Source organism: Petromyzon marinus, chromosome 34 (genome assembly GCF_048934315.1).
Source record: "Petromyzon marinus isolate PM22_M1 ecotype Great Lakes invasive population chromosome 34, UKy_Petmar_22M1.pri1.0, whole genome shotgun sequence".
In the NCBI taxonomy this organism is placed as follows: Eukaryota; Metazoa; Chordata; class Hyperoartia; order Petromyzontiformes; family Petromyzontidae; genus Petromyzon; species Petromyzon marinus.
The window spans coordinates 9745343-9979028 of record NC_133700.1 but is presented as its reverse complement, the minus strand read 5'-3'; the positions used below and the strand labels follow the sequence as shown (position 1 = coordinate 9979028).

Below are 233686 nucleotides of genomic sequence, written 5' to 3'. Positions count from 1 at the left end.
TACTGGGGAAGGAGCAGGAAGCTATAAAATGCCCCCGTTGCTTCAAATACAAAAGTGGAAATGAATGTTGAGAACGTGTGCGGTGTGGAGCTGATGTATACAGCCTCAACAGTGAGAATGTGGATTATATTATGGGTATCTCCGTTCTGCTCGTTACCAAGTATGTATCGTCATCTCGTAGTCTGATATCTGAGCCTTGCCAGAACCATTGAAGAAATACGGTCACTGCATCGCACGCTTTCAGATGCGCTTCTGCAGCCATCTGGAACGCTCTTTCGATATTAGGAAGCCACTGGAGCTATGCACATTTAAATCGTCTAGATTGAAAACTCATTTGTTTTTAACTGCTTTTTGTGTTTAGTTTGCTGTGCTTCCCCCGTACCTCCGATTAGCACGGTTGGCTACGTACGGTGTGAAACAAGTACAACATACACCCCCTCGATGATGAAGCAATGCCACTGTTATTTTGGGCTCTTCTATAACATTGGTAACATTTTTATTATTTTATTGTTTCCCTTCTACGTGACTTTACCGAAAGAACCAAGAATATGAATCCATGCAGTCACGAAAGCTTTAAATCAAAATTGACCTCCAAGTTAAATTTACAATTTGAACGTGCCAAAGCTGATATTACTGCTAAAAGTGTATATAACAAAATAATGTTTCAACTTATGTCCCTTCTTTAGAGAATCACTGATAAGATTATCTTGTTCCTTCGTGGAAATGACATGACCTTCATGACCAGGTAAAAAAATATGAATTGGGGATGAGCGGGTGTCACTGGTTAACGCAGCGTGGTGTGAGCCTGAAAATCTGCGTTTGATTCCATAACCAACGGTGAGCGGCAAATGATTTCTCATCCGATCCTGCAACCCCCTCTTCTCTTCACCACCCCCACTGATGGGCATGGTGAAGTATGGTCAAACAACTCCCGTGACTGTCGTGGCATGGGAAGGCCTTCTTCTGGCAGCGGATTGACAAAGGAACGTTTGCCGGAGCTCATTATTAAACGCAAGCGTTATTCAAGGGAGACCTAGGGTTTAAAAAGTGTAGAATAATTTAACTTGTACTTCACCGTGCTTCTCTGAACACGTGTTTATGTTATTGTTCCATGTGCTTTATCAGTGCCTATGTTTTTGATCATCCATATTGAGAAGCAGGCATCAATGCACTTATTGAAATGTTCCCACTTTAGCCTTTCCCGCTCAGAGAACATATGCACAAGCGAGAGGCAGCACAGAGACGATGGCAGTGGTCGAGATCAAAAGAGTCGCAGCCGAAATTCGGAGCCGCCTGAGAATCCGTCCACCATGTGGACATTGAGAGACGCTATTAAGCTCATGTGCAGTGGCTGGATGGATCGCTGCATCGTGTGACCATGAGAGCTTGAGGCATCCAGCAGTGGATAAATCAAGGCCGATTATCGTGTTTATAAAGCAGTGTGAAATGACACGATGCAAGTATGTAACTAGCTTTTACCAACTCGGAAGTACGGCACAACCGATGCACATGATATGTTTCTGGGGTTGTTTTAAATGTTGTATATTGTGCGAAGTTTGCCGCATTCACTGCAAATGTTATGTGTATATATATCTCAAGCGTGTCTTTATAAAATCGATTATAAAGAGCGTGTTTTAGTGCTTAAAAGGGGCCGGAATTTGCATGAGAAAGCCACTGGGAGGACAAAGCTGCAGGCTAAATGATGCAACGTTTTAAACCACGTGATCGCAGCTCAACTGGCATTGCGTGCAATTTACCACTCTGGATATCTTATCTCTCCTAAGTGTCCACCTTCAGACAAGCTTCCTTTCATTATCAATTGTCTCCTAATCCACGAGCCTTGTCAAGACACCACATTGCCGAAGGCTGCGTTTATACGTTTAACACGTAGGCTTTCGCGACCAATATTATTCATAATAAAGGGTTTTGGGTTAGATTGCGTTATTTATAAATGTGTCGAAACCCTCCACCACCCGACACGGCCAAACAGTAAAAAAAATGTGTCACGTTTACAAAGGACAAATAGTTCACTACTTTAGCCCACCGGTGTGTTGAGTGAATCAACATAATTAAACATTTGAGTACGACGTTTCGCTGGTAATTACATCCAGCTTCATCAGGCAATTTGCCATTCTGGCCATTCTGGCATTCTGGCCATGTCGGGTGGTGGAGGGTTACGACACATTTATAAATGATGCGTTTATACGGTGTATTCTACGGTGTAGGATTATTATAAATGTCGTTCCCGCTCTCTGCCTCACTGCTTTGCAATAGGCGATGGCCCAAAATAAAATCGCGTCCAGCATTGATAGGGGAAGCAGCTTGTTTCACGTGGCTAAGCAGTGCACTGTGTTTTGCATTTTATTGTACTAATGAGCAATAAGTGCGTAACATATGGAAACTTGATTTTCAAGCCTTGTTAGCATATAAACGTCTGTCGTTAATGTTCGGCATGTCGTGAATAACCTCTCCCTCGCGATGTGATGAACTCGATAACAAACGCGCCCATTGTTTCAAATGCCGCAATGGGAGATCAAATGGGAAACTTCTAGGAGCGTAAACTATTTTTGTAATTTTTACCAAGGCCCACTGAGCTCTATCGCCCTTTTTCAGAAGCTATCTGGCCACACAGGACAGCTCAACGAAGTGGCTTATGATGTGTACATTTATAGCAGCCAAATACTCTAAATGCACGTTGATTCTAAATGTGGAGGGAAAAACCCGGAGGACCCGTAGAAAAATCCACGCGACCACGGGGAGAGAGAGAGAGACATGCAAATTCCAAATATACAGCAGGCGTCAGGGTCCGGGTCGAACCTTTGACCTCCTGCATACCAGGCGAGGTAGTTAACATCTCATAGCCACCGTGATGATGATGATGATGAGAGATACATGCAGACTCCAAATATACAGCAGGCCTCAGGGTCGGGATTTAACCCATGACCCTGCATACCATGCGAGGTAGTTAACATCTCATAGCCACCGTGATGATGATGATGAGAGAGACACGCCAACTCCAAATATACAGCAGGTGCCAGGGTCGGGATTTAACCCATGACCCCTGCATACCAGGCGAGGTAGTTAACATCTCATAGCCACCGTGATGATGATGATGATGAAAGAGACACGCAAACTCCAAATATACAGCAGGCCTCAGGGTCGGGGATTGAACCCATGACCCTGTATACCAGGCGAGGTAGTTAACATCTCATAGCCACCGTGATGATGATGAGAGAGACACGCAAACTCCAAATATACAGCAGGCGCCAGAGTCGGGATTTAACCCATGACCCCTGTATACCAGGCGAGGTAGTTAGCATCTCATAACCACCGTGATGATGATGATGAGAGAGACACGCAAACTCCAAATATACAGCAGGCCTCAGGGTCGGGATTTAACCCATGACCCCTGTATACCAGGCGAGGTAGTTAACATCTCATAGCCACCATTATTGTGATGAGAGATATACGCAGACTCCAAATATACAGCAGGCCTCAGGGTCGAGGATTGAACCCATGACCCCTGTATACCATGCGAGGTAGTTAACATCTCATAGCCACCGTGATGATGATGAGAGATATACGCAGACTCCAAATATACAGCAGGCCTCAGGGTCGGGGATTGAACCCATGACCCTGCATACCAGGCGAGGTAGTTAACATCTCATAGCCACCGTGATGATGATGATGATGAGAGAGACACGCAAATTCCAAATATACAGCAGGCCTCAGGGTCGGGGATTGAACCCATGACCCCTGTATACCAGGCGAGGTAGTTAACATCTCATAGCCACCATGATTGTGATGAGAGATATACGCAGACTCCAAATATACAGCAGGCCTCAGGGTCGAGGATTGAACCCATGACCCCTGTATACCATGCGAGGTAGTTAACATCTCATAGCCACCGTGATGATGATGGGAGATATACGCAGACTCCAAATATACAGCAGGCCTCAGGGTAGGGGATTGAACCCATGACCCAGCATACCAGGCGAGGTAGTTAACATCTCATAGCCACCGTGATGATGATGATGATGATGAGAGAGACACGCCAACTCCAAATATACAGCAGGTGCCAGGGTCGGGATTTAACCCATGACCCCTGCATACCAGGCGAGGTAGTTAACATCTCATAGCCACCGTGATGATGATGATGATGAAAGAGACACGCAAACTCCAAATATACAGCAGGCCTCAGGGTCGGGGATTGAACCCATGACCCTGTATACCAGGCGAGGTAGTTAACATCTCATAGCCACCGTGATGATGATGATGATGAGAGAGACACGCAAACTCCAAATATACAGCAGGCGCCAGAGTCGGGATTTAACCCATGACCCCTGTATACCAGGCGAGGTAGTTAACATCTCATAACCACCGTGATGATGATGATGATGAGAGAGACACGCAAACTCCAAATATACAGCAGGCCTCAGGGTCGGGATTTAACCCATGACCCCTGTATACCAGGCGAGGTAGTTAACATCTCATAGCCACCATTATTGTGATGAGAGATATACGCAGACTCCAAATATACAGCAGGCCTCAGGGTCGAGGATTGAACCCATGACCCCTGTATACCATGCGAGGTAGTTAACATCTCATAGCCACCGTGATGATGATGAGAGATATACGCAGACTCCAAATATACAGCAGGCCTCAGGGTCGGGGATTGAACCCATGACCCTGCATACCAGGCGAGGTAGTTAACATCTCATAGCCACCGTGATGATGATGATGAGAGAGACACGCAAATTCCAAATATACAGCAGGCCTCAGGGTCGGGGATTGAACCCATGACCCCTGTATACCAGGCGAGGTAGTTAACATCTCATAGCCACCATGATTGTGATGAGAGATATACGCAGACTCCAAATATACAGCAGGCCTCAGGGTCGAGGATTGAACCCATGACCCCTGTATACCATGCGAGGTAGTTAACATCTCATAGCCACCGTGATGATGATGAGAGATATACGCAGACTCCAAATATACAGCAGGCCTCAGGGTAGGGGATTGAACCCATGACCCAGCATACCAGGCGAGGTAGTTAACATCTCATAGCCACTGTGATGATGATGATGAGAGAGACACGCAAATTCCAAATATACAGCAGGCCTCAGGGTCGGGGATTGAACCCATGACCCCTGTATACCAGGCGAGGTAGTTAACTCGGCTCTGGCTTGGCCTCTAACAGTCTTGAGCCACTCAGTCGCTCACAAAGAAGCGTTCGCGAGCGGCTCAGCAGTGACTGGACTCAGGTTTCGGCTCGTCAAAACCCGTGGAGCGTGCCTGGAACGACACTCAGAGCCGGCTCAAGTTAAGCAGGGTGGCTTCGAGCTCACTTGAGCCAGGGCGAAGCCTGAGCCAGTTCGCTAGCCATTACACCACGGCGGTTCTGTATAGGTATATATAATGCATAGTAGACTACAGCGGTTTAGAGAATGCGTCCGGATTGTATGCCATATGCGCGCACAAAAGTGGAAGGATATAGGTAGCAGAGGAATAGAGAAAAGCATGTGGCTCGATGCAGTGGTAAACGATCGACAAGAACAGGGAATGAGATTGCACGAAGCAGTTGTATTGGCGTCTTCTCGTTGAGTGTGTCTCTGTATGGCAACTCGTTGAGTGTGTCTCTGTATGGAAACTCAATGCCACGCCGACGTCTATTCGCCAACTAACACGCTGAGGCGAAGCTGAACAACAGACGACACACGTCGAGAAACTGACGGTCTCAAAAGTTCTCCCTCATTAAATATGGCCCTACATTAACAACAGCGGCAGCAGCAACAACAACAAACAACCCTCTGTGAATATTCTCTGCGAAATATCAACCAATTGCCAATTTGAAGGTCTCTTGGGGGTGTGTGGCAGAGGTTGGGGGGCGACGATTTTCCTCAGAGGAAGACACATCCACGGTTGAAATGTGTCCGCTACCTTCGAAGCTCGCGAGCTGATGAAAGGGACAGATGATGTTGGTGCTGGTGGTGGTGGAGGACGCGAAAAGAAGAGATACGTGCGTATACAGGGATTTAGAAATTATATAACTAAGTATGGGGAGGTCTTAGGGGCGTTGGGGCGGTTAAGCCTGCGCTCTGCTTAAGCTTCTAATCTGATTGAAAATGTATCCCAAAGCCGATGATGCCTCAACCTCAAACCCCAACACACTGCGTGCGGAATTAAGGATATCCATCCCCCCCCTGACCTGTGAATGTCTTTGGTTGACAGCGCGGATACGCCTAACTTGGGATCATTGGCAACACGTGGTTTACGCAAAAGCACAAACATGTTAGGGGTCAATTAATTGGGGGGTCACGGGACATCTGGACCACCCTGTACAGTCTGTGATTCCACATCATTGACTGCTTATGTACGAGTGGGTGATTTTGACGGTGGGTTGTGTGTGTTTTTACGGATACATCTCAGAGCAATGCTTCACCACAAAAATCTGAGTTATCAAATAGATCCTAGGGGACTTGTTGCTACTTTATCCTCTCCACTCGTAAATTCACATTTCGGGTTACATAAAAACAAAATAACCCATAATTTCCTAATCGTAGTGTAGTGTATAGTAGTGCAGTGTATAGTCTAGTGTATAGTCGTGTAGTGTATAGTGTAATCACGTGAGGCTGTAACAGTTCGAGATCTTTGGTGTCCGAAGCAGATTTTGATTGACGCTGCTGCGTAAGTTTCTGCCGTGAGCTGCAGTGCACGGCGGGAGTAGTGTGGCGAGGTTTGGTGGGAAATCGGCGGTGAAACCGCGATGACATAGGCAGGCGATTTGATATATTGTCCTCCTGTCAATGTGTTTCGTGTGTGTCGGCTCACTCAACGGCGAGATGAAAAACCCTTCTCACAACCAAAGTTAGCAGCGATTACGCAACGTCTCACTTCGCACCGCGTCAACCATTGGCAGGGCAGGATGCAAAAAAATCCGGAGTAATATCAAGCAAGTCGGAAGCCTACATATTAAGTTAACACACGGCACACGTAAAGCACTTGATATGCAGTGGGTCCCACTTGATGCCATGTTCGTCCCATCTCAAACAGGCTTGAACGTCAATAAATTTGACTTGAAAAGCTGATAAATCAACAATTGGTTTACCCTAAAGCTTGTGCTTAGCGATGTGCTGTCCTCATTGTACATTTGGCCTCTTCTCTACTTAAGAGGAATAAATAAATAATTCCACTGCCGGCTGACCTCCTCGGCGTGCTGTTCTCTTCCTATTGCGGTGAAATCAGACCCGTTGCACTGCGCTCCCTTTCATTCAATTGTCTCTATTCTGGCCTTCGGTGCACCCTGAGCCGAGCGAGTAAACCTCCAGGCTTAATTTGTCACTCGATATTATTCTGCGACTCTGCTAGGGGCTGGCTTGTAGTCGAGATCATTGACGTAAGGCACTACCATCAGACCAGTGGTTCTCAACCTTTTTTCATTCGACGGCATACTTCTGAGCTTGAACTCAATCTTCTCGGCACACTATTTCCCCAAACTGTGCATGCGCGACCAATTGAGAGGGCCGGGAATGGGGGGGGGGGGTGTGACGGCTGTCTGCGGCCATACTACGTCCCGATCAATGCACAGGGCAAAGGGTGGGAGGAGGAAAGTGGAGATCTTGTCTGTCCTTTGCTTTCCAACAATGAGATTATTTCCGACAATCCCCGAAAATACCACAGCACACGTAGGAATTCACTGCGGTGGCACTTCACTACAGTACAAGGTACGCCTTTACATAATACCATGTTATTGTACCCTAATATCCCTATGATCATATGCACAGGTTTATATAAACCGACATACGTCGGTGTTGTCAGTGTTCCTGACTGTTCCGGCTGAAATTAAGCACCGACTTGGATTCTCCTACCTCTAGCGTGTGCATACTTGGCCAAGCTAAGCCACATAATTGTCTTGAATAGGGCCCCATCATTTAGATGGAGTGCCCTTGACAACCACGTGTGGGATTTAACAAGCCTGACTGCTGATGAGACCCAGAAGGTCAACATTTGGGCAGGGTTTGCTTACTTATATAGTGTAGTAATGCACGCGCAGCTGATGAGAGGCACGTGCGTAATGGAGTGGTGCACGCGCAGCTGATGAGAGGTACGTGTGGTAATTCAGTGAAGCACGTGCAGCTTAGGAGAGGCGTCTGTGTGTGAGCTGCGGGTTGGCTGTCGGGCAGGTCCTGGAAGGTGGGCGGACATCTAGCTGGGGGAATAAAAGCCGGCGTGCAGGAACGCACGGGGTTATTCTTTTGTCATGAGTAGGTGTGGGCGGTGTAGGGGAGCGTAGGGGTAACTCGTAGGGATTAAGGGGCCGTCCATAAATGACGTCACGCGATTTTGCACGATTTTTGACCACCCCCCCCTTTCGTCACACGGCGTCACGAAAAGTCAGACCCCCCCCTCAAATATGACGTCACAAAACTCTGCCCCCCCCCCCAAAAAACCCTATGCTTCAAATGCCTTTAAACTATTGTCGTTGTAGTGCGTATTTAATGTGTCGCTGCACTGATGTTGTACTAGAAAATTTTATTTAAAAAGTCTATTTAATTAAGTAGAACGTGTTGTCTATATTTATTTAAAGTTGCGCATTTTTACGTGACGTCACATTTCTCAAACCCCCCCCCTCGTCACACATCGTCACAAATGTCTGACCCCACCCCCCCCCCCCAGGTGAGTGACGTCATTTATGGACGGCCCCTAAGGTGTAAAACGTGTGGTGTTATGCGTGAAGTGCAGTGTGCGCTCACAACTGGTGTGTATGGAGATTAATAAAGAATGAGCAGTTGTTACCTTGCCTCCGAGTGAGTTCCACACGACACTTGTGTGTATGTTGAACTTGTTTCGCATTATACGTAGCCAACCGTGCTAATTGCTGCTGGCTACTATTGGTAGAATATAAACGCGTGTTATATGTAGAGACAGAAAGATGTTATTCTTGTCTGCTTTAATGCTACTGCTTCTGGCATGTGCGTACTTTGGCGAGACCACACAGCCTCATCATCTTAAGGCGTTTAGGCCTATCAGGCCTCCTCCCAGTCTGCTAAGAGGTCAATATTCCTCCTCTTCCACCTCTTCCCCTCCAGATGTGTCACAGTCTACGCCTGTCGTCATAAACAGTGTGGCCTCTCCCAGGTGTTCTTCTCGCTGGCTACACAATGATCTGGTTTGGTGCAAAAATGGTTTAGTACAACACTTACACAGCCCCGTGTTCCAGTGTCCCTGTATCCCTGTCCCATTCCTCCTGTGTATCCGTGCCTCCGTGTCTCCATGTCCCCATGACTTCGTTCGCCTGTGTCTCTGTGTCCCTGTATATATTGAATTCTTATTTTCCTTCAATTAAATTCCAATTGTGCTACGCCAGTTAAGTCGTGAGATGAATACATTTCTATTTGGGACGCCTCCCAGATAGCAAACCATAACATTGTGTCAGAGAAGTGCTCCAGAAGATGATATCGCAGAACTACCTGAAGTCACTGCAACAGCCCTCTATTGTCCACACTCGGAGCATACACATATCCCTGCAAAGGGCATTAGTTGCATGTCAATCAAACCAAAACGTTTAAGCTCAGAGCTGTAATCTTGCCAAACTAACAAAAAAAGCGCCCAATTTAACACGATGTGTTTTGTGTGTGTGTGCAGTCATTATTGCCACGGCTGAGACCATCATAGCGGTACACGTGAGAACATCGTTTAATCACAGATGCTTGCCCAGATTCAAACCCAGGTTCTCAGCGGCGTTGGCTCAGTGCTCAGACCGTGGCGTTAGATTTTAGATTGTGAGTCACCCGGCCACCAAATACAAACATATCACAGTGGCTCTTACAGGAAACCAAACATTTTGATAATTTAGGCTCAGCAGCCTGGGACCCAGATGACTAATTTCAGAGGAAGGAGGGGAACACTCGGCCTCATTCTCGAATGGTATCTTCTGTACTGCATCTAAAATCCCCTTTGTGGGTGATGGGAGTCACCCACTGTGGCAAGGGGTTTTTTCTCTCCAGATAAAGTTTTTTTTATTGAGTTTGCCTCACTTCTGTGCACGCCCTTGCCATTATCGTTACTTAAAGATACAACAGTAAAGAGTTATACTCTTTGGGTCTTTCGGTAAAGTCACGTAGATAGAAAAATAATAGATCACGACGTTTCGATGACACCGAGTATGAATTCCTGCAGTCACGAAAGCTTTAAATCAAGAGTAAAGAGTTCGTTTTATGCATCAATAAGTGTACATTCTGCTGCAAAAATGTTGCCGTAAGTTTATTAAATAATACTTTTGAGTACGGTACATGTATAATAAAATGTAATTGACTCAATTTGGTAAATTTTCAACTCTTGAGCGATTAAATCAGTATCAATTTGACCATCACACGATGAATCTTACTATCGTACGCAGAGCGAGTGTCGAGCATCGGTCGCTTGAAGGGATCTCAGAGGTAGCTCTTTGGCATCTACTTCCGCGGGCCATTCTTTAACACAAAGGGTCGCATTGCTCACCGAGAGACCCGAATGGATACGTTATCTCACGAGATGGTGCCTACAGTGCAATCAGGGCAACTCTGGGAGGGAGGGGGGGAATGACAAAAAAACATTTCAGAGAAAAAAGTTATGTTCATGTAATTTACGGGTGTAGAGCGGTGGTATAGACAGCGTTTGGCGCACTGGACCATGAACCCGGGGCCCGTGAGTTCGATTCGCAGACGCGGCTAAAATCGATCACCAAATAATCACCACACTGGCCAGTGTGGTGATGAAGCATCTTTTTCAAACAACCGCGATAATTGATAGTACACGGGGGGGGGGGGTCTATATCCAGCAGTGGTTTGACAAAGGGACGTAATCTGTTATTATTAAAGAGCTGGTGAAACCGTGTTAGTGAATGGGTGCCTGACACCTGGGCCGTCCTATTGTCCCTGGGCCTCAACACAAAAGAGGGCCCAACCGTGGCCCTGTGGATGGTGGATTAAGGGATTAAGGGGCGCCCCATGTGACAATCTGCCCCGGGCCTCCACACACCCCGGGATGGCCCTGCCCGACACTCATGGATAACGCCAATCCACAGACCCGTGGTTGAACCTAGGTGTCGCGCACTGCGGAGTTGGGGAATCAGGGTCGCCCCCCTTCATGCTACCCTGGCTGGCCGGGTGGGCCACACCACCAATCCGATTGGCCGGAGATGATGTCAACGCTCAGGGTAAATGACCAATCACGTTGGATCCGTCTCTCTCCTCGCCCTCATGCTTTGTTTCCCACGAGGTCCCGCCCACCGAGAGAACTTGTAAACTCAGCTTGTGGGGTTTTTATTTTACGTCTCTAAAGCAACACTGAACAGAGCCCCCCCCCCACCCAACACTTCAAACAATTTTGAGATTTGTGGCAGGGGAGAATGGAAGAAAGAGAGGCGTTGTTGGTGGGTTTTTTCCCCTCCCTCTCATCTGAACCCGTGGACCAGTGTCTTGTCAAACATGAACGCAACGACTTGTGTAAGTGCTGCGCCTTTAAAGTGTCTATGCAAGTATTGTGTGAAACTGCCATAAATATTTAGCACACCGCGTGTTTTCGGAGCAAAGTGGCGTCTTTGTTTTGTCTCAGATCTCAATAACGCCAATTAAACCAAAGGGAGGAACGCACCATCGAGTCTGGCCACCGTGGAGATGGAGCGACGGGATCAACTTTGTACGCAGGCGTGAGATGGATCGTGAGCGATTGCGATGACATGGGAAGGCCTTCGTAGATATTGGCTAATTATGGTCATGAATTAAGCCACACTTTTTAATTTTAAGCTTTCGTGACTGCAGGGATTCATATTCTTGGTTCTTTTGGTAAAGTCACGTAGAATGGAAATAATATACTAGAAATAAAACATAATAAAATAAAATTCTCACGACGTTTCGGCCACAATACAAGTAGCCTTCTTCAGGACTGTCCAGAAGACAGCGCTTGAGATGTCTTCTGGACAGTCCTGTCTCTTCACCTGAAGAAGGCTACTTGTGTTGTGGCCGAAAAATCGTGAAAATTTTATTTTATTATGTTTTATTTGTATTATTTTATTTCCATTCTACGTGACTATCGAAATAACCAAGAAGATGAAGCCACACTTTGTTCAGCTGTCTACAGTACTAGCTTATTTATTTTGAGTCCGTTTAAATTTCAATAGAGACGGGCAATGTACGTGTACATTGTCTATTAGGGCCTCACTACATGGTGATTATTTAATAATATATCATCACGTGCAGCTGGGTGAAGGTCGGAAGCACAGATGCGGGAGCATGGAAGTACAATACAACGGCTTTTGCGGCACTCCCCATCTGCCACCCACGACATAGCCCCGACAGCCTATAACAGCTGCTTAGCTTCGGAGATGTGACGAGATCGACCGTATTCTGGGTTATTTGGTCATACGCCACGTGCAGCGTGTTCACTTAAAGCGTTGCCATCCCTCTTCTGCAGTTGTAGCGTCGCTCGCACACGTCGACTGTAAGATAACGCTTTTGTTAATATGTTCGGGCAATGTCACCGCTATCACTCGGATACAGCTGGGGGAAATGGTGGCGTTGTGCAACCCTGAACTTTATTCCTAATTGCACCGGGGGGGTGGGGGCTTAGGAAATCATCTGCACGTGAGGGATTTATAGCTGCGGTGAAAAGATCAAAGTCCGCTATAGCTGGTTAATGGAAAGGACCTCTAAATGAGTCGCAAAGATCCGAATCTTGAACAAAACTCAGGGATAAGGAACATGGGTGGTGCCACTCGGCATCAGCAAACAAAGCAACAGTTTAGTGCCCCAGACAGCTCAAGAGGCCCTGCGTTTATTTATTTATTTGTATAAATATCTGGGCGAAGCAAAAAATAAGGTCGTCAGTATCTAGTTTTTCTCATCTAACTCCATGTTTATATCTTGTATAATTTCATCACGTCTCTGCCATTTGTATTTCAATTCTCAACTCACTTACCGTCTCTATCTCTTGTCGACATTTCTCTCGTCCCACGACATCTCTGTCTCTTTGTCTCTCTATCTTTTATGTCATCTCACGAGGTTATAAATCTGAAGGGGAAGGACCCCCCCAACTCCCAGAAATTGTACAGTTATCTGCTTAAGGTCCCCGAAGGATCCGCACCACCACTGGATCAATATATAATCGTTGTTTTTTCATGAGAGTCCTGCATCACATTTGTTTGGACAGTTCCATAATTTCAGTTTGATGACTTGTTGAACTTAATGACGAAAGCTACAACATCAATGGAAATGTCCAAAACATTCCTTTGCCTTTTAAGAAGAAAAACCCCATCACGCAAAAAAATACAAAGTCACAACAAGCCACAATCGACAGATAGCAAGCGCGCAGCATGAGACGAACACACCTGTGTGATTGTCTGGGTTACGAAAGGCCAGCCGTTGCTAGATGGCAGCAAAGAGTGAGGGTGTGCGACACAGACAGAAAGAGGGGAGGGAGGGAACAAGAGAAGAGGGGTTTCAAGCCAGGAAGGCATTGGTGTAAAAGAAGGGGAGGAGGAGGGGGATGGTGAAACAGAGTGGGGTGGGGGGTTTACTGTGCTACGTATCATCCCGCATGCCCTGCCTCTCGTGCCAGACACTACGCACAAATGCTCCACCTCCTCTCTTCTCTCCCTCCCTCTATTCATCTTACACCCCCCCCCTCCCGCCATACATCCCTCCCTCCTTCCAACCCTCCCATCACCCAAGCCACTCTCTTCCCCCCACTCAAGCCCCTGTGTGGCTGAGCAAGTTGGAGTGCGCGCTTGCCTTGCTGGCGTCCGAGATGTAACGAAACCGGAGCGAATTCGTAACGCGACGCACACGTGCTCAGCGACGCTGCCGCATCCTCCGTACGCGACGCGGACCCACGCACGGATCTATAAATAGGGCAGCACAGTGAAACAACCAACGCAACAAAGAGTGCCAACAGAAAACAAAGGGGGGGTGGAGGTGGGAGGAACAAGAAGCCACGAGTTTGTACGGAAACAACAGAAACACCCCGTGGACAACAAAAGGTGGACGGACGGCGTGCGTGGAGGAGAGGAGAGGAAGAGAGAGAGAGCCGTGGCTGAGATATCAACGAACTTGAAGATTCGCACAGATCCCGTGGATAAGTGGCGGCATAAACACCAGGTTTACACCATACACACAGCTGTAATTTGCTGTTTGTTGAGCCACAGGCTGATCGAGGGGAAACGAGGCGGATTTGGTGGTTGGTAGTGGTGTGGTGGGTTTCGCCGAAGCGAAACGTGCTATGGAAGAAGCGAAAGCTGCTGAAACCGCAGCAGCGGCGACTTGACGTCCGCATGTGTACAGCTCGCATGCCGTCGGGCACCTAAAGTGGGCTTGGGGGGGGGTGGTTGGTCCGTTTGGAGGAACGTCGGAGGCTCACTTGTTGGAACGTTGGTTGGGACCGACTGGGTTGTTGAGTCAAACGACGTTGTTGAGGAAGATCGCTCCCCGTAGTTGGGGTTGGAGTGTGTGGGAGCGGGGGGGGGTGCAGGAGACTCGCTTGTTGGAACCGCCACAAGTTGGAAGCGCGGTTCGGAACGTTGCTTTGAGCCTCGCTTGTTGGATAGTGTTGCCGTGCTGGGAACGCGTTGGTTGGAGTAAACGGACGCGGAGTTTGTTGGACCACGTTCGACAAATGACAAATTCGCAACGTTCGTTTGAACGAAGTTGGCAATTCGGTTGTGTTGGCAAGCCAGTGGATAGATGATAAATTTGAAGCTCTGCTTGGCACGTTCGCTTTGAGCCTGAATGTTGGGATCGTTCGCCGACGCTCGTTTATTGGAACTGAGTTGGTCGTAAGCTCGGCTTGTAACGTGATGTTGCTCATTTGTTGGAACCTTTGACCGGACGCTGACTTATTGTTACGAAGTTATAAGGCTCGGCTTGGAACGCTACGATGCAACGTTATTGGAGAGTTCGCTAAAGGAAGGGGCTCGCTGATTTGGAACTGCTCAAAGAAGAGGAAGCAAACTCAATATTCAGACAACGGATAATCATTGAGTTCTGAGCGTCTCGGAAGGCACGGGGAGATGAAAGTGATCGTGTACTTCAAGGATACCAGTGTTCTGGTGCCATGTGGGGATGGCCACATCCTGGTCAAAGATCTCATCCGACAGGCCGTGACCAGGTACAAGAAGGCATTCAACAAGGTGAGTCTCTTAAATTGAATGGGTTTTTTTGCTTGTTACATCAGACCATAAGGTAAATGCTGGAATGACAATTGTAATCGTGTAATTCGCAATGGATGTGTAATCTCAACGTCAATTGTAATTTTAACTAACGATGCTGATGTCATTGTGTTTGACCCCAGAGTCTGCTTTACATAATCAGGGATTTTTACACTCGCCAGAAAAGGTTGAAAACGTTGGTGCGACTTGTAAATATATGCGGTGGCGAGATGTTAACTACATCGCCTGATATACAGAAACTCATGGGTTCCAATCCCAACCCTGACGCCTGGTGTATATTTGGAATTTGCATTGTCTCCCCGTGGTTGTGCGGATTTTTCTCCGGGTCCTCCAGGGTTTTGTATTCCATGCGTGTGCATGGTTTTTCCCCCCACAACTGGTTTAAAAGTTGCCTCCCGCATGCTCAAACTGGCTGAATTTGGGATGATGTTCGTCTCTGCCCGTGGCTCCTATAACGGTGGGAAATTCCACATTTCGATGACAAGTCTCGTTCGTACGAGAAGCATTATATTGTTCTAAATTATGTAAAAACTATTCTTCTTATCGACCCCCGGTGAATAATGGGCTGAAAATACAGTGATGTCATCGATTAAGGAAGTGTTTCCGGGCCGTCGCCTATTCGAGGTGGCCCAAGTTGCCCTGCGTGTGTCAACGTGGTTGTTACATTGTGTCATTGTATATGGTAATGGCATTACTCTTGTGCTGTGTACAACTATATATCACGTAACTGGAACACATTTCCATTGTGGTGTGTATTTTTTTTCGAACTTGTTGGGGAAGGGTAAAGATTACCTTCCCCTTTAATAACGAACCAACATGCAGAATTTAAAACTTTTTTTATTTGAATGTATGTTGAACTTATTTCGCACCGCACACAGCCAACCGTGCTAATCGGAGGTAATGTTAGGTGACCGAACAATGTATATGATAGACTGCCTATGACCAGATCGCCCGGAATGCTGAGTTGAGCCTGGATGGGTGGCTTCCATGCAGCTTGCACAGTTATCGGCTGCTGAGTCACGTGGTGGGCAGCAGTGTCCAAATGCAGTAAAAGCCATCATTGTACTGCACTCGAATGCTACCCGGCTTCACCAAGCACGCACTGACCGTCGTGAAGTATGGTCAAACAGACCCCCGTGACCGACACACCCAGCAGTGGATTGACAAAAGGGTGGTTAACGCACATGGACACACGTAGACTGCTCGGTTATACTGTGCCCCTTAAATAGGACTTGCCATAAAATACTGGCAATGCAAATATGCACAGTGAGTGTTGTGTGTGTGCATTTGCAACTGTAAGAACAAATATTCAAGTCTGACAAAAGGGAAGTGCCCATACTTCGAATAAGCCAAACGTTAATTGCATTGTCATTCAAATCATAACAAGTTTGCATTAATAATATAGCAATGTATGCATCATCAGCCAAGTCTCTCCAATGCGTTGTCAGCCTACATGGTCCTGAGATTGTAAAATAATACACCCACCTACACACAAGCCGATCTCATTGCTCCTTCTCCACTGTGGAAAATAATGATATTTGCATTTATATGGCATTTTCTTAAATACCTCGGCAACGCCAAGTGCCTTTCATCTCATCTCAAACATTTGAAGGGCACCCCCAGTAGCTGCTGTCCCTTTGCGGTGGCACAAGGTGCAAGATCAGCACTGGCCTGCAATGAGGCATTCTGTCGGCAGAGGGGGGGGGGCAAAGGTTATTGCTGTTTGTCATCTAAAATTGAGAAATTTGCAGGTAATATACTGAAAAATGTTTGTTCATTTGCGCTGGAACAAAGACGGCCACTGCATCGCGTGCTTTCAGATGTGCTTTCTGCGGCCCACTGGAACGCTCTTCCTTCGGATATTAGGAAGCAACTGGAGCTTTGCGTTTTAAAATAATCTGTATTTAAAAACTAATTTCTTTAGAACTGCTTTTTGTGTTTAGTTTGTTGTCCTTCCCCCGCACGTCCGATCAGCGCAGTTGGCTACGTACGGTGCGAAAGAAGTTCAACACACTCGTTTCGAACGAAGTCTATTCATTTGCAACGTCCGCTATGAAGAGCACGGCGCCTTTCTCTGGTTAATGCACCCAAAAGTTACAGCTCGGGCGGCTTGCCAGACACACACCACTCAGAAGCTCTTCTCATCCCCCCGGCCTTCTCACGATCACGTATCCTGCCGAAGCCCCAGTTACTTTTCTCAAGTCAAAATTACGTCTTCACCATGTGCCACGCGTGTTCTTTAATCCTCATTCTGTCTCGGGTCTAAATCGCAGGCATGCGGCTGGCAATCTTCCCATGCTTCGTTGCGCGCTTTTCGAACTTTTATTCCATGTGCTCCATCAGTTGCGTGTTTCTGCGCCATATGTTGCAGCAGGTAATGCACATTTAAAACAAAAAAATATTGTTTTAGAAAAATGCTGCATTTATTTTATTGGCTGTGCACTACATATGATTAGTACCGAATATACATTTACTGTCGAGTTCAACTACATACCCATTTATCATTCTATCCTGCACAAATATGTTGTATTATTATTCATGACCTTTTACGAGGCTTTCTTTATAGACGATTAATTCTGATCCAAAATCCTTAGCAATATTCATTTTCAAGTTCTCTGCCCAATGGGGTTGGGTCCCATGGCTCAAGTTCCCCCACCAACCTCTTTAATTCTCACTCCAGACGAGGTCTCATAAAGTCACAGCTTGGGGGAAATTATTTGCTGACACTGCAGCTGTCAGTGGTGCATGAGTAACAGACAAAAACAAATTCAACACATTCGTCAATAATACTGTGGCCTTAAAATAAAATAAAAATTAATTGTTGGCGATGTTTTGGGTAATGATCTTTCCTAGCACATTTTTAAACATTTGATTAAGGTTTTTAATTGGCTTGGTAGTTGCTATAAATAGAATTGTGTCCTTATATATAATTAAAATACAGCGTAGTGGGGTGCAATTAGCATGAATGACGCTATACAAAATAATTGTCATCACGTATATCCAGGTGTCTTGTGAGACCCCCAATTAATTGACACCGAACATTTGTTTCAGTATCCCTGCTTATTCATTTGTTTTCACACCACCCCCCCCCCATTAGTATACACATTTTGTATTAAGTTGTAGAGAATTAAATTTGCTTCATGGAACATCTGGAGACCACCCTGTAGATGGACCAGAGAGGTAGAGGTGGCCCTCTTAGGTGCTACGAAAAATGGGCCATTGCCCAAAACGTGAAGGGTGGTTGAGGTTGTTCCCCCTTGCCATCAACCCCTCGCTCATCCTCGGCAGCATTGTCAGGCGATGCCATCACCGTTTTCAATACGGTAATGCGTGTATCAGTACTGTACTATTCTCTGCATTGATCCAACCAAGGCTTAACATCAGTGGCAACTGGAATGCGAATTTATCCTGAGTCTCCCCCACCCCCAGGTCAACTCTGGCCACCTCGTGCCTTGTGTAAACATTAGCACTGGAGGAGACAAGTAGCCAGGCCAGGAGCTGGCCACACCACCCCCACCGTGTACCGTGTCAGCCTTAACCGGTGCTTACTAACCAGACTTGGGGTCATTTATAAGAACACTTGCGGCAGAATTGTTAGTTGAAATTGCAATAATTACGTTGTTATTGCAATTCATTACGAATTACAAAATTACAACTGTAATTGATCCCAGGTTTATTGCTATTAGGTTCCACGGGGTGTCCATGTATGTTTTAAAAGTCATAGCCGTTGCTCTAGTACTCTATTATATGTTAAAGTTCCTACCCATAACTCGCCATTGCGAGGGTAATGCGGCGAGTGCTGCTGTGTAAAGCAAGGTCTGTGCCCTTGTAAAATCACAAGTACAAAGTGCTTTGTGTTATCAGCAGTCAACAGACTAGAGTAGGAGACCTGATAACTGTATCATAGTCTGGTGTTACACATACATACACACTACGAGACAGGTGTAACAATAATGATAATTTACTACGTCCACTTCTGGATGAAGGCCCCACCCCGTATGCCGTGTCAGTTATAGGGTGTTGTTTGGCCATACTTCACCATGCTGGTCGGTACGGGTTGGTGACGTGACGGGGGGCTAGGACCGCTTCAGATATCAGTTGCCACTGATTTCAGCTGTGGCCTGGAATCGAAGTCTGCTCATCGGGCTCACAGCGCAGTGGCAAAACGTTGACTACCTCGCCTGGTATGGAGGAGGCCGTGGCTTCGATCCAGAGACCCTTGACGCCTGCTGCTGTGTATTTGGAGTCTGCGTGTCTCTCTCCCGGTGTTCGCGTGGATTTTCTCCGGGTCCTCTGGTTTTTCCCTTCACATTTAGAATCAACGTGCATTTAGTTATTGGCTGCTATACATTTCCAGATGACACGCCACTTCGTTGAGCTATCACTTGTCGCCAGGTAGTTCAGTGGGCCTTACCTGGTAAAATAAAAAGTTTGGTTTAGTTTTAGCGTGGTGCACAAATTACTTAATAGCAGTACTGTGATGGGAAATGCACGATTGGTTAACGTTTGTAGGCACTAGCTTGCCAATTATAGATAACATGTTTATATTTACACTGTGTACAAGCTACTATAGTGTGCATTTAGAAATCTCCATATCAACCTTGCACAGTACAATAATGTATTCAGACACTTGTGCAATATCCATTCTCTATGCCAAACACTCGGTTTTGGAACTCACCAGATATCCTAAAGCAGGACCCTGTCGAAAAGAGTCTTGGGACTCCAAGTGAGGCCTTTCCTGGATGAATGAAAGGGCATTATTTGTTATTCCAGTGTTTAAGAAGTATTAAACTCAAGTCTGTGTTAGTTTCTGGACGTCTGTGCAAAATAAAGCTTTATAGCTCATCGGATTCCTCCAGCATAAATACAGATTCTGATTTTTCCTCCTGGACGAAAGTAGTGAACGGGGCTACTGTGTAGTTTTAAGCCTAAAAATAAACAAACTTCAATGATCGAAAAGGCCCAGTCTCTTTGTAACAACAATGTTCAGTGAAAATTTGCTGTACTGTACACCTTGCTGTAACATTGCATTACATGGATTATAGACCATATGCAGGCTTTCTGGTGTTTTTTTTAACTATTAAGAACCGTAATCGGTGTAGCGTGTTCGATTGAGGTGCACACCTTCTCAGGAGGGGGTAACACGTTTATTAACACGAACAGCGCACCGTAACAGAATGACCTAGACTGCAGGGGGTGGGGAACCTTTTTTCTGCCAAGGGCCATTTGGATATTTATATCATCATTCGCGGGCCATACAAAATTATCAACTTAAAAATGAGCCTGTTATATTTGGTCAAACATTTAATTAACTCACCCCTAACGTGATGGCTGGAACTGCTTCTCTTTGGCGAGGCGTGTGATGATGTTAGCTGGTATTGACGATGTTGCTGCTGCTACTCGCAACTGCTTTTCCAGGTTTGCTCCTAGATTTATTGAATTTCGAGTCCCGCCTGCGGTTGCCTTGGCAGGGCCACGCCAAATTATTTCGCGGGCCTTACACAGCCCGTGCCCACTCCTGACCGAGAGGGTGGTGACCACCCAGCTAACGATCTACACACTTCTATCGGAGACTACGATCGGACCAGTCACGTGCTGCCTGGCCGATGTATTTCATGACCGGAGACGAGGCCACCCTCGAGTTTCGAGCTCTCCAATGATTCCCAGCCACGAACAACCCAGGTGGCTCCCTGGACCCCGCCTTATATTCGCTCCGGCGTGGCCCCGCCCTCCCATTGACCACGCCCCTACCCTTGACCACGCCCCTCCCATTGGCCACGCCCCCTCCCGAATGCGAGGGGGGGGGCTCCGCACGTACAGCCCCCCCCCCCCGACCCTGGTACTGATTCTCTATAGCGATATCTTTAATGCCGCTACATAGGCATGAGCGGGGGACGTGGGATAGGAAGAGATGATCTCTGACGCTCATGAGTGATGATTACGTGCCAGTGAAGGGGGATGGTATCTGCCCAAGAGGTTACGACTTGCAGTGGAGATGGAGTGATGAAATCAGATCTTGGGCAGGTGCTCGGTGGTTTATTTAAATCGCAGGCGGTGACGGTTTCAAGAGGGGCCTCCCTCCATTCAGCAGTGGATTTGATTGATCGTGGCTGCTGCTGCTGATGGTTTGCACAATGCACCGCGTTTAATTAGTCGTCTTAGCGATGGTTTCCTTGGGGACATTTACTCGGGCATATGCATTCCTAAAAAGCCATGTAACAGCTGGCTTGAGTGGAACAAGTACGACACTTGTATTAATTGAATCAATAACACTGTACTGTAGTGTTCTAACAAAAAAAAATTCATCCTGACGGATTTTAAAAGTTCGGTTTTTTTTTTGAGCGCAGGATTCGTTTGTGGGCCAGTGTTTGTGTTTGAGAATGTTTGCCAGCCCTGAGCGTAAATGTTAACCTGTGTTTGTTTATACCCACGTGTTCAGAAATCCAGAGAGGCTCCCAATCACCGTATTCTCCGTAGTATAAGATGCTCCGGAAAGGAAGACGCACTCTTAAACTTTTGCCCGGTGTCGAGAAAGATAAACAAATCCGATCACATTTGTGAGACCTTTTTTTTTCCCCCAGTAGCAAAGTATGAAAAATAAGTGCTCAACCCGAACCAAATGCTCTGATGCTGGAATTTTATTTGTGCTGTTCCCATTTTGGCATTCTCTGGTCTGACACTGGTGAGACAAGACCATAGAGAAGACGACCTCTGGTGTAGGCCAATCAGTTTCAAAGACAATGCCATATATTATCAGAGCATGTTTGCATGTTTTTCCACAAGTACGTGTGGTGAATGCAGCCTTGATTCCTTGTAAAATGTATCTATTTGGTGTTTGAACATCTGAACACCTGTTTTATTGCCAGAATGGGTAAAACCTATTCACATTTTTAATAAATCTCTTCACACACACAGAGTAAAAGTATCCACCCCAAACTTTAGCTTTGAGATTCAGGGGGGAAGAAAGTGCGTAATAATCTCTATAATATGGTAGCGGGTAAAGATCCTGCGCACTTTTGATTTAAAGCTTTCGTGACTGCAGGGATTCATATTCTTGGTTCTTTCGGTAAAGTCACGTAGAAGGGAAACAATAAAAATATATAAATATAATTGTTTTATATTTTTATAATATTTTTTTTACAATAAAATAATACAAATATATAAATATTGTTTTATATTTTTATTATTTTATTGTTTCCCTTCTACGTGACTTTACCGAAACAACCAAGAATATGAATCCTGCGCACTGCTTAAACTAGACTATCGTGGCCTTTGCTGCTAGCGAGCACCTATTAAGGCCAGCAAGGGAGAGAGTTTGGTGGTGAGGTTAGCAGCAAGTAAACCGAGGTGCCCAGCATGTCCACCCAAGGATGAAGTTCATGACCACACGCACACCACGTGCTCATTTTAAGCGGGTCACATCTTGTGTGATTCCCATACCCTGGTTCAGATGCAAATTTATTCTGCTGGTGAAGAGTGTCTCGGTGAGGAATTGAACCTGGGAAAAAATTTAACTGGAACTGAAAATAATTTGTCCGAGGAATATTTTTTTACTTGGTTATATTGAACGGTCAGCAATCCAATCACGTCATGAAGCCCTGCCTCTCGAAAAACAAAGCAGTGAAATTTGTCCTAAATTTACATTTACCAACCATAAGAGTTTTAACATTGAACCTGTATCGCTGGGATTAAAGTACAGTACAGCACAGGAGTCGTAATTACACAGCTTTCTCGTCTACAACACACAGCCAGATTCGTGTGCGCTGCACACACACACACATCTTCTGGACCAACGATTAAATATAACTGTTAACCAAGTGTTTACTCTCAATTGTTAGCTGAAGCCATCGTAATTAAAAGGGTCTAAACCATTTGCCTCTTTTACTTTGAAGCCACTCGCGGTTTGGATTTCACGTGGAGTGGCACCCCGCCGTTCATCTCGCACCACGTGGGCAAAGCAGCTCGATCACCCAGACACGCTGGCACACACACGGCGTGCATGCGTTTATTTTGTGTTTGTGTCCATGGGTCTCTGTGTCTGTCAATGCATCTCTACGTGTGTCTATGGGTCTGTGTGAGTCTACGCTTCTCTGTGTGAGTCTATGGTAAGATCAAAAGAATTAAGTTTTATTTGTATATTTCTAAGTGATTTGTTTACCTTGCCTGTCGTGTTTTTTGTGTTGTTGTTGTAACGTTCTGACCCGCCCCGACTGGACATCTGTGAAAATAAGCTTTGCAGCTCATCAGTTTCCTCTAGTATGAAGACATATTCTGATACATGCGTGCATGCATCTGCTGTGTGTACTCGCATGGCGCTTTTGCACTCGAAGGGCGACAATATGCCACGTGACGTACTGATGTTCCGTTGAAGGAGTACGAGAAGTAACTGCTTTTATATGTTTTGCATTTGCCCCCCCCCCCCCCCCCCCCAGTTTTAACCCCGAAAGAATAGGAGATGCGGAGATGGAGCGATGAAATCAGCTCGTGAGCAGGAGCTGGATGGGATGGATTGTTGCATAGAAAGACTGAGAGATGGTGGTGGGGGGGGGGGGGGGCCTCCATCCGGCAATGGGAAAGATCATGGCTGATGACTTCGAGCATAAGCTAGAGACGTAGGTATGGATCATGGCTAAAGATGCTTTTCCAATACGGAATTGTTTCTCTTTAATGGCACAACTGCCGTTGATTGCTGTGATTTACACATGCAATTTTTATTTTTTAAACAATTCTGTGATTCTCTGAAATCTGTCAGGGGGGGAGGGATCTTTGTGTTTGACCCATACTTCCATCACCGCTGGTCAGTAAGTCGCTCCCCAGGGGTGATTGAGACATCACGAGTCACGATGATGAACTCGGATCGCCCGAGTTCATAACCAAGTGCAATGATTGCTGCGTCGCTGCTGCTGCACCCTATTTCAGGAACACCATGCTGAATCTATTTATTTTTCCACCCAAATGTAAGCCTTACCGAGTGTTAAAAAAAGAAAGTAGTCTGATACTGCGCCTTAATCAGCGTCGTTCCGCTGACTGCATTCCCCAGTGAACACGCTCGTTCCCTTGCGAACTTGCTCATTAATTAAAGTTCAAAACCCTCGATTAAGAACACTGCAGCATAGTGTATAGTACAGGGTGATGAATGTTGCGAAAACAGTGGCTTCCGTATCTTACAGAGGAAAGTGTTACAATACTGTATATGATGTTTGTAGTTAGATCGCTGGGAGACTCGAGGGAAAGGTGCAGCCCTTAAATGTCCGGCACACACCACTGTTGGTGGAAGAGTCCTAAAGAGCCCCTCTAGAAGGTAATTTTGGCCTACTTTTTCATGCTGACCAGATGCTTTAGAAGAGACTTCATGGAGAGCCTTTGAACTAAAATGGGTTTTTTTCTCCATAAATGTCCCTTTTGTTTTAGTTGGGGTATCTATAAATTGATTGATTATTCGGTTTGTAAACAAACACTGTACAGCAGGCGCATGACATTTGGCTACCAGAAGCGCCGCGTGTGGTTATACATCTACTTTCGTAATTTTTATTCCCAGGGCCGTTGCAGGTGAGCGCACGTGCGCGCCGTTGTACCATCAATTCGATGCGTATGCGTTGACTGCAAGCGCAGAGCCCTTCCTCCCCTTGACGGCGTGAGTGTCTCCGATTGAGCAACGGGGCCAATCAAAGTGACCGCACGCTTCATTTCGGTTTGTAGTTTGTTGGGAATTTGAGACCCCCGCAGCGATTGATTTTTGTTTTTAGTGTGGGCCAAAAACTCACGGAAGGTTTGCCCGTGCTGCTGGCTATAGAGTGCTCACCGCCTGATGTTAATGACCCTAGTCTGCCTTCTGTAATGTTTAAAATCAGTCAAATTTGGTCATTTAAGCTGTCGATGCAGTAATAAATCAAGCAGTGCCTTCGGTTTGCTCAGGAGAGCATCGTCTAGTCGCTCGACTCATTTTACAGGGTTGGCTACATACGGTGCGAAAGAAGTTCAACATACATACATATGGGTCATGCGTTGGGATGTTTGGCCAATTCGACGAATGAGTGTTTGGCTTCGTGTGGAAGCAAATCGGAGTATCCAGAGAAAACCCCCCGTGCATGCGAGAGGGCATCGCGCTCAAAAGTTCTGCTAATATGGATTCAATCCGTTGCTGTATTGGCGTCTCCTGACCAACACATCCAACGCTACAACGGCTCGTATTGCCAGGCAGCCTTCCACCATCCAAGAACTAATCAGGCACTTCAAGCATTTCTCGGCTCCTGAGATTTTACGAGGTCAGGTGCGCATTCCCTGGGGATTTCGTCGCAGGCTGACAGTGCTGTGCTTCTTTATGGCCTTGCCTCTTCTAGTCTCAGCCGCTTTTCTCAGGCCACCCGCAGTTAGCTGCAGGGGCACTTCCACAAATTAGGAAACCTACCGGTCCACGTTGCTAATAAGGTCATTTTTTTAAGTGATTACTTTTTCCAGAAAATACCGCTTATTTGTTGAACACAAACCGATGGGTTGATGCATACATGGGACTGAACGTACCCATCACCATCTCAGCATGGATGAGTACGTCTGGCACCTCCGTGGTATTTGATGAGATTTTTTGTTTTTCCACTTTTTGAGAAAGGTAGACAAATTGATTCTGAATCGCAGTCTTCATTGGTGGGCGCACTATGTTCAAGCAAAAAGCCGCTTCGTAGTTATACCAACAATTACCCAGCTTTTTTACGTTTCTGAAATGTACTCCAATATCGTGGGAATGCCCTATGGTAGTTTTAATACGACCTTAAAATGCTAACCTTTCAACCCGAGAAAATACAGTGGCATAGTTCTGGGTGAGGATGGTGAGATCGTAGGTGGTGATTAGGGTTTTTTCTTCACATACCTGGCTCCCTGGGGGAGGTATGGTCTTTGTCTGTCTCCCTCTGTGTCTGTCTGTATTCCTCTGTCTCTCTATGTGTATCTGGGTATATCTCATTGTCTGTATGTTTCTGTGACTCTGTCTCCCTGTATTTTGCTCTGTCTGTCGCTGTGTTTGTCTCTCTTTGCGTCTATGTTTATGCATTTGTCACTCTCTCTGTTTCCCTATTTTGTTTGTATTGTCTCTTTAAAAAGATGCCAGTTTTTACCCTCTGCATATTTGATATGTTTTTATGCCCTGTGATTTTATGGAAATTTAGACATGGGGGCTAAATGGATGGCCGGCCAATCAAAAAATTAAAACACCACCACCAAAATAAAGTTATTTTTCGGACATACATGGGGGAAAAAAAACATAAATGTGGAGTCGGTTATTTAATGCGCCCCCCCTCCCAAAGGCAGAGCTTTCTTCGAAGCGTCGGCTTGTCCTTGTATGGTCACCCAGTAGAAGCGGCCAATTTTCATTTTTGGATAAATCACGATGGGGCAGGATGCAGCCTGTTTACCTAACCACTTTTTTTTGCGAGCCAATGTAGAAGTTCCATAATGATGATGATGCCTCATGGAGGAGTAGCCACAAATTTTACCATCGGATGTTAGATTTCGATACCCAGTGAGGTGCTTTGAGAGATGCGAGATGAGCGAAGCTCACAGATGTTTCTGGGGAACGTGTAACAGTGGACAGTGGTTTACTCACATGTTCCATTATTTGAAGGTGTTCACCGCATATGCGCCGTCGAGTGTCCCCAAGTCTCTGTTTGCGTATAAGGTATCGGAAGGGTGCACGTAACCCTGTTCTCATATCTTTCCAACACAGTCATAGGTTTTTTCAGCATGGGGCACGTGGCATTGCCTGCAGGCAATTGACCACTGCTTTCGGTATGGCCCCGACTGTAGCCCTGGCGAGGTCCTCCTCTAGCCACACGTGTCAGGGTTATTAGAGTAGCCCCACTAACACATGTTGACTTATGACCTGCTTACTCCCGTTCTCAGTGAGTGGGTGGGTGAGTGGGTGGGTGGCTGCTTACTCCCGTTCTCAGTGAGTGGGTGGGTGAGTGGGTGGGTGGATGAGTGGATGGGTGGCTGGGTAGCTAGGTATTGTGGGTGGCTGAGTGGGTGGTTGGGTGAGGGGGGTGGGTGAGGGGGTCTGCTATCGTAGCCCCACTTCCGCATGTTAGTCCTTGAGCCGCTGTCTCCCGTTCAAAGGCAATTTAAATGTCTGCAGGACAACCGATCGTTCTCCGTTCTCCGTGCCTGTGGCAGGGCGTTCGGCAACGTCGATGGGCTTTTTGATGTCCTCGTTTCGTGCGTCGAGCCGTGCGATGTTCTCATGCGGTTCATGGCTGTCGTCAACGGTCAGATTGTGTATTGTAGTGGTAAGGCTTGCTTGATGCAGGTAGATTTCACTGGATTTGCTCATTCGTAGCAGAGTGATATCGTGGATTTAAATTCCAACAATGGTCAATAATTTCTGTGGTCAGACCGAAATGGTCCTGCTTGGATAATTCATCGATATAATATGGAGAATTTAGTTTTCCACTGGTGGATCTGAATATTATTTCAAATCATCTGATCTTGGTTTATGACTGAAAGTGTCCAGTATGATTATATTTAATATGCCAAGATCATCATCGTTGTCATCATTTAATCGCCACCTTCACTATAGTCATCATGTCATCATAAATATGATGATCGTGATCAGCCATGATCATCATCATTCTCATCACATCATCACCTTTATACACGTCCATCAACGTCATTACCATCGTCGTCGTCGCTTCCTTTATCTGGGGTTCCTGTCTCAGGCAGTTCAGCGCAGGAAGGAAGAGAAACTCGCAGATTCTGGCAAGTTGCAACCAGCGCAGGCACTTCTCAAAACTCTTCGGTCAGGACGCGGAGGGACAATCCCCCTCCTCCCCCAAACCGCTCGTGGTGTTGCCACGAGAAGCACCGCGTCTGCAAGTGAAGGCGCACTCCGTTCGACGACAGTGTCGGGACAACGCCAGCATTGCTCGGGTCTGAACCCGCGACCCTTTGAGCCCAAGATACGAGCGCTGCAACCAACCAAGGCCGCTCAACGGCTCAGCGGAAAGTGTCGTGTGCCCGTTGTGCCCGTTGCTGTAGCGTGAATGGTGCAGTGTGTGACGGTGGCTGTGGGATTGCACAGCTGGGCCTATTGTGGCCCGGAGTGGGGGGAAGATGGGGGGACAGGAGGAGTGGGTGGGGAGCAACGAGGGAATTGTGAGGGGTGGTCGTGTTTGGGTTGCATGAAAGGTCAAGCGTTAGCTCTGCTGCTTGTTCCTTATGTGGGCCTCAAAGCAGTCGGCAGTGTGTAGAGAGAGAGAGTGGGTTTCCGGCCATCATTCCCAAGACCGGCTGGCGTGATGATAATGACGATGACGATAGCACGGCAAGCGCAATTTAATATATAACGTTGATATCCTCCAACTTTGGCACCGCGATGAAGGGAATGTTAATGCGGTAGCTCGTAAATGTAAACGCTTGCCAATGATTTATCTGTTTCGTAAAGCATGCATTTAAATTTGATATCATCGCACTCATTCCACTAATGAGTACTGTGGTCAGGCGACATTGTATATGCTGGATTATTGTAATTACTATAAGTTCTATTTTTTTATAAGAGTTCTACTGAAGGAGACAATTACATGGTACGTCACATTACTACATAACAGTATAAGCTGGGTATTACCACAGTTCTAGATGAAGCAACACATCCTTACATTACACTGGTGGTTGGAAGGCAAAGATCAACCTTGTGATGCAAGCACACACTTCTGATATAAGCACACCTCGCCTAGCTCTGAAATAAAACAAACCTCATGCAGCTCCTCCTCTGTGTCCTGTGGCAGGGCAGCATTCATGGCAAAGGCGCCCGAGGGGTTTTTAAACTCGTGTTGCTGTTCTTATGAATCGATTGTTCAAATTGTTAAGTTTGTTTTAAATGAGAGCTCGACAACGATGCGGCGAGTCCATCTCGAGTTGTGTTGGTGCCGCGCCGCCAATGAAAAAGTGTAAATATTCATCGCTTTCCCCCCGTCCCCGGGCAGTTGAATGCAGTGGGGTAGTGTGGCAGGCATGGGCCCTGGAATGAAATGGGGGCCTGGCAAGTCCATTTTCTACCCTCCCTCTCTTCGCAGCCTGGCGCCTGGGCCCCTCCGGCCCGTGTTACACAAGTGCACGTGCACCTGCTGTTCAATCGTTTGCTTTGCCATCGATAGAGATCATCAGACTCGCGTGGAGACCCACTGACTCTCATCGAGACCCACAGACTCGTATGGAGACCTACTGACTTACGTGAAGACCCACTGGCTCTCATTGAGACCCACAGACTCGTATGGAGATCTACTGACTCACGTGGAGACCCACCGACTCTCAGAGAACGATAGACTCAGATGGAGATGGGTGGCCGGCGCCTGGTCCGCTATGGCTCATGCACCCCAGAAGATCAGTTGCACTGCCTGCGCACTCGATAGCAAACGCTACCGATTCAAAGAATTGTCGAAATTCCACGGTTGCTAGTCGATTAAATAATCTTACTTTGTTTTACATTCGGATTAAATGTAGCGGCCTCTGGTGGCTCTCCAGGGGTCACGAATGAAAAAAGCCTGGATTCTTCCACACGCTAGTCCATGTGTTTATCACGAGCCTGGGAAATAGATGCAATTTTGTGCACCTCTAACTGCTGGTACGGTCTCCATTGATTTTGTTCTGCTTGTTAAATAGTTGTTGTTTTTCTAAACCACTGCCATGTGGGATTAACAAAACTCGTGTGTTACACGAGGTGCACACAGTGTGACGATGTAAACTAGGAATAGCGCTTGGCAAATCGATTCAATGAAACGCACCACAGTTGTATGTTGAAGTTAGTTCGCACTATACGTAGCCAACCGTGCTAATCGGAGGTGCGGGGGAAGGAAGGCAAACGAACACACAATAAGCAGTTCTAAAGAAATTCGTTTTTAGTCTAGATTTAAAAGTGCAGAGCTCCAGTGGCTTCCTAATATTGGAAGGAAGAGCGTTCCAGACGGCCGCAGCAGCGTATCTGAAAGGGCGCGATGCGGTAACCGTCTTTGTTCGATGTCCAGCCGGAAGCCCCTGCGAGAATGACCACAGGGGCTTCGGGCTACCCAGCGTGTTGCATCGTAAGGTCGTGAAAGGTGGTGGCAGCCTGGGAAGGCCTTAATGCAGCAGTAGATTGACCATGGCTACTGATGATGATGGCAGGAAAAACATATCAATTCCACATTATCGTGGCAGGGAATTCTACAGGGAATGCGTTCGTTGCACACGGTGATCAATTGTAGGCAATGGAGGGGAAGCAGTGAGTACAGTGAGGTTAGCCCACTGTGCATATCAACCCGTCGGCCGGAGTTTAACACCCAGCCACGGCTGCCATCGGTAGCTTGTCATATCTGCAACCTGCCTGGGCACGAACTCGCACAGTGTTGGCAATTGAAATCCCTCACCCGTGGCGACCGTGCCACATCTCCATTTATTCTCCACGGGTGACTTAACAAGACGCGCCTGTATTGTCTCGATCTGTAATTCGGTAATCACTGTGGTGGAGCTTGAAAAGGCGGTAATCTCCTCGGTTGAACATTAGTCGATTGGTTTGGGTATTGCCGTTCATTCATGATTGTGCGTACCTGACTACGGAGTGAACGGCGGGACTCAAGTTTCACTTGGGGCCAGTCTTCAGTTTAAGGGCGGGCGGCGAGAGGAGGACCTGCATTGTCCCAACGAATGATTTCCGACGAGGGGCGATTTGGGAGAGAGAATAAAGAAACGAATGAGGGTGCAGGGTTCTCAGAGATATATGAACATCGTCTACAGTGTGCCGCGGAGGGTTCTGTAAATTACCAGCAACTTCACCTGCTTTGCTGAAACTGACGACGCGCAAGCACGCCGCAGCGTTCCCGTGTCGCTTGCCGAATTCATAAACGAGAGTCGGGGAGTGATTTTTCACGCGTGAAAACTCGCAGACCTGAAACACGTTCAGGTGGTCGAGCCAGACAACTGCGTCAGGAGCAGCGGAGTGTATCGCTGTGATGTCTCCTCCGTATTCATGGATCGGGCATTGCATCGTTGTACGTTGTACTGTCTCTGTTCCGGATGACCTCAGTCGCACACACTACTGGAGAGGGGTTTTTTTAATTTTCCATTTGTGCACCAAGTATTCCTTGGATGAAATGCGCCTTACAAATGTAAATTATTATTATCAGCATCTGCCTTGGTTTGTGCAGTGGATGCGATTTCGGGTGGACCATGAGCTTCGTGGAAGATCAAACCCAGGGATCTTCTGAGTTGGGCCTTTCACAAGGCAGATGTGTTCTGACCCCCATTTAATTATCTAAAACTAAATACTTTTTAAGTAAGGTTTATTTCAAACAGAAATTTATATACTAAGGAAAAACATTTTTGGGGTCAATTAATTGGGGGTCACAATACATCTGCACTAGATTTAGGCTTGGTCGATGTGAAAATACTGTAAATAGCCTTTGAGCATTGGCTTACCTAGTTTGTAGGCCAGGCAGTTATCTGTGTATACTAATGATTCCTGTTAAACGTTTAAATAGAAAATATTTCACCGATGCGGGGTATAACTGAACTATTTTTGTTGTTGTTCGATATACAGCGCATGTTTTAAATTTTTAGTTAAAGCTTTCGTGACTGCAGGGAATTCATATTCTGGGTTCTTTCGGTAAAGTCACCACGTAGAAGGGAAACAATAAAATAATAAAAATATAAAACAATAAAATTCTCACGACGTTTCGACTGCAACACAAGCAATCATCATCAGGTGTGAAAACCACAGCAAAAAAAAATTCTTACCGAAAGAACCAAGAATACAGCGCATGTTTTCTTTTCGATCACTGCCCTGCCGTTCTCTTCTTGTCCGATTTTGCATTTGCTCTTGCTAACCCCAAGGTGCGCCCCTTGAAATAGAGATGCGTAATCTCGCTTGGGCTCCTGTCACCCGTGCGTAAATGAAGGCCTCGCTTGAAATCGACTGCGGGGACGCGTCCGTCACGTCCGTTGCGTCCGACGCGGTCGAACGAGTTGCGTCGCGCCATCGCCGTCATTCCGCCATTCCTCGGCCACCTCGCTCGTTTAACAGTGGGTCCACAGCCAGCTCAACGGAATTTTGAAAATCGGCTCCTTCCCACTGTCGGAAGCGCACGTGGGTCTCCCCCTCTTCCGCTTAAACTCCAGCGTGAATGTAAAATAATTATGTTGAGCCACCGCCTCGGTGATAATCTTTTGCCTCAGGAATGGTTATCTCCCTCCTGGGCCGTTGTCCCCCCCCCCCGCGCCTCAATGTCAAGCTGCATTACGCGATTTACTGGGAGGTGGAAAACCACGGAGACGGATGGACAGATGAGACTCGGTGTGCTCTTGCAACGATTGGACAGCGGAGAGCGACACCTCAGTTTATTGTAATTCTCAGCAATTGTTGTTGTCGTTTTTTTAAAGGATTTCTAGAAAACGAGCAATAAAAGTGAGAAAAGCTTTCCTGAGTGTATACGACATTGATTACTTCCTGCGCTCCACCCCTGCCCAAAGACGACTCATCCCCAAGGGGAGAAATGTTTGCACCAAAGGACCACCGGGGGCTTGGTTGGGCCCAAGCCCTGCTACTGCGGGCTCTGAAGCCAAGCCAGCTGGCTTCCACAAGGGTATCTTCTGCGGAATCTTTCTGGGTGAAAGCAGCGACTGCAACCCTGTGATTTCTCCCGCTCGCGCCGCTGCCGGTGGAAGGGCCTCGGCTCGAGTGACCGCTGGGGAGGGCTCACTCGAGGCCATTTGGCCTAATCTATCACGCAGCCTCGCTGTCTTGAATCCACCTATAGACTGACTGCGAGTTTAGGTCATTTGTACTTACGGGTGGACCAGAGGCATTGCGGGGGGGGGGTTAGGCGGGTGGAAATTGAAGAACCTTGCGTCGTTGCTTCAGCTGGCCACGTCGCGGAGATCGAATCGAACCGTGGGACAATCTGGACCGCGAGTCCAGCGTGTGCTCACCCATTGCGCACCCCATCTAGGACGCCAGGGAGCTTGCATGCACTGTACCCCATTCGCCGTTTAGCTGGCAGCTTACAAGGCGGCGGTCATCCGTGAATCCGCACGCCCACCCTAAAAATTCTCCCCGACGACAAAAGCCCAGCGTCCCTTAAATACGCTTTAACGAGCCCCACAAGCTCACAAGCCATTACTGTAAACAGCGGAGTTACAGGCCGGCTTGTGGATATTGTCGAGGGTAAAAAAAGTGCACTTTCCCGTTGGGGGCTTCGGTATCCGAATGTTTTCTGTGGCGTGGCTGGCCCTGCCCGAGGAATGTATTACCGCTTTGGTTTGTCGGGCTTGGGAATCGCTTTTTTTAAACGTGCTAATGAACTGGCCGCGTACAGTGAAAATACCCACGATTTATGTGGAAAGTCCAATAAGCCAAGTTGGGAGATTCTTGCGCGTGTCACTGCAACAATACTTGAGCCGTGCACGCTGCTCTTTGGTTATGGTCTGTTGGCCACAGTGTTGACCGACCGTGTTTATTTTGTGTCTGTTTATAAGTAGTTATTGCTGTTCGTTTTGTGCTTCATGGAAATGCCAGGTCAACTCGCGTCAATAAAGCAACATCACTATCATCACCTAAGACTAAATCATTGTCAGTGCGCACCCAATCTTGGGAGATATCGAAAGCTAAGCAAAGTTGAGCCTGGTTAGTGCTCGGATGGGAGGCTGTCTGGTTATGCAAGGTATTGTAGGCTTTGACCTCAAAGTGAGCAAGGAAGTGGCAGTACAGAATGTTTTCTTGAACCCAGCTGTGCAGAGTGTGTGAAATTTCTCTGGGTAGTCTGGTTTCACCCCATCTACCAAACGCTTGTGGAATTGGTCAAACACCGAAATGCAGGATATTCCTTAAAAAAAGTTGAGGCTCAGCATGGCTTTCCTGGATAAATAAGGACATAATAATTATCCATGAATATCATTGATGAATTACATTGTCATTTCGGCCATACGGAACCACAGTTCCGCCTTGCTCCCTATGCGCGTGTACATACACACGTGTGGGTACGCGCATGATTTTAGGTGCGAACATACTTGTGCTGCATTGTACACACGCGTTGAATGTGTGTATATGGGCTGGATAACATTGTCTGAAAACTGAATAGGACATTCAGCGGGGCACACTTTAGCACGCACAACGCACTACCGGCGTTATTCAATCACGACGCAAAACTAAATCGCCGTGCGTGTCGACTTGCGTACAAAAGAGGTCCTCGCGGTGACAGCAGTGAGCGACCGCACGCTAAAATGTGCAGCTCTGCGAGCGCTCAAATACTATAATCACGTTATGTTCCCCCTCGAGTAGCTGATTAGTGCAGCCGATGGGAGAATCTCATTTTGCGGGGCAACTTCACCGTGACAGGCTTTGTGTCGCCCAGGGCTGTGCGAAGCGAAGACTTGCATCAGAAACGCAGGAGGCTCCCCGCCACTGGTGTATTAAGCGAAGGATAAGTTACGGAGGCACTAATGTGCTTACGGAACTGTAGAGGCTGTGCCTAATATTAGCTCGACGAACGCCGCTTGCAGCAACTCTTTGTTGGCTTAAGTCCAGGGATCCGCGCGCGGTAAGTATCATCGGCATTGATTAATGTAGGTCAGCGCCGGATTCAGGAGGACGCGCGTGGATGCGCGTCGTCCTGAGCCTGAGTAGTAAGGTTTAATTCGGAGCAATTTCACTCCCCACCCTCTTTGGCCGGTGGTATGAAGAATGGCACAAAACCAAAACGATTTGTATGGATTGACAGTTTGTGGTTTTTAAGGGCAGGTGGTTATGGCCAGGGAGTGGGAGCAATGGCGCAGTAGTTAGTGCTGCACTGCACTTTGAACCCGGCCCACTGGAGTTTATTCCTGGCCATGGATTATCATCAAATGGCGATTATCTGGACCTGTCCTGGGCCCTCTCCTAGGTTGACTGAGCCTTCAGTGAGTATCTGTTGCGGTATGTATGGTGAGACAAAGGTGGCTTGACGTGTTGCTGGACACGCAACCACTTTGTCCACACCGTGCCTGGGCTCCCCCCCCCCCCTTATATTTACCAAGCTGCATTGACCAGTGTGGCGAAGTATGGTCAAACAACTTTCATGACCAACGCGGTGTCGGTGAAGCCTCTCGTCCAGCTTAATTTTAGTAATGTGTATATTGTGCAAAGACTGTGCCCACTTGCGGGAATGTTTTGTACGGGTTTTGCACAATGCCTTGTGAACACATGCAAACATAAAGGCAGATGGATAGGTTGTATAAACAGTATCACGTTGGGGCGAATGGTGAACCTCCTCCTTGTCCCGTGTTCGTTGACACGGACTGCTTGTGCAGCCCAATTCCACCGATGAGCCTTTCCACGTAAAACATTTTTTGGTATTCTGTACCGCACTGTAAACGTCGCCACCCTCGGCGAACGACAGACAGCGGCTGTGTAAACGTTTGAGTTACATTTTTTTGCGACACAAATGTGTGCGATTCCGCACGCCGATGTATCGAGCAAAGCAGGCCGAGGTGCCACTTAGGGTTTTTGGCGGTTGTGCTGGGTAGCCCATAAAACACATCGGGAGAGCTGGGCGAACATCAGTGACGACACTGTGGCCACTGGAGCTGTGCACTTTTACATTTAGATTGAGAACTCATTCACTTTAAGAACTGCTTCCGTGCTTTAGTCTGTTGTCCTTCCCCCGCACCCCCGATTAGCACGTTTGGATACGTACGGTGCGAAAAAAGATGAGCATGCATCCATTAATCCTAATAAGGACGAACCCGGTCTGCAGTTGTCCATCTCTGCTTCATTAATGCTGCTGTCAGTCGGTCACATTTTGTTAAAATTAATTTTGACGTTGACCGATGACGAGAGAACCACAGTGGACTCAGGAACCGTCGATGGATTTGCTCATATTTTGTAGAAGGACAAAGCGCTTTCTTTTGTTTAAAGACATTTCTTGTTGCGTCTTGCTTGCAAGTTAGCGCTTTAGGAGTCTGATCGACCCCGTCCCAGCTGCAAACTGGGCTGAACTTTTCACACAAGGTGCCAGTGTTTGCCCGTACAGTGTCTCTGGACTTTGTTGTTGGGGTCGTTGCTAACTGAATCGTCAGGCAGGGGCTGGAGGTGGTGGTGGTGGTGGGCGAGCGAGCGAGCCGGTGGGTGGGTGGGGGGGTGTGAGCTATGGGGGTGTTATGGGCACACCGTGCCACTGCGGGTGGCTTCACTCCTACACAGGGTTTGGCGGCCCGTGCCTTTGTAGCTCTCCGATGTTTTCACGTTGAACCGCGCGTTGTTTATGCTGCACGATGTCTGACGTTTCACTCCACGTGCTGACAGTGGTGGATCTGTGGGCGGGGGGCGGGGGAGAAGGATACCCCGAAAATGTTAGTTTTATTGATATTTACCAGATGCATGCATTAAAAAAAAAACTTTTTAAAGAGCTTTAACTTCTGGTGCTGCTCACAGGGCACCACAGTGGCAAGATGTTAAGTCCCTCGCTTGGTGTGCAGGAGGTTGTGGGTTCGATCCCGACCCCTGACGCCTGCTGTATATTTGCAGTTTGCGTGTCTCTCTTCCCCTTGCTCACGTGGCTTTGTCTCTGAGCTCTTTGGTTTTTGCCTCCACATTTAAAATCAACATCACACGTTTAGAGCATTCGGTTGCTATACATTTCCACATATGATGACCACTATGTTGAGCTATCATTTGTGGCCAAGTTGCTTCTGAAAAAGAGCTATGTAGTTCGGTGGGCCTTACCTGGTAACATAAGAAAAGTTTATATTTTACTAGTTATAATAACGACGATGGTGAGTTGTTAGCAGTCCGCGCCTTAACCCCGTGGCACGTAGAGTCACGATGGTCAAAGATACGATGGCGACGATGGCGAGACGGTTTTGACGTAAACAAATTATTCGGTGGTACCATGAATGAGAACTGAGCACAGGGGGGGTAGTGAGGATATAACAAATACGCTGGTCACCCCATCCTCGAACGAGTGGCTTTTGCCAGAGCACATTCTGTTATGAGTATTCGGATGCTTTCAGATCAGGTCATTTGGAGTTTGCATGTCTCTCTCCTTGTGGCCATGTGGATTTTTCTTTGGGTCCTCCGGTTTTCCCCTTCACATTTAAATCATGCCTTTTGGAGTATTTGGCTGCTATTCATTTCCGCACGATACGCCACTTCATTGAGCTTTCATTTCTGACCAGGTCGATTGTGAAAAAAGCTAAATAGCTCAGTGGGCCTTTCCTGGTAAAATAAAAATTGTTTGGTTTATAGTTTTTGTTGATTTCTGCCTCCCGTGGGAAGTTTCTAGATCGACCCTATGCATGCTGGGAAGCTTCTACAGGAACCAAAGCTTCCAGAAAAAGCTCTTAGCATGTGGAGTGAAACTTCACATATGGTTTGGAAATATTTTCTGGGTCGCTGACCCGGACAGCCTTAGCTTGCAACTCAGCCCTGATCCTTGCAGGCCTTATGAAGGAGCTCGAGTTGAGAGAGAGGCCGGCTCCTGTTGAAAAAACTGCATGGTAGTTCTGCGATGTCATCTTCCGCGGACTGTTACCTGACTTGACGACATGAGGCTTTGCTGACTGAGTTCCAGAAGCACCCTCTCTGTCTACCAAGTGGGATTGCGTTTACGCGGACGTGGCCTTGTCCCCCGGCTATCGGTGTGAGAGGACTCATGGGCCCCCCTCATCACCGTACGATAATCCGCACAGTCGTGCGCGTTAAATGCAAATCCCAAAGTGCACGACGTTTCTAAATCTAACCACACGTTTTCTCTCTTCGTAAAAAAAATATATACAAGCGATAACGCCGCACTGTGCCCTGCTGTCGTTGGCGGTCGTGAGATTGAACGCGAACGCTCGTGGCTTGGTTATCTGAGGGCGACCAGACTACAGCGAGTGCTTCTTTCCCCGACTGTCACCGACGCATCACAATGAAACGCACGGCGGCGTTGCATTTAAAACAAACGCCGACAAGCCAGTAGGTTGAGGGAGCCTCCGTTTTTTTCCTTGGGAAATTTTAATCCGCAGGTAAATGTGCGTGCGAGAAAACGCGTAAATGTTTAAACACGTTCGTCCGGCGAATGAATGTCCGTGCCAAGCGCTCATCGCCGGCTGTTATATTTCGTTTCGCGGCTGTGCTACTGTGTAACTCTCTCCAGAGTGTTTTTTTATTCGTTTTCCTGAAGAAGCTCCCCCCCACGCAGAACGGAACGTCGGACATCGTGCCCAACAACACGCGGTGCAACCTGAAAACGCATCCGGGTTACACAAAGCAACATTTGCCAGTCGTACCTGTAGATTATACAAATCCAGACATCGGAATTGGTAACCTGCGATTTCATAGCGATTGGGTTTCGTGGTTTTGCCATTTTTTTGTGAAAATTTTTGAAGCGCCTTTTGATGTCCATAATGGAGGTTTTTTTGGGGGGGTAGATCGCGTAAATATAAAAGTGTCGTTAAACTCGCCACCACCCGAGACGGCCAATAAGTAAGGTTTGTCACGAAAACAAAACATGCCAATTCGTTACTAGTACAGCACAGCGGTGTGTTGGAGAGTAAACCCGCAACATTTACAATTCGAGTACAACGTTTCGCCCGTAATTACAACTAGCATCATCAGGCGACAGCCATATTTGGCAAATCTGGACATAATTTATAAATCTGGACATACTATTTGATGGTTGGACAAAGGGGTTGACATACTTTATAATATTCTCAAGGAATAGAAATATTTAGTAGCCGATTGTGGCTCCCTCACGAATGAGATGAGCCAAATGTGCTCAATTCGCTTGTCACACCACTGCACGGCTTAAATCGAGCCAAGAATTAACGCCGGTGTTGCTCCAGATGAAAGAGAAGGGATTTCCATGGCGAGGAGTTCACGTTAAAATCCATCTGCCGCGTGCGTCATGTTTAATCCCACTTAACAAGGCCCAAGGGAGCAATCGCGTCCTGTCTGTAAGCGCCTTCCCTGCCCCCCCCCCCCCCCGTAAATATTCACGGTGTGGGGATCGGTGGAATTAATTCTGGGGTTAATTGGACTCTGCCTGAGTGACGTGTTTTTTTTTATCTAACATATTTACGTGGTGGTACGCACTTGTGCAGTGAGTGTGTAATAGGACTAAAATGTAAATTGGTAACTCACACTGCTGGGGTGTTTTAGACATCAACTCAGGAGTCAAAATTGTGGCAGTATTATTTTATACAGCAGCAGGGCAATGAGACAAATGTGTATATCAGCTTCATCTTCCTAAGGAATCATTAGCACCGCATAGCCATCCTTTACCCACTTTTGCCTTGTGCCCGAGTGTATTTGTGTGGATGAGCCCTCGGTGATCACTGGGCACAGTGGCACTGCCTAAGGGTGGCGATATACCGCTTGTAACAACCCAGTGAGATATGAGTTTTCTCATAATTTCCGGAATGCGTTTGCAATTCGTTTGCTTTTGCTATCGGTAGCAAATCCCCATCGTGTGTGCCTTCCTTATAGAAGGCTTTACTTGAGTGTAGGGTGGTCAAGTTATAGGTGCAGCCCTGCGTTTGCTTTCTTGTCCCGCCGCCGGTGAAAGGGACCCCCTCAAAAGGGAGCTCTACTGTAGATCTCCCTCCTAGAGGGCATTTGGCCTAATCTTCCATGCTGGCCAGATGTCTTTGAGAGGTCGGAATTCCCAGACTGTGTACCCCACCGCACGCGGCCTGGTCGATCGACCGTGGTGCACCCAATTTATACTGCTGGGTGAGCAGGCGGACGGAGTTTTTACCATGGTTTTACCTGCCGGGCCCGGGAGATTGAACCATCAAGCCTCGGTTTACGAGTCCAGCGTGCTAACCATTACTCCGTGCTATATAACGCTCCCCCCCGTCTGATGACAACGCAGCAGTCTGGACTTAAGGTCACGAGTCGTTTATCACCATCCGCTCCCTGCAAGGGGTCAGGGGTCGATGGTTTGCTTATGTTTAGAGTGAAGCGAAGTGCCACTTAATTGATTCCTGCTCATAAGGGCAGCATCCTTGCCCCTTCTGCTTCCCCTCCCCACCCTCCCTTGCCGCCATCCCAAACAAAACGGGGAGCCGTGGGAGATGCCAGTTTTTAGTGCCGCTGTGTTTATTTGTGTATGGATCCCGGCGTAGGTCGTCATCGGCTTGTAGGCTCAGCGCCGGTTAACCCATAACCACCTGGGGTCTGTCCAGTGACCTCCTGCCAGCGCGCCTCCTATACGTCGCGCGGCCTCAAAGTGCACTTAGCCTGGCACCGAGCGCTGTGGTGATGTGGCCGCCCACTTAGTGTCGAATGACGGTTGTTGCGATTAACTTTGTTGGTGATTGCAAATAAATAAATAATGGCCCATTTTGCCAATTCGCTGCTGGATAAGGCTTTTGTCCACTCCCAACTGGTCGTGAGGGTGGTTTGACCATACTTTACTTCACTGGTCAGTGCTGGTTGGTGTAAGAGGTGGGGGGGGGGGGGCCCAGGACAGGTTCATATATTACGGGCCACTGATATGAGTCTTGACCATGATTCAAACTCTGGTTTGATGGATTCACAGTGGCGTTCGCTAACCGCTGCACCCGAACAGCCAAAAACGTCAAAATGTTCCCAGTGCTAAGATTAAAGGTAAGTTTTATTTTTATATATTTTTTGCGTGATTTGGATACCCTTCCTATACTTTCCACTCCGATCGTGTTTTTGTACTGTTTGTTGTTGTTGTTGTAACGTTCTGACCTTCTCCTACTGGACATCTGCGAAAAAGAGCTTTATAGCTCATCAGATTCCACCAGTATGAATACAGATTCTTGATTCTGAAATGAGCATCTGGTGGTGTCCCATCTCCATCGTTGGTGCTGAGTCAGTGATGAAAACTTCACATTCCTATGGCAAGGACCAGTCCATCCAAATTGAAAATCACTGACTATCGTTCATGAAAATCACGTGTTATGAACACTACACTTGAATGCTGTGCATTACATTGGTAATGAATGGAGAGATGTAAGATTAGAGACCGTTTTGGATACTCGTGCCTACATGCGACCGCATCTCAAATGCTGCGCAAAAAAAATTACAGCGAGCATGTAAATTTTACAAATTTGTGTTAATGTGCTTTGAAGAAAAGTGAAAGAGGCAGTCGAAGTCATAGGCGCGGAGGAAGAGGAACCTTGGTCTCGGGCCTGCATTTTAATGGAAGGGAGTCGACAGCACTGATGGCTGGGGGGGGGGGGGGGCGAAGGAAGTTACAGATACGGTTGGCAGTGGGAAGAGAACTGTGATAGATAAATGAATAGCCACCAAATCAAAATAACATCAGCTGATTGAGACGTGGAGATGCCATTGAAGTACCGTGTGCACTAATGTGTGCACGTGATCTAAGACGCAGTGAGCATGTTGGGCACATGTTGTGTGTGTCTGTGTACGTTGTATGGGTCCTTGTTTGTGTGAGTACGTGAAAGTATTTGTTTTGTGTATATATAAATATTTGTGAATGTTCACATGTATATTTTTTGCGTGCGCGTGCCTATACTCACACGAGTGTGACTATAGATGCGTGCGCGAATTGCTTCGGCGTTTCTCCGCTTGTTGCACAAATCCCTAAGGTGACATCGCGGCGTCGGTGACCCCTGCTTGCTTCATTTCGAACAAAAGAGGGAAGTAGCGTTTCTGCGGCGCTCCAAATAGTCTGACATTATTTATATATATCTGTATATATACGAGCACGCGCGCACACACACACACACCATCTCCGTCCTCCTCCACGTACACGCGTAGGAGTTCGAAGGCGATGGTCACTTGCTGCGAGCATCGCCCAAAGTTTCTCCACATCGTGGGCGCCGCGGCGCTCGCCCCTTCGCCCAGATTTGGGTTCCCAGCTCGTTGCGTCGGGGATTTGCCGCGGGCGGGCGGACGGACGGACGGACGGACGGACGTCGGCCCCGGACGACGTCCTTCCCACCGCCGTTCGCGAGAGCGGCGGCGGGCGGCGGCCAAAAAAAAAAAATGCCGTTCCTGTCCCGCGGCTCAACGGCTCTGCTCTCGGGACGCTGGAGCCGTCACTTGGTAGGCGCAGTGGCCCGGACGGGCCGGTGCCGTGCGTCACGGGGAGACCTCGGGAGTCGCGGGCGACTCGGGTCTCGGACGGGTGCGTGCCCGGTGCGATGTGTTCCGGTAAACATCGCCACAGTCTGTGAAGGCTGTACGGAGATCTTTGTCTCTGTTTTTGTGTGTGTGTATATAGGGGGAGCAGTGGTGACAATTATCTGAACCGGTCCTGAGGCCTCCCCTAGGTCGGCTCAGCCTCAAATAAGTGCCTGGTGCGGTGCGTAAAAACATCGTCACTAGGGAGACAAAGGCGGGCGGACATGGTTGCGGGCCACCCACCCCCTCGTGTGCCGTGTCGGCCTTCGTGCTCATTAGCTAACAGCACTGGCCCCAGCAGTCTGTTAAGGATATGCGGGGGATCTTGTTTTGTCTTTGTGGTGCGGTGTCAAAGTTGCGGTTTTGTCTTTGCTATAAGTCGACTTTTTGGGATGAACACATTGCGCATTTTACGAGTGATTTCAAGGATCGTGTATCAGTTAATGTGTGCTTAATACTCGGTGAATTGTCCAGTGACATGTTGCAAGACGTTGGAAGGTCTGTTAAGTGTCTCTTGTTCATTTGGCGACTCCGCTTTAAATACTTTTGCAACGTTGGGAGTTTGAGCAGCAGTTGTTTGGGTGACTGCCTTTGGATCTCTGCCAGTGGAAGGGAGAATGGGTGGTGCTGTGGTCCTGCAATCACGTGTGTGCGACTCATTTGTCAATCCACTGCTGGATGAGGGCCTCCCCACGCCATATAAACCGTGGACGTTGGTCGACCATACTTCACCGTGCTGGTCGGTGTGGGTTGGTGAAGACGGGGGAGCACAGACGTGGGGGCATATAAATTACAGTACAGCAATGGATGTTGCAGTACTTCCCACAATGTAGCCCCACGTGGGCGCCTATGGCGGACCTAACGTGCGAGCTGGGTGCCTTTCCAAGCGCTATCCAAGCTCAGACCTGCTTAGCTTCCAAGAACTGATGAGCTCGGGCAGATCCCCTGGTAATTTGATCACAGGCCGCAATCGCAGTACACCCGACGCATCTCGAGACGCTGGACGCGACATCGTGATGTTGTGCATCACGTGGAGATATGAGGCATGCACAGGTGTGAACGTTTTGTACCCGGGGCAGGTGACTAGGATCGTAATCCGGCCTGGGTCTCTGCTAGATTTTCTTGGCTTAAAATAACTACCTCTGGGCCGGTTGCCTTGAAAGCACTTTTTGGCGATGTAAACAAACAAAACAGTTTAAATGTAATTTGTGCAAATAACTACTGGTGTGCCAGTGTTGTCAGCATCAGGAGTGGGGAGATAAAGGCAGCAGTGCTTACCTTTTAGAATCGGACTCTCTCTCTCTGGTGAAATCGGCTTAATATCCCAAAGCGGCGGGCGCAAGACGCGGAGTCTGCGAAGCTTCCCGCGAGACGATCAAACTTGACTTCTCCCAGTGCACATTTCCCCGCTGTGCGCCCGGAGCGTTTCCATGAGGCCGTCGTGACAACGCGACCGGTCGCATGCGCGGGGGGGGGGGGGGCGTTTGGAGGCCTCGAGCGAAAGCAAAGGGGGGGGGGGGGGAGCACATTCCTGGCGCGATTGTCGCGGTTGTTGTGCGGTTAATACCTGACAATTTTTGCCCGAGGTCGCTCTTAGGAGGTCTTGTTTGGCGGCTTAAAAAGGCAATAATTAAGCTTCCGTTGGTTTATAACGGATGCCAGTATTTTGGCTGTGAATGTGACGCAGCGGTAATAATAATAATGGTAGCTACTGTTGACTGATCTTGCACTACTTCAAATTCCATGGTCCCTGCCACGAACTGGCGAATGTCACTACCGCATCAGCGATGCCGGCTTTGTCAATTTCTGCTCTGCGTCAGTGGCCAATCATTCCACCATTGATTATAATTTAGCAGAGCGGCTGTTTATGCGAATTATTAATATTTGGCTCTGTCTTCAAAGCTACGCCAGTGGACTCATTATATGCACATGATACTCCTGAACTTCTATGCAGCAAATAAAAATATACTTCACCTATTTTGAACTTGTTCTCTGTTGTATAAAGTGTATTTTTGAGTATTTAGACAATAGACTGACATATCCAATCTCTGTTGGGTCCTTTAGGCCTCCGACAAACAAACTGGTCTCTGACGGTGTTTTTAAACAACAGACTAACATACCCAGCCACTGATGGATTATTTTTAGACAGAAAGACTGGCATTCCGGTCTTCTGTCGCCGCATTTAAATGACAGATTGTGAAACCGGGCCTATCAGCAACATCCTAAGCCTCAAAAAATTACCGCAGGATAAACTGGCACACGACGCAGCAAGCGAGGGAGGGATTTGTATTGCTTTGTGGAGGCCTGGGGGGGGGGTGTCTGTGTTTTGGATTGGAACCTGAGACTTCCCCGCTGCAGAGTAGGCGAACGAGCGATCTGAGCAATCGCGCAACCCACGTGGCCAGCCCCTTGTGACAGCTCCCGTTCCGCGGATCGCTTTGCAACAGACGCAGCGCTTTAAAACGCAGGAGGAGTGTTTTTTGTTTGTTTGTCTCTTTTTTTTGCGTGCCACGAAACCCCCAAGCCTGCGCCCAACCTCGTTGGCTCTCTCGTCTCACAAAAGCCGGCGGAGTTGCTCCTTTTAAATAATTAATCCCGCGGACCACCGCGGAATAATTCATGAGGCCGTTCGAATCATTCGATTCTACACGGGCCGCTTGATTGAGGCTGCGGGACCCAGCAATTGTAAACGGGGGGTGCCTTGCTTCGCGGAATCGTTTTCAACGGGGGCAGTGTTTATTTATTTTCAAAGCCGCGTTTTTTTTATTTGTTCGGCGAACGTGCGTCGGAGCGCGCAAGACCCGGGCCGTGTGTGTGTCCCCGAGCCGCCGCCGCCGTGAGAGAGAGACCCCCGCTGAGTTTGCACGCCGGTCCCCGCTAGGAGTCGTTCCACTGACCGGGGGGCGCCGCAGCTGAACCCGAGCTGCGTGCGCGGTATCGGGCGGCAACAGCTGCGTGCGCGTGGCATTTCGTTTGAGCGCCTTTTGAGCCATCGTGCGTATAATTAAAAACGATGACGATCGTCGCCGTCGTCGCCATCAGCAGCAGCAACCATTGGCTATCCATTGCCCCATGCCGTTGCCATTCCTCTGCCATCCCGTGGTCATTGACCGATTCATCAACTTGCAACCAAAAAGGGCCCCTGAACTGTTCAAGAATCTTAGATGTCCATTTGCAACATTTGTTGCCTCTGCAAAAAAATCTGTCGCGTGCCCTCTGCAACGCGCCGCACGACAGAAGAAGAGGGTTGCCATTCCTCGCGGTCGTGCGATGCCGCTATGCGTCTCACCCCGGACACGCGAGCGTCTCACTCCGGACACGCGAGCCTCTCTCGGGCGCTCCATCTCCGCGGTGGACGTCCTTTCTCGGGCGCGTTCCCTCCTTTGGCTGCCATTCCACTCGCAGCGGTGCGTTCTGTCTTGCCCAACCGACTGTGCTCTGCTCAGCAGTCAGTGGGGTGTCTCTGATTCGCATTCGTTCTCCGATCCATCTGTTCCCCTCTGTCATTCAAAGTGTGCACCTCCTCTCTCTCTCTCCCCACGCTTCTTTGTTGTGCATATCAGCTTTTGTTCCAATTTCTTTGTCAGCGCCCATGTTTCCGATCCACGCGCAAGAGCTGGCAGTGTGTATTGATTGACAACTCTCTTCTTCAGGCATACTGCTATGCGGGTAGTCAATCGCTGTCCGATGATGCAACTACAATGCAGTTCAGCTCGGTTGTGCAATTCACGAAGCAGACACAGCAACGTGTTCCTCAAATCTGAAAAATGATTTTCTGGATTCTTTCCTCACGTCTTTATCACATAATTGCCTTTGACCTAATCTCTCCGGAATGCGCCCAATCTCGTCGGAAGAAAAAGATAAGTGAGCGGGTTTGAGCCCACATAGTTCTTGGATGGGAGGACCGCCATGCCTGCCGGGTTGCTATAGGGCAGGGTTCGGAAACGAAAACAACATAAAGAGCCATTTTATTCGAATTTGGTGAAAAATCCCAATATTTAAAGAGCCGCAATGCACGCATATACGAGACGGTGGTCCTTCATAAATAACGTCACGAGGACGCAGTCTTTAATGAGCCGCAAGTTGCCGACCCACGTTCTAGGCGACTGCAGCTGCTGTGCTGAGCGGTGGTCAGCAGACGGCAAAGCTAAAACGTCAAAATGCACCCTTGCTTCCACGACTTATCTGTGGACGACTGTGAATAAGAGCTTTACAGCTCATCGGATTCCTCCAGTGTAAATAAAGATTCTGACTCTGCGCCTCGCGTTCGCCGCAGAGCGGCCTGCCGAAGAACCCTGCCGTGAAACAAGTGCCCAGGAGGCGCACGGAATGGGGAGCCCCCTCATCCAGCGGTGGATTGACAGAGAGAGGCGGGAAGACACAAACTTTACACGCATTTACGTGAAAATTATTCTCCTATTACTACCCATACGGTTAAACCCAACTTAGCATAACACACTAGCGTCTGTGGCACCGTGTGTGTGTGCGTGTTTGGCGAGCGGTGGCGCAACGGTTAGCGCGCTGCGCTACGAAGCCCGGCGACCCGGGTTCGATTTCCGCTCGCGGCCAACCACCTGCACCGGTCATGAGCCTCCCTTAGGTCGACTCGACCTCAAATTAGTACCTGGTGCGGTGTGTAAACATCGCCAGGCGTGGTGCTGGCCACCCATCCCCTCGTGCGCAGTTCCGGCCTTAATCGGTGCTCGCTAACAGCACTTGCCCCAACAGTCCGTTAAAGGCTATACGGGGGGTCTTTGTCTTTGTTTGTTTAAATGCGCGCCGCCCGCCACTGTGGTGCTGCGATCCGTGCGACCCCCCCCCCCCCGGCTTGCTTGAATAGCGTCGAGGTGGCCTTGAACGTCACTGGCAGCGTCGCGAGCTGCGGGGTGAGGGTAGGGGGGTGGCATGACAATGATGTATTGTCAGGCAGTTCTCCCGGTTTTTTTGCTCGCTGAGCTACTTAAAACAGAGAGAGGAAATGCTTTGGCTGGCAACAGAGTTGTCGTTGACCGTGCCGACCGACAAGACCTCGCCGCTAAAGAAACAGCCGCTCCGGGCAACGTGCTCTTTTTGTAATTTCCAATGATTCCGAGAGGACGCCACACGCAATGAAGAAGAAGGCCTTGAGCCGTATCCAGATTCGTACCTTTTTTATGCGTTTAATGGGTGGGTGGGGGTGGGTGGGGGTGGGTGGGGGTGGGTGGGCCCCTGGGTGGGTGGGTGGGCCCCCCTGGGTGGGGTGGGTGGGCCCCCCTGGGTGGGGTGGGACACCCCGGGTGGGCCCCCCCCCCCCACTCTAATATGTCATGACGGATCCTGCCGGATTTGTTTGACCCAGCCTGACCCTGCTGATTGTGACCTAGAAGGTCTGAACTTGTCCAGAGTTTGATTGCTTAAACAAATGCTTCTTGATAACATTGGTAATAATCGGCCAATAAATAGAGCGATGGACGAAAATATGTAGTTATTTATATGTCGAGAGACCGAATGGAGTTCCGCTTGTGCAATGTTTGTTTACCTTTGCTGTAGCTGGGGTGGGTTGACTGATAATATTTACCTCTTTGTCAGTTGACAAACACCGCCTCGTAAGATGCAAACACTTACATAAGAAGCCAACCGGTTGTGTGATAGACCAGACTTCAGATGAGAGAGAGAGAGAAGGCAAAGACATTGCGAGACCAGACCACCGTTTGCAATGTTGGTGACTCAATTTTTCCAACGAAACATTACGCATATGTTTACGTATACTGTACATCGAATAATTTCAGATCTAGAGCAAATTCAAGCGATCAGTGCCCCCCCCTCCCCCCCCATGCATGAGTAGATCGCTTAAAAAAACATTTTCTCTAACCTATTGTAGTAAAACAATTTCAGCTTTCGAATTTTCTGTTTTCGATTACGCTCGCTCGTCTTCGTGTCATGAGGATAAATGTCAGTTTTAAAACCCTTGCGGGGACGGCAGTGTGTGATGGAACGAAAAGCCCAAGCAGATTTCTCAGAACTTCTTCTGAAAGCTCTATCAGTGACATTTTTATATCCGCTCAGTAGCCCTGCTACAGGTCAAAATACCTTCATTACATGGCAGTCAAATCCACAGTGTTCATTCATCAAGCTGGAATATAGTAGCCAGATTTTATTTAATATGACGGAAGCAACTGTGCGGTCACTGGTGACGAGGCCGCCGTAGTGCCCGGTTTGTGAACCTGGTGACCTGAGTCACCGGGTGGAAAATTTCTGAACAGGTCCCGGGCTTGGACCTCACCTAAGTCAAATCACCCTTAAATTAAAATGATTCCTTGGTGCAGTGTGTAAACATCAGCCCTGGGGAGACGAAAGGGTGTGAGTTGCACCATACCCCCTCGTGTGACGTGCCGGGATTCACAGGTGCTCGCTTCACAGGACAAGCCCTGACGGTTTGTTAAGGCAATACGGAGGATCTTTGTATTTGCGTAAGCGTGTACCCGTGTGGTTTGTGTCCACAATGATACAAAAGGCCTGAGAAGTGTTGATGCTCCGTTGCGTAAAACACGACCATGCACACAAGATATTGAAATGATAGATCTTGTTATAAATGGTAAACCATGTTGGCTTACAAATGTGACTTTTGTTCGTCGTTGTTTACAGCGTTTAAGTCTGTAATGTCTCGCCCTACAATGCAGATTAAAAAAAAAAACCTGGCGAGCGTTGGCTACTGAAAGATTTGTGACTGGCTGAGATAAGTGGTGCGAGATTCAACTCGCCATTGTCACTAGTTCCGATTGCAGTACAAACCAACTGTAGGTTAAATCCTCGTCTGGGTTGTACAATATTGCTGAAGGATACTCCTCATTCTCTTGTAAAATAGCTGAGAAAACTGGCCAGTCGGGATCATTCGTGCAACAAATCAAAATGAATTCAAATTAAACAGAATCGCTGCACGCATAATTAACGATGCTACACGCGAGATATCGGAAGTTTGGTCTCGATCGAAACAATTTGGCCAGTAATATAACTGGTGTTTATAGACTACAATGTTGGAAATGACTGTAATGTCTTACCGTCAAATGTAAAAAAAAACTGGAGTGGTCTGGCCAGCGTTGGTACGAGAAAGATTTGCACCTTGGCCAATTTTTGCGTCACGAGAGCCTCGCCTGGTGACCCCGATGCCTGCTGCTGTATATTCGGGAGTTTGCACGTTCTCCCCGTGGTGGCGTGGATTTTTCTCCGGGTCCTCCAGTTTTTCCCTCCACATTTAGAATCAACATCACGTTTCGAGTATTTGGCTGTTAGAAATTTCCACGCGATAAGCCACGCCGTTGAGCTATCATTTGTGGCCTGGTCCCAACAGAAAAAAATATCTAAATAGCTCGGTGGGTCTTATCTCGTAAATAAAAAAAAATTGTCTAGTGTATAGTTGAGTTTTTAGGCATCCATTTATCACGACTCAAATCGGCTTTAGCGTCGTTGCGGTTTGCGATCCAAATCCACGGAGGTTGAAACCTCTCCCCCCCCCCCCCCCCATCGCTCGTGCCCCCCCCCCCCCCCCATCGCTATGCATCACGAAAAATGCATGGTTCCGGATTCGCATCATATCTCGAAAGCCCTGCCAACATGCCTGCATATGTTTCATGCGGGTGCTAAGTCGGTTGCTGTTGTCGCTACTGTGCACACCTCGGTGTCAGGTGATTTTTTACAGTGCTCCTTCCCGCCGTGCCGCTTATAAATGATTCACACGGCTGGGCGGGCGGGGGGGGCGACGCCAGGAGCGACGGGAGTCGTGGATGAAAGTGGGACGACGGACACGGTTTGCTTTTTAAGAGGATTCCAGAGCCACTTTTTTCCAGCCGGTCGTTGAAGCCAGGGAGACACCCCCCCCCCCTACCCGTCTCTCCCCCCCCCCCCCCCCCCCCATCGAGTGATAGAGCATCCTCTAAGTGGGAGAAATGTACAGCTCCCTTATCTGGGAAACCAGGACATGGCTCACTTTTTTGGTAGAGCCGCGGGTCTTGCAGTCATGATGGGGAATTCAACCCCTGGCGACGGTTAAGTCAGCCCTCTTGTTATCATCATCATCACCACCGTCGTCTTCCTGGGGTCAGTATAGGGGCCTCAACAGTAGTTGTAGAAGTTCGTAAATATTAAATGTATATAACGTTCATAGTCCACTGCTTGATGAAGGTCTCCCCCATACTGTGTGGGTCACGGGGGCTGTGTGACCATACTTCACCACTCGGCTCAGTGCTTATTGATGCAGGGTGAGGCCCAAGACCTATTCGGATGTCGCTCCCCACTGATGTTAGTCTTGGCTGGGAATCGAACACCGGTCACTCGGTTTATAGTGCAAAGGTAGACAATTCTGGATTCCAGTCCCAATAGGTTTACATACTACATTCAAGTCATAGCCACTTCTTGATTGTACTCATGATTACCCACATCCAACCGGTTGTGTCCGGCCGGGTCAGTGATCCAGAAAGTATTCACGCATCCGGCACACCACACCCAGTATACACCTCACTGTGGCTGTGGATAATTGTCATGTGCCTATTCGAGTCTACTAATGACCTGTTAAATATTAAGTGAGGAAATAGGCCAGTCCACATCGCTTGAGTGACTGATATGTACGTCTGAAATCGTGGCATGGCCTGATAAAAAAGGTTAAAGTGCAGCCCTGAAATTATTTGTCTGCTAGCAGATGGGGTCTCAATTTCACGGCGCTCTAAAGATCGCCTTCAGAGGGTATTTTAGCCTACACTTCAACGCTGACCCGATGTATTTAAAGAGTTGGGAAGTACCCAGATTGTACCCCACCGCACACAACCTGCCGATTGACTGACTGGTGTGCCCATTTATTCTCTCGGGTGAACAGAGGTGGGGGGGCGGGCATTAAAAAGAAACTTGTCCATTGTTTAAACCGCCACGCCAGGAGATTTGAACACGCAGCCTCTGGAATGCAAGTTGCAGTGTGCTGCCCACCATTATGCTGCTGTTGCCAGCATTCTTTACCCTCGCCCAGGTGAAAAATAACAACACCCGACAACAATGACGATAAAATTCGGCGATGGGACCGTGAGAGGGTGGCCCAATCGAATGGGTGGTGCCACGGTGGTGAGATGTTAACTACCTCGCCTGGTATGCAGGAGGTCGTGGTTTCGGTCCCGACCCTGACGCCTGCTGTATATTTGGACTTTGCAAGTTTTCCCCGTGGTTACGTGGATTTTTCTCCTGGGTCCCCGGATTTTCCCCTCCAGATTTAGAATCGACGCGCGATTGGAGTATTTGGCTGCTATAAATTTCCACACGACGAGCAACTTCGTTGGGCTATCATTTGTGATAGCCAGGTCGCTTCTGAAAAAAAGAGCTCTATGTAGCCCCGTGAGGCCTTACCCAGTAAAACAAATAGAATTATAGTTTTAAATAGTTCTAGGTTTGCTTCCACGAGAAGCCACCTCACGGCCCTCAGACAGGATTGTTGCTGTGCACTGCCCGACAAAAATACGTGACCTTCTGGGCATGCGGGCGGAGCGACGCTGTTTTTTTTTACTGCCGAGACAAAAGGCAGTGGTGATGAAAAGCCTGCTCGCCCGAAAAAAATGTATAAAGGGAACGGGGGGGGGGGGCAGAGAAAAAAACACAAGCAAAATAATATACGGCCCTCTTGGTGGTGGCCGCGTGGCAACGAGGGGGTTGGGGGGGGTGGAAGGATGCTTCTGTGGCCGGGTAATGGGGAACATTTGTAAGTGAAGGGCCCGAGTGGTAACCGGTAATGGTTGGAAGGGAGCGGTGTTAGGTGAAGTGTAACTGGATCTAATTTGCGCTTGCATGTTTGCGAGTATGGTATATTCTGTTTCGTGAGCGATAGTGTCCCGCACTTTTGCCGTCCGTATTAAAAAAAAAAACGCACAGGTGGGGGGAAAAAAAATCTCTCTCCCGTCTTTATTATGCAGTCGAAAATAATATGATTTTTTTATTTTCGATATTATGATGGGATATCTGCTCAGTTGATTCAAGGTGGTGATGGAAAGGGAGCGGAGACGACTCTTGACAACTCAAATGTATGTATGTTGAACTTCTTTCGGGACCGTATGCACCCGAGCGTGCTCATCGGAGGCGCTCAGAGGGCAAGCGAATCAACCTTTGTAGTGCGTGTGAACCCGGCGACCCGAGTTCAAATCCCCGCCGCAGCTAACATTGCAGATGTCGCTGCATCGTGGTGTCCGCGGTTTTCCCAACGTCGCGGCAATCGTGACAAAGTTGCCTTTGTCTCTGTTTCGACTGAAAGCTCGTGACACGGCTGTGCTTGTCGTCGCTGTGCTGTGGTGTTAGTTATTGTGTGTTGTTGTTGTTGTTATTGTTGTGTTGTTGTGGAGGTGGTTGGTGTTTGGGGTATTGTCGTCCTGAACGAGTTGCTTGTCGCAGTGTCGCAGTGTTGCCGATTTTTGGTATCGCTGCTTTTTGTGTTCTCTTTGTTGTCCTTCCCCACCCCCGCACCTCCGATTAGCACCGTTGGCTACGTACGGTGCGAAAGAATAAGTTCAACATGCAATGCATACACCGCAACGTCGCCCGCCGGACTATTGTGGCCTCTGTCGCCGCTATTTAACTTTGCTCGCGGTATTGTTGTTGAGGTTGCGCCGAGGCGTCATCGTGACGGGATTTCCTCCGTTCCCGCCCCCCCCCCCCCCCCCGATGGCGCAGGACGCGAGCCACCCCGTGCTGGTGCAGTACCTGCAGCACGCCGACGGCGGGATCCTCGACTCCGACGACCGCCTCTGTGACATCTGCGATGACAAGGACAAGGTAACGGCCGCCCCACGTGCACCCCCCCCCCCCCCGCTCTGGTTCGCGAGTCGGCCTTGGGGAGGCCTCAGCAGGGCCACGTCACCCCCCCCCCCCCCCCCCCCCCGGTCGTGACCATACATCGTGCAGCAACAAAGATTCTGCCGATTGGAAACTTCAAACCTGGCGAAGGATAACGTCAGAGCCATGTCAGGTTTGTACGAGTGGTAAAATTTTACCACTCAAACAGGGACACGGTGATGATATAGATGTGAAAGAAGATATCCTGGAAAGGTTATCGGTTGTGTGCATGTCCTAATGTCACGCTTGTGGAAGTGAATGCATCGCTATACCATCGCAACAAATGCAGGAGAGTGCTTTGAAAAATAGTGTCAGTTCAATCACTTCGCTTCGACTTCCAAAGTTATATTTGAAAAAATACATAAACGTGCCGGTTTACCTAGAATGACCCTCGTAAGTTTAAAAGCTAACGTTTCAAGAAAGTGACCAGGTCAGTTTGCCCCCCCCCCCCCCCCCCACGGCAGCTTTTAACGGAGCAATTCCTTTTAGTTTTCGCAGGGATTTCCTCTGTCGGTGACGTAACTCGGATGTTTGTGGGATCGCCGTTAAATCTGCCCCCCACACGGAGCGGTGTGGCCTTTCAAACGGCCAAATTCCTGCACTCGAGTGTGGTTTGGGAGGACAAAAGCTCGGCCCGCGTGTCCGCGGTTCGAGGTGCGGTGAACTTCTTTTGCACGACACTCGCAAGCAGCACAACCCCCTGGTTCTAAACCTTGGTCAAAGCTCGCACGAGAGTGGGACACATGCCGAGGAGAAAAAAAAAAAGAACAATTCGCCAATCAAAAGTGAAGGTGAAGGCGGCAATCCCTGCGTGTTGCTTTCCCGTGCCGCCGCTGGCGAAAGGACCTCGGCTAGAGGGAGCTCTGGAGAGCCCCGAGCCCCCCTGCCCCCGCCGCCCCCCACTAGTGTGTATTTTGACCTGCTCTTCCAGTTGGGAGTATCCCACACCTTTTACCCCACTGCACTCTACCAGCCGATCGACTGACGCCGGTGAACACCATTTGCACTGCTTGGGCGGGTGCAGGAAGGGTGAGGCGTTGAGGGGAGTGCGAGGGGGGGGGGTGGGGGAAAGGTGGTGGGCATCACGTCCCCCCCGTTGTTTCAAGTGCTGCACTGGGAGAACGCATTAAAAACCGGCGACCCCTGGATTGCGCCCAGCCCAGTGCCACTGACCGTTGCAACCACGGCGGCGTCCCGTTGCAGTCGGAAATATCCCGGTGGAAAAAAAATTTCTTCCGATGAGTTAGAAACGATAAATGCCCCCTCCCTTGATCGTTTTTTTAGAAACAGAAAACCTTCATAGTTTTTGCGTGCTTCACCCGAGCATAGCAGTTTTGGAATAACTGGCTTTTCCAGCCTTGCAGTCTTTGTCGATGGAGCTAAGTGCGCGTGTGTGTGTGTGTGGGGTTGGGGGGATGAGAAGAAGAAGCATTTTTTGCTCTTTCAGTGAAATATGATACGACCAAAAATATAAATAAGCAGGTATGGGCGCGTGCGTGTGTGTTTAATCACTAATAAAGAAGTGACACGAACAAATAGCATGTGTGTGTGAGTGTAGGGTTCATTTTCTGAATTTTGCCCTTTCATTTTCTGAAATTAATAATACAAGGAAAGAACTGTAAATCTCGCTAATTAAGTGCAGAAGCAGATTTTTGTGCGGTGTGTGTGTCTTAAGTAACTGGGCTGAGACCATCAAATCGTGGTGTGGCTGAGTACCCCAGATTTCAAATCCAGGGTCGCCCAGCGGTGCTAGCGCGGCACTTCTTGACGTCCACGATTTCTAAACGGGGTTATTGTGCTGTGACTTCGCTGCCTCGTACAGACGCCCGCCCGCCTGCCCACGCCAGCTGAAATCCACACCTCCGCAACCAAAGCAGTGCGCGTGTTCACTCCGGTGTGTTTGCGAGACAGACGGGGAAACATTTTTACGCTTCAAAATTTTTATGAAAGCCTCCTCTCTCTCTCTCTCTTTCTCTTTCTCGCCGCTCCACCAGACGTGAAACCCGGCCTCCGTAACCCCTCGGCTGTAACTTTATTTCCGTTGGCTGCTGACCGCGCCGAAATTTTCTCATAGAATAACACGGCAATTCGGGAGCCGAAAAAGTTTGGGGCCAGAGCCAACGTTTCCACGATCGTTTCCTGTTCGGTGCACGGCACGTGGCTCAGCGTGGCTGTGGGGAGGCGCCGCCGAGAATCCACTCTCCAGCCCCCTACCCCCCCTTCGTTATTGCGCCGTCTGTAGGTCCAGTGATGTGGTGCGGTGCTCGCCTTTAGCCCAGCGGTAGTCGTATAAATTAGACACGGTGTGAGTGACGCCCCCAAGCAGCTGGTGGCCGGTGAGGTGGTGCCGCCTCTAGACACGTGGAACGGGAGGATGATATTTGGGCAATCCTCAAAGGCAATATTCGCCAGCAGTAGGTTTGGTGCATCGATTTCTGCTGTTTTCTAGACCAGAATTCCGTTTTCTACGTGGTTTTCTTTAATATGCCAATTGGTTAAACATCCCAATGTGTGACCCTTCTAAAAAAATACCTCAAGCCTTTGGTTGATAAATAAATGGCATAATTATTAAATCTTGACTTAAAGCATAATTATTCATAGTAAGCGGACACCTTTTAAGGGCACAACTTGTTGAGCCACAAACAAGTCATGGCTGAGGTAGAAAACAAACGGTTAAAGGATGGCTTGGGCAGTGGTGTGTGAGCACAAACAACAAAAAACAGATCACGTTTGCTATTAACGCTGCCTTACAATAGAATAATATATAATCGGCTGACATTTCTGGCAGTGGCCGTTCTGCAGAGCTTAAAGAGATGGTTGGCAGTGAGATTGTCTGACTTATAACCGGATATCGCATTTTGCACTTAGAACATCCATTGCTTACATTTTTTGTTAAATCTACAGCCATTTTAAAATAGCGAACGCCCGGCATCTGGCCTCCAAAATGCAGGAAACTTCCCTCTGTGCACACCCAGGGCAACGTTGTGACGATGACAACGTCATCAACGTCAATCCCGTTCAATCCCGCTCTTGAAATATTTCTTGGACCTGGCACTCCACCGCATCCAGTATACCTATCGCTATGGCTGTGGCTTCAAATCAGTTGCGTGCCATCACCTCCAGTCTTAACAGCGACCCAAAATATTTTCGATGAGAAATGACGCCTGGAATCTGTCGATTTGATTTTTTTTTACTTTAATCAATCAATGAAATAAAAAAATGTAGCTCGATTTGCATATAGCTTTGTTAGATGTGTTTTCCAAGGTTGCTGTCCTCAGGTAGACCGACACATGCGTCCCGGGATGGACGAATCGATCATCTCGATATGTTGCAGTCGAGAGGCTCCCTTTAATTTCACCAAGGATGGTCTTTTTTTTTGGTCTGTTTGCGACTTTTGACCTTGGGGGGCAAACAGGGCTGTTGGCCGCCTTTGCCGTGGGAGAGGCTCGCTTTATTTGCCGGAGCGAGGTGGAGGGGCCCGCACGTGGACCGGGGGGGGCGGGGGGGGGGCGCCTGCCAGGCGGTTCGCTTCCTGCCACCGGGCACCAACCGTGGCGTCGCCAGCGGGGCCTGGTGAACGGCGGCTCGCGCAGAAGCAGTCGGAGCATTTGTAGTCGTGTCGCGTTCCCCCCCCTCCGCCCGCCCCCCCGGAGTGATGGGCGAAATGCGTGAAACTAAAAATACGGCGAAACAATTTCCAGCCTCCCAACGCTGTATAAATCTCTCGCAATCCAATTGGGGGGGGGGGGGGGGGCACCAAGCCAGGTAATACAATGAAAGAGGTTTTCCTTTCTTTTATTTGATTCATTGGGTTGTTGTTTTACGACGAGTTTTTGTTTCTCTGTTGTAAATTTGGTTTATTTATTTTTCTTTTTCCCCCCTCCCCTCCGTGTTTCCATTGCTTACAGCGCTACTAACGTATGCTTTGGCTATTGCCCGGTGTGTACGGCAGCGGTTGACAGCGAAGTTTATTCATTTGGTTCATGTAGTTTAAGCAATTCTTCTTAGTTAAATAAAACTCAACCTTATCATTTATTTCTAGTTGTAAACGTGAATGTATTTGTGCATAAAATTTTCCTTGCACTTCCACCCAGATTCTAAGGGTACCGAATCTGCCCACGTAGCTCCAAACCTACCCACAATACCCCACCCTGCCTTCTGTCCCGAAATCTCACTCCCTACCCAATGGACGTATTTGCTCGATGCGTCAAGGGAGACAAAACCGTTTTTAGGAATTGCAGACCCATTATAGCCTCCTTTCACACACACACATATATCAATTATTCACAACGATTATATTGAACTGAATATATGGATAATTAATAGACCAACCAACCAAAAGTTAACAAGCTCGATTTATTAACGTTTTTGTCCGATGATGCCCCATATCAATCAGATCCCAGCAAACACAAATGGATATCAAATGAAACTACACAAACACCACGTCTGATGATGACGAAAAAAAATGTTACTTCACATATTTGAATCCTGAATTAATGAGGAGCCCCACACCCCTTCCCCTGCACCCAACCGGAGGCCAGCGCCTTCTTCCCTTGGCGCCACCCAAACACCTGGGTGTCTCCTACAACCGTTTCTCGTCTCCCCAACCACCCCCTCGTCGTGCCAAAACCAACACCCTGCTGCACGCCTCATCCCCACGGAGACAATGGCCAGTTTGAACGTCCGGCATTTTGGCCTGTGGCAGACCCTTTTTTCTTGCCTGCCCAGGCTATGAGGCGTGTCAGAAATGGTTATAATTTTCACGATGGCTACATTAGACGTGCGGGTAAAAACATAAAAAGAAATCCACCGTCTTAGTCATAACTCGGTCTTATGATAGAAAGGTATTATAATAGAAAGGTATTATAATAGAAAGGTATTATAATAGAAAGGTAGTATAATAGAACGGTATTATAATAGAAAGGTATTATAATAGAAAGGTATTATAATAGAAAGGTATTATAATATAAAGGTATTATAATAGGAAGGTCTTATAATAGGAAGGTATTATAATAGGAAGGTATTATAATAGAAAGGTATTATAATAGAAAGGTACTATAATAGAAAGGTACTATAATAGAAAGGTACTATAATAGAAAGGTACTATAATAGAAAGGTACTATAATATAAATGTATTATAATTGGAAGGTATTATAATTGGAAGGTATTATAATAGGAAGGTATTATAATAGGAAGGTATTATAATAGGAAGGTATTATAATAGGAAGGTATTATAATAGGAAGGTATTATAATAGGAAGGTGTTATAATAGGAAGGTATTATAATAGGAAGGTATTATAATAGGAAGGTATTATAATAGGAAGGTATTATAATAGGAAGGTATTATAATAGGAAGGTATTATAATAGGAAGGTATGCACAGCGCCGCGGTTGCTGTGTTCTATTCCTGCATACGGCAATGTGTTTGCGAGCTAAATACCAATATTGAGGTTTTCTCGCTCCGACAAGAGGGCTTCAGGGAGAGAGTTTGTGCGGCTTTTGCTTTTCCTACTCTGCTGAATGTGCGCCGATTACAGTGGGCTACTATATGGTCCGTAGTTTTGGGTTGCATGGCCACAATCGCGCCACTTGTGGCTCGCCTTCAATTTCCCCATTCGAAGGGAGATGCGGACAGGTTCTGCTGCGGTTGAGAGACGGCAACCTTCTCGCAGTGGCCCACTTTGTTACGTGGTATCACGTGACCTTTAAACATAACTTCAAACGGCGTCATCTCGGCAAATGCTTCAGGCAGTGGGCCCTTGGAGAGCGATTGTATGAAAGACCTCCCGAACGGCGCAACCTGCTATGTGATCGCGCCATGGGGCGACCAGGCGATGATGGCAGGTACTGCTCTGGATTCTTGAATCCATCTTTGCAGAGCTTTGCTCGGCAAACGTATTCATACATTTGGTCAAATCCACACCTCGTCAAAAAGTGTTGAGATTCAGTGAGGCTTTCCTGTGTACGGTATTTTAAAAAGAAAATACCTCTTATATAGCAGTGGTTAGTCTTTTTTGTCAATTATATTTGTTCTAGATTTGAAGCTTTCGTGACTGCAAGGATTCATACTCTTTGGTTCTATTCGGTAAAGTCACGTAGGTAAAACAAATTAAAATAAATTGAAATAAAATAAACAATTAAAACACGACGTTTCGGAGGCGAAGCAAGCTTCCGTCTTCAGGTGGGACCAGTCACAGCAAAGTCGCTGCACCAAGTGGTGAGGTTCTGGAAACCTCGAGCTTAAATACAGGTTGCTGTGACTGGTCCCACCTGAAGACGGAAGCTTGCTTTGCCTCCGAAACGTCGTTTTAATTGTTTCTTTTATTTTATTTCAATTTATTTTAATTTGTTTTACCTACGTGACTTTACCGAATAGAACCAAAGAGTAATTATATTTGTGCTTGTGTCATGACCGAAAATGACCCCAAGCCAATGTGCAACCTAATGGCTAGTTAGAAAATAACCAAGGTATCTAACTAACCAAAAGAGACCTCCACAGGGATTGGCCGGGGAGGTAGGCTTTTAAAGACATTGGAGGAAAAAGGGGTTTGAACGAAAATAGAGGATCCGTTAGGGAAGAAGCATGAGGATTGGGCTGAAGGAGAAAAAAACGAGGACAGGAAAGTTCGAGAGAGAGGGGGCTCGAAGAGGATTAAAGGGAAGAGCACGAGGAGCAGGGACGTTTGAGTGAAGGGACGAGCTACAAAATTAATAACCAAGTTCGGGTCTATATATAGTCATTGTGCCTTCAATAAAGTTGCTCCTTGCGCTTCGTCGTCCGTGTACTCCTGCATAAAAACAACAATTGATTCCCCTTCATAGGCAGAAAGAATCGGACGCTCTTGAGCCTTGGACTCTTAATTTGGGCCGGGAGTGAAAAGCACGGATGGCAGGATGGGGAGGGAGTTCTAAACTTTTGGAGGAGGAGAGGAATCGATTTTTAACATCGAATCACAACGCAGAATCGTGACAATTAATTGAGGTACAATGGTGGCAAATCATTGTAGATGCACCGCATCAACACAAAGCATGGCAGATGCGGATAATGTTAAAATAATAAAAAATTCTCCAGTAGTGTGTGCGACTGTGGTCAACCAGAACAGAGACCGTACAACGTATAAGGGGCCGTCCATAAATGACGTCACGCACCTAGGGGGGGAGGGGGGGGGTCAGACATTTGTGACGATGCGTGACGATGGGGGGGGGGGGGGGTGGAGAAATATGACGTCACATCAAAATGCGCAACTTTAAATAAATATAGACAACACGTTCTACTTAATGAAATAGACTTTATAATAAATGTGTTCTACAACATCAGAGTGCAGCGCCACATTAAATACGCACTACAATGACAATAGTTTGAGGGGGGGGGGGTGGTCTGACTTTTTGTGACGCCGTGTGACTGGGGGGGGTCAAAAATCGCGTGACGTCATTTATGGACGGCCCCAAACGACGCGATCCTCTTGACACAAATATGAAGGAGACATCACAGCGATAAACTCCCGCTGCTCCCGACGCGATTGTCTGGCTTGACCACCAGAATGTGAAATTGTAGCTGTTGCTGTGCATCTACATGAGCAGCCGTACGCAAAAAATAAGAACATTCTACAGACCTGGACTGTGTGCGTGCGATGGTACCAGCAGGTGTCACCCAGTGCTCGTGTGATGGGGAACATTGGCGCTTCCAGGAAGCTCTACGTTTGCATTGCAGTGGTCACCTGCAGTGTTTCACCACAAGGTGGCAGCACAGACCGCACGATATCAGTCAGGAGCGGCCTTTCTTTGCCCCATGAAGAAGGGCCATTTTCTGAAACGTCGCCTGTTGTACATGTTTTTTTTATTTTCAGGCAGCAGTGTTATTGACGAATGTGCTGAGTTTTTTTCTTAATTATCCTTTTGCACCACTGCCAACGCAGCAGCATCAAGATCACTAAAGGGTTGGTTTTAGGGGTGCCGCGGTGGTGGGATGTTAACTACCTCACCTGTATGCAGGAGGTCGTGGGTTCGATCATAACCCTGACGCGTACTCTATATTTGGAGTTTACATGTTCTCCCCGTTGTCGTGTGTATTTTTCTCCGGGTCCTCCGGTTTTTCCCTTCCAAGTTTAGATTCAACGTTCGTTTCGAGTATTTGGCTGCTTTTCCGTTTCTAGATGATAAGCCAATTCGTTGGGCCACGATTTATGGCCAGGTGGCTTCTGTGGGCCTTACCTTGACGGCTAGTGACGTTTTATTTACATGTGTGGCAATTTGATCAGTCCACTGCTGGATGTGGCCCTGCTCCCGCACACCGAGTTGGGTCATAGGGGGTCATTTTGTCGTACTTCACCACGCTAGTCGGCGTGGATTGGCGAAGGTGGTGGGCAGCTTAGACGCGGGAGCATAGGAGTAGAGCACAACGTTGGCTTTTTCTGCACCACCCTGTTAAGCCTAAAATGTAGCCCTGCAGCGTATGACACCGATTGTGCCTGGCGATCACACATCCAAGCACTGTCCAAGCACGAGCCATTCTGGGTTACTTGGTCATAGACGTAGAAATATATAAGGCATGCGTTCCGTTAAATGGACTTGCTTGAAAGTTTAGTAAACTACGGTAATTTATTTGTGAATGCCAGATGCACATTACACCATTGCTCATTGCCGCTTACCATTTCATGGGAGGTATTCAGTCTTAACAAACCATAAGCTAAGATTTACAAGTGCAGCCGCCACAATAATGCATTGCCCTTTTGACCCAGCTTTCCCATAAACTGCAGGAAGCGCTTTTTTGTTGTTGTTGTTGTTGCATGAACCCTGTGGCTTTGATAAAAACATAACGCAATTTACAATGCGCACAATATTTTTCACGGACATAAATAACCGCGACTATGGCGCGGAGCTGAGCTCGGGGGCGCTTAAAAGCCAAGTGAGAGAAGTGCGGCCTCCTAAGTGTCCCTTAAGAAGACGGCGGAGATGGAACGCCGCTGCGACTGTGCAGCGGGGGTCGATGACCAAGTTCCATGGAGAAACGACGCCTGCCAATGACGCTCCTGGTCCTTGGTGGTGAGAGAGGAGGCTGTGAGTCGCCAGAGACATTGGCGGAGATGTCATTTTGTACCCCAACCCCCCCTGCCCCCCCCCCCTCCTGTTTTTTTTTCTTCTGCTGTGTCAGCTGATCGCGGTGTACGAGGAGCCTGGGATGGGAGCGTCTGATGAGAGCCCGGCACCCCAGAGGCGGAGCTTCGTGGAGACCACGTCCCCACTGACCCCCCCATCCGATGCGTGGGCGGCGTCCGCCTTCCACCCGTACCGACCCGACCTGGGTCAGGGCAACGCGACGGCGAGCACCCTGCCCAGCGGTCAGCAGCAGCATCGGCGTTGTCATTATGATCATCAAGCAGAAGCAACAGCAGCAGCATCATTATCAGCATCAAGGAGCATTGTTGTTACCATCGTCATCATCATTAGCATCATGTTGCCATTATTATTAAGCAGGTGCAGCAGCATCATAATCAGCCTCAGCAAGCATTGTTGTCACCATCACTGATAACATCATCATCATATGATCATTGAAATTATAATGACCAGTCACAGCACTATCATCATCATTGTCATGAGTAGCAGTAGCAATATAATCAGTGTTTGATGTCATCATAAACAGCAGCATATATGCCGTCATTATCATGGTCACCACCTTTATCATCATTGTCATTATCACGTTAACACAATCTTCATCATCAGCTTTATCAACGGTAGGAAGAGTGTGACCATCATCATAAGCAGCAGCAACAGTATAATCAGCACCGTCATAATCAGCAGCAGCACAGTGGCAGTATCATCGGCGCCATCGCCATCATCCTCGACTTGTCCGAGACTTAAACCCAGTGTAGATTCTCCCATCGCATGGCCTCTCTGGCCCTGTAGCCACACGGGGATGGTGTCACCTGTTGAGGAGAGAGGGGGGCCCTGGATTCGCTCGGGAACAGCAGCTGGTTGTGAGATCTGATTTGAAGCACAATTTTGTAAAATTAAATTTCCCACAATTGCATTTGGTTGGGGTGGCCAATTTAGCCGCGCCGGTGTCACAGCCACTCCACGACAACTGAAGTGAAAAACTACGCCCCAAAATCTGGTGCTCGTCTCGACTGTTGCTTCTAAGGCTCTGATGGAAATTCCTCATTGCTATGGCAAGGAACAGTCTTCTCTTTAGCATGGTGACAGTATCAGTACAACTCAAACAATACAATGACCTCTTACTGGAGGCCACTACGTTGCAACACAATTCTGTGGAGCTAATGATTCAATTTATTTACTCGAGAGCCTTACTCAGCCTCAAGATTAGTTTTTCGAGGAAGAGTCCTGCCACATCGGGATGTTTGGCCAATTTCTACGAATGGGTGTTTTGGCTCGGAGAAACACCAGAGTGTCCGGAGAAAACCCACCAATCATTTGAAATGACAATCAAAGCTCCACCGCAGAGAGATTCCAAAATCCACTGCTTTACTCCCGTCCTCTGGCTGTCTTCTATTCCCAAGCCTACAACACTTTTTCATATTCTCAGGCGGTACTCTCGTCCAAGTATGAAGGAGGCTCAAGTCTGCTTTGGCTTCCAGGATCTCACAAGATCGGGCGCATTCATGGTGCTTTGGTCGTTAGTTGCATTACAGGCAAAGGAGGGAAGGACCCCCAAGAGGACGTCCACTATAGAGATTGATCAATGGATCAGCTCTTGCTTGTACAGGTGATGGACCAAATAGATTGTGGTGCGTCAAAGAACCACGAGAGGGATGGCGAATGCTTGGGGAAGCCTTAATCCAGCAGTGGATAGATGATGGCGGATGATATTGATGATGACAGTAAATACCATTCAGACAGAAGTATTTAGACATGAGCAGATGAGGTCCCATTGAGACAATGGGTCTTTTTTTTCTATACGAAGCTTAATATGGGTCAGTTAAGACACATGGAAAAATTTAGCAGCTGCTGGAAATCAAAATGTGAGCGCTGAACCCCTCCCCCCCCCAAACCAGGTGGCCCGGTGAGTTCACATCCTGGCTGTGGGGCTGGCTGGCTCGCCCCATAATCTCTATGTGGTTGATGAAGTCAGCAGTGGTTGTCCTCTAGCCAGACTCGTCCCTGCCATAGGAATGAGGAATTTCCACCACTGGCCCCCGGGGCTGAAAACATGAGATGACCACCGCACTGCTTCAATGCTCATTCGAGTAGAAAACCACGTGACTTTTTCACTTGACAATCTCTACACCCCCCCTCCCCCCGGGCTCTGCGTGTGACCTGCACGCAGGATGTTGTTTGTATTAGCGTATTTTTTGAGGTGGGGGGGGGGAGATCACGGACGTGTGCGCCTGCCGCGCACGATCCACCGCCGGCCTTCCTTCGCCGTGTCTCCGTTTGGCCCGCCACTCGTCGGGGGCGTGTAGCCGGCGTTCTTTGGAGCTTCCTTCCGTTTGCCGCTTTTTGAAAAATCTTCGAGCTTTTCCCGAGGACGGCTTAGCTCGGAAGAGTGCGGCGGCAGTGGCGGAGGTGGTCTCGTTCGCAAATGAGGTTGGCGCGTGATGGATGTGAAATCCGGCGGGAGACGTAAACGGACCGTCGGAAGTCGCCTTCCTCCTCCATCTGCGCCCGATGGGGGTGAATGAGCAAGGTTGCCAATCGTCCGTAATTTTTGTTACGGACGAGTCAGAAAAATGTGTTGCCATTGTCGGTCATAAGTTAAGCAATATTATTCTTGGTTCTTTCGGTAAAGTCATGTTGAAGGGAAACAATAAAATAATGAAATATATATAAAACAACAAAATTCTCACGACGTTTCGACTGCAACACAAGCAGTCATCATCAGGTGTGAAAACCAACGGCAAGAACATTTGAAAGAAGTGGCGGGTTGTATTTATTTATTTTTAAACGTTAGCACCACGGATAGTGATTTGACAGTTTGTTTAGATGGACGAGTCCATCTATGTTCGGACAGTTTGTTTAGATGGACGAGTCCATCTATGTTCGGACTCGTCCATCTAAACAAACTGTCAAATCGCTATCCGTGGTGCTAACGTTTAACAATAAATAAATAAATACAAACCGCCACTTCTTTCAAATGTTCTTGCCGTTGGTGTTCACACCTGATGATGACTTCTTGTGTTGCAGTCGAAACGTCGTGAGAATTTTATTGTTTTATATATATTATTATTTTATTGTTTCCCTTTAACGTGACTTTACCGAAAGAACCAAGAATATGAATCACTGCAGTCACGAAAGCTTTAAATCAAAATTTAAGCAATATTGTCTGTGAAATATGCGAGAAATGGGGTTTTTTTTAATCGATTCACTGCTTTTACATTTTTCCTAAATAAGATAGGAGCTAAAAGTTTTTCCAGTCACTGCCCCCTCCATTTTGCCACATTATGCATAAGACAGATTTTAATGTTGATTAGCGTTTGTTTTATGCAGTTCATTGGTGACCGGGCTGACACCAATGAACTCCGCCACATGTGGGAATGCATTTTAATCACAGTAGGCTGGCCCTGGGTATGATCACAGGGTCTCGTTGGTGCCGGCTCAGCGCTCTCACCTTTGAGCTACTCGGTCACCTTGAATTCAGGAAATGTATTTCCCACCCCCCCCCCCCCCCCAATGTTTTGCTGAATGGTGATGCCTCTAGTGGCTGCAGGGGTCACATCGTCAGCTCTTCTAGGCTTAGGCTGGAAGGTGACCAGAGTATAGCAGCACAGTGTAGGATCCTTGTATCTATCTTTGCAGAGCTTTGAGCATTACCCCATCAATATGCATCTATTTTGTTCAAGTACTCCAGCGTCTGATTTCGCAAAGCTAAGAACCTCACTTCATCTAATTGGTTTAAACATCCCAATGCAGTAGGACCCTCCTGAAAGAAAAAAAAATCAGTCCTTAGACTCATTGGGGCTCTCCTGGATGAATAAAATGCGTTCCAAAGATGAAATCAAAATACGGTAACCTCAGTCGTAGGGTTTTGCAAACTTCAGAGCTTGAAAGACCAGAGACCAACGCAACGTAATCTGTAATCTTTCCACAAACACTGAGAGAGGGATAACATTTAGCTCTGTGTCAACTGTCCAGGGGCTAGCGCCGCGTTGTTGTGTCAGACAACAACGCGGCGGCGGCGGCTCGGCTCGTCCTGGCCAGTGGTCGTAATGTCACCGTTTTCTTTTCACCGCTGTGGAAAAACACACGCAGGCACACGCACACACACACATCGCCACGGTCCTGCCCAGCGCTGTGTTTTATTATTCACTTCTTCAGCTGATAGAATGGGATTGCATTTCTTATGTGGTTCCCAATAGAGAGAAACGCACGTGCTGTTAATTGGGGGTGTGTTTGTGTGTGACTTTGGAGTGTCGCGGGCAGTGGTGGTGGGGAGTGGGTTAGAGGCACCGTGCTGTGATTCCCCCCCCGCCCCCCAGTCACCTGAGCTTGATTCCTGGCCTGGCACAACACCATGGGCTCGGTATCTTGAGCTTGGCTTGGGCCGAAGAACAATACAAACAGATGAATGTGTCACAAGGCAATTCTTTTTACGTTAATCAGCAGAGTTAAAACAAAGAATCGATTAATTGATTCCGAAGCTAACGATAAATTAATCGATCACGTGTGCTAGAATCGATGCTCTCACAATCCAATATGTTTCACTTAGTTTGTTTATACCACCCCAGCAGCTACGAGATGCAGGACGATTCACCACCGTGTTTAACAGAGAACCAAGCCACACTTTGAATCGTAGGCCTGCACGGTGACGGCTCGTGTTTATATGCTTGCCGTGTAATCATGTTAATGAATATACATCCTTGATATACACCCATCTTTCCTGTAATCAAGTCGCCCAGACTGCACCCGTTCTTGTCCGATCTTGGAAGCTAAGCAGGGTTGAACCTGGGCAGTTATTGGATGGGCGACCGGCATGCACAGCAGGTTGCTAATGGCTGCTTCAGAACTACGTTTCTCTGCAGCATTAAAATCCATTGTTTCACTGTACTTCCATGGTTCCACGTTTATGCCCCGAGCCTTCGCCAGTTCGCAATAACCGGCGCAGCAAAGCAGTGGTCAAATAAACCTCCCCTCCCAGAATTAGAACATGTATTTATACTGGAGGAATCCGATGAGCTATGAAGCTCTTTTTCACAGATGTCCAAGCCATATGGTGCAGAGAGGACCTTCATCCAGCAGTGGATCGACATAGAGCTGCACAAGTGCTTACTCTTTGGTTCTATTCGGTAAAGTCACGTAGGTAAAAAATAAAACAACAAAAATCACGACGTTTCGGCCACAACACAAGTGGCCTTCTTCAGGTGAAGGAACAGAACCGTCGGTACGACGGTGCTTCAGTGACCGCTGCTAAGATTCGCAGCGTCTTTTAAGCTGGGTGGGAGGAGCAGGGCGCCTTGACAAAGGAGTTTACATATCAAGTGTAAACTCCTTTGTGCTGTTACATACATCTGAATTATAATAGTTATGGGATCACTGTGGGGGGTGGGTGGGGGTTGGACGGGCGGCGGCGGCGGTGGTGGTGGTGGGTAAACCATTCCACCCACGATAACGACGAGTCACTTGGCGGACGCCGAATTAATAATGCGGCGTTCTGCAACGAGGACGCTCGCAGGCGACCGTGACTCAGCTTTGCGTGTGATTGCTGTAATTGTCCCTTGGGCGCAACGGGTGACCTCTGAGGGGTGATAATTGAGGCAGCAGACCTGACCGCTCTCATCGTGTTTCAAGGAGTCCCTTTATGTATATATAAAAAAAGAGCCGTGACCGTTTTCTGCCTTTCGAACATTTCTGTTCAAAATGTAAGCGTCTCCCTGGAGTGTTTTAAAATGCTGAAAATGCAACTTGCTTTCGTGTCAGGCAGTGAGCTTGGATGAAGCTTTTGAGTTTTTTTCTCCAAATCTCATGTTTGTCTTTGACGGTGGTTTCAAACGACTAAAACGTACAAAATTAACGAGCCGAAGAATTTGGTAATCGCTGTTTATTGAAATATAAAACTTTAGACTTTGATGCCTTATTTTAACTTTGGCGTAAAACCGCTGTTGAGGATCGCAGCCAACAAAAATGTAACACGTGTGTTAAATAATTTAATAAATAAAACAAAAGCAGTCATCCCTCACTTTGAAACTGCACACTAAATGATGTTTCACAAAATACATTTGAGAAATGTATTATTATGTTAAAAAACATACATTTCTAATTCAAATAGAAGGTCCCTTTTTGAAAACATGACCCAAAATGAAATGTACAATGCAGCCTATACACTTAATACATTGCATCGTACATTGCAGCTCTCTTTCAATCCATTGCAGGATGACGGGCTCCCTATGCCATGTTGGTTGTGGAGGTTATTCAACCGTACTTCACCATGCCAATCAGTGCGTGGTGTTGGACACTGAACCTAGCAACTGACCGCAGCTACCGTCAGGTGATATCCGAACCAATCCTGGACTTCCCCGTAGGTCGACTGCCTTAAAGGAGTGCTTGGGCGCTGTACGTAAACGTCAGCGCTGGGGAGACAAAGGCGGCTGGGCATGGCGCTGGGCCCACCATCTTCTTTGAACGGCGTGCCGGCCTCCACAGCGGCCACTGATGCCAAGCAGTCTAAACAAAAGGTTACACGAAGTGCGTGGGGCAACTTTGTGTTTCGCGTGTGCGGCGATTGCAGGAGCAGCCGCGAGAATTCATCACAGCGGGGACGGGGACCCCCACCGGCCTCCGGGGGAGCCCCCCACGCGTTGCGCCCCCCTCTTCGACGGGAGGGCGACCCCGCCGCCCCCCGGCGCCGCCCCCGGGATGGGCCCCGCGTTCCCCGCGGGCCAGGATCGCGGGACTCCCAGCTGCGACGCTCGGGTACGACGAGTCGTTGACGGGTGTCGGGTTCGGTGGCGGCTCGTGACATTTCCACTTAGGCGGCGGGGGTTTTGTGATTAACCTCTGAAAATATGGTATTCTAATTAATAAAAACCTCGTCGAAAAACCTTGTTATTAGCCTTCCTGTGAAAGTCATATACCAACGATAGGCATTTATAAACAATACAAAAAAGCAAAGCACTAAAATGCTGTCCCCATGAGCCTCAAGTCCACACTACACAACCCCTTTGACACTGCCAAAAGCCTAGAGCGTGGAGGCCATGACCTGTTGTATTTGCACAGTGCAACCTCGCGTTGTGACATCGTCTCATCGCAGCCATGGGCGCCTTTTTCACCTCCCTGAATGGGTCTCAAACGGCGTGGCTACAATGCGGAGCTAATCGCAGTGAACGAAGGGATATCTCTCACTCGGACGCCTTCACAGCCGCCCCGAGACCTCCCCGAGGCACAAATAAGATTGTGTTATTGCAGCGGTTTTTAATATGAACAACTTAAAATTGTATCTTTATTCGGCAATTTACGTTGAAAAATGTACGTTGGTGGGGCCGTCGCCCCAACGCCCCTAGTGCACGAACCGTGCCTGGTCGGGTTTCGGAAGGGCCCCCCCCTGACGTGCCGTGCGACTGCCGTGCATTTGAATACAGCGGCCGGCGCGGGCCGAGCGCTGGGGTCGCGCTCGCAAAGGTCGACGTGAAGCCGTTGCCGTCCCTGTGCTCGTGAACGAAACTCCGCGCTTGTGGTTGCACGGGCAGCCGTTGTCTCGTCGTCGCTTGGGCAAGCGGTGGATTGGGCGGCGGTTGGCCTTTGTTTTGGCGGCTTTGGGGCTAATGTTGCAAAAACAACATTCCCAAAGGTGTAGACATACATACACACATATATGTAATGTGATCACTTTTGGTTTCCAACAAAGTGGTACTTTCTTTAAGAGCCCCAGAGGGATGGTGAGCTGACCTCCTCCCTAGATATGATTTCCAACACTCGCTTCTATGGTATAGCTTCTGGATTGATGCATTGCTTTAGCACGACCCAGCCAGATATGCGCAACACTTTGTTTTAAGCATAATGCTACTAATTGCCTTTTTTTTATAGAAAAAGGAATGCCTGGAAAAAACGGGGACACGCATATACACGCGGATGGCACATAAATGTCAGACATATTGCCTGTCAGCAACCTGCTTGTTCCACTACCTCCTGCAGGCAAACTTTAAATTTGACTTTTGGAAGCAATCACCATTTCGCTCTCACTTGAGTGACGATTTTATTAGAATAAACTGCAGTCACAAGGCTGCTATTAGGTGTCTCATGTACATGGTAGCACCATCTCCTTATGATCCACCAACATCCCCCACTTCGCCAGTTTTGGGATCGTAGCACATGCCACTTGAACTCGTCCATATCGATTGAATGTAACCTATCCAGGTTTTTTAAAACTGTGTCCATGCCGCGGTGTGGCACAGGCTTGAAGGAGGAACACTAACGTCGCGTACCCACCTCCTCTAATAAAAAAAAAAAAATTGTGGCTTCTGAACAACTGCTTTAATCCGTAACAGCCCTGTCCAGGACCCTTGCGACTAATAGAAGTAAAAAAATCAATGCGGTTACGTGTTGTACATTTGCGATTCACACCGTTCTTTATAGCACAGATGCTATTTGAGGGGGCTATGTCTCACATATGGGGTATCGTCTGCCAGTAGGGAGTGGTGTTCTTGTGTGGTTATACAAAATTAAGTTATTTTTTGTCAAATTTTGGAAATTTGGACTGTTGACATTGGCACGCATGGCCTGCTGCTTTCCGAAGAAAGTCAACGGGATCTTTAATGTCCACTGTGTGAAGCAGTTGGCGCAGAGTATTCATGGTTAACCCACCCGCAGTATGAACCAGGGCGGCCGCCGGCTGGAACCACGACCCTCCGCAACAATCTCCCGATGCGCCACCGCTGCGCCTCGTCACCGCCTGATGAAACGCTAGCTTTCATCTTCTGCTCGCCGCTCGGATTTAAACCGCAGTAGCCACTGCTGCTGCAGCCGCTGCTGCCATTGCTACCACCAACTCTGCTGCTGCCGCTGCTGCTGTTGCTGCCGCCGCTGCTGCCACTGCTGCTGCTGCCACTTCTGCTGCTGCTGGGCAGCACGAAACGGTTTAAGTAAACACGGCACTTGATGGGCAGTGGCAGACTGCGCACCTCCAGTCCCGTGGAACACGGGCTAAAGATAACAAATCGCCTTCCGGTGCCATGGGTCCCCATGTTTTTTCAGGCGATCGCTTTTGTTTACATTGCCGTTGTCCATATGACTTTTAGATTAAATGTAATACGCAAAAAAATGTACTGTTTTAATGCGTGATATATCAAGACATTTAGTGAAAAATTACTTTGACGAAAAGGGCTTATACTATTTTATGGACAACATTTCATCGGAAAGTTTTAATGAAGCAAAGGTGTGGTGATTGCACTGATAGCCTTATGGTTTGAAGTCGGGGCACAAGGAATTTGTGTTTGTAATCAATGTAAAATGTTCTCCATTACTCCAGGAATGGAGCCAGGTGTCCCTTGAAAAATTGACTTTTGGTCTCAATGAACGCCCACTTGGTTGTATATAAAGGATTTATTATTATTTCATCATTGCTCTCAAATTTACTGCCTGCTGTTTGGCCTGATGTCCGACGTTTTGCTCCCGTGCGCTGGGGGGCTTCTTCAGGAACCTGGTCATTGTTTCTCCAACGAAATGTCCTGAAGTAGCTCTCAGTGCGTGGAGCAAGATGCCGGACATCGTGCGGTAAACAACGTGCGGTAAACAACGTGCGGTACAATCCAAGCACGCATCGCAGGGCTGCACAACACAACCAGCGACAACCTTCGCGGCAGTATTATATTATGGATTTTATTATTACCACTCAATATTATGTTGCGTAAAGATATCTTACGATTAACAATGATCTGTGAGCAGCAATTGGTGTGGCGAGCATTGCGTGATGAGAGTGGTTCTCAGGAGTGGTCTGGAGCTTGTAACGCACTGCTTGTGACACAGCCACGTTTAGGGATCCAACTCGGGAACTCTGTCATCTCATCATCTGCAGATCTACCGCAACCGCTTCTCACGTTTCTCCAGCCTCGATTTACATACCACTGCAGCCAATCAGAAGGGGCTTATGTGTGTTAAATTATTTATAGATAAATTGTATGATTCAAGCAATAGAGAGCAGCAGGAATGGCTAACTGTGAAATATTAGTTTTTATATAACGTAATAATTATCTATTCTAGATTTAAAGCTTTCGTGACTGCAAGGATCCATACTCTTTGGTTCTATTGGGTAAAGTCACGTAGGTAAAAAATAAAATAACAAAAATCACGACGTTTCGGCCACAACACAAGCGGCCTTCATCAGGTGAAGGGACGAGACTGTCTGGAGGACAGCGCTGGAGTGAAAAAAGCCACGCTCAGATCACGACCTTTAAGCTGTGTGAGAAGAAACAAAGCGCCTTGACAAAGGAATTAGCATATAATTTAGCATTGAAATGGCTGAGTGATTAGCTTGTGACTGGTCACAGAAATGGCTATGTTAAAGTTAAAGCATACACATCCGCAAAGGCACCCCTTGACAAAGGAATTAGCATAGAATTTAGCATTGAAATAGCTAAGTTAAAGTATACACATCTGCAGAGGCACCCCTTGACAAAGGAATTAGCATAGAATTTAGCATTGAAATAGCTGAGTGATTAGCTTGTAACTGGTCACAGAAATAGCTATGTTAAAGTCAGAGCATATACATTCACCGAGGTACCTAGTACAAATCAAACAGGAGAATTTAGCTAAACACAACCACGCTCAGACCGCGGACCTTTAAGCTGTGTGCGAGCAAACAAGGTGTCCTGACAAAGAAATTAGCATAAAAATTAGCATTTAATTGGCCGATTTTAGAAAAGAGGTGGTGTACGTGCCGGTGGACTTGCCGTTTGGCGCGGGGGGGGGGGGTGGAAGGGGGTGTTTACCTATTGATGGTGTGAAAAGGGAATTTATAACAGCTGCGAAAGTTTGGGGTACCACTACTTGAAAAATTATACTGTACCATTGAAATTAGTTTAATGTTTAGTTCGATTTAGAACATCTTTCCAATGGTTGCTTAATTTGAAACCATCTTCTCGGTTGAAATTGTGTCTGTGTTTATAGATCTGAATTGCCTTGTGAACAAATATCTGATAAAAACCCGTGGGTTTGCAAAGAACCTTGGTATCGGAGAAAATTGTATTGTGATCACCCACAGCGTTGTAACAGTGATCAGCCACGGCAGAAGAATTCGTTTTGCCGTGTTTCAAATCTGATTTGTGCTCGCGAATTCGGTCAGAGACATGTCGCTTTGTCTCCCCGATATAGCAATCACCGGGCTCATTGCATTTCGGACCAAACACCACCTGACCAGTGAATTAAAACATGTACACCTGGCCCTCAAAAGGAATGGTTAATCTGACCATACCATCCGCCAAGCTGTTTCTCCTACCATACAGAAACAACCACTTGATACTCCGATCAAAACCATCACACTACCAAATATAGCAGGCGTTACTAAAAAGATTTCCAAAATTCTAAATAAACACAAGATCCAGGTCCGGTTCAATACAGTACACAAAATTCGTGATCTGATCCCATCCGTGAAGGATGTCATTCCTGACTCACAGTACCCCGGGGTTTACAATTTGAGTTGTACCTGCGGTGATTGCTATATCGGGGAGACAAAGCGACATGTCTCTGACTGAATTCGCGAGCACAAATCAGATTTGAAACACGGCAAAACGAATTCTTCTGCCGTGGCTGATCACTGTTACAACGCTGTGGGTGATCACGATATAATTTCCTCCGATACCAAGGTTCTTTGCAAACCCACGGGTTTTTATCAGAGATTTGTTCACGAGGCAATTCAGATCTACAAACACAGACACAATTTCAACGAGAAGATGGTTTCAAATTAAGCAACCATTTGAAAGATGTTCTAAATCGAACTAAACATTAAACTAATTTCAATGGTACAGTATATTTTTTCAAGTAGTGGTACCCCAAACTTTCGCAGCTCTTATAAATTCCCTTTTCACACCATCAATAGGTAAACTCCCCCTTCCACCCCACCCCCCCCGCGACAAACGGCAAGTCCACCGGCACGTACACCACCTCTTTTCTAAAATCGGCCAATTAAATGCTAATTTTTATGCTAATTTCTTTGTCAGGACACCTTGTTTGCTCGCACACAGCTTAAAGGTCCGCGGTCTGAGCGTGGTTGTGTTTCGCTAAATTCTCCTGTTTGATTTGTACTAGGTACCTCGGTGAATGTATATGCTCTGACTTTAACATAGCTATTTCTGTGACCAGTTACAAGCTAATCACTCAGCTATTTCAATGCTAAATTCTATGCTAATTCCTTTGTCAAGGGGTGCCTCTGCAGATGTGTATACTTTAACTTAGCTATTTCAATGCTAAATTCTATGCTAATTCCTTTGTCAAGGGGTGCCTTTGCGGATGTGTATGCTTTAACTTTAACATAGCCATTTCTGTGACCAGTCACAAGCTAATCACTCAGCCATTTCAATGCTAAATTATATGCTAATTCCTTTGTCAAGGCGCTTTGTTTCTTCTCACACAGCTTAAAGGTCGTGATCTGAGCGTGGCTTTTTTCACTCCAGCGCTGTCCTCCAGACAGTCTCGTCCCTTCACCTGATGAAGGCCGCTTGTGTTGTGACCGAAACGTCGTGATTTTTGTTATTTTATTTTTTACCTACGTGACTTTACCCAATAGAACCAAAGATATGTAATAATTATCATCTGTTATGCTTTTTTAATATTAGTTTTCTACCTACGTGACTTTACCGAAATAACCAAAAACTTATGGTATACAGGAGTTCGTGGGTTCGATCCCGCCCCTGACGCCTGCTGTATATTTAGAGTTTGCACGTCTCTCTCTCTCATCATCATCATCATGGTGGCTAGGGGATGTCAACTCCCTCGCCTGCTATGCAGGAGTTCGTGGGTTCGATCCCGACCCTGATGCCTGCTGTATATGTGGAGTTTGCACGTCTCTCTCTCTCTCATCATCATCATCACGGTGGCTAGGGGATGTCAACTCCCTCGCCTGCTATGCAGGAGTTCGTGGGTTCGATCCCGACCCTGACGCCTGCTGTATATTTGGAGTTTGCACGTCTCTCTCTCTCTCTCCCCGTGGTCGTGTGGATTTTTCTCCGGGTTCTCCGTTTTTTTCCCTCCACCTTTAGAAACTTGCGTTTAGAGTATTTGGCTGCTATAAATTTCCACGTGATAAGCCACTATCATTTGTGGCCAGGTCGTGTCTGAACAAGCTCAGTGGGCCTTACCTGGAAATATAAAATAATAGTTGTAAATAGTTAAGTCATATAACCCCCACGACCCGCACAGCGTGGGGAGGCCTTCTTCCAGCAGCTGATTGTTTTCATTCCGTCAAAGAATGTTCACATGTGCTTGCTCAGAAAATAAGTAAGAAACATGCATACAAATGAATTCTGCACTGTGCTTTTTTATATGATTAGTTGTATGTAAGCCAATGGTAGCAGCTGTCAAGGCAAAATACTTTTGCATTTTTGCACATTGTCCTTTTAGCACTGGTTTATGCCATATTTGATACATCCAGGCCAGCTTTCAATCAGCTATGTCCATAATAGCAGAACTTTATGACACTGTTTGGTACGTGTTGGGTCACCTTTACAGACAGACACACAGTCAGACAGAGCTCACCCCCTCAATGCTTTCAGGCTTGGTTCGTAAAGTGCTCAGAAGAGTAATTTAATTACGTGGAGGTCTTCACCCTGAGCGAACGCAATGTGCCGTTTCGGTTAATGTGATTTATCCGGCCCAGGAGTGCACGTGGGTGAATGAAGGTCATGTGGCAGAGTGAGGCCCTTTGGATCTTTGCGCATTTTGCCCTTTGAACTGTGTGGCACCTTTAACCTGGAATGTGTTCCCAGGTGAGTAATTATGGCCTTTCTCGAGTGTTTCCAAGACTAATCGAGTTTTAAGAAGGAAGTAAAGCGATAATAACAATCGCTGCACAGTGTCACGGCTGGCATGATGACCTTGCAAAGGGCATTGCAGCTGGCTCATTGAATTTAAATTAAACCGAACGGTTAATTTAGGGATTTTTGCACTATCTTCCAATGCAGTGGCTGAAAAAACAGCACACATTGTGAATAACTGTGTCAGTGCTCATCCAGAAGCTGCTACGAGTTAAATAGTCGACGACCAAATCGGCCTCAATACACCCAATCAATACCCATTTGATCTCTCACGCTAAGCAGTTTTAACTCGGCTAGGGCTGGGACAGGAGACTTCCTGGAAATACCAGACATGGTACGCTAGGGCTGGAAGGTGATGAAGAGATGGCAGTTCAACAATGGATTCTTGTATCTGCCTGCGTGGAGCTTTTGAGTGGTGAGGTTTTTTTTTCCCGAGTACACCAGACAACAACTTGAATGTATGTACGTTGATCTGCTTTCGCGCCGTACGTAGCCAACTGTGCTAATCGGACGTCGGTTTCCTCCAACGTGAAGCGAGTAGAGGTATCCGGCAGGATACGTGTCTGAGGTTCGTGTTATCCCGTGGTATCGTTCCTCTGGGCATTCTGTTTTCAACAAAAAAACACACTCATAAGGAATTGACCAAATATCCCAATGCAGGGCACGTCTCCTGAGTCTGGAGAATCTGAGGCTTACCTTAAAAAAAGATATTACGACGATGATGATGATTATTATGATTTTGACTGTGTATGTGTGTTTATCGCAGGACTATGAAGAGAATGGGAACAATATTGTCAAGTCATCTCTGCGGAAGAACGATTTGGTGGACTGGTCTTCTTGTCTAAGGTGCACAACGCAAAACATGAACACGCAAAGTCTCCGAAGGAAAATGTACACAATCCCAACATTGGGCAAACGCATCCCAGCAACGATCCAGACATCTACATTTGCACTGTCAGTCTAATTATTTAATTTTCCTTGGATTTATATTTAACTTAATCTTCATTTCAGTCTTTTTGATGTCTACCTGTTGTGTTTGTCTTGCTCTGAAATGTTTTGATTCAATATTAGATCTGTTTTTTGTGATATACAATTGCATAATAAATAATTGATGGTTGCTTTTGTTTTGGCCCAAGACTGCCTTGATGCAGACACTTTGTCTCAATCGGCTCCCAAAGTGTCATAGTTTATTCTCTTATAGTTCATTATAGTTGATAGCTCTTTATAAGTCCGCTGAAGGGTGAAGGCCTCCCCATACCTTGTCAGTCATGAGGGTAATTTCACCACGCTTAACCATCCCGGTCAGTGTGGGTTGGCCAAGAGGATGTCCAGAACTGATTCATTGCTCACCACGGATGTTAGCCATGGGTGGGAATCGAACTCGGGTCACTGGGTTTAGAGCACAGTACACTAACCGCTGTACTGCCCCCCCCTCCCCCCCCCCACATTATTAGGTTTTGCAGGGATATTATGTGTCCATAATATAGGTTTTCTGGGTTAGATCGCGTTTCGCGAGCAATATCATCCATAATATTGTTTTTCTTGGTTAGATCGCGTTTCGCGAGCAATATCATCCATAATATTGTTTTTCTTGGTTAGATCGCGTTTCGCGAGCAATATCATCCGTAATATTGTTTTTCTGGGTTAGATCACGTTTCGCGAGCAATATCATCCATAATATTGTTTTTCTTGGTTAGATCGCGTTTCGCGAGCAATATCATCCGTAATATTGTTTTTCTGGGTTAGATCACGTTTCGCGAGCAATATCATCCATAATATTGTTTTTCTGGGTTAGATCGCGTTTCGCGAGCAATATCATCCGTAATATTGTTTTTCTGGGTTAGATCACGTTTCGCGAGCAATATCATCCGTAATATTGTTTTTCTGGGTTAGATCACGTTTCGCGAGCAATATCATCCATAATATTGTTTTTCTTGGTTAGATCGCGTTTCGCGAGCAATATCATCCGTAATATTGTTTTTCTGGGTTAGATCACGTTTCGCGAGCAATATCATCCGTAATATTGTTTTTCTGGGTTAGATCGCGTTTCGCGAGCAATATCATCCGTAATATTGTTTTTCTGGGTTAGATCACGTTTCGCGAGCAATATCATCCATAATATTGTTTTTCTGGGTTAGATCGCGTTTCGCGAGCAATATCATCCGTAATATTGTTTTTCTGGGTTAGATCACGTTTCGCGAGCAATATCATCCGTAATATTGTTTTTCTGGGTTAGATCGCGTTTCGCGAGCAATATCATCCATAATATTGTTTTTTGGGTTAGATCACGAAAGGCCACGTGTATGTATTGACCTTCTTAAAAGGACCGTACGTAGCCAACCGTGCTAATCGGAGGTGCACTTAAATTCCTCAGCTACTCGGAAAGCCTTGCATCAAATGTCATCTCGTCCAGTCCATTGCCCTGCTGCAGTGTAGCCCAGGGGACTCCATTGGCAGCTGTCCCTGTGCGGCACAGGTTCAGCGGAGCACTGGCCTGAAAATGGGCATTATTACAATGTTATTATTACTTCTAAATCTTGCTGCTGTGATATCTAGCCTCGTGCAGTTGTTTTTTTTTCTCTTTCTGAAAATCTTTCACCCTTTCTCCACCCCTCTCCGATCAACCTAAAGTGACTTTTGCAAAGTGATTCACGTTCCGAGCGAAGGAGGACCTCTGGGCATACACATCGTTCACTTTGGGACCAAATTACGGAGGTGAGAGGACGTCACCTTCCTAGAATCTTCGTGTAATGTAAATAGATAATGTTTTGTTTAAGTTTGGCCGTGACAGTCTCCCACACATACCCCTGAGTCCCAATCTCAAGGCTTTTTTTGTTGACTAACACAAGAATGAAAATGGACGTTTAACTTAGTTTTTATTTTTGAAGATAATAAACACTATTTTTATGTTACTCATCATGAATTCGATGAATTGTTACTGGGTGGAGGCACGGTTCGGCTCAGTCAACTTTTCTTGTGTTGAATATCACACCTCTAGTGGCTGACGGGGTCGCATAAAAGCCCATTACATACAACATGCACAAATACAATTTAAACCACTCTTGCACACACACATCATTCAATGGACAATGTATCGTGTCTTGCACACACACATCATTCAATGGACAATGTATCGTGAGCGCAGTAATCGACATTTTTTTGTCACGAACTCGGATTTTTTTCTCTCTCCGTCTGTCATCGCCACTTCTGACCCCTGACCCCCAGGAGCCTGGGGCTGCTCGTGAGGGGGGTGGATGAGCAGGGGAGAGCGGCGCACCACTGCTGGTTTGAAAAGGGCGACTGCATTGTCATCATCAATGGGAACAACCTCCTTGACAAGACGTTCGACCAGTACGTTTATCCACAGTCGTTCCTCCCAAATTCCCCAAAACGGCCGAAAAGAGGTGGTTTCAAATGGTAAACCTGCATATATGGAGCACTGTGGAATGGGACGTGGAGGTGATGGCCCAGGGATGAGCAGAGAATGAGAACCGGGAAGGCTAACCTCACACGAGTGGGGAAAATGTCAGGAAGAAGGAAAATGTTATTTTACTGCTGTTAGGCACTCCACTGCTGAATGAAGGACTCCCCATGCCATGTTGGTTATGGGGTTTGTTTGACCAAGCTTGACCATGCTCAGCAGCGAAGGTGGGTGTGGGGCACCCAGGACCGGTTCAGATATCACTTGCCAACGATATTATCCATGGCCGGCATTCAAACTCGGGCCACCGGATTCAGAGCGTAATGTGCAAACCACGGTGCTGCTGCTGCTTTGCCCCGTAAAGACGTCAATCAAGTTTTATTTGCAGCTCGGCGTTTTGTGGACGTAATTTGCGTTCAGCTCTTCGATGTGACAGTGATGTTGATGGCTACGATGATGAGCACCACAATAATGGTGCTGCTGATGATGATAACGCTGATCAGGATGATGGCTGGTTGCTCCTTGACGATCATTCTTTCTCTGACGATACAGGTCACAGCAGATCTTCATGCAGGCGATGCGAGTCGGGGTGATGGTCATTCACGTGGTGCCTGCACAGCAATTGGAGAGCTACCAAAGAGCCCTGGAGTTGATTGACCCAGATTCGGACACCCCGAACGGCGGCCTTGGATCTATGAGCCCACCGTCTTGCTTCTCTCCCATGGATTCTCGCTTTGACTTTGGGTAAGAGATGCACACCATCACGACTTTTTGTTTTATTGCCGCAAAAGCCCGTCTGCTTGGAGTTTAAGTTGATTTGCTTCACCATGTTAGAACTCAACGGAACCAGGATCGATTCATTCGCAAGTCACCTCGGGGTCCCCAAAATTACAAAAGCAGTAAAGTCAAATGACATTTTATTTTTACCGAGGCAATGTGTGGGGCCCGATACATCGCGTTGTGGCGCACGTACACACACCGTCAACGAAAGCCGAATCGGTGATGAAAAGCAGGGGTGTAGAAAGATGGGGAACGGGCTCGCTGCCCCAAACCATACCGGGGTTTCCACCTTATAGAAAGGTGGAAAATACAAATTGAATTTAATTCAGCAATGAATGAAATCGGAGCAGTGACAACTTCATTGCGGGAGAGGAATCGCAATGCTGCATAGACGTGAATCGGCATCAAAGTAAAGACGTTTCATGCAGTTTCTTCTTCAAGACCCTTGGGCCCTCACGACTTGTTGGGGCGCTCGTCTGCTTCTGCTCTTGCTGCGTCAATGCCATCTCCGATTTCCGGTCTGTCCTGCGCTCCTTCTACCCTGATCTGTCTTCACTCCCCCTTGCTCTGCCCTTTGATGCTGCTTGCACAGCTGATGCGTGGTCTGCAAAGACCATCGAGGACCCTCTTGTTTCCTTTTTAAACCGGACAGCACACTATATATTTATATTTTCAACATCAACGCAACAGTGAACGGAAGCGGAGTTGTAAGCTTCCACAAGCAGCAGCGTGCACGCGAGGGGGTACAGATGTCCTCTGGCCGGGGTCTGCAGTGTGACGAGTTAAGAGAAGGAAAGGAGAGAGAGGGAGCAGAATAAGATGGGGAGTGAATGAGGAGGAAGAGAAGGACGGGAGTCGTGAGACGTTAACTAGCTCGCCTAGTGTACAGGAGGTTCGTGGGTTCGATTCCAACTCTGACGCCTGTATATTTAGAGTTTGCATGTCTCTCTCCCAGCGGTCACGTGGATTTTTTCTCCGGGTCCTCCGGTTTTTCCCTCCACATTTAGAAACACGCCTTTAGAGTATTTGGCTGTGACAAATTTCCACGCCGTAAGCCACTTCGTTAAGCTTTCATAATTTGATGGCCGGTTCGCTTCTGAAAAAGAGCTACATAGCTCAGTGGGGCCTTAAAATTGTTCACCTCGGTTTAGAACGACGCGACGTAAAATGAAAAGTAACATTTTTAATTATTACCACCCGGCGTACCTTGCTTGGAATTGCAGAGTGTCGGGCGGCGGAGGTGGGGCAAAGGCGGGGGCCACCGAGACGCGGGGAGGGGGCGAGCCCCCCGGGTCCCCCAAGGGCCACGCTTCGCCCGGCGGCGTCGTGTCCGGCCTGCGCAAGCTGTCGACGCCCACCGCCCTCGGCTGCCTCTCGCGCAAGCTCAGCAAAAAAGCGTCCATCCGGCTCAAGAAGGGTCAGTCCCCATTGCACTTGAAGCAAGCCTTGTAGCGTTGGGTGGGGTTGGAGGGAGGAGGGGGAGTTTGAGCAACCTCCCCCATTGCTTGAACCTCCCCCCCCCCACCACTTCTAAATTCCTTTAATCAAGTAAAAATTGTTGGCCAAAATGTCATGATTGTTGTTTCAATCCGTCTCTGTGTAATTGAGTGCGTGACTTGTCGTGCAGCTGTGCCATTGCGGGTTTTTTGTTGTCGTTGTAACTTAACGATGTGTCCAACAGCTGCCTTCTTTGCCAAAGTGTGTTTGTGGGTTACCAAATAACCTCCTGAATTATGCACTCTAACAGAAAGTGGCTTTCAGTTGAGAGGTTTTAGAAAATGCATGAATTATTGTTGTTATTATTTTGCTCATTGTATATGTTTTTTTTACTCAATTATGCCCAACGTTTGGTTTTCCGTGACACAATCTGGGATTTTTCAACCGTGGGTAAGTGTTACGCAGCGATCGGGAACTCGGCCTTCAGCCTATTGTGTAGGCCTTAGTGCTGCTACCGATTTAGGCTCTGCTTGTCGTGATAACACTTACCTTGTCTTATGCAGTTGTTGTTCAACAAACTTAGTCCTTTCGGCTTAAAATGTATAAAGCCCTTGCCCCTAGTTACGTGTTTTTTTTCTTCCATAAATAGTGAATCCTGTTGAACGTTCATAGCTTTCCACTTAAATTTGAGATAACACATGACTTTCAAAGAATATTTGTGGTATTCATGTTGATAATTTCCACTTGAACTTACAGCCTCTTGTCAATCCATTGCCGAATGAAGGGCTCATCATGCGCTTTTGGACATGGTGTTTTATTTTACTATACTTCACCATGCTGATCTGTGTGGCTTGGTGATGGGGGGGGGGGGGGGTGGTGCCCAGGACTGGTTCAGATATCACCCACCACTGATGTTAGTTGTGGCCAGGAATCACACTCAAGTTCCGGGGTGCATAGCGCAGTGTGCTAACGACTGTGCTAACACTCGACCCATTCAAATTGATTTAGGTTGTATCACAACAATATTCCTGGTGCAACTTTGATATAACTGTATCTCGTATAACTCTTTTTATAAGGCATTTAAATGCGAATGGTTAAATACAAGTAAATATTTAGCAACACGCACAGTTAAAGTGGCAAGAAAAAAATAAATGCACATCCAAAATCCCCAAAATTTCATAAGCAGGGTCCTTTAATCTTTCTGCCGTTACCGATGGCTTTGCTGAAATTGTCCGGTTCGTGCGAAGCTCCTGAGTGTCGTTTGTGGCAATGAATGTCGTGGTGTTCCCAGGGCCTGAAGGGCTAGGCTTCACCATCGCCACAAAGGAAGGCCCGATCGGTGAGCACAACCCCCTCTACGTGAAGAGCGTCCTCCCTCGAGGAGCCGCCGTGGCGGACGGGCGGATGAAGCCGGGCGATCAGCTGCTGGAGGTCGGTGTGGCCACCTGTGTGTGGGCTAGAGTTTGTGGCCAGGCATGGTGCTGGCTGCACGGATGTATGCATGCATGCTGAACTTCTTTCGCGCCGTACGTAGCCAACCGTGCTAATCGGGGGTGTGCATCATAACCTCGTGCGTTGTGCTGACTTAAATTTGGTGCTCGCTAACAGAGCTTGCCCTAAAAAGTCTCAGGCTACATGGGAGATCTTTGTGTGTGTGGGGAGCGGTGATGCAGTGGCTGGTACGCGCACTGCCTATTGAATCCGATGATCGGCGTTTGGTTCTCGACCACAGCCAACATCGTTGGCGAGTGATATATGAACCAATTTTCAGACTCCCCTAGGTCAACTCAGCCTTGAATTAGAAAACTTAATGCGGTGCTTATAAAACATACACACTGGAGAAGCAATTTCGGTGGCCAGGCATGGTGTTGGTCACATCACCCCCTCTTCCGCACCGTACATAGCCAACCATGCTAATCGGAGGTGCGGGGGAGCGGACAACAAACTAGAAAACAAAAAGCAATCGCGGCCTTAACAGATGCTCTCTAACAGCACTCGCCCCAACAGCCTGTACGGTGATCTTTATCATTGCAGATAAGAGGAGTTCTGTGCATTTATTTAACTGTCCACATGCACCAAGGAGATGGGGAGCTATGAAATGAGATTGTGTGCAAGCGCTCGTTGAATTGTCTATTTGGAGGACTGTGAGATATCGCAGCGGGGTGATCCTAGGCTGATTGTGATGATGTGATATTCAGTTATGGTGGATGACGGCATTAAGTATGGCCTGTGGTCGTGGGACTGGAGACAATGTCAAAACTCATACAAACCACTGCCTCAAAGACCTTCAGGCCATGGTTACACCCCCATATGAAGGATGGCGTACCACCCGATTATGCCCCCCCAGTTGCCAGGACATGCTCCCTGGACAGAAGCTCACTGGACAGAAGCTTCCCTCTGCTGTCACCTGGTCAGCAAAATCACCAATTCTGTTCTTCAGGCCTTCAAATTCCCAGCACATGGGCATCATCATCTAACTTCACCGCACACCTTGTCGGACTGAGTCTTTGAATTGCAGTGAACCAGTGGCCATGCCGATTAGATGTACTGTCTGATATGGCTGTTGTTCACAATTGAACCCAAACATTTAAAAATAAAAAGTAACCTTTTTGGTCAACCACGCACGGTATGCGCAGATTTCCCAGGCTTAACGACAGCGGAATCTCAATCGTTAAAGCCCAGAGGGAGACATTACGCTCGTTTACGGTAATTGAGAATCTAAACATGACCCAGACGCCGAATGACAAGTGGGCTTTGATAATCCTCTCGGCTTGCTTGCATGTGTATTGCCGTGCTCGGATAAAATATGGTTTAATGAATTAAATTGTTAAAGCTCATTAAAAAAAAGCATTTGTTGTACATCTTGCCATTCATCTTTCAATTCAGTTAATAATTTAACTATACACAGCAGCAAAATTACAGTAATGTTGCACAAGTGCATGGAAATGAAAATAATAATGTAACAATAATTTACAGCCCCTTTACAACTTCACCGCTGGATGAACGCTTCCTCACGCCATGTCGGTCATGGGGGTTGCTTGACCATACTTCACCATTTTGGTCAGTGCAGCCTGGTGAATGTTGGGGGGGGGGGGGTTGTGGTTCCAAAGACTGGTCTGGATATTACTCACCAGGCGATGTGAGCTGTTTGCCAGGAATCGTACTGAGGTAGCAGGGTGTTTAGCACGGTGTGCTGATCATTGCTCCTCAGCTCCCCACGGCTCTTCTCCCACACACTTACATCTGTCTATGATACCCTCTGCCTGAGTTCTGAGGGTGGTGGAAAGTCCACGTTCCTATGCCAGGGACAATTCTTGCCATAGATCAACCAATGGTGACTTCCCACCAAGTGGTGTAGCCTCAGTGTGGGGGGGGGGGGGAATTTACTCATCCCAGAGAGGAGAGGATGGTGATTGATGATAATAATAATGTTGTTTATGATGACTAAGGGGCTGAGTTGACCCTTGCCAGGATCCAAACTCCTAATCGGGAACCCTTCTTGCTTTACCAAGTGCGTTATGATCCAGTCTTTACAGTACATATATAAAAAAAAATTGTAAGTAAATGATAAAGTTCAGTGGAACAAACAATTGCAGTGATCCGTGCTTCCTACTGTAGCGTGCCTATTGTCATTGCCGCCGTTTGCGCTCGATTTGCATTGTTGAACGTTTGTCGTCAGGTTTGGTATTTTTAACCGTAGACGTTTTGGTCTCTCCGGAGCGAGAACTCGCGGCTCGGTAGAAGCGCCCGGCATCGAAAGGGTGCGGTGTAAACGCAGACCTCGTTCGCGAGACGCCAGCGCGAGAGACCACGCGATTCGTCTCCCTCTCTCTCCATGTCCCCAAAAACACAAAACACGCAGAAACCGTGTCTCTGTGACACTTGACCTCCTGAGGTCACCCGTGCCATTGTTTGTGTTCAGTGAAAGGATGCCTGGCGCGATATACGAGCTCCCTCCTATTTTTGTTGTCTTTTTTTTCCTTCCCCCGCCGCTTCCCGCTTGTGCTGGACTCACGCCCCCCCCCCTTACCGCCCCCCCTGCACCCCCCCATCTGCCCCCCTCCACCCCCCCCCCCCCCCCCCGCGCTCCCCCGCCCCACCTGGGTGCGTAGGTTAACGGGCAGGAGGTTGCAGGAAAGAGTCAGGAGGAGGTGGTTTCCTTGCTCAGGGCCACGCGACTCGGTGGCGCCGTGACCCTGTCCTTGCGACGGCAAGAGGACACTTTCCTGCCGCGGCCCATCGTACGTGGCGGCTTGCTCGCCGGCTCGCTCGCTTACTCTCACTCGCTGACGCACGCACTCGCCCACTCACTAATGCGCTCGTGCACTGACTGAACACAGTCACTGAAGTAGTTGCTCACTCCTGAACACACCCGCTAACTCACTCGTGCCATTGCTAACACTCGCTCACGAACTCGTGCATTCGCTCGCTCAGCTACCCATTTGCTCGCTCACTCGGTTATTCAAGAATAAACACTCACTGACTAACTCGCCAAATTGTTGATGCTTTCACACTCCATATATTCACTTATACTCAGAATAAACACAATCTGCTCATGATACCAAGAATGTTAAAACCAGTCCAGACATTGCTTGCTTAAGTGAAAAGGCCAATAGGCTCGTATAAAAATATACACGCATTGTATGCAGGGGTACGTAGCAGGGGAGGGTTTAAATTATTTTGCTTACCAAGTAGCAGCTCCCTTCACTCATTTATCACGTTCTCAGCAATATAATCCACTTGCTGTCTCACCCACTTGCACCCTCCTCCTTCCATTTGTCTTGTGGCACAAGGTGTCTTGCAATGCCCTATAATTTAGATTTATGGCGAGTGTAATTACAAGCAGTGTCATGATGCATGGTACAAAAATAACCCATGACCGGCACAGCATGTGCAGGCCTTTGGTCATCCTGGCATTGACAAAGGGCTGAACAGTAATAATAATGTTTAGTTTTATCGCTGAGGAACCACAGTCAGAAGGCAAGCATCCAGGCGGTGAGCCGGCACCACCAATAATTTCCCAAGCTCTACAGTCCTCTACATATAATTATTTTTTTCAGCCAATGATCGAGCGTCTATACATGTGGGAGAAAGCAATCAGAATCTTTATTTACACTGGAGGAAGCCGATGAGCAATGAAGCTCTTTTAAAAAAAAAATCACAGATGTCCGGTAGGGGCACGGAGGGGAGGGGGGTTCAGAAAGTTACAACAACAATCCGTGAGCATCCTGAGAAACAACCCACGCGTGTGAGGGGGCAACACACGGTCCGATACAGAAGGGACAGTTAATATTAGTCCACACTTTGCTATTTACCGCCTCCTAGTACCTCGACGCGTACGGGAAGGAAGTTTCACAACATCTGTGCATGCGATCCACCAACTCTCGCCGCCACGGTGCCGGATTAGAGGCGTGCATAGTCACTTCGGAATTCGCTAGGCGCGCGGCAGACACGCATTACATATGAGTACAGTCCAGTGTTAAGATTCTGTGAAGCAATGGGAGGTTGGGGGGGGGGGAATAGTTGGGTTAAGGTCGGTGCGGAGGAGGGTGACTGGAGAGTAAAGTTTTTTTTTATATCCCGTAGGAGCTGTCGACGTGTCACATTAGGCACGGAGAAGTTCACCGTAATTTGTATTATTGTCAAGGCCGTAAGTTTATGACCATGTGGAAAATGTGTCCTCATCGTCAAAACGAAGGAATTCTCAATGCTGGATTTATTAAAAAGTCAATAGGAAAGTCACACGTGGCAATAACTCTCGGTTCAGTCAGTACAGATTAAAACTCAATGCACTACGAGTGTATGTGAGTCACTGCTGTGAGATGTTTGAAAAAGCTGAGTGATTTAAAAAAATAAGAATGTGTTAAATAGCATTATAAGCTAATCCTACCCATGCAATTATAATGATTGATTCAAGTTTGAGAAGTTAAGGGCATTTTGCGTAAAATTAATTTCTCCTAAATAGACGATTGGGGTGGAGTGGTGGCACAGTGGTTAGCACGTTGTGCTTTGGATCTCTTACCCTGAGTTTTAATCCCAGCCACAGCTAAAGCCAGCGGTGAGTGACATCTGAACCGATGTTCGGCTTCCCACTCCTTTCAACTTCCCGCACTAACCACCAGGATGAAGAACGCTCAGACAACCACCATAACAATCGCGGCGCATGGACGCCTTCCTCCAGTAGTGTACAGCATTCCCTCGTTATCCACGAGGTATACCTTACGCAAATCTCGTGAATAGCAAATTTTTCGGTTAATGACATTGGCCTACGAGTTACCTAAAATAAATACGTAAATAATACATCTCACCACTTTTCTCTCTCATCACTTTATTTCTCTCTCTCTCTCAATGCAGTCACATAGAGTTCTAGATGCGATTCGCGGATAGCCAAAATCGCGGAGAGCAAGTTTGTGGATAACGAGGGAATACTGCATCGCTGTGGGGCCGTATATGGCTTTATTATTAGCTTTAAAAAAAGGATTTACTCAAATAGAGAAAAGGTCTATTTAAGCCGTGTTGCTATGAAAGCGCTCGATACAAGTCAAAACAAGATGGCCGCTAGCACTTTGCACTATCTCGCGGCATCGGAGAGGACGTGCCGGTAAAATTAAACGCTTCCTGCCGCCCTCGGTCACTCCGGGATTCACCAGGCGCACAGACGCCCTGACAACTCCTTATCACTGTGACCGCTCCGATTTTATTTTAAAAGAGTGAGAGAGCAAACTCCCCCCCCCGCCCCCCACTGCCCCCACCCCTTTTCTTCCCGCAGTGGTTCTCAAAACTCTGTCGCGAAATTCCAGTTGAGCCCTTTAGACAAATCCACTGTGAAGGATTTGCAAATTATGACCCACGTTGTGTTTTCAATCCTGAACGTAGCATTAGAGCCCATTTAGCCACAGTGTTTACAGTGGCGCGGAATGCCTCGTCTGTTTTGTTTTGGTTCCCATGTTCTTGTTTACAAACAGTTTACGTTCCCTCCCTCAACCTCAAGAGTAGCTTCGCGCTGCGTTGCCATTCTTGACTCCGTACGTCACTCGTGTTATGTTGCAACGGAGGACACGTCAACGTCCGATAAAGGTCGCAGGTCAACGTACGATTTTACTGGAGTGTAGGTAATGGCAAAACCAGAGCAGCACTTGGCAAAGCTGCAGCACCTGGTGTGGGGGAGGTCAATGGCAGCTGTCGAACAGGAGAGGCTCATCCCCTACCGTGGGAATGAGGATTTTGCACCGGTGGCTCAGGACTGCCGATGCATGTGAACACCTCCAAACTGAGCTTCACCAATGTGTATGTTAGAGATGGAACAATTAAATCGATCAAGTGACAAGAAATTGTTATTTGTCATCGATAACTCGGGCCTCTTGAAAAATGGCAGCCGCCCCACATCCAGCCTCCTGAGGGCTGGAAACCCCTAACAAGGCACGCCCAGTGTGACGCGGCTGACTGTGCGATGATGTTACCAAGGCCCGAAATGATTGTCCTCTATATTCCTATAATCTCCCATACCTCATATGAGCACCTTTGACTTTGTACGGTACGAAACATACATGCATACAAATGGGAGTACCCGGTAATAACGATGACCTGGAGTTATTTCTGCACGCCACTGCGTCACTCTGAGAACAAAACAAGGCGACATGGATGTGGCATGCCAAAATAATTCCCTGAGCAGCGTTCACAATTTTTCCAGCTGAAATTAAGACCTGCCATTTATCACATATATAGCACAACAAAGACAAAGATCCCCCACGTCCGGCTGCCTTTGTCTCCTTAGTGGCGATGTTTACACATACCAGGTACTAATTTTAGGCCGAGTTGACCTTGGAGAGGCCCAGGACCAGTTTAGATGATTGTGACTAGTGTTGGCCATGAGCGGAAATTTAACTGGGGTCACTGGATTTGTAGCGCTGCGCACCAACCACTGCACCACCGATCTACACAAAAAGACAAAGATTCCCCGTATAGCCTGAACAGACTGTTGGGGCAAGTGCTGTTAGCGAGCACCTACGGAAGGCCGGCACGGCACACGAGGGGGTGGGGTGGCCAGCACCACGCCCGGCCGCCTTTGTCTCCCCAGTGGCGATGTTTACACACCGCACCAGGTACTTATTTGAGGCCGAGTCGACCTAGTGGAGGCCCAGGACCGTTTCAGATAATCGTCACCGGTGTTGGCCGTGAGCAAGAATCCAAATCGGGTCGCCGGGTTCGTAGCGCAGCGTAGCGCTAACCGCTACACTACCGCTCCCCACAACACACACACACACGCACCCGCAGAGATGTAACTCATGAACTGCCTAATCTCCTCTGGTCATATCAGAAAGATGCATTGCGGGGGCTGGTAGTGGGGAGGAGGAGCAGGAGGAAGAGGAGAGGTTATCATCATCGTCCTTGTCCCCGTCTTGGGATGCAAGTGGCCCACCACTGCAGCAGTCGCAGCGTGGGAAGGAAATCGGCGACTGTCCGGTGCTGGCGCCACGGAGATGCTGCTGCCCCGTAGCCCAGCCCCCCCGTTGACCGATGATAACTCTATCTCTTTATGCCTATTAATAGGCTCGGCCGCACCTACTTCTATGATTTAATTAATTAAATGCACTCCTTTTTTTTCTGTTTTAAGGCTGACCGCCGAGCACGTCCGCTAGCGCCGCGCTCGTTGTTTTCGTTGAGCCCTTCCGAGTGCTTTGAGAGTTTTTGCCCCCGCGTAGCGATGCCATTAACGCGACGCTCGTTTTGTGTGTTCCGGATAATTATCCGTGTCCAGATTGGGGGAGACGGCTTTTGTCTGCAGTCTGTTATAATAGTCGACGTGTGGAATAGATTCTGGGCCCTGCGAGAGTGACGTGGAATTTCAACCTCCAGGTGACGGAGATGAGTTACCGCCACGTGCTCGTCCTGAGTAGGGAGACGCTGCGAGTTGTTTCTGAGATGGCTGCTTATCTCTAGGATCTGCCACTACACACGTGGAATTGGAGTTGCCATATGTCCGGGTTTGACCTCGACAGTCTGGGAATTGGCATCTGTGTTTTGGGCGGCAGAAGTTGATTTGTACCGAGATCTGGTACCGGTATTTATTGTGAACTTTATTACAGTGTACTGCACAGTTTTGATGGACCTGGCTGACTGAGAGATATGCATGGCTTTTGTCTGTGGAAGAAGGCAGCACCGAACAGAACTTAATGACGTGTTGATACACGCCTGGCAAAAATAAAATAAGACCATCTTAACGAAGCCAATTCAATGAGGGGGAGGCACTTTGACCTCACTTAACCATGGTGTTTTGATGGGCTCTTTAACTGTAGGATCTGACATTTTGTCATCATCACTATTTGCATTAATCTCTCCACAGCTGGATGAAGGCCTGCTGTTTTACACGTGCCACTGAATAGTGGCTGACGACAAACAGATTTTTGCTCCAATATCAAATCTGTCACGGATACAATAATTATCGTGACCATCCCTTTGTCAATCCACTAAACCACCAAGGCTTCTCTCCCATGTCCTGCCAGTCATAGGGTTTGATGGACCCCTCGCTGTGCTGGGTCTTGCGTGGGTTGACGGAATAGCACAAGTGTCTCTTTATAATAAATACCGTATTAAATTGTCCCATATTAAGCCGATATTAACAACGTGGGAACCAAGTTGGTGGCTGAGGACACGTGTCCTGCAGCTGTGCAAGTGACGGCACAACGCCGGGTGACCGCATAGACGAGCTCGTGAGAGTGGGGGGGGGCAAATATTGTCGGCTTGCGAGCACGTCAACACACACCTCACCGTTACGCAACAACAACAAGAATAATAATAATTATGAGAAAAATGAGTAGGGCTCAGCTTTACCGCACGACTGCGACCTCTGTGCATTGACCGCGTGTTTAGAACTACTTGGCAGACAACAGGTGACTGAGCGTGGCGCTATGATTAGAAACACAGTGTTGATGCCAGTAGTACTTGATTAGTGCAGCTAAGATGCAGTCATGGATAAATAGTATAAATAGTTCCCCGAGTACACACAATCACTTACACCATCACCATCCGGGCATTGATGAAAATGTCAATTCGTCCGAGTACATCGCACATCACGATCGTGTGAATATGGGCCGCCTGAAATGACGTCACGGGCCGCCGTGCCTTTTCCGTTCGGCCATCACTCCCCCATCCCACTGCTCTTGTTGCCAGAGCTTGGAGGTGGAGAAGTTAGCAGCTGTGAGGACGACCAGGGTGTGAGGGGAGAATGAGATGGGGGGCAGCACAGGACAGGGGCCAGAACCGAGAGACCCCAGAGAGTGAGAGAGAAGCCGCCCCCGCGCACTTAGGCCTGCGCCTAGCACGTAGCAGGGAGCGGCGCTACACGGTCGGCTCTGGCGGTTGAGTCACCTTGGCAATCTGGCCCACGCTTGGGACGTTTGGGCTACGATGTGTGTTCAGAAATAGGACAGCGGGGGTGGCTCATTTAATGTCTTGCACCAGGGCCCCTGCAATCCATGCAATCTCACTGGTCTCCATGCGAACTTATGGGTCTCCATGTGAGTCAAGGGGGTTTTTTGTTAGTGGTGTAGTTATTAAGTGTGTACAGACAGTGCAACTGCACCAGGGCCCACAGGCCAGAGGAGCACCTGATGTACATTATAGGCGACATATAATGGTCTTGTAGAACCGTTCTAGGTGTAATAAACATACTTCACATCTCGCTTTTATCCCATCATTACGTCTCAATTTTACGGGAAGTGCTGCCACACGGGGTGTGTACCCATGTGCCCCCACTAGAGGGAACTCTGGAGAGCCATTTTAGAGGATATTTGGCCTACTCTTCCATGTTTTTATATTATTTTTACCCCTAAATATATTTTACAATTTTGCCGGTGCATCATGCTGTCCTTGGTTTTTCCTCTTAGTTCAAACCACCAAGCCACTGTAATCAATAGCTGGACGATATAAACTACTATTTAAACTATTAACCATTTTTATATATCAGGTAAGGCCCACTAAGCTATATAGCTTTTTTTTCAGAAGCGTTATGGCCACAAATGATAGCTCAACGAAGTGGCTTATCATCATATGGAAATGTATAGCAGCCAAACACTCTGAACGCATCTTTCTAAATGTGTGTGGGGAAAACCGGAGGACCCAGAGAAAAATCCACGCAACGTGCAAACTCCAAATATACCGGCATCAGGGTCGGGATCGAACCCACGACCTCCTGTATACTAGGCGAGGTAGTTAATATCTCCAAGCCACGGTTATGATAGTGAGAGAGAGACACATAAACTCCAAATATACAGCAGGCATCAGGGTCGGGATCAAACCCACGACCTCCTATATACCAGCTAGTTAACATCTCTTCACTGTGACTCTGCCACCGCCGCGCGACTGCTACCGAACATCACGTGGCGCGCTGTGTCGATCGCTCAGCAGAAGGCGGGCGGCGACGGCGACGAGGTGGAGGGCCCCGCGGCGGGCACGGGGTCGGCCACCGCGCCCCCCCCCGAAACGCCGAGGAGAATGTTCACCTACGAGATCCCCCTCAACGACTCGGGCTCCGCGGGGCTCGGCATCAGCGTGAAGGGCTCGCGGGAGGACGACACCGACCTCGGCATCTTCGTCAAGTCCATCATCTTTGGCGGAGCCGCCTCCAAGGTGCCGAATTTGGGCGGTGCTGCGGACGAAGAGGCAGTCAGGGGGGAGCAGTTGATGACGATTGTCTAAATGTGTTTTTTTAATTTCACGCTTTTATTTAACTCACTCCGTCTGTTGTTGTATCCTCAAAAAATCTTGTAACTCATTTTTTACCCACTTCCCAATGTGCTATCGACTGCAAACTTGGTATAGGTATGTCATACTGATGACAATACTATATTCTATCATTAAAAAAACATATATTTTTAAACAATCTTTTTTACGGGTCTAATTGTCCACGCTCAACTGACGTTGGCTGTAAATCACCACGGTCCCCTTACGTTGTGGCAAGCCTCGGAGCCACTTCCTGGAGTCATGGAGTTCTTACATTACTCGTACGGTGCATTTCATTAAATCGTGTTTATAAAAAAAGTATTTTTAAATATTACTTATTTTGGTTAGCTGTGATGATGAAGATGACGGTGGTAAGGATGACTGCTGATTTAGACTGCTGGTTCTCTTGTGATGATGATGACAGAAAACGTGTGTATGTTGAACTTCTTTCGTACCATACGTAGCCAACCAACTAATAGGAGGCGTGGGGAAGGACAAAACAACATTTTTTATTGGGTTATGATGATGATGCTGATTGTGATTTTGCCTTTGATGATAATGATTGTGCATGTTTACTTACGTTTGATGATAATGACAGGTAAAAATAGCGGTTGTGATGGGATAATGATGACAGTGTTGATTTGAATTGTCATTTTGCTTTCAACGATGGTGATGATTCCAGGACTGCACCTTTACCTCGTACAGGAAGATTCGTAGTCGTCGTCGCCGTCGTCACCGCCGTCGTCATCGCCGTCGTCATCGCCGTCATCATTATCCAACGTCGACGAGGATGTTTGCATTTTTTTTTTTTAAAACCTCAATCACGATAACGGTCACGCGGCTGTTCTCGCCGACCCCCACAGGACGGGCGGCTGCGCGTGAACGATCAGCTGGTGGCGGTGAACGGGCAGTCGCTGCTGGGCCGCACCAACTCCGAGGCCATGGAGGTCCTGCGCCGCTCCATGTCCACCGACGGGAACGTGCGGGGAATGATCCAGATCGTGGTGGCTCGCCGCGCCGTCCGCTTCAGCCAGGTGCGCCGTCGGGTAGAACCTGAGGGGAGGTGTGACATCTTTCCGTTTCCCCCCCCCCCCCCCTTCTCCTCTCTCTCCCCTTCTTCCATGCACTGCACAACCGAGTCACACTAGGGGGGGGGGGGTGGGCATGCTAAGCAGGTGCATCTACACGTCTGTGTAGATGCACCTCGACGTCGCTTGCGACGTGGCGATTATCCGCACCGGTCCAGGGCCTCCCCCTGAGTTGACTCGGCCTCAAATGGGTACCTGTTGCGGGATTATAACCATCGCCATTGGAGAAACAAAGGCGTCGGGCCGGGTGTGGTGGTGGCCACCCGGCCCCCTCTTGTGCCGTGCCGGCCTTCATGGATGCTTGCTAACAGCACCTGCCCCAACAGTCTGTTAAGGCTATACAGGGGAGACATTAGTGTTTGTTTGACGCAGTCCACTGTGTCAGTGGACTAACTGATGATGCCAAGCCAGATTTAGATGCCTTGTGAGACCTGCGTATCACAGTTTGATTCGGCCTCGGCAAAGCAAATAGCCAGCGGAACCTTCCCCCCCCCCCCCTCCACATACATACCATGAGGGTCCCATGCTGGCTTGGCTCAGACATGCCAGTGGAAGAGGGGTATTGGTGTGGGGACAGGCTACGGTCTGATAATGGAAATGCGGATATTCGCTCGTGTTTGTTTCTTCCCTCTGTTTGCCCTCCTCAGCCGATCGTCCCTCAGGGCTCCTTCAAGGCAGTTTCACCTGGACACGTGGATCAGACTCACTCGGACTACAACTCCCTCCTTTATCACACGACCGGAGCCCACCAATCAGGGCTGAAGAATGGCATTCTCGGTAAGAGGGCGTTTGTATGATTTTTATCTGTCAGTCGCGTGCGTGTTGAAACCGGCCGTTGGTTTTCTGTACGTCCTGCGCAAAGGCCGCTGTGTTCAGAGCGCAGTTTGCTAATGGCTGCACCACCGCTAGTGCCTTGTACATAACTCACTGCATGTTGAGATGACAATAACGGCGTGCAGACACATGTACAAACCCATCCGTTCGACAATAAACCAGGCAACAGCTCGTAAGCAGTGTGATCATAGAGAAAACAATTAAATAGGCAGCCCGCAAGAATAATGATGATAATGTATAAGTACATCTGGTATTTATTTAAAAAAATTGCTCGTCTTGCAAAACACTCGCAGACCAAGTTACTCACAATCCAAGGTTTTACTGTATAGTCTTCTTGCGGGGGGGGGGGATAATTACCAGCCAAACGTAATACTCGAATTGTAAATGTTATGGGTTTGCTCTCCAATGCACCAGTGTGCTGAACTAGTAACGAATTGGCACGTTTTGTTCAGGTGACAAACCTTACCAACTGGCTTTGTCGGGTGGTGGTGGATTTCACGACACATTTATATTTATGTAATCTAACTCCAAAACAAACTTATATTACCGATAATATTGGTCGCCAAGGCCTACGTGTTAAACTGAGGGGGCGATTTGTTAATCATGGAGCACAATGGGCTGGCTGGGATTCCTTACACACAAAGTCTGTCGGACAATAGACCGGTTGGCCTTCTAAGACGCGGTGGAGAGCCCTGCTCGGGGAATGATTTGCACGGGGCCTGGAATATCCGTACACGGGACAGCAACTGGAAGAGGCCGTATGAACAGCGAAGAGCAGTGATATTGACGTTGTGATCTCAATACGGATGATGATGATGATGATCGTGCACCGTTAGCGTGGTTTTTGTTACGCGTGCTATACACAATGTTGACGAAATTCACGGTAACGATGATGTACCTCTGATTAGCACGGTTGGTTACATACGGTGCAAAGTAAGTTGAACTTGGATACCTGTCACTTATGATCACAGTCACGATGATGACTCCGACGATGACAGAAGGATGGATTGTGAAGATGGCATGCCGATGGCAATGTTCATGATGTCGTTCATGACGACCGTAACAAGAGCTGTAAAGATGCCAAGAAACCGGTTGAACTTTTCAAATTTTCTTGCTGTGGTTTTCACACCTGATGATGATTGCTTGTGTTGCAGTCGAAACGTCGTGATAATTTTATTGTTTTATATTTTTATTATTTCATTGTTTCCCTTCTACGTGCCTTTACCGAAAGAACCAAGAATATAGTTGAACTTCGTTGAGTGGGCAAAACGAGAACCTGACGTGTTGAGATCGATCGATCGAAATAATTGGTTTAATTGACCGTACCTACCGTCCATGTTTAATATAGAATCATGTTTCAAGGTTATTTCAATGAACCAGGTGAGAACTCGAGAGAGCAGGATGGAGCCCCGCTTCGCGGCGTTAACAACGAGAGCAAAACAAAACGACGTGCAGCAACTGCGTCTCGTGACGAATCGAAAAGATTGCTCGAGCACGAATGACGTCAATTAAAGCGTTGCTCTGTGTTGGGGGCGGGGGTGGGGGACAGGAGGGTGGGGGACGTTACCCAGGGACCGAGAATTAGCGGACAGCCCCCCACCCCCTCTCCCGCCACGGCGAACGCCGCTCCTCAACCACAGCTCCTGGACGGACGGCGGATCGGGGCCACGGGGCACGCAGTGGCCTCCTGCCGTCACGAGGTAGGCGTGATCCACCATTATTCCCCCTTCCCTGTAGTCGTCACCATAATCAGTGCCGTCATCTCTTCATTGTCATCATTATCTTGGTATCATCATCAATGCCATCATCATTGTCATGGTCATCGTGACTATCATGGCCATCATCATCATCACCACCACCATGAGAGTTATCCAAGTGCAGTGGTGCCAGTTCGTAATCCAGAATATTGGAGGCAGGGTTGGCGAAATCACTCGTTGAGGATGACGATGGTGACGATGTGCCCGCAGCGTGGGCTGGTGCCACGATTCTGAGGATGAGCCGGGGTGGCCGAGCGTCCAGGGCCACGGGAGAGGTCTTGGGGACGACGGCCCCGCTGATGGCATCAGGCACAGGAAGTCGCGCAGCATGGACATCAGTGAGTGCACGTATGTGTGTACGTGTGTACGTGTGTACGTGTGTGCGTGTGTGCGTGTGTACGTGGGGAGCGGTAGTGTAGTAGTTAGCGCGCTGCGCTAGGCGACCCGAGTTCGATTCCCGCTCACGGCCAACATCAGTGACGATTATCTGAACTGGTCCTGGGCCTCTCCTAGGTCGACTTAACCTCAAATGGGTACGTGGTGCGGTGTGTAAAAACTTCACCGCTAAGGAGACAACGGTGGCTGGGCGTGGTGCTGCCCCTCATAGGTGCTGCTGCTCGCGAACACCACTTGCCCCAACAGTTCGTGTGGGCTACCTGGGGGACCTTTGTCTTTGTAAGTGTGTAGCATTATGGAGAGAGGTGGTTCAGCAGTTGGCGCACTGCGTTACGAACCCGGCGAACCGAGTTCGATTCTCACTTGCGACCAATGACAGTGATGAATATTTGAATTGGTGCTGGGCCTCCCCGAGGTCGACTCAGCCTGAAGAGAGTAACCATCAGTGTGTCACCATCAGCACTGGGGCGACATATATGGCCAGGCATGGTGCTTGGTCACCCACCTCCCTTGTGTCCCAATGCAGCCTCAATGGGTGCTCCCTCACAGCACTTGCCCCAACAGACTGTTCAAGGCTATATGGGGAAGATTTGTCTTTATGTGTGTGTAGCCCCGTATTGCCATGATGCATAACATCAGGGGAGATTGGCATCCATACCAGATGGGGGATTCGCTCGCTTGAATTGGCCTGAAAGTGAGCATTTCATGGGATGGTGCAGATCACAGCAGCACGGGAGAGACAAAGGCAGGTTGGGTGCAGGTGCTGGCCACACCACTCTCTCGTTTGCCATGCCGGCCTTCGTTGGATCGATCGCCATCACACAGAACCAACAACAACAACAACTCAATCTCTGTTTCTGCTAAGAGCGCAGTGGTCGCCTGTGTTCAAAGTCAATTCGCGAACTAAACGTTGCTCCGTTATCTCCGAGGATGAATGCCACGCACGAAACATACATATGTACACACACACGCACACACACGCACACGTGTGTGCGCGTATATACACATGTTCCGTGTGTAATGGAACACGGGAGTTGAGCATGCTGTCTAAAACCGCACCCCGTTTCTTTTTGCAGTCGCCGACGAAAACGACCGCGGCCGCGCGTCGCAGCAGAGGGCAGGTAAAGCGGATCGAGCGTGCAACCTCGCTCCACGCTCGCGCTCCAAGAGCCCCGCCGCGCGGCGATAATTCCCAAGCCAGCCGCGCACTGGCTCGGCGTCGCCACGCGACCCTCGTGAAGGTCAAGCGGCCTTTTAACCAGCCGGCATCGGCGACCGTTAATTTGGCCCGCCCGGAGTTGTCATTTTATTTGGCGCTGTCTGTTGCTTCAAAGCGCGTGTGGGGGGTAAGGGCTTGGTGGTGGGGTGGGGTGGGGGGGTGGAGCACTTTGTCACCACCAGTGCCGTCTCGCCTTCTGTGTCTCTGAGCCCAGAGGGGTTCTTTTATTCCCCTGGTTCGTGTGGCCTCTGCCCTCGGCTCGCTCCCGCAATCAAACGAGGCCTTGAAATGAAACAACAGAAAAACGAGAGGGGGGACCCCCTAGCGGCGCTCGTGACCTGCCGGGAAGAGTGACGAGAGGCCATGTGCCCCCCGCCCCCTGCCCCCCTGCACGAAAGACTTAAAGCTTTCGTGACTGCAGAAATTAATATTCTTGGGGTCTTTCGGTAAAGTCACGTAGGACAAAAAAATTAACAAACAAAAAAAACTACGACGTTTCGATCGCAACACAAGCAATCGTCATCAGGATCGAAACGTCGTTTTTTTTGGTAATTTTTTTTGTTCTACATGACTTTACCGAAAGACCCAAAGAAGATGGTTCCATATATTTAAAAGACACCTCATTCATTTTTTGTAGATGTTTCATATTAAATGTTTTAACATTCCTGAATGATCTATAAAAAATATAATATGGTTCCGTTTAAAAACATTGAGTTTTTCGTTATCTCACAAAGCTACCACAAGGATCTTGCTATCATAATAATTTGTGATCTCGACCTAAAATTTCCCGTAGAAAATCGAGGGTTGCACCTGCCACCCCAGGTGGTACCCGTGCAGGCCAGCGGCTAAGACAGTTGCGTGGTGACGGGTGGGTGTCTGACGCCTATTAGATCCCGCTGCTGTCCATGTGTGTGCATTTAAGGTTTTTAGAAGAGGGTTTTTTTTTTGTTGAATGCCCCAGGCTCCAGCGGAGCTGAGTTTTAACGTTCACCAAACAAACGTCGGGCAACAGAGAGAGACGGGCAACAGAATAAACGTCTGTTATTTGTTGAGCGTAATATCTTGATTGCCCTGTGTGGGAATGGTTCCAGGGGTTGGCTCATAATCAGCACCGATTCAATATTTGGGAGATTTTTGTATTAATTTTAATATAGTCCTTAATTATTTTTGTTGTTTAACCGTTGTGGTTGTAACTGATTTCCGCATGCATGTGGCGTAAGTTAAACATGCTAAAGGGGCCATACTCTTTGGTTCTATTCGGTAAAGTCACGTAGGTAAAAAATTAAAGCAACAAAAATCACAACGTTTCGGCCACAACACAAGCGGCCTTCATCAGGTGTTGTTTTAATTTTTTACCTACATGACTTTCCCGAATAGAACCAAAAAGTATGGATCCTTGCAGTCACGAAAGCTTCAAATCTAGAAATAATAAAGGGGGGTGCGTGGCTTCCTCAGGGGGGCACATAATGGCTTTGTCAGAGCAGCGGTTCTCAGGAGTTGGAGAGTTGATGATCTCATGCCCATCGCCAGTAACCGCGCTCATAAATACCCATCATCAAATTAGTTTTTCTAATCTCATTTGGCTCGGCCCAGCTGCAAGAGCTACAGTTGTGTAATTTCTTGCGATTTTTGAAGTAACTTTTTTTGAGAGATTAACGTTTGGCAGGAGCAATCTCGTGGTTATTGGAAGGGAGGCGCTGTTCTCCGATAACAACGCGCCGCTTTGCTTTGGACCCAAGAAGTTCCACACAAAAACAACACGGTGCCGATTGTAGCACAAATATTACGTTAATGACGATCACTGCCAATAAGTTGAAATCAACACTGAACTAATTGCTATGTGGATTATTCAAGACAAGTGAATGGTTTATTATCAAAAGAAGTGACTGGGTAACTCGGGATTGAGCACTGAATTCCAGCAGACACCCAAAATTAGACCAGGTTCTCAAGTGTAGTAAGGTGATTGTTGCAAATCCAGTCATCAATCACTGCAAGTAAAGGTCATATTAAATATGGTATTTCACTTAATTTGGTTAATTCCAAAGTGCTGAAAAATATTCAGTACTGGGAATTATTAATTAGGCTGTTACCTGAATGGATCTCAGAAGCAGTTCTGTGAAAGCTCCTTCCACATGGGCTAATGCGCCACGAGAGATCCGAGAGGATGTGTCGTCTCACCACATGGTGCCGATAGCGCACCACATGCTCCCGATAGCGCAGTTGGAATGAAAACCGTTAGGAAAATAAAAGTAGCCAATCAAAAACGTAACAAAAAAATATAAATAACTCGTATATCGTTACCCCTTAAGGCTGGAACACGAGGAGTGTAGGCCCTTCCCTCGGCCTGGTCATGTCCAGCTCGCTCGAGAGCCTTCAGGCCGCGGTGGCCGCGGCGTCGGGAGCCAACGACGGCGGCGAGCTCCATCACGACGGCGACTTCTACTACGACGACGACGACGACGACGACGACTATGATGGAGGCGACGGTGGCGGCGACAGCAGCGGCCACGGCGTCTTCTCGCCGGGACGCCCACGCTCCGGCCTCGGCCGCGGGCGAGCTTGCAACGCCAGCTTCCGGGCCGCCATCGACAAGTCGTACGAGGAGGGCGGCGGCGGTGCGGGGATGGGCGCGAGCGACGCAGAGTCGTGGGTCACCGAGTCGCGCAGTGCAGGCTCCAGCCGGCACGGGCGCGGGGAGGGAGAGGGCAGCGACCCCGACACGTGTAAGAGTCGCGTCGGCAATTATTTGAGTGGCTCAAATAATTAGCCAACATGGCAAAACACAAACTTACAAACTGACGAATACAAAAAAATAACAACTCGCAATGTTCAACTTGCCAATTAACCCTTGCAACAAGTATACCGTAAATAAAATGAGCTTGGGGTGGTGGCCTCGGGCCGCCAGTATTGAGAGAGGCTTTCTGAGTGTTCCAGATGCCGAAAATGATTAAATTGTGACTGTCTGGAGGACAAAGTGCGTATCTCCACACGTTTTGCACACTGAAAACGAAACGAAACAATGTTTTATTTTACCAGGTAAGGCCCGCTGAGCTGCATAGCTCTTATTCAGAAATGACGAAGTGGCTTATCGTGTGGAAATTTTTAGCAGCCAAATCCTCGTGTTTATTTTAAATTTGGAGGGAAAAACCGGAGGACCCGGAGAAAAATCCACACGACCAGGGGAAGAGAGAGACACGCAAACTTCAATATACAGCAGGCATCAGGGATCGACCCCATGACCTCCTGTATACAGGCGAGGTAGTTAACATCTGGGCTGAGGGAGTCGGGTGTACCCCTTCATTTCGGTCCTCTTGGTTTCCAGGTGCCAGGTGATCCTGCTCGGCACTCTTGTTGTTCCTTAGCAGTGCTTTTTGTCTCCCCCCTTGACCCGTACGATGCCACGACGCGTCCGCATTTGCCCCGCGCGACGTTTTGTATTTTTTGACTGAACGTGTCGCGTCAAGGGGGGGGGGGGGGGGGGAGAGCGTGTCGTTGTCGGTGATATTTAAACGACAACAACAACAACACATAACATGAAACCGAAGGAAGACTTGACTTGCTGCTGCTGCTGTGTGCAGGAAGAGTGTTGGCTTGTGATCACGGTGACTCGGGGGGATGCAGGGGGGGATGCAGCGTAAACAGCTCGTGACAGGGGGCCCCCGCGTTTAAACTGGGCCCGTTCCCCCGGGGCCTTCTGTTTCACGTTAACATTTTAAACTTCCTGCCTGTTTAGACGCAGCTGTGAAAGCATATGAACGCTAAGGATTTGATTTGGGTCGCGGGCAGGAGCGGATTTTAAAAAATAAAATCCCCCACCCGGGGTCATGTCACAAATTCGGTTTGCGCAAAATTGATTTGGACGCGCGCGATGCCTGTTTAGGTTGCCATCTCTGAACACGAATGTTTGGAGTTCTTTGAATGTCAAATGTTTGGAGTTCTTCGAATGTTGTTTTTGGCTTCGGTTGACATTCGTCCGATTGCTTTGTGATGGTAATTAGCAAAAGCTTTGATAACAGTTTCTGTAATGTGTCAATGGATAGTGTTAGTTTTTTTTACCGGGAGAGAGATGCTGCTAGATTTAGTCGTGTTAATAGAGCCCGCTTGTGGTGGTTAGCGCACTGCTCACTTAACGCCATTGGGGAATGATGTCTGAACTCAGAATCATCAGAATGTTTATTTATGCTGGAGGAATCCGATTAACTAAAAAGCTCTTCTTCACAGATGTCCACTGACTCACATGGAGAAATATGGTCAAACAACCCCAAAGACCGCCATGGCATGGTGAAAAATCTCATTCTGCAGTGGATTTATAAAAGGGTAGCACTTAAAAAAAGATGTACAGTATATGTTTATCCAAAACTGCAGGGATTACTGCAAAAGAATGTGGCCTCAAACAGCAGCAAACAAAGTCTGGATGATGATGATGCTGCGGCAGATGCGGAGCCCGCGCGGCTTACAGTGTGTACGCGGTACGCACCGAAACATACGTACATGAAAAATATTTATCGCTCGTCAGTTTTTTGGTTCGGATATATAAACAAAAACCAAGTAAAGTAAAATAAGGTCACGATAGACGACCCAGACACACCTTACCGAGATGAAACCCCCTCGTCCCAATTCAGACCGACAATCGCGAGCCCCAATCACCGCTGCCCGAGGGGAATTATTCCCTTTGCCGTTGGTGGAATTTCCCGAGAGCCGTCACCACCTGACGCTGACGGGCTCTACTGCAAGACTGATAACAGCGGCTCCCGCCTGTCTGTGCTCGTGCCGTGCAGTGGAGGAGGAGACGGTGGACAGCCCTCGCTGGCGCCCGCCTAAGGCCCTCACCAACCGCCTCCAGTCGCTCTCGCAACCGGGATCCCCCCGGGGACGGCACAACGGCCGCGGCACGGCAGGAAAGGAGAAGAAGAGCAAGCCGGAGAAGGAGAGGGAGCGCGGCAAGGACAGGGACAAGGAGAAGAAGGAGGGCATTATGAAGGGACTGGGAGTTATGTTCAGGTACTTGGCAGCCGTGTCACGATTCACCCGACCCACACAGATTCGGGGGTCACCGTTGGATTCCCCCGGGTTGATTATTTTTCTTGTCCCATTTTTTTGCATCGTGCCGTGTACTGTTGCTAGTTTTTCTACTTGAGCTCTGTCCGTCCCGACTGTCCAAGGGTTGCCCATAATTTGTAAATTCAACCGAGAACAAAATGAACGATTTAAAAATACGCAAACTTTTGTTTGTTTGCCCAGACAGCCACACGTTGGCTTCCGTGCCGCTAATTAAAAACACAGTTTGGAAATCGTTACAGAATGCCATGCATATGCATGCCTTCTTTGCGTCGCTTGGCTCGCGTGTTGTGCAAGTTACATCTGTGCTTGATGGTATCGCAGGTTTGGGAAGAGCAAAAAGGAAGAGAAAGCGGTGAAGGTGGAGAGGAAGGGATCGAGGAGAGATGACAGCATCCTCACCGACGAGGAGATCAGCATGATGAGGAGGGAGCAGGAGAGGTGGGGCCCACGTCGCTCGCATGTTCCCTCGCCCACTCTCTCACTTCCCCTCCATCCCTCTGATTCCCTTTAATCTCCCTCACCATCTTTCCCTCTCAATCTGTCTCCCTTTCCATCCTATACTTCCTCCCTGTCCCACCCTCTCCATCCTACCTACTCTTTCCCACTTCCTCTCACTCTGTCTCTATCCCCCGACTTTGTCTCGCTCTCTCCATCCCTCCAATTCCTCTCCATCCCTATCCACTCTCTTCCACTCTTACTCCATCCCTCCTCCTTCTTCCTCTTTCACTCTCCCTTCATCCTTGATGCTCCCTCTCTTTCCATCTCCATCCTTTCCACTGCTCTCTATCTGCGCTTCCTCTGGGACGCCGAGAGTATCGTAGCTGCCAGGATTAAATGACTCCCGAGTCCAAGGCCTTTGGTGACCGGGCGTGTGGCCCCTGTGCCTTTTAAGCAGCGAGGAAACAGTGGGGAACTCTCCTGGGGGGAGGGGGGAGGGGAGAGCGTTTTATGTGACCGTGCGCCAGCTAGGATTACGTCCAGGTAAGCCTTTGTGTTTCATGTGGGAGGAAACCGGAGTGCCCGGAGAAAACACAAATGCGTATGAGAGGAGAAGAACGCTTCTGGATCACAGATGGCCTGTCCGGCCTGCCAAAACGGTTCATGAGACCCAGAGTAAAAATCCAGATGCGGCCCCCTCTCATTCTGAGGCCAAGGTCAAAGATCAAACTGCCCTTTGCTCCCTTCCTGTCTGCCGTCCGATAGCCTATCAGCAACCTTCTTATGAAAAAATACGAGTTGGTTTTAACCTTTCTGGTAATAAAAGAGGTGTTAAGATATTGAAAAAAAAAAACAAATTGAAACCTTTTGCAAGGAATCAAGTTCGCATTAGCCACACACAGAACTTGTGGTGAACATGCAAACAAACATGCCCTGATAATATATGCATTTAAAAAAAAACTGATTTGCCTACACCAGAGACAGCCTTCTTTAGGGTCGAGTCTCACCAGTGTCAGACCAGAGAACGCCAAAGACAATGCACTATCAGAGCATTTATAGCTTGGGTTGAGCAGCTACAAAATGGGAGCTTTTTACCAGTATCAAAGTATGAACAAAAAAAAAGGTCCCATTTTTAAGCAACCGTCTTACTGTCCTGACTCCTGACAAAGACGACCTCCTCGCCCGGCAGGTACGTGTCTGTTCGGCAAGTTTTGATGTTTATGCTTGTTTAAAAAAAAAAAAATGTTACTCGTGTGTTGCTACATTCACCACAGGAAATTGATTGCTGAACAAAATTAGGACCTCAAATCGTGAGAGTTAATCGAATTTTGAGGGAGATTTGATGGGTAATTGGGTGGGGGCAGGATATGGCTTGGGGGAGGGGGGGAGCAAGTGGGCGAGGGGGGCAGGGATGGGGGGGGGTAAGGGAATCGTTCCAATCGCAACGTCTTTGTGCATAATTCGGATCGTGGCTCTCATCTGCGCGCAATCCTTGAACCCCGTCACGCACGGTGCGCGCACCGTCCGTCCGTTGGGCGCAGGATCCAGGCGAAGCACCGCGAGTTGCGGGAGCAGCAGGCGCGCGACCGCGAGCTCAAGCTGCAGCGCGAGCGCGACAGCCTCGGCGCGGCGAGCCGGAGCGGCCCCGAGTCCCGCCACCGCCCCTCTTCCCCGCCCTCCTCCCGCGGCAACGCCGCCGCCGCCGCCTCCGTCGCATCCGAGCCGCTGCCGTCCCCTCCCGGCGCCGGCGGCGCCGCGCTGCCGGAGATGGAGGACGACGACCTGGACCCCGCGTACGCCAGGGTGTCGCGCTTCCTCGTGGCGGAGGACCGCGGGGCGGCGGCAGGTGAACGCGTCGCCTCCTCGGCCCCGGCCGCCACCGCCGCCGCCCCGGTGGCCGCGACCCAGAATTCCCCGGGTGTCGTGGTGGACGCGGACATCGACGCGCTGTACGCGAAGGTGGACAAGACGCGGAGGCTGTCGGCGCCGCGATCTGCCGGGTATGCGTGGACGATGCGGAAGTTCTAGTTTGTCGTTGCCGCGTTGCCAATCGCTCATCATCGTCGTCGTCGTCATCTTCATCAGCAGCTGTGGTCAATATACTGCTGGATGAAGGCATCCAAGACGCCGTCATCATCACCCACGAACGAGCTGATTTCATTGATGCATCTCCACACTGGATGCACTCTTGGGCTTCTTCCTTCAATTGTTTCTTTATTGGCTTTCGTTTTTCCTTCGTTTCTTCCTTCATTTGGCTGCCTCTCAGTCATCACCTCTTCCTTACCTATTCATTCATTACCTCTTCATTATGTTTTCACTACTACCCTCCCTGTCACGACTCATCATTCATCTTAATTATTCTTATTGCATGCGTCTGGCTGAACTGTTTCAACGAGTGTATTATACGTTCTATTGCACTTGAGGGATGGCTCATTTTGGCAGCAGATCGTGGTTGACTCAGACACCACCACCACAACATCATCATAATTTTTGACCTCTGATGGTTCGGTAAAATGAGCAATCGCCCAGTGAGGCTGTCCAACTTTTGCAGAGGATGCCATTGGCAGTTATCCTTTGATTAGGATGCGTCCGTGCCATAGGCACCTGAAGTTTTCTACCACTGGCTCGGCATGGATGCCGGGAAACGAGGAGTGCCTGGTGCTCGTCTGTCACTGGGGTTGCTCTGATTGCTCATTTCCCTCTTTGCTTTGTGACTCTTATCGTTGGCAAGTGCCAGGCTCGTCTTGACCGCAAGTCGTGCGGGTTTTTTGTTACGCTTGGCTCCGCAGGAATTTTTTTTGTTGAGATTTTCGTAGAGAGAGGGAGAGACGTTCCAGAGACGCGTTTTTTTTTTTTTACTCTTGGACGACCTACGCGGACTTCCAGCAACAAGTTGTAAATTTTTAGCGGGCAATTTATAAGCGAAGGTGAAAGGACACGTGCATTGAATAAACAAACAGGGCAGGATTAGCTTCCTGTATTTCGTGCAGGCGCGGGTGGCGGCAGGGCTGGCCTGCAACAATGGCGACTTGCGGGCGGGCGGGCGGGCGCACGCGAACCGACCCTTGAAAAACACCGGCTCGCTTCACAACGACAACAAATACGGGCTACTCGATTGCCGCTTTTGACACCGGTTTTTGTTTCAAGCGGGGAACGAGCGGGCGGCAGTGTGTTGTTTTTTTTTCTTCTTCTTCTTCTTCTTCCGCCGCGTTTTGGTCGGCTATGTTCGCTCCTCTCCCCGAACGTGCCCTTTAGTTGCGCCATGCATGCGTGCGCCGCGTTCTGCCGCGCGTCAAAAGCGCTTTCGAGGAACTGATTTTCAGTTGCGGGGGATAAAAAAAATTGTAAGTGTCGAGTGATATCTGAACTGGTCCTGGGTGCGCACCCACTTCACTAACCTGCACTGACCGACGAGGTTGAGGTTTGGTCAAACAACCCCCTTGACTGACAGGGTGGACTGATAAAGGGCCGGATGATTTATCAAAGCATACATTCTCAATGTAAATACACAATACAGGTTTCCCTCGCTTTACGCGGTAGATCTGTTCCAACAAAAAAGATCCACAAAGCGAGTTTCGCATAAAGTACAATGTTGTCCCATGATCGACCGCATAACCACTTTTGAGTCAATTTAAACCGCATGCTATAGCGAATTTTGGGTATATATGTGAAATCGCATAAAGCAAGGGAAACCCGTACGTAATTAAGTACAATGTGAATCTACGCGCGATTTTGTTTTTATAAATGGCACGCATTGCAGCTCGCTACACAGAAATGTCAGCGTGGCCCTCTCTCTCGCCTCCCCCGCCAACCACCACCAGCGGCAGCGGCGGCGGCGGCGGCTCTCGTCCACCCTCGAGCAGCGAGGAGCGCGTCGCTCAGCTGCGGCACGAGTTCCAGAAGCTGCGGGCCGACGAGGCACGGACGACGGACGCCGGCTCGGCCGACGGGATGACCGAGCCGGTAAATCCCACACAGTCGTCCCCACCCCCCCCCCACCCGGCACCTCCGATTTGGCACGGCTGGCTACGTGCGGTGCGAAAAGAAGTTCTGCGTGCCTACGGGCATAGAGTCCCTTCACCACCCCCGCTGCCTTAACACGGCCCGCTTCCTGCATTACACCACCAGGATGGCCACCACTGAATTATTCATCATCCTTCATCATCTGCCATGATCCATCCTGGATTAAAGTTATATTCTAGTAGATGGCAATATTATGTTCAGGAGCGAAATGTCAACCAGTGTCGAGGTCTGTGAGCCACGAGGGGGCTTCAGGAGAGGGTTCGTGTAATTTAGCTTTTCCTCCTCCGTTGAAGGGGTGCAGACCAGAGTGGTTTACTCCCTGGTCCACAGTTTGGGTTGCATGTCCACGAGTGCACGGTGGCTCATGCCTTTAAACGTTCCTTTCGTGAAGGAGGTGTGCATATCGGCCTGTTGATGTTCATACACGGTTGGTGGTTACACCCGTCCGTATCTCCGAGTAAAGTCAAAGCAGGGCGGTGCGACGTTGCTGTGCGCGCGCTACACAGCACTACACAGCCCGACACAGCCCTACACAGCGCTACACAGCCCTACACAGCCCTACACATCGCTACACAGCCCTACACAGCGCTACACAGCGCTACACACCCCTACGCAGCCCTACACAGCGCTACACAGCCCTACACAGCGCTACACAGCCCTACACAGCGCTACACAGCCCTACACAGCCCTACACAGCCCTACACAGCGCTACATAGCGCTACACAGCACTACACAGCCCTACACAGCCCTACACAGCACTACATAGCGCTACACAGCCCTACACAGCCCTACACAGCACACTGCCCCCTGTTCCCCCCCCTTCCCTGCCTGTATATCCCACATGCCCCCCCCCCCCCCACTTGAGCTGCGTTGTAGATTGGCATGATTAACTCAATTAGCACGGCCAACCAGGCATGGCCCCTGCTGCACCCCCCACAGACCTGCCAAGTAGATTATCCGGGAGGGGGGGGGGACCCCCTTTACTTGCACAGCGAGGGGTCTCTATTTAAAATCCAGTGCATGGATGAGATTTAAAAAAGAAAAAGCAACGTAATTAAGTATAAATACACCTACGAAGGAGTGCTTCGTGTCGAGAGGCAATTTTGCAAAGTGAAGGCTGGCTTTTGGCAGCTCTGGTTTTTGTTAAAAGCCAGCAAAGTGCAGTGCAGAGGGAACCTGGTAAAACACTTTTTTTTTACCCCGAAGTTGATATTTTAGGGGCACGTGCAAGCACTTTGCACACCGACTTGAGTTTCAGTTTAGCAACCAAAAAAAACGGAATCTGGCCCTTCTCTGTATTTCCTTGTCTGGGGGGATGCTTGCTGGGTCCAGGTCATGGCATTCTTTTTAATTTGTTTCTCATTAGCATCTATTGCCCCTCAGTGTTATCCCGATGGTGCTGTCGGTGTCTTGAAGAACTCGCGCAACGCAATGTGACAGAATGGCCCACGGAAGTTGATATTACAGAGCTATCTCGGAGATCCCTTCACGTGACTTCTAGACCACACAGTCGGGCGCAACACTTCGCCACCCGCCCTGCGACGGAGAGTAACATTCATCGCGTGACAGTCAAAGCGATATTTTGTTTAATTATCCGAGCTGGTATTTAGTCATATTATGTGCAGAAGTCAATTTAAAGAGATGTTTGTTTTGTGTACAGCAATCGGTGAGCGGCCCGAGATCATCAACTGTCTACACTTGAGAATCTGGTTTATTCACAGGAGGCTGAAACCTGGATTCCAACCCCAGGATCTGAGTGGCGTGAGCCCCAGGCCTCTGACTTCTGAGCCGTCCACCCCACCTGCCTTGTGTTTTTTGTATAAATCACGAGGGTGGCTGCCTCTGCTTCCAAGCTCAGTTGCTGTGCGTGCCCCCTGGGCCCGTTGGAGTTTTGCAATTTGACAGAGACTCCCCTTTCTCAGTGAGGAGTTCACGCGTCTGCCCTCTCGCCGCTGTCTGCCATCGCCTCCTCATGCCCCTTTACCCCCCTTCGCTCCCTCTCTCGTTTTTTAATAATTTAAAGAGGGGAAAAAAACCCCACTTTTTTTGCAATCTGCATCCTTCGTTTCAACTTTCTGATGCTCGGGGCAATTACTATGAGGGCCGTTGATGTTTTATTATTATTATATAGGGTAATAATTCACAGCCCTTTGTCAATCCACTGCTGGATGAAGGTCTTCCCATGCTGTGTCATTCCAAAGTGGGCAGGGGCCAGGAGTATTCAGATATCACTCACTGCAGATGTTAGAAGCTATGGCAGGGAATTGAACTCGAGTTTGCCGAGTTCACAGCGAACTTGGTTCATATCGCGGAGCTGAATTCTGTACTAATAGAGGTGGCAAGTATTTAGTGTTACCAGTTTTTTGTGGATGGCTAATAAGAGTGGTTCGCATGATAACAAACTTATTAAATAAGGTCATTGTATCGTTCACTTTTGTTGGTAATTCTAAGATGTTGGTACAACTCAAGTTTGGTCATCTCAAGGTGGTACCAACAAGTTAAATATTTGGTCTGGGCCCCTAACCCATGTATCAACCACTGTGTTCATGTGTGTCCCCTCCTAGGACATCTGAAATTTCTATTCGGCCCCCAGTAAGGGAAGGGTTCCCCCATCGCCGAGGTCGCGTTAACGCCGGCCACGCGTTTCTGTCCCGTTGGTACCGAGCCCTCCTAGTTTACACCCTACCCTGCGAGCCGCGACGACGCGTGGCCGACGCCCGCGCGTGTGTGTGTGCCCACCCAGGTTCCAGGGCCCGCGGAGCACCGGAGCGGCCGCCACTCGGTGTCCGTCGAGATGCAGCAGCAGCAGCAGCGCAGGTGGCAGGAGGAGCGCGAGGGGCTGCTGCTGTCGCCCACGCGGCGGCGGTACAACTCCCTGCCGCGGTGAGGAATTGCGGCTTTGTTTGCCCCGTATGAGCCTCTCGCCGAGTCTTATCGCTGCCAAGGGGGTGGGGGGGGGGGGAGGGGAGGTGACCGGAAACGGGGAAGATTTCTTCACAATTCTGGCAAATCGCCTGATGAAGCTGGTTGTGATCGCCAGTAAACGTGTACTCGAAATTATGAATATTGTGGGCTTACTCTCAGACACAGCGGTGTGCTGAAGTAGAAACTAACTGGCACGTTTAGTTTACATCCCGAACCTTACCAATTGCCCGTTGACGAGTGGTGGCGGGTTAACGACACGTTTATATTTAAGCGCTCTAACCCACAAAAACAACTTTATTATGAATAACGGTGAAAGCCTACGACGTGTTAAACTGAGGCGATGATTACTCCGTAGATTCCAGTGGAGTAGTTTGCGGATTTATCTATTTATTTATTTATTATTTGGACCACGATGCCGGCACACAATGGCCTCCTCTCGCAAATGACGCCGGAGGGTTCGCCAACGTCCACGTGTGAAGCGGACAGCACGCAACTCTTCGCTGACTGCTTCCGCAACATTAATCGGTTCGGCAGCCGCTGGATTCGAACTGTCAACGTCTGCGACGAGCGGCGGGAATGTGCTTATGGCTAGGCCGCCCCGGAGACTTTTGACATCTGCACATATTCTCGTATTTTTAAACCATTACCTCAGGTTGAAAGCATTTGTGCGCATTAGTTCTGTCCATCTATAACGGTGGGGGTAGGGGGGGGTGGGGGGCAGGGGTGAAATGGGGGGGGGGGGGGATGGTGCTATGGTAACTCTCTGAAAGATGATTCAATATGAATGTAACTGCAGCATGAGGTTGTGTTGCTATTAGGAACTTATCCTATTGGAACCGGGTAAACTGATGAAAGATTTGCCTAAAACTTTCAAATACAAACCAGAGAAAATAGGAATAGACAAATGCATTTTTGATACTATGCAAATGGAGTTTGCCTGTTGCCGCCCATACTGCATATTAAATATTTTAAAAGACAAAAGCATGATGGAAAGTATCACATGACCCATGCGTATTAATTATTTTTCCTAACTTGCCAAAGTATCCAGATTTTTCATCTTACTTAAAATGAACCTTTATTTTTCTATATATTTATGAAATATTACGTTAACTGCTCCATACCCCTAAATTTTTGGCCGTAAACCATTTCTACTTGATCAAACGTAAACATCCGTGTCACAAAATGGCCCATAGATGTCAGGACAGCAATTAGGTCATCACCTACTTCTGAGAGTTTGAGTTCTATTCATTTGTATGAGTTAGGGTTTTCTCCAGGTGCTGTGCATTCCTTCCAATTATTAATATACTTAATTACGAATTGGCCACTCTGTCGACGTGGGACACTGCTGAAAAAACATATCGTAACAAAGTAGTACTTTCCTGGGTAAAAAAAAGGGCTATTGTTACACCGCGCATGATCAAGACGTGCAGATAGTGGCCACCACGTTGAGCTTGGGGTGCTTATGAACGTCGGGAACTGTGTAACCCCTTCGGTCGACGGCGATAATTCACCCGACGGCGATTATGGTACGCTGTGAAAACACGCGACCGTGGTTTATGGCGTCGCTGACGCAACGAAACGTGCCGTGGGGGGAATGAAACAGAATATTTATATATACTGGAGGGATCTGATGAGATGTTAAGCTCTTTTTCACAGATGTCCAGTGGGGGCAGGTCTGAAAGTTCTAACAACAAATATTTCAAAAACACAATCTGAGTGCAAAGTATCGGAAAGCTAAGAAAAAATAGAAACTTTACCATTAAACTTTACCAGGTAAGGTCCCACTGAGCTGTTTTCTTTTTCAAAAGCAACCTGGCCATAAATGATAGCTCAACGATGTGGCTCATCATCATGTCGAATATAACAGCAGCCAAATCATCTAAATGATCTAAACGCATGGCGAGGGACCATCGCCCTTGTTTGCCTTGCCGCTTGCAGCTGCCGCGTACATTTCTGACGATTTCTTTAGTTAAATATAATAAATTATGGGGGTAAAAGTAAAAAAACAAAAACTAAAAAGGGGGGGGGGGGCACCTCGCCCGGCGTCCCGTGAGGTCTCCTGCTGCTCCACGGCCCCGGCAGCTTGGAAGCCGCCCGCGTGTGGAAAAACTCGGAATTGCCCCTCCTGGTTTTGCATCCTGCTTGCTGAAGCTCCCCCGGGCGTCATTAGACAAATTTCGGACACTAATCATCGGGTTAGGAATGGTGAACTCAAGTAAGAAAAAATTATATACAATAAAAAAATAAAGGAACCCGGGGAAGGGTTTTTGTTTTCCTTGGAGAAAGCGTATTGGAAAATTAGCGCTGGAGCGGCGATCCAGCCGACGACGTGATAATACGGCCAAAATAAAGGCATGTATCTTTTAACGCTTTTCAACTTGATAGGTGAAATCGGTTATGCTCTGTTGATCCGTACGTAATGGGAAAGGGTGCACGATGACTCTTGTAGGTACGGTCCATTGTGTACAAGTCTGGAGTATACAAAGTTGTGTTGCTATTTGGGACTTACCGTCTTGAAAGCTGGCAAATATTTTATGAAAGAGTTGCCCAAAAATGTGAAGACCAATCCAGTGCAAAAGGACACTTTGCAAATATTGCAGAGGCATTAGAACTTGACTGCTCCGCTGGCTTCCGTAGTGCCAATACAATTATTCCGAAGACAAACGCGTATTCTTGTCTTACCAAGATAACCTCAATACTCGTCTTCAAGAGGGTCCCGTTTATCACATTTTGACCAATTCCTTCGTTCGCGTGTGCACGCACGAGGGAAGAGCACTCGCGAAACAAATCGGAATGTCCAGTTGAGGTCAGCAACCTGCTTCCTGCACTGCCACCTGCAGGCCAACTCCCAGCCCCATAAAATGTGGGTGTGTGCCGCACACAGTGACACATGCCACGATCCAGCAAAGCGCTCGCTCGCAGACACGCCACCCACAACCCTTCCCCCGCCACCCCTCCCGTCAAGGTTGAGACCCAAGATCCATTTTGCCCCCGATGCCGTCGCCAACTTTTCCTACCCTCTCCCGACGCTTTTTTTCTCCACCTCCTCCACGCTTCAGGCTCGCGAAGAAGTCTCCTCCGCGGAGCCAATCGGGGCCTCCCGGCAGCGTGGGCTGGGCCTTCCGGGGCGCGGACGACGCGTCGGCGTGGAACGGCCACGCTGGGCGGCCGGCCCACCCCAGCTCGTGCCACAGCCTGGAGGAGGAGGAGGGGGGGGCGGCGGTGTTCGAGTTCCCTTGTACCGGGCGGCGGGCGCACAGCCCCCTGCGCAGGGACGTGCCGCCCCCGCTTGGCGGCGGCGGCGGCACGCCGGCCGACGCGCCGAACTACGCGGCCGAGATGCAGAGGCTCGCGGGCCCGGCCGCCGCCCGGCCGAACCGCGTCTGAAGCCACGGGCGCGTTTCGTGCGTTGCGTTGTGGCGCGCGCGCGTGGAGGCGGCGAGCTAGCCGGGTGCGCTGCGGACAAACGTGAAGCAACGGACGCTGGCGGTCGTGGGAGATGCGTAAACAGGCACGCGGATTACACTGGAGTAGGAGTGGCAGGCGACAGCATGGCCTCTTATAGTTGGATGCTATTTTATTTAAATTCTCCCCCCACGTTTTCTAGCGGCAAGACGGCTAATGTGTTTTTTTATATATATTGTGCATCTGCAGGGCCATTTTTATGTATGTTCTGTAAAACACTGCATTTTGTGGTGTTAAACTGTGTAATGTAACTGGTAATGGTGTTGAGCAAAGTGGGACATGTTTTCAAGGTGTTCTGTGCCCCTGAGCCACTTGTTGAGAAACGAAGGACTGTGAAGGCCTCACGCAGGAACGTTTTAGCCAATCTGAACTGTGTTTTTGTGATCATATGGGTTCGATCAACCAATCATATTGCTTTAATAAAAAAAAATAACGTGTCTAGTTTTTCTGAGCCTTTCCAACATTTAATGATTCAGCAATAATAATAAAACATATTTTCTCATGCTTACGATACATGCATCGAATTGTGCATGTGAAAACTGACTGCTGGATTTTGAACTTCAAATTCTATGCTGTTACATTTCGACTTGGGGGTGCTGCTGTGGAGTAATGGTGTTTGTACATCAGACTTGCATGACTGGACATCTGTGAAACAGAGATTTATAGCTCATCGGATTCCTCCAGTATAAATGCACATTCTGATTCTGCACTGCAGAGGTCACCGGTTCAGTTTGAACCCTCCACTGCAGCAGTTCAAACGATGGTGCAAGTGTTAATAAAAAAAAACGTCCCTCTCGCTGTACGGGTACACTACAGTCGACCGGGAGTGTTCCTCGTGGTGGGGTACGATTTAGGAAGTCCAACCTCTTCCAAGCCATCTGCCCAGCATTGGAAGAGTAGGCCAAAGTATCCTCGAGAGAGTGAGAGAGCTTCAATAGGAGGCCATTCCACCAGCGGTGATGCGAGCAAGACATTTCAGGGGTTGCTCCTTTACCTTCAGTTCATGCAAATGAAGTGAGCAACACTCTGCAAACAATCAGAACAAAATTGGAAGCTGTGCCGATAAGACGGCAAATATGAAGATCGAGCGAAAACGAATAATATTTTCCGAAATGCATTCGTGGGGACCCCTGAATTCATGGAATCGCTGGTGGTGGGATGATTTGTTACGCGCGTCTAAGTGCTTGTCAACACTTTCGATACATTTCGGAGAACCCGTGTCATCGTGAATACTGACGCGGGCGCGGTTGGCCGCGTCACCATCCCAAGGCATCGTTTGTGTGACCCTCGGTAGTTCTCACGTCTTAGTCTCCCATCGGTGGTGTCTTATTAAAGCACCTTAAAGACTTCTAAATTCAAATCAAAAACCTTTTTTTCATTCCATGGTCCACTACCTGTCCCATTCCTTATTCGTTCCGAAGGTAGAAAATGTAATCGCCTTTAACGGGTGATCACGTACGTTCCGGTAATGTTTTTAATTTAAACGTCTGTAGAACACAGACGTTAAAGTGTAACAGATGCCTCATGTGCTCTCAATAAATTAATAACGCTTGATCTCGAAGTATGTTAACTTCACAATGACGGTCCATTGGGATCCGTCTGAATAGATGTTTCTGGCACGGCTTAAATTTTCAGAGGCATGCGGTTTTTATTATTTGACTACCCTAACTGAATTTATGATCCTTCATTATTCGAGTGGATAGCTGCTTATGCGTGCAATATATCATGGGTGGTGTAAACATTAAACCTGCCCAGTAATTCACTTAAAATGTTGCAGTCAAGAGTCTGCATTTGATTCTTAATTTGTTTTTGTTACATTGCCGTGAATAGTAGCGGCCTCTAGTGGCTGCAGAGGGTGACGTGACTAATCGAAATCATTAGTTGAAGAATCTGTATATGCATCGATGCATCGTCCCACTCGTTCTGTACAGTGCAGGTAATGACTTCTCAGCCTCTCAAAGGAAAACCACAATGCCGATTTAACCTTAGCACACAGCCTCTGGAATTTTAATTTACCACAAACTGCCCTTGTTCTCCCGAGATTTAAATCATCCATCTATGAAAGCACGCGCGTTAAACTCCGATTTCAGCAAATGTAGATGGGCGGGCACCTGTGGATGAGAAACAGACTTCGTGGCAGCGTATACTTTGAAGTCTCTGCATATTTTTAGGTTGCGTGTCTGTCGCTTAAAATCCCTAGCCCTTTTTTTCCTTTCCCGAAGATGGTGTAAACACGTTTTTTTTTCCTCTTTAAAGAAAGGAGAAGAGAAAAAGCGGAACTGCAACAATTTAAAAGGACTGTTGTCTTGCCGGGCCAATGATACGCGTTTAATGTTGTGTTCCGTGTAAACCGTTGCGCATTTCGGGTTTGACGAGGGTGTGAACACATTGGGCGAAGTGGAAATTTCCTCGGGAGAAAACGCTTCTCCTCTGGAGTGGATGCGGTGAATTGCTCCGACTGGAAAAGCCATAGGGGGCGAGAGTTATGCAATCCGAGACTGGATTTCCCATTACTTGTTTCCATACCCGGCTCTCTTTACTACCACTTTCTGCGGCGGTTTTTTGTGTGTGTGTGTAACTTCTCCCCGAAACCAAAAATCTCCAAAATGGGCATCATTTTACGTTTGTGCGTGCGTGTGTGTATATGTCCAACTTCTCTCTCGCATCGTACGTAGCCAAAACCGTGCTAATCGTCAACATGTCCAATAGTTTAACCAACTCAATGTGGCCCGCACATCAAGGAGGCCGCGCGCGTGTCATTTAATCACTGTCGAGCGGTGATGCAGATCGACAGGCAGGGGAGGCGACGCAGTGTCGTGAGGTCTCGACTTGAACTCGACAGGGGCAGCTGACAGCACGGATGACTGTGTGTGGGGAGGGGGGGGGGGGTGCCAGCCTAGAGGGGTAGCAGCCACAGGAGGATGAGCAAATCATCGCACTGATCGAAGGGCGACTTGGGTCGCGACCTTTGATCGAGATCTTTGGTAGCGGCGACGACTTCTGCAGCGGTGGGAGTCGATTCGTTGAAGCTGGAACGTTATTAGCAAGCTATTGGGTAAATCTTGACTGCAGGAAATCATATCCTTTGGGTCTTTCGGTAAAGTCACGTAGATAGGTTCAAAGAAAAGAACACAAAAAAATTACGGAAAAAACTACGACGTTTCGATCGCAACACGAGCGGTCGTCATCATTCGTGGCACGTTCCTGATGACGGCCCGTTTGTGTTGCGATCGAAACGTCGTAGTTTTTGTTTGTTATTTCCTTTGAACCTTTCTATACGTGACTTTACCCAAAGACCCAAAGAATACGTATTCTGGTACTTGTAGGGCTTTCGTAAACCGTTCTTTGGTCGGTGGGCAAAGAATGTCACGCAACGCAACGCGAGCCTGAAATTATTGCGTGTAGTCCGCACCTTGCAAAGGTTCTACACATTTGTACGTGAACTGGATGCCACTGTCAAAACTTGGGCTCGATGAGCGACCGAGAGACGGGGAGTAAGAAAAAAAATCGAAGAACGATATATATAAACTATATACAAACGATGTGGCCACAATTTTTTTTTTGCCGTACGAATTCCGTCAGAAAAAATATCCACGTGTCAAAATAACAACACCGAGTCGATTTCTTTCAGCTTACTGCTCTCGGTCAAATCCACAGTTCGTTTCCGCCGAGCTTAAATACGTTTAACGTGGCTCATTGTTTTTTTTCGGTAAAGTCACGTATGTAGAAATACAATAAAATTATATTAAAACAAAAAACAATCACGACGTTTCGATCACAACGCAAGCGATCTTCATCAGGTGTCAAGAACAAATCACGGAGGTAAATACGACGAAAAGATGAGAGACGAGAATTCAACAAACCTGAAAAAAACATTATGTTGAAGCACTTCCAGTCAGGCCAATAACACAGTTAGACACTTCCTGGCGAACCACGAATTTCAGAAGAGTGTTAAATTTCGTGTTCAACCTTTGGATTGCACATACCAGCATAGATAGAATGAAAAATACGAGGTACACGGTCAGTTGAAATACATATACAAGTCCGCCAAGAGGTAAGGAGGGAGGAAAGACGTGACTTTACCGAAAAAACACCAATGAGTAATTTTATGCAGTCACGAAAGCTTTAATACTTTATTAAGTTTGACGTCGGTGTACCAGCCGGCCCGTGAGGTGACAGACGAAGCCGTGTTCCATTACGATACGGGGAGGGCTTCTGCGCGTCTGGTCTCATCTCGTTTCGTTCTCTGCTCCCCCCCCACCCCTAACATTCGTGGCACGTTCGTGAGCGTGGCTGGCGAGCGTCTCGTCGGCACATTTGTCCGTACGCACGTCCGCAGCGTCTCTCGGCGAAAGGTGTTGCGATGCACCGTCAAAAAAAATCGAAACAACACGGAACGAATTTGCACGTTCCCCTACTTCATAAATGCGAATCGTTGCAACGGACTCTCTCCCGAAGAGTTGTCTGCGCGAAAGAAGTTCCAACATTACAAACGCAATCAAATTCCTTGGTTTTCATATTTTGCGTGCCTCGTACATTGTGGGAAAGTTGATGATGATGATGATAACGAGTGGTGGAATGTAAATCGCGTGCTCGCAGTGGCGATTGGCGGAATATGGGAACGTGCCTTGCGTGGCGTGTGCAAGGGAATAGGAACACAAGAGCTGATGTCACCGAAGGCAGTGCTCACGAACCACAGCACGGCAGTGAATGAGGTCGCGAGCTTCCTATTGTGCAGTTTCCAACACACGGGAAGCTTAATTGGGCCCCCCCCCCCGCTGATAATTCATTACTGTCCGTTAATTGCGTTTAACGAATGTTGTCCAAGCTGCGGTTGGCTGACATCCAGCACCGTGAATGTGGGTGAATCCTAATCGCTCTTATTTGCTGCTCAGCCGTTACCACACCCACGGTGCAATTACTACGACGATGGCGATAATGATTAACATGTTAAACCCAGTGTTACTGCAGAGCGACACCGTTTGTCTCGGCTTCCATCGTTCCGTCAATGTGTTCGTATTAATAATGCAAATTACCAGCTCTCAGTCCACCCGGATTCATATTCTGCTTTAGCTCTGTCTCGCAATGTTACGTTTTCCACAGTGTGTGAATTAGGGGTGTGATGATGTATCGATTACTATCGATTATTTAGCTCCTGGCAGGTGCATCGAAGGAAGACGCGTGTGTAACAATCTGTACTTTTCGAGTCGTACACACAGTCGTATGAAGTTTAAGATGTTTACTTCACCGCTCCAGTCACTAGATGCGCTACCATTCACCGCAATGAACAAAAGGAATACATTATTGGGAGAGTCACAAACACTGTGTGACAATTCATAGGATATTGTTCTACTCATAGTGTACATTACGACGCGTGTTTGATTCTTGGAACTAAACCCCACCCCCCCCCCCCAAAACATCTCTGTACCAAGGTTCTAATAATATATTGTCTATTAATTACAGTTCTCACGTTCCACCGCTTCCTGCCCAGTAGAAATTACTAGTCATTGCGTCCACGTGCATCCGGTTCACATGACACGTCGATATTGCACAGGGAATGCAGAAGCCGTGGAGTGCGCATTGTGATGAGCAAGAATCATGCTTGTGATTAATATTGCCTACTGCAAAGAGGAACTTTCGTTTTGCCAAAAAAGTGGTTCCCTTAAACCAGTGGTTCTTAACTTTTACTGTAGCCTTGCACCCCTTTGGTTCTAAATCTTTAAGAAGAAAAAAAATCTATCACGTTAATAAATAAAGTAGCCGTCCTTACGTGCCCGTGCTTAATTTGTGTTTCGATGATTTACCTTCTAAAAACAAATCTGGCCATGTGTCGCACCCCCAGAAAGGGCATCTGGCACCCTAGGTTAAGAACCACTGCCTTAAAACCCCAACGCGTGGCCTAAAATATTCCACGGCGCGCGCTCGGCGTTTGCACCCACTTCGTACACGGTCACGTGTTCATCGCAATGATTGAGTCTCGTTTGGGGGTCAACAGTGCCGGCTGTCACGTGTTGTACACGTGGGCATGGGAACATAGACGGCTGGGCAGGCAACTGCCCCCCCCCCACCCTTCATCTTTTTGTGAACGGATGTGCCAGCCACATGCCCTGCTTTCTCAATTACAAGCCAAGCAGTCTTGAGCCTGCTTGGATTTTTTTTTATGGGTGACCACCGGGGTTTGTGGCCAGGTGTTGTAGGCGTGGGGCTGTGTGGTAGCCACGAGTTAGCAGTGTTGAGTGTCACCCCGTCCCCTCGTATGCGTGGTGGGTTTTCTCCGGATTTCTCCGCTTTCCTCCAACGTGAAACCAAACACTCGTTCACGGAATTGGCCAAACATCCCAATGCAAGAAGGACCCTTTAAAAAAAAACAGGTCCTTGAAACTTAAGTGAGGCTTTCCTTTCAAAATAATTGTGACCATTATTATTGCTTGATCATGTTCATGACACGGACCACCACGGATTAATGCAATCCCCCCCCAAACTTAAATTGTTCTCACATCACCTGACACCAACGTCTGGTTATCACGGTCAACCGTTAGAACTCGCCATGCAGTTCTTTACGATTCGATGAATTGTCGTGGTTCGATTCACGAATTCTGATTTTTGTTATTTTTATCATCGTGATGAAAACGGCGCCTCTGGTGGCTGCGGGCGTTCATGCGACCCAATTTACATTTTGTACGAATCGACAAACGAGATCAAACTTCACGCACGCGACTTCAGATGCACGCGACTTTAATTGATTGAATCAAATGCGTTGTTGCGTGCCCAAAGTGAACGCAGAAATGGCACATTTGCCAACCCTACCAACTTAAGCTTCCTATTATTAAACCCTGTTTACCGCGTACCGGTTTACAAAACGAATCCCACCGTTTTGTAAAAATTTGGGAGAAACATAAAAGCTCCCAACAAAATTTCGATTCAATCGTGGCTTTGAAAATCGGAGTGACCTGCGTGCAAGACGAACATTAATTCTGTATTTCAGAATAAAAATATTTATTTTATACTGAAGGAATCCGATGAGCTATAAAGCTCTTTTGCACAGACGTCCAGTCGGGGCGGGAAAGAACGTTACAACAACAAACAGTACACAAACATTATAGGAGTGCAACGTACAGGAAAGCTAAAAAAAATCACCCAAACACATGCAAACCAAAACTAAACCATCCCCATCCTAACAGGCAAAAATCCCGCTGAGGTACGCACTTATTTTTGCAGAAGCAACCTGGCCACAAATGGATAAGCTCAACAACGTAGCCCCAAACCGCGTGTTACTTTTGCAGGAACCTCCACACCGATGCCCACGTGGTGTCTGACTCAAGGGCAACACTCGCAGTCGTTTTGAAACTATGGCACTGGGATTACGGACTCGGCATGGAAAACCCGCCAGCTTCACAGTTAGATTAACCATCACAAATGACAAGGGTTACGATTGAATTCAATAATTCGCTGTAGAAACGAGGTTTCATCATGTCATTTGAATTTTGGTCATTTTTTTCCTCTCTCGTTCGTCCAGTTTTGTTCACCCCCGATAGCTGACGTTTGACATTAAGATATAATTTGCATACCATCCGCACCTTTTTCAATCCACAACGTGCAGTGTCGGCCATGGTTGTTGTTTTGACCACACTTCACCGTGCCCGTAAGTATGGTGAAGGGGCGGGGAAGGCCGGACCGGTTTAGAAATTTCACCTGCCTCTTGATGTTGCCTCTTGCCAGGAATCGAACTCAACTTTCGGCTCCCCCCCCCACCCCCCCCCCCCCCAATTTAATTTTCTTTTTCTGGGCGTTTGATTTACAGCCACACTCAGTGTCGAACTCACGAGGGTTCCTTCTTTTTAGTTTAAAATTATTATTGTTTTAGCCAATTCATAACGAGTGTGTTTATACAGGTGGGGGGGGGGGGAGGAAACTGAGTACCTGGAGACCTCCCCCCCTCCCAAAAACGCAAGTGGAGGTTGGAAGATACAATACTTATCGATTGTAAAGCGTTAAGCGACGCTCACGAATACGCTTCGACGTTGTGTCTAACTGCGAGCGCGAGAATCTGTTCCGAAGGATGCCCGAGCGACGCGTCTTTACGCGCGCGCGCACGCTGCCACAACGGCATGCGAAGAGCCACCACGTTTTAGGTGCGGCGCAAATGTTCGTCGCGAAGGGACGCGTGAGAGGAATTGTCCTTTCACAGGGAGAGCTCAACGCTCGAGCCGTCGTGACTGACGGTGGAGGAGAGCGGTGAATGTTGGCATTCGGGGGGACTTTTATATCGTGTCAAAGAGCATTGGATTTTCCAGTCGGCGAAGCTGTCGTGAGTTGATGTCGCGCACAAGCTTTTGTGCCTTTTTAATGAGATTTTTTTTGGCCGGGGGGGGGGGGGGGCTGGGGAAATTTGTACAAAGACTTTTGTAACTGTTTAAAAAAAAAGGCTCGGTAATCAAAAGTATCGTGATGGCACGTGACTAAGTGTTCTGTCAGTCTTCATTTCTGTGAATATAATTTAGAACGTCCAAATGACTTTTAGGGGGCGCAGCTAATGTATAGGTGGTGTGCTAAGCTAACGTAACGTGCAATTTGTCACAACTTTATGTGTCCATAGCAATTTCATAAAGACTTGTTTTTTCGCCAATTATGAAAATGAATGTTATTACGCAATTATTACAATGTGTAGCCCTTTTATGGATCCACCACCGAATGAAGGCCCTGTCAGTCGTGACTGTTGTTTGGACCATACGTTACCACACTGGGCTGTGTGGGTTAACGAAGCGGGTGGTGGGGTTAGTGGGGGTGACCCGGACCGGTATGGCGATCGCTCACCACTGCTGTTATAAAAATTAAACCGAAGCTTTGCAGGGTTCCCTGTGCAATGCACTCATCACTGCGCCACCCCTCCCCCAATGTAGCATTATTATTATTATTATTTTGTATGGAACATTAAGGGGGTGCTGGCCTGATCGTACTGGAGTTGCAATCCAGAGTTAGACGGGTTCGATCTCTTGGCGCGGCAGTCAGAATAATGGCCACGTTTCTTCATAACCTCGCAACCTCTGTCCGCCCGGCAGTTATAACCGGGCAACACCGCAGGAGGTTGATCGGCAGGTCACGTGTGATGGATTAAAGTGTGGGTACTCCAACCTCTTCCAACACGTCTAGCCAGCTTGTAAGAGTAGGCGAAAATTCCCTCGGGTGAGGGGGGGGTACTCACGTTTTCCTCTCGAGGGTGGCCCTTCAATCGCAGCGGCCTGCACCTTGACCTCCATACAACATTACATTTCTTAAGCGGTGAAAATGAACTTGATCGAATGCACGAATCGACAGAAGCCCTCTGGCTCCTATCAGGGCAAGACGCTGAAGCTTCCGTCTGCGTCAATACGATGCAAAAGAGTTGGAGCTGCGCACAGCATCTGAACACAGTTAAACGTGAGAGAATACATTGCGTAGCTGTGGCTCACGGTGTAGTGAACCGAGACTGTTCCTATCAGACACTGCGAAACCCATAACGCGGCTACAACCACCAATTAGTGAACACGTTTTAATCATATTTATTTAAGGGAATACTTCCACCGCTTAATGTTTCCTTAACCTCACCACACTGCGTTATATTTAAAAAAAAACTACAGTACGGACAGAGGCGAGTTGCTTTTGATGAAATGAAGAAGAAGAAAAAAAAACCCTCCGTTGTTAAACTTTTAAGAAAATGAGAAGTATATTTTTTTTAATAGATCTCGTCAGCTTTTTTACAGAAATAATGTTCACGTCGCAAACGACGGTGGTGGGAATGCATCCCGAGTTTTCTCGGCTCATTTTCTTTTTCCCCCCATTTGTAAGGTTTGTCACTGTTGGGTGGTCATTGGTGGAAATTCCACGTCGCTGTAGCAAGGGACGAAGCTGCCCATTGGGACAAGCGTTGTTCGCGTTGAGCCCACCACATGCCATCGAGTCGCTGTGTGTGATTGTATACACAGCTATACATGTACATTATAAGCCTCGTGAGTATTGTGTGTGTCGCCACAGATGACATGCATTGCTCATCTTTAATAAAAGCTGTGACGGCCAATTCGCCAAGGTGTTTGTATGCGCACTCTACCGAAAACAAGTATGATGTACAGAACAAGACGAAATTTTAAATCAATAATAATAATAAACACATCTTTGTAGATAATACGGTTCTTATGTTTGCATGTGTTTTTGCTTTACACGGCTTGTTGTGCTGGCAACATTGCGGTGTGTGGGTGTGTGGGCTGTGGGGAGCGGTCGTGTTGTGGTTAGCGCGCCGCGCTCCGAACCCGGCGACCCGAGTTCAATACCCGCTCACGGACAAGACCAGATTATCTGAACCGGTCCGGGGTACCCCCTAGGTCGACTCAGCCTTTAATGAGTAACTGGTGCGGTGTGTAAAAATCGCCACTGGGGAGACAAAGGCGGTCGTGCGTGGCGCTGGCCACCCACCCCCTCGTGTACCGTTCCGGCCATCATAGACGCTCACTAACAGCACTTGCCCCAACAGTCTGTTACAGGCTACAAGGGGGATCTTTGTCTTTGTACCTCGACGTGTCCTTAGCGTGGCACCAGCGTTGTAGTGAGTGTCAGCTGTTGTGATCGTGTGCGTGCACGTGCCTCGGCATAACGGGTCCTGTTTCTTCTTCGTTATCAAAATTTATTTCGTTCACCTTTTGATTTGGTTATTCTCAAACGTGACGATCGTTCAACACCTATCCTAGGTATTTGTTTTGTGTTGCGTTGTCCGGTCCTTTGTTGAGCGAACTTGATGGACGTTACTTTTCTTTTCCGCGTATTTGTATTGAGTTCAACTTTGCAGCCTACTTTGTTAGGGGTCGTCCATAAATGACGTCACGCACCTGGGGGGGTGGGGTGGGGGTTGAGAAATGTGACGATGTGTGACGAGGGGGGGGGTTTGATAAATGTGACGTCACATCAAAATGCGCAACTTTAAATTAATATAGACAACACGTTTTACTTAATTAAATAGACGTTTTAAGACATGTTGTCTCATACAACATCAGAGTGCAGCGGCACATTAAATACGCACTACAATGGCAATAGTTTAAAGTGATTTGGAGCATGTTTTATTTGGGGGGGGGCAGAGCATTGTGACGTCATCTTTGAGGGGGGGGGGTCTGACTTATTGTGACGCCGTGTGACGAGGGGGGGGGGGTCAAAAATCGTCCAGAATAGCGTGACGGCCCCTTAGTCGTATCGAGAGTTCAGACCGTTCGTGTACAATCGGTGAACACCGCCTGCTATGACGAAGCGTGGAGAGATGCATGTCTGGGATTGCAGCACACACAGAGAGGGACGAAAATAACGCATGGGTTAAAGAACAATAGGCAGCCTACAGCAGACATCATCACGATGACTGTTCGTGAAAGTGAAGTGGGCTTGGGCAGGGACATCGCTAGACGAGATGATGGCTCGCGGATGCGACTGGTGGCGGAACGGCAGCCAAAGAGAAAGGCGCCCGAGAGGACGACGAAGACGAAAAGTTGGAGCGACGAGATGAGTAGGAGCGACGTGGATCGTGGAATCGCAGGAGCTTTTAGCAAAGTTTCGATAGATCAGGGGTGATGACGACGACGACGATGATGGTGGTGATGTTTATGTGTGTACGCACGCGCTACGTAGTCCATGCGAGTTGTGCAATTGTGACGGGGAAGTCGGCAAGTGATGGATGCACGTAACTCGTGTCGGTGAAGATCCCAGCTTCCGTCCCTGCCGTGACATCCTCTCCACGCTTAGGAAGCGCCTACGTCAGCTGCCCGTGTCCGTTTCGCGAGGGTGGGAGAGGCTGGGGAGAGCGTGGGAGAGAGTGGGAGACACAGGGGAAGAGGGCTGGAGACGCGGTGAGACGGTAGGATATGCGGTGAGAGGGGAAAGGGGAGCGCGTTGGAGAATCGCAGTGTGAGCGTTAAAGAGAAAGGGGGGGGGGGGAGAGGGGGGGCAGATTTGTAGAGAATGGGAGAGTGAAATGGAGAGTGTGAGATTGGGGGGAGTATGAAGAAAGAGCAAAGGGAGACGGCGGGAGAGGCACAGAGCGATAGAGAGACACAGAGATTGGAAGTGGGTGAGAGATTGGGATAGAGAGCGAGTGCGATTATTAGGGGGGAGTAGGGAAGGGATGAGACGGGGAGACTGTGGAGGACGCAGAGGAAAGAAGGGGCAGACATTGGGAGAGGGTGGGAGACGGGGACACAGATGGAGAGCGTGGAAAAGTGAGGGAGAGTTTGAAAGGTAGACGAAAGGGAGACGCGTAGAGGGAGAGATGCAGATGGGAGGACGTTGAGACAGCGATGGGGGGAGAAAAAACATCAGGAGGGATCAAAGTGGCTCAGAAAGTAACAAGGATGTAGGCAGGGAGGGGAAGAGGAGGGGAGAAGGGGCAGGGACAGCGGCTGATGAAAAGGGAGGAGGGAGCCGATCTTGGGGACGGACGGGGTGGGGGGGGGGTCTGGGATTTGAGCACGAGAGTGGGTTGAGGTTGTGGGGTGGAGCGGTGCTGGTGGGGGTGGAGTGGCTGGTTGAGTGGGGGGTGGAGTAGGTGGGGGGGGGCGCACTGAGGAGCCCCTAACGCAGCCGGGCGGATAGAGGCAGTGTCTGTGGAGTCGGCGAGCAGAGAGCAGCAGCAGCAGAGAGTCGCAGCCGCCTTGGGTGTTAGAGGGGAATCCTCTCTGCTACTCCGCACACCGCTAGCTCCCAGGTGCCCTATCATCATCATCAGCAGCAGCAGCTACGATGAGACCTCTCTCTTGGGTCGCTGTGCTTCTGTGCGCGCTTCTCGCAAGAACAGTGAGTGCTGGTAAGTGCCCGGTTCGTCTTATCTCAGGAATTCACCAATCTCCGCATTCGGTGCTACGAAATACGACGAGCGTTTAGTCCTGTTCGGAGATAATGTTAAATTGACAGACGTGCGGATAACGTTAGCCTTTCGCCGGGCTTTATTTGACAGCTCTCGTTGTTCAAAGCTGCGCGGTCGATGATCCCGTTCGCCGAAGTTTATCTCCTAACGGAGTGGACCGCGTGAGAAGGCTGCTGCCGTGTTTACACCCCACGCCATTCAGTGGCCCCCTGGTCAACAGGTTTGATGGACGGTGCACTCTTGTTTCGTGAACAATGATTCTCAACGATGTTATCTCTACTCTGGTAAACTTTCAGTTGGTTGGCTGTCACGGGTCTTTGATGGGAGTTATTCGTTCAGCATGATTCAATAAACTGATCGATTTAGCCAGGTCTAACATATCTGTAGGGTTATCAGAGAAGGCTTACACAAAGGCACGTTTTATGGACTCGCTGTGTATTTGTATAACGGTGCACAAAAAAAATCAGGATATACAGAAATAAGGTTCCTTAACAATAATAATTTACAGCCCTTTGTCAATCCACTGCTGGATGAAGGCTTCCCCAAGCCGCGTCATTCATTAGGGTTGTTCGACTATACTTCACCATGCTGATCAGTGTTAAAGCCTGGTTAAAGGGGTACCCCCATGGGCTGCTTCAGATATCGCTCGCCACTGATGTTAGCCATGCCTGGGAATCTCAGATTGCAGGGTTTGTAGCGCAGTGCGCTAACCGCTGTACCGCCACTCAGCCTCCGTGTTAAACAGCTTGCGTATATCACATGGTTGCATATTATATGAACCATGCTGTTTATCCATAATAGAGGTCTTTTGGGTTAGATCGCTGTTTATATACTAGAGAAAGCTTCACTGAGTCTCAAGAATATTTTTCAAGAGAGGGTCCAACATTCAACGGGTATTCGGCATGTGCCAGAAAACCAGAGAGCTACAAATGCATACGAGGAGGTAACAATGTGAAGCTCCGCACAGATGGATTTAATAATCCATTGCTGTATTACCATCCCCTACTCACCTTGCAGTCTAAGCTAGAACAACCACTTGGTACAACACCCTGGCGTTCTAAGCCAGCCAGTCTCCCATCCAAGTACGTAACCAGTATCGATCCTGCTTAGCCTCTTGAACCCTGACTATAGCGGATTTATCTATGGGACCTTTTTTGCCAGTATCCAACAGGTCCCATAGATATAACTGCTCGTTCCCAGCTATCAGTGTTCTGATACTTGCATTGCCCTTGTACTGTTCCGCTTTTGGTATTCTCTGGTCTAACACTGGTAGTGAGACAAGACCATAAAGAAGGCTGTCTGCTGTAGACCAATCAGTTTTTAAATACAACGCATGCATTCTTATCAGAGCATGTTTGTTACCACGTTTTGCCACGAGTGCGTGTGGTTAATGCAGACTTGATACCTTGCAAAAGGTATACATTTGGTGCTTGAACATCTGAACGCCTCCTGCTTAACCTATTCTTATTTTAACATCACCAAGAGCTGATTTTGTTCGTATGCCAAAGTGGTTGTATAGCGAGCACAGTGTGGCGTCTAATATGAGCAGAGTGCGATTCTCATACCGCACCTCCGATTAGCGCCGTTGGCTACGTACGGTGCGAACGAAAGTTTAACATACATAGTACGTACACACGTATGAGTGCGTTGTGTTGGCAAGAGCGAATGCAGTTCGGGGAGGATCTGTTTTAGCAATTGAAGTTCCATGCCTGCGGTGGTTTCTTCTGAACTACTTCCACCGCAGATGCCTTTCCTCCAATAAAACCGGGGCAGAGTTGGCAGCCCGGGAGAGAACGGGTCTGTTACCGCGCGGAGCCAGATTCGTTATTAATCGCTTTGTCATTGTGCTTTTTGTTTTGATCTAACCCGGCGAGAGGCAAATTGCTGTTCAGTCTCGAGGTGGCCGGACCACGCAGGGTTTAGGTGCATTGAGCGACGGTTTCGGCCGTACGCGATGACAAAATGTATACAGGTCTTGCGAGTCGATGGGTTCAGTTTGGTATCTAATGGGCGCACAAAAAAAAGCGTTATGAAAATAGTTAAAATTTTTGTATTACAGCATTCGAGCTCTGAGAATTCTAAGAAGATGATGTTTCAACTGTAAATGTGGACTGCTATTGAATGTCTCTGTCGCAGGGAATTATGGCAAAGTGCCCTATGATGTGTGTATACAAATCTCAGAAGTGGTTCCATGATATTTCCTTCCGCGGGATGTTTTGTAACGCGGGTTGTGATGCACTGCTCTGCGACAGTTCCGAACTTGCATCTCATGGCGTGATGCGGATAGGATTGGGAAACATGAAAATAAATTTAACAACACGAAATGCAATTCCGACTTGGCTTTGGCTCTTTTGGATATGTAGAGAATGTAAATATTTTAACGCGAAATGACAGCAAGCAGCCTCTTATTTCACAATAACTTTCAAGCACAGCAAGGAGATTAAAGTCGTTGTGGTTTTAACTTTCCCCACCGTTGCTTTCCCCGCCATGAGTCGATGGGTAGTTGGCTGAGTGAGTCGGTGGGTGGGTGGGTAGGTGGGTGAGTGGATGAGTCAGTGGATGAATGGATGAGACAGTGGGTGAGTGGGTGGGTGAGTGGGTGGGTGAGTGGATGAGACAGTGGGTGAGTGGGTGGGTGAGTGGGTGGGTGAGTGGGTGAGTGGATGAGTGGATGAGTCAGTGGGTGAATGGGTGGGTGGGAGAGTGTGTGGGTGGGTGAGTGGGTGAGTGAGTGGGTGAGTGAATGAGTCAGTGGGTGAGTGGGTGGGTGAGTGTGTGGGTGAGTGGATGAGACAGTGGGTGAGTGGGTGGGTGGGTAAGTGGGTGAGTGGGTGGGTGAGTGGATGAGTGGATGAGACAGTGGGTGGGTGAGTGTGTGGGTGGGTGAGTGGGTGGGTGAGTGGGTAGTTGGCTAAGTGAGTAGGTGAGTGGGTAGTTGGCTGAGTGAGTCGGTGGGTGGGTGAGTGGATGAGTCAGTGAGTAAGTGGGTGGGTGAGTGTGTGAGTGAGTGAGTGGGTGAGTGAGTGAGTGGGAAAGTAGGTGAGTGAGTGGGAAAGTAGGTGAGTGAGTGGGTAGGTAAGTGAGTGGGTGGGTGAGTAAGTGTTTGCATGAGTGGGTGGGTGAGTGAGTGGGTGGGTGAGTGGTTGAGATGCAGTGGATATGGATCCTATCGAAGTGAGGAGGGGCGTGCAGGAATGGGGTGGGCAGTATTGTATACAGCTCACTCGCTACACCCCTCCAGGGTTCTGTTCCCCCTTAGTCCAGAGCGACGCTGGGGATATTTCACACTGCCGACGATGATGACTTCCATCTCCGTGCTTATGTTGGAACATCTCACTGGCCAAATAAAAAGCTTGCGTACGTTTCAGCTTATTGATACGAGTTGTTCATATTCCTAGCTACCCTATACGTATTTAAGAAATATATCTGAGTTTGTATTTTAGTGTTTCCCCCCCCCCCACACCACGAACGTATTTCACCGTGTGCTATTTACACAGCATGTCGTGAGACAAACGCTCAACTTGGAAAAGTCATACGAGTTTCGCATCCCTTGTGTCAGACAATGGCCGGCAGAATTGATGCTTCGCGAAACATCCTTCAAGTGGCTTTGTTATGCTCGACACTTTCCCATATGCGCTGCAACGTGAACGCTTGCCATGCGACAGTCGAACGCATATTTGTAATTTTCAGAGCCTGAAATTTAGCGCAACAAAAACATAGCACGAAACCAAATGTAATATTGGGTTGCGTGTGTTCTTGCGTGCAGTCTTTAGCGACTGGGCTGAGGACCGTTCCACTCGCTGCACTTGAGAACCCCGCTTTAAGCAAAGACACCACCTGGCTTCGACCCATGATCGCATCGGGTGCCGTACCGATGTTCTGAGCCCCGTGAGCCACCACCTCGCGTGTCATTGCCCCGTGGTTGTTTTGAGCGTTTAGCTTTTGAGATTTTAAAATGTTAAAGTGGCTTTTCGAGCTTCGACACGTGCTCTGTGATTCAGTGGCAGCTTTCTTTTTTTTTTTAAACCAGATCTCTGCACATTGTATATCGCTCACTTGGATCAATGTATCCCGCAAAAAGTGAACGGCAGTCATTTAACAGATCTCAGTCAATTTTATTGGCAGTTGCTTCATTTAACAGAACTCCGCAACGGCAAATTACACTCTCCTCAATTATTAGACATCCATGAAAATTAATGGTGAAAGTGATGATATTACACTATTTATTTTATTATTATAATGATTACAATTGTGACTTAATTACGATTTCTTTAATCGAGATATCTCGGTGAAAGTTAATGGAGAAAGGCCAAACCATGTCAATCGCAGCAAGTGTGTCCGTGCATGTATTTCTACGTGTGTCTTTGTTTGTGCATGTGTGTATGTATGACTGTGTGCGTACATGTGTTTACGTGCACATGTTCGTGTGTGTGTGTGTGCATGGTTATGCTTGTGCGTGTGGTCGTGGGGAGTGGTAGTGGAATGGTTACCGCGCTGCGCTACAAACCCAGCAAGCCGAGTTCGATTCCCGCTCAGGACCAACACCGGTGACGATTATCTACATGGATCCTGGGCCTGCCCTAGGTCGACTCAGCCTCAAATGAGTACCTGGTATGGTGCAGTAAACATCGCCACTTGGGAGATAAAAGGTGGCCGCGCCGTGGTGCTGGCCACTTATCGTCTCGTGTGCTGTGCCGGATCTTCGTAGGTGCTCGCTAACATCTCTTGCCCCAACAGTCTGTTAAGGCTATACGGGGGGTCTTTGTCTTTGTGTGTGACTCCTATCCAAAAGCAACAACGATAGTGAATAAGTATAGTCACCTATCCCGTGTCTCTCCTTGCTCAGCTACGCCTTAAATGGTTCCCGAGTGCAATGTGTAATCGGCATTAGGGAGATAAAGGCAGCCGGGTGTGCCTCTGCCGAGGAGCTACAACAATCAACTGGTGTGCCATGCCAGATGCCAGCCTTCTTGAGATGCTTAACCAACATCGCTTGCCCCAACAAGTCCATGTCGTCTACATGGCGATCTTTGTCTTGCCCCGATAGTCCGTGTAGGCTTTGTAGGTGCTCGCGAAGAGCACTTGAACCAACGGTGCATGTAGGCTACACGGGGCATTTTTATCCGTGCTATTGACTCCCACTCACTGTTTAAAACCGGAGTTATGAGCGTCCTCTTTCTTCTGCGAATTGAGTGTCCTGTGATTGTGGGGAGCGGTGGTGTAGTGGTTAGCGCACTGCGCTACAAACCTGGCGAACCGAGTTAAATCTCCGCTCACGGACAAGACCAGATTATCTGGGCCGATCATGGGTACCCCCTAGGTCGACTCAGCCTCAAATGAGTACCTGGTGCGGTGCGTAAAAACATCGCCACTCGGGTGACAAAGGCGGCCGGGCGAGGTGCTGGCCACCCACCCCCTCGTGTGCCGTTCTGGCCTTCGTAGGTGCTGCTTGCTAACAGCACTTGCCCCAACAGTCTGTCAAGGCTATACGGGGGATTTTTGTCGTTTTTGTTTTTGGCGACTCGGGCATGCTGTGTGATTGTGTCTGTGTTGTGTAAATATGTCCCGCTGTATAAGACGATGCTTCATACATCCTGCCGCACAGTGCGTTTCGATATTTTACTCAATATTAACCCAACACAATTTGACGTTTTACTGTGATGCGCGCTCGGTTACTGTGACCAGTTTATAAGATATGCGATGTTTCGTCCGCGTTATTTGATGCAAATAGTTGTTCCTGTTGGCGTCTATATATGCTTATCGTATGAAGACGCTAAGTATAAATGATAATTGTTATCATGTGTATCATGGTGTGGGGAGCGGTATTGTTGTGGTTAGTGCACGACACTACGAACCCGGTGACCTGAGTTCGATTCTTGCTCACAGCCAACATTGGTGGCGAATATCTGGACCGTTCCGGGCCTCCCCTAGGTCGACTCAGCCGTTTAATGAGTACCTGTTGCGGTGCGTAAACATCAGCATTGGGGAGACAAAGGTGGTCGAAAGTGGCGTTGGCCACCCACCCCCTCGTATGCCGTGTCTACCTTAATAGGTGCTCTCTAACAGCACTTGCCCCAACAGTCTGTCAAGGCTATACGGGGGATCTTTGTCTGCCTGTTTCCGTGCGGTTAGCCTGCTGCGATACGAACTCGGCGACTCACGGCCAACACCAATGACAGATATCTGAACCGGTCCTGGGCCTCCCCTAGGTCGACTCAGCCTCAAATGAGTACCTGGTGCGTCTTGTAAACATCAACACTGTGGAGTGGCCGGGCGTGGTGCTGGCCACTCACCCCCTCGTGTGCAGTGTCGGCCTTCATAGGTGCTGCTCGTTAACAGCACTTGCCCCAACATTCTGTTGGCGGTGACATGGCCCAGCGGTCGCGCATTCATCGCTTGTTGCCGAGGTTCACGGTTTGCATCCAGCGGCCGTCCTGGTTAATACTGCGGATTACCATTAAAAAAAACATTAATACTGTGCTGTGGAAACTAAAACTGCTTTCTGTGTTTAGTTTGTTGTCCTTCCCAGGCACCTCCGATTAGCACGGTTGGCTACGTACGGTGCGAAAGAAGTTCAACTTACATACACACACACACATAAAGGATCCCGTGACCCCATTCGCAAGAGTAGGGCGATTAACTGCCGGCAACACGCGGTACAAATTTGCCGAAATTGGCAAATGACATCGTAAATTACTCAATTGAAATCGACGAGCAAAATCTCCCCCGACGGTGTAACACTTGGACAGCACCCTCCTGAAAAGAGCCAAAAGACTGGGTGGAAAAAGCGTTACATATTTTTTTGTTTGATTGAAGGCTTTACGGAGGGGGTGGGGGGAATCTTTGTCTTCGTGCGCGTGTGCAGAGGGGGGCAGCGATTGCGGCGGGGTTGTGGTGGTGAGCTTGCCGGGGTATCTGACCTCGCCTGGCTATCCCGAAGATTACCCCCCGCACCAGACGTGCTCCTGGCAGCTACGCGCTCCCAGCCCCGAGCAGAAGCTGCTCATTAACTTCAACCCCCACTTCGACATGGAGAAGAACAGCTGTCGGTACGGCGACGCGCGACGACGACACGGGCCGTGGTGAATGTGGGTTCGGGTAATATTCAGGGTCAATGTCACTCGGGGTTAAGGTTTAGTGCACGTCAAAAGGCGACTCTCAAGTCGGGGTTAATGCAGTTCACGGTTGCTGTAGTTGACGGGTGATGCGGGTTTTGGTCATTCTGCTTTCGAGCGAATACGGTCCATGATTGTGGGTTTGGAATAATTTCAGGTCGTGATGATTCTGTTTTGCGTTAGTATAGGTCGTGGTCGCTGGTTAGGATGAAATAATTGCAACGCTCCTTTTGGTCATTGTACTTGGAATTAAGTCACGGGTCAAGGCGACACAGTTTACAGCCTTATCTACGTGGCACCATCGGGCCGTGCCCAGACAGCTGTGTTTAACTTTGGGTTGTACCGCAACACAGCGAGGGAAACGCCATCAGAGGCTCACACAGAGAACGGTGCCCCCCTGCGAGACATCCTCGCGGTCTTGCCATTGACACTTTATAAACATTCCTGCCTTTATTCTATACGTGTGTGTGTGTGTGCGTGGGCGGGTGCGCGTGGGTGTGTTGGGGCACACGAGGAGTTCAAAAATAAAGTGGAGGGAAAGTGTGGTGGTGGGAGGGACACGGCTAGGGTGTGGATGCCAGGGGAGGAATTGACGAGATAGTAGTTTTTTATTGTTTTGTTTCGTTTTCATGTATTTTTTTTATATAGAGAGCAGCCAACAGGGAAAAGAAAAATACACAATGGTGTGATTTTTTTACAAAAATGCTTTTGAAATTCCTCACCACGAAAAAACAAACTAAGGAGATGCCGTATCACTTAAACCGGATAGACGGCGCTCCGGCTTTTAGCGATTCTGGTGGTGAGCGTGATGATGGTGATTGCGTGATGATGGTGATTGCGTGATGATGGTGATTGCTTGATGCTGGTGATTGCGTGATGATGGTGATTGCATTGATAATGATGGTGGTTAAGATCACACTTGGACCATGGTGATGACAATGAACACTCTGATAATGCCTTTTAGTGCAGTAGTAATAATACAAGCAAAAGGTGATAAAAAAAACAAGGGGCACAATACGTCCTCCCATCATGCCTACCTTGCCACGCGACATCACCTTGTGCAGTGAAACCCAGCTGAGTGACCTTTTGCGCGTGCCACAGATTCGACTACGTGCAGGTGTGGGACGATGGCGATGAGAAGTCGGGCGACGACTCGGGAAAGTTCTGTGGCACCGTGGCTCCGGCGCCCATCCTGTCCAGCGGCCCGACGCTGCACGTCAAATTCGTGTCCGACTACACGACCCAGGGGGCTGGCTTCTCGCTCCGATACGAGCTCTACAAACCGGGTGAGCCTCACCTGGCCCCCGGTGAAACACCTCAGTCGATATCCGACTGCGGCGTAGGAGTTCGCGGTTGTGCTGTAGAGCTCTCTCTCTCGCGAGCGTGTTCTAGGGTTGTTTCCGAGTGCTGTCAGGCACGACGATGTCCGACGGTACAACTGTGTGGGCTGCCACCTGTTCCGAGGTGTCTGGGAAAGTAGGCCAACTACCCTCTGGAGCAGTGTTCTTCACTAATTTTCAGAGTTGGGTGGGAGGGGGTGTCGGGGGCACTTTTGCCGATAAGGCATCACGAGTGTGAGGGTCGCCACACGTTTGAAACCACTGGGGTTTGACAGCAGCACGGTAGTGGGGGTGTTGTCACGTGTTGTGCATTGTCGGAGGGCCGCAGGTCAAGGGGCCGCACTAAAGGCCACCAGAGGCCGCCAGTGGCCCGCGGGGCCTTGCCATGAAGAGCGCTGCTCTGGAGGAGCTGTCTAGAGCTCCTTCTGGCAGAGGGCACTTGTGCCAGCAGTGGTGCGAGCAAACACATTTACAGGGCTGCGCCTTTACCTTTATATAAAAAAAATATGTTCGAAGCAGTGAAAAATGTGACGTTATCAGTTGAATAAAAGCGCAGCCACTGGATCCTATTGCGTAGAGCAGTGTGTGCGAGCTTATATGTATATTTCGATAGTGATGGTGCAGAATACGTTTGGGGCTATACATCACGCACGGCGTTTGCCCACCGTGGAAGAGTGTCAATTACTCATTTGGGATTGCACATTGCGATCATCGCCCCCGACAGGCAGACGAATAATCATCGTTTGGATCAGCTACCACTTAGAGTCCCGTCTCCAATGTGTTGTGAAGAAGTGTTGTGAGACGCCACGGTGTGGAGGAGGAGCACTTGATCAAAAACGAAACATCTCAGCAGGTGCGGCAGTAACACCGCGGCCTTAAAAGGAAAACTATATAATGGGCGACGTTTCGGGCAATGGGCCTTCTTCATTGTGCATAGGCCAAGAGAGGTAAAGTTGATAAGAGTTGGAGACAACATTTTTTTTTATTTTGTGTTTTATATATATACCATGGAGCCTCGCAAGACTTATATAACAACAATGTTTTTCCAGTTAACAGTTTTGGCGTAATCCACTTAGCATTGCATTCCTGGGGTTGAAATCTCATTTCAATAGAATTGTAATTGGCATGGTGCACCTGGCGATGGCGGTTCCCCTGGGCTCCGTTCTCATTTCACAATCGGGTCAATCAGAATAATCCACTTGGTGATGCATTCCTGTATCTCAGTTCTCATTCACGGTACCTTCGAGTAATTCTGTTGACGTCAAAACAATTGTCGCCGTCATCGTCGTCATCTTTGACCGTCGCGGGGGTCAAGGCGCGGACTGCTCACAACTCAACCGTCGTCGTTATTTGAAACATTAAATGAAAAACTTTTTTCACGTGAGTTTAACACGGAGGCGTTCGCGACCAATATCATCCAAAATACAGGTTAGATCGCGTAAATATACATTATATATATACCATGGAGCCTTATACAGTTTTTTTGGGGGGGTTAGATAGAGTAAATGTAATTACGTGTAAATATAAATGGATATTTTTTATGTTACCAGGTAAGGCTCGCTGAGCTACATATCTCTTTTTCAGAAGCGATCTGGCAACAAAGTGGCTTAACATCACGTGGGAATGTATAGCAGCCGAATACGCTAAACGCACGATGTTCACACTAAATGTGGAGGGAAAAACCAAAGGACCCCAGGGAAAAATCCATGCGACCACGGAGAGAGACACACAGAATGCAAATTTACAGCAGGCGTCAGGGTTGGTATCGAAGCCGCGGCCTCCTGTACACCAGGCGAGGTAGTTAACATCTCCTAGCCCCATCATGCGTGACCGTCACGCGACTCTTGCGTGGGTTGTCAAGGCGTGGACTGCTCGAGGAACTTCACGGCACCGAGCGGCCGCATCGCGTCCCCCGGGCACCCCCTGGGCTACCCGCCGAACGCGGCGTGCGTGTTCGTCGTCTCGCCGCCCCCACCGCACGCCTACATCCTCCTCACCTTCCGCACCTTCCACCTGGAGGCCGACCCGGACGACGGCTCGGCCAGCGAGGGCTCGGCCTGCAAGTACGACCACGTCGAGGTGTGGGACGGGCTGCCCACGGGTACGTGCACAGTCAAGCCGGGGGGCCCGTGTGTGGTGAGGTGTGGTGTGGTGTGCGGTTATGGGGAGCGGTGGTGCAGCGGTTAGCACGCTACGCTGCGCTACGAACCCGGAGATCCGAGTTCGATTCCCGCTCACGGCCGACACCGGTGACGATCATCTGAACCGGTACCTGGGCCTCCCCTAAGTCGACTCAGCCACAAATGAGTACCTGGTGCGGTGTGTCAAAATAATCGCCACTGGGGAGACAAAGGCGGCCGGGCGTGGTGCTGGCCACCCGACCCCCTTCGGGTACTGTGCCGGTCTTCATAGGTGCTCGCTAACAGCACTTGCCCCAGTCTGTTAAGGCGATACGGGGGGGTCTTTGTCGTGGTGCATGTGACAATGTGTGTCGTGTGTATTTGCAGTGTACGCTGTCGCGTGTGATAGTAAACCATAAAAGCTGTGGATCTTGCAGAAAAAGTGGTCCTACACGTTTTTGTAGAGTTTGCTCAACACTCTGATTTGTAAATAACACCCAAAATACGAATGCAGTGTAAATCATCAGAGGGGCACCCAGGAGATGGGGCTACGTAGGTAACTACCCCCGTCCCCAGCAATGTATAGAAGATCGTTGCATGTAATGGGCCATGTTTGAGATTTTCATGAATGTAAATTGCAAATAGACAAGCTACTCAAAACAGAAATGAATTTAATCATTCCACCCCCCCCCCCTACAAATTGTTTCAGTTGGGCGTGGCACAATTATATAAATATCATCAATAGTTGTGAAACTGATTGTAAAATGATTGTCGATTAATTTTATGTCTGAATGCCAAACTTGTAAACACTTACTCTTTGGTTCTTTCGGTAAAGTTACGTAGGTATATGGATTCCTGCAGTCACGAAAGCTTCGAATTAATATTGTAAACACTTGCACGCCCGGTCTGTCTGGGGATGCTGCCACGGTGTAACGGCGAGCTCCCTCGGCTTGCAATCCGGAGGTCAACGGTTCAATTCCAGCTCCTGGCGTGGCGGGTGAAACGATGGGGTTATGAATGGGTTCACCACAGTTCGTTGATCAGCAGGCCGTGTGTGGCTGGTACTCGCACCTCTTCTCAGACGTCTGACCGGCGTGGAAGAGTAAGCCAAATAAGCCTCTAGAGGGGGGCTCTCGATGTCGCCCCTCTTATGAAGGCCCTTCCGTCAGCTGCGGCGTGAGCAAGCGATCACGCAGCTGCACCTTTATACTTTAACACAGGGCCGGATTCAGATTTTGTGGGCCCCTAGGCTACAGGTACTGTGAGACCCAAGTAACATTGTCAAAAGGAAAGCAAAGTTAAAGAAAAGTACAATGTATTTTTACAAGGCTAACAACAAATAAAATTCAGCATTCACAAGTTAAATTACTTTTCACTTCATCTCTGGAGGCCCTCCAGCTGGCGGAGGCCCCTGGGCTGCCACCCCCTAAAGCCCCCCGTGCCTTAATCCGGCCCTGCTTACACACGCACTTTTTATATTTGACCAGGTAAGGCCCACTGAGCTACATAGCTCTTTTTCAGAAACGACCTGGCCACAAACGATATATCTCAACGGAGTGGCTTGCCATCGTCACGTGGAACACGTGAAGCAGCCGAGCGCTCTAAACGCGACGTCGTTTCATTTGCACTAGCTCGCAAAAAAAAAGTGCCACGTCTCCTTCTCTCGTCGCAGTGGGCCTCCTGATAGTGCGCCTGTGCGGCAGCAAGATCCCGGACCCCGTCGTCGCTGTTACGGGCACCATGACGCTCGTCTTCCACTCCGACAACGCCATCGCCAAGGACGGCTTCTCGGCCTCGTACACCGTGCTGCCGAGCCGGCCGGCCGAGTGTGAGAGCCTCGCCGATTCTTCGTCTGCGCAGCCACCCCTCGCCGCCCGACTTATTTTTTTGCAAAATCCACCGCTGAGAGGAAAGAGTGATGTGCGATGCTGCCCGGCTGACCTGACGGGCGCTAGAGCATCAACTTTGGCCTTTAATGGGAGAGCGTCTTTCATTCATGCCAGTCCATCAGTATCTGCTCGAAATGGGGCCATCCACTCAGTACGTACGCATGGAGGGGGGTTAACCCAAATGCGTACGCTTGCGTATGGGGGGTCTACTGACAATGTACGTGCGCATAGGAAACGGGGGGGGGGGGTGAAGCCTCGATAATAATTTGTCTACATTGTCCTTCAAATGAGCCACAGTTCAGTTTCTTCAGCTGTCAGACACATACTACCAGGAGAAGTAGGCCTGTGAGAGAGGTGTCACTTGCGTGCCACCATGCCCCTGACTGCAGCTATCACGTAGCTCAGCAAAATAAGTGGCCAAGGTACGGCAACTTAATTATTTAATGCAGCCGGCTGTGGATTGTTTGCTTAAACACGTTATTATTAATCCTTGATCGTTTCTGCGTGGATTAAATACCGGTCGTTCTATAGAATTCGGGGGGGGGGGGGGGGGTTGGGGGGGGGTGCGTCAAACGTTCTGAATGGCTTTTCACCAGGCTTTCCGGATTTACCCATAACTAAAAATGCACAATGTACCCCAGTATAGCACGATCCTAAATATAATTATTGGACTCCGCGTGGCTTTTCTGAGTAAAACACCACGGTGACGAGATGTGAACTAACTCACCTGGTATCCAGAAGGTCGTTGGTTCGACCCCGACATTGATCCCTCTATAATTAGAGTTTGCATGTTCTCTTTCCCCGTGGTCACGTGGCTTTTTCTCCGGGTCATCCGGTTTTACGCTCCCCATTTAGGCAAATATGCATTTACAGCATTTGGCTGCTGTACATTTCCACGCGATAATCCACATCATTGAGCTATCATTTGCGGCCGGGTCGCTTCTGAAAACGAGCTGTATAGCTCAGTGGGCCTTACCTGGTCAGTAAAAAAAAAGGAAAACATTACATCATGCATCACGTGCCGCCGTGCGCGCAGCGTTCCCGTGCTTCGCGCCGCTGGGCATGGAGTTGGGCACGATCCCGGACGCGCGTGTCTCGGCGTCGTCCTCGTACCACACGGGCACGTGGCTGCCCCAGCAGGGCCGGCTCCACCACCCGCTCAACGCCTGGACCCCGGCGGTGGACTCCAACCGCGAGTGGATTCAGGTCGGCACATCTCCGCGCAAAAAATAGCGCTCGCTCCAGTCCGCTCGAAACTCCTCCGTGGTGGAACGCTCGAGTGTGCGAGTGGGTCAGTGCGGCGCCTCACCATGCGGTGATTCCCGCGCAGTGATTGTACCGGAGCGGGGTTGTTCCTAAACCGGTGGCACACCAAAAGATGTGGCTCAACTGAGACGTAAAGAGATGCTGGCGACTGGGATATGTGAAGATGTTCTTCTCTCCCCGTGGCCGGGTGGATTTTTCTCCGGGCACTCCGGTTTTTCCCTCCACATTTACAAACGTGCGTTAAGCAGTATTTGGCTGCTAGAAATTTCCACGCGATAAGCCACTTTGTTGAGCTATCATTTGTGGCCGGGTCGCTTCTGAAAAAGAGCTACATAGCTCAGTGGGCCCCTTACCTGGCAAAAAAACAAAATGTTTGAAAGGTTTGAAGGCCGTCCCATGCCTTATTGGTCACAGGAATGTTTTAAACATACTTAACCGTTCTGGTCATTGTGGGTTGGTGAATGGGGATGGAAGCCCAGGATAGGTTCAGATATCATTTGTCACTGATGTTCGCAGTGGCTGGGAATCAAATTCCCTATGCACGTATCGCAGAGCGCTAACAACTGTTGCCACTGCTCCTCCCTCTGTTAGAAATGTTCTCAAACTCCACTGGTATGGTCGCCCGCACTGAATCCGTGTCCTCCCTCTCGCCCGGACAGGTCGACCTGGGCAGCCTGAAGATCGTGACGGCCGTGGCCACGCAGGGCGCCATCTCGATAAATTCGGGCCGCGTGTACTACGTCACCTCCTACCGAGTTTATGTGGGAGTCACAGGCAGCGACTGGTCGCCTATCCGCGAGGAACGCCAGCTCAAGGTAAGGATTCGAGGCTAACAAACTGGCCGGTGTAACGTGCACGGTCCCCCTGTTTCTAACTAGAACTATTTTTTATTTGACCAAGTAAGGCCCACTGAGCTATACAGCTCTTTTTCAGAAGCGACCTGGCCACAAATGATAGCTCAACGAAGTGGCTTATCGCGTGGAAATGTAGAGCAGCAGCCAAACTCTAAATGCATTGATTCTAAATGTGGAGGGAAAAACCGGGGGACCCGAAGAAAAATCCACGTGACCACGGGGATAGAGACATGAAAACTGCAAATATACAGGGTCAGGATCGAAGCCACGACCTCCTGTATACCAGGCGAGGTAGTTAACATCTCGCCACTGTGGCACCCAGGAAAGCTGTCCCAGTATTTCTGAGAATTCATATTTTGTCCTGGGTTCATACTTGACTCATGATTAGACCTGGGATATTCGTTCAGTTAAGTAATGGACTACTCTCCCAGTTTTCGGTTTGATTATTCAAATAATTGGATGACATGGAAATAGTTGGGAAGTCTCGCCCTCGATTTCAAACGTGTACCGCTGGGCAGGAGGTGATGCGCGGGGCTTGGTGACATCATTGATGTTTATCGGCCGGGTTACGCTGGGCGTGGCTTTTAGCGGGTTTCCTGCCTTCGAGAGTGGCACGATGTCAGGGTGGCCATCGCATTTAAAGGGATCCGAGTATTTGACCACAAAAAAGTACATTGTTGATTCCAAATTTTTCAGTCGACTAATTCACTCAATGACTAATTGTCCCAGCTCTGCTCATGGTGTGAGCAAGAGGCGGTGCTACCTGAACCGTGGGTGTGGTGGTTAGGGGGTGGAGTGGGCGGGACCTCGCCCTGCCACCTTTGTCTCCCCGGTGCCGACGTTTACACACCGCACCAGCTATTTCATTTCAGTCGACGAGGCCCAGGACCGGTTTTAGATGTCACTCGCCGCACGTGGTAGCCGCGGCTGGGGATCGAACCCAGGTGGTTGGGTTTGTAGCACAGCGCATTAACCCCGCTGCCGCTGCTGTTGCTCTGCACGTGCCGCTGCGCACAACACACACACACGCAGCAGTTTGTAGGAAACACGGACGAGAGCACCGTGGTGCAGAACAAGCTTCCGGTCCGTGTGGTGACTCGCTTCGTGCGGGTCAAACCACAGACGTGGGAGAACGGCATCGCCATGCGCCTCGAGTTATATGGTTGCTCCATCTCCGGTGAGACTCGCCCCAGCTGCCACCACTCAGCCAGGCGCGGCCTCTGCCGGCCTTGGCAATAATAGGACGAGAGCGCCGATAGAGTTGCATCGAGTAGCTCGCCAGATTCCCAGAAGGCCGTGAGCAGGTTCGTGATCCTAGAGGAATGGTGATTATGTTGATGGTGACGACGATTATTAAAATAACGATGTTTTGTTAACTGTGATAATGGTACAATGACGATGCGTTTTGGAGGTGGGGGGGGGGGTTATAAAAAAAAATGCCCAGAATTGTTCAGATTGTTGAGCGACGCGGGGAATATCTGTCAAAAGGCGCGCGTGGGCGCGGTGTCTTTAACCTCCGACTCGGCATCTTTATACTTGAATCTGAGGATGTTGGGGGGGCTCTCGGGTCGCTTCTTGCCCACCACTCCCCCTCCCCCACGCTCTGAGGAGTCTGAGTAAACACTCGCTTATCTCGGGAAGCAGGAGACAGCCGATTGCTTCCCTGCGGACAGCTCCAGCTATTGTGTTTAGTCTGCCGTAGACTCAGCTTTTTCTTGCCTCAGATATTTGCGCACCCACCGGCCCACCCGATTCACGCACTCGCCCACCCACCCACCCAGAAGGCGCCCACAGGCTGATTTGCGAGCGATGGGCAGTGGCCAGCTGTGGTTGCCACATGTGCCTACGTGACCAACATTGACTTAACAGGATCAGTCTGTGACTGTCTGGCTCAGGGCGATCAAAATTCCCATATCTTGAGTCAGAGCTGTTGAGAACCTTCGTTGGAATCCCAAGCGGCCACCAGAGTTTATGTTGTTGTCCATCGGTGTAAATGACCACTCTTGGGCCAGTCTCCCACCCATATTATTCCATTCCTTTCATTCATCGTTCTTGTCCAGCCAATGGCCTCTGATCTCTTTGATTCCTTCTCGCCATCTCTCCCCTTCTGCTCTCTTCCTCCGCTTCTCCTCCCTCCTCTCCACTGCGACGCGAATTTTTGTCCCCCGTCAGCTGTTTCTCATGCCTCGTCCCTACCTCTTTTCCACTCTCCTCCTTATGTATTCATTCCTTAGCGGGCCTCTTCCACTCGCTTATGACATCCGTATTTTTTCCAAATGCACGTATGCCTCGATTTACGAAAGGGATGCGTTCTTCAAAAAAACCACGCGCAAAATGAAGTTTCGTGAATCGGAATGACTTTGCTCAGTCATTCCAACTCTACTCAACCTCAAACGATGCCACCTACAGTATATCACTTGTCACAACGCAAAATAAATAAATAAATAACGCGAGAATTTAAACGATTGAATGATAATGAATTTAAAGCAATAATAATGAACCCTCTCAGGGAACTGGCCAAAAGATCTGCACCATCTCGGAACGCCTGGAAAGGCGATGTGGAGGGCGTTGCTGTTGCACCGCAGGGACATCGTGACGCTGTCGCGTTGATGAACGCAGCCTCCTGGGTGGCTTCTCGTTTGGTGATCCTCGTGGCGCGTGGCCGTAGTGAAATTTCGTTTAAGCGGAAATTGGATTTCGTTCGTCGAAGTGTAGTTTTATTTTTTATTTTATTTTCTTCGAACCTATCTACGTGACTTGACCGAAAGACCCAACGAATATGAATTCCTGCAGTCACGAAAGCTTTAAGTCAATATTTGTCCATAGTTTGTCAATTTGCGTTTCTATGAATACCTGTATATCTTTGTCAAGTTCGTCGATTTTTTGGGTTTTGTTTCTTAGTTAACAGCCTAGTCTGTGGTCCATAATCTTAAGCTGGAAGAATGCACATATTGTACTTGTTGTTGTCTTCTTAACACATGTAGGATAATCCTCCATTGAGTTGTTTAAAGATAAATGAATCTGCCTTTGAATGGCGCCGCGGGATGTGAGATGTTAGCTCCCTTGCCTTTTATGCAGGAGGTCGTGGGTTTGATCCCGACCCTTACACTTGCATATTTAGAGTTTGCGTGCTCTCCCCGTGGTCACGTGGATTTTTCTCCGGTCCTCCGGTTTTTCCCTCCACATTTAGAAATGTGTGTTTAAGAGTATTTAGCTGCTATAAATTTCCATGTGATCATACGCCACTTCTTTTGAACTATCATTTTGTGGCCGAGTCGGTTCTAAAAAAGAGCTTAAATATCTCAGTGCGCCTTACCTAGTAAAGTAAAAAAAGTAGTTTAATCGTTTTTTAAACATTCCCAGGTTCGAGTTCTGTGTTGGCCAAATGCAACATATTCACGTGAAATGTGCCCAGAACGTATGGCAGTGCCTCCATGAAAAGAAAATTGCCAAGTTATTGCATTTTGGATATTTCGTGAAAGACGTGAATTGCTCCCAACTGTCCCCCCTCCCCCGCCGACCCAGAATAGTTTTTAAATTAAATATTAAAAGCGAATAGATGAATCTGCCATAACTGTGCTTGCTTGAAAGGGCTGGAATAATGGCCCCGGATATTTTAACCTCATGGCGGGACCCCGGGGTCCCATAAGCCCCCGGGCTCTCGCATAAACTGCGTTGCGACGGCATTTTATGTCTGTTGAAGGCGAACGACAAGGCAATCTATTCCTCTCGACGAGCTCTACACGATGCGCTAATCAAAGTTTCAAAGTTTTGTTTCTTCTGCGCATTCGTCCTCGCTGCGCTTGGACGACACGACAACGGAATGATCCGCACCAAGTGGGTCGCGGCGTTTATGTGTGCTGTGGGACGGAGTCGCCAAAAATAAATTGATTAATTACGATTTTCACTTCCGTTTAATCGGGACCCCGGGGTCCCGCCATAAGTTTCATTTAGCCCACAAGCTAAAACCGCATTGAGCAGCGTGCGACCCGAAGAAAAATCCACGTGACCACGGGGAGAGAGACATGCAAATTGCAAATATACGGCAGGCGTCAGGGTCGGGATCGAAGCCACGGCCTCCTGTATACCAGGCGAGGTGGTTAACATCTCGCCACCGTGATGAGATGTATATATTTATGGTTGGGAGTAGAGTTGGAACGAGTGTCTGAAACGCATCACTAAATTTTTTTGGAACGTTACAACTTTCGGCCGATGGCTCGTTGATGATGTTGTGCCTCGCACCCTTCCCCGGCAGACTACCCGTGCTCCGAGAAGCTGGGCCTGATGTCGGGGCGGCTCCGCGACGAGCAGATCACGGCGTCGGCGTCGCGCGACGACTCGCACTGGGGACCGGCCGCCGCGCGCCTCATGGCCCCTCTCTTCGGCTGGGCCCCCCCGGTCAAAGGCACCGGCCACTGGCTTCAGGTTCGCCCCCCTTGAAGGGCAAAAAGACGAAGATTCCCCCGTATCGCCCCGAACAAGCTGTTGGTGACAGTGCTGTTAGTGGGCACATTTGAAGGCCGGCACGACACACGAGGGCGTGTGTGGGCAGAGGCACGCCCGGCCGCCTTTGTCTCCCCAGTGGCGACGTTTAAACATCGCACCAGGTACTCATGTGAGGCTGAGTCGACCTAGGGGAGGCCCAGGACCGATTCAGATAATCGTCGCCGGTGTTGGTCGTGAGCGGGAAACGACCTCGGGTGGCTGAGTTCGTAGCGCAAACCACTACACTACAAGAACTACCCCTCCCCCGTCGCCTCCTTCCTCCCTCCCCAACCAGTGTTGACAAATGAAGTGTAAGGCCTTACAAACTAACCCCATGAAGCTGGTAGATGTCACTAGTTAGGGCTTCTTAATTCGTTAAAGGTGTCATTTAACAATTTGCCAAGTTTTAAATACAGTAAACTGATATAGGAGCCTCAATGCACAGCTTGGATCATGTAGCCAGACACATTTATCAAATATTTAATGCAATAGATTGATACGGCTTACTTAATATACATCTGGAATTGATCCTGAATCTGCATAATTTCGCCTGCAGTAAAAGCCGCTGCAGCGGCGGCAACGTCGCCAATTTGACAGCACCGACCACGCTGCACGCGACTTAGCCAGCTCAGGGCCTCCCTCCCTGCCCTCTCCCCTAAAGTGAACCCAACCATAAAAAAAGCATACAACAGCTCGTGAAATATGGCAGCAATAGCCACGTGCCTATTTTTATTTTGTCCGTGTTTTTTTTTTATACCGCGAGAAACTTTGAGATGTAACAAAGATTAGGAAACCCGCCATCTCGCGATCCAAACAATGCCTATTGTGTGCCTTGTCGTTACTGTCGGTCCGAAAGAATAAAAATAACGGTTACAAATCGAAGAACAAACGGAAGAGTTCAAAAGTAAGGGTGAAAAGTGAACAAAAGTGAACAAAATGGGGCGAGAGAGACAAATGGTTAGGGGTTGGAGCGTACTTCAAGGCAAGTAGGAGCAGGACAGAGTGCGTTTGTAAAATTAAATTGCCGTATTGAAAAACAAAATACCGTACCAATTTTAATGGAGTATGCAGGCGACGAGTAGCCGCAGAGAAAGGCACGCTGGATGTGCTGAGTGCGTCAATATTTCTCATCTAATCTTAAAGGAATTTTATCTAGCGCCTTGGTTTACAACGAATTAACAGCATGTGAATGTAATGGTGGAGATGAGGTGAATGAAATAGACGAGATGAAGCAATGGGGGCAAATCTGTGATACGTGAATTCGGTGGAAGCGAAATTGATGACAGTAAATGATGATGAATGGATTGAATGAATGGGGATAATGACTAATAGACATACGGGTCACTACTAGACTGCAGCTGCAGATACACACGACAAGCAGATACAGACCCTGCCATCTGAATCATTCTCTTCTGTCACCGTTTTGCAAGCTATGTTCAAGTACCTTCAGTTAAAGCACTCTATAAATTAGATAGCATTATGTATACTAGATGTGGTGGGCCGGGTGCAGAAATATTTGTATCGGTCGGTGATACTGACAAGCCCAGCTGAAATTAAGCTCAGTCCCACCCACCCCCCCCCCCCGCCACTCCTCTTCTCCATCGTCGCCATCATCTCAGGTCGACCTGGGCCAGGTGGTCGCGCTGAGTGGGCTGGTGGTGCAGGGCGCGAAGGGCCCGCTCGCATCTTCGGCCGACGCGCGGCTCTTCGTGCGCAAGTTCCGCCTCGAGTACAGCGGCGACGACGGCCACAGCTGGGCCCCCATCACCAGGGACGGCGCCAGCGGCACCAGCAAGGTGCGTGAGCGCCGAGGCCTGGCGTCAACGCGCTGCCATCGCGATTCGTGGGTTTATTCACGTACAAAAAAGACATCCTCATCACGGTTGCTGAGCACAGGGCCCCCCCCCCCCCCCCCCCCCAAAGCCCTGGGATCGGCAAGCGGCGAGCAACAAGACCGGGAAACAGGGAAGACGAAGCTGCCTGTGATCACCAGCGTCAAAACGTCCCACTCAAATTGTAAATGTTGTGGGTTTGCTTACCGACACATGGGCACGTTTTGTTTACATGACAAAGCATACTAATTAGCTTTGTCGGGTGGTCGTGGCTTAACGACATTTATATTTATGCAATATAACCCAAAAACCTGTATTATGATTAATATTGCTTGCGAAAGCCTACGTGTTAAAGCATTTTTCAAGCTCTGATAGATGAGTTCACACATTTCTTGAATTAAGGAGGGTTACAAGAATTTGGGAAAAGGCGATGGAAGGGAATTCCAAAGTGGAGCGGTGTTAGGGAATAAGCGGAAAGAGAAGTGTTGTGAGTGGCAGTGTGGTGAGTGGGTGAGCGAGTGAATGAAGAAGTGGGTGAGTGTGTTATTTTGATCTAAAGTACGGTGATTGAACAAAGTGTGGATGGAACAAAATAGTCAGCCTTGTAGACCGAGTCCTCAACATGTGGGAAGAATCGACCAGTGAGGTTCACAGGAAAGGTAACCATGGTAATAGCGATAGAAGAGCAATCAGGAGGCGACTGATGGCAAGTGACAAAGTGGCTGGAGTGTGGTTGGTAGAATATGTATAAGCTATATCTCCATATATATAAAAGGAAAAATTGTGATTATGTGTGTCTGCTCAAAATGTTTAGCGTACTCCCCGACATGCAACACACTTGAAATTTGCCATGTGGGTACTTTCCAGACTGTACACCGTGCAAAAATTATTAAAATATACTTTTTTTGGGGGGGGGGGAGCTCAATAATGCATCTATTTTTTTGCACGGCAAGTGAGCTGTGACGTCAAATCTGTCATGTGACCCGCACGTGTGGAAGCGTAACGCATTGTAGTGTAGTGGTTAGCGCTACGCTACGAACCAGCGACCCGAGTTCGATTCCCGCTCACGGCCACCACCGGTGACGATTATTTGAACCGGTCCTGGGCCTCCCCTAGGTCGAGTAACTGGTGTGGTGTGTGAACATCGCCACTGGGGAGACAAAGGCGGCCGGGCGTGGTGAATCCAAGTCCTGGGCGAAGCCGGGTAGCAAAGCTAGTATGTTAATTTAAAAAAAAATCCATACTAACAACAGTAGCATGCAAACAGAACGAAAACAACTGGCGTGTTATTTTTTCATACAATCACAGCGGCGGACGAATTTATTTTTTTAATTAATTTCATTGAAAACCCAGCAAACTTGAGTTGCAACATGAGCACACAATGGAACGTTCTCACGAATGACATCACCTCGTGGACAACTCCTACTTAACAATAGACGGGCGATCTTAAATAACGGACAAAAAAAAGCGGGCGACTCTCACCCCTGAAGTCCTCACGAAATCGCCAGGTCAGTGATGAGGAACCTGACCCTCTGCGGCTTACTCCACATGGGAGTGACAGCAGAGGAAATGTGACTATAGCGTGGGCCCCTTCTTCAAAAGGGGGGATACTAAAAGCCTTTGGGGTCAGGTGCGAGAGGGAGAGACGGCTTCTTGAAATGGTGAGGGCGTGAGCTGCTGAGGTCCGGTCGCTTCCTTCCTCCCGTTCCTGCAGGAATTCACAGGGCTTCCCGCCAACCACAGGAAGCCGAAGGGAAACCGGGCAGTCATTGGTTGTGTTCGTCCTCCAAAGCGTGGCATCAGATTCCCTTTTTAGGGAAAACAAGAGAGAGCTGGATAAACACACCAATGCGCACTGAGCAGCGGAGTGAAATGTGATCAAATATACCCGAAGATGAGTTAAAAGGCGGAGGCCCTGCATTTGGCTTCTCACGCCACTGCTGGTGGAAAAGGCCCGCCATTTAGAGTGAACTCCTTGGGCATTTGGGGGGGCTTTGAGCAGCTTGTCCGTTCAGGGTTTCAGCGCAATTCGTCCTCGCTGCGTTTCGACATTGCGGAGTAGCACTGATTTCGGATTGATTGGTACCCCAGTCACGGAGTTAAGTACAGCCCTGGAAAAAAAATAGCGTCGCAGAAATAAAATATTTAATTGCCTCGGCCATTTTGTATTATTTGGTACCCCGGGGTACCGCCATAAGGATCATATCTGCTTCTGTGGTCAATTCTCTGAGAGCTTGAAAATGGATGCTTAACCTCCATGTCATGATGGTGATAGCATAGTCAGGATGTGTACGGTGCGAAAAAAGTTAAACATCCACACCTGTGTAAAAGATTGGGAAAATATCTTTCACAAAAACAAACCCCGAGACGGGCAAAGCTAGGACACATCCCACACATGGACAGTGTCCTCTTTCCGAAAACGCGCCTGCAGGCGCAACACCACAGGCTCGGCAAAGCCACCGAATAGATCCCCGAACGAGCCGAATCGACGCCGCGATCACCGAAGACTCCGGCGCCATTTTCAAATCGGCCATCTTGGTGGCGCGCAGTGTTGATGGTTAGAAGGAGAAATGTATTTCAATGAATCGGTGGTTATCAAACTGCTGCCATTGCATTTCGAATGTTTCTTCAGCAAGGAATTCTCAACAGATGAAAACAAAAAATGTAGATTGTAATAGCGGGTAATATGAGTACTCAGGTTGTTACACTGGTGCACGAATAATAGCCTGCTCTTGCCGATAGTGTCACAGGATTTTTAATGTTTAAGTTACAGCAGATGTCAGGCAATCCTTGTTGCGCCATGAGGTCTGGTGGTGCAAGCCAGACTTTATGAAACCAGCCACCCTCTCCGTGGATGTGTACACGATAGGACACTTAAGTGGTATTGCGTTACGTTTCTACCATGTTTAAAGAGCTCGCTCCGGTCACTGTAGCAGTTCAATCGGTGTTCACATTCAAAATGAGCATAAAATAGCTTGTAACACAAAAGGCAAGTGTAGTTTGGTGTGTTGTGCATTAAATGGGCAATGAAGCGGAAAATCACATTTTCCACGCCTACAATGAAAGTTTTTTTTTTTACAATCTGCATACAAATCCACTCGTGAAACGGTCTGCATCAGATAGTCGCATTCGGCATTTTTTTCAAATCGGAGGCCTCATTCCTTTCCCACGATCTGAAGCAGAACGGCAGTCCGCAAGGGAGAGAGAGAAGGAAAAAATTTGCGTCATCCCACTCGTTCAATTTCGCTGATGTTTTTTGTTCGTCTGTTTCGCAATTTGTCGCTTGTGTCTTTGCACCGGCAGCAGTTTGACGGGAACTCCAACTGGGACATGCCGGAGGTGCGAAGGTTCCCGGTGGTGACGGCACGATACGTGCGCCTCTATCCCGAGCGCTGGGGAGCCGGAGGAGGAGGCCTCCGGCTCGAGCTGCTGGGATGCACCTTGCCCGGTAAGACGTCCTGCCGAATCTCGAACCAAGTAACCATAGTAGTAACAGTATTTCTGTTGATTTAACTTGAGAGTGGTGACGTGAGACCGAGCGAGCGGTTAGCGCGTGAGCGCCGTGTCGTCTGCATCACAGTGGACGTCAAAGAGATTCCTTGACGTCATTCGGAGACGAGTAGGGTCATGTGTGCGCCGGCACCATGGTCCAGATTTGTCACTTTTGAAAATAGCCACAATTTACGGTATTCCCTCATTATTCACAATCTTGATATCCGCGATTTTGGCTATGCGTGAATCGCATCTGGAACTCTACACGACTGCATCGAGAGAGAGAAAGAAAGTGATGAGATAAAGTGACGAGAGAGAATGATGTGATGTGAGAAAGTGATGAAATAAAGCGATGAAGGAGAACATGATGAGATAAAGAGATGAGCACGATAGAGAGAGAACTTCTCGAAGCGCTAGAAGCATCTGCGGACGCTGCGCGTACGATATTCGTAGGCCAGTGTCATTATCCGCGACAAGTGCTGTTCACGAGCATCTCCGGAATGCATCCCTCGCGAATGACGAGGGAATACGGTTACTGAATTGGGAAAAGTATCTGGGTAACATCGCCTCTGACTTTGCCGGTCTATAAAACATATGAACAACCTTAATGATAGCCTTGTTTTCTTTGGTTCTTTCGGTAAAGCCACAACACAAGCGGCCGCTTGTGTTGTGAGAATATTATTGTGTTATTTTATTTTATCAATTTATTATTTTATTCTCATTCTACGTGACTTTACCGAAAGAACCAAAGAAGATTAATCATTGCAGTCACGAAAGCTTTAAATCGAAAGATAGCCTTGTTCTATAGGTGTATACATTGTAGGTAATACCAACTGTACTGAATGATTATTAAATATTAACTTTGAGTCTCAACATTCCTGGGGGTTTCTGCAGTGGGTAATGTGGCCACCAGGTACAGTAAGTCCCCTGGTTGCGGATGACCCGACTTACGGAAATACGACTTGACGGAAATGCCCCCATAAATCGTGTTGGCAAAAAATTCAGTATGCGGAATTTTTTGCGTTACTTAGGTAAGCGCAAATAGTGCAGCGCGGTGAGATTGCAGATGAATACCGCGGAGCGAGGTGTAAGGCGGCCCACTTTACGCCTCGCTCCACCGAGCCTGAGCTTCGCTAGGATTAAGGTCAATCGAATTTTTTTGGTAACGTTACGTAATTCTTGTCCATTTTGCAACATTACGTAATTTTTTGTTTTATGGATACAGTATATGTTCCATTAGTTTAACTATGGGTAGTGTTTGGGTAGATATTGGACGAAATGAAAGAATCTTAGGAAGTGCAGAGCGTATGTACAGCAGGTCGCGATAGAAAACAGGCGATAGCGTGATAAAGTACTGAGAGAAAACGAACTCGTAATTGGGTCGGGAAGGCAAAACTATTTCCGCCTATGGGATTTTATCGTTGATTTTGGGGGGGAATTGTTAAAGTCGGATTACGGATCATTCTCGGGAACCTAACCCTTCCATAACCCGGGGACTGCCTGGACTTTAATGAGCGGCATGGGGAAGGAGACCAGGCTACTACCACGTTAGAAAACGGTCTCGTTTGCTGCAACCATTGCCCTGAAGGAACGATTTTCGTAAAATCGCGTGCATTGAAAAGAATACACGTATCACGGATTTACGAATGCAATTAAATTATTGATTATTCGTTACATGACCGTTTTTTTTTTATCAGGTAGCGTTTTTTTGTGCCGGGCAATGCCCACGGCAGTGGTTAGTTAGCGCTGTGCTGTGCTGTGAACTTCCCGTGCATCACCTACCCCCACTGACCAGCGTGGTGAAGTATGGTCAAACAACCACCACGCACTACCATAAGAGCACACGGAGGCCTTTATCCAGCAGTGGATTCGCAGCTGTCTAAGGGCCATCCATTTGGTACGTACGCATGGAGGGGGGAGGGGGTTAACCCAAATGCGTACGCTTGCGTATGGGGGGTCTACTCACAATGTTCGTACGCATAGGAAACGGGGGGTGGGGGGTGGGTGGTGAAGCCTCGATAATAATTCGTCTACATTGGCCTTCAAATTAGTTAGATAGCTTGGCGGTGGATTATCTGTTTGCTTAAACACGTTAATATTATTAATCCTTTATCGTTTCTGCGTGGATTAAATATCGGCCGTTCTATATGATTGGGGGGGGGGGGGTGTAAAAAGTACGCGTGCCTACAGGGAGGAGAGAGGGGTCAAGTTTTGACAGATTTTTGCGTGTCTACTAAATGGATGGCCCCCGATGTATCGCTGATGACCCTGACACTTTTCCGCCCTCTGCTGGTGCAGTCTTGGGTAACAGTGTATTTTTTTTCATTGCAGTAGTTTGGATTAACTTCATGATAATACGTCGACACATCTCCGCAGGTGCTAAACATTCATGGTGTGATCTGATCAACAAGCAGATAACAAAAAATATAGATCACACACGTATCCAATTATAGATTTTTTTAGCGGTTTATTGGAATCTAATTTGTACAGTACCACATTGGTTGTCATGGTCGTTGCATTGATTCTTACGCTCACACTACATTCACAGAATCACGCATGTTAGAATCATTTATTTACTACGTGTGAAAATTATATGCAATGTTTATGCAAATGTTATGTTTACAATAAACAAAAACAAATCTGAAAGCGATTCCCCGCTCAGTGAGCACTGAGGCGGTGTTTATCTCCCGTTTGCAGCCCTGACCAGCGTTGAACATTTTCCATTCCTATGACAGGGGTGAGTCTATCCATAGACTCATCACTTCTGGACGTCCCAAAAAAAGTGGTACTTATCTTGATCAAACCAAAGGAATTGTTGGTTAAGTGAAACCCCAACCAGGATTAGGATTTGCAGCCTACCGTTGAGCTCCCTCGCCGGGTATTTATGATTTTGCAGAGAATAAAACTGCGCAAATGAATAACACAAGAATAAGTCAACAAAGGAGACACTAAAAACTAATTAAAAATAATCACTTTTTAAATTAAATCGTAACCTCCGATTCGTGGCAATTCATCCCTTCATTGACGTCATCGGCGAGCGGCTGTCGGAGATATAAAATCTCCTTGCCAAGGAGTCAAAACCCTGTGGTGGCTGCACATGGGGGGTCACCGACTCATTCCCCTGGAAGCCCCGGGGTCTCTGGAAGCCTCCGATTGCCGAGTGGCCCTGTTGTTGGAGCATGTGGCTCCCAAATGGCAGGTTGCAAGACAAAATCCTGGTCAGGGAGGTCAACTCAGTCCTTCCTCTCTCCGGGGTCGCTGGAATCCGTGCCACTCTGTGGGAATTTGGCAGTGATTGTCCCATGGATTTACTGAGCATGGTGGTGCCACCTGTGATGCAGTGCTTTTGTGGGCAAGGGTGGGTGGATCACAGAGATATATGTGAAATTCCCAAACCCGCCAGGTTGTGTATGGTGGCTCAGGGATTGGCAGTAGAGAAAATTAGTTATTTAACTAATCTGTGCAGAACTTTTAGTGCGATAGCCTCATACGTGTGGGGTTTCTCTGGATATTCCAGTTTACTCCCAAATGGAGAACACTATTGGCCAAAAATCCCAATGAAAAAGAGGCTTGAGAGTCGGTGAGGATGCCTTTGATAAATGGACGTTATGTTTATGATCGTTATTATAACTGATACCTGTAATAGAAATGTGGAATATTCATAAACCCGCTCATTGTGACAAATGGAGAAGAACTTGATCCTAGATTTGAAGCTTTCGTGACTGAAAGGATCCATACTCTTTGGTTCTATTCGGTAAAGTCACGTAGGTAAAAATAAAATAACAAAAAATCACGACGTTTCGGCCACAACACAAGTGGCCTTCATCAGGTGAAGGGACTGGACTGTCCAGAGGACAGCGTTGGAGTGAAAACAGCAAGCCCAGGTTGCGTCCTTTAAGCTGTTTTCACTCCAACGCTGTCCTCTGGACAGTCCAGTCCCTTCACCTGATGAAGGCCACTTGTGTTGTGGCCGAAACGTCGTGATTTTTGTTATTTTATTTTTACCTACGTGACTTTACCGAATAGAACCAAAGAGTAAGAACTTAATCCAACAAGGGTTAGTTCATGTTTGGTGGAAATTCACTTGGTGTGTCTTCACTGACTGTACCAGATGGATCCCCCCCCCCCCGCCCAACCTTTAAATATTACTCTAATAGCACAATTGGTATATAATTGGTGATCTTATAAGGTTAATAAATAAAGCCTCAGCAAACGTTGCATTTGTTCGCAAGGCCCTGCAAACAATGAACAACCTTGATGTGCAATTGGCTTATTATGTCCACAACCTGATTGCCAAAAGCAGTGTTCTCTTTCAGAATCTGTTTTATTTTCTTCTTCATATCCTGCTGTAGGCATCATATAATATAATGATACATTTCCATTCAGAACTCTCGCAGAACAGTGCGCCCACCCCATGTTTTAAAAAAGACAGCCCAGAAGGAGATATCATAGACCTACTTCTGAGATCCTTTGAAGTGAACTCTCATGCACACTTTCCCACCCACTGTTCTACACAAGCATGTTTGTTACATGGTAAGCAAATGTCTGCGGAAGAAATTTCCACAGATCTACTTCTGAAACACCTTTCAAGTTGCCTCGTTATTTTATATGTTATGGACGCAAATTTCGACACGATCTGCTACAATTTTGGTGCTCATAGCACGATAGTCAAATATGTTGCCAACTTAAGCACAGAACCAAACTTAACATGATTGGGTTTTTTTTCTCTTCCAGCCATTGGTGACGGGTCTGAGACCGGCATGTCACGACACTTGATAAACCAGTTGAAGCACAGGCAGCTGAGCTTAGCTGAGCTTCGCTGCCTGGTTTGGAACCCAGGATTTCAGCGGTGCTAGCTCAGTGCTCTGACTCTTGAGCCACGAGGTCACCTTGAGAACCCAGTTTCAGCACACACGGGGCTAAACCCTAGATTTGAACCCATCTAATCTCCCGATCCACCCGACCGCTCCAGGCAAAGCCGTGACCTTTTGCCCGTCCATTGTGCTCCGACACCAGGCTGGGTTGAGCCGCCCACGCGCCGGAACGTCTCGTCCAGCGAGGGTCCCGCGGGCCCCCCTTGCCCCCATGGCGAATGGCCGCACGGCTGCTCCGGGGAGGACGTCTTGTCGGAGCATAGCTCCGGGGAGCGAGGAGCGTCGCTGACGACACTTGCGCCGAGACCACAGGCGACATCACCCCCCGACAGCACCGCCGGTGAGGGCACGAGTTGTCGCGTGTCAGCACAAGAACTCTGCTTTCATAAGCTCTCAAAGCCAGAGCCGGATTAAGTTTAATGGGAGGCTGGGGCTTTTATAGTATTGGTGGGGAGCCCAGTTTGTTTATGTAAATTCCCCCCCTCGATTGTTTTACCACCACCCATGCCCGATGCCACCCACTCCGTTGTGATTCACCTTGTTTAATTCAGTTCTGGTTTTTAAATGCGAAATAGGAATTGTAAACCCAAGTCAAAGCGAAAAATAACAGAACTGTTTTAATTTCGGCACCTCACAACAGCCGCCACCGTTCGCCACCAAGCGGTGGTGATGTCACCACGGCGTTTGTGCCAACCTAGGTGCACCATGAGGCAACATAACCGATAATAACACACATAGTGATGCTGTGGATCTAATTACTAAACTTGAGGATGTATCATAGTGCTGCTGAATTGCATATCAACCATTGCAAAGTAGAACAAATATAGATTTTTTTTTTAGAAGAGCACTGCAAAATGCAGCCTCTAAAGCTCCTCCTGCTCGTAGCACTGCAGCAGCGGCGTAGCCATGGAGGGTGCAAGCGGTGCGATTGCACTTGAGGCCTTGGGCCATCGGGGCCCAGCTGCCGGACTTACAAGAGGTGAGGGGAGGGCAGTGGGGGCGGAATTTGGACAGGGAGTACCGCACAGAGAGTCACCTTTCGATACATTTATGATTTTTCGGGCTCAGCCTTAATGCCTGAGGCTCAGTGAGTCACACGAAGGCTGATTAAGAACTAATGCCCGAGGCTCACAGAGTGATACCGAGACACCATTGAGATTATTTTGGCTTCAACCTTAATTCCCAGTACTTGATAGTGGCATGGTGGCATAAAAAAAAAAACACCTCATTATCCGTTACTGGCTGGCTAAGTGTATAAATAGATAATTAAATCGCCACACGGTGCTGACCGCTCCAGCGTGCCTGCCCTTTGCCCCTACACCACCCGCTTGCTCACCGCAGATCTCGCGAGAGTGCCCGAATTTCGAACCGGCGCAGCGGGCAAATGGAGCACGTCCTCATCGCCACGCCGGCACCCGGCGCCAACAACGCCACCGTCGTCGTCATCGCCGCCGCCGCCGCCGCCGCCCACCCCGACGCCGGGCCCCAAGTCGGCGTACACCAGCCTGGACCTAGTGCTCATCAGCATCATCGGCATCAGCTCACTGGGCATCGTGCTGGGTGCCGTGTGCGTGGGCCTGCTGGCGTTCTGCACGAGCCCGTGCCAGGCGGGGAGGTCGTCGCCGCCGCCGCCGCCGCCAAACGGCACGATCACCAAGCCGAGGCTGCCCGCCGGCGAGGGCACGGGAGGGCTGGAGCTGTGCGACGGCGCGGCCAACGGGGTGAGGGGCAAGGTTGGCCGTCAGAGCTCTTCCTCCGAGGCGTGACCGCTGGGGATCATCGACGCTCCCCCCGCGGCGTGGAGCTTACGCTGCTGCTGCTGCTGCTGCCGTGGACTTAATGGGAGGTGCGTGGCAGGTGGCTCTCGTGCGAGCGCAGCGGAGGCGGCAGTGGCTGCGGCACGATTTGACCCCGTCGATTTGAACGGCGCTCGCTCGAGGAATTCTCCACAAGTGACCCTAAGAACTGAACCTCGGCATTGTCCGAAGTTGCGCAAATCTCGCAGCGATGGGTGTGGGTTAAACCCATCGCTTTTCCTCAAGCATCTCCCGAACTGTTTGTGTGTCTCCAGCATTTATTATGGAGGCTGAAGTGTCCTCATAATTGGTGTTCGAAGCTTTTCCTACTTTTGCATCAAGCAGGATTGTTTGGCCCACTAGGTTCAAAGGTCTAATGGAAGGAAAAGGACACGGTGTATAGTCAAAGCCACCTCAATTTTATGAAGGCATTATCACCTGTTGCTCGGAGCACCTTATCGAATTAGACGGCCATAATGCCTCTAAGGTTCATAGAGCAAAACTAAAACCATGTTCCGTTTTATCGTTTAGAAACATGACAAAAACATACGCAATTGGATTTTACCGTGACAGGAGATGGTCGTCGAACGTAGCAAGAGACCTTGGTTTGTTTGTCAGGGGATGTGTGACATCACGTCGCGTGTCTGAAAAGGAGAGGGGAAGACTTTGGGTGGGATTTGTGAACACTGTAGAAGATGGAGCGCAACCGTTTTCAGCGATAACATCCAGAGAATCCTAAAAATGATTCACTCCACATTTCCATATGTTGAAGTCCTCAATTACATTTCTATTCCCAAAAAATGCTGTCAATGTGGAAAATTACGGTTTTCCATAAATACAGGAAGTAAAATTTCAATTTCTTGCTCTATAGAATGACAGAATTTTTTTTTTTACAAAACTAGCACTGCCCGCGTATTTACGTGGGATACAGGGATGAGGTACAGGGTGGGGGACGGAGGGGGGCCGGGGGGGGGGAACGGAAGGGGAGCGGAAGGGGTGCTGAGGGGAGGCGTGTTGTCAGCACGACTCACGGGCAGCCCTTAATGCTGTGGGATGTGGGTGACGTCATTACGCTGATGTTCACTGTCGTGACCTGCACGCCAGCCAGCCAGGCAGGCAGCCATCAACACTTTTTTTCGAATATAGTATTATACAGGTGGGACCTATCAGTACAGTCATCCCTTAAACTCGACCAAAAGGTCTCGGATTACTCCCTTTCACGAGACTGCAAATTAAATTATAGTTGACTCGGTGTGAAATAATGTCTCAATTACCTTTGTCGCCATGAGAACTACACCCAAAATGCCTCATGAACATGTAGGCACATCGGTCACTCCGTGGTGACCAGTTGGTATTTAAAAAAGAAAAAATCTGAATCGTCAGAAAAAAAACTTCAAACGAGGATGAAATTTTTGTTGCGAGGAATTTGTATTTTGTTTGCTTCTAAGTCGAGTGCTTTCGTCGGTTCGATATACTGCGTTGGAGCTGTGGTGGCTGTGCACGCCTGTAATCCAGCACCGCAGCGGCAAGATTTGGTGGATCGAACAAATGTCCCTTCCCGTAGCGTCGAGGTGCCATAACCCTGGCTTGCCAGGAGAAGGTGGTAGAGAGAAAAGCGAGGACGAATATCATCTGTCCCTTCCGTGCAGGATAGACTGTTGCCCCCTCGCACACGCGTGGGTTTTCTCCGGGTGCTTCGATGTCCTTCCCACGTGCCATGAACACGGGATTAATTGGCTGAAAATATCTCGACATAGAGAGGACTGCAGAGCTTGGGTAATTGTTGGCGTCGGATAACTACCTGCCTTCCAAGCTTGTCGGGTGGGTCCTCAACGATTATTGGATGCAATTTGCATGAAGGACGCTATATATAAAACAAAAAGGAATACTTAATGTCTCTGGTCCGATTTAACGTAAATTCCATTTTATCTTTTGTCAGTTCCTTTTCTCTATTCATACTTTTGACTTTGGTATTTCAAAGTCAAAAGTTTGAATAGTGGGGCACTTCACACGGCTGTAATTTGTCATTTGTGTCTTTGTCGTGTTCATACAGCGGCGGTTTGTACAATGTTTTTTTGTTCTTACTTTTCCTGCGGTTCCTGGAAATTTGGCTTGAAAATCAAACCACGTTCATCTGCATTTATGACATCCGAGCCTGAAAATTCAAAGCACATTCGCAAATATTTGATTAAGCTTGTGCTGTGAATCACGCATTAAATAAGGATGCCGATGACCGTGGTGTTGATAATGGTGACGATGATTGATGATGGTGATAAGTTACCTCACTGGGTAGTGGTGGACATCGCACAAATTAAACACACATCGGGCAGAGCAAAATCCCTTCTCTGTGTTACGTCCATTCTTTCTCTCCCCCCCCCCTCGCCCCGCAAGAGAATGTGCGCGTTTGTCCACGCCCGAGCAAATGCACGTGGCCCGGCATTTAAAATCCTGAACTAGAGGGTCACCAGCTTAAAAATACTCCAGACCTCAAATCGCGGCCCCTCTGTTCGGAGCCGCCCACCTGCCTTCGGTGAGCTGTCATGCATTGCACTTAGACGTTGCATGCCAGTCGTGTCGGTTAATCAGCGCGTGTGATGACACACTTCGGGTGATGGGCCATCGAGTTCTTCGCAGTTAATTGTAGGGGCACCGCTGGTCACACCGTCGGTTTGGATCTGCCACCGCTGTTAATATGGTTAATGAAATGTGAACTAACGTAAATGTGCCTTTAAAGCTCGGTCAATCGCATGTAGTTTTTTTTACTTCCTTCACCTTTACGTCCTAAATATTATCCCGTGGTCCGTGAATGAAACTGGAATAAACTGTGCAAATAAAAAATGTCACATCCGGAAATCATTTAGTTGTTACCGATGAAATGTACGAACGTGAAAAGTCAGTCATCTGAAAGTCAGTTTCATTGACTACGGCAAAAACAAGTGAAACAATATCTCCATGACTACAAACCAGTGGTAATTTTAAAACGGCAATACGGGCATCAACGGGGGCACTAATACTGGATCGAGCACCCACATACAACACCCACATACACACCCTCAATGTATAACTCCCTGAGTGGGAGACTCAGAGCAGACCTTGGGGGTCAGTTGTCTATTGTGTAACCGCTGCAAGATCTGGCAGAAGGAAGTGTGGCGGCAATGGCCGTGATGACATACAGTACGTAGCGTGAACTTAAGAGTACTCCCAGCCACCCAAAGGCGTTGCCTCTGATAGCTAGTAGGGGAATTGTTGGTCATTAAGGGGGGGGGGGGCTTATGCCCACCCAAGAGGGTGCAACAGAAGTACAGTTCAATTCCTGGCCATGGCTAGAATCAGTGGCAAATATTTGGCTACGTTAAATGTCCACATGATAAGCAACTTCGTTGAGCTTTGATTTGTGGCCAGGTCCCTTTTGAAAAAGAGCTATTCGGTATAGCTCAGTGCGCCTTATCTGGAAAAATAAAATAAAAAGTTAGTTAAATGACATTTGAACCAGTTCCCCTTCCCTTCACCAAAACCGCTGACATGACAAGACAAAGGACTAGAAATGATCATTATTGCATTATTTTATGTATCCACCCAGGCCCTCCCTCCACCCAACAGAATCTCAACTGCTGCAAAAAATACGCATGCAAGTCATAATAACTCTGCTCGAGTGGAGTGGCCACAGGATATTTGAATCTCAGCAAAAGGGAAATGGGGTTTGTGCCTAATCGCCAGCTTAACAGTACATCGCTGCCATCTCTGATGATGTCGCGTTCGATATTAAATAAAAAAAGTTGTGAAGCATCATAAAACGGTTGAAGCTGGGATTTGAGCGGTGAGAAGCCACCGCGAGATCGTGTCCCCCAGCCCCGTACCACCCACCCACCACCCACTAACCCACCCACCCACCACCCACTAACCCACCCACCCACCACCCACTAACCGACCCACCCACCACCCACTAACCCACCCACCCACCACCCACTAACCCACCCACCCACCACCCACTAACCCACCCACCCACCACCCACTAACCCACCCACCACCCACTAACCCACCCACCCACACCGCTGTGCGGTCTCGTCACATTTTATTGTCGATGCGACACCGTGCTAACCCAGCCGGGTGGAACGTGCAAAGTGTAACGCTGGTGTGAAATTGTTCGTAGATTAATAATTCACGGGTTGTTCGGTGGGGGCTAGGGGGGGGGGGTGGTTTCTAAGTGAGCAACCCCCAAATGGCTTTGGACATTACAACGCTTACGCAACGGTGAGGAGTACTGTAAACCGTCCGGATACATCTGTGTGCGTTGACAGCCGGGGGGGGGGGGGTGTAGGGAGGGGGGGGAAGAGGGAAAATCCCACGAACAAATTAAGAGCCAAAAAATAAATGGGCCACAGACACACAAACACGTGCGAAGCAGCTGTTCTGGAGATAAGATGTACAGTGCTTTTTAAAAAAATATTGTCAGGAATGCTTTGTCATGCTCGAGTTGGGACGAGCTGGCTCGGCGAGGCCTGCTGCTATGGGATGGTGATAACTTATGTTGAGTAACAAGTGACGTTCAAATTAATTATTTAACACAGGCTATTGTCAGTAGTCGCTGGTAGACACTAAGGCTTCTTTTTTGCTGCTCGTTTTCAGGCTGTCAATAGGTCATCGTGATCCTCAGCCAATATTAATTCACTGCTAGTTTACGAAAGGCATTCCCATGTTCATTGCCATCTCGTGGTTATTGGGCAACGCAGCAATCCGCCTCGCACCTGCGCACTTCTTGATTTCATTGCCCCGTCTCCCCGATGGGCATCCTCTCTCGGGACGGGTTTCAATTCCTCGGTGCAACCACCCGAGGGTCCGTCACTTCGGCCAGGCACCAAACGGCAGCCTTCTCCCCGACGCTCCCTCCACTCAGCACGGTTGGCTACGTACGGTGCGACAGAAGTTCAACACACAGTTCCGCACGTAGATAACGATCAAACGAAACAGCATGTGTATGTTGAGCTTATTCCGCATCGTACGTAGCCAACCATGCTGATCGCATGTGGCGGCGGGGGAAGGACAACAAACGGGATGATGCTGAAATAGTTGAAATAGCTACCAAGCCATGAGGAGGGCTATGATCTGCCAATGCAATTAAGGGCAGATGAGGCATGTATGTTACAGTAGCAGCTGAGGAAACTGTGTACATCAAAAAGTGTTCTTCATTGCAAGGCCCACGGGCCCACTGGTGGCTTTTAGTGGGGCCCCTTGACGTGCTGCCCCCGACAATACGCAAAAAGTGAAAACATCCCCCCCATCATCATCATCATCGTGCTGCTATCAAACCCCAATGGTTTCAAATGTGTGGAGGCCCTCTCACTGATGGTGTCTTATCGGAGAAAGTGCCCCCCCCACCCCACCGTTCCCCTCTGAACATTAGTGAAGACCACGTGTGCAGATGGTAAATTGCGTCGTGTTTCCAGCTTCCCATTTTCATGCGGGACTTGTGCCCGCATTCTCGGCAGGTCGGAGCGGACGCACCCGCGTTCCAACGACGAACCGCCTCTGTCGATGCGTCGGCATCTGCATGCACGATCGTGAATCATGCCCAAGGTCCCCGTTCGCGCGACGATGTTGTGTCACTCCGAACGTTAGATTTCACGTAAATTGATTTGTAATTCGCTTGACTCTCCGCGTTTTTTAAAAATGTATATATTCACTACGCATTATGTTGAACATTTTAACGCAAAGGTAATGCGTCCTCTGTCATCTGTATAGTATTAACATTGATAACTGCAATTATTTTTAGGTACAATAATTAAATATTAAGCTGGTCTTTATTGACTTTTAATGCACATCACACTGATTTAGCATGATTTAACACTGGCAAATCTCAACAGTTAAAATTTCGCAGCCAATGGAAATCCTTTAGTTTAAAGCTTTAAGAAATATCAACTCTACTTTTCTCAGTGGATAGAACTCAGAGCCTTCCAGGGAAATCTTTATATCTATTGGAGGAATAAATGAACTGTAAAGCTCTTTTTCAAAGACGTCCAATAGTTTAATTCCGGGGCAAACACATGTGGACATATTGTAAGGTCATGGATCTTTCTCTATTAAAAAAATATTTTAAACTTTTTTTCATCATATAAGGCCCAATGAGCTATATAGTTATTTTTCAGAAGCGATCTGGCCACAAAATGATGGCTCAACCAATTGGCCGTGGAAATGTATAGCAACCAAATGCTCTAAACGCGTGTTTCTAAATGTGGAGGGGAAAAACCGAAAAAACCCAGAGAAAAAAGCCACACGAACAATGGGGAGTGAAACATGCAGACTCCAAATATACAGGCGTCAGGGTAGACATGTAACATGCGAGGCAGTTAACATCCCGCTACCGCGGCGCCCATAAAGGCACACCACGGCAGACACAAAACGAACACTTTGCAGAAACGCAATTTCACGTGTAACTTCACAGTAGGCAATAACACAACAGCTGTTACACGTGGCTTGCCACTCATTCTCGACCAGCGGGCCACAATTCCATTTCGTGACTTGGCCTCTGCCCAATCCCCCCACCCCACGTTGTACTTTCTTAGCAACTTGAAATGCCTTCAGCATGCATTAATTCGTTCACTAATTAATTAATTCGTTCACTAATTAATCAATTAAGCGTTCTGTCCGTGAACAGGTCGGAAGGCACGATGTTTCTCTCCTTCGACACCTTCGGTTAGCACGGTTGGCTAAGTACGGTGCAAAATAAGTTATACATACAGTTGATCATCGACAACATTATCCGGCAGTCTCGGGCCGATCCGGCGAAACCAGCAAAACCGCTCCGAAGGCTGTAACCCAGTCCGGCGATTGTCAAACACATCAAGTTATTGAAACAAGAGCGTAGTGGTATGTACAACACCCCATGCACAGTCTTCGAGATTTGAGTGGCGCAAACGGTGCAGTAGATGCAATAATTTGTTACGGTAGGATATGTGATTATTGTCTATTTGTATGCGTATTTATCGGTACCAATTTCAAACAGTAAACACATTGGAAACTCTAATAAAACATGCACACAACACCTAAGAAAATTGTTCTGCAAGAATGTGCAAAAATAAGCTTTTGTAATTAATGATCGTTAGAATTTTATTGTTTTATTTTATTATTTTATTCTCATTCTACGTGACTTTACCGAAAGAACCAAAGAAGATAATTAATGATCGTTAGAAGTGATTATCCGGCGCTCCCCCTTCCCTCCGAAGCCCCCGCATAATCGATTATCTAATGTACATACATTAACTCTCTGATGCACGTGTTCCTATTTTTTAAAACCTCTCAATGCAATTACAAAGCAATCAGAAATCTCAGCAGATCCAGGCGCAGGCTTTATTAACTTGGGGGCCGTCCATTCTGTGAAATGAATGTGATTGTTATAATTGTACTCTCCATTTTGCTTCGTTCTACTACAAAGTTTCAAGTATTTTTATAGTTATAATTACTTTTAATATTTTATGATTATGAGAGAATTTAGATATAATATTCTGAACATCTGCAGTTTCAGTTAGACGTTGAATATTTTCAAGTGAATTTATGCTAAATTTCAGCTTTCCAACGCCTTTTTAATAAATGTTTTCTCCTACATCAGAGTACATCACCACATTAAATACGCACTACAATGACAATAGTTTAAAGTGATTTGAAGCATGTTTTATTTTCAAAATGGAAATATGGTTTTGGGGAGGGGGGGCAGAGCTTTGTGACGTCATATGAGGGGTTCTGACTTTTTGTGACGCCGTGTGACGAGGGGGGGAGAGGGGGTAAAAAATCGGCCAAAATCGCGTGACGTCATTTATGGACGGCCCCTTGGGGCGCAAGCCCCTTTGTGAGGGTGCGAGACATGGCCAGATTTTTATTTTAGAAGGTAAATAATCTCAGCAAAATTTAAGCACGGGCTTACATGTAAGTACAACTACTTTTTCATCAAATCCTATGTATTTATTAACATTAAATAAAAAATAACGCTTGAGAACCAGAAGGTTAATAACCACTGATCTAGTGTGCACGTTATAGCTATTAACTGTAAACCAATTTTGCAACTGGATATGCTTTCAGAAGAACCAACTGGGCAAATAAAATATTTGGGATATTTGGCGTGCTGCTGACATTAACAAAGTATTACTTCCTGCTACTCTGGAAAGAGTTATTCATCAGTTAAGGGAACAGAGTTCACTTGTGGTTCGAAACTTATTTTGAAGAAGTCCGCTATCACACCACTACAGTGCATGCATGATAGGAACAGAGACATCCGTGGGGTCACCTCAGCCAGTGAAATGCTCTACATGGAAGTTATTGCCATCAATTGACCAACTTACCCTTATGGAATGGAGCTTTGAAAAGTTGCGTGTGATCCACAAACTAAAACTATGAACTAATCTATTTTAGCAGCTAAGGCCCACTGAGCTATATAGTTATTTTTTCAGAAGCGACCTGGTCAAAAATCTGAAGCCACTTTGTTGAGCTGTCACGTGGAAATGTATAGCAAACACTCTAAACGCACGTTTCTAAATGAGGGGGGGGGGGGAAACGGATATCCGGAGAAAAATCCACGCGATCACGGGGAGAGAGAACATGCAAACTACAAATATACCAGACATCAGGGTCAGGATCGAGCCCACGACCTCCTGCATACCGGGCGAGGGATTTAGCGTCTCGTCGCCATAGCGCCCCAGGGTGATGGAGAGCAGGACGGGGACAATGGCGTAGAGACACGGGGACCAGAAGACATCGAGAAGGCATCAGCATTTGAGTAAGGTGGCCATTGGATTTTGGACGCAAGTAAATATACGGCACTTTCAATCAAATTACATCTGGAAAAAAATCCCTTGAAATGGAACATCTCGATTAAAAGGGTATGCAGAGGGTGTTTTCAAATTAAACGACAGATCAACTCCAACGGATTGTCCTTATCCGCACTGAAGGTCACGTGTTTTATCACCTGGGACAACCAAGCTGAGATTGAGGCAGATAACTGAATCGTCATGCAATTGAACATTGGATAATTGTTAAATCGGCACAGCTGATTGTATATAACTGTAATACAGCGGGCGTCCTCTCGGGCGTCTATCTACTCTGGCTGTCACTATCATTTGGCTCAACCACTGCCTCATCACCCCTTCCAGCGACGTGTGCTGACCAAATCCACTATGTATTTTAAGTCAATGTCCGCGTATACAGTACTTGCATCACAGAACTGTGAGATGGCAAAGGCTTCAAACAGCAGTGGGGTGATGACTGATATACACTACTCTAATACAGTATACTGTAGTGTAGACGCTGTATTCAGCATGAACATTCTAGATTTGAACATGAACATGTTTCAACACACTTGTTATTTTCTCCATGCCACATTTTTACATGATTAATCCACAATGTTAATATAATATATTCACATATAAATCAGAAAAGATTGTATAATTTTTAATTTTCGTCTACATTATGTACAGCAAAATCACCTCTGTGCGGTATAAGACTCCCCTTATAGCCTTAACATACTCTTTGGGGCTAGTGCTGTGAAGCGAGCAATGAGCCACTGTACACACACCACGCACATGGAGCACGCTTTACGACACACGTGTATGCGTATCCGCATTCCTTCTGTCGGCAACACCCTCAAGCGCCACGGTCTCAAGCCACGAGCGCGCGAGCCGAATCGCGAGCGAATTTTCCCGCAACCAATGAGAAGAGACGAGAGGAGGAGGCGCGTGCCCCAGGCCACCAGCGACCAATCAAGAGCGCGAGTTCGTGCGTGGAGGAGGACGGGGGCGCATGCCCTCAAACCACGCTCCGCACACCCTCCCCACACCCTCCACACCCGCCCCCTTCGTCTCGCGACTCGCCTCTACCCGTCCCCCCTTATGGCGACCTCTCCTCCAATCACAAGCGGTCCCAGCCCCCAACTCCCCCCCCCCCCGAGGAGATCCCCGCCCCCATTTCCCATCACCCCGCCCCTTTCCCCCCACAACCACGTTGTGGCGTGCGCGCTCCGAGATTAATAAACGCGTAGGGCGGGAGGGGGAGGGGGTCACGCCCCCCTCCGTCCTTCCCCCTGGTCGAGGCCCGCCCCCATGATTCTCAATAACCCCGCCCTCCCCTCCGGCGGCCCCGCCCCCCACGTCGCGGTGCGCTCTCAGAGATAAACAGAGTGGGGCCGTCCGGCGCGACCCTCGGCGGAAAGTGTAAAGAGAGCGAGAGAGAGAGAGGAGAGAAAAACAACCACACACACCCACCCCCCTCCGAAACGGCGGTGGTGGAGAGGTTTTTCATTTGCCTTTACGCGCGGCTACTAACTGTAACCGTACCGCCGTTTTCGCATTCGGAATATTAAAAAAACAATAACATTACCATCGTTGAAACGTTATATATTTCTTATTTTTTTTGTTGTTTTACGGTGAGCGCCAAAAAAAGAAGAAAGGCGAGAGAGCGAAGGTAAACATCGGAGGAGACGTCGCCCACCGATTAAAAGGTGAGTCGCTTGGTCTGCCGCCATGGCGTCGGCCGCCTAGGCGTGTTTTGAAGGATAACATTTTAACGTTTCGATTGTAATTGGTTGTGGTTAAAACTACGAGGCTGCAGATGGTGGTTTGTTCCGTAGCTACATTTCGCGACGAGGTTTCGTGTGGTTTTTTTGTTGCTGTTTTTGGGGCTCGTGCGGCGCGGCCTAGACTATTTGCGGAGTCGGTGTGAGGGGCCGGCCTCGGATAGATTCTCTCGCCGGACTTAGGAGTCGCGTGACGCGGGGAGAAGACGAAGCCAGCCCGGGGTGGTTTTCGGCGCGGTCTTTTTGTCACGGTTTTTTTTTAAATTAAAGCTTCAAATCTAGAATTTATTGACAATGTTGGTGCGTCGGTCATGGGGTGAAGGGAGGTGAGGAAAGGGTTCACCAAACCTTAGTTCGCTGGTCTTTGTGTGCTTGTTAAAGCAACGCTTGGGCATGACGTTAGCCGCGACCGGGAATCAAACTCGTGCGCATTGGTTCGTATCGCGTTGTGGTAGCGACCACCGTCACCCCTCCATCCAATTTTTAAGTCGGCAAGGATTTATAAATACGTACTGTAAACGACGAGATTGCCCCTTAACAGGATCGTGTTGAGGTGGTTTTTTTTTAAATTAAAACTATTCAAACAACCTATTAATATCACGTGTCTTGTATATGCGAATCCAATGCTGCGTGTCCTGGGGGATATCGCAAACGAGTTTAAAGCAATGCTAATGAGAACAAAATAACTTGTCATTATGGCGATCTGGCGGCGTCACTGGAATACGTTTAATACTTAAATGCGTTGACGTAATCGCAGAGATTTAACGGAGCGCTCCAAACTCGTGTCGCGGATATCGAGGTCGCAGCTCCAAGTCGTGTATCTACAAAATAATAGCGATGTATTTGTCTTCATCATCATTAAGGGTTTAAGCGGCATTTAACTAACTCGTTGGCTTTACAGCCGTGGCCACCGATGATGCATTTGCCTCGGAGGTGCGCAAGTGGACCCTTCAGATTAACCATATGTTCACGTGCATTAGACTCGAGCGGTTAAATGCTATTTGTTTAAGACGCTGGCGCTTATACAGTGTGTGCGCATATAAAAGCAAACCTTGCGGTGTGGTTGTGTTAACAAAACCCTCGTTATGATTTATGCAATGGGTTTAAATGAAGAAAATATTATTTCGCGTTGACGCGTGCTCATGTAAGTGAAGTTGTAATTTATGTTGAGCGAGTGGATAATTCGCATGCATTAGCTTATGTTATTACTATGATAATGACTGTTCGCTATGTAGTAGTATTGCGATGAGTCAGAGCATTGGCAAAGTGTGTAAACACACTTTCGCTTTACATTGTGATTGAAAGGGGGTTATTAAGATCAGCATCTTGGAAGAAAACCCATTGGGGTGGCTGTTTTTATGTACAGTACGCACTGATGTTATGAAATGTTTAAGAGCCTTGGCAGACAGCCTTGGGATATTTTAATAATTGTATTTAATGTGCCCAGATTTCTAATTAACATTTGAATCTAACGTCACGTAGATGCTTTATAGGTCTACAAACAGATCTTCCAGTATACTATAGTGGAAGTGAATAAATGCTGCGTTAAAGCTAAATTAAGTAGGAAGTGACTGAGTTATTGCCTTTGGCTTATAATTATGTTAAATAAAAACATGTGGCAATGAACATTAACCAAGGGTGTTCGTATGCGAAGCGATATCACTGTCTATCGTGTAACATCCATTAGCTCCTTTTATTGTCGGGGATAAATGATGTAAACATTTTATGATCACTTGTGACGAAAACAAGCTTAAAAATATACTAATGCACAGCATTTAAAATGCATACGCAACTTGGTTATTTCGGTAAAGTCACGCAGAATGAGAATAAAACAATAAGACAATAAAAATTCACCTGAAGAGGGCTGCTTGTGTTGTGGCCGAAACGTCGTGAGAATTTTTATTGTCTTTTGTTTTTATTGTTTTATTCTCATTCTGCGTGACTTTACCGAAAGAACCAAGAAGATGCATACGCAACTTGTGATGAGACAGATGGATTGTAACTGTTTTGTTTTGCAGCTTTGCATACGAGATTGCAAATTCACGTAACATTAGAAAATAGTCTTCTGCTCAACGTTAATGTGTTGTGAAGTGTGAAGCATAGCAATGTTTTCAAGCGATCTGCTGTTGCCTCAAAATATTCGGTGATATTTTAATGCCTTATGAAGGCGGATTGATGGGAATATGCCAACACGTTTCAAGTACACACCTTCATATATAACGTTTTATTAGAGATATTTTTTTCACTATTACCACATGGTAAGTGATATTTTTTTTTAATCTCTGGGGAGGTGCAAATTGTCCTCGGTATAAATTGATCTAATATGTGCTCGACTATTTAAGAAAAAGTATGATTGCTGCAGAGTGATTGAGGTTATTGTGTCAAGTCTAGAAATGGTGTCAAGACGTACTGATAGTCTGGCTGATTTTCTTCGTTATTTTATTGTAATGTCAAATTACACTTGCATGTAACTCTTAAACCAAAAAAAACCAGGTGTTACTACTTTGCTTCCAAAATTAATACAATGCCCCCAATGACCTTGTTTAGTGTTGATCAAGCAAGATTGCGTATCTCTCAAGGCATAAATTAAACTTCTTTTTCGAGGCTGAATATACATGAGGTAGGTATACATTAACCAGCAGCGCTCATGGTATGATCAATACAGTCGACTTTATTGCATGCAAACATACACCTGGAAAGTGTTCCCTATTCACAAGATGTCTGGTCCATCTTTAATGTGAGGAAATGACACCTGTTCAAACTTCACACGCACAATGACATGTGTGCAGTGTGGATTCAGTAGGCCGAGACACAAATAGCTGGATTTGCACGTTAGCACTCTTAATGCGCTCAATGTCTCTTGCATGAGCAGATGCACATACACATTACATATGGTCCACATTCGTCCATGTGGCTGTACATATAAAATGACTTGTTGTCCAACATTGTAGCTTCTTGTGCGTCATGTGCATCTCGTGTTATTTAATTTGCCCTGTAGAGTTGACTGGTTTACTAAATGTACCAATTTTTACCATTTTCAGGTAACATCACCACTAGGCCAAACTGTATCCAATTTTAAATCTGGCTTGTTGGAGTCTTTTCAAAATTGAAAACTTATCGAGTGAATATTTTACCAAATAACCATCATCAGCCATGAGCGATATACTACTGGATGAAGGCCCCCTCATACCATGTGGATTTTGGGGTTATTTGACCATAATTCACCACGCTAGGCAGTACTGGTTGGTAAATATGGGGAGCGTAGCTGTTGAGAGCATAGTGCAGTACAGCAATGTATTGTCTGCAATTGACAACGTAGCCCTGGCAGTAGTAACCTAAAGCACATGTTTGTGTGGTGGCTGCCCATCCAAGCACTATCCAGGGTCAAGCCTTCTTAGCTTCGGACATAAAATCCAGGTACATTCTGGGCAATTTGGTCATCGATCGTCCTTTCGTCCTACCAAGCAACCAAATTCAGCAAAATCTTATCACTGAATCGTAAACTATATGTTTGCGTGATCAAATGTGTTGCTCCGCACCAATACTTTTTGGTCCATCGCGTAACGTGCCGCACATGCGCTCACATTCTCGCACAATAGCAGGTCAGTTCTGGGGAAATCTTTTAACCCGGTTTGAAAGGGTCACTGGAGTAAACGTAAGAAAACTGAGCTGTTGTGCCGTTAAATTGCTTCGTCAAGCTACTAACCATGTTATGAAACTTAAAAAAAATTGATGAGCTCTTGTGGCTGTTAAACTCCCATGATGTCATGATGCTGAGGCGTAAATTGCTGTACAGTTTGGTGGTAGCGCATTTGTTGACGAGGCTATTGTTTGTAGAGTCAAACTTCCATTGCACTGTAGGGACAGTAATAAACAAATATTTCATCTTTGGAGAAAAGATGAGGCATGATAATCCATACGTTGGTCTAAGCTAGTTTTCATTGTGACATCAACAGTTATCCACAGTGGCCCACAGTTTAATTTGTTTGGATGTCCCTGCTTTCCTTGCAAATCAAGTGTATGCGTTTCCGCTGTCGATTTATTTTTAGAAAATGACTTTATTTAAATGTAATTAATCTTTCACGAAAAAAGGTTAATCGTGGATGAATTTGATTTGACTGTTTTGTGGCTTTGATACATCTCCTGATTGTGTGTTTGAACAAGTAACACTAAACTCTAGTCCTGCAGGATGCTAGCAGTCAGCACTGAAATATATTAGTGCTGAGTGCTGACCCGTTGTTTAGTTAATTCTTTCTTGCTGTGGCATGTTGAAACGGGAGAGTGTTGTAAAGGATTTGCCAATGAATATTAGATGAAGATTATTATCGCGGCTCTAATGTGAAGAAATCACACGTGCAAATTGAACACTTTTGTGACTATAGATACGTGGGTTTGAAGTTGCTAGAAGTTTTAAGGCCCGAGTGACAAGCCAGTATTTGTCCGTAATTATATTAGCATGCTTTTACATACAGTAAAGTATAAACAGGCGCATGCATATATGCAATGCGTTGGTAATTGTACACTAATTTTATATATAGCAGTTAATAATCCAATTATACATAAACAAATCACGCGGTGCTCTATTGTAATGGTTGTATCGTAAAATCCTTGACTTTTGTATATGTATTAGATAATAGGCTTTATTAATTCCAGGTTCCACACCGTATATTGCATTGAGTGTAATGTGTCCAGACATGTTATTTCCATGGCTGGCTGTTTTGTGCTTGTGCAAGCTCATGATTAAAGCGTACAATAGATGCTATGTTTCCAGTTGAGCATTCACTATTCAAATCATTAGCGCAGCATTCATTTGTATTCATTAGTCTGGCTGGCTATCTCGCATTATACACACGCTGATGGTGAGCGGCAAGTTAAACATTTTTAGAGGCTGCTATCAAATTAGCCACGCCTCACAAAGAGTTATTCTGACCACAAGCTGCCCAGCATGTTAATTTCCCTGTTTGTAAGATAGGTGCTCGGGATTATTATCAAATATGGGCGGACAGTAGCTGTGGGTTGGTTTGGTAGAAATTGTGGCTTTCGTGCCCATCGGCACAGAATGGTGGCAGCTTGCAAGTGCGATGCCATGTTTGATTGTAGGCCGATAGAATTATGGCAGTTGGTGTCTCAACATGTTGTTTTATTATAACAATTGATTTGTATCGCTGTTTAGTACAATGAGTATCCACTGTCAAATGTAAAAAAAAATCGCATGCATCTTAAGGCTGCAAATAATTCCTCATTTGTCAACTACAGCTTGTATTCTTGGTTCTTTCGGTAAAGTCGCGTATAAGGGAAACAATAAAATAATATAAAAGATATTTTTTATATTTTTATAAAATAAGTTATTTTGTTATATTTTTATTGTTTTATTGTTTCCCTTATACGTGACTTTACCGAAAGAACCAAGAATATGAATCCCTGCAGTCACGAAAGCTTTAAATCAAAATTTAACTACAGCTTGGTTGAAGTCAATTTATATTTTAATCGTCACTCGCCATTGTGTATATTGTCTGTGGTATGCATGGCATTTTTAATGAATGTTTTTAGGTTCATTATAATGAAGTGAAATTAGTCTGCATTTATGAGCCAAACTAAGGTGTTTATCCCATTTGGTAGAGAGTCCTATATTGAATGGGTCACCGCTACCACGAGTGGCTTGGCTGGCAGCTTGTTTCGTCTACCTATCTGTCAACTGATGTTCCGTGCCATGACTGCTGGCTGCTCTTTGTGCACTGCCCACCCAGTTGCCAACGACCTGTTCCGTGGGCCTCAGGAGTGTACATCGGTGCACCGGGAGGACAGAGGCGGCTCATGACTTCGGACCGAGAAAGCGAATCTCCGGTCGTGGCCGATACCCAGCGAGGAAGGCAATCTCCGGTATGGGCCCCCCCAACCCCTGCTGCAATTATGCCGTCCCATGTGTGGTGCCCGCCTCTTGCCCATGCCGCTTATTCCGCTGTTTGTGTTGATTGATGTCATTTTATTTTTCGATTTAAAGCTTTCGTGACTGCAAGGATTCATCTTCTTTGGTTCTTTCGGTAAAGTCACGTAGAATGAGAATAAAATAATAAATTGATAAAATAAAATAACACAATAATATTCTCACGACGTTTCGGCCACAACACAAGCGGCCTTCATCAGGTGAAGGGACGAGACTGTCTGGAGGACAACACTCCAGCGCTGTCCTCCAGACAGTCTCGTCCCTTCACCTGATGAAGGCCGCTTGTGTTGTGGCCGAAACGTCGTGAGAATATTATTGTGTTATTTTACTTGATCAATTTATTATTTTATTCTCATTCTACGTGACTTTACCGAAAGAACCAAAGAAGATGATGTCATTTTGTTTCATCATGCCACGTATTTAGATGCACGCTTTAAATAAACCCAGAAGTGAAATTTGCGTGGGAATTTCCTGTACATTTGCTCTGGCAAGCTGGGATTGCACAAAATGTACAAATATTTTTTTACGCACTTTCTCAATAAAGGTTAACTCATCTTCTATAATGTGTGAACAGTCAATAAATTGTAACATTGAGATCTTTAAACCTTTCTAAGGACACCTTTTACACTTCCTATAATGATTGCTTATGCTGTTATTTTGAGTTATTAGTGGAAAGTGTTGGTTGATTGTGTAGACTCCTTATATTGAGACACTGTATTAACACTTTTGCTTTACTGTGCAGATTTTTAGCCAGCATGTTCTATACAAAGAGACAAGTTAAACCATGCTCCAATGTGGGGTTCTCTTGCCTGTCCTGGCAAGTCCTTACAAGTTTGCCTGTGCTGAAGCACACATTGTCACGTAAATTCTAAAGCTTGAAATATCCGGCTGAACTGGACTGCAGTGCCAAAGCAAGAGGAGAGTGCGTCTTTTTGTTTAAAAAAATGTATTGCATTTTTCTTTGTTTCTAGCCAAGATCAATGCCAGTTTTGCCTGTAAAAGTTGAGTTGCGTTATATAAGAAGTTATGTGCTAACGATAATTTGTAAAGTTTACATATGACTTGCATAGTAAAACTGACACACTCTAATGATGCATCCTGTGTGGCTGAAGTGTTGAAATACTTTATAGGAAGCAGTGGCTACTGGTTCTGTATGAAATTTTGCACAACATGGTTTGTCTTCCTCTTAACAGGCTGTTCAACTTTTTTTTATTACACTGAATAGCGTGCACAATTGTATGGCGCACTAAGGAAAGGCCCCTGTCTGTGCGACGTGGTATCTGCCGCCAAGCTTTTAAGGCAGAAAAAGTTGGGCTTCTACCCTTTGAGGGGCCCCCCAAGGTTGACAGTGTGAGGCCAGTAGCTGTCGCTATGTTAGTATTTGTTCACAGAGGGCAAAGTGCATTGGGGGGGTGGGTTTAGCCACCTAACTCGCTTGCATTGCTGTGGCAAGAAACAAATGCGCACGAGGAGCATGTGCACGAACCATTTTGGACCTCGTACATTTGTCAGTGTACACGCACATGCATATGAAACAGCCTTATGTCAATACCCTGGTGGATGAGGGCCCCTCCCCATGCCGTGTGGGTAATTTGACTAGAATTAATTGAACTAGCTTGTGTGGGTTAGAAAAAGCAAGGAGCATAGATGCAACAGCATAGACGTACAGCACAACAATTGAATTTGCTTTATACTGCCCTCTGCTGCCCACCACAGTCTCTCAGCCTATAATAATAGTTACGCATGGTGGTACCCATTTTAGATCTAGCCAGGCCCAAATTTGCTTGGCTTCCGATGTGATGAGATTGGGCGCATTTTGGGTGGTTTGGTCAATCACGCTCACTGGTGCAAAATACATGCCCTCTACACAGCGATACATTTCACATCAACTCGTGTGCATTGTATCCACACATGTTCCCACTTTGTGCAGTAGCCAACTGATAGAAATGTGTAATTTAATTAACTCGCAGAAGCACTGTAGTTCAGAGTCTGGATGTAAGTAATTGTATTTTTGCACGCACATGCCAACCAACAAATAATTTACATTATGAGACCTCCTTTGCCAGTAGCAAGATATACTAATAGGTTTTTACCCTTTTATCTGGCACCAAAACTGACACCTTTATACAAGGCATCATGTTTGCAATAACCACAACACGAGCAGTCAAAATGCAAACAAAAAGAGACAACTCTGATAATGATATGCACTGTCCTTGAAATTGATTGGTCCACACCCGAGACGGCTTTTCTTTGAGCCTAGTGTCCACTGGTGTTGGACCAGAAGACGCCAAAAGGCATACAACTCAAAAATAGCGCACTATCAGAGTATTGAGAGCTCGGGGTAAGCATTTACATTATGAAACCTTTGCCAGTAGCAAGATATAGTAATCGGTTTTTACCCTTTTATCTGGCACCAAAACCGACACCTTTATACAAGGGATCATGTTTGCAATAACCACAGATAAAATGGTAAAAACCTATTACTAACAAATAATTTGTTTTTGTATTGGTGAAACTGAATTGGCAATGGTGCATAAGCACAAATAACAAGCTCGGCACATTAAATAACATTGCCCTAAAAGATAAAACCCTAATAGATGGAATTTTGGGCAATGGCCCTTCTTGAAACATGTGTTTGGCTGAATCCTGAACCCAGATGGCATCATCAGAACCACTGAAAACGGCAAGTGTCTGTGGAAGTGCTGTTCAGTGGTAAAGGCAACCACTTGACTATTACTTATTTTATTTGATAGTTTACATAATCATAATGGTATTTGCATATTTTTCAAATACATGTGTGAAACAAAGTTTATTGTGTGTGTACTTGGCACATTTTCTATTGCTGCGATCAACAGACAGGCCTATTTTAAGAACCGACGTGACATCACAGCCCAGGTGGTGCCCGTGATGCTTATGTTTTTGAGCTCACAAAAAATGGCTAGATTGTTGAACCGAACTAGTTTTAGGGAAATCCAGCTCATGTGCAATGTACTTTGTGCAAACTCTTGCGCAACGCAGCGTATTGGCGCCACTTCTACTGCAGTCCATGCCGTGGTGGAACGGTAGGTATTCCTGGTGTGTGACCCACTGCCAGCATTCGGCAGAATGCAGGAGCAGCGGCTGACGATGTGAATCAATGCTTGAGAGGAGAAGCGATTTGAGAAGGGAATGTGGGTGGCATTAGAGGTGTTGGAGAGGGGGGCAAATGCCATGTGTGGCTTGGCTTTTTTATGCTTTTGCAATATGAAAGGAACTTTTAAAGAGCAGTGGCTTGACACTTTAGGACTGCTTTTGTGGATTGAAATACTTGTTTAATTTTCATTGTGATGATGAGTGGTGTGCTTTGGTCAAAGGCATTTCTATATTTAACCTTTTGAGCTCTTCAAAATGTGCGATTACATAATTTAGGATTGCATAAGATAAAACTATCTTATGTCTTCTGATATCTTCTATAGGTTTCATGTCCCAGCTGCATAAAACTCTGCATATCTTTACAATCTTCTGCAACATCCTGTGGATTCTTTTTTTTTTCAAAAGTACTCTATTTTTTACTGTAAGCTGTTTACCCTATGACAATATTTTCTTAATGTCAAAATACGTTGTAGGTAGCCGAAGCGTTCCACTTGATACAGTTAACTTGTGTTTACAGTGATATAACCCTCCTCCTTCCATGCATTGAGATCTTTCATAGCTGTGGTTTTTTACACTTATTCCCATTTCATATTCATCGACCGCCTTGTTGAAACTCTCCACCAGCTTCTGGAGATTCTTTTCACAAAAGGCCACCAGTATTTTGCGATCAGCCTATTTAACCGCTATAATTGATTGACTTCCAATCTTGATAGCCTTCATCACCTCCTACACTTGCTCCATGAATACTGAACAATTGTGGGGATAGTGAGCACGTTTGTCACAGTACTCTTCCCCCAATTCCTGCCCTGAGTCTCCATCCACTACATTAACCCCCATTGATTCATGCAGAGATGTTATCAACTACCTCTGAAGCCTACTCCAGTTATTTTCAGGAAAGTGAAAATGTTGACAATGGATGGAAATTATTAGCTCGACAGAGAAAGTCTGATATGGAAGTGCTGGTGCAAGAAGGTGAATGTATGAAACAAGGTTAAGGCTAAAGATTTTTTTGTAACATTGTGAGTACATGGCTTGATAGGCACTACTTGAAGGAAGTTGGAATGTGAGAAGATACAGGACATAAATGCAACACATTTGGACAAGATGAAAGACAGGACAATATATGGCAATTGAAAGGAAAGCATATGGAATGTCTAAATATTTTTTTAGCTCAGGAGCTTGTCATGTCCCCTGATAGTGGAGAAGTATCAGGGCACTCGGTTTGAAGGTATAAAACATGAATGAGCTATTCAACTTGTCATGGTATTACAGCCTCAATTTTAGCTAGGAAACTTTATCGGAAGCACTCTTCAATCCTAAAACTATGTTGGATTTCTGGAGAAAAAAATAATCTCACATGTGGTATAAAAGGTTGCACTCTTTAAATGTATGGAATTATATTTGACTCAGTCCAACTATCTACATTGAGTGCTGTCATTGCTGTTTCCAGTTGTAAAAGGTTTGATTCTGCAGTGTCCACATGTATTATGTAAGAATTGCTAAATCTATAGGTGTTCTGTTAATTCCCAGTGATTCTTAGCACCCACTGCACCTTTACCTACCCAGCGATTATTTTACTTAATGTAGTCTCTGTATAGCTCTTTAATTCTTATGAATATTTTTTAACACATTACAAATATGTTTGCATTTAGGCCTGGGTTGACCACACTAGGATGACTGCATGAATATGTAGTGACATCGCGGATGTCACTGTGTAATGCCGGCCCTAGAGAGGCACTGCGTGCGATGTAGCGACATCACGGGCACCACGTGTATGTGGGTGCAGTACCGGCCCGAGATGGGCTCGATGAGCGCTGACTGGCAGTGCTGGATGGCACCACGCTCTGCGTGCAGTGCCGACCCCTACAGGATAGGGTGTGAGCGTGTCGACCATGGGATTACTAAGGGCCATGGCACTCTGGTTGACCCTGAAGCACACGTGACCGGTAAAATCTACACAGGGCCTCCAGGTGGGGGCTAGGGGTAGTCACGTGTCAGGGTCGAGATCCTGCTCGAGGGTTCTATAAGGTGGTTGTGGCTAAGGACGGAGCCAGCCACGCCACAGAGAATATAAGCCGGTTCCCCGAGAGGGATCAGCTCCTGTTGTTCATCCTGAAGAAACCTATGTTCTATGCCCTACAGACTCTGCAACACGTGGACCTGGAAACGAGCTGTGGTCCGTTCCGTTGTAGCTAGTTACGGTGTAATTGGTGTAGTTAGCCTGGTGGTCCACCATCATAGCTTATTATCTGGTTAAGGGGCAGTTACCCCTTTGTGTTGGTATTAATTAATGTGTTGCCACCAAAGAGTACGTCTGTGACTTAGTTGAACTCACTACAAATGTATAAATAATGAGTCACTCGCCTTTTCATAGTCTACCAAGGCTAAGCATAATTATATTTTATATTTATTAGTCGTTTCCATAATTATTACTGCCCCCACATTATGACAGATAAAAGTAGTCACTCTGTAGTGGGATTGCCGAACCTTGTTTTGACCAGGGAGAACTCGGCAGACCATTGTCTCATTTTAAATAGTGACCTGTGTGCATGGAGGCAATGTGGATGTACATGTGTACCACAGTAGTAGGATTTAACATTCACAAAAAGGGTCTTCAATGGTCATTGTGCGGGCATTTTGCTAATTTAAGTTCAAAATTAACTTTAAAAGATTGTTTACCAATAATGATCAATTATTGTACTAACTTAAAAGTAAATATTTTGATTTAAAGCTTTCGTGACTGCCGGGATTCATATTCTTGGTTCTTTTCGTAAAGTCACGTAGAAGGGAAACAATAAAATAATACAAATATAAAACAATATCGTTTTATATTTAAAAGTAAATAATTAATAAGCGCATTGTGTTTAGTTCATACCACAATGCCACATACTTTGAAGTAGGATAAACTTCTTCTATAGCCAGCTCATGACATTGAAACCAGATGTTCGTGGAAAAGATGCAGGTAGGCATGCTTCTTCGTCATCTCACATTGTCCAAAAGCTTAATTGTTTTTTATTTGTTTCATGTCTCGTTTTGAATGTGTAGACCCACCAGCCAGGTGCTGGATGCACATACCTGAAATCTAGCACTTTAGAGGTGAAGCTTGGTGGATGAGACAGATTTTAGGATTGCAATACAGCAAGTGAACGGATATTCCTCTTTACAGGGATTGAGTGTTACTCCCCTGTAACACTGCGGTTTACTTCCAGATGTATAACAATAATTCATGGTTATTAGCCAAACATTTCAATATAGGACCACAAAGCTTGGGCAATTGTTGGCTCCAGAGCTGGCTTACATTCCTGTGTCTGGTTTCTCGCACCCTGTGCAAAACTTGTGCGTGTTACAAATTATGTAGCTTTTTATAATATAATTTTCATGAATAATGCCATAAATATACTACGATATTAATATTGTACGTGTGGGCAGTGGAGATAAGCGTCTGAAAAAGGAAGGTTTTCCATCTAGTGGTGCTGTGGAGGGCTATTCTATATACCTTTTATCTACATTCAAAGTGAAATCTCATGAAGACATACAAGGGGAAATATATGTCCCTTATAAGATTAATGTTCCACCTGATAATATAAAATTACAAAGTGTCTGAAAATATGAGTATCTAAACATTCTATTCATGAGGTTGGCTATTTATATATGGCATATGTTTAAGCTGATGTACTTGCGGATTAGTCTGCAGATACATCCTAATAAATCAGTATTGCCTTAAGTGACATTTCTCTTTGTAAGTTTGGTATTTGTGAATGCTTTGTATAAAGTATAATTCAGTTATGCCTTTTCACATTATAATTTAGCCATACAGCAGAAGTGTAATTATAATGAAACAAACTTTTAGACCCATTTCTCTCTATCCAGTTATGATGCTTGGTGTAACCATAGTAATTATTGCAGGTTTACACGTGCAAAAATATTGATCAGTAATTTCATTACATGTGGTAATTCCTGACGTGGGCATTCTACAAAATCTGTGATGGCCATATGGGCTTGTTGTCAGCTACAACTATTGATCATCAGGCAATTAGTCGAGTTTTAAATGTTAACCCATACACGCGGCTAAACGATTGCAGCGCTTCGTATAGCTCGTCTACTTAAAATGCTTGCTGTTTGTCATGCATGGTCGCGTTACGATTTGCATTTCCCTCAGCAGTGTTTTGTCGCTGCCCTTTCAACCATTGTGTGATATCGTTGATATTGAAGGTATTTATCGCATGGTGAAATTGCAGAAGGAGTTGAGTTAGTTCTGTTTTATTTAACTTGGTGACAACGAAAGAGGCAAGGATATAATCTTTTGCCAAAATGACCTGGGTCACTGAAATGAAAATGTAAAAAAAGTACTATATAAAACATGTTGTAAAAATATAGTACTACAATTAAGTAAATTAAACTGAGCAAAAACAACCTCATCGAAATTATGGCAAAAACAACTCCGTTACAGGAGAACAAAAATTCCGTACAAGCATATATATGTAAATGGGAGCATTAACATGAATATAAATCTTGACTTAAAGCTTTCATGACTGCAGGAATTCATATTCTTTGGGTCTTTCGGTAAAGTCACGTAGATAGGTACAAAGAAATAACAGTACAAAAAATTACGACATTTCGATCACAACATAAATGATCGAAATGTCGTAGTTTTTTGTATAACATGAATGCATACATTAAATACATGAATACATATGCATATGTAGTGGCCTTAATGACGTCGGAGACTGTTCGTAGAGGCAACACGTATTTATGATCAACACTTCGATCACAGTTACGAATCTAATACTTGGAGAGGTAACGGCCTCTCCACCCGTACTCTACATAGGGAACGGTCCCCGTGCTCAAGCCTACGCTAACTCCCTGGTTCCCTCCAACCTGGCCCTATCTCCCGAGGCTATCTGACCTAGCCCAGCTTCGGCGTAGGTCACGACCACCAGCCCTTAAAAGGACATCGGGCCTCGCGGCTCTGGGGTCGCACCCTGGCTTGCTTTGCCCGGCCCTCAAAAGAACAGCGGGCCAAAGGAGTTCCAGGGTCTAGCTAGTCGAGCTACTTTCCTCACTGGTGCTTCATCTTGCCTGAGTCGAACTGCCCTCCAGTACCCCGGGTCCCACCTTTTATACAGTTCCTCACTCAGGGGTGGGGCTGGGAGGGATCCCAGCATCCCCTACAGCCCCCCAGGGTGGTCCGTAGTGGACGTGGTTGTAACCACTGCCCTACAACCGCGTGTCCCCCCTCCCGTCACACCTCTACACGTACATGAAAATCTAACCTGAATGATTTCTATTAATTTTACGTAAGATTATCTGTTGTCTGACAGTGTTTAGATTTGATTCGTGTTCAGCATTCGTTATACATATGGAAATCTTGTGTTAAATGTATTTTGAGCACACTGGGACAAGTCATGTTTAAAGTGGTTTTTTTTACTGTATAGTAGACTGCAGAGTTGAATATTTTGTTGAATTTTGGTGATATCGATATCTTGAAATATATTTTATGATATATTGCATGGTTGTGCTGAATATTTCAGTTATACAGTTGGTGTGATACATTTGATAATGTAAAATTCATCCAACAAAGCCTCACTGAGCCTCCATAACATTTTTTTCAGGAAAATCATGTATAGTGTTGCTTTTTTTGCCAGTTCCGTTTTAAGAGTGTTGCCTGGAAGGAATAACTAGAATACCGAGAGAACCTACGGATATGTGGGGGATGACCTTGGAAGATCCACACAGATGGCTTCACGAACCATTGCAGTCCAGGGACTCCTCTACTTACGCACATTCGACTTACGAACTTTCAGAGATACGAACAAACCTCTCCGTATGTCCAGTTGCCTGTTCGGATTGAGTCGTAAGTTCAACCGCCGCGCAATAGATGGCGGTGGTGGCATCTACATCTGCAGAACATGAAGAACCAGTGGCATCTACAGGAGATTATACAACTTTTAAAGGCATTCCCCATGTTTAATGTACATGCCGTACAACATGTTTGGAATCGTCATGAGTAAAGTTGCACTTACGAACAAATAGACTTCTGAACAGACCTCTGTAACCTAATTTGTTTGTAAGTAGAGTAGTCCCTGTACTGTCTTACAGCTACCTTGCAGCTAAAGGATTTGGGAGTTCCACAATTCAATGTGATCCACCAACCTTAGCCTTAAATGCTGGATTACAGGTGCATTCCAATAAAAGAGTTCACATTTATTGTAACACTTTTTATAATTGAGTGATTTTATTTGAATATTATATCTGTTGCGTTCATACGTTGTTAAGGTTGAGCGAATAAATTGATCTAAATAACCTTCAATTATGGGTTATATATGCAACTAAAGCATGCCTGAAAATAATATACAGTATTTGCTTAATTTTCTCAATCGTATATTAGGTGCAGCCAATTTAACAAAAGCAAGATTGATAGTTTCATACAGTTAAAATAAGCCGTATTGGAGATGGCCGACATGGTCTGTGGTGAATGTGTGCGAGCCCTGTAATGGAACAGGTATATGCAACCTAATGAGGAGTTTAACGTGCCAATTTTGGCAAGCTTGAACACGTGGCACAGCCTTTGTCCCCATCTACGCAGTCTTTATGTACAGGTAAGCCTCGGTGAATCTTGTACTTTCCTTGCATTGGGATTGTTTCTTTCATAAGTGTTTTTGCATGTGGGAGAAAACTGGAGTTCCTAAAAAATAACCCACACACATAAGGGGATAATATTTAAAGCTCTGCAAGTATGGATTTTATCTTCTATATCCAGATTATGGTCATCTCCCAGCCCAGCGATTGTAGGAATTTTTTCATTGTCAATGTTGCTGACCAATGGTATTCGCAACTATTAGCATTTCACGTCAGGGGGCGGAACGTAGTGCAGAAAAAGTTTAGAGGCAGCCCTAGCTGTCCTGGACCCCCCCCCTCTGACCCAACAGCCCCGGCCTTGAGCCCATGTGGTTGCTGGTCTTAGGCAGTGGACGTGTTGGACAAGCAACCAATGGCAGTGGGGAGTCGAGAAAATACCACATCATCAGGACGTCCCACATAGAGTACAACTCATCCATGAAGGAGAGGGCCAGATGCGGGGAACTACCACAGGACATCATCCTATGCCCTCTTCAGAGGAGCATCTGCCTGAGGGCTGAAATTCCCAGAATGGGAGGAGGCAGTGTGATGCGGGTTCGATAGGTGACACAATCTGTCTACGTAAGTGGAGCTTCTAGAAGGATTCGGTGGAAGTTGCACCATTTGTGTGAAACGGCGATAAAATTCACTATCCAGCAAATAATTGCGCTTCGGCGGCATGGGGGGAGGGGGTACAGCTGATATCCAGATAAGGTGGCTACAGTCTGCACGACTCCAGTTTTTGAGAGGACGAGCCATTTGCGCAACAATTCCTCAGCGGGGACGAGAGGGAGCCGAGGCGGTGCTTCACACGGTGGCCCCAGATCTCTCCACCGAGGCAGGGCCAGACAACGGCAAGAAACTGCTCGCGTGTTTAACAAGCCCCGCCCCCCCCCACCCCCCCCCCGTTATCGAAGGCAACAGGCATGCCGCTGGACCAGCGTATGCTGGATTTGGTTCACCACGAGTGGGGGGAAACCAGGTAAGAGTTAGAGCCTTAGGGATATTAAAAGAGGTTCTGCACCTTTATGGAGGACCAGGATGAGACTCTTATGGGGTTGCCCTTGTTTGATGGAACCATGGAAAACCACGTCCTGCTTCACAAGCCGTCGGTGACAGGGACCCATTAGTCGTCCTTCTCGATGTGCAGTAACAGGGCCGTGAACAAGGGGAAACCTTTCTATGGAACCATGTTGAGAGGATGGAATGTAGGGGAACGTCCTTCCGGCTGCATCCCTATTCTTTACGGGGTGGTGGAAACCGTGGTTATCAGAAGTGGCTGGCGCAAGTCAGACCTTCCGGTATAGTGGCTCTTCTTGGAAGCCCGGTAAAGCTGAGGGGGTAGAGTACAGAAGAGAGGCTTGATTCCCAACAGCGGAGGTGACGAGGCCTCTCAGTCTGGCTCCTTCAATTTGGGAGGACAAGGCTCCCCCCCGTTCTCGGCAGCCGGATGGGTGCTCCAGATCTTCCCATCAGGGCAACGACCTAGAGTTTATCGGCGCCCCTGCGACAGGTTTTTGCGGAGAGTCTCAGTCCCCTCTGGATTTGTTCATGGGGGGGGGGGGGCGGTGTGGTGGTTGGCTTGCAAGCAGACATTTCAAGGCTTGTAGTTGTAGGGCCCATAAGGAAGGTACCTATGGACAAGTGGAGGGGGTCAGGATTCTACTCGAGGTTCTTTACGATGTCAAAGGCCTCGAACTCGGCCGTTTGAGTTTGCATTGGAATGCCACAAAGGCACTCGTGACAGGGAAAGATATCCTCGTATGCTGTGACATCACGGCAGTCGCCATGGTGAACAAGCAGGGGTCACCAAGGTTCAACAAGCTTACGCAGGAATCGTAACCTGTTAACGTGGGCGGAGTAGAACGGGAGACTGTTACTGGTCTGTCCAGGCATCTCGTGGGGGGTGGCCATGGGATTTGTTGAGCCGGGAGAGGCTTGACTCTGACGAGTGGGGCTCTACTTTCATCCGAAAGTTTTCGGTTTTTGCAAAAATGTAAAAATGTTCCCCTAAGCCAATGGAGCGCACTATGGTACAACCGTGACAGTGTGAATTATTAGATAGTATACATAAGACGGTCAATACAGGCAGAACAAATACGATGAAAACTAATAAATGAGAATCCACAAACAAGACGGTTCATTCTTGATGTAATTAATGACCCTCAATCGTGAACATTTAATGTTACTTTCGAGGGCGTCGAGGAGAGTGAGTAGGTTTAAACTCAATGTCGCGAATTCCTCTCGAAGTGATGTACAATCGATTAGAGCAGGGGTCCCCAACCCCCTGGCCACTGACCGGTATCGGTCCGCGGCCTGTTTGGAACCGGGCCGCACAGCAGGGGAGGTGAGTGGTGAGTCCGCACGTGGCCCGCCCATTATTTTATTTACCGCTTCCGTCCGCGCTTCTTTCCCGCACTGAGCACTTGTCACAGTTTTGGTAAGCCCACAAGCTAACCCCTAGTAGCCACAATGAGTAAAAAAAACACGTCGCTGGAGAGCTTATTTGAAAAGGGGGAAAGACCCAATGATGAACTCCCCCCCCCCCTGCCCCGGTCCGTGAAAAAATTGTCCTCCACGAAACCGGTCCCTGGTGCCAAAAAGGTTGGGGACCGCTGGATTAGAGAACACATTGACACGAGCAGGATTCAGATATGATGAGGTTGGCTCTCACATTGCAAAGGCATGGAGAGGTTCTGTTTACTTTATATTATTTGTAAATGACCTTCATAAACTCTGTCATGTGTGAACAAAGGTGCCATGTTTAAGAATTATTTAACTGTGATTAAAATCCGGTATATTTGAAAAGTAATGTATTCCGTCAACATTTTTACGTTTTCCCCCCCAGGTGCATGACAATTATTTTTCATACTACAATTATCCTTTTCACCATCACGCACATTTTGTAAAACATACATAGCACAAGCCACAGACGTCGCTGCATTAAATGAAGCAGTACGTTATTCGAAATCTGTGGTGAAAGTGTAGTTAAAGTATAGCTTTAAACCTATTTTGTTTGCCTGGTGAAGATAGTTATAACCTTTGTTCGTTATTGCTCAAAGCTGGCATTGAAACGAAGTTTAATAATTGACTAATAGTGGCTGACTTGGCAAAAGGGATCCCTCTTCAGCAATGCATGACTGTTCTGTCAGGTGCCTATGGACTTCAAAACAAAAGCACAGCCTTTGAAGAACAAGCAACCATTTGCCTCTTTCTCTGGAAACGAAGTCCAGGAAAGAAAAGCAAAACCCCATTTTAAGCATTACAATACCACGAGCTTTCTGAATGCTGTGTAATTGGTTGCTCAAAGCAGAGATGCGAATGCATTTTCCCGATTTTATTTCCACATGTTAACCTTACAATCTGTTAAGTGTGATATATATTTATATTGCTGCGGTGATGGGGCGCAGCACAGTAGCAAAGTCACCTCGGGCTTGAAGGGACCTTTATTGTGAAAAGTGGGTCAAACATTGACTTGAAAGGCACAGGAAGCACCCAAGGCATGCTGGTTCCGCCCAATGCTGCGGCATTGGCTGACGAGCGGTCGCCGTGCCTTTCAGTCTAAGCTCGCGTGGCAACGCCGTCTCGGTTAAAATAATCAGCTGTCTGTCTCGGAGCATGCTGCTGTACGTGGAGGTGGGTAGCCCAGTCATTCGAGAGCGCTCTCTCTCTTGCCACTGCATCCCTTTGCTTGGCTGCGGCAGGCAGTAGCTGCTGGGATCCGTGCCAGCCTTGGGCCGTGAGCTTCGCGTTCCGCCAAGTGGTCTCGTGTGTCTGCGTGTTGGTCGTCGCTGCGCAAATTGAGCAATGTCGCTGCGCTGGGTTATTTGGACACGTGCTCTTGCACCAGCCCTTCTCGTTCCTTCCTTGACCAGCCTGCCCCCACGCAGCGCCACGTCGTGTGTGTGCAAAAAGGGGATTTGCAGATTTTCTCCAGCAGGATTGCTGCCAGTTTAGCGAACGCACCCGGCAAGTTGTGGAGGCTGTTTTTATTTTTATTGGGTCATTTATTTTTAATAAAAGGAAACCCAAGAGAAGAGAGTTTTGTCAGAGGTATGTTTATGAATTACTGAAACGTCACGCGGACTCGTCGGACTTCTGAGGTTAAATTGAGCTTTCTAGAACGTTCCAACTTTCCGAGCAGGATTTCTGCATTTCAGTGCATAGAGAATCGAGTGTGGAAAATGCGTTTGTGTGTATATATATTCGGCTTAACATGCTACAAAGCAACCTTTAGTTTTTAATACTCTCTAGATTAGGAAATCGTATCAAATGTGTGGGCCACTTTATAATGCAGTTCTCATTTGCAGCGAGTGCGCTCCTAAATGTTCACTGCTCTTGCTCACTACGTCCTTGTGTTGCACGTGAAATGATGGCTGTACGATATTTAATATAATTAATACATTCGCACGAATTGTGTCCATACACAAGTGTTGGAAATGCTCTCGGGATATGGAGCAGTTGTGTTTCTGTTTGAGCGGGGAGGCGGCATGTGCGTTGCGAATCAGTTGCTCGTTTCTGGTCTGGTTCACCTTTCTCAGTGTTACCACTTTCTGTTGAGTGCAGGAGAGAATGCGGCTGCTCCTCTACAACATTGGAATAATATTTCTATACGATGCCAGTTTATGTAATTGTTTTGCTTTTGCTCATGATACTTATCGGGCATATTTGCCGTCCGTCCTCATGTTTAGAAGCTGGAAATTGTGAGAAGCCCCTGAAAGTGTTGGGCTCTACTAATAAGTTACAGTTTTAAAGTTATATAGTGTAGCTTCAAGGTTATACAGTAACATTTTGGAGACCAGTATTTGACATTTGTCAATAAGTGAGCCAGTCTCATGAATGGACATTTAGGGGTTCCATCAGCTGTTTCCTTGCACACGCTTCGGATTCCAAGATCTTTCTAGCAAGGAAAAGGTATGTTCCATCACGGTTGTGGTGGTGAAGCTTTAAATTACTGAGTAAATGTATCAATGCCCTATTTTCCCAATAGCATTAGAAAACATTCCCGTAAGACAAGCCAAATGCAACTTATAATTACCATATTTACTGAAGCAAGTATAATCAGTATTGAATTAATGCTTTACATATATGGTATACCCATTTCTTTTGAGTAAATTTCTCTCGAGGGGTTTATAAGGATTCCCAAATATTTCCTCTTGATGTAAACCCCAACCACAATTAAATACAGTTGCGTTGCTAATGTCTGTTGTGAAATTGAGCAGCTAGTTACAGACGGTGCTCCTACTTAGGCTGAAACGCTGGCTAAATAACTGACCATTGCTTAATGCCTCTTCTTCATCACTCGTTTGGCCATCACAGGGGCACATTGATGTGTGCTGGTGTGTGACACCATTCGTGATTGCTCTAAGCTGTGTGACCCTGCAGAGTGCTGTGGTCAGAATAATGGTTTCCAGCAACTTGTGATTGCCCGCGGCTTTTACTTAATGAGTCTGACGAGCATCTGCCTTGGAGTTAATGCAAAATGAGCGCGTTCCTCTTCCCCCCTCACTGCTGACACTGAGTGAATTTAGGTCACGTTAAACAGATGTCACTGCAGCAAATTTGAGTCGTTGATAACACGGCTGTGTTTAACCACATCTAAGTGTGCCGCGTGAGGCCTTCTGTTGGAATAAAAAAAACTATCCCTTAATCTATGAGTCTTGTTCTAATACTGTTAACCTTTCAGTGTCTTATGTTCTAAATGTGAATAAATACACTTCATCAAGAGCTTTGTGCTGTTTACATCTATTCTGGCAAGTGACTTTGCAAATGTCAGCAGTGCAATCTTCTTTTTAGTTCGGATTTTATTTTAAAGCAGGCTTAACATTGCATGTGTTTTTCTGTTCAGATTTTTTTTTCTCCCAAATATACAGTGACTGTGCACGAGGCAATGATTATTGAATTTTTGAAATTGCCCATCCACTATTGAAATAGCTTCTTCCCGAAACCTGCAAAGGCCCCTCCTGCTGTTTATAAGCATGAATATATTTTAGTTTCGATCAACGCGCTCATTCTCGATGAACACGAGCAACAGTCATCAGTGTTTGCTTCTTTACCCCCGAGTATGTATAGCAGTTCGCGTTCGGAAATGAATGAAGCGTGTTTGAATATTTATTGGCAAAGGCTACGAAGATGAAGGCGCTTTCCTCTCTCTGTTTTTGGCGTGTACGGTGAATACACCACCTCGGTTTACGTTGCTGCTGCGTTGCGGAAAGGTGCGACGACGCATTTTGAAATGTCGCAAATGAAAGCGATTGCATGCACGTAGGTGGAAGCGAAGGCTGAGAGGCGACGCTTGTGTGGGTCAAGGTGGCGCAAATCGGCTGGCGGTGTTCAATAATAACGTGACGACGTATTTGTGAAGCAACGTCAAAAGGGGGTGACATAAATCGGCGTATTGCTTTGCTATTCTTAACCCATATGATTAGGAAATCCAGAAAAATAAATGTACTGTTCGTCCAAACTGTATTTGTTGGATACACCCATCAGCTTAAGTAGTAATAATTTACAAATCTTAGTTCACTTTCGTATGAAGGCCATTGAGAAGTGGCTTACTATTCTTCACAACATAGGCTAGTGCCAGTTAGTAATATCGGACCGCTTCTGGTATTATTCCCCAATTATGTTAGCGATGGCTGGGAATCGGTTACTAGGTTCATAGTTCAGTGCGTTAACCACTGATGGGTGTGTTGCAATAACGTTGTTTTTTCTAAGTAGCATTTGCTTGTGAGCTGTCTTGGCGTTTTTTCCAATTTTAAAGTTTATACGACGTAATAATTTATGGGATTAATTCCCGATATTGCCAGAATTATTTAGTCTTTTGTCGAACATTTATAAAATATAAAAGTAAATATATAAAAGTTTACATAAAAACAGGTGACTAAGATACAGCATCACCTTTCCATGTGATTGGGTAAGGTCACACATGGTTTCATAATAATCTGGGTAAGCCATTCAGTTAAGTTAGCCTCTGCTTAGCTACAATACATTTGACAACATATGAAATGTTTTTTTAATTAATTAAAATGCTAATTTTGGAAGGTGGGTGTAAAAGGGCGCCTCGGTTGAAAAACTCATCCGTAGTGCAAACGGGGTCAGGGTTATCAAACTTAAAGCCATAAGAATAAAAGTGAAGCCAGGAATCTTAGACCAATCAAACAAATGTGCACGGAAGCCATACAGAAAGCTGCGCTGTTTGAGCAAGTAAAAACCAGCACCGGTTGGTCGTAAGCAAGAAATGGGAGTAATTGGAATGCTTATGTTTTGCATCACTGAATATTGTAAAAAAAAAAAATGAAGAGTACTGCACTGCTTGTGCATGGGGAAATTTGTTGCGTAATATCTTAATTCATCCACTGTCGAGGCAAACTATAGCCGTCAAGGCACATTTTACAGCCATACACAACCACAAGATGATATGTTTGAGGTCTTTGAGGAAAACGTATGCAACTTAGCAAAGCCATTTCACATGCAAAACATGTCTACGTCTCTTGTATTATGCAAAAGAAATGGACATGTTGGTGTGTCTCGTCGAACATAACATTGATATCGAGCATCAGTGTCAATTGCACATCATAGGAAAATATGTGATGCAGTCGTGTCCTAGTGTTTATAAGTTGAAACAACACAGCAACAAGAGACTTGGATTTACATGGAGCAGGTAGCTCATTTGACAAATAAGTAATGCTAAATTTTAACCTTTGACATATGATTCAGGTGCCATGTTAGGTCAGGCCAAACATTACTACTAGCAGTGCATGCAATACGATGTGGGGAAAAAAACTTAACAATTCTTTAGTTTTATTTAAATATGTATTGAACGTGATGGTTTGTACACGTGCGAAAGTTTTTCACTTGCCAGCAAATAAAATAAATCTTCTGTAGTTTTGTAATAACGAGTGTTTACGTAAATTGCACAATCGTTTGGTTCTCAAATATGTAATCTAAGCTTTCAGAGATTTGGTTTTGGGTGATCTCTCCATTAATGCTTAACATTGTGAAGGCAACACGTTCAGTGTACTTTAAAGCAATAGTCTCAGATTAATCGTAAAGTTCATATTTTTTTTACAGATAAATTTCCAACAACGTATAACCAAAAACATGCTTCTGTGTGATTCAAATTCACCATGAATAGCCTAAAAGTAATTTTATATCCACATACATCATCATCAGACATGACCTAACCACTGCATAATGAAAGTCTCCTCACGTCACCACCCCTGAAGTTCCACAATTCCATGGCCAAATCGATCTTACTCGTGCACATGAGCTCATCTCATCATTTCGTCTTCGGGCCCGTTCCTTCCTTTGGTTGTCAGTCCATTGTTACTATTCTTGCTGTGAGGCTCCGTGCACTTGCAGCACTGCGATTTGAAGATTTTTCAATTCAAGGTTGGGATTCGGGAATAATTAAAATTTCTGTCGTTTTTCATCTCGGCCATCATCCCATCTTGCAATGTCACCTTCCGAAGCACACTTTCTTCGCAATCAATGTGATATCTATTGTGTACATTATCTGATTCACGTATTCCTATTTTTGTTACTCGGTGTAATTCCCAATATGGGCATCTCCATGCTTTGTAATATTACCAATTATCTTTATGCCTATTTTTCAAGTACAATTTTCAGAATATTTTTTTGTCACTGAATAACCTTGGTGAGATTATCACCATCCCCAACTCTTCTGATTTGCATTTTGTCCCTTTTTATATTGGTCTTTACATTTTTTTTATTCCCGTTGGTTACGTTAGGCCTTGTTGACTGGCTACGTCACATATTTCACATGTATGGATGTTTTGCAGTGGCTTGGTTATCACTCATGTGTATCTCTTGTCACTGGTGGGGGTCTCTTTCATTTCTTCTGTGTATCTCTCTTTAATCACACTGATCTGTATCGCCTTGTCCTCGGTGTGTCAAATCCAGCATACGTGCCACCAGTAAAAAAAATCCTGCATGATGCAATCTCAAGGCAGCTGTTTTATGAATATACATGGTTTTGATCATTTCTATAATATTACAATCTTGGATGACTACGTAATTTTCTACTGATATAAACGCATTTTCATAGTCTACAAAATGTTGGCGTTGTGGGATTTGATATTAATTTATCTTAACGAGAATCTGATGAGCCGATGGTATAGACGTTGCCTTTAAATCCATCTTCCCTTTGGATGTTTTCTCCTAGCAGCCATTGCCATGTAACCAAGTTTTGCTTTTGAGGTGATTTCATTCGAAAATAAGTTAATTTGATTGTATTTCTTTCTCAAATGTATAACTTTTCATATTTTCGTGATAGCAGGAATTACTCTTTGGTTCTTTCGGTAAAGTCATGTAGAAAGAAAATAAATTGAATAATAGAATAGGACGTTTCGATTGCAACACAAGCAATCGTCATCAGGTAGAAAAACAAACGTAGTAAACTTAGAAATACAATGCAATACAACACTCGGCTAACACAACAGTCAACACCCTACCTGGTTGATTACGTTCTTCCAAAGATTGCTATATTTGAGAGAGACGAAACACAGACACGGAGACACAGACACACAAGCAGAGAGAGAGACAACACAGACACACGCAGGATTTTTTACTGGTAGCACGTATGCTATATTTGACACAGACACACACGCTGTGTATCTCTCTCTCTGCTTGTTTGTCTCTCTCTGTGTCTCCGTGTCTGTGTTTTGTCTCCCAAATTTAGCAGTCTTTGGAAGAACGTAATCAACCAGGTCGGGTGTTGACTGTTGGGTTAGCCGACTCTGTGTGTTATATTGCATTGTATTTCTAAGTTTACGAGGTTTGTTTTCTACCTGGTGACGATTGCTTGTGTTGCAATCGAAACGTCATATTATATTTAATTTATTTTCTTTTTACCTATTAATACTTAGCTGTGTAACATGAATTCTACACGAACACTGGCTCTCCTGATTTATTATCAGTAGAATAAAGTCTTTGATGTGTAACTGCTTGGCAGAGGAAAGGTAAAATAAATAATAAAAAATATATTCTCCTAGCTCAATATTTGTAGGCAAGAGGTGTTACTTTTACCGTATCTGTGGGCCATATGGATTGCCCAAACGATAGGTGAATGGATTTTGGATAGGTATTGAACTTGGCTGTGCATATGGAGCTGCAGGTTAGAAAAACATCTTTCATGTTTGGCTTGTTTGCTCAAACCCTGAAGGCTCGTGGAAGGCCTTCTTACCACTGAAAGTTTTAGTGTTAGGAGGTAGCATCATTTGAAGATTTATCTTTTTGGCAAACAAGCACACTGCCAGGTCTGACATTTCAGTCATTTTACCTCTGAGAGTAAGAACCTGTTTATGCAGAGCCATTAGGTGGAAAGATTAAGATTAAGCATGTGTACACTAACTCCAGTAAGTGTACATATGTTTTTTAGCATGTACAAGTGGAGTATTGGTGACCCACAGTGTGTCCTTGTGCAAAGGGGCCGAATACAAAATGTGTTTTGAATACGAAGACAATTTGTTAGTGAATGCAATTACATTTCATTTTACTTTAAAGGTTGTGTTAAATCCCAGATGGTTTGGAATTACGTCAAATTGTGTAGACAATGAGATTGCTAGCCATATCTTTTGAAAACAATTAGAATGCGAAATTTACTTTTGGTAGAGTTATTTGCATGCTTTGCTAAAAGCTCCAAGTACTGTGTTTATGACGGTACATCACGGCCATTTTTCATACAGAAAGTCAAGTGCCAGTACATGACTCTCTAGGTTTACATGCCAACAAAACAGAACTGGAGTTTAAAAGTTATGTTCATAGTTGAGAGACTTCTTTATGAGCTGAGAGCAAAATAAATATTTGCATTGCATTTTCGGAAAGTAGCATGCATCGGTAAGTATACCTCTCTTACAAAGCTTATTCATGCTTTGCAGAACAATTGGTACTAAGACATTGCCTTCGCAACCTTGCCAGTTCATTCTTTTCACGTGGTCCAAATGTATCAAGTTTTCATTTGAGCTCGGTACCACTGATAATGCACAGTAGAACTGTCAATCGAGTAATCCATATATAACACAAGATAATGTCATTGTTGGCAAAGATGAACGTCTGTTATCTTAATCAAATTTTGAGTTGCCTTACAAAAGTTTAAAGTGTCCATCAAATAATGTAAAATCTATCTGTAAATTATAGGGTGGAGGTCTTTTTCTTTTTAGCAAAATTGCCTCCAGGAAATGCATTGCGTGCAAGAGATGGTGGATAACGACTACCAGTTGAGCACTCTCCTTTGTTTTGTTTGCCGTGTTAGGTGAGTCAGCTGCGGCGAGAGAGGTATGCTGTCGACCAGGGCCTTGGCGATGGATGGAGCTCTTCCTTGCCGCATGATATGATCTCTGTCCTCCGTCCGTAGGGCCATCGATCAATCACTTGAGAAGCGTTGACTTTTCACATGTGATGGAGGCACAGATTTTCCACACTGCAGAGCAGCTGAAGACCATTGCTCATGGCTTATCCCTTGAGCAGGATGCATTGTACAGCTAAAATCCGTGATACATATACATTTCTGGCTATGCAGGAATTGCCATTTTTATATTGTATCCACACATATATTTAATTAGCACAATAACATAATGAACAATATATACAAAAGATGGTACATTGTTAATAGTGCTTGTGCAGTTCCGTGGTCCAATTATGCATTGAGATGAAGGTCACTAATTGGTCACACCAGCAAAGCGTGAACTTCGAACTAGAAGTTATGGATCCCTAGGCCACTCATTGTTCAGCTGCTCACATTCATTTTATGGGTAAGCGTGTCCTGTAAGCTGGATAATGGCTTACTCAATGGGCACTGAACAGGACATGAAGGCAGCATAATTTACACTTCCGTTGGCTTGTTCGTCCTACACTATTGACTTTGTAAACTAAACGGGGTGACTTGATGAATAAACATAATTTTTACGAATAGCTTTTTCTTTCCACTTATTGTACCTGGCTTGGTGTGCCAACTTACTCTTTGATGTGGGAGTTGTAAAAGTGGTCGAATTTGTATTTAGTGATTTCCAGTTCTCCTAGATTGACTAAGTATGTAACCCAAAATTGTCAGATACCACCAGTGTAATTTCCATGAAAAGACATTGATAATGTGCTTTCTGTAGTCATGTTAACAGTGGTATCCTTGGTAAAACTAAGTTCTGGTCATATTGTCCATTGGTGATGTTTTACAGACTCGTCCGATTTAATTAAGCGTGACGCTTCCAGGAATTCTGGCTGCCCAAAGCCAAATATAGGTGACGCAGCCATAATGTTTAACTGATTAAAATAAATCCATCCCAATTCGGTCAGGTTTATCCTTCACATTATGGCACAACCACACCCACCTAATCTCTGGCTGCGTCAATCTTAGTTTGCGGCAAATGTTGCAGCGTGGTGCAATGTAGTTTGGGCACACGCAGCCCTATTTTATTAATGGCACTTTTCGGTAGAGCCCGCAGTGTTCATTGCAACCAGCATGGGATGAGTTAAGTTGCTGCTATTTACTTTTGAATGAGAAGTGCAGAGCTCGGTACCCACATGTCTTATGGAGCATACCAACGTGGTGGCTTCCCGTGTTTAGGTTTGATGATGAGGTTTATGTAAAAGGGTTGCAGGTTTTCTGGTGCATCGCTTTCATTGGGGCCGTGAAGGGGAAACGCAGAGCCAGTTTAGTTCACAGTATTGCCATGTATTTGAAAACTTTTTCTGTAATTCGATTTAGAATTTAAAAGGTCTTAAACGGTTTTATGCCAATCTCTTTTTGCATAATGACTGCACAGTTGCATGAACTAGTTTGATGCCCAAGTTAGTTAAAGTGATGATACTTTATTTGGGGACTAGACTGATTGAGGCCTTAACCTAAATCCCCTGACTAATTTCAACAGGTGATAAAGAATAAGTGTGTATCCATTGTATTGCTTACAGATAGTGTATTTGGAGCTTGTTATATTCAGTGGATGTTTGTCCTATGGCAACATGTTAAAATGTTAACTCCCTCATCTGTTATGGAAGTCAGGGGTTTGATCCTGACTGGCATCTGTATATTTGGAGTTTGCATGTTCTCCCCATGCCATGTGGTTTTTCTCTCCACAGTTAGAGACATGCGTTTAGAGTATTTGGCTGCTATAAATGTCCACATGATAAGCCACTTGAGTTATCATTTGTGGCAAGGTCGCTTCAGGAAAAGAGCTACATAGCTTAGTTTAGTCAAATCTTTTCATTAGTGCTATGTTGGCTATGTCGACAGAGGCAATGTCATTCTTCCCTATTCCTCAATTTCATTGGAAAATGATTATTCTAATAATGGCCTCTCCTGGTTCAACCAAATCGATGGGAACTGGCCATGGCCATGTTATGCACTCGTGTCCATTTGCTGACAAATTCCTGTGCCCTGAGGCCACAAGCGTTGGGGGGGGGGGGGCAAAAAAAAATCACAATTTACACAGCAAATGTCTCTCAATTAATGCCCATTTTTAGGAAATGTTAATGCAGCTTTAAAAAGGCAGATGCCGTTGTGGTCTCCTACTGCATGGCTTAATGTTTACATGAAAGGCATTTTGTTGTACAGTCCTAATTGTGTTCACTTTACAGGCCCGGCTGCTAATAATAATGATGGGGATAGTGTTTTTTATTGTACGCTTACCGCCTATGTGGGCAACAGTTGGTCGCTCAAAATTATTTGTGAGAATCCAGATGGGCATAATGAGCCATATGGCATTAAAGTAAACATTTGTGGAAAGTGTGGTGATTCATGGTGATGGATACAACAGTTTCCATTTACATTCTGGTTTTTTTCTCCCTGCTTTCTAGTTTCAATAAAGGCACTGTTGCTTTTAGTCATTATGGATTTAGCAAAAGGAAGTAGGTACTGTATATATAATAAATTGTAATGCGCTCAAAAGTCAAATTTGAAGCTGCAAATGTATTTATATATTTGCTGCACATGCTTAAATGCTCAATTTAATTGAAGAGATCAGAATGGTGTTTTTTTAGCAATCAAAGAGTCTGACACATCCTGTTAAATTGTCCAGGAAAACAAATCTCCTTAAATGTCATGTCTCTCGTCATCGGTCTTGACACCTTTGTTACACACAATGGGAAAGTTAAAGCGTGGAACGAAGTGAAAAGGGCAGCGCGAAGTGTGATGTGGCTTGAAAAAAAAAACACTTCCAATGTTAACGAAACACTGGAGCATGTTAATGACCCGAATGCGTTTCCAATTCGTTTGTTTTGGGGAGGAAATATTCGCTAAATATCGTCATGGAAACGCAAATGGTGTGGCAGTCCTCTACAAGGGAGACAACGCCGCCTCACCTGTGCTCTATAAACAGCCTGAAACTTTGCTGATTGATATCACATGGTACACAATAGCCGAATGCAATTTAAGTAATGTATCGTGGTTTCGGTTCAAAATTAGCTGAAATGTTCATATTCCCTGCGGTTTTATAAACCATTTTATCGTTCGCCTTTCTGACTCTTAACTGGCACAGGTGGCATCATCTCTGTCGGTTTGCCTGGTAACCAGAGTGTGTCAGGCAAATGTGGACATTTTAAAATGTTTTTGTGTTCTCTTGAATTAACTTTCAAATATTCGAGATGCTCGGAGAACATGTTTTCACTTGAAGATTAAATAAAATGTTAATGGAAGAGTGCATCACTCTGTGAGGGAAAAAAACAGACATGGCAGATCATTTTTTTAAAAATCACAATTGAATTCAGAACCATGAATCTTTAGTGAAGTTGTTTGTGTTCATGACAGATCACATACGACCTTGAGGCATGTTCAGCTTCTGTCCATTACCGTAGGAATGTGATTCATATTTTATATTTAAGTGAATAAAATGTAGCATTGTGTGCTTGGCATTCATTGTTGCTTTTCGTACTTTTTTATGGCTAAAGAGTATATCGTCAACGCAGGGTCATTTCTACGATTTTACAAATAGCTTTGCAGAACCCATAATTGGCATAATGCTTCCCGTAATGACGCTGGCGCTTGGTCTGTGAACATCCCTGCCAAACAGTTGCCATGCGTTCAATGTTGAGGAGTTGGCAGACCGTTCCTACCACTGCCTCTTACCTTGAAAGCGCGAGCCCAGAACGGTACAACTGCTTCGGAGTTTTAGTGAGCAATAAACTACAGGTGACTCGCCGTGTCGGTGTCGCCCTGCGAAGTTGTGTGAGAAGCCGTGGTTGCGACCGTATAATTTGTGTTTTCACAGCAAATTAACTCGATGAGGCATTTGTTTTCATATGTTCCACTTTACTGTTAAAAACAGTTTTTAAATCACGTCAGGTTGTTCATGTTGTCCTAAAAGGTCAACAGGAAGGCTGCATTTACATATGCAGTAATGTGGGCCTAAGATTTTTTAACATTTCAATATTTTTGTCTCCCCCCCCCCCTTTCCCAATGTTATTCCTTGTGTGCTATCCACATCATGCCATGACAAATACTTTATTTGAATATCTCAGAATAGCTTAACAAGAGGCTTCCACAGAGCTACTTCTTAAAACTCTTAAGGTGGCCTTCCTATATTTACACATTAGGGGTCCACTTTGCCACAACTCTGCTATGGTATTTGTGCTTTTGGCATCACGGTTAAACTGACGTTTTAATTCTCATCTAGCTGGGATTTAGCTAAATGAAGGAATGAGAATAAAAAACATCCAAATGATGTGTTTTAATGCAGTCACAGTTGACCAGGCTGAGACCAACAACTTAGCTGCCCATATGCCATAGGAGCCGTGTCCTAGACACAAAGGCTGACTCCTCAGTCTGGCTAACAGTGCAGTCATTGAACGACCATGACTTGCGTTGTTGATGTTACGTAACGTACACCACTAACCAAGCGCATCACGTTGGTTTTAACCTAAAACACGTGGTGTCCATGGCATGTGACTGAATTGTACATTTTTCATGTGGTGACACGTGTGCTTAGTGTTTCAGAGCCTTTGGATATCCGTTCCGTTATATCTGGCTGTCAACATTTTTTTTGAAATTGTCTTAAGTGCTACACAAGATTTAAAAGTATGGCTTGATGCCTAATTGTAAGGCAATATTTTTTTTTCATTAAATAGCGTTTCTTGGTTGTTATCTTGAAGTAATGCTGCTGTGCAGTGTTTGGGTAGACATGTCAAGAAACCTGTGAAGGGTTTAATTGTATTTGTTTTAAACACATTTGCTGATCACAGGCCAAAATGCTCAAACATCAAAACCGCCGACAACAAAACCGCCTAATCAGAATTGTAATTTGAAAGAGTTAACACGTTTCTTGAATTGAGCAAGGTTATGAGTGCTTGTCGAACATCATGCCCCACCTCCCATGCGGCGAGCAGCAACGTCAACAAGGGGAACATAACGGGGCTACGTTAAACCGCAAACTCCTCGTACGCGACAATGTCGACCGGCCCCTCTCAGACCTGCCTCAGATGCCATCGCCCATTCTGGTCTGGTCGGTGAAGCGAGATGCTGACCACAGTGCACCATGTGCGGACAGCTGTAAAACAGAAATGGAGCAATGCGCACAGGCGACCAACAAAACACCTCATCAGGGATCCAACTGAACCCCTGCCTGGCATCTCGCTTTCCTTGTAAACGCTGGACCGTGATAAATCGGCGCATTCGGGCGTAGCACGCCCGAATGCGCTCATCTTCTACGCAAGTTGGAGGATCAAGGAGATAGGGTCCACCCTTTGACTACGGAGTGGAACAAACAATGGACCACGTTGTCAACTGCTGCCAATGAAGACCATTTAAGTGCTCTTTGGTTCTATTCGGTAAAGTCACGTAGGTAAAAAATAAAACAACAAAAATCATGACGTTTCGGCCACAACACAAGCAGCCTTCATCAGGCGAAGGGATCAGGCTGTCTCGAGGACAGCTGTCTCGAGGACAGCGCTGTCTCGAGGACAGCGCTGTCTCGAGGACAGCGCTGTCCTCGAGACAGCCTGATCTCTTCGCCTGATGAAGGCTGCTTGTGTTGTGGCCGAAACGTCGTGATTTTTGTTTTATTTTTTACCTACGTGACTTTACCGAGTAGAACCAAAGAGTATGGATCCTTGCAGTCACGAAAGCTTTAAATCTAGAACCATTTAAGTGGTGGCATCAAAGTAATGCACCATCTTACAACCAACAATATTGGATGGTAAAATAACATAGACATTGATTTATAAAACTTTAAAATATATCAACTATTTAATTTTAACAGGTAAGGCCCACTGAGCTATATAGCTTTTTTTCAGAAGTGACCTGTCCACAAATGAAAGCTCAACGAAGTGGCTTATCGTGTGGAAATTTATAGCAGCCAAATACTCTAAATGCATCTTTCTAAATGTCGAGGGGAAAAACCGGAGGACCTGTAGAAAAATCCACACGCTCACGGTGAGAACATGCCAACTCCAGATACATAGGCGTCAGGGTTGGGATCGGACCCATGATCTACATACCAGGCGAGGTAGTTAACATCTCGCCACCGCTGTACTGCTGTACTTAAAATGAGTTGCAAATCTCTGCATTGTGCCATACGAGAGAATGAGATATTTCCAGGCAATGGAAGGGAATTCCAAGGATGTGCCGTGCGAGGGAAGCTATTGAATGGTCTCTGTAATCTTAAATTGCAAATTTGTCATGGTGTTGTGTTTTCCTGCTGCACAGTTACAATAAGACATGCAGCTGTTTGTAACAGTCATCACACAAGTGTTAAAGAGGGTGGGGAGGGTAGGAATTCCACTTGGTTGTGTATATTAGGATTATTAGGTAAAATGTTTTAGAGCTGTGGTCCACACACAAGTTATAAATTCCAGAAGCTTCAGAAATGTTTTATTTTTATATATACTCATACTAATTAAGAATGATCATCAAATGCACTTACTTTTGCCTGGCAGTGTCCAGTGTCACATAGCATTGGAAATTTAGTTTCAGTTGTTTTTCTTAAGTAATTCACTGGCGTGTTATTGACCTGGCCAAGTGTTTATTAAGTTACATCCCTGGTTCACTCGCTGTATGATCATCTACCTTCATTAACAAACTCGTATTGGTAAGAAATAAATGTCCACGCTGTTACTGCAATGCTGTTGTATATCATACCCCAGCTGTGTACCTTTATAAGTTTTTCTAATACAAGTACTTTTTCTTTAGAACCTTTTTTATGTTTAGTTGTCCTTCCCCCACGCCTCTGATTTAGCACGGTTGGCTACGTACGGTGCGAAAGAAGTTCCACAAACACACTTAAAAATCCATCATGTGAGAGAAAGGTACACACAAGTGAATACCACAGAGCTGCTGGATACAACCACTTTTGCAAATGTGATGTGTAACTTTGATCCTTACAGGTGTATCGATAGTTCAATTTTAATTTATAATTTTATTGAGGGACCGTGTGTTGGTGTGGTCTGGAACTGTTTGTGTTGCTGCCTTGCCCAAGCTTGCATTTAGTGTTGACAAATCGTCAAGAAGATATATATTTATTCAATTTGTACTTGTGTATACTTTATTTGTATCTATTCATTTATTTTTTCGTGACTTGCTCACCTTTTCTCCATTTTTGCAATCCCACCGTTTTCCGTATTGTTTGTAACTTGCTGACCCGCCCCTTAATCTGTGAAAAATAGCTTTTTAGCTCATCGGATTCCTCCTGTCCAAATAAAGATAGAGATTCTAAATTATGATACTTCCCAGAGCTGGAATTGTCAAGTTGGGTTCAGAATCGCATATAATGTGCTCGTTTGTTTACGCTTTCATTGGTGACCGGCTCGAGCCTACGGTTAAATCACACGTGGCTGGCTTTGATTTCAAATCCAGGATCTCGGCAACGCAAGCTCAGTGCTCTGACTCCGTGCCACCCGGCCACTTCTATCCGGTTAAGTGGCAGCACCAAAGGCTTAAATAACAGACTCGCTGTCCTGCACGCTCTGTTTTTTTTAAATTAGACTTATTTTACCAGGTAAGGCACACTGAGCTGTTTAGCTCTTTTTCAGAATCGACTTGGCCACAAATGGTAGCTGAACAACGTGGCATATCACGTGGAAATATATTGCAGCCAAATACTCTAAATGCATGTTTCTAAATGTGGAGGGAAAAACTGGCAGACCCGGAGAAAAATCCACGCTACCACAGGGAGAACATGCAAACTCCATATGCAGACGTTGGGGTCGGGATCGAACCCATGCCTCTCCTGCATTACCAGGCAAGGTATTTTAACGTCTCGCCACCGTGCCTGCAGGTCCCATCGAAGAGTTCCTCGGAGCTGAACCCCAACGCCAAGGCATGGCAGGTGCTGGTGCTGAGCGGAGACGAGCCTGGGGAGCTGCCCTCTGGCACGGCCGGTGACGGCGCCTGGCACGACCCCTCTGGGAGCACCAACATGGCCGCCGTTGCCTACGAGGGTGGTACGTCCAGATACCGGGCAATTCGGTGTCCTTTGTTGACAAGTGGTGTGTATGTGGTGGCAGTACAAACAAGCAGGTTTGCCGATCTATGTATTCTGTTGCACGCGTGAGTTTTCTCCTTGGAATCGGGTTTCTGCTGTGTGTTGCGGCTACTCTTGGCATCTCACATTATGATCTCTGTAATGGACTCAATAAGTCGCTTAAAAAAATGTCCAGTTATATGAATAAATTGTGTAGGTATGTTAATTAATGCTGCATGGATTCCTATTGAACAGCGTTCTGCAGCCAACTTGATTGCACCCATCTATGAAGTGACGAAGCATTTTGCTAAACGTGTCGGAAACCTGAGAAATCAACACTAGGAAAAGTAAGACTAGTACTGACTTTTGTAATAAATGCACGTGCATTTTCACTAGCTATTCTAAAGCTATATACTTATCTATTGTATGGAATTTGAACTCGTGCCCTTGGAAACTTTGGTCATTCACATGCTCTGCTAGTGTTGTCTCTGTTTTCATGTTTAATTTATGAATAAAAAATGATTTCATCACATCGGAAAATTATTTCAGCCGTTCACATCCAGCACACCTCATGGTGAATATACGTTACAGATTCAATTATACACTCGTGATTAAAAAAAATAGTGTTATTAAATTGTAATTAATACATCATACATATTTTGCATATCGATTTAGGAATGATGTGTTGCTTAAATGTAGTTTGGCGGTTGCCCCCTGTAACCGTAAAGGCTCTCCGACCAGCTTGGAGAGGTTTTTAGTCCGTGTGTGCGCACATGCCCGTTTACCCTGGTCACAAGTCTTAACTTGTGTGGCAACCCTGAATGTTAAATGTAAACCCTAGTTATGTACTACGGTGGTGAATACTTTATACAGACTTATATGGCCTTGTTTTGGAGTGATGGATGAAAAATTAAGAGCACCAAGACAATAAGGATAGTACATTAATTGGCAATTCACTTACAAACAAAACCCTACAAAAAATGCATTTTAAGACAACTTAATTTATATTGATCGCTGGGTGCAGGTAATCATAACATCGTTGATATATATTCAAAAGCACTTGCTTACGATTGTGACTATACACATAGTAAGTCATGTTTTTTTTAGGCTGCGGTAAGACATGCGTTGAAACTAAAATATAGTAATCCGCGTTGCATTTGAGCAGGTGGTGTTTATTTTAACAGATATTTCCATGGTGACAAATGAGCGGCCATTGTAAAGCGTTACAAAAGCCCTCGGAAGCTTTTGGCATCATCGTGCGTAGGTAAAATTAATCAGTAAAGGGCATATCCGGTTGTTCGGTGACCAGGGTAAGGTTTCTTGAGGCGTGACGATTTAATGTTGAGCGTTCGAGGTATTGCCTTAAGTATTCGTCTCCTGCGAAGGTGCCGTTTTCACGCGAGCACTTTAAGGTTGGAAGGACACTGTTTTTCGGTGCGCCTAATGTCGCAACCACATACAACAGCCGAACAAAGGGGTGCTTGTTCTTACACGGGCAAATGACACACTTGATCTTTAGTTTCTCCCCTCCAGGCAACACTAACACGATATGTCCGGTGTTTATATACTGTTTATTACATTAAGTGTACTACATCGTCTTTAATTGTAAGGTAAATATACATACTTGGCTGTTGAGGCGCGTTGCATGCTTGCAAGAATAATGGGATGAAGGAAAACAAAAAAATGAGCATGGAACATCCGTTAATTTCCGCCGAGCTAATTTCTAGGAATAAGCAACTAATAGGGGCGAAATGATAGCAGTCAAAAACAGTGCCTTGCATCGCAGCGTTTCGTTTTGCCTACACGTAAACGCGTACAGTTTTGAAATCTGTATTAATGTAATGAGTTTGAAATTTTAATTATTATTCAGCAACGTCTTCCTTGGGATATTAAACCTTTAGGTATATTTATTTTATTTATTTTCAAAAAGGAGCAAGAATCTTTGTAGAGAACCTACATGTGAAAGAACGCCGAGACGCGGCTGGGATGGCCGCGTGGGATGCTCACGCACACACACGAGCACATTCTCACGGAACTAAAACAAACGCTTGAGGTGGAAAGTATACGTTATCTGTCCACATTTGGCACTGGTGCCTTTTTAAAGAGAGGCTTTTAAATTGTTTGAAAATCTGTTGTTGTTTTTTTAAAAATGCTTATTCAGCTCTTCTACTGAATGGTAAGTCAATAATTGCTGTATTAGATTGTGCTCTAGGATTCTCTTAAGTCAAGGGGACAGCGCATTTTGGCAGTGCAATCTATTGTAAGTCACAGCTGACACCACTTTTCTTGAAGGATGACATTTCTTGGAGGGATGACCTTGATAGTTTGGTGCGATTCCAAACATCAGCTCGAAGGTTCCTCCGGGATTCATCAGTTTGCAAATTGGACCACAGCAAGTAAGGTACATACTAGATTCGAAGCTTTCGTGACTGCAGGAATTTACTCTGCGGTTCTTTCGGTAAGTCACGTAGAAAGAAATTAAATTCAATAATAGAAAACGGCGTTTCCGTTGCAACACAAGCAGCCATCATCAGGTACCAATGAATGAGAAAACAAACAGGTACAGTGGGTGATACATTACATAAATAATGTGTCGGAGAAATCATTTAGTCATTGGAATGCATGTGTGAGCAAACCAACCAAAGCTGTGGATGCACTTGTGATAATGTAATATAATACCCTTAAAATTTACGTAAGTTGTATTAACGCTTGAAATATCAAAATCAAATGTATGCTTATGTTCATTACAAAGATGTATAAAATATAACACGTAGGCTTTCGCGACCAATATTATTCATAATAAATGTTTTTGGGTTAGATCGCGTTTATTTATAAATGTGTCGTAACCCTCCACCACCCGACACGGCCAATCAGCAAAAAAAGTGTCACGTTGACAAAAGACATAATTCACTACTTTAGCCCACCGGTGTGTTGAAGAGTGAATCCACATTTACAGTTTGAGTACGACGTTTCGCTGGTAAATACATCCAGCATCATCGGGCAATTCGCCAGAATGATTGGCCGTGTCCGGTGGTGGAGGGTTACGACACATTTATAAATAAACGCGATCTAACCCAAAAACCTTTATTATGAATGTATAAAATATATTCTTTAGTTTCCACTCCCCCACCTTCATCCCTCACTGATCACTGTAGTGAAATATGCTCAAAAGGGTCACGGCCTATACGGCGTAGGGAGGCCATCATTCAGCAGTGGTCTGATGAATGAGCTTCACACGTATATGAAACATTTAAGCGTATTGGTTGGACATCCTTGAGACACTTTGTTATTGAATGGCCGCATTGTTCATATCAAGTTGTTTTGTCTTGGTTGCAGCAGTGTATGAGCAGGTGAATGGCGAGGTGGGGAAGCCCTTCCCAAGCATGGGAGAATCGCCAGGCTCCGTGAACGTCCAAGAGCTCGCCTCCATCGGCGACCTGGTCCTCCATGCGCCCGAGACTCCGTACTCTCTCTACGAGCCAGCGCTCATCACGGGCCAGCCAGGTCTGTGGCCCTGTTGCTAGTCATGGGGGATCGGTGGCTCTGTTCAGTAACCTCCCCGAGGATTTTGGCTCGCCAAAGCCGATGTAGGAGCGTTGACGTGCCTTGTGGAACTGAGAGACAGCAGCAGCATGGGGATGCCTTCATCCAGCAGTGGATTAATCATGATTGATAATGATTATAATGATGATGATGGAATCTGATGCTGCAAGCTTTTGGCAGTGGTAGCAGTTGGTTTGTATCGACTTGTACATATCCTTTATTTTAGTTTAGACTGTTCTCCCTTATGCATGTTTGCTATATTCGTAAATGCCATGTTGAGTGTACATTTGTGTACATCTCAATGCTGTTGATGAGTTTTTATTTAAGTTCATGGTTGCTTCATGCTGAATACAAATTGTGCTACATGGTTGTTTGTAAAATGCAGGCAAGGGTGTTCATATGTAGTTGAATGTGCAACTTCTTCTAAGCCCATGTCTTTATTTTGTAGTGACGTGTGATCTTAGCAATAGAAGATTGTTGAGGGTAGTGGCAGGATGTTGTAGTGTGTGCTTGCTTTTATTAAAGAACAAAAATGCCTTCTCGTTAAGTTATTTTTTGTCCTTGCATTAATCTATGAATATAAACACCAATAAGTTAATAATGAAGTTGTTTTCCATGGAGACACCCAAATAATTTTGCATAGGGATTTATTAATACATATTCATGTGAATTTTGATGCAAAGCACTGCAGTGTTGTGATGACAGCATCGGGTAATTATTCTACTGGTGCCGTTTTGTGTGAATGAAAAACCATACGTATTATCTCCATCTTCGTTGCTGCTTTTGGCCAAATACAGACATGATGCTGCATTCGTTTTAAGTTCATTGTAACTCATACAGATGTATGAGCACCAATGTATTCATATTATTGGGTCTTTCGGTAAAGTCACGTAGATGTCTACGTGACTTTACCGAATTCCTGCAGTCACAAAAGCTTTAAGTCAACACTGGTGTTGGCGTCTTCTGGTCCAACACCAGATGAGACTAGGCTCTAAGAAAAGCCGTCTCGGGTGTGGACCAATCAAATTCAAGGGCAGTGCATATTATTATCAGAGTTGTCTCTTTTGTTTGCATTTTGACTGCTTGTGTTGTGGTTATTGCAAACATGATGCCTTGAATAAAGGTGTCAGTTTTTGTGCCAGTTCAAAGGGTAAAACCTATTACTATATCTTGTTACTGGCAAAGGAGGTCTCATAAGGCTCAGTGTTATGCAGAGATTTTTTTTACAGGTACCACATTTGCCATATTTATCAGCGTAAATCCGTGTATTGTTGTGCAACAACCGAAATAAGTGTGGTGCCTATCTGTGTAGTGGATGGAGAGTTGGTGGGAGACTTCCAAAACATGAGCAAGGAGGACCTGAAAGAGGTGCTCAGAAAACAACTGGAGTATTACTTTTCCAGGTAAGCCTTCAACATGGGTGCCCAAACACAGTCATGCAGTACAGAGGGGAGCACTTCAACTTGAAGCCACTTTTTGATTCTCTTGCCATGGTGGGATTGCATTCTCTGTGTTTTAGTAAAAAGATGATCTTAATAAAGTGATTCAACCTTGTCTACAGAGATCATAATTTGGGATGGTTTTTATTCTTCGAGTACATATGGTAACATACATTTGAGGTATATAAGAAGGTGATACTATGAAAAAGAGAGCAGTTTTGTGGGTTTCCACTCAAGCATGGGAAGTGCTCAATCTGTTAGAGCTCCGAGTCATTTTACAAAAATGTGAGTCTATCCATAAACACTTTTTTAAACTTCCCTTAAAGTGGTATTCCTGGAGGGGATAAAGGGTTGACTCACCTAAATCAGGATGTCAACTTAGAACCTGATAGGAAGATTCTAAACACTGCACCAGCCTGCCTCTTGTGTTATACTATAATTCATAAAACTAGGAATTACTTTTAATGTGCTCTTTTTGCACGTGTGTGTGTTCTGCGTTGATTGAACGTGTCGTCTACAGAGAGAACCTGGCCAATGACCTATATCTGGTGTCCCAGATGGACAGCGATCAGTATGTGCCCATCTGGACCATTGCCAACTTTAACCAAGTCAAAAAACTTACGACTGATAAGGATCTTATTGTGGAGGTCCTGAGATGTAAGTACTTTATTCATGGTAACGTGTAGAACAGCATCTGGGATAAGCTTGTGCTTCTCTGTAAATCAGCTGACAACAGCAGTGTTTGATGTTGTGCCTAGTACCTTGTCCCAGTGAGATTTTGGTCACTATGGACATTCAAGATGCATACCTAGGCTGATTTGCCTGCATTGTCTAACACTTGAATTATTGCTCATTGACATAAAAGCATCAGTGTGACTGCATTAACAAAATTAAAGATAGTATGAGAGTCACAGGACAGCTTTGTCACCAAAGTGCTTTTTTAGTGTGACTTTTAAAGCCTTGACAAAATAACGAAAGCTTAAAGTGCATGTTGGACAGCCAAGAACAACCAGGTGTATCTCTCTTCTTTGGTTCTTTCGGTAAAGTCACGTAGAATGAGAATAAAATAATAAATTGATAAAATAAAATAACACAATAATATTCTCACGACGTTTCGGCCACAACACAAGCGGCCTTCATCAGGTGAAGGGAGCGAGACTGTCTGGTAGGACAGCGCTGGAGTGAGAGAGCCACGTTCAGATCACGGCTTTTTAAGCTTAGAGTCGCGGCTTAAAAAGCCGTGATCTGAACGTGGCTCTCTCACTCCAGCGCTGTCCTACCAGACAGTCTCGCTCCCTTCACCTGATGAAGGCCGCTTGTGTTGTGGCCGAAACGTCGTGAGAATATTATTGTGTTATTTTATTTTATCAATTTATTATTTTATTCTCATTCTACGTGACTTTTCCGAAAGAACCAAAGAAGATGAATCATTGCAGTCACGAAAGCTTTAAATCGAAAATTCAGGTGTATCTCCTCGCTGAGCACTTTGTTTATTGGGTTGTCTTAATTTGAATTGTGTACTGTCCCTCTTTGCGTCGTCTCAGTCCACATCGAGTAGCAAGCGTGGTTGGAATCGTGTTCATGTACAGCCCTTTGGTAATATACTGCTGGATTAGGGCCTGTTCATGCAGCGTGAGTCGCGGGGATTATTTCATCAAACTGCAACCACGCTGGTCGCATTTATGGTTGGTGAAAGCAGGGAGTGTGCACGTGGACAGAAATACAGTACCACGATGAATTTGCTGCACTGGCCTCTGCTGCCCATTACATAGCCCCACAGCAGCATATAACAACCTTTTGGTCATGGTTATCACTCATCCAAGCACTGTTTAGCCTCTGAAATCTGATGAGATCGATTGGGTGCGGTTTGGGTGATTTGGTCACAGGCCAGGCAGGCAAATGAACTTTAAATTCTGTTACAAAAGAAATGGGTGTTAGGTAAAACAGCCTTTAGTGCCATTCAACCATGCCTTCATGTATGTATGTTGAACTTCTTTCGCACCGTACATAGCCAACCGTGTTATTCGGAGTTGCTGGGGGACAACGACAAACTGAACACACAAATAAGTTCTCCATTAGCGAGGCCTGGATTTGTTTTGATAGCACATACGGACACCTCTCTTATATCTCTTATCCTTTCGTTGACGTGTCATGTCGCCCATTGTGAATTTAGACGCATGTCCACAAAGTTAAAGCCGTACATATTTGTCCGTAGGCATTTTAAATCGAAGCTTTTTTTTTACATCCTGAGTGCTTGAGCAATGCCAGAACCTTGGTCATGCAAATGTTTTTTTGCATTTAAGATGCATGCAATTTGCATGTGAAAGCTATATTGAAGAACAACATTTGCTCCGGTGTTTAAGTTGCATATTACTGTTACTTAGAGTGCAAAATCTTTTCTGCATTGTGTTTAATCTTTTATGCTTATATTAAATTATATTCGGTCTCTTTAAGTTTCTTTCTTTGTGGAGAGATGTTTGAGGTGCACCTGTGCATTTTAATTCCTGGCCTGCTTTTGTGTCGGTAAATCGTAGCATTTTCATTCTCTTTTATGACATTCATTTTTTGTCTACATTAGTAATTGGACATGCAATGTTTCCAGTGTGATCCATGTGCTGCAGTCTAGCATCTTGATCAAAGCAAATGTGATGATCATTAGTAATCTGTAAGCACTCGTTACATACCTTGTAGCCCTTTTCATGCGATCCTAAGAACGGTCGCAAGATTTTTCAGTTTTGTTTCATCCTCCTGTAATCTTTTTGTCTCTTACAGCATCAGCAGTAGTGCAGGTGGATGAGAACGGCGAACGAGTTCGACCTAACTACAAGCGATGTGTCGTCATTCTGCGTGAGATTCCAGAGACCACGCCAATCGAGGTATAATCTGTTCAATAATTCCAGCAACCCCGGTTTCGATTCCAGGGTACATATATTTTGAAAAACACCAGTGGCAATCTGCACCTGTATATGTCATCGAGCGCTCTCCTACTTTGACTTAAGTTCACCTTAAAATCAATCCATTAAATCAAGTGGTCAGCAATATTCGTGCGAACCTGACTGCAATTAGGAAAGGTGCCAGGTTTATCTTGTCATTATCTTTCCCACAATTATCTGCTCAATGACAGTTGTTCGTATGACAGTCTAAGCAGAGGAATGGGTTTGCGTTTGTTTGTTTATTTCAGGAGGTTGAGGCCTTGTTTGGGGGTGAACAGTGCCCAAGGTTCATCAGCTGTGAGTTTGCTCACAACAACAGCTGGTACATCACCTTTGAGTCAGACACGGACGCCCAACAGGTGAACGCATGCCTTGGGAGATGCCACTCTTACCACGCCACCATGTAGTGTCGTGAAGAGGCCACGTTTCCCTGTTTTACAATGCGTGTGGTGTTGTGCCATATTCAACAAGTCTGGCGAGATTATTTCATAAAATCTTCAATAATTTATAGCCTTCTCTCTTTAGCCAGACTGTGGTGGCATAACGCCTGTAATTCAGCACCGGTGGAGACACGAGGGCTTGTAACTCACTCGAAGGTTATGAAATTTCCTTCCAATCACTAGCTACATGCCTTACCCTGGCTTTGCCAAGAGAAAGTCGGCACAGAAAAATGTGGACTAGACACCATATTTTCCATTTGTGTGTGATAGTTTTGTTTTCCCACACACATGCATTTTCTTGCGGTGCTCTGATTTCTTCCCGCATGTATACAGTGAGGGAAAAAAGTATTTGATCCCCCGCTGATTTTGTACGTTTGCCCACTGACAAATAAATGATCAGTCTATAATTTTAATGGTAGGTTTATTTGAACAGTGAGAGACAGAATAACAACAAAAAATCCAGAAAAATGCATGTCAAAATTGTTATAAATTGATTTGCATTTTAATGAGGGAAATAAGTATTTGACCCCTCTGTAAAACATGACTTAGTACTTGGTGGCAAAACCCTTGTTGGCAATCACAGAGGTCAGACGTTTCTTGTAGTTGGCCACCAGGTTTGCACACATCTCAGGAGGGATATTGTCCCACTCCTCTTTGCAGATCTTCTCCAAGTCATTAAGGTTTCGAGGCTGACGTTTGCCAACTCGAACCTTCAGCTCCCTCCACAGATTTTCTTATGGGATTCAGGTCTGGAGACTGGCTAGGCCACTCCAGGATCTTAATGTGCTTCTTCTTGAGCCACTCTTTTGTTGCCTTGGCCATGTGTTTTGGGTCATTGGATGGGTCATACCCATCCACGACCCATTTTCAATGCCCTGGCTGAGGGAAGGAGGTTCTCACCCAAGATTTGACAGTACATAGCCCCGTCCATCGTCCCTTTGATGCGGTGAAGTTGTCCTGTCCCCTTAGCAGAAAAACACCCCCAAAGCATAATGTTTCCACCTCCATGTTTGACGGTGGGGATGGTGTTCTTGGGGTCATAGGCAGCATTCCTCCTCCTCCAAACAGGGCGAGTTGAGTTGATGCTAAATAGCTCCATTTTGATCTCATCTGACCACAACACTTTCACCCAGTTGTCCTCTGAATCATTCAGATGTTCATTGGCAAAATTCAGACAGGCATGTATATGTGCTTTCTTGAGCAGGGGGACCTTGCAGGCGCTGCAGGATTTCAGTCCTTCACGGCGTAGTGTGTTACCAATTGTTTTCTTGGTGACTATGGTCCCAGCTGCCTTGAGATCATTGACAAGATCCTCCCGTGTAGTTCTGGGCTGATTCCTCACCGTTCTCATGATCATTGCAACTCAACGAGGTGAGATCTTGCATGGAGCCCCAGGCCGAGGGAGATTGACAGTTCTTTTGTGTTTCTTGTGAAGAATCGCACCAACTGTTGTCACCTTCTCACCAAGCTGCTTGGCAATGATCTTGTAGCCCATTACAGCCATGTGTAGGTCTACAATCTTGTCCCTGACATCCTTGGAGAGCTCTTTGGTCTTGACCATGGTGGAGAGTTTGGAATCTGATTGATTGCTTCTGTGGACAGGTGTCTTTAATAGAGGTAACAAGCTGAGATTAGGAGCACTCCCTTTAAGAGTGTGCTCCTAATGTCAGCTCGTTACCTGTATAAAAGACACCTGGGAGCCAGCAATCTTTCTGATTGAGAGCGGGTCAAATACTTATTTCCCTCATTAAAATGCAAATCAATTTATAACATTTTTGACATGCGTTTTTCTGGATTTTGTTGTTGTTATTCTGTCTCTCACTGTTCATATAAACCTACCATTAAAATGATAGACTGATCATTTCTTTGTCAGTGGGCAAACGTACAAATTGAACAGGGGATCAAATACTTTTTTCCCTCACTGTACGTCCGCATTAATTGGTTGAAAACGTATTATAATATCTAGGGGACTGCAGAGCCAAGGCACTTGTTTGATTGCGATGTGGGTTGTTACTTTCCCGCTTCTCATTGGTTTCTAGTGCCTCCAAGTCACTCTCCTGTCGGAGCATGAACGAATACTGTGCACGTTACAAGATGAAAAGATATTATTTAAAATGTATTATATTTATTGTACAAATGTACTCTTTTATAGCTTAATTGTGTCGGTCTGACCCACCACTTAACTAGGTCTAGAGAAAGTAAAAAAAAAATTCTGTGTTTTAAAGCCGTTGATATATTTTTTTTATGACAGGCATTCAAGTACCTGCGAGAAGAAGTGAAAACCTTCCTGGGAAAGCCCATTATGGTAACGGGCTTGTCGCATTCTGTGAACTGACATGAAATTATTAATCCCACAGCACTAGATATCTCTTCATTCACTTGAATCTTTAATGCAACGTCAGGTCGGCGCCAATTCCCTCCCCCCCACCCCCCCCCCCATCTGTAACCCCATCCCAGGCTCGCATCAAGGCCAAGCCCATTGCCATCAACACGTTCCTGCCCAAGAATGGCTTCCGGCAAGCAGAGATCAGCATGTACCCCCTGCAGCAACAGCAGCAGCAGCAGCAGCAACAGCAGCAGCGCTTTGCTACACCAGTTTACCTGCAGCCCATATACAGCACGCCACAGCAGTTTGGTTTCTATGGGGTGCTGCCTCCACCGGTCTGGCCCCCATCATCTGCTTACTTCGAAGGGCCGCTGGTGAGATCCTGTAGAAGTCCTCCACTGCGTTGAAGAGGCAGCGAGGGCAAATGGGGACGGAAGGTTTTGTGCACGAGGTGAAGCGTGACGTGCATCAGTGTGTGATTGCCAGTGTCAAGAATTCACACGAGGGAATCGGCAGTGGATGCCACAAGGCTGATCCCAATGCCCCCCCAAATGATTGTGCTGTAATTGTGAGCGATTTAAATCTTACCATTTTATTTGACATTTTCCTTGAGCCGCTCATGATGATGTAATTGTTGTACATGTCCAGCCGTTTTGTCAATCCGTTGGAAGGTGAGGACACGAGTCGTGGTGGTTAATTTTACCATACTTCGCCACACTGATCATTGTCCGTTGGTGAAGGTGGAGAGCATAGATGTTTGGGTACAGTATATTCCAGTACGAAAATAAATTTAGTTACACTATGTATGTATGTTGAACTTCTTTCGCACCGTACGTAGCCAACCATGCTAATCCTGAGGTGCAATAAGCACGGTTGGTTCCACTGCCCTCTATTGGAAACACATCCACCTCTCACCCCCCCCCCCCACCGCAGTCTTCAACACTAGCTTTATGCTGTGTTAATATGCCAAATAAGTTACAACAAGACTAATGAAACTAATTTCTCAGCACTGGTTTGTAAAGTGAGGATGGATTTATTTTTGTGAAATATTTCTTTAAAGCTACGTGGTTTCTTTTCGCCATAAATCATCTCTGGATTTGTTTGCCTTGGCAAGCTAAAATGGTCATTACATCTCTTTTTACCATTCTGTGTTAATCGTTTGCATTTTAAAATATTACCATACTTATAGCGGTAGCCAATGTATCATCACTGATGCAGTGGCAATTATCACGTGTTCTCTACGGAAACATGATATCGAATGCGATGTTCAATGCTAAAATATCGCCAATGGCCATGGGTAGATGGATATTTACAAAAATATATTTTTATTACTTCTGAATTTCAGTCTGCTGATAACATTAGTGCGGATTAATATATCATTGAGATGGGTAGCCAACTAGATTAATCACGTTAATGTATTAAAATACTAACATTGTGCTATATATTGAGTAATTTTATGAAGTAGCAGAGGTCGAGTAAGGGCAAAGTAAGTTTTCGATGCAAAAAGCACACTCCTTAACTATATTGACTTTGAACAGTTGTCACACCCTGTGTGCTTGATGTTTAATTGCGCAGAAGGAAATTGGGAGGAATATTTGTATTGTAATCCATCAAAACACTCCTGGGTACTGATACCAGAGCGTGATACCATAACTGTCCGTGCGGGAGGAAAGCCAGTTCAATATTAACCAACTGACTTAGGCATCTTGGATCTAAAGATAGTGCAACATTTGACGGAGCAAGCAAATGGACGCGTACAAATATAATAACAAATGCATTTTCTTTGTGTTCCGCTTTTAAAAGGCACAGTTTCCAAGCACTGGCTTCCTGAACGGATTCACCTCGCCTTCGCCGTTTAAACCAATACCAGCTCAGAATCACATCAGACACTACTACACTGGCAACAGGTGGGCAAACGACTCATTGCTAACAGTCAACCCGTGTGTGTTGCCACGAAGCGCATGTTGCCTTGCCAGCATCGTTGAAAAATTTGGTTCCGAAGACTTTTTTTTGCTCGTGACTTTGTGGAGTGAGAAATGGTCCTTGTACACATCAGATATGGCAAAGCATTTTTCAATGCTTGAACTGTCTTGCCTGTTGGCATGCTGACTTAGAGTGTTTCCCGAGTTTACAGTATCAGCTGTGATTTCTTTAAAATCAAAAGTTATGAGGGGGCTATTTTTGGTTTGCTATTTAGGTAAATAAAAATGACCATCAGCACTCTTTCTGTATGATCTTTGATCACCGCAGCTGCTGGATAAATATTACATTACGTACATAATTTGTATTAAGAATGGTTGCATGTGGTATAGTTATCTTCTCATTGTTGTGCAGCAAAACGGAAAGGATAAATGCTTTTGATTTCCCCTCCAAACCAAAAGCATTCCTCCTAGGATGACTGTTCGGCATCATAAATGTGTGGAAAAAGCTACCGTAGAACTGGCGGAACTTCTAGTGGCATCGGTTTGTTTGCACGTGCATTTGTAAATCCTCTTTTAAAAATTTTTGTGTGTCGGACCACCAAAGTCAAAATGGCCTTCCAGTGGCGAGCACATCGCAGCGTTTGCATGTTGCCTGCTGCAAGGTCTTGCACTTTTTTTTGGTGAACGGTGCAACTAGGGTTAGTCGTCAAAAGTGACTCCCAGGGCCGAGACTTGGATACTCTTAATTTGGCTCCCTTCATTCAAATAGTAGGACATTACAAAGCAGGGCGGTGCGGTGAAATTATGGTCGCTTCTTTAGCCTGTCCTTGGCAAAACAGAATTGCGCACATCGTGCACACTTGTGTCAAAAGTGTATTTTGAGACAAGCCATGCTCGAATTCCACTCGCATGCATGCTCAAATGCAAAGCACGATGTTGCTGACATTGCCGTGTTGACAAAGCATATATACGCGCTTGCACACACGTTTCCCAACACTGGAGCGGTTTTGTTCCTAATGCTTCTTTCACCGTGATGAAAACAACTCAACCAGCAAGGTACGAGACAGTACAAAAAAAACATCTCATCGTGTACAGCCATAATCTTGATTTGAGCAACGCAATTAACATTTTTATTTCCACGTTTTCAGTCTCTGTAAAGGGCAGGGCCTATTTCTAAACAAGCAGGTTGCTGCCATTTGTCCTGAGTCCTGGCAGTGTTCAATTTCATCACTTTGTACACGGGTCACCTATGTGCTAATGCTATGTCTTCCTTGTTCCTTGTGACGCTGTAGAATGCCTCTGTTCAGCAGGAAGGGTGTTAATAACTACAGGTACTTTTCCGTGCACTTCAAGCCATGTATTTCATGCTGCTGCTTTATCCAGGCTAATGCGTGCGCCACGCAAGTGTTTATCAAAGCATCAGAAAATGATGCGACGTACTCGCGTGCGTTTTACGTGTGTGTTGTTTGGCAGCGACATGGCTTGTTTTTATAGGAGAAATTTGAAATATGCGATGCGTTCATTTCATTTTTAATTTGTTTTGTTGTAACTCATGTCATATTTAATTGAAGGTGCGTTTCACTACTGCTTGGTTAACACTACAAAGAGTTGATGCAAAATGATTCAGCAGATGGTCATTTTAATTTGGCCATTCTGTGTAACATCAAGCTTCGCAAATGATAACCCATCACTATACCCGCTGCTTTAAAGAATAACTGGAGCTTTGGGATTTCTTCAGAATGATTACATTTGACATTTCTTCATTAAGTCAGTCATGATGTATTGCTCACATTGCATTTTCCGCTGCTTAAAATGGTAAATGGTTTAAATCAATTATTCCAGCTCATCTTTCTGATGTTGATTACACTTTATTCTGTGAAGCGAATGTGTGCCCTGGTGTCTGAAAAGACTGTTTTAATCAAAATGAAAATGAATATTTATTGAACTATATTACGTGCTAAGTACTGCCCTAACACATGGTACGTTTATTCCAACTTCTTTGTAACCACACAGCTGACATGTACAAAATGCATCACCTTTTGGCTTCACTAGCTTTTAGGCATCAAATGTTTCACATTTTCTTAGAAATCTGAGGCTTTAGTTCAAACCTTGGCACCATCTCATCCATGAGCCATAACATAAAGCTTAGCTAATGCATTTATCAATAAGAATTTGTTTTGCTGTGCAGTTCTGTGACCATTAATATCTTTTATATATATAAAAAAAAATCTGTTCTTCCAATCATGCATGTCAATAGAAGTTGCTTCAATGAAGATTTCAATAAGACCGCTACAATTTCCTCTGCTGTATTCAAATAAGGTTTTTTAAAAAAAAACTTGACATGCCATCGTTAATTTTTTTGGTGGGTTTATTGATACCAAACAATTGTTCACTCATAACATTTGATAAATGCCACTGCATTAATTTAGAACAAGTTCGGCATGACTTTTCACTAATCCTGGATGGGCAATTGGAGAGACAAACTGCCAGCCCGCATTGTCATCCCTTACCGCATATTTATAATTTGTTTCCATTGAGATACGGTTCCATAATTTACTGCGGGTTAGCATGAGATCTCGGGAGGCATGTCATGGAGTGTGATTATAATGGGGAATGATCTCTCCCCATTCTGGTTCTCTCTCTCCCCCCCCCCAACCCAACCCACTTCGTCCCCACAGACACCAAGGCAAGCCTCACGGGCGGGCCAGCGGTAGTGAGCGGTCGGCCTCGGAGGGTGGCACTCCGCTGGCGACGGCCGCCACGTCCCCCGCGTGCGACCAGGCGCTGCCCAACGGCGGGGACAGCAGCCCCCAGCCCGCGACGCGGTACAGCGCTGCGGTGCACGGCGGTGCGGGCACAGGCGTGAGTGGCAGCGGCGGCGGTTACAGCCGGAAGGACGCGGCGTCACCTCGAGCGGACAGCAACTCGGGCGAAGGGCACGCGCCCTTACCCCGAGGAAGGTATAGCAAACAAGATGAACGCAATAAACAAAAACATTCCCTGGTTAGAAAGCCTGCTTTTAAAAAAAAACACACACACTGCCTCCATCCTTTTGAGCCACATTCAAATGCTCTGGTTATGTTTAACACGTAGGCTTTCACGACCAATATCGTCCAATAATATAGGTGGGTTTTTTTGGGTTGGATCCCGTCAATACGCTCTGGTTATGGTTGTCGAGAGTAACTTGCAGTTCTCATGTATTCCACAAGAGGATGTATAACATCACCTTATTACCCAAGTTATATGCTGCAAGTTGATGTACAAAGTGTATAGGATATAAGCAAGCCTTATATCATCTCATTTGCGCCTTGTTTTACCGTTTCAGTCGAAACGGCTACAGGACAGGAGGCCGGAGGAGAAAAGAAGAAGAACGAATGGCTGTAAGAATTCAATTAAAGTCACATTCATGGCTGAAGCACACTCGCACAAGTGACGTGGCATATTTGAGTTTTACAAGTATATTGTTTACATGGCAATTCTCACATGTATCTAAATAGTATATTGCTAATTTCAAGATCTGCCTTTTTACAAATATATACAAAGTCATGGTAGGAAAAGTATTGCTCATTGGTCAATAAATGTCAGCCGGTCACCAATGATAATTCTTTGTCCTCAGCGCAGCCAATCATGAACTTGCAATATTACAAAACTCATCATGAGAGTGAATAATAAAACCTATGTGTTAAACAGGTATGCACAGTTAAGGCAGTGCTTAACTTAGAAAGTAGAAGTATTGATGGACAGAGCTGATAATAGCAGTAATAAAAACGTATGCTGAAAGTGAATTGGCAGTCACTGAACAAAATTTTATCTAAATATTGGATGATTGACTTAAAAAAATACCTTTGAACTTTTCCTGCTTATGTTAGGTAATGTGATGATCGCAGGCTTGTAGATAATCACATGTTTGTTTGCTTGCCGCATGTTTACCGTCCACCAGCCCAGTCCTCCTGCCCCAGTTATACCCGAGCCGAACTTTGACCTGGCCCCATCCAACTTCCCCCCTCTACCTGGCGCTTCTCAAAGCATCCGGCCGGATGGGGTGTTTGAGAATCGCATGGCTGACGTCGTACGAGGGATTCCCAGAGAAAAGGTACTTATAAGAATTGAACCCCCATTGCACTGACTTGCGTCCATGTGGTACTCTTCCATGAGCACGTGTCTATCCGTTGGTGTCATCGCGGGGTGAGAGCACGTCCTCATCACAGCACTAGCTCTTGTGAGTTTCTCCATGCTGAGCTGGGTTTTCTCTTGATGGCATCCCACCATGTCCATCTTTGTCATTTTCTTGCCCTTTTGAGTTTCCCCAGGAGGAGGAGGAGGTGTGACAGGAGATGCCTTTGTGCCATGCAAGCAGCACATACGCATATACAATGTTTGATTGACCGTGGCATGAATGTGCCCAAGGGGGATATGAAAAATAGGTTTCATGCGTCCTGAATTATTCTGGTAACAGTCCTGTTGCGTTATATACAAGGCTGTGTGTATAAATGCTGCTGACGGCATCGCTTGCAAAAGCACACGTGTGAATACAAAAAGCAATCTTCATTCAGGCCAGTTGAATATTCAGGAATAGGGTTCACTCTGACTTGTAAATTAATCTTCGTGCATATAGTACTTGCAGCCACTGTGTCACGTTTACTTTAACAGTGATGTGTTCTGCAGATCTGTTATTGAAGGCATCTCGGAAGTTTTTCTGTCTCCTACCAATGTGGCCTTTCTATAACATGGGATGGTAATGAGACTGCTTTCTGGGAGAGTTCTGAAAGGGAACATTTTTTCATCCCCCATATGATATCAATAAGCACAATTGGAATATAAATACCAAAAATTACCAAATAATATGAGTCGACTCTTTTAATTACCAGGTTTGTGGCCAAAATTATTGGAGCGTGTACTGTTTTACGTTTCGGTATTGAGTAATGGACCTCCGGTTGATATGACACCTGAGCTTTTTTTTCCAGCGTCTTTTTAATTGTTTTCGGAATTCACTCCAGTTGAGCTTTTCCAAAATGTTTTGTCCTCATCGTACACGATGGCGTTGTGTTTTATTTCAGCACGCAAATAATGACGAGAACTCAAATTCGACGGCGGACGCGAGAGAGGGAGCGGAGAGCACGCGGAGCGCGGTGCCACAAGCCGTGGCCACCAGCCCCCTGAATTCCCCAACCGTGAAAACCGTCAGGTCTGTATTACTCCCCTTAATTGCTACCATTATTTTAGATGAGAGCCCATTGAGATGAAAATGTTATTTCGAGGGAGACTTGGCAATTGCGAAGGAGCAGCATGCTATGTGTAATGTATTTATTATTTGGAACATGACCCCTTTGCCACCTTTGGCCCACTTAAAACCTTCACTGCACAATGAGATGGCTGACAATATACCACTGCTCCCTGCCTGCAACAAGTAAGCCATTTATAAAGTGTACATAAAATTCCGTGTAACTCTTTCAGGGGTAATTCATGCTAAAATAGTTTAGGCATTAATTCTGAGAAGTCCCACCCTGCCGTGGGAACGTCGTTAGTTGTTGCGTTGGATCACAGCGCTCAAAGGTCGTTGGCTTTGCGTGTGTCGCAGTGAGAGCAGGAGTAGCGTGGCGACGGTGGCGGCAGCAACTGTGGCAGACGTTAAGCATCCGCCAAAGTCTCCGCAGCCGCGAGGCACACACGGACAGCCCACATCGCCTCCGCCTCAACCGCAACCCCAGCCTCCACCCCAGCCTCCACCCCAGCCTCAGCCCCAGCCCCAGTCCCAGCCCCAGCCAGCATCCCCTGCAGGTGGTGGCAGCAGCACCAGCAGCACCAGCAGCATCAGCAGCATCGGCAGCCCCACAGACGTGCAGGTGAGCGATCGTTACTCAAAGTGCATCGCTGAAAATGGAAACGAGAACCGTGTCATGCGGGTAGACGGACCTTCTTTTAAAGTACTGCCTTCCCTCCAGCCACCAAATACACACACGAGCTAAAGCAACCGACCAACAATCCAGACACTTGTGTACAGCCCTTTTGTCAGTCCTCTGTCATTCCTATTCTGGATGGGGGGCCTCTCCACACCGTGCGGGGGTCTTGAGGGTTTATTTTAAAGGGTTGACAAGGGGGCAAATTCGTTGTGAAGCATGGAGGTACAGTAACATTTATAATTGTTACCATTGTAAATGTTGTGGGTTTTCTCTCCAACACCGGTATGCTGAACTAGTAATGAATTGGGATATTTTGTTTAATTGAAAAACCTTGTTAATTGGCTGTGTCGGGTGGCGATGGGTTTGACGACACATATTTACGCGATCTAACACAAAAAAAAACTTCTTATGGATACTACAGTACTGTTTTCTGTCATTGTAGTGTAGTGTCCAACGTCTCTGTTTAACCCTTATTTAGCTTGAGGTTTGATGACCTCCGCTACATTCCGTGTGAATTGGTCATCAGCAGAATGTGCAAAGTGCACACAGCACAACCAAAGAGCACTAAACTCGTATGATAAAAAAACAACTATTTAATGGCCATTAAAAACTCCACAGATCATGCTTTTGAGATATTTGTCCATTTGAATTTAGGATTTTTTTGTGTGTGGAAGGAAACTTGAGTGCCCAGATGAAAAAAAATCCACATTTAAAAGTGGTAACACTCAAACTTAGTGTACTGAGTTGAATGTCGCTTTCTTTGGAGAAGTTGACTGGACTCGGATTCATAATTGTCTTCCAGAATATTATAGTCCACTGCTGTGCAGCATGAAGGATAAGAAACTAGGCCTCTGAAGGTAAGGGCTCTTTTGGCAATCAATGAACTGTACACCTGAGTTGTGTGTGTGTGTGTGTGTATCTATGCCTGTGTGTTTTATTAATGAAACCAGGAACCGAAGAAACTCAGTTACGCCGAGATCTGCCAGAGAGCGCTGAAGGACGGCATTGTCCAAGTGCCAGCACAACCTCATTCCCAGCCCTTGGCACGGGAACACAAGACCAGCAGCAGCAGCAGCAGCAACAGCAACAACAGTGCCCAGTCCACCTCCTCCAACAACGCCGTGGCTTGTGTCAGCGATGGAATCGGCAGGCGTGACGGTCAGGCCAGGGCCGCCGACGGCGCGGCGGCGGCGGAGAAGACGGACGTGCGTTCGTCTCGCGACTCTCGCGAGACGCAGCGGCTCGCCGGGGTTGTCGCCGGGAGGGCGGCAATGGCGCGGCGGCCTTCTCCACAGGGCTGGTACCACGGCGGTCGTCGCGCCAGCCGGGAGCACGGCACGCCGCCACCCAAGTCGCCAAAGTGACCTGGCAGCGAGCGGGGGGGGGAGGGGGGGGGCCGGGGGGCAGCTCTGCCCCCCTCTCTTGACCTGTGAGACGGTGTTTGGAGGAAGGGAGGTGGGAGGAAAAGATAAAGAATGAATCCCACCACACCAAGGGCAGAGCGCTCAAACTGACAAGACCCCTTCCCTGCGTGCGGTGAGAGAGTTTTGATTGCGAATAGAGGGAGAAAAACACACGGAAGACGACGAATAAAAGTCTTAACTTTTTTCCAGGCTTGACCACGACATTTTGCACTTGAAATGCAAGGCATTGCCGATGCTACGGTGTGTACATGCCCATTTCTTTAGAGGGTGGTGGTTGGTGCGACAAAGAAAAGGAACATCTACAGTCAGTACAACACCACTCAAACATGGGTTTACAGGTACAAGTTGGACACCAAAGTGGTCATTTTTTTCTATTCTCCCCAGCCCCCTTAATTTTCCCCCCCCTCCCATTGTGAGATAATATATGCAAAATGCGCAACGTTTCTATCACACTGCTGTGCAATTCTACTAAATATATACCATTGTCAATCGTGCATTGTGCACACGTAGTGCAGAGCATACATATTTATTTAAATGAGGCGTTACCCATTGTTTGAAAGTCAAATATATCTCGCGCTCAGGCAACCTGCTGACAAGATAAATCGGCAGCAAACATTTCAACATTTTCTGAAAAAAATATATATAACAATCTGGTAATCTTTAAATTATGATGGGCTTTATATGTGCAATAGTTTTAATTCAAAAAATCTGAATACTACTGTTCCAAAGCCATTGTTTTAACTCTTTTTTTTTCTCAAACAACGTTTTTGGGGGGGTGTGGGCTTTTCAGCCGGTAATCTTCGATGCCAGGTAATGGACAGATGTCATGGCCTGCTACCATGCTATCGGGGAAATGCGCCACACAGCATGTAATTTCATGGAAAGATTCCTTCCAACAACAAGCGATTTGATGGAGCGAGGAAAACTTTGCTTACATTTCATTTTGACTTGTTTTTTTTTCTCTCTAACACCCCCCCCCCACCCCCGATGTGATGCGGTAAAATAACTCTTCAAAGAAAGGAATTGAAAAGCGTGCATTGCAAAGGTGCAGGCAGCCATCACATGAGTTGGCGGGGATGCATGTGATTGAACTGGCATAGCCCACGTGCTTGGGTGGACAAGCCCCCCCCCCCCACTCGTCTTCTCATTACAGCGTGGTTTACCCATTGTGGTTTACCCATTGTGGTTGCATCCGAATTGGTGCGTTTGGTTAAAGTACCCCAAAAACGTGGACTTTTTTTGGTGTAAATAGAACACAACCCGGTTGCTTTAAAACTCAACGCGATATACCACGATTTAAAGAACGTTGCGGTCGCAGTTAGTTGCAAGGCAGAGTTGAGCGCGCTTCTACCGTAGGGGATGGACTGAGCACGCGAGCGCTAAAATTTAGGTGGGTTGTTTGAATCCCCATTTTTTTTTGGCGCTGCGTTTTTGAAGCACTAGAAATGCCTTGTGTTCATTACAGACAAAAAAAAATAAAGAAAAAAACACCGAGTTGTCTTCATGTGAAGTATGATATTGTCCGTCATCTCGTCTCTTCGACAACGTGAGGCATGTACAGGCCAAAATAACGTACAGTTAATGAAAGCCTGTTTATTTATTGCAGCAGCGGTTCTGGGTGCTTGCCATTCTGTGCATCGCTTACATGTTAAAAGTCGGCCGGACCTGCAATGTCATGTGTACATATGCCAATCTGTTGGCGAAAATCAAATAACCACAGCGATTGATATTAACTGTACATAGTGTGTTACCTGTGTCAAAGACGCTATTGCTGTTAAGAGTGACAAAAAGGTGTATATCTAAATAATATAAATGGCTTATAGAGTAGATTTGACAAATCACAAAATACAGTCTAAGCGATGATTATAAAACTGGAACATCATATGAATGAGCCACTTGTGAAAAACAAACTTAATACTGGTTTATCACGTGGTAAATGCTGCCAGTGCTGGGAATATACAGGCTCTTGAAGTTGAATCCAATAATCGTAGCATAGTGGTCAAAAAAGGTATTAAAAAACGAATGATGACGGGACAGTTTTGCACTGTATTTAGAGATAACAGGCCATGAGATTGAGAACGTGTAAGCAGTGTTGATTGTTTAAAGGGGAGCAGACATTGAGCAGGTGTTGGTGAGCTTCGGTAATTGATTTCAAACTGTTCGTGTTGGGAAGTGAGCAAAGTGCCATCTCCTCGGCCACTAAATTGACAGCCTTCTGCAGAAAGTGGTGTTAAGCATACCACATGCTACTTGGCCACTTGATTTAGCATACAAGTTATTGTGTACTTTCACATGAGGAAATGCAGAAATGCTCATATATATAAAAAAAATCAAATTGAAGTGGTTTTAACCATTTCAGACTGCTTAGATTTACTTGTGTTGCAGGTCCTGATTAAAGTGTTGACTTGATGTAGAAGTCATCTCGCCCTGTTTCGGACCAGCCTGATGTGCTTGTACAGATCTTGCAGGTTATCTTACTGGAGACCCTTGGGCAAATCAGAACATGTGCAGGGAAACTGTTCTCTTCACCCCATCGTAACTACAATTTGGCATGAAGGCTGGACTCTACCAACACCTTTTGTATACACTGTAAACACTAAGAGGTTTCTTTTCATATCATGTGACTGTCCAGTCAGGGAATGCCAGAATAATAATCGTGCATTAACAGACAGTCTGATGATTCTTGGGCATCGCTCAATCTGCTATAATGTAATTCTCAATCTGCTATAATGTAATTCTCAAATGTGACTTGGCAATGCGATTACGGGATTGGCTGAAAGGACACGTGTGTGTGAGGCTCTCTGGTTTAAATTGTCATTGCTGGGCCCTAATTGCCACAGCCCTCGGTTTCTGTTTTGCTAAAATCCCCCAGTGAGAGCTTTCTCCGTCTGGCTTCATCTAGCAACCAGGAGTAATGTTGCGGCAAAGGGTGAAAACAAAAGTAGTGCGTTTTGGAATTTCTGCTTCCTGTTTTCTTGGGTATCTGAATGGCCTAAGGTTGGCTTGCCATTTGCTATGCAGTGGCTGACCGAAATTTGCAAACCACAAGAATGCATGCAGCTTTTATTTTTGTTTGGTGGGTAAGCCCTGGCATGATTCGATAACTTGCTGAACTGGAGCTGAATGTCTCTTGCTGAAGAAACGAATGTAATGGTGGCGACAAAACGTGTTGGCACATCATTAATGTTTTTTTAATTCAACACGGGTATAATTCCATGTGGAAATGGACTCATTGGGCTCGCTTAAGGTGCTGCTTGGAGTTTTCCACGCCTGCAAGCAAGAGGTTACCGACAGCTTATGTTTGGCGCTGTTTGGAGAGTGACTTCCCCCCCCCCTTCTGCTGAGGTTATGTTATTTATATCTTTTTTTTGCTTTGCCTGTCTCATTTGCAGAGGGCTCTAATATAGAAAGTTAGTGTCGTAGAGTAAGATAAAGCAATTGGCGTTTAAGCTGCAGTGGAATTAAGCGATGCATGCCTTTGTGAGCTGCAGTCCTTCGTCATTTAATTGAAACATTGCGATTTCTCTTTCGTGGCCAAAAATATATTTTGGTTGAATATTGGATATGAAGAACGATATATACAAAAAATGTTTTTGCATTTTGGAAAAATGTACTGAACAAAAGACATTTCTTTACGTTACGTATGGCCATAACCAAAAAGCATTTTTGGCATGTTGGTGACTCTTACCACCCACCCAGTTGTGACCAAGGTGCTGTTTTTGTTGAACGCTTGGGCCCTGTTGTCGGTTGCATAAAATGCAGGAAGTGATTTCCTACCCCCCACTTCAACTTGCATTGCTTTAAAAAAAAACTAGCAGGAAACGTCCTGAAGGGTTTTATGCAACTAGACTCTGTGCCCCAGATATACCATTTGTGAACCAAAATGTTACAGAGAGCACTGCTACCATAACACGGCACGCGGTTCAGTTTATTGTATTTCTGGAAAATTCATATTTCTGTTGTGATGGAGATAAATTATCATTGGCCGTTGTGATGGCTTCAAAGTGTTGGGTGCTTCCTCAGTGGATGCACTGTGACTTGCTGAGCCTTTGACATCCTTAACAACTTTTTTTATGTATTTTTTTAAGCGTACTGGTGTGAAGTTAAATTTCATTTTTTTCCAAAATCATATTGTAAGGCCCAGGGCGTTGCTGCAGTTGATGATGGAAGAATTACTATAAAAAATATTTTTTATTTGATTGATTCAACAAATTAAAGAACCAAACATTTTTAACACCAATTACATGAAACTTTAAGAATAATTTGTTGGCTTGCAGACGTTTTGGTCCATCTGCTCTTCTTAGCTCTGTTAGTGTTATTTTGCCTTGTATTGGAAATCACCTGAATGTTAATCACTGTTTAACTTTAAATTGTGATGATATAGTTTGAAATTTTGACATGGCAGTTTTTTTTTAAAAATATGATATTTGTAATGCATTACTGCTTTTATTTAGACGATTAAAATTAAATAGATGAAAGAATGCATAGAGATGTTTGCTTTTTGGCCAGAGGAAAACATCTGCCTGCTATAATTTATGACTAGTCGCAAAAAATGTACAAAAAAAACATAAAAACACAAATATATAAAATAACTTGTTGAATAGTATTGGCAGCGGGTTTGGTGTTAACTAGGTAAAAAAAATGTTCCTTGTGCACAATTATGATTAACTTGCTGTACACTGTGGAATATTGCTTCGAACTACATGGGAGGAGAGGATCCCATCACTGAATTACGACAATGTCGCATTGTGATGTCAAAACTTGAATCTGGATCTGCGCTGGGTGGTGGTGACTTCTTTGCCTTAATTTTTTTGTATTTAATTGGGGTGATTGTCGTTGTGGTCGTCGTCGTCGCCGCGTGATGTTTTGCACCACGCTTGCCGAAATGCATGCTGCTGTCGCTCTGTTCTATGGCCAGCAGACTAACAGTTGGCCTCTCTCGCACACACAGTCGTGTCAACAACTATAGAGTAACTATAAATTAATTGATTAATTTAACAAATGAAATTATGTCTCGCGTACTTTTTATTTCTTGGAGCCAGTAATCCACACGGTATTTGCTTTGCATCATTAAATGTGCTGTCATGTTCGCAGGAAGTATTTTCACCACTCGTATGTTTGGTTTTGCCTTCTTTTCCCAACCATTATGTAATAAATTGCAAAAAAAAAGTGTACGTTTAAAACAACGTTGTTGGAGGAAAAGACGGCCGTGCACTTGAGATGAAGCTAATTCTGTATTGCGTGTTCATGTATATATTGTTTGTACATCGAGACAACGGTACTATCTATGTTTTGTTTGTATTTTTTGCAAACATGCTACTTTGCTTTTAACTCGTCTCGTGTATATCATGGGGGCTTGGTGCGCTCCTGGTGCCGACCGCAATGCGTTGTGGGGATGTTTCGCGTCTACAAACAATGAGTGCCTGGGGGAGATATTGGCAATCGATGTACTGCACAAAAGTATAGATGGTCCAACACTTAGCCTTCTCGATATGGCAAGTGCTATCGGCGAGCACCGATTATTTAGGAAACAAGGCGATGATGGTGTTGCCCAGCATCGCACTTGGTCAACCTTTTTTCTTCCTCAAGTTAACGTGGCAGGCGGCACGAGGGCCCTTCTGATACCACCACTTGATATTGCACATTGCCAGGAATTGACCCCAGGTCAGGACGATGATATCACTCCACACTGCTCGTACTCATGAACACTTTGTTTGGGTTTGTGAATACAGGTGAAACCTCTCAGAGGAAGCCACAAATTGACTTTTTTTTTTTACCATGTCCCTGTAGACAGGTCCAGCCCGAAGCATTGTTTTCAAGAAAAATCTCAAAATAGCATTTGTTCCATCGTGGAGAGCACTTTCATTGTCCAAGCCACTGTGAGCCTGGGGTCACCGCTAACAACCATTGTGTTATCCAGTTGTTTTTTTTACCTAAAATTGCCATACAACAATTCAACAGAGAAAGCATCCGAGCACATCTTAACACGATGACTGTACGTGTGGTGGTGCCTTGCAAGCGATTTTCAAATATCAGAGTAGTTTATCTTCGGGAAAGTTGTCAATCGATAAACCTCAAGGGACCTCGTAGCTTCATACTTTTTCACAAGCACAGCCGATTCTGTTTTCTTTAACAAATGTTTAAACGTCAACAGCGCGTGTAATAGATGACGGCTTATAAAAATGTGATCAACGTTTTTTTTTAATATTCCTCGATAAGGAGCTTGCATTACCATTTTCCATTGTAATTTTGAATTCTTTTGAGACCAAAACCGCTATTAAAACAACAAGGTCGGGAACATGCGCACTGATCGTGATGGAATAAATGTGACTTAACGTAATTCAGTCGGGAGTTCAACGGGTGGCGCCATAGGACAATGCTTACCGACACGGTGCTCGTTACTCGCGCTATTCGTGGTATAGGGTGAGGAATGCACAATAATAACAACATCAAGAGGACACTTTAAGAGTGCGCTGTTATAAATGCAGCAAATGGGGGAAAAAATCTGACCCTTGCTGCATAGAGCTGTAATATCACATCACGGGATCTGCGTTGATACGTTTTATGGTGTTCTCAACTATAGGATTATAATAAATTGTACTCCCCTTTTTCTCTGTCCGAAGCATGTCAATGGAGAATGTTTACAGTTCAGGATATAGCACTATAAATTGTGGATGTGCGTTTACCATAATGCTTACCTTTTTCACAATTAAACCTCATCTGTGCAGGCAGGTGAGGATGCATATACTAAAAGATAAATTGCGAACATCCTCTTCAATCGGGATCTTGAACTAAAAGTTGTGGATGTATGTACACCATTAATACGTACCCTTTAAATTAAACGTCATCTGTCTGTGCAGGTAGGTGAAGCAGTGTCGGATTAAGCTAGTGCGGGCCTGTAGCATATATTATCAAGGGGCCCTAAATAACTCAACCCCACTAATATTAAAACACATTTTTTACTTCCACAATAAAGTAATTGTATTTATTCATTTGCTGTACGGCCAGATAATACGACAAATCTCTAAGCTTAAACACCCACTCGTTCTTAAGTTGAAGGCAGTATAGTTCTATAGTAATAGAGCAAGTGCAGAATCACTGGACCGGAATTGTTAGCTTGGGTGCCCGTAGCATCTGCTACTTTTTCTCCTCGGATCATCCGGTACTGAGGTGGAGGTATAAAAATATAAATCGCGAACAGCATCTCCAATCGACGTATTCAGGATATGAGTGTTTTGATTCCAACAAAACTATCGCGGGAAAGCGGAATTTAGTGTTTAAAAGTGAACTCCAACCACCTTCGACAACGTTTGGACAAATGTGAACAAAGCAGATTTGTGCGCGCGCGCGCGCGAATACTGTGCACACACATCGATGTGTGTGCCCGCTGTTTCACTCGTGCGTGTTTATTGATGGGAGCATACCTCGGTGAACACGGAACCACTTGCGTGCACAGCACACACGTGTTTAGTCTGCGATAATACTGAAGGTTAAGAGAATAATTTTACACCATATTTTCCTGGCCCATGTCTTGAGTGCCGATTGAAATATATTGAACAGAACGTCAATGACATTTTTCTCGCCAATTGTACACATTACCTAATAACGATTTGCCGGAAGCTACAGTGTATTCAGATTGGACCTTTTGTGAAAGAGTAATTATAATGTTACATCCAAACACTTGGAGCATTATTCCAAAATTAATCTCACACCGTACAAGAGTAATTTGAAATTTCTGAACTTAAATATTTCACTGTTTTGGTCGATGTGACATTAGCTGGGGCAAACCGTTTTAATCTTGTGTAGCTCTGGCATGTTGATTGTCGTCAAGAGGAGGTTAAACTATTCACAGTAGAACGCCATCTGTGCTTCGTGACTCGCTGTGGTCTTGCACAATCGTGCTCTCGTCTCCTTGGCGGCGAAGGGTGTGGGGTCACGTCTCTAGGTTCGCCGATTGTGAATGTCGTGGATTTGCTCTCCCAACACACAACGGTGTGCTGTACCAGTAACGAATTGGCACGTTCTGTTTTCGTGACAAACCTTACTCATTGGCTGGGTCGGGTGGTGGCGGGTTTAACTGCACACATTTACGTGATCTAACCCCCTCCTCCCCCCCACCATATTATGGATGTTCACTCAACAACCGGCAGCTATCGTCCGATTCGGCCCATTTAGTTCATGTGGCGCAGGATTTAAGCAGCTTTGGCCATTGCGAAATGCACTGTGCAAGTCCGATGCATTGTGGGTGCTTGAGGAGTGGGGTGGTATCCGTGCCTTTATCAGAACAAGGAGGGGTAGGGGGGGGGTGTGGAAGATGGCCAGCGTCTGTGATCGGGGAAATGAACAACCAAAAATGCCTTTTCAGACGAGGGACAAGTTCCCGTCTCGCGCCGTGAGCTGTAACGCCCCTGGTCAGTCAACCCCCTCCGTCGTAAATTTGGCGTCGCGGGAGCTTAAAGCAGCATCATCAGATGTAAGAAGAAAACATTGCTAAGGTTGCACCCGCGGTGTGATTTGATGCACTTCTTGGTTTAGTGTATACAAAAAAAGGAAAGAAACTTTTTTTTAATCTCATGGACTCTTTTAAGTGCGAATCCTGAAATGCCTACAGGTGAGGGCTGTGCACGACGTGTAGGCAGGTTGCCAGGTATGGTCATGCGTTGCAGGCACTTGAGTAGGCTCGAGTTTCTTAAGGCCACAAGCACCTCGGTAGGCTGTGTTAAAGCACTTGAGTAAACAGACCGGACTGTATGTGCGCGCACGCGCCTATACACGCTGGCGCAGGTGCAGACACGCACCCAGGTAAACACGCAAGCCGCTCACGCGCGACCTCCTCCATTCCCTATCCTTCCTTTGTAAGCAACACTTCCACTCTCGCTATGAGCAAACCCTTTCGACGCACTCGCTCATTTTGGCCACCAGTTAAGGGGGGGAGGGTTGGCTTGTGTGCAGGCGCAGTGGGTTTGGGGGTGGTCCTGGCTCGCTAACTCATGAAGGGCCCTTGTGAGAGGCCGTGGTTTGTACAGAGCGCACAAAGGTTCCGATGAACCAGAAGAAATGCAAATGGGTACTTTGCGAATCGTTTTTTTATGCTGACTCACTCGGCTAAACTATTTTGGGTTTTTGCCGATTGCTGGGTGGTCAATGCAGTGAGCACCGTGAAGGGTCATTGGCTTGATACATTTGGCGGGGCTGGGCAACCTTTTTTATCATGAGCATCGGGAAGAGAATCTCGCGGACCAAACTGCTGTAGGGCAACAGTTGTTGCATCTTTTAAGATAATTTTGTTTCAAAGGTGCATGATGGATATATAATATATATTATTACCAAGTTTATTTTTAAATTCTGTTTTTTTAACTCCCAGCATCATTATTGAAATGCACTCCGGTCGACTTTTTTGAACGAACTTAAATTGGACAATTGCTCTTTTAACAACTGCAGTATGTTTTTTTAAACACATGTTTGGTGGAGGCATAGCTGTAGATGCATAGCCGAGGTACATTTTACGTAAGACAAAAGCTGAAAAACCAGTTATATATTTTTGCACTGCTTCGATACTCTACACTA

General features: G+C 46.6%; 3 protein-coding genes and 1 long non-coding RNA gene across 11 annotated transcripts; 3 read left to right on the top strand and 1 right to left on the bottom strand.

Annotated features, from left to right (window-relative positions):
- Window positions 1-13581: 13581 nt before the first annotated feature.
- Window positions 13582-124767, top strand: PARD3B (par-3 family cell polarity regulator beta). 3 transcript variants are annotated; one of them, XM_032965630.2, is made up of 24 exons: window positions 13582-15163; window positions 52971-53072; window positions 62283-62469; window positions 68808-68992; window positions 76808-76887; window positions 78673-78756; window positions 79267-79392; window positions 80015-80206; window positions 81466-81659; window positions 82971-83110; window positions 85792-85920; window positions 93083-93307; window positions 94264-94434; window positions 95136-95265; window positions 96872-97022; window positions 97290-97417; window positions 98552-98596; window positions 101004-101417; window positions 103473-103695; window positions 104077-104193; window positions 105735-106193; window positions 108015-108156; window positions 110960-111099; window positions 114201-124767. In XM_032965630.2, the coding sequence occupies exons 1-24, from the start codon at window positions 15044-15046 to the stop codon at window positions 114526-114528; spliced, it is 4212 nt and encodes a 1403-aa protein (XP_032821521.2). In that variant the 5' UTR covers window positions 13582-15043; the 3' UTR covers window positions 114529-124767. The 3 variants fall into 3 exon arrangements, with proteins under 3 accessions (XP_032821521.2, XP_075927815.1, XP_032821522.2); XM_032965631.2 differs by having other exon boundaries at window positions 13583-15163; window positions 93086-93307; XM_076071700.1 differs by lacking the exon at window positions 85792-85920 and having other exon boundaries at window positions 93086-93307.
- Window positions 19148-20863, bottom strand: LOC142929777 (uncharacterized). The gene is made up of 3 exons (XR_012945932.1): window positions 20520-20863; window positions 19881-19940; window positions 19148-19616 (listed from the first exon to the last, which is right to left on the bottom strand). It is a non-coding gene; the product is annotated as an uncharacterized LOC142929777 (long non-coding RNA).
- A 2401-nt stretch (window positions 124768-127168) lies between the features above and the next one.
- LOC116948684 (neuropilin-2-like) lies at window positions 127169-161393 on the top strand. Of its 2 annotated transcripts, none has more exons than XM_032965629.2 (13): window positions 127169-127417; window positions 134343-134526; window positions 135694-135878; window positions 137794-138033; window positions 139725-139880; window positions 140978-141147; window positions 141867-142022; window positions 143097-143238; window positions 146317-146486; window positions 148166-148342; window positions 151682-151826; window positions 156887-157084; window positions 158086-161393. In XM_032965629.2, exons 1-13 carry the CDS (start codon window positions 127354-127356, stop codon window positions 158508-158510), a joined length of 2412 nt encoding a protein of 803 aa, XP_032821520.1. In that variant the 5' UTR covers window positions 127169-127353; the 3' UTR covers window positions 158511-161393. The 2 variants fall into 2 exon arrangements, with proteins under 2 accessions (XP_032821520.1, XP_032821519.1); XM_032965628.2 differs by having other exon boundaries at window positions 143094-143238.
- Window positions 161394-168650: 7257 nt separating this feature from the next.
- Window positions 168651-229450, top strand: LOC116948683 (la-related protein 4-like). Of its 5 annotated transcripts, none has more exons than XM_032965624.2 (18): window positions 168651-169020; window positions 174843-174975; window positions 204007-204172; window positions 207532-207696; window positions 209048-209138; window positions 209695-209831; window positions 211947-212050; window positions 212356-212466; window positions 214799-214852; window positions 215005-215247; window positions 216677-216780; window positions 218088-218126; window positions 219474-219755; window positions 220121-220175; window positions 220736-220888; window positions 221853-221980; window positions 222374-222638; window positions 223646-229450. In XM_032965624.2, the coding sequence occupies exons 2-18, from the start codon at window positions 174910-174912 to the stop codon at window positions 224057-224059; spliced, it is 2577 nt and encodes an 858-aa protein (XP_032821515.1). In that variant the 5' UTR covers window positions 168651-169020; window positions 174843-174909; the 3' UTR covers window positions 224060-229450. The 5 variants fall into 5 exon arrangements, with proteins under 5 accessions (XP_032821515.1, XP_032821514.1, XP_032821516.1 ...); XM_032965623.2 differs by having other exon boundaries at window positions 207529-207696; XM_032965625.2 differs by lacking the exon at window positions 218088-218126 and having other exon boundaries at window positions 168652-169020; window positions 207529-207696.
- The last annotated feature ends 4236 nt before the right edge of the window (window positions 229451-233686 follow it).

What these genes read in the sequence shown, in the direction of transcription:
- LOC116948684 (XM_032965628.2), top strand. Translation starts at nt 127,354, where the DNA reads ATGAGACCTCTCTCTTGGGTCGCTGTGCTTCTGTGCGCGCTTCTCGCA. An exon ending in ATACGAGCTCTACAAACCGG is followed by an intron (nt 135,879 to 137,793) that starts GTGAGCCTCACC and finishes TGGGTTGTCAAG; the next exon opens with GCGTGGACTGCTCGAGGAAC. An exon ending in CCAACCGCGAGTGGATTCAG is followed by an intron (nt 141,148 to 141,866) that starts GTCGGCACATCT and finishes TCGCCCGGACAG; the next exon opens with GTCGACCTGGGCAGCCTGAA.
- LOC116948683 (XM_032965623.2), top strand. Translation starts at nt 174,910, where the DNA reads ATGACTTCGGACCGAGAAAGCGAATCTCCGGTCGTGGCCGATACCCAG. An exon ending in CGCCGTTGCCTACGAGGGTG is followed by an intron (nt 204,173 to 207,528) that starts GTACGTCCAGAT and finishes TCTTGGTTGCAG; the next exon opens with CAGTGTATGAGCAGGTGAAT. An exon ending in TATTGTGGAGGTCCTGAGAT is followed by an intron (nt 209,832 to 211,946) that starts GTAAGTACTTTA and finishes TGTCTCTTACAG; the next exon opens with CATCAGCAGTAGTGCAGGTG.
- PARD3B (XM_032965630.2), top strand. Translation starts at nt 15,044, where the DNA reads ATGAAAGTGATCGTGTACTTCAAGGATACCAGTGTTCTGGTGCCATGT. An exon ending in GCTGAAGAATGGCATTCTCG is followed by an intron (nt 95,266 to 96,871) that starts GTAAGAGGGCGT and finishes GGTGGGGGACAG; the next exon opens with GAGGGTGGGGGACGTTACCC. An exon ending in ATGAGGAGGGAGCAGGAGAG is followed by an intron (nt 104,194 to 105,734) that starts GTGGGGCCCACG and finishes CGTTGGGCGCAG; the next exon opens with GATCCAGGCGAAGCACCGCG.